At 38.7% G+C, this 288,358-nt stretch overlaps 1 protein-coding gene across 8 annotated transcripts; it reads left to right on the top strand.

Annotated features, from left to right (window-relative positions):
- Positions 1-103,465: 103,465 nt before the first annotated feature.
- On the top strand, positions 103,466-287,771 carry Cblb (Cbl proto-oncogene B). Of its 8 annotated transcripts, none has more exons than XM_027412522.2 (19): positions 103,466-103,614; positions 104,888-105,069; positions 118,926-119,176; positions 189,370-189,516; positions 206,371-206,527; positions 211,952-212,073; positions 215,626-215,763; positions 218,717-218,804; positions 219,757-219,888; positions 232,659-232,862; positions 243,559-243,744; positions 245,239-245,601; positions 253,078-253,172; positions 262,110-262,256; positions 265,314-265,411; positions 265,528-265,659; positions 268,119-268,259; positions 272,208-272,333; positions 284,216-287,771. In XM_027412522.2, exons 2-19 carry the CDS (start codon positions 104,902-104,904, stop codon positions 284,473-284,475), a joined length of 2,955 nt encoding a protein of 984 aa, XP_027268323.1. In that variant the 5' UTR covers positions 103,466-103,614; positions 104,888-104,901; the 3' UTR covers positions 284,476-287,771. The 8 variants fall into 8 exon arrangements, with proteins under 8 accessions (XP_027268323.1, XP_027268327.1, XP_027268326.1 ...); XM_027412523.2 differs by lacking the exon at positions 103,466-103,614 and adding an exon at positions 104,026-104,192; XM_027412524.2 differs by lacking the exon at positions 103,466-103,614 and adding an exon at positions 104,718-104,737.
- The last annotated feature ends 587 nt before the right edge of the window (positions 287,772-288,358 follow it).

Genomic DNA, 288,358 nt, shown 5'->3' with positions numbered 1-288,358 from the left:
TGATTCACTACCAGTGGCCCTATAGATTGTCCAGACCTCTAAACTGACATCCTCCTTCAGGGATCTAAAACAGTCCTATTCTGGTTTCCCAGCTGTCAGTCTGGGGTCCATGAAAAACCCCTTGTTCAGGTCAGCTGTTTCAGTGGGTTTCTCCAGCCTGGTCTTGACCCCTTTGCTCATCACCCTCCCTCTCTGCAACTGGATTCCAGAGTTCAGCTCAGTGTTTAGCTGTGGGTGTCTGCTTCTACTTCCATCAGCTACTGGATGAAGGCTTTAGGATGGCATATAAGGTAATCATCAATCTCATTGTCAGAGAAGGGCATTTAAGGTAGCCTCTTAATTATTGCATATATTGTTATTTGGGGTCAATCTTGTAGATCTCTGGGCATTACCCTAGTGACAGAATTCTCTTTAAACCTATAATGACTTCATCTATTATTGTATCTCTTTTCTTGCTCTCCTCTTTTCTTCCCCAGACTAAATCTTCCTGCACCCTCATATACTCCTCTCCCCTACTCTTCCCCCTTCACTTTCTTTAGCTCCCTTTCCCCTCCCCCCATGTTCCCAATTAGCTTAGGAGATCTTTCCCTTTTCCCCTTCTCCAGGGTACCATGTAAGTCTCCCTTAGTGTCCTCCTTGTTTCCTAGCTTCTCTGGCAGTGTGGATTGTAGTCTTCTACTACTTTGCACTAGATCTAAAATCCATATATGAGTGGGTACATACCATGTTTGTCTTTTGTGACTGGGTTATGTCACTCAGGATGGTTTCTTCTAGTCCAATCCATTTGTCTGCAAATTTCAAGATTCCATTGTTTTTTTTTTTTTTCTGCTGAATAGTACTCCATTGTGTAAATGTACATTTTCTCCATCCATTCTTCAGTTCAGGGGCATCTAGGTTACTTCCATTCCCATTTTCCTGAGGAACCTTCATTATGATTTCCAAAGTGGCTGAACAAGTTGTCACTCCAAACAGCAGTGGAGGAGTGTTCCCCTTTCTCCACATCCTCTCCAGCATAAACTGTCATTGGTGTTATTGATTTTAGCCATTCTGACAGGAGTAAGATGTTATCTCAGAGTTGCTTTGATTTGCATTTCCCTGATGGCTAAGGATGTTGAGCACTTTCTTATGTGTCTTTCAGGCATTTTAGATTCCTCTGTTGAGAATTGTCTATTTAGTTCTGTACCCCACTTTTTAATCTAATTAGTTGTTGTTTTGGAGACTAGTTTCTTGAGTTCTTTGTATATTTTGGAAATCAGCCCTCTGTCAGATGTGGGTTTGGTGAATATCTTTTCCCATTCTGTGGGCTGCTGTTTTGTCCTGTTGACTGTATCCTTTGCCTTGCAAAAGCTTGTCAGTTTCAGGAGGTCCCATTTATTAAATGTAGATCTGAGTTTCTGTGCTACTGGTGTTATGTTCAGGAAGGAGTTATGCCAGCACCATTAGTTGAAGGTGGTTCCTTTTTCCACTGTATAATTTCAGCTTCTTTGTCAAAACTCAGGTGTTAGTAGGTGTGTGGGTTAATATCCGGGTTTTCAGTTCAATTCCATTGGTCTAGCTGTCTGTTTTTGTGCCAATACCAAGCTCTACAATAAAGTTTGAAGTCAGGGATGGTGAATCCTCCTGAAGTATCTTTATTGTACAGGGTTTTTTTCTTTTTGCTATCCTGTGTCTTTTGTTTTTCCATAAAGTTGAGAATTGTTCTTTCAACGTCTGTGAAGTATTGTGTTGGGATTTTGATGGGGATTGTGTTGAATCTGTAGATTATTTTTGGTGAGATTGCCATTTTTACTATGTTGATCCTACCTATCCAGGAACATGGGAGATGCTTCTGTTTTCTGGTATCTTCTTTAATTTCTTTCTTTAAAGACTCAAAGTTCTTGCTATACAGGTCTTTCAGTTGTTTGGTTAGTGTTACCCCACAGTATTTTATCACAAAGTTTTCTCTAGGATACTTTTGGATGGTTTTGGGAAATGACTGGTTAAATCTATAGTATAAAATTATAAAATTATTAAATATTTTATATTAATAAGTTAATTACAAGGTCTATAAAATCACATAATTTCTTAGAAAACTATAACCACTTTTATTAATCATATCTGATTTATAACCAAGTGTGATCTTACACAAATATTGGAAGATAATGTGCTGACACATATCATAACCCATAGGACAGTAAGGTACCCAAGAACCAGTATGTGGGAACATACAGCATGGAAAGGCCTAGATGAGAGAGATAAGAAGGAGGGAGGGTCAGAGATGAAGAGAGAGAAGCCTGCATGGCCAAAGGATGATTATTTACCTTTTACTGAGTTGATTTTCCCTGTTGTTGCTGCTGCCGATTCCTTCAATGAAAAATCAGAACCAGTGTTTTTAGTCTTCCGTTACTGACTAAGGATTGGAGGCTCTCCTGCAAACCTCCAGACTGGGACTTTGAGGCATCCAGTTTTATGGACTAAGCAACTACTGTGTTCCCAGTTTATCATGGGTGAGATACTATTACACTATTATTATAGTGTGTGTGTGTGTGTGTGTGTGTGTGTGTGTGTGTGTGTGTGTGTGTGTGTTTATGGTCACCCTCTTAGTTCTGTGACTCTACAGATTCCTGACTAATTCAGTTGGCAATATAGTACCATGGACAGAAGACATTTGGTTCCAGGTTCCAATCTGTCACTGAGTATCACAGATAGATAAAAGCTCCCAGTTATCTTGACTGGGACAAACAGAGAATAGATTTAAGTTTCTATGTGAACAATCACTAAAGACAAGATAACATATTAAATAAATGGTTTTCATTCGGGTATCAGACAAGGAAGTCAGAGAACAAACAAGGTTTGCTAGTCTATGTACTAAAGACAAAGAAGATAAAATTGAATCAGAAAGTTCCAGAAAACACACAGTGATGTATAGTGACAGAATGCAGGTCAAAGCTTGCCTTGGATATGTGTCCTAGGTGAAGAGGCGCTGCAGGAACTTAGGGCTACAAAAGACTATGGATAACTTCTGAGAGATGTGTGTGTAAGACCAGCAATAGCATTGCACTGCTGTTTTCACAGATTCGTATACTTGTCAAAACACAGCAAATGCACACGTTGACTGTGTGAGGATTTTGTGTGTCATTATGTTGTATTAATGTATATGGAAAAGTTTTCAATAACAAAAGAGGTTATAAACCTGAATATCACTTATCTTTAAGTGGTAGTAAGAACTCTTAACAACCTTAGAAAATTATTAATTGGTTTCAATAGCATATTTATGTTTAAAACACTTCAAACATTACTAATATTTCAGGATAGTTTCACAAGTCTCCAGGCTTCTTTGTAGAATTCCAGATGGTTTGTATCTCCTTTTCTCCCTCCCCCACTACTGTCTGTGGAGAGCACCCTGCACATGACCACGAATTTCTATCATGTCCCATAAGAGCAGTCATCATGAAAGCACCTCTATGAGTTTGTTGGCAAGAAATTAATCTTTGGCATTGCCAGGCTGTCTAATGCTTGGCTGCAGCACATTAAGCTCCATGTGTTCTCTCTGCTGCACGCCTGTCTGTGCAAGCCAAACTGTTATGAAGCCAATACTTCTGTCTGGCCCCATGACGGGAACAGGATGGGATGGAGGAAAGTTGCAACTGGAATAATTCTGACATATATTCTGGTGTTCTATAGCTCAAAGTGTCAGTGTTCATTATAGACAAGTGTTTCTCACTGTGTTTATATATTTTCTGTGTATTTTGATGATAATACAAGAGTCAACTTTCTGACAGTGTGACAGAGAGATGGGGGCTCTTTTATGGCCTCTCCCAAATCTATAGGTTGAAATATTAACCCTGGTATCTTAAAATATAATTCTACTTTTAAAAGAGCAATTTAAAATGTATTACTTCAATTTGGAGTGTGATGTGTGTGTGTATGTGCGTGTGTGTGTTTCATAAGCACATGTGTGTACGCAGTTGCATTTGTCTGTGGACACATGGAAGCTAGAAAGGGACATCAGGTATTGTGTTTTTCACTGAAGCTGGACTAGGATGGTGGTCAGCAACCTCCAGTGACCCTCCTATCTATTTCTTCACTGCCCTAAGGTGACAGGGCATATGATCATGCTCAGGTTTTCTCGAAGGTGCTGGGGACAGTTTTTGAACTCAGCTGCTTTTGCTCACTCAGCAAGCATTCTTTTTTTTTTTTTTTCTTTTGGATTTTCCAGACAGGGTTTCTCTGTGTAGCTTTGGAGCTTATCCTGGCACTCACTCTGGAGACCAGGCTGGCCTCGAACTCACAGAGATCCACCTGCCTCTGCCTCCCGAGTGCTGAGATTAAAGGTATGCGCCACCAACGCCCGGCTCAGCAAGCATTCTTACTGAGTTAATTTCCCAGCCCCTGAAAATAGAATTTTTAAAGTAATTACATTAAAATGAGGTTATTAGTGTGGATGTAATCTTTTTTCGTTTTTTATTTTTTATATATTTGAATTACAAACAAGATTGAATTACATGACGATCCCAGTTCCCTTCTCCCTCCCTCCCTCCCTCCCTCCTCTACCACCCCCCAACTAAAATTCTACCTATCATATGTCCTTTCTTCTAATCTACACCTGACTCAAAATTTCTGCTGTGGATGTAATCTTTATGTGTCCTTATGAGAAGAAGAAATTAGGACTCTGACATGTATGGGGGTGTGGGGGGGTGGGGAATGCCATAAAGCAACATGCAAAGATGACTGTCCACAAGTGAAGAAGAGAAGCCACAGAAAAAATAACCCCTAAGGAGACCTTTTCCATGTTTTTCTAGCTTCCACAACTCCTAGAAAATACACTTCTGTTGCTTAGGACACCTAGCCTGTGGTCCATTGTTAGAGTAAGTAATACAGATTATTTCCCTAAGCTGACATTACTCTCTCCTATTAGAACCCACCATCTTAAGCCCCAGAAAATAATTATTTTGCTTTAAAGTGTTCACAATCTCTCCATGCCTCTCACTTACTCATTTTTATATAGGCATAAATAACAGTTCTTAAGTTTTCTCAGCCTTTGTGCCCTTGTTTATGGTACTTTTTGCTTCACTAATGCTTTTCTGGATTGCCTGTACTGTGTTCTTAGAAGTGTTCTTCATTCTATTATTCATTCTTTGGCCTGTACTGTGTGCTCAAGAGTATCACAATGTCTCTAGAATCTTCTTCCTCATTTCCTGTAAGATAACATTCTGGTTTCGACAGTGAAATACTTTCCTCCCACTCATTAAACTAATGAGTGGTAAATTTATGCAATGATAATATATGAATCTTCTTTGAACAGTGTCAGCCCAGTTGAGAAATGAAATACATGCCCTGCCAGTTACTTCAAAAATTGGAAAACCTACCTGCTGCTTACTTAGTTTATAATTCAGTTAAATTTAGGTATCAATTTTAACTACTTTTATATTGGCATCCCAAGTGTGTAATGGAAATGATAATTAGAAAATACCAATATAATTCTTCATTGATGAATTTAAGTTTAATTGTTGAAACCTAGAGCAACTTAGGAATAAAGAAAGGTAAATGTCTCAAAAAGGAGGCAAAATAGCTAATTTAGCGGTTTAAAACCATCCTTCACCTTTGTAGTCATTTCCTGTGTCTGCAAATATATGGCAAAGCCTTACAGGTGTATCTGAGGTATTTCATGTTTTTAAATTTACTTTGTTTTCTTTTGCAGTGCTAGAGACTGATAATACTGAGCTACATCTCCACTCCTGTCAGCAGAATGCCATTAGTATACTAAGATCTTAGACTTTTCTCTCAGTTACAGACCAGGGTATCTCTTCTTCCTGCTTCAGAATTTCCCAATATGCTTTCTAAAAGTGTAGACGTCTGGAAACATTCTAAGTTTATGAACATAAACTTGAAGAAGATCTAGACCATTTTTTGCCATGACAACATCTTAATAATATCCCCTGTGCAGGGCCTTTCTAACCCTGGGGAGGAGTTAGGGGGTGGGTTTGTGGGGTTTGTGGGGAATATGGGAGGATGGGAGGGTGAGGGAATGGGGGGATGAATATGTAAATATGAGTAGTAATTAAAGAATTTTTTTAAAAAGGCAGCTAAGTAGACGGAAAATATAAAAGTGTTAACATAAAAGAGTTAGGAACCTTGCTTGACACTGTATCAATCATATTTTCAAAGATAGGAAGCAATGCAAAGACATTGTCAATTGTCCCAAGTGCTCAAGAGATCAACTATGTACAATATGCTTTTTTATTACTGTTTTATATTTAATTTTATTTTAGGCTATCATTCAGAGAATGATATTTTCTTAGTAAGCCATACATTAGCTTAATTACATAAAAAGCCTAGGCTAAATAATTACATAAAAAAACCTTGACCAAATAAAATGATCTGGCATTCCCAAAAGCAACATGGGTGAGGGTGAATCTAAATTGTCAACTTGTTTAGACTGAGAAATGCTTATAAGCATAGCAAATTGCATCTCCAGGTATATCTGGGGGGATCATTTTAGAGACAATAAGATAATAGGTCTCTGGCTTAATTAGGATATTAATTTCTGATGGATTTATAATATTATGGCATCATTAGGAAGTGGTAGAAAGTAGAAGTTGTAAACTTTGGAGAATGTAGTTACCTGATTCAATAAAGCCATATCCTTGAGGCTGTATCTTTCCCTGGCTCATCCCTCTGTTTCCCATCCTTGGTCTTCTGAATTGCGAGCAATGTCCAACAGCCTGTACTATATGCTCCTGCCACCATATTGCCCCTCTCAAGCCAGCCCTGTCATGTGCGCCAGCAGTTCATAGATAAAGTGGATGTTGGGGTGAGCCAACTCATAGCCCTGGTTGTGGGCTTGGGTAATAGCTAGGTTGGTCAGCCCACCAGTTTTCCCTCATTGTCACCACCAGGGTGAGTTCTCCAGCACTGCCCCAACTAGCCACCCAAAAGGTCCAGCTCTACTGTTTTACCCAGGTGAGATTCAAAGCCAGCTCTCTCCAACACTGCAGTTGAACCCCAGGAAAAGCTTTCTTGACTGCAGTAGGTAGCAAGGGATGAGGGGCAGGATCTCTCCCTCACCCATGCCACTGTGTTACAAACATATAGTGGTGTTAGCTCTCCCACTCTCACACCTTCAGGGTGGGCTCACCCACACCTCTGTCAATGGGGTCAGTTTACTATGTTGCCCAAGCAAGGCAGGGCCTGCTTTCCCGAGTGCTCTAGTTGGTGAGGGGCAGAGCCTGTACTCCTGAGTGTTGCAGCTAGTGAGTAGTGCAGCCAATTCTGTGCAGCCCTATCCTCACTCTCATTGGTGCTAAAAGGAGCCATGGATCTCTACACAAACCCAGGCTGCTGCAGGGCCACGGACCATTGGCAACAGCCCAGGCCTGGATGACACCATACCTGTGGGTGGCAGTACAGGTCACTCAGATCAGTATATCCCCAGCAGTGACACAGCCCTCAGACACTAATATGGCTGTAGGTGGCAGCCCAGACCCTAAATGTCCTCAGGGCCTTTGGTGGTGACATGGGCCATGGATAACAACATAGACCCCCAACTGTGGATGAACCATGGACCCAGACATGTTTTTTGTTTATTTATTTTGGTTTTTTTTCTTTCGATTTTTATTTTATTTTGGGTAGGGGAGAGGTTGCAAGAGCAGAGGGCAGATATGAAGGGACAGGGAGATGAATGGAATCTGAATGTATGATGTGAAATACACAAAGGAAAACATTTTTAAAATAAATAAGATGCAAGGAGAACAAGAAAGACATCTGATACCTACTTCTGGCCTAGATACACACACACACACACACACACACACACACACACACACACACAGTAGCATACATGTACACTCTCACATAAACACATACAAAAATGGGAAAAAAGAGTTACACATCAACTGATAAATAATCATACATTGAGAAAAAATGTATTAATTCAACCAACATCCATGACTTGTTAACTTGTGTCTACTCTGTGAAAGTCACTGTTTGTATTATCATTTAGCAACTCTTATGATATTTTAAATGCCATGTGATTTAGAAGACAGTATCTTGGCACATTGTTTTTCCTTGGAGATCCAAGATTCAATCTACCACGTGTTTCCTGCTCCAGGTTCCCATCCTGGTAAACCGTTATGACCATGCTTCATTTGCTGGAGTCACTGGTTGGAACTGACTAATGCCAATCAACTGCCTGGATGATAAATGCTTGCCTTTCTGAAATCCCTTTGGCTTCATTCTACCTTCTCAATATAAACTCAGCCTAGGTATCAGACCGCTTGATCCAGTCTGTCAGATTCAGCAACCTGCTCTCTGTATGAATTTCTTGTCTGTGTTAATTAAGATTCTCCAGAAAAATTACTGAATGGACAGATACGTAGATTTAATGATGATAGCTAGATAGATGCATAGATACACACACACATACATACATACATACATACATACATACATACATACATACATACATACATACACACACACATACATACACACATACATATACATTCACTGTAAGGAATTTGATCTTATGATTACAGAGGTTAGCATATCCAAAATCTACAGTGTGAGTCAGACTCAGGATTGCTAATGAGGCAGTTCCAGGCAATCTGGTAGGGAAATCCCTCTTCCTGGAATTGAGTTGTCTTTTTATACACGTCAGGCCTTCATATGATTGGAAGTGATCCCATACACCATGGGAGGAAATCTATATACTCACTAAGATTCACCAATTTGAACACTAATGTCTTTGAAACATGTCCTTCATGTTGACACATGAATTTAATTATCACACACAGTTCCCCACCATCCACATGCTATGTTCTGCCCATTCAACTGGATTTCATACTATAAGCATGATGGACCCCTGTTTACTCTTATGTTCTGCCATGTACTGGAAAGAGATTGAATAATAACTCACTCATAACCACGCAGATACCCATTGTGCCTTTGGGAATCTGGCAATGCCAAATTACATGGTACTGAAAAGGAGCAAATACTTCTATTTGAATGAAAGACTAAAATGGCATAAGTAGCTCACAAAAGATGAAGCTCCATGTTTTGCTTCTTCATATTTATAAAAGAGTTTTTTACATGTTGGCTCATTTTTTAATTCTTCAAGTCTGTGACTCTGACATAGCAAAATAATCAACACTCAATTTATCTGGAAACACAGAGAGTATAAGAATTGATTGTGGCTATGGGATATATAGTAGATAACATAATGGCTGGTTAAGCCATTTTAAGTGGTTTATAAGCAGTGAGATTCTTTTCAAGATTTGGCTATGTGGATATATTTTTTAGTTGTTACAAAAGAGGAGACCATTTCAAAGAGGACAAAATAGCATCTCCTCACACAGAGAGAGAGAAAAATAAGTTTACCCTTGACCCCAAGTATCAAAGTGTAATGCTAGGAAGACTTGCAGGGTCTGGAAGCATTTGGGTGTAATTTTTCAGTAACAGTGTAAAACATGCAGACAGAAGTAGGAGGAAATAACAAAATACAAAGATCATTCGTGATGCCTCATCATACTAGCCATGATGAACTGAATAGGGATGTTCAGAAATGTCAGTTTTCAAAGTCCTTACAAAATCATGTCATAAAAAAACATGGAAAATTGGTAACATCCACAGTCACTAGACCAACCTGACATCCAAAGGTTGGTGTTCTTGGTTTATTTTTGTCAGTGTCAATGCTGTTGTTTCACTTTGTTATTTTTCTTAATACAGTTGATTTGGAATGAAGTCTGAAAATTGGATTTCTAAGTGTTGCCCACCTGTGAAAGATTTTTAAGCACTTGCCATTTCAGGAAGTCCAGCGGCTTGGAGGGGCCTTAGGAATTCAGTGTGTGACAAGGACGAGGCAAGTAAATCAGAATAATTCCTTGGAAAGATTACTCACAACGAAACATACAGGACACACTGGAGAGGGACCAAATCATCCCAGAGAAACAAGGCAATTGAAGGTCTTGCTGGGAGTCAGTGAAGCATCAATGAGTTAGGGACCTGGGACACCTGGGGCATAGAAGCTCTACAAAGATTTCTCCCTTGACCCCAGCTGTCTGTAATTATAGCTTGTCTGGCATGTAGGATTAACCAGTTATGCATGATCTGTGGTGCCTCAAAATGAACCTTCATGGATAAACATTGAGCTATCAGCCTTCAGACAGTCTGAGGAAGCTACATTTAATAAGTGGAATTGAGGCCACAAATGCTGGGTGACAGAGTTAAAGGAAGCTTCCTCAGATCACCAGATCACTTCAAATTCTCTTTCTTTCTGGGTCAAAAGAAAAAGGAGCAGAAGATATTTCATCTGTTTCTGCCTTGTCCTATTTTCCAAATTATGCATAACAAGCCTGGATAAACCCATACATCAAAGCATTTGTGCAGTAAGGCAATTTTGCAATAATATAAAATTTGGGGTCCTGTCAAACAGATGATCTGTTTTAGAATCACACATGATATCTGGGAGTTCTAATATTCAGATGGCTCTGTGTAATGTGTGAACTGATTATATTGTTCCCAAACTCAATTTTCCAAATCATATTACTTTCTTAGTTCTCCTTGCCCTGTGAGGAATGGGGCAAAATGACCAGTTCAAGCACCTGATTACACAATTCTAGGCTTAGGTACAACAAACAGAAGTCTTGTAGAGCAGCAAGTAGAAGACTTGTAAGTAATTTCCCTGCCTCAAATTTCTAAACACACAGAAATAAAAAAAGGAGGAAAGGAAATAGAGAAACATGTATTTGCTCTCTGGTTAACTTTAGCCTCTTAAATACTGGAGTCAGTAGACTCCTTTAAGCAGAGAGCTGACCCAGTCTTTCCATCTTTGCCTTCAGAGATGCTATGACCTGTAACCTCTCCATCACTATGAGCTTTGCCTTCCTCCCACCAGCTGCTCAGCATCACTACAAGCTGCTACAGTACATGCACTTTCCTATATGACAGCTATTGCAGACCCAGTAACAGAATACTAATTTACTGTTCTATAAAACACATGTACTATTTTAAACTCCTGATTTTGGACTTCAGTTATGGGTAGAGGTGAAGGAACAAAGAGTTGAAGGACAAAATGGGAGATAAAGGGAATAGAAGAAAGGAAGAAATATCATTCCAAGTAATACAATTAATACTAACACATAGCAAGATAGCAAGTTGTCTAAAATGCCAGAATATCTTTTGAATTTCATTCTGGGTGGATTAGCCAGGGATATGAGCCCCAAGCAGAGGTTTTAATTTAGTGTGTGTGAAGTAGGTCTCTACGACTGACAGGTTGAACACTCTTCCCAAGTGTTTTCTGGGAGCCTCCAGGAATATACCTGGAGAATTGTTGTAAGTTTGTGTTCCTGAAGAACACTGTCAGAGGAAAAGTCTGTGCTTGTCACTGAGCTCTGCCAGCAGAGAGGAGGCAGGCAGGATGACAGACAGCAGCTGTTGGGTTAGAATGTCTGGGGAAACAAGCCCAGGTGCTGGAAGATTTATCAAGCGTCTCATAAGGCTCCAAGCTCCAAGGCACCCATCTGCTTTGGGGTTTCCTCACCCACGCAGGCCCTCCCTCATCTCCAGCTGTTAGACTGCCTTTTTACAGAACTCAGTAGATACATGGAATGTGTTCCCCCAAAATCCATGTTCTGAAGCTCTGACAACCAATATGATTATAGTATTAGGCGGTGACTCCCTTCAAAAGATAATACAAGATAAAGGAGGTCATAAGGGAAATTCATATTCTCAGTACCAAAACTTGTACTCTTATAAACAGAGGGAGAAACACCAGAGCTATAACCCTTTACCCTATTTCCTGTTCTCTGCCCCTTCTCCTCTCCTACTGAGACATCAAGAAGGTAACAGTGTGGCCCAAGAGAAATATTCAACCCTAATCCACCCTGCAACATGTTGAACTTGGACTTTCAGCCTCCAAAACTGAGAAAATAAATTTCTGTTGTTCAAACTACCAAGTCTGAGATAGTCTACTCTTGCACCCTAGGCACACTGATAAAGCATTGCTGTTCAGGTAGTCCTCAGGTAAGAGATCCTTCTTGTAGGCACCAGATCTATAATTCACATTTACCGTTCAACTTTCAAGGGAGAATGGGTCCCAAGAAAGCTGTGCAACATGATTTAAGCACAAAACTTGGTTGGGGAGAGGAAAGATGATGTACTGTCAAAGCAAGACTTGTCACAGACAACTTACAAATGGGAATGGTGTTTCTCATTTCTAATCTTTGCTTTTATTCCTTGTTTCCACGATGTGTTTTTTAATTCTGTATTCCTAATAGCTGGATTTGGCTCACTATTCCTGCACTGGGTTTTCTTGTTCTTGGTTCCATTTTTGTCTTTAACTTTTTTTTATTCCCATGGAGATGACTTTTCAAAGAATTTGGAGATAGTTCTGATTGAAAGATTCCATCACATCTTTGTAAGTAAGCACCCTCATTTTTTCAAAAAGAGAACACACAGGAAATGTTGCATGTTCGTTCAGTTTACCCAACACCCAACCAATCATTTTACATGCCCCTTATGTGCTAGATACAGATTGAGATATGGAAAAAATACAACAGTAAAACAAACAAAATGAAGAAATAAGAGAAAATGAGGAAATAGTATCAGTCACATGGTGATAGAAGTTGCACTGAAAAAGCACAGAAAGAAGGAAGGGAGAGGTCCTGGTGAAATGGAGATTACAAACCTCTCTCCTAGGGCACAGAATAGCTTGAAGAACATGAAGAACAGGTTACAAACATGTGAGTCTCTACGAAAAATCACCTAGTACAGGGGTAACAGCTCATGCAAACTTCTTCAGCAAGACAATGATATTTGTTTAATAATAAGAAGTCTGCATAATTGTAATGGAAAAAGAGAAAAGATAGATATAAGGTCAGTAATAAAAAAAGAATTCGTCATGCAAGCTCTTTCAAACTATTGACATGATATCTATAATCTGAGTCAGAGGAAACCCAATGGAGAGAGGACAACAAAATACCCATACAATATGCATTGAAATGATCACTTTGTATGTAAAGTATAGTCCACTGAAGTAAAAAAAAAATCACCTCCTGTCTATTGGGTAGATCACTAGAAGGTATTTTCATTATTGGCAATGAAGTAGACTAGATGATGAGACGGTGTGGGTATAAGATACATTCAAAGGGAAGATGTCTGATATCACAGCACTCTAGAGGCAGAGGTCAACCTGGGCTACAGAGCTTCATATCAGCCTAGAATTTTATGAGATCTCATCTGAAAAAAAAAAAGGCAAATGTAAGAGAGAAGTCAGTTTTGCTAAGGACTGAATATACTTTCAGAAAGAAAATTAAAGGAAAATGTTATACATTTCATGAATGGAGTAGCCCTATCTAGAATTAAGTACTTTAGTAAAAAAAATAGATGTATCTGTCTTGCCTCTCTATAAGAATTTAGAAACTGAAACATTAATGCATAAATTGCTGAATTTTCCTACTAATGAAAATTTGTCATTTGCACAAGTCTTTAAAGTTACAGAAACATGACTAAACATTGTCTGATAAATTTAATGTTTAAGAGATCAAAGTGTGTGTGAATACATACATATATACATACATAGGTGTGTGTGTGTGTGTGTGTGTGTGTGTGTGTGTGTGTGTGTGTACATGCATGTGCGCACATATCCAGACCTTTCTTTCCATAAGATTAAGAAGAGGCAACCAAAAGAACTGATTGTCTCTACTTACTAACCTTGAGATAAATAACACAAAAATGATGATGTGTTAAAATGTTTAGGTGAAAGCAGATTATAAATACAATAGGAAAATTTGTTGGGTGAATGAAATGAAGATATTTAAAAAGTAGTATAATGAGAAATCCACATGAGTCTGTTTAAGGCCTATCAAGGATTTATGAAGATATGAAAGGGAGAAATACACTCATGAATATAGGATATGGTAAATCCAGTTGAGGAGTCTTTGGAAAGCTGTGGACCCATAACACGCTGCTTCACACTGCCTGTCCATTCTTCACCACCCAAGAAAGAGCAACTACTTTCCTTCTTCCTTATAAGAGGTTACATAGGCAGACAAGAAGCACTGCCTCTATTGAGCCAGATAGCCCAAGGTCATGGGCAGACTGAATACCAACTACAAAGTAGAAACACATATAGTCTATTAGTCTGTTTGAAAATGTGATTCTTTCTTTTAGATAATACTGCCTCCAGCAAGCCTCTGGATTTTAGAGCTGAAATCAAAAGCATGATTCACTCTCACTCTGAAGGTGAACACAGCACTAAACTAAAAATTTCATCTTTGCTTTTATAAGTAACATATATTCACATACACCAACAGTACGCATGGTCACACACTCCAGGCTAGAGATAGTTTTACTTAAACTGAAGAAAAGATTCATGGCTATGAACTAGAAAAGGTGAGTTTTACATCTGATACTCATATAATGGGCTTATCCTAGATTTATATGAAAGCATTATTTTAAATACCATAGAGTAGGTATTTAAAAGGTAGAACACCTAGGCACGGTGGATCTTTATTTTTCCTTTTTCAAATGTCTATGTATATGGATTTTTAAAATATTTCCCATGTGTCAGTGCTGTTGTTGATTTGTGAATTCCTTAAGAGGTTAGACTACTGATTTTGTAACTAATTCGGACAAAGCCAACTATAAATACACCTTACTTGAAACAATCCCACTCTGTAATGAGAAAGCCACTGGACATCTAGAAAAGGTACTCTTTAATATCATCTGCCTTGAAGAAATAAAATTATATTGAACATGGGAAGGTTTGAATACAGCAAAGCCATAGATATGTGAAGAAAATCTTGAAACAATTCTTTGAAAATAAAATAAAGCATGGTTAAGTTTTTCATAGGCCTGTTGGCACAGACCTGCAACCCCAAACTGCTTAGGAGACAGTAAGATTACAAGTTCAAGGTCAGCCTCGGCAAACTAGCAAGATCCTGTCTTGAGTTTTTTTTTTTTTTTTTCATTTTAAATTCAAAAAGGTCTGAGATAGCAGAATATTTACCTAGCATGTGTGGAGCCCCGCATTAAATCACCTGACTGAAAATTTAATTAAATTTTCACATAAAGCTATTTGCTATAGAGCAGAAGAGATTATTAACTGGGTGATACACATATTAATTATATTTCTGAAAAGATCATGAAGCATTGGAAACTACCCAAAATGTTGAGAACACCCAAGTGGCAGCAGGTTCCAAAAGAGAAAGCAGGCTGTCAAATTTCAAAGGAAACAAAAATAAGAAATCTTACACTACAATTTTTAATAAGCTTTTAGAAAGTATATCTTATGACAGCAATATTTTTACATCTGAAGTCAGAATACATACAGTCTTTGAGTCTATTGTTTACAAATTCATGAAAGCAATAGAAAAATCTAAATGATTTTCTGCATTTGGGGGTAGCAGGTACTAATTTAAGTATTTTATAAAATTTCACATACAAAAATGACAGCAACATAGCCATAAGAGAAATTTCAACAAATGTAAATGGACTCCAGATATGTAAATACTCTCTATGATTACAGTGGAAATAAGTTAGAAAGTAGCAAAAAAAAATGTCTTAATTTACCTAAAAACTACAACAATCTAGGCACAATGTCAAAACTTCAAAATACATAGATTGGGACAGTAGAGTCAAAGTCTAAGAAAGATATCCAAATATGCACTGACAACTTGTGTGTGTGTGGGGGGGGTGCCCCAAAGGCAAGTTTATGTGAAACTAAACTAATTTTCATCCAATGATTCTAGAACAATCTGATATTCACATACCAAAAGGTCATCATCAATTTAATTCTCATTTCTAAAAACTAATATTCAAAAATAAACATTAGTGTATCAAGGATCTAAATGGGAGGTGTAAAATTACAAAAAAGGTCTAGACCCAAAGGAAAAATCTTCCTGATTTTAGGCAGTTTTATTGGACGCATTACCAGAAGTTCCTCTCATAAAATGCAAAATTAAGCTTGGCTTTATCAACATGTGGATGACTTAGTTTTTATTTTTGAAATCTGATGGAGAAAGTAAAAACCTCAAACCGAGGACTGGTAGACTATATTGGTAAACCACATATCTCACAAGACACTGGTATCCAGAACTCAGCAATAAAAGCTTAGCTCCCTTAAAAGGAATAGACAAACAGTCCCTTCAGCAAAGCACAGAAGGAATGAGAGATAAGCACAGGAACAGTTGCTCAACATCATTAGTCATTAGGGAAATAAAAATCAAAACCAAAAGGAGACAGACAGCACATTAGGACGTCGCACACAGTGGAAAGGAAATGGGCAAAGTAGGAGTCTGTATGCTGTCAGTGGGGGTTGAAAGTAGGGCAAAGGCTTGTAATTTAGTTTTAAACTTAAAAAATTGAATGTCAGCTTCGCTCCCACTCAGGGTTCTGTTGCCATGAGGAGACACCATGACTAAGGCAGCTCTTATTTTCAAACAGCATTTAACTGGGGGCTTGCTTACAGTTTTAGAGATTTAGTCTATTATCATCATGACAGGGAGTATGGTCACACATGGCACTGGAACAGTAATTGAGAGATCCACAGTCTCAGAGACAGACAGACAGACACTTAGCCTGGCATGGGATTTGTGAAACCTCAAAGCTCACCCCCAGGGACACACCACCTCCAACAAGGTCACACCTCCTAATCTGTCTAACCCTATCAAAGAGTTTCACTCCCTGACTATTCAGATATGAGCCTATGGGAGCCATTCTTATTCAAACCACCACAGTTTCAGTTGTAGCATCAAGTGAGTTTAGACATCACTAGTCTCACCTTTAAAAAGAATTCTTTTTTTAATTTTCTTGCACTGATCCACATGTTACATGTCATCCTGTCATCTTGGAATCTAAATGCCAGGCAATTCCTGAAGTCACCATGGGGAGCTGCCTACTTAGTGTGAAAATGAGTGAGGCCTGAAAATGGCAGAAACGGTGGTAAAGAATTGCTGGGTGCTAACTATGGGTAGCATGAAGGCGAGAAAGCTCTGATAAAATCTTATGGGACCCCTACACCCTCAGGGGCCTTTTCTCCAACCATCTCAGATGAGTTTCCACTGGAAAGACATGAAAAGATTCCCTCCTGGAGATCGGGGGCGATTGGAGTCATGCAGCAGAAACGTCTCCAGGGCCCTTTGGAAAAGGCCTCCACTCCAAGGAGAGTCATGAGGTGTCACAGGAGTCATTTCTGACAATTTAGTCTCCTGATGGGAGGGAATTTTTCTACCTCAGCCCCCTACTGGCGTTATAGTCTCAGCTGACAGGAGAAGAAAAAAGTGGAGAGGAGATTGGATTTCAGAAAAATATGCTGGATGGAATTTTCCTATCCACTGTGTAAATTATACTCTGATTGGTTTAATAGAGAAGCTGACTAACCAATAGCCAGGCAGGATAAGGTTAGTTGAAAAAGCCAAACTGAGAATGAAGGGGAGAAGGGAAGAATCAATGGAGATGCCAGCCAGCCACCAACAAGCAGTGTGCGTAGAAAATGAAGTGAACAGCCTTGAGCCAGCCAAGTGGCAAAACATACATAGAAATATGGGTTTATTTAAATGTAAGAGTTAGCTAGTAATAAGCCTGGGCTATTGTTCAGGAAGTAATAATTAATATAGGCCTCTGAGTAATTATTTGGAAGTGGCTACAGAACAAGGCAGGACAGAGAAACCTGTATTTACAAAAATAGATTTAGGATGTTGCTGTGCTGTAACAGGTATAACATGTTTATAAAGACCGCAGTTCTAAGACTCATTGAAAGATTGAAACAGCATCAGAAAATTAGACAAAGTTCCTCCTCCCCCATAGCCATAAGACTTTTTATGGCAGGGTCTTACGGCTGCAACCTGATAATAGAAATGTTCTCTTAAGAAAGTTTCATCAATGACGTTATATAAATATTTGCTAATTAATTGTGATAAATTTAACAAATGTAAAATTCTAAATGTGTAATAATGGAATTATGTATTAATAGAAGAGTATAATCTGTATGTGGTAGATATATAGAAATATATAATTTAGCCTTTATACTTCTAGATATTTGCCCAAAGTCATGAAAACACATGGTCTATAAAACAACAATCAGAAATGCCCCCAAACTGGAAATAAGTGTCCATTAGCAAGTAGTAAGTGAATGAGTAATCACTGAGACATTTATATATAGAGAGAAATCGATACACTTTGATAGTTAATACTGACTGTCAACTTGGCAGGATCTAGAATTGTTTATGAGAGAAGTTTCTGGGCCTGACTGTGGGGGATCATCTCTATGAGGTTAAGATGGGAAAATCTACCCAGTGTGGGTGGCTCCATTCCATAGGCTGGGGTCCAGAGTTGAATAAATAGAAGCAAGTGTGCCAAGCCCATTCAGCTCAATCTCTATGCCCAGTGTGGATATAACATGACCAGTTGCTTCAAGCTCACAATGCCTTTGCTTCCTCACCCTATAGACTGTAGCCTGGATCCTTATGTTACTTTTGTTGGGGTGTTTGATTACAACAACAGGACACACACACACACACACACACGTGTGTGTGTGTGTGTGTGTGTGTGTGTGTGTGTGTGTGTGTGTGTATAGTTTTACCATAAAGCAAAAGTATAGTCAATGGCCAGATGGCAGTGTATTTGAATTTTAAAGCAGTTTCCTGACTGAATGTAGCCCTACAGAAAGGGGATATGCCACCTGATTTCATTTACATTTAATGTTGGGAAATGGGAAATATTCCATAAATATTGGAAGCAATCTGAGGTTGCCCGAGGATGGGAATATATTGCTGTGGGAGTGAGGGACTATAAAAGACCTTGAGGAAGCTCCGAGGGTGATGGATATGGTCATTGTCACAGTTGTTCTGGATTCACTCACATACATATGTCAAATTATATGATTCAAATAGATTCAGCTTGTTTTTATTTATTGAGTTTCCACAAAGCTATTAAAATTATTAGAGTATGTGTTAGATGATGATTCACTTATGATGAATTTAGTGTTCAAGTTTAAATTGATAATAATGAATAATTCTATATCATAATAAACAAGTGTTTTTAATAGGCTGGGTTCACTCAGATCTCTATGGAAATTTTGAGCCTTTGAAAGAATACTTCTTGATTTTCATAATACTTGTTAATTTATTTATTTGCTATATTTCATATAAATTACATTGTGATTATGTCTGAAGTGGACTTGATGTTTAAAAAAAAGTAAAAAATTCTAACTATGTCTTACAAAAGTATGATTATATTTCTAAAATTAAGACTGTCATTATAATACCTTAACTAGAAGTCAGCAATTATCTTCAGTTATCTCCACAAGCATGTTCCAGAAATTCATAAATCAAGAGTGTCTGTTTGTAAAATATCTGAAAAGAGAGGTTCGGATGCAGTTATATATGTGAGCATATGAATATATAGTGTGTATTGTGTAATGAAAAGTTGGGGCTTATTAAGAAATGGTTTACATGTAGATTTAAGAGGAAGAGCTATTTTAAGGATAACTGAGAACACCTAAGGATGTGTGCAAAACTCTCAAGAGAACAAGTCATCCTGCCTCAATTATATTTTTATTTTAATAGAACTACTCAAGATTTAATGTCAAGCCTTAGTACAAAAGCAAGGAGAAGCCTAAGAACGCTTTGGTAAAAAGACAAATCAAATATGAAAACTATTTTACTTTTTCCTTAATGCAACAATGACTCAGTCCTGGGTGGAAAAAAAATGAAAAGAACTTGCTGATGAGAAATACTTTGTACTTAATTAGTTAGTTCATTGTTCTTACTTTTAAAATCCATCTCCTTAGATAAAAGAGAAGTGTTTTCTCATCCTGCCAAGGAGTATTCCTATGGAGGATTCTTGTGCCAAAATAAAGTGGACTTACCAAATATTTTATAGGAAGAAACAAAAAAAAAAATTACCACAAACTTTGTAGTCCCAAGAAGCTGAATGATGAAACAAAGGAGGAGGAATAAACAAACAGAAACTTGAAATCTAATTTTGGAATCCCAAATCCATTGCATCTGGCAAGAATGTGAAAGGATAAAGAAGTTCTTGTCAGGCAGGCAACAATGAAATAATTTTCTGTACAGCAGGAATCGGGTTGCTACAGGCAGAATTCATTGCTAGAAAAATAGAGTTTAAATTCAGTTAAAATCCACACCTGATAAGTTCTTGAAGTGCCTTGCAGGCCATTTTGCTTTTGACATTGAGTATACATTGAGTGTTAAAAGTAACTCCAGAACTAACTCAGAACAAATGGGATGAATCTTCCTTATCTCAGAGGAGATGGAAGCTTTGGGTAAATGCAGAGGCCTTAGTATGGAAATGAGGGCATTCCTGGGTCAGAGTTAACACCAGTAGGAAGTTGTGTTTCCGGAGGTTAGAGGCTAAGACCTTGACTATCAGCTTCAAATATCCCCTTCTTTCCTAAAGAGGAAGGATGTGCAGAGATAAACTGCCATGTCTGTAAACATGCATGAAGCAGAGAGAAGGAAAGCTGTATAGATGAGGCATGGCCTCTAAGAGCTAAGAAATGCAATGCCAAGAATGAACTTGGTCTAATGAGCTGTACTGAGGATGATGGTAGGTTCTGTAAAATACTTGTTTGATGCAAAAATGATGTAAGAAAATTCAGTTCTGCACCTTTTAGCAATAATCTGGCAAGAACAATTCAGTAGCCTGTGCCTCTCACTTTATCTTCTCTGTGAAAACTTCAATTAACTGGGTGGATCTACAACTCACAGCAAGTGCTTAAGGCAGGTTAGTTTCATTTTAACCCCAATCCAAAGCCATAAGGTGAATCTTGTTAAGTATACCTTTTCTCATAAATAAGGAAATTCAAATGTAAAGAGTAGCTGTGGGTTTTGTTTTCACTTTTTGCTCTTTGGGGGCCCACCACCCAGCTCCCAAATAAATACATGGAGCCTTATTCTTACTTATGAATGCCAAGCATTAGCTTGACTTGTTTCTAGCCTACTTTTCTTAAATTATACCATCCACCCTTTGCTGCTGGGCTTTTATCTTTCTCTATTGTATATACCTTTCTTTACTTCTTACTCTATAGTTGGGTGACAGGCCCCTGACATCCTGTCTCCATCTCCCACTCCTCCTCTTTTCTCTTCTCTTCATCTTTATTCTCTCTGCATGCCAGTCCCACCTATTTCTATCTCCTGACTAGTTATTGGCCATTGATCTCTTTAATAGACCAATCAGGAGTTTTAGGCAGACAAAGTAACACAGCTTCACAGAGTTAAACAAATACAACATAAAGGAATGCAACACATCTTTTCAACATTAAATATTCCACAGCATAAAAGAATGTAACACATCTTTAACTAATATCCCATAACAGTAAAGAGTCAAAATAAGGAGTCCACTATCCCACAGCATGTATTAAAGCAATGATCTGAACTTGGATAACCTAATTACAAAGCTCAAACCTTTAGTCACTGTACTGCAGTACTACTGTTCCCCATTTAAATGGGGCATTCTTCCCAATGGACATGATATAATAAGGAAGAGTATGAGATTCTCAAGTACAAAGCAGGAGGCATCAAGACACTGTGATGGTTAATTACAGTTGGCAACTTGACTGCCTTGAGAACCTAAAAGACCAGTGAAGCACAGTTCTCTCTCTCTGAGGGTGTTTCTGAGATGATTAGCTGGAGAGGTCAGTAAACCATGAGGAAAAGTCTAACCCCACATGTGGGGGGAGAAGCTTCCCTTTACTTGAACTGGGAATTCAGATGGGACAAAAAGTAAAAGGACAAACAGACTCAGTGTATGCAAGCTCAATTCTCCTTGAGTAGGAGCATTTTTGCTGTTGTAACCACCATGGGCATTAGATGCCTGCTTCTATAGCCTGTGAATGTTGACTAACTCCAGAGGTTCTCAAAGGAGTTTGTAGGGCTTCCAACTCAGTTGGGCCTTCATAATTTGAACCTCCTTGATCCTAGGCACCTAGCTGGTTGAACTGAACAGCTATACTTTTCCCGTAACTCCATCTTCTATACAGTCATCATAGACTTATCCAGCTTCTGATCATGTCAGCCTTCCTAAAAAAAAAAAAAAATCCCTTCTTTTATTATATTTGTTCTAACATTACTGGATGATACACATTACAAACAAGTTTCAGCCACCTGAACAAAAGTAATTATCTGACACAAAACTTCAACTTTGCATGTCTGAGGTCAGTATACCTCTTGCAGTGATCTGTAGGATTTTGGAAGAGCGATCTGTTATCTGTATATGAATAGATGGATTCTCAAGCTTCCAGAATAACCATCTGTCTTGTTGGTCAGTAAAGATCATCTATGACACAACACAATATCCATGAGTAGTTGTCATATGGAAACGTATCCTATGACTCAGGAGGAAGGAATGGATATATGATTAATGTTTACAAGTGAACAGTAAATATACAGCAATAATTCTCTTTCATTGTGTAATGAATGAAGTGATCATTCTGTACATACTCTTGAGAGAGAGAAATTAATTCCAATACAACACACCATCTAAATTTTTTTCCATTCAAGCCCTAGCTCATGGTTCTTCAGATTTTGTTTTACATAAAAAAACAAAAACACTGCTAAAGAATGTTGTGGGCTGAAAATTTAGTTATCTCAATAGTTTATAATTTCAAGGATATGGGTACTTGGGCCACTTATGTTACACAGAGATAACCTTTACTGGTTAAATTCCCCTCTGAACATTAACATCCTGAAGAACACGGTCCCTGGATGTGCCCAAGGATGCTACGTGTCCAAGTTAGTCCCACAGGAACATAGTAACTTACTAAAAGTCTCAAAAAGAATAGAATTTCCATTTAAAATAATCACAACAAAATAACAACAGTCTAACATTTAGCAGTTTGCAAAACACTTTTCAGAATTTTTAGGCAGAATCAATCTTGTTTTAAGATAAGATTGCTGACTGCCTTAAAATATCCAAACCAAGTCTACTTAATTTCAAAACATGTAAAAGTAATAGTGACTCATCTTCCTTCTCCCCTTCCTTGCCTTCTTCCTTTCTCTCCACCCTTTCCTCCTTCACTTCCTCCCTTTTGCTTAGTTTACAAATATCAAACCAAGATATTTTACTAGTATTAATTCTTCTTAAACTCCTTAGAAGATTTTTGAGGAACAAAATTCTGTCTGTCATTACGGTGTTGTATTACATACATGATTATCTGTGCAAGAAGCATTCTGATACAACAGTAAAGACCCCTCTAACAGTATTTGATTGACATATTTGTTTCAATTATACTTGTTTCCAGGAAAATAATGGATTGGATATTACCTGCAGTTTGACACCAGCTTTGTTTCTGCTCTTCTGCAAATCTGTCATGATGTTCTATGTTGAAATAACTTGTTAAAGTTAAAAATAACTTTTTATATTAAATTAAAGGCCTTGCCAGTGAATCTCCGTATTTTGGGCTCATTATTAATATATTTGCTGTTACATAATTAATCTGCCTAATTTCCTTCCTTTATTAAAATATTACATAGCTAAGTCAATCTTAATTGCTTTACTAAAATAAAGTTGAAGAGAAAAAATTAAAGTATTCCATGTGCACACATCTACAGATTTTTATTAAAGAATAAAAGAAAACCACAAAACCTTCAGAATGACAAGACTGGTGTAAAAACTTCTGCGTTGGATTGCATGGGAGAGTTTTCACTTTGGACTTCTTACCTCCAAGGTTTTATTTTAATCACATATCTTACATGATAATTAATAACTTTTATTTTTAAACATGGAAGCAAATAATAGAAAGTATAAGAAGTAATGAAAAGAAAAGAATAACGTTCATAAGGAAAGGACCAAGGAAGAGGAAATTTGTTGATATGCAGTTTCTGCAATGCCCCCTCTAAAGTCATCCTGGAACATTAAAACCAACCTCAGAAGAACCGAACTCACTGGAGATCATCTAGCCCTTTTCAATTCTGGAGAGTGCAGGAGAAAAATTTGGGATTCATGGAGAGGAAAACTCTCTAGGGTTTGATTTATGTGTTTATGTGCACGTGTATCTTTGTATGAGAGTATGCACATGTGTGACCAAATATGTATGTCTGTGTGTCTGTGAGTGGACAGAGGCCAGAAGAGGGTGTTGGTTTCCTCGGAGCTGCAGATAACAGATTTTTCAGCATGTCTGGGTGCTGGGATCTGGAATCTGGTCTTCATGATTGAGCAAGGGTTTGTAGTCTCTCCTGCCCAAGACATGTGAAGATTCTCAATTGTTTTGAATGCCTGAAACATATGGTGTATTTGCATACACACATTCCCGTGTGTGTGTGTGTGTGTGTGTGTGTGTGTGTGTGTGTGTGTGTGTGTGTGTGTGTGTGTGTGTTTACGTATGTATGAGAGATAATGAAGATGAAGAAAAGAAAGAATTCACTAGATGTAGCAGCAGAGATGTTTTGAAGAGAGTGAAATCCTCGCTCTAAAAATTATAATCTGTGTGAGAGACTCTGGCACCCAGTAGAAAGTGCTTCATACTGGGGGAAAAGAAAAACATAAATCTGGCTTATGTGTAGGCTGCCCAGCAGGAAGTGACTCCATTCAGAAACAGGACTCTGAAACATGGCTCAAGTGATTATGAGACGCTAAAGTGCTTTGTCAGCACCCACCCCTTACAAAATCAGGGTGCTTTACCAGGAATCCACAGAATGGACAGTTGTTTCTAAACTACAGATTACAGTAAAATTACTTATGAAAGACGTTTATGTAAAAATCTCTTTCTTGGTGAAATCAGGATGTAATTTTTAATGAAAAGTTCAAACTATTTCACCAGAAGAAAATAGAAACTATTTGAGATTAACTATACACATTTACTTCTATGACAGATTTAGTATTTTCTGTTTCTTGGTTGTGATATTGTAATTCTAGATTCCAAGTTATTCCCCAAATAGTTTTACTATCAGGAAATTCTTTTGGCAGCTTTGTCATTCCTAGTATTTGTACTGTATCAGTATACGCATTTTGTTTACTGTGGGTATTTATAATTCTTAATAGAGTAGATAAGTATACCATCTTCTTTCTATAGGTGAAATGACAGAGCATTATAAAAGTTGCATTTCCTTAATATAGAGTCTCCAAATTCTGTAAAGAACTTTGCCAACTATTCTGTAAACCATATATTCTATAACAATTAATTAAAATGGTGAAATGATTTGAAGAACCTATTCTATTCTTGTTGGGGCAACATGACATGTTTAAGATTCATCATTGGAGTGAATTCAATGAATTTTATAGAAACATAATTGTTTTCATTTCTTGAATGTCAGGCGGCCCAAACCTTTAAAAAATGATGAGGCATTTTTGAGCCTTGAGACAGTTCAATGTAGCAACTCTGTGTGTGTGTGTGTGTGTGTGTGTGTGTGTGTGTGTGTGTGTGTGTGTGTGTATGTGTGTGTGTGTGTGTATGTGTGTGTGTGTGTGTATGTGTGTGTGTGTGTGTGTACATATTCATGTGTGATCTGATAAAGGCAATAATGAATCTAGACTTTGGTGGGTCTTCATCAGGGACTGTGGTCACTTCCTAAACACATTTTGAGGATATTGCATAATATTTGAGTCCTTCAATTAGAAGTTTGTCAGCAGAACAGTCATCTGTCATGTGCATCCTGAAGCAGTGCTATTCTGCTGTCTGTCATTATTTTAGCCTGTATTGACCCTTTATTCTAATTTGATATTGAGGGACTGCAGGAAACATTATCCTAAATCATGGTACCTTAACATACTGAATGTTTTAGTGTGAAAAAAAACTGTAGAAGTAGAGGCCTGGCAAATGGCTCTGTGGACAAAGTGCTAGCTGCTTAAGCATGAAGAAGTGTATTCATATTCCCAGTGTCACTGGAAAAGGAGTGTATTGTGGCCCATATTAATAATCTCTGAGAGAAAGAAACAGATGGACATTGAGAGCTTGTTGGCTACCAAGCATAGCCAAAATGGAAAGTTCTAGATTCAATGAGAGATTCTGTCTCTATGAATAAGGTAGAAAGTGATAGAGGAAGACATCCAACACCCCAACCTCTGGCTTCTACATGCACAACCATGATAAGTGTACCCCATATACACATAGATATATGTAGATGGATAGGGTAGATAGATGATTGATAGATAAATAATTGATGGATGATAGACAGATGGCAGATAGGTAGATGATAGATAGATTGATTGACAGATGACGGATAGATAGATAGATAGATAGATAGATAGATAGATTGATAGATTTATTTTTTTTTTTTTTTTTGGTTTTTCGAGACCAGGTTTCTCTGTGGCTTTGGAGGCTGTCCTGGAACTAGCTCTTGTAGACCAGGCTGGTCTCGAACTCACAGAAATCCACCTGCCTCTGTCTCCTGAGTGCTGGGATTAAAGGTGTGTGCAACCACGGCCCAGCGATTGGTAGATTGATATATGACAGAGAGATAGATGATAGATAGACAGTACCTGGTAGATAGATGATAGAAATAGGTATAAACATCACACACATACACACACACACACACACACACACACACACACACACAAATACACAATCTACCTGCAGATTTGTGAATTAGAAATGAAGATTTCTCTTGTACATTTCTTCCCTGAAGTAAACCATAAGAAAAATTTCCCCTAGCCTTAACTCTCTTGTCTCTCCTAAAAAATTCTGTGTGACAAGTGTCCCACCTGGTATGCAGAAGAGAGACTAACTAAAGCAGCCAAAATGAATTGAAACAAACAAGCCTTGCTAGTCTCTCTCAGTTTATTACCATTAGATCTTGCCCTTTTTTTCCTCTTGTCATTCTTCTATAGTCTTATCTTCATGTCTATATTGAAGGTCATGTGTCACATGAAGCTTACAATCCATAAATTTCTATATTTTACTCTTGTAACTTGTCTTTTTCTTCAGTAGTCTTACCTGTAAAACTTTTGATGTTTGAGAAGCTGCACAATAGTATACTTAGTCAGTACTTAAGGGTCCAGACCAATCCTGGTTACTGGTCGTTACCACCCTCAAACAATAGATCCTCCAGGCTTTAGAAGGAAAAAAAAAACTATACTAATGGTAGATAATATGGATTTTTTTCTTTCTCTTAAGCCTGTATTTACCACAGTTTTTTGTTTGTTTGCAATTCTACTAGACCATCTCGTTGAGTTCTTTGTGTACTGTCCTCAAATCTGACCCTTTAGAAATGCCCCACACACAATTGGTTGATCCTCTTTCATTTTCCACAGACATACAGGAAATTAGAAAAACAAAATAAAATCAGTGGTGGCCAGAGTAGAGGAAAATAGAGTAATGTGTTTGAGTACCATATCATTAGACGAAAGTGCAGTGTTAATAATTTCTTGCAGGTGGAAGAATTGAAGGGATGGGCCATATTTGCATTTCCATCAGGTAGTTACCTTCTAGGGCTAAATCCAAAATTGTAAACTCTTACTTCAAATTGCTAAGGAATGGTCAGAATAGCTAAGGGATTTCAATATGATTTTTCTCATTTCCCTTCTTAGTTCCATGAGGAATGGAAAAATACAACTTTAACTGTCTTCAGAATTTTCATCACCTTTTAATTTGAGGGTTCTTTTTTGTGGCCACGAGGCATTTTTTATAATAAACCTGAAATGATAAGAGAGAGAGCAGCTGATGGTGAAACAGGATTTTTCTCGTGGAATCTACGTTTGTTTCTAATTGAGCCCCAGACTCATCCCATTACAGTGTGTTAGGCCAGTTACTATGTCTCTGTCTAGCAGTTCAATGGAGCGGCATAGTAATGCCTTTCAAATGTCTGCTGACTGTGCTGGGGAACTCCTGTGCACAGCTCCAGGTCTCACAGTACACTTGATCTGTATTCCACCTGCACTACCTCAGCCTCCCTGCTTCTCTGGCTGCCTCTGTGTCAGATATGGCCCAGTCGGCAGTTAGTTATTCACATTGCTTTGAAGACTTCTGGGAAAATATATGGAAGAGTAGCACTTACATTTGTGTCATCAGTAGCAAACATATAATGATTATGTTAATGTGAATACATCCTTTCTCAAATATCTAAATAGCCTTTGACAGTTAGTTTAGACAGTATAAAGGACAGCTATTCTCCTCTAGATGGACCCATCCCTCTCCAGCTTCTCTGCAAGCAGTGTAGTCCTAATTAGAAATAAATAGCTCCCGTAATGTTTACAAATTAAGAACTTTCGGGATATACCAATATGAAGCCAAAGTACTTAACAGAAAGGCCTGGACAGTGAATGGTGGAGGCACCTGCCTTCCCAAAGGAAGCTTCACAAGACCTGAGCTTTGTTTTTTTAATCTATTAATTACAGAAGGTACCAGGGCTAAGCTTCCACTGACTTGTTAATTAGTTGTGGCTTAAGTATCAAATGTCAATGATTTTCTCTGTTCCTCTACAATGACAATTTAGCATTACTGGTGATCTATGATATAATTTCCCTTGAAAAGACTGATAAGTACCATTAAAGATAAAATCATCCAGATTCCACATTTTTCATAACTTTAGTGAGAGGCATGCCGGTAAGTGGAGGGACCCGAGGAAGTGAAGAATTCTAACAGATGGCATCTCTGTTCCCGCATGCCAGCACACTCCAGCCCGCAGTCTGTTCCAGGTTTTGCCAAGGCCAGAGACAGTGAAAGTGATACTAGGTGCTTGATCCAGCAGAAAAGGCTCGCAGTCCCCCAGGGTCCTTAAAAACAGGTTTCCTGGCTCCAGCACAAGGAGCCCTATGTGAAGCAGCCTTGTGCGGAAGTTCTGTGCATGCTGACCTTCTGGAAGCTCGAATGTGAAAACATATGATCCTTTTCAAGGAATAAAAAGACTCATTCTCTCCGTGACCGCAATGCTTGAAATAGATAAACAAATTTATGTGGACAAAGTAGTTTGAGTCACGTGGCTTGTTTACTTGCTTAATGTTGCTTATTTTGATTCCTATCTAATCAAGAAGCCCTTCCATTTGTGTACTCTTTCTTTAATTAGCATATGTAGTAGAGTATATTAGAGTGACACAGTAAATAACGGAGCGATGTATACCCTCAACAAGCAGCTCAGAAAAGCTATGAAAAAAATACCAGAAAAACAAAAAACAAACAAAAAAAAACAAAACCAATAAACCAAAGCAAATTTCTTTTGGCTCTTTGATGGCAATTTGCCAAGATGGCAAATTAATAATTAGACCACAAGATTAGCCCCACCTTCTGAACAAGGTCATTTTGATTAGTGTTCCAATTAGTGCCCTGTGAGGAAAGCGCCATTAAAAGTCATTGGTCAAACGCATGTCAAACAAGGGTCAAATGCTAGAGAATTTTAATACTTAAACTTTGAGCGGCCCGGTATCTGTAACAGTGAAGAAACAAAATGTTCAACACTAAGAGGCTGGAACAATGAAGTGTTCTGTTATGTGTGGGGGGCATTCAACAGCCAAAGGGAGTCATTTTCGAGGAACATTAAATAGACTGAAAGTGTTGGGTCACTCCTGTGCTGCTGTGGCAGGATATCTGATCCTGAGTAACGAGTGAGAAATAGAAGCTCACTTTCTCACAGCTCCCAGGGATGAGAATTCCAAGGTCGAATATCTGCTTCTGGGGAGAGAGTTTTTGCTACATTCTGGATGGAAGGAGCCCTGTACTCTCACATGGCAAAGGCTTGAAGAGAGGGAGAAAGGGGCAGGAATTCTCTCACGACTTCAATTCCAGCATTAGAGATGTGTGCTCTGGGGTAAGGGAGAGCAAAAATTCAAATCATAGCAATGAGAAATGTTACATCGTATCATATTGTTAGACCCCTGGAAAACTCAGGTATCCGGGTTCACAGGCCACGACCACAGTCACCCCAATCACCAGGCAGATTCGAAAGCTTGATGCAAACTGCATGAGGCTTTATTGTAATTTAATGAGCTAACCCCATGTTAGCTAGGTCTTTCACCCACCAGCCATGGCGGATGGCTAGCAAAGACAGCTCAAACAAGCTTCGTACCGATCTTGTAGGGCAGCGTAAGGGGAGTGTCTAGGGATACTCACAGGCTCACGATTGGTGTGCCTCTAGCCTTGATTGGCCAACTGGTTGTTATGGCCCATAGGCCCTCCCAGGGTGGTTGCTATGCTTTGCTCATTGCTGTGTGCTTGTCCATAAAGCACACCCAGGGTCGTAAAGCATAGCGCCACCAGCTAACTTCTGATTGGTTCCTTGTCACGAGGCAGGCATCTGACCTCTAAGTGGCCAAGGCAAGGTTATGGAAAGCACGTGTTCGGCTGTTATGGCTACCGAAAGGGGAGCTGGTCCCTTCAATATATGGTAGCATATCCCAGTATATTGAGAAAAGTAACGTTTTAATAGTTGTCTGCCCCAAAACAGGGAGTCAGTTAAGTTCAATTTTATAATCAACCTGTGATGAGTATGAGAGGAACATAGAAAAAGAAGCAGGAGAACATGGTCAGTTGGGGGGTGGGAGCAGATTCAAGAGATCCTGAAAAGAGGAAGTGATGCTTGGTTTTTATAAAGGGGAAAAAGAGAGCAAGTCACATTCCAGTCCAAAGCATAAATCCTTTTGTCTTCCCAGCTCTCCTCCCTACCCCCAACCCCTGTTACCTTCAGTATGACTTCATTCCACAGCCACTCCTCATGGTTGATGTGGTTTGTTAGGTTGTCTGACTTCCACAGATCTTCTCTAGACATCTGTTAGTATACCCAAAGAATCTGTTCAGTCCGCCATGAATAAGATATCACCTGAAGCATTAGGACTTACATCATTAATTCACAGGCTTCACGAATATTTCTGAACTTGAGATGAGTATGCGACATCCTTGTCTTTCTTTTACAACAAAGAAAAGCTAGGACTAAAATTGTTTAGTTTTTCTTTTTTCTCTCTTAGAATATGGAAAAGCCTATGACACCCTGTAGTTCTGCTGAAATCATATTTCAACTTGGAAGGTTTCTTTGCATTGAATTACAGGTGGCTTTGGTAATAGACTTACTTCCAGACTAGAAGTTGTAAACCTTCATTGAAGGCTGTTATTTTCTGGCAAAAAACTGAAGTCTATCAACAGCGGTTACAGCGTCATGCCAGCAATCTGGCAGGTACGGCAAGATCTGTGCTTTGAGAGACAGCAGCTGTGTCCAGAGGCACACTGCTGCTTTTAAAGTCAAAAGATGTACTATGGCAATAAGAAGTGTTTGTTACCATGCTGTCATGTGTTTTCGATCTTAGCCACACTCCTCAAGTGCTATTCAGGAACTTATAGAATGTGAGTAGAAAAGAAGGGAGTCCTGTGGAATCTTGCAGATTATTTTCTTCATTTTGTGGCACGGGAGGACAGACCAAGTGTATGCCTGACTTCATGACATGACCTCTCATATGGCAGAAACATCTCATTCAAAATGCACACAATGTCGAGGCAGCTGCTGTGAGCAGGCCTGCGAATGCCAGAACTAGATGCTGAAATGATAAGGATACTCACAAACGTGAAGGCTTGCCTTTCTTGACTTGCAACTTGCAAGTCGCAGCTGGAAAGTCGGACATGATCTTCAGGTGAAGGCAGTGGGTGAAAAGTGAACAAGCAGAATGATGACGCCAGCAACTTGACACAGCTGGAGACTGCTTAAGAATTAAAATCCTTAGTGTTCTGTAGGATCTCTTTAGTCCTTCTTCAATGTTTAATACTGAATTACAAATAACATCCACGTCAATCTCTCTTTTAATAGTGTTTTGAAAAGCTGAAGTCTATAGAAGTGGATTGTCAGGGCCAAGCAATCAGGGTTCTAGTTGTCAATAAAAGACAACTAGAAGTCATATGGCTGGTGTCCCTTACCTAAGGCTAGTCCATGTCTTCCACTTAAATTACAGATAATCCCATGATAACAAAATCCTGTATATATTATATATTAATTGACTTCTCATACCTTTAAAAGGCTATACATGGTGGTCCTTAATTCATTTTTAAACAAATATTTATCTAGTTCATATTATTTCATGTTTTATTTATAAATGTTTGTATTTTCATCTCAAAAAGTCAAATGACATTGACTTTTGGAATGATATGATCTAATATTTATTGACTCTCAATATGTATCAGTTAAAACTATATATATTATGTATATAATATAAATTAATTCATGTTACATTGAAAATTTGAAGATGCTTTATTGAATAAGTTGCACAGAGAATAACTAGTCCAAAGGAGCTTCCACAGATAGTACATGGCAGAAGCATAACTAGAGAATATTAAATAAAGCCACACACCTACACATATCCACATGCTGTGAAGAGGGAGCCAACTGTTCAGAATTTGGCAGAGAGCTTATCTGATTCCAGATCTCACCCTTCCCCCACATGAAAAGTGGCTGTGCTCCATAAAGGAAGCAGCCTCTTTGATTCTCCTCAGAGCCTGTTCATTGTGGTAGGTTAAGTTGGTTAGATTTGATGGGTACTAGGAAGACTAACTCAGCCCAAATCAATCAATCCCTGTCAATCCTCATCAGCTGTATTCCATAGAATTATTCTTGAGAACTGCGAGCTCTTCCTAAGTTCCTTTATCAAACATCAGTATTTCCAGCACAATGATTCATATCAACATAAATAAAACCTTCTTTATTAATAAGTTAATCCAAGCCCTTCCCCATAGTGACAAATAAAGAGCACAGTCCCAAGAGCAGATAAAACATGAAAGGTAGACGTTCGTTGCTGCTGAGAAAGCCAGACAAAAAACTGAGAGGCACCAAGCAGTGAGCTGCATGTGCTTACAGCTTTAAGACACACAGATTGACTTTACTCTTTTATTTATCTTGCAGAACTGAGGGCCCTTCAACATGCTTCCCCAGCACACAATCAATATGCTGCATCCCCCGCTCTCTCAATTTACAGTGTATTGGCTGTTTAGTATTTAGACACATCAAATCTGACCTCAAAAATCATTAAATTTTGATGTGGAATCCCAGCACTGAGGAGGCAGACGCAGGCGGATATCTGTGAGTTTGAAGCCACCCTGGTCTACAAGAGCTAGTTCCAGGACAGGCTCCAAAGCTACACAGAGAAACCCTGTCTTGAAAAACCAAAAAGAAAAAAAAAAAAAAAAGAAAGAAAAAAAGTCAATCCCATAGAAGTCATTTAAGAAAATAAACAGAATCTTACACTGTCTTAACCTTGCTTTTCTCCTTTCTTTTCCTTCCTTCTTTCTTTCATTCCTTCTTCCCCGCCTTTCTTAATTTCTTCTTTTTAGTTCCCATATGTCAGATATGTTCTTTCCTTGTGACACTTGTTATTTCAAGGTCAGATGAATCTCAGCAAGCAGACTGTGGATACCTGACATTTACAATGACCTCAGAAGAGATGAATGAATATTAATTGATTTTAAGTACTCCACAACACAGGAGACTATCCTGGCTAGGTTACATGACACTTCATGGCTGACTGTTTGACAGTTCTTTCATTTCAAAAAAAAAAATGCCAGACAAAAATTAGAAGGTTCATAAATCAAATTAAAATCTAAAGGAAAATCAAAACCCGGAAGTTTCTTTAAAGAAAATGATGGGATTGACATGTAAAACAATCTTGATTCTAATTCAAATAAAAAAATAGAATCATAAACCACAACAATAAAAAAGAAAAAGAAAATGATGGACCATCCAACGTGTAAACATATTGCAGGGTCTTGTGTTTGACTTTAAAGGTCTCTGTACCCAATGACTGAACATGGATAATTTTACTTGGATAAAAATTGTGAAAATTCTTCAAGAAGAGTGACAAATGTGTAAAAATTTTGCTTAAAGATTAATGAGCCTATGTATTCAAAGGTGGTTAGGGTACTAATGAATTTAAATATTGTTTAAATTTCTAGGACATTTGATTTACCCTTTTTGTGGGGTAGTAGGCAGGAGCATATGTCAAGATGCATGCAGAAGTGAGACAGCTTCCAAAGATCGTTTCTCTCCTTCCATCATGCAGACTCTGGGGAATTATGCTCCAGTCATCAGGCTTGCTGAAGCACTTTTACCCTGTAAGCCATCTCTCTGGCCCTATAGTCAAATTTTTATTCTCTTCAGCAGTGAGCACTATTAATAGCAGAATCCAAATTCCTGTTGATATTTGTTTATCTATGTATTCTTTGAACATGTATAAAATATGAGCCCTATTTTATGCTAAAGACTGTTAAAGTCATTAGAGCTATAAGAGCATCAGAAGATGGGACTGACTAGATAGAAAGCTGGATACAGAAAACCAAGTTTTGTCCTTGGAGAAGGAATCAATAGGCAAACTAAAAAAGAAGTAATTACATGGCAGAGATACAAGGTTGGATGCCAAAAAACAAACCAGTCCAATGGTGAGTGTAGAGTTCCCTCTACCAAAACAATGTTTAGAAGGTATGTTTGCCAGTGGAAAAGATCCTGTTTGTAGAAAGGACTGCTATTTGAGGGTGTAAAGTAGTAAGAAAGACAGGGTTACAAGGCAAATAAAGGAAAATGAGACTATAAAGAAAGCCATATCTCATAAATAAGGAGACATGTACACGTTTGAGTAATAGTAAGATTAAAGAAATTAGAAAAGAATGGGAGAATCATTTGTGTGTGTGTGTCTGTGTGTGTGTGTGTGTGTGTGTGTGTGTGTGTGTGTGTGTGTTTGAACAAACATTTGTTAATAGTAAGGAAAAGGATTGGCAGTTGGAGATTAACGGGAGGCTTAGTGGTGTGGAAAATGACAGGTTGAAAGGAAGGAAATGTAAAAGTTTAACAGGCTGCAATGGACCATAGGCCACATTCATGTTTCATAGTTTCAGAGAACTACAAATCTAAATGCTAACAGGAGAGAAGTAAGGAATTACAAGGGACTAAGTGTAAACCAGAATGTGTTTTTTCCTCATAAAAACAGCAGTGGATAAAATCTCCATGATTGTTTGTTATTCAGGAATGTAGACTCAAACAGAAGCCAATAGTCTAGATTTGAATCCAAAATGTTCCAATCTTTAAATGCTGGAAATAGATTCAGTGTTATAATAATAGCTCATGGTGCCTAGCAACATGTGCTTATAAAACAGAGCAGAAAAAGATAAATGAAATGAGATTTATCATCTAATATTGCTTATATAAACAAACTCATTTACATAAAAAAGCAAAATTTTCTAGAAAGTTCCACTTACATTGAGTGACATAAGTCAAACCCATTGAGTTAATTTGAGGAGACAACATTGACTATGAAAAATGAGAGGGAAATATTCAAATAAAAGATGATGATTTTTACATGGACATAAGATAATACATGATATGGAATGAAAAATTATACAATTTTTGTTCATAATATCCAAAAAGCAAACAAGTGAATGATTATAACATACAGCAGAAGTTAAAAAATAAAAACATGTTAATAGTTGATTTGACCTGGTAGTGCTCAAATTTAGCTTTTAAATTCTTATTTGCAGGCCTCAAAGCAGTCCAAAAATCATAGGCTTGTGAGTGAAGATGACTAGTGGTGGGGAGGGCTCTGAGTACTACGTGGCCACCACTGGTGCTGCTGAGTCATGTGGACCATCAAGAGAAGAGGGAAAGAAGAAGAATAAAAGAATTTACAGCAATTTCAGATCTGTCTGTGCCAAGTTACCTAATCATACTTTGCACTATTCTGTTTTCAAGAAAAGCACAGAAGCTCTTGGGTTGGGTTTATATTTTTCAAATTACTGCAGTAAATACTTTTGCACATGCCTATAGTCAAAGGTGATGGTATGTAAATCAATGCTATTCCTAACTACTTACATCTCATTCCAGATGAACAATTATCAGTTAACATGAAACATGGACTCCAACCTACATTCTCATCTTTTCTGTTTGGGTAACAGGCAATGCTGCATCATTGAGTGTCAGGGAGAAAGGGAACGTAAGAAATGATACTGGCAAAGGTGAATAGAAACAAAGAAGACTGTGTGCACTCATGGAAATGTCACAATGACCTCCCATGAATCATAAGCTGAATATGACTGAACAAAATTAAATAATCCTTGTGAGAAGAAATGGCCCATCCTTCTGTCCACTTCTATAGAGAAAAGACCCGCTGATGACTATCACTGCCTTTGCATTGTTGGGAATGTTTGACTAATTCTAGAATACTGCTGTTACTCACCTAACATTAAAATGACTATAAAACCAGTATTCAACAATTAATATTAGCAATAATAAACCTAATGTTTTGTTCTTTGTCTGTCTTTACCCTTAATTCATCTGTTTTTGAGCGATAAAACATTCAAGACAACTGGTCAAATCTAAAATAAATGAAAATGTTTATATAAAAAAAAGCTTTGTTGAGGCCCAAGGTCTTATTGAATATTGTGCCTTTTCAATTCTTACCTTTCAAATTTTACATCAATAGAAGATGGATGCTGCAGAATTTGTGTTTTATTTTAGTATAATATGACTTCTGAAGTTTGGAATTGTCACCCACATATTAAGGCTTGGCTGTCTACAAATGATTCTACTAGAAGGTGGCAGAATCATCAGTGTGAGGGACATAGTAGAGAAAAGTTAGACAACTAGGGCAGCTACTGAGGATGAGGATGGGACTCTGTCTCCTTTCCTTTCCATTTTTACTTCCCTTTAGATGGTGAGAATCTTGATACATTAAATGCTCCCTGCCATGATGTAATACCTACCCACCTGCCAATGATACCTCCCTTTCTTAGAACTTAATTCCCTCAGGCACAGTGTCAGTGAGAACAATGATGGACATAATGGCTTATGATATATAAATCTAGAAGGTTTCAAGTTATTTATATAAGATAATTGGGAAAAAATAAGCTGAGCACTATTTTACTCCATGAAATTTTTAGGTTGGAAAATCTCTGCTGTATAGTTTTGAATTGTTCATTCACAAATACCACTTACAGAAAATTGTCTGGCTATAGTTTAATTAATTATTTCCTACATTTACTATTGTTTATTGGCCCCAATTTAATTACTTAATTTAATTTTATTTATTTTTAAAACTAGAGAGCAAAGGTACTGATATCAAAATAAACATCATTATTTTATCAACGACTTAACTTTAGTTCAAGGAAACTTTTGAACTAAGGCCATGGAGGTTTAGTGAAAGTCAAAACAGGAACCCAGGATGGCTAATCATGTTCACTTATTACTTTTCTTCCAAGAATCACCCAACAGTAATTATTAGAATTTCTTAATTAGTTTTATTCCCAAGCAAATTTGTCTAATCATCTATTTAATAAAGGTCTACTTGTAATACCATTTTACCTTATATCTTCTTATTGGAATTAAGAGACAAATGAAATATACTTTTGGCATCAAAGAGTTTATAACAAACTGAAACTGTATCTGAAACTGTAAATATCTGGAAAATAACAATATAGTAGCAGCAAAGTTTTAAAAAGTTGATCCAAAAAATTAAAGGACCTACTCAGTTTACACAAATTTTGGAATATTGGGAAACACAAAGCATCTGAAACTGAATTGAAATAAGAATTTTTCAGCTGTGGAAGGGGTACCCTTCTGATGATTGCAGATACCATTAACTGAGTTAATATTCTTGTAACAAAGTGCCCTGGATAAGACAGGTAAGGTAGTACAGGCTGGCCTCAAACTCGTGATCCTCCTGCCTCCTCCTCCTTCAGCAAACCCTACTAGTATGCATCACCTATGTATTCATATATGGATTTTGGACATAGAGCAAAGGACTACCAGCCTACAATCCACACCTCCAGAGAAGCTAAGAAACAAGAAAGACCTTAAGAGACACATACATGGTCCCCCTGAGAAGAGGAAAGGGACAAGAGCTCCTGAACAAATTGGGAGCCTGGGGGAGGAGGGAGAGAGTAGGGAAGTTGGAGGAAGGGGGGGAGAAAAAGGGGATAGAAGAGAACATGAAGAATGACTCGGGAATGAATAGAGGAGAGCAAGGAAAGAGATACATTAACAAAGGGAGCCACTGTAGATTTAAACATAAATCTGGCACTAGGGAAATGTCCAGAAATCCACAAGAATGACTCCAACGAAGAATCTAAGCAATAGTGGAGAGGCTACCTTAAATGCCGTTCCCCTATAATGAGATTGATGGCTACCTTAAATGCCGTTCCCCTATAATGAGATTGATGACTACCTTAAATGCCATCCTAGAGCCTTCATCCAGTAGCCGATGGAAGCAGAAGCTACATCCGCAGCTAAACACTGAGCTGAATTTCTGGAATCCAGTTGTAGAGAGGGAGGAGTGATGAGCAAAGGGGTCAAGACCATGCAGGGGAAACCCACAGAAACACCTGACTTGAGCAAGTGGGAGCTCATGGATCCCAGCCAGACAGTTGGGGAACCAGCATAGGACCTAAACAGGCCCCCTAATGTGGGCAACAATTAGGAGGCCTGGGCAGTCTATGGGGCCTCTTGCAGTAGAACCAGTATTTATTCCTAGTGCATGAATGTATCTTTGGGAGCCCATTCCCCCATGGAGGGATGCTCTGTCAGCCTAAATACACAGGGGATGGCCTAGGCCCTACCCTAAATTATGTGACAGACTTCAATGATCCTCCATGGCAGGCCTCACTCTCCCTGGGGAGTGGAAGGGGGGTTGGTGGGGAGCATGGGAGCATGGGAAGGAGAGGGAACTGGGGTTGATATGTAAAATAAGACTGTTTCTAATTTTGTTTTAAAGAAAAATAGGACAGGTAAGGTATACAGGCAAGACATACATCTCAGAGTCTTTGTGTGTTCAGTTTATGAGGACCCATGCTCTTAATGAAAATACTTTCTCTGACTCTTATAGTCTTTCCATCCCCTCTTCATCAATATTCATCCCCCTTAGGTATAAGGGGTACATTGTAAATGTTGTAGATTACAAGAGCTAGGGAACCAGGATATCAGCTACAAGCTAATTTCTTCTAGACCTGAGAGGAATGCTGCACCCAGGAGCCTTAGAAATGTGGTTGTATGAACAAGAGCTACATGATGACTATGTCAGCTGACAGGTTATTTTAGTTGATGGAAACTCATGCTCTAAATAAAGAGCAACAGGCAATCAACAGCTGCTAAGAAAGGGAGAATAAGTTTTCTTCAGCAATGTTACACATGGCAGGTTATTCAATCCCAAGTGATCAGCGTTAAACACATGTATGTATGAGAGGCACTAAATGGACCCAGAATGTTGTACATTTACACATATGTTTATATCTGTAACAATAATAAAGAAAGAAGAGGCCATGAATTCAAGAGGGAGTATGATGAAAATGTAGGAGGAGGGGAAGGAGAAGGAATAGGAATGACAAAAATGCACTACTCATGAATGTAATCATCGAAAATTAAAATTTCAATTATAAAAAACAAAACAAACACTTGCCTATAAAAAAGCTCTCTTCTTCCCTCCCTCCTTCTCCCTCTATCCCTCCCTCCATTTCCCCACCTACTCTCCTCCTTCCTCTTCCTCTCCCTACCTTACTTCTAGAAGAGTCTCTTAAATCCAGCAGTTTCTTGTCCATCATTTAGTAAAGACAAGGAACCGAAGCATCATATAAGCACGTCACATCATTAAACTACTACAAAGAGATATATTCAGATCATAGATCATGTGAGAGAATTTGTAAATGAGCTTTATAGATACAACACATGGCATTCATAAAGGCCTTTCTATAGAACTTTACCCTCTCAAAAGATTGTGGTTTTAAATAAATTATACACATGGTTCTGTTTGTTATGTAGTACATGGAGCAAATGCATCCTACAAATGCATTTGTTCTTGGGGTCATGAGAAACTCAAATGTTTCAAAAATTTTAATCAAATCTGTAATCGGGAGCAATTTCTCTTTTATTTTTGCTTTGGTGTCTTTTATAAGGCATTAGCCTTTTAAGTCAAGAATGCATTTAATACCCAAAGCTGGCATTGCTTAAAAAAACAAATTTTTCTAAGATATATTTTACATTATTTTCCTTATTACTTTTTTAGTGATTTGAATATAGCATGTATTGAATGGCTAATGAAAATAATAAAGTTTTGACTATAAATATATTACACTAACTTCATAGAAATACTAATTTTAAATTTTTCAAAGAATTTTGAATTGAATTTTTTAGTATTTACTCTAGGGACCACAGAAGTTTCAACCCATTCCTAATTTGTTTTTTTGTTTGTTTGTTTGTTTGTTTGTTTGTTTTTTAAAGACAGGGTTTCTCTGTAGCTTTGGGGGCTGTCCTGGAACTAGCTCTTGTAGACCAGGCTGGTCTCGAACTCACAGAGCTCTGCCTGCCTCTGCCTCCCAAGTGCTGGGATTAAAGGCATGTGCCACCACCGCCCAGCCCTAATTTGTTTTAAAACCTAGATGACAGGTAATATTTAGGAGTGTTAAGGGGTCATGACAAGTCATTTAGTTTCACTATACCACTTATACCTTATATAGCTTTTCATTAATATTATCTACTTGTTTCACTCCTCAATTCTGAAAAAAAAATATGTCCTCTATCTGAAGATTATTGTGAATGAGGAAATTTATCTTTCATAAAAGTATCTTAAAATATTTCCATGCAATAAATCTCAGCTCTAATTATTACTATTAATCTAAAAATTAAGACAAGATGCTTTTCTTATTCCATTGTATAACTTTAGGTTCTTTGTCAAAAATCAGGTTTTCACAGGTGTGTGGGTTAATATCAGGGTTTTCAACTCTATTCCATTGGTCTACCTGTCTATTTTTGTGCCAATACTAAGCTGTTTTCAGAACTATAGATCTATAATACAGCTTGAAGTCAGGGATGGTGATGCCTCCGGAAGTTTCTTTATTGTACAGGGTTGTTTTGGCTATCCTGGGTCTTTTGCTTTTCCTTGTAAAGTTGAGAAATGTTCTTACAAGGTCTGTGAAGAACTGTGCTGGTATTTTGATGGGGATTGCACTGAATCTGTAGATTGATTTTGGCAAGATTGCTATTTTTACTGTTGATCCTACATATCCAAGAGCATTGGAGATCCTTCCATTTTCTGGTATCTTCTTTAATTTCTTTCTTTAAAGACTCAAAATTCTTATGATACAGGTCTTTAACTTTTTTTGGTTAGTGTTACCCCAAGGTATGCTCTTGGATAGGAAGGATCAACATAGTAAAAGCAGCAATCTTGCCAAAAGTAATCTACAGATTCAATGTAATACCCATCAAAATCCCATCACAATTCTTCACAGAACTTGAAAGAACAATTCTCAACTTTTTATGGAGAAACAAAAGACCCAGGATAGCCAAAACAACCCTGTACAATAAAGGAACTTCTGGAGGCATCACCATCCCTGACTTCAAGCTCTATTACAGAGCTATAGTCCTGAAAACAGCTTGGTATTGGCACAAAAATAGACAGGTAGACCAATGGAATAGAGTTGAAAACCCTGATATTAACCCACACACCTATGAACACCTGATTTTTGATAAAAATCCAAATTTATATGATGGAACAAAGAGAACATCTTCAACAAATGGTACTGGCATAACTGGTTGCAGACATCTAGAAGACTACAGATAGACCCAAGCCTTTCTCCCTGCACAAAACTTAAGTCAAAATGGATCAAAGACCTCAACACAAGTCCACCTACACTGAACCTATTAGAAGACAAAGTGGGAAATACCCATGAATTAATTGGTACAGGAGACTGCTTTGATGGGGAATGTACTGTGTATGTTCATCTTATTGACTTAAATAAAATACTGTTTGGCCAATGAAATGGCAAGTTAGGCAGGGCTAGGAGTCAAAGAGGATTCTGGGAAATGTAGTAGAGAAGTGATGATCCAGACAGGAAATGACATAACAAGGAGACTCATATTTAAGCGAAGGAGAAACAGGAAGGGTCCCTTTTTCCCCTTCCTCCTCCAGCAGCAGGATGTGATCCACCGGCAAGGAGGGACGCCAATAAGGCATCCGATAAGATAAGTCTTATAACATATATAGATTTATGATAGTTAAGACTGAGCTAGCAGATGAGGAATCCTAGTCATTGGCCTAGCAGCTTTGAACCTAATACAAGTTTCTGTGTATTCATTTGGGGCCTAACTCAGGTGGGCAGCTGTCGTAAAGCTCACAAGTGGCGGTGGGGCTCAGGCTGCTTTTGGTTGAAAGATTTATCGTAACACTGCTTCCTGAATATTATACCAGTAGCACAGACACTGAGGTCAACAATTGATAAAGGGGACCTCCTGAAACTGAGAAGCTTCTCTAAGGCAAAGGACACAGTCAGCAAGACAAAACGGCAGCCCACAGACTGGGAAAAGATATTCACCAACCCCACATCTGACAGAGGGCTGATCTCCAAAATATACAAAGAACTCAAGAAGCTAGTCTCCAAAACATCAAACAAACCAATTAAAAAGTGGGGTATAGAACTAGATAGAGAATTCTCAATGGAGGAATCTAAAATGGCTGGAAGACACATAAGAAAGTGTTCAACATCCTTAGCCATCAGGGAAATGCAAATCAAAACAACTCTGAGATACCGTCTTATTCCTGTCAGAATGGCCAAAATCAAAAACACCAATGACAGTTCATGCTGGAGAGGATGTGGAGACAGGGGAACACTTTTCCACTGGTGGTGGGAGTGCCAACTTATACAGTCACTTTGGAAATCAGTATGGCGACTATTCAAGAAAAATGGGAGTTAGTCTACCACAAGATTCCACTCTTAGGCATATAACCAAAAGAAGCACATTCATACAACAAGGACATCTGTTCAACGATGTTCATAGCAGCACTATTTGTAATAGCCAGAAACTGGAAGCAGCTTAAATGCCCCTCAACTGAAGAATGGATAGAGAAAATGTGGTACATTTACACAATGGAGTACTACTCAGCAGAAAGAAAAAAAAAAAAACAATGGAGTCTTAAAATTTGCAGGAAAATGCATGGAAATAGAAGAAACCATTCTGAGCAAGGTAATCCAATCACAAAAAGACAAACATGATATGTACTCACTCATATGTGGATTTTAGACATAGAGTAAAGGATTACCAGCCTACAATCCACACTGCCAAAGAAGCTAATAAACAAGGAGGACCCTAAGAGAGACATACATGGTCCCCTGAAGAAGGGGAAAGGGTCAAGATCTCCTGAGCAAATTGGGAGCACCGGAAGAGAGGGGAGGGAGCTAGGAAAATGAGAAGGGGAGAAGAGGAGGGATGTAGAGGACATGAGGGAGCAGAAAGTTTGAGTCAGGGGAAGAATAGAAGATAACAAGAATGGAGATACCATAATAGAGGAAGACATTTTTGGTTTACAGAGAAATCAGGCACTAGGGAAATGTCTGGAGATCTACAAAGATGACACCAGCTAACAATCTAAGCAACAGAGGAGAGGCTACCTTAAATGCCCTCCCCTGATAATGAGATTGATGACTAACTTATATGCCATCCTATAGCCTTCATCCAACAGCTGGTGGAAGTAGAAGCAGATACCCACAACTAATCACCGAACTGAACTAGAACCCACATGCAGGGAATGACTAGTGAAGAGCAAAGGGGTCCAGATCAGGCTGGTGAAACCCACAGAAACAGCTGACCTGAACATCAGGGAACTCTTACTCCCCAGACTAATAGCTGGAGTACCAGCATGGGACTGATGCAGACTTTAGGAACATGGGTTTCTGTGAGAATGCGTTGGAAATCTATGGGACCTCCTGTAGAAGTTCAGTATTTATCCCTAGCATAGGTGTGGACTTTGGGAGCCCATTCCATATAGAGGAATAATCCCTGAGCCAAAATACACAGGGGTGGGCCTAGGCCCTATCCCAAAGGATACAATAGACTCTGATGACACTCTATGGAAGGCCTCACCATCCAGGGGGAGCAGAAAGGATATGTGATAGATAGGGTTTTAGTTGGGGGGTGGTGGTAGGGGAGGACATGAGGGAGAAGGGAACTGGGATTGTCATGTAAAACTATCCTTTTTCTAATTCAAATAAAAGAAAAAGAAAAAGACAGGAATTGACAGTTCACAGGAAAACAGGCCTGATGATGCCTGATGACCATATGGGTGTACACTTAGCCTTCAAAGAAGTTGTAGAAACAATTCAGCAACAAAGATAATGCTTAATGACAAAAGGGATCACAATAAACTAGAAAAATACATATGTTGCTGCAGAAATCCTAGAGCAGAATGCTACAACATCTGCTAAAGTTAAAAACATAGATGTCAAAATATATTGCATGAAAATATAAGCCACCAACTCCTGGAATTTGCCAACTAGAAATATAATGACCAGCAATTAAGGAGACATATGGAGTTTATCATAGAAGAGTATTAGAACAGTTGTTCTCAACCTTCCTAATGCTTTGACCATTTAATACAGTTCCTCATGTTGTGGTGACCTCCAACAAGTATTATTTCATTGATACTTCATAATTGTAATTTTGCTGTTATCAAATATCTGATATGCAGGATATTTGATATATGAGCCCTGTGGTGTCTCAACCCACAGGTTGAGAATCAATATATTAGAGGACATAAAGGAAGAAATCACACACACATACACACACACACACACACACACACACACACACATACACACACACACACAGAGAGAGAGAGAGAGAGAGAAGAGAGAGAGAGAGAGAGAGAGAGAGAGAGAGAGAGAGAGAGAGAGAGAAGAACATGTGCATGCACACATACACATTCAGGACAAAGCATGGGTACCTACATATTGACAAATTGATTCTGTGAAGGTGAAAACTGTCCTTTGCATTTGGCATTTTTCATAGTCCTATGGGTGCAGATTTTAAGCTAGCAATATGATTTCACTAAATGCACAGTTGAGGGAAATGCTCAGAAGGGCTCTCCTAAGGCAAACAGGAAACCCCCAACACTCCCACAGGTGTGCTAAAGAAACATTATCCACAATGGGGAAAACCATACGGCTCTCTAGGGTGGGATGTAAAGCTCCTCCTGTGTTTGTGATGAGTTTTATAAAACATGCTCATGAATGAGATAAGGAGGAGACAGAGCAGTACAGATAGTGTAAGCCTGATTTTTGTAAAATAAAGGCAAAGGCTAAACCCTGGTTTATAGGGACTTGTATGTGACTATCATGTAAGTGTGGAGGTGTGGAGAGACAGGAACAGACCAGCATATGAATAGACATGGTCTGAGGTGAAGTTAAAGGGCAGTGAAGCTGGCAGGGAAGGTGAAAAATAGATCAGAAGAAAAATGGCCCCAAACGTCCTGGTAAGCTTAGTTGTGAACACTATGAAAATCAGCAGTGACGTTTCTGAAAACAAAAGACATTGTACTATAGAGTGAGAACAACCAGCCAGATGTATCTCAGAGCTGCATAAGCACCTTAATAAGTCATATTTCAGATTGAGTTGGATAGAACTTGAAATGAACAATTTCAGTTTTCTTACAAAAGAAACAACAGGTCACTCAGTTGGCATTTTTGTGAATGTGTACACAGGACAGGTGGCTGGCCAGAGCGTCTCTTCAGCTCTAGGCTTTGCTCATACATATGTACATTTTGCTTATTGTTTTATGAGGAAGTACACAGAACAAACTCCAGTAGAAGCTGTCTGGGCACCTCACTGCTCTAACGAGTAATACTATGATATCCTACTTGCTGATGTTTTCACAGGGCTTTATGGCTAATTGGACCTTTGGACTCCTCAAAGCTGGAGGCATCTGTGATGGCCTGCCTTTAGTGTTCTGACAGGAACTAAGAGCACCAACTGTGCCTATTCATTGTGTTCCCCTTTAAAAGGGCCCTTTCTACCTCCAATCCCTCTCTTTCTTTCTCTCCCTCTCTTTATCTGCCTCTGCCCCCAGCCTCTCTGCCTCTCCTCTCTCACTGCTCCTGTCCCCAGAAGCCCATCTCCCCCCCCTTTCCCTTTTTTAGGATAATTTTCCTTTAATAAAAAAATCCTCTGTTTCCAAATTTTAAAACGGAAAGAAAAGAAAACCCTCTGCTCGAACTCTGTTGCATGGCATCTTTCTCTCTCAAGCCGCTTTAAAAAAAAAAAAAATTACAAGAGCTTCTGGGGAACTTCCTTTAACTCTGTGATGCTTTGCATAATTCATGACTTCATCCCTCCCCGCATCACTGAATTTCATTCTTTCATGTTTTCCATAATAAACAAACAGCCTACATCATATTTTGTACAACTACATGCAAACATTTCCTGTCAAAAGCGTTCTTTCTCTTCCATGTGCCAAGGACTCCCATTTGTCTATTTGATACATTATGGTGTGTCTTCCTGTCTATATTTCATATTCCTCTTAACTGTTGATTGTTCCAGGAAGGACAATTACCAAAGGAATCTGATAGCCTGGGGTGTCTGTAGATGAGAATGTATCTTGTGTGACTAGTGTTATGCAACTAAGCGCAGCACTCCGTGTCTGTGTGCATGAACAAGCACCTGTGTTTCTGAGAGCTTAGTGTGGAAAGAGGTAGCAGCTTGTCAAAAGTGTCTCTGAAGAGTTGATATTAGGGCTGAGCAACCCACACATGAGCTTTCCTGTGAAATCTTCCAGTTCTACTATGAAGCCCTCTCCCTACGGGGGGGGGGGGGGGGTGTTAAGGGATAGCAAAAGCAGTATCAAACAATATGGAGCAAGAAATATTTTATTCCATGAAATGAGGTAAGAATGGTGCTTATGAACAGGATTAGAGAGATAGGTGGGAGAAAAATCTTCCAGACTAAGAAATTGGAATTCGTATTCTGCTTACTACTTAGCACCTTTTCCCATAGAAATGGGTGGACTGATGTCTCGGTAAAATCTATGACCTTTTCTGTTACTGTAATACTAATTCCACTGTGAAATGTTTAGGTTGCAGTTTATACTCAACACTCATTTTCAAATACTGCCTTTCCCAATTTTCTTTCTGGGACTTGCATTAGACACACACTGGAGTATTTTATTCTGTCCATGGTGCTCATTTCCTTCCCTCTGTCCTTCAAGACAGGGTTTCTCCATGTAGTCCTATGTCATAGAACTCATTCTGTAGACCAGGCTGGCCTCGAACTCAGAGGTCCATCTTTTCCTTTTCTTAAATCTATACAGTTTGGGCTGAATTAGCAACAAATTTATATATCATCTCCAGAATTCTCTCTTTGGCTGCTGTAATCTACACTTTAACAGGATTTCTAAGACTGTGGGTTGAACATCCTTTATTTCCAAATGTTTAGGACCAGAATATTTCATACTTGGGATATTTCTGGATTCTGGAATACTTTAGTGTTCAATATAAGGTGTCTTGGAGATGGAACCCATGTGTAAACAAAATTGTTCATGCACACAACTCCACATATCTTCATATCCTGAAAGTCATTTAATGCCATCTTCTTAGTCTGCCTGTATATTGGCCAACCTGCCAGATGAGATCAGTGATGGAAGTTTTTGGGGAGTTTAACACATCTGAGTTGTTTTTGAATTCTAGCTTTTCAATTATTAATATTTAACTGGTAAAACTAAAAATGATAGCTACAACAGTTTTTTGGGGGGTCCCATGCAAAACTTTTTCCTGTGTATTCTAATTCTTATAGGAGGAGCTTAGTCCTTCCTCTGTCTCTTGGAAGAATTTATTCATGCTTAGTTAAATTCCTTTTGAAATTTCCCTGGTTTCCTTTGAGGATTTGCTGAGTTTCTTCATATACTTTCTGATTATCATTTATCCTTTTATCCCCAGAGACATTTACATTGTATCAGACACTTGTACATGGATCCTGACATTTTGCCAAGACCTTGCAGGAAGCACCAATGCCAAATAAGCATTCAGATTTGGTTTGTCCTTTCACAAATATGCAGTACAGATTCTAACTACAATTTATTTTGAAAGATTCCTTCCTTGATTGTATAGTAGAGTGCTGTGGCTGGAGATAAACCTTCTGCCCTCATTTATAAGTATGGCAGTCCATTCCTGATTCTGTCTCTTTTTGGATGGAGAGTCATTCCACTTCCCAGCCACAATCCAGTCCAGGAAGTAAAACTGAGATCTTTAGTGTCAAAGGAGCCACTTTGATGGGATCTTAATTAGAATACACCCTCTTTGTTTTACCCCTTTCTCAAATCCCAAATGATTCCAGTATGTTTCAGGAAGTAAGGGGCAGGGTCCCTAGCTTCAGTATTATCAAGAATAAAGAAAGATCCCTGATCGGAGAAATGATACAAGTTGACAAAGCAGGCACTTACATAGAGACAAACTAGGATACCTGGCTCTGTAACCAGAATTAAGGCTTTATGTGACAGGTTGTTGAGCTTCCAAAGTTAAATTACCCACTGAGCATGTCCTAGAGCCTGGGGCAAGCTTTCCAGCAAGTATAGATTGAATGAATGCCCCTGATTTTCCAGGAAGATTGGCAAAAAGGAAATGAGTGAAGCAGGTTATTTGTTAGCATGCTGACTGTCCTAGCATGTTTTTGGTTTTGCTTTTATTTGAGCCAAAGAGTAAAATGAGGTAATATAAATGCTTATGTAATAATTTCATATTCTATAACAGTATTCCATTTGGGTATCTACATACAAGAAACAAGGAAATGGCTTGTCGCAAGATTGCCCAACACTGAACGGATTATACTTGACATTCACAATAGTTTCATCATGGTAAGTATTGATAATTATATTTAGTCTTCAGTGCTAGCTTTCATATTGACTTCTCATGTTTTCCTAAGGTAATTGGTGAAGGCATGGGATGTGAGTACCTGGTTTCCTATTGCTTGGGTCACAAGGAAAAAAAAAGAAGGGGAGGGGCTGTATGCAAGAAAACATTTCAAGTTGAATACAAGAAACTGAGAGGATTTTTATCTAGGCATTCCAATTCAAAGTAGTTACCTAAATCCTTAGAATGCTTTTGAGATTTGGAAGATAATGAAAGGAAGCTATGTGAGTTAGGACTTTTTGGAATGTGGGTACAAACCAGCTTGTGAAGGAGCAGCTGCCAGGGGTTGAGAGGAGACCTAGCTTTGACACCCTCCAGAATTCTCTTTCTTATTGCCTGTGTTGGTTGACATTAGTCCTGGGCTGCTGTTCAAAAGAGATGCTTTCCAACAAGTTGCAGTTGGTAAGATCCTGGAGAGGAATACATACTGCTTCTTCCATACCAGCTACTGTGGCAGTGTAAGACTAACCAGCTAGTACAAGACCATATATTTCCAACTTGACCTTGTTGTTTTTAAATGTCACATTCAAAGATATGCTTCATTATGACGTTTTCGTATATATCCATATATGTGTGTAAACGTATATGTACATATACATGTGCATGTGTGTGTGTGTGTGTGTGTGTGTGTGTGTGAATTTGTTCTTATTCACCCTCCTTCACAGACAGACAGAGACAGAATTTAATCCAGATTTTCAGTTAATATAATGATCTCAGTTGGCCTATTTTCTTGCAAATGTCCAAAAAACAAAAACAAAAACAATTTCATGATGAGTATTACCATATTCTTAAAATACACATCCTTAGATGACTGTCTAGCCTGCTTCTATTTCTGAACTATTGTGAGAAATGCTTCAATAAGCATGGGTGTGCATGAAGCCATCTCTTCCAGCCCTGTGTTCTGAAGTACAGGATTTATTCTTGTCAGCTATCCTGAAGAAAAGATGCAGTTCTCCCAAAGAAGGCAATACTACACAGACAATACTAATGAAACACTACATAACAGTAAAGATCCTGTTTTTCACTGGGCGTTGGTGGCGCATGCTTTTAATCCCAGCACTCGGGAAGCAGAGGCAGGCAGATCGCTGTGAGTTCGAGGCCAGCCTGGTCTCCAGAGTGAGTGCCAGGATAGGCTCCAAAGCTATAGAGAAACCCTGTCTCGAAAAACCAAAAAACAATAAATAAATAAATAAATAAATAAATAAATAAATAAATAAATAAAAGACCCTGTTCTTCTACATTAAGTACTTTTTAACTACATTAGACTCCATCCAACTCCTTTATGCATTTGGTTTCATTTAGTCATTGTTATTGCCCATAACATAAGTGTTATTGTCACTGTATTTTTTTTCATTGAAATTAAAGTTCAGAGGGGCAGAGACTCATCCATCTATAACAAATGAAAATCAAGGGCATACGCCAGAGTTGAAGCCATGTATTATTCCAAACCCCTGCCCTCTGAGCTGTATTGCTGGACTGTGAATCAGTGAAGCCATGGAGAATGGGGAGAGTTTTGTTTGTTGCCACTAACAGCAAGGGAGTACTCATGCCAGAAGTTCCCTTTTTTGTACTTCCAAGAATTCATGGTTTTCCAAAGGGACCTTTCTACTGGAACCTACCATGCTACTTCTGCTGTTTAAGCAAGAGAACTACAGAGACAAGGAAGATGTAATTCACTGTGACATTCTTCCTGTTTCATAAATCAAGACCTTCTCTCTAGTGTCTCTAGGAATTAAAAACCAGAGAAATCTACCCTCAAAATATAGAAATTTTAAAAAAGCACACATTTCCTGGTTTCCCCTATTCAAGTGGCACACCTCCTGGAATCAAAAGGGAGGGTAGAGTTGTCTACTTTTGTACTCTTTCATAAGGTAGCCTGGTGGATAGGAGCACTTCCTGGGCAGCTGAGAAATGCTCTGGTGTCTGAACTACCTTATTTCACTATTTTATTTATTTGAGTGAACAGAGATATCTCTAGAATAAGAGAGTATGAGGTATGGAGGCTAAAAGTTTCCAAGTCCAACTTCAAGGGTTTCATAATAATGCCCAAGCTTATTCTATTTGAATTATAACTGTTCAAAGAATATGATTTGTCCCTAACAATTCCTTCAGTCACATATTGTGTGTGTACTATGCTAGGCAATGGATACTGAGTCCAGGGAATTGAAGTTCCAATCCAGAGAGGGTGCATAGTCACAGATAAAGTCTCTATGTGAGTGACCTTACTTATTATTTGTTTTCTCCATGACTCATCACTGCCTAAGGTGCAAAGAGGTATACAAGGTAGAGTTACCTAGGATATAAATAATTCTACATAAAAGGAGTTCATCAGTTGAGGACTCAAACCACAAAAGATTAATTAATAACATGACATGGTAAGTTACAAGCAGCCTGCCATGCCAGTGTGTTATTTCAAAGCAATAGAGATTACTTCATCCTTTTTTCTTACAAGTATATTAAGTGTCTGAAAGCAAAACATGATGATGTTTCATAGCTGTGGATTATGGATTCAAATGTCAAGAATTCAGTGATTATAGGCATGGATGGTCGCATATACCTTTAATCCCAGCACATGAGCGATAGAGACAGGATGAGTATTGTGAGTTTAGTCAGTCTGCTATACACAATGAGTTTCAGGAGACCCAGGGCTACAGAGCAAAAAAACTGCCTCAAATAAATAAATAATATAGCTCTGTTCCTACCAGTGTCAGTAAGGACTCCAGTCACTTCATTGGAAATACAGAACACAGCATAGTCAGGATGTTCACTATGGAACCATATATTTTTATCACCAGGTTTTTAAACAAAACCTTTGAATGAAGCATAATACTGTTACACTGAGTTAATTTTCTTAATACCAGCTATGTAATATAGTGAATGTAAAGCTTGTTATGATCTCAATAATCCCTTTTATTTCTCAATATCAGTTCTAATTGTCATACTACACACAACTCCAAGAACCAACTGTTGGAGACCATCTTCCTAATTCCCTTCAAGCTGAATTAAGTACACAGTCAGATCTTACAACCAATAACAAGTGTTATTTCCAAAGGACCAACCTTCAAACTCCTTGAAGGTCCCTTGATTTGCTAGCTTTGTGTACTTCAATAGACCCAAAGGCAAAAATTCTGATTAGTGTCTATTTCACAGACACTTGCAGAGATAAATTGACACGAGTTTAATTTCTGTTATCTGTGACACTGGTCATCTTCTTTTCTCTGTATAGGTGGTCAAAGCAATAATAGTTAACATTTATTGAATACTCATTGCATGCTATCAATATTATCTCCTTCAGTCCTCATAACTGTGAGTTCAATGCTATTATCATTGTTCCTTGTTATAGATAAGGAAGAACAGCTGTAGAGCAGCTAAATTGCTTGCTTAGGGGGGCACACATCTCATAAGCTGAAAAATGAAAATTTAAATCCTATCAACCTAATTTAATTCAGGCTTTTTACCATTACATGATTCCAATCATGAAAGAAAAGGGCAGAATATGAACTACAACAGTCTGTTCTTCTGCACAAAGGAAATAGTACTTTCATTTTTTTAGAATATACAACAATACTTCACTGACACTTTATCCCCTAATAGTTATTTTACCTTCCATTACCTTGTACCCCTCTATTTTAACCCTCTCTACATTGTTACCCCTGAGCCCACAGATATGCTTGCTTTCCCAATAAAACACATTCTCATTATTGTATTAGCTTCTTATAAGTGGGGCCAGTTTCTACAAGTGTGTGTGGAGGGTTGGGGGCAGCTCTCCTATGAAGGACAGGACCAGCTCACTCTAGCTGGAGTCATAGGTGCTATCCCAAGGGCCACCAAAGGAGGGGTTGGCTCTCCTGTGAGGGAGGCCAGCTCTTCCCCAGATCAGTGATGGACAGGACCAGCTCAGCACAGCCCTCAGATTTCAACACAAGGTTCAACATATGGTTCACATGGAACCCTGTGGTAACATGGGCAATGAACATCAACACAGAACCCAGCTGCACCTAGAAATGGCCATTAGTAGCAACCTGGCCAATGTGTCACCATGGCCCCAGATGGCAGCTCAGGCCTCTCAGATGGGCATGGGCGCAGCAGCAGCTTGGTGCTGGGGTTCCAACATGGTCACAGGAGGCAACCCAGAACTTGGGCATCTGCACAGCCTTCTATGGTAATGGGAGCCATGGATATTAGCTCAGACCCTGGCTGAGGAAGGGCCAAGAACCCACATATGCTCCTTGGCAGCAGCTTGGCCCTGACAACACCATGACCCTGGGTGGCAGTGCAGACATGATCCCAGCAAATGGCATGTCCCTTGGATCCTTACATAGCCTCAGGTGGTGGCCCAGAATCTGAGCATCCCTGTGGCCTTTGGTGGTAACACAGACCATGGACATCAACACAGACTCAGGCTGCAGCAGTACCACTGACACAGACTTTCCATCAGCATGGACCCATATGTCACTATGGCCCTGGGTAGCAGTGCAGGTTTCTCAGTGTGGGCCCAGAAGCAGCAAGACCCTTGGACACCACTGGGGCCATAGGTGGCAACCTTGATCCTTGGCATCTGCTCAGCCTTTGATGGTAAAAGACCCCACGGATATCAACACAGACCCTGGCTGTGGTAGAGCCACACACCCAGACATGGCCTTAGGCTGCAGAATAAGAAGTCACCATGACCCTGGGTGGCCATGCAGGACACTCATATCTATATGACCCCAGGGGAGGCATGACCCTCAGATACCAATATGGCCTCAGGTTTGGCCCAGACCCTGGGCATCCACACAGCCTTTGGTGGTAACAGAAGCCACAGATATCAACACAGATAACCTTGGTTCTGGCAGGGCCATGGGCCCAGACATGGCCCTTGGCAGCAGCCCAGGCCCAGATGTCACCTTGTCCCCAGGTAGCAAGCAGGCCACCCACATTAATGCATTCCTCACTTCCTTGTCGCTTCAGATTTGCCTTCTTCCAGAAGACATGCACCATTCTGCCTCTCTCTCTATCCCATACCCTACCATATATTTGCTCACCCTAATGACACCCAAATGCCCATGGTTTCTTCTACCCACCAGGGCATGTGGCCTCAGGTGGACATATGGTTGTCCTTCAGCCTCCAGTCCTAATGACACTGGCAGGCCTGTGGTTTCTTCTCCTTGCCCAGGGCAAGCAGGTAGGTTACATTTCTAACTCATCTGTCACCCCAATCATTACTTACACATTGTGATAGCACTTTTTTTTAATTCATCATAACTATGGGAGAAAAACACTCATAAAGATACCAATGACCTGGCACAGTGGTGGTGCACACCTTTAATCCACTTGGGAGGCAGAGGCAGGCAGATCTCTGTGAGTTCAAGGCCAGCCTGGTCTACAAGTGCTAGCTAGTTCCAGGACAACCTCCAAAGCCACAGTGAAACCCTGTCTTGAAAAAACAAACAAAACAAAACAAACAAACAAACAAACAAAAAACAATGACTTCTTTATTACCTTTACCACCAGAAGTAAAGGCAGTATTATTTAATATTATTGACTTTTCTCCTGTAACCAAATTTTGGATTTTTTTCTGTTCATCTGAAATTAAGTAGAGTCACATAAAACTTGGTACTTAATAGGTTTTATTAATAATTACCTGACAGCTCGGATTTTCACTCAGCTTCTAGCCAGTCCCAGAGTGTCTCCTTATTGAACCTTTCTCCTTTGAGCTCTTAAACTCTTTACAAAGGATGAGCTGTGGAGCCATTGGTATCATTCCATATGATTTAACTGGAAGAGCTTGACCCACTCTTTTGCTTAACGGACATCTACATGAAAGTGATTTCTGAATTGTGATTTCTTGTTAGAAAAAGCCTTCAAGTTGTGATTTTGTTTATGTCGGGGACCATCAGACTAAAGCTTCTTTTTAAGAGCCAAAAGCAGTCTCTAAAATTAAAATGCTTCAGTTTCAGTCCATCTTATTCTTCTCTAACTACTGTTCTGGAATCTTTTCTGAAGTTACAGGCTCTCCTATGTAGTACTCGTGTGTGTGTGTGTGTGTGTGTGTGTGTGTGTGTGTGTGTGTGTGTGTGTGTGTGTGTGTGTGTTGTTTTTAACTATCTCATATAACTAATGTCAGTAAAAGGTGTGATTAAATGTATCAAACCTTGAGTCATTTATCCTAACATTGTCAGACTGCAACCAATTTCTATGTCATTTATAGTAAAACTTTTTGTAACTGAACAAAACTACAGTTAGGATGTAAATGTGAGATAAGGGACTTTCTAAGATTATGGATTGTTCTTGTCATTTGAAATATCCTGGCTCCTTATTTCAAGAGTGGGGATCACCTAGAGATCCGGCCATTAACGTACCTTGAATTTTCAGTGACATTAAGAACTACTCTCAGAAGGAACTAGAGTGGTGGCTTTTATGTTTTAATGTTTCCAGAGGCTTTGGTGCTATCTGATATGGACTTAGCAAATCTTGAGCTTCCTGCAGCTTGCCTCTGCTTCACACTGTTCACATTCACGCCAGGTGGCCATTACCATCATTCCAGCATTCCTCTGTGAGTCACTGGTTTCCTATCTGTATTTACCCTTCTAAACAACTCACTGTCCTCGGGATACATTTCTTCTTTGTTTGTTTTTCCTTTTCTGCTCCTTGGAGACTTTATTCTGCTCCTGGTTATTGAGAATCAGTATTTCATTATGAGTGAGGAGGGCAGGCAGTTACTGGAAGTTCCTGAAAGTGCAGTGAACTTAGAATTCAGCCATGTTTCTGGGTGTGGGTGGGGGGAGATAAAACAGTCTAGATAGCTCACTTAAGAAATAAATTGAGCCAGGTGTTGGTGGCGCATGCCTTTAATCCCAGCACTCACTCAGGAGGCAGAGGCAGGCGGATCTCTGTGAGTTCCAGGCCAGCCTGGTCTCCAGAGCGAGTGCCAGGATGGGCTCCAAGGCTACACAGAGAAACCCTGTCTCGAAAAACCAAATAATAATAATAATAATAATAATAATAATAATAATAATAATAATAATAATAATAAAAGTAAAAAAATAAAATAAAAAAGAAAGAAAAAGGAAATAAGTTGAACGTCTTTATTCTAAAACTTATCTTGAATATTTGTTTTTTCAAGTTTGTGATTTCTCCTATGTTTTAGTCAGTATTTTAAACCATATCTTTGGTTAGTGCTAATGTTTAAAAGACCTCCAAAGTGATGTCTTTTTTTTTATTTAAATAAAAGCACAAGTGGAGGGACCACACATTTGCAATGATTATTTAAATCAGAGCAAATCACAATGAAGTGATTTCACAGTTTTAATAGGACAAATTTTAGGTCTTCAATCTCTATACCAAATTATTGAATTAAAAGTTCTCTGGAAACAGATGGGATTGAAAGCCTTCTAAAAAGTTTCCTGAAAACAAACTGTTTCTCAGCATATATTCCTGACCTTATAAGGCTTCCCCGGAACTGAGAGGTCTTCCTGCCCTGTCGTCCTCTCCAAGGACTAAAGGGAGGTCTTTGCCAAGTGACGCTGTAGTTCTCATGGTTGGACCTGCTGTCTGGAAAAAGAGTCATGTTCTCTTTAGTAATCCTCCTATTTCTTCCTCTTCCTGTAAATGAAGTGCTGCAGGAGTGGGAACATTCATTCACACACACACACACAGGCCAAAAAAAAAAAAAAGGAACAAAAATATGTATCCCATGGGAAGGATCCATTTTTAGAACTTTCTAAAAATATGTATTTGGACAGGTCAGGTGATTTTTTGCCACATGACTGCATTGTCCATTAAGTTTCTACACTGACTGAGAACATGGGTTCATTTCTGAAGCCCGAGTCATTCTGAATTACTGGCAAAATGAACTTGCCAAAGAGATAAATTATTGCAGGGCTAATTTATTTATATTAAGTTTAAACCAGCTCCCCGAAGCAGAACTTATGGATGGCTCTGAAAGTTTTAAAAAGCAATAGTCCTACTTAAGATTTCTTCCTGATGGCATTACTCTCATCTTATAGCTTTACAAGTCATCATCTTTGTAATTTAGTATATAATTTTATGACTTATTAAATAGGTCATAAAGTAAGTAGGCAGGGAAAGACTGAGACACAGCAGGGAGAAAGCCAGGTCGTGGAGCTCATCAGGCACACTTGACTGAAAAACTCTCATTCTTGGGCTGGTTGGTGACTGGGGGCAAGGAGAGGTTTGTATCACAGTTGATAGAGACTTTTTAGAATAGTCATAAGGAAGAGCATAATGCTACACAAACTATGAAGAAAAGATTGTCTTCCATATCCGAACTTTCTATCCCATACACTGTGATGCTAACACTGGACATTAGTTTCTTGCAAACTCAAATTCAAAGACAAAATCAAGAACCAGTGCAATTTGAAGTATTTCACAGGTCTCCATTCTAATCCCATGTTTTAGTATCATCTGCCCCTCAATTGTAAAGGAAGTTTTCATGTTTGTAGATTTTTTTAAAACATACAGATTTAAGTCAATATGCAATTGACAATTCCACTTTTTTGTTTTGGCCTGAATGATCACTAGACTTTCCAGCCTCACTTCTATGCTTTAATCCGTATGACAAACAAGCAGCATCATGCTGTATGCCCTTCAGAGAGAAGTTGTATCTAGAATAAAGGGAAGAAATAAAATTAGCTAAGGTTTCGCCTTCCCTGAGATGATGATCACGTTCTACAAGGGTGGTTGCTTTCTCCTCCTGAATAGACTTGGTCCATCTTACTCCTTTACCATCTCATTCATCCATCATCCCCAACACCATCTCTCTGTGTATACAGTTCTACGTATTTTTTTCCTTTATTGAAGTGATAAAAGAGAGAAAATCTAAAGCTTATGACAAGTAGAGAATTCCTAGTATCTAAAGAAAAAGCACAAAAATAGAGAGGTCCCCATGGGAATGCACTCCTCAGCACACCCCCACATACTCACTCATCTTACCCGAATCCCTACTCCTTTCCCCTATCCCCATCTCTAAGAGAAAATTAATGGAAGTCATTTAGTGCTTTCTTTTGTATAGCTCCTCTTGGCTATTCCTCACTCCTTTTTTTTTTTTTTTTTTTTTCCAGGAATCCTCAGCCCAGCCTATTCCCTAGATAGTCTTCTTCCACAGTGCATTTCCCCGATATGAGTCACACATTTACGTTCTTCAGAAGGAAGACTTTAATTGTATAATGAAGAAATCTTAACAAAGTAAATTCTGGCATGCCCCTCCCTAGGATGGAAAAAAACAAAACAAAACAAAACAAGAATTTACCCATCTCCTCTGTAAATTTATTATCTTTGCCCAAAATCAGTGAAGTGAGGCAAATGTCCTGTTGGGAAGGAGAATTATGACCCTGTCTTTTTCACACTCCTGGTCACTTGTAAATGTCTTCCTTCCTTGGGGGAGGGGAGAAATTGCTTCCTAAAGCAGGTTACAGGCAGAAAAGCTCAGTAAAATCCAGCTTTTGTAATAAAACTCAGGAGCCAACTGACTCATCATGTTGATATAACCAAGTTTTGGTTATAATGTCAACCACAAGAGAATAGCTTCTGGAATGTCAAAGGATTTCAGTGGCCTAGAGATAAGGGAAGAGAGATTCCTCTAAATGTCTGATATCTGGCTAACATTTTTAATGAAGTTCTTAGCGGCAGTATCTAATTATCAATTTTTAGAAAATATCTCCTACAAATTTATGAAAGTAACCATGCTTGCAGACTACTTCCTATTTTGCAGGTCTGGCATATGGGGAGGGAGAATACTTTTTTATGTTTGCCATAGATAAGTATGTTCATTCACAAGGCTTATCCAGTGTTGAATGGTTTTGAGTACATCACTCTCATTCAACAAAGATAAATTCTTTACCAAGTGAGCAACTCACGGAACAATAATATGTGACTGAAAGTGTGCAGCTGATTTATACCTGATAAAGCTACATTCAAAAACATATTGCCCCTGAGACTGTGTTCTTCACATGGTTAGGCACTAGGACTTGTATTAGGAGAGAGAGATGCGTCTGCACAGCAGACACAGTCCATTAACTGCCTTGCCTCCAGCTGCATACAGCAGGCACACAAGAAAAAGTCCACATCTGTCCAACAACCTTGAACATATTGATGTTTGCCACTGGAAAAAAAAGAGCTAGACCAATGCAAGTCCACTTCTCACTATGATATTCATACAAATTGTTCCCCCTTCCAAGAAAAAGAACAGGGAGAAGTCAAAGATAAGTGTATGATTCTGTTTTAACCTTCCTGACAGGAATGAAGATGGGGGACTTGGACTATTAGACTATTAAAACAATGGGCTCTAAGAAATCGAAATGTTGCAGAATTGTTGCGTTAGACCCCCGGAAAACTCAGGTATCCGGGGTCCCAGGCCACGACTTCGGTCACCCCAATCTCCAGGCGGATTCAAGAGCTTGCTGCAAACTGCACGAGGCTTTATTGTAATTTAACGAGCTAACCCCATGTTAGCTCGGGTCTTTCACCCACCCGCCATGGCGGATGGCTCACAAAAGACAGCTCCCAGGGCCTCCCAAGAGATCTTATAGGACAGCGTAAGGGGAGTGTCTAGGGGTACGCACAGGCTCCCGATTGGTGTGCCTCCAGGCTAGGAGGGCTTGACCTGTGTTGATTGGCCAACTGGTTGTTATGGCCCATAGGCCCTCCCAGGGTGGTTGCTATGCTTTGTGCGTCATTGCTGTGTGCTTGTCCGTAAAGCACACCCAGAGTCGTAAAGCACAGCGCCACCAGCTAACTTCTGATTGGTTCCTTGTCATGAGGCAGGCATTTGACTTTCTAGTGTCTAGGACAAGGTCATAGAAGCACGTGTTCAGCCCTTATGGCTGCCAAAAGGGAAGCTGGTCCCTTCAGTTGGACCATGGCACCTCCTATAAGCCAGATTTAGCCCATGAAATGTCCTCATTAATATTGTGCTGGGTGAAGGAAAAGTATAGGATCTTGTTGCTAGCCATAGAGAGAGGTTGTCTGTTAAAAAGATATTTTAGCAAGTTTGGACAACTTGTCAACCACCTTGGAGGAGGGACATCATGACCCTGACATCTTAGATATGCAAGCCTCATGCCTTCTGGTTAATCCCAAACTGCAAGTGAGGACACCAAAAATAGGTTGGACTGTCTCTGAACATCTTTTATCCCCTTCCTGAAGTAGTCACACTGAATGACTTTTCCCCTGATTTAGCCTATAGAAGGCACGGGCTAATCTGACTTATAGGAGGTGCCATGGCCCAACAACTCTGCAACACCTTTGTAAAATTCCCAAGAGAGTTGGGAGTTGAAGCTGTTTGACTAACAAAGTAGATGACAGGAAGACGCATAGAAGGATGCTTAAATAGTACTTGATATGATAACTGTTGATCAACCTAAACTATGTGATGTTACATGGTTTTGAAAGCCGGTGATTATAAGGCATGTGTCTCCTCACTGGTGTTGGTAGATTCATCATTTTACCTATTCATCACACCTAAAGGTTTTGGTGAGAATTTCTAAGGATACAATGATGCCCTTCAAGAAAGCAGGACCCATGAGACAAGAGCATAAACATCTTCTGCACTCTGTGTAAAGGGGAACAGCAAGGGGAATTTAGGAGGGTCCTGGAAGAGGCTCTGATACTTAAAATAACAATGCAAAAGATTTGTAAACTGGTAGCAAAGGAGAGAAAAAAAAGCACATTTTAGGCAGAAAGGAAGAAAAGGCACATGACTAAAGATCTGGGAAAGCTATATGACCTCAGGGAGCTACCGGAAGTGAGTGTGAATTGCCTGGAATTTGAAGCACATGGGAAATGCAGACTGCTTCACCTGCTTCCACTACCCTTGTGCTACCTTCCTGAACAGTGCAATGGCAGTGCTACACACCTTTACATAAATTAGTAATGGGATTCTCTTTCCCCTTCATGATGAACATGTTAATAAGATGACAATTTTGATAATTAAAAAAAAAAAAAACTTTCTAGTACAGAGGTAGCTTTAAACTTATAACCCTGCTTCCTCTGAATCCCTCTCTGAAGTTACAGGCATGAATAGCCACACCCATCCTTGTGTTACTCTATGTCTTCCCTTTAATTTCAGGGGTGGGGTGTTGGGGGTGGGGGATGGGAAGTAGGGCAAGGGAAGGAACATGAATTAAATCTTAGGGCATGGTAAATTCTTAGTCGTTTTTTCTTTATGTCTAATATTGGGGGTGGAAAAGATTGTCTCATATTTATATTTCTTATGCTTGCAGAGTGAATCTACTTTTCCATATGTAGATCTTAAAATATTGCTGTGTTTGTTCTCTGAAAATATGACCAACTATAGATGAACATACAAAACCTGGTAATTTATAGTATATAAAAGAAACAGAATGAAGTTTGGTCATAGAAAAACTAGACAAGTAATTGTCTTGAAGCCTTGATCTCTTCAGAAAGAGACCATAATGATGGTTTTTCTTTAAAATTCTGGAAGGGGCCAGGCAGTGGTGGCACACACCTTTAATCCCAGTATTTGGGAGGCAGAGGCAGTCACATCTCTGTGAGTTCAAGGCCAGCCTGGTCTACAAAGTGAGTTCCAGGACAGCCAGGACTATTACACAGAGAAACCCTGTCTTGAAAAACAATAAAAAATTTTTAAAAAAATTCTAGAAGGGGTAGGAAGAGGAAAAAGAAAAAGGCATTTGTAATAATAATATGTGTGGAACTAGATAAATTACTGGAAATTAGAAGAAAAGGTTAATGAAAGAAAAGACAGTCACACATGAGACATTGTTGGGGTTAGCTTTTGGGTGTTTAGACATGGACTCAGTGTGAGTAAGGAATGGAGTTTTTACAGGTAGTCAGGCATGAGAGATGTTTGGGGATTAGCTTATGGGTGTTTAGACATGGATGCAGTGTGAGTAAGGAATGGAATCTTTTACAGAGACTGGAAATACTTTAGGAAACATAGTTGTGGGCAGTGAGTAAAAGAACACATGGCATTTCTTCTTAGACACTTTAAGTATGAGCATATCCAATCTCAATTCTTTCGAAATACTTTTGAAGTTAATTTTAAAAGTTCCTAGAGTCACTGGAAAGATAGTTCAATTAGTAAGAGCACTTGCAGAGCACTCAGACCAGATACCGCCATTAGGTAACAAGCCAGGCATCCCACAAATTCTCATCTGTCCAGTTTCCGGGGATCCAGGGTCCTCTTCCGACCTCCATATGTGCCTGCAGATGCACATACACACTCCCCACCCCCACACATATGCACATATACTTACACATAAAGAAACATTTTTAATAATTGAAACAGCTTGTACCAAACTCTCAAAGAACTAATTGCAAGAAAATTTGGCTAAAAAATGCAAAAATTTAAAAAAAAAAAATCTCCCTAAGAGTGGATCTGATTTTACAAAAATTGAGAAAACCACCTTAGACATGGAGCTGCTCTGTGTCACATACAGGTGGGCAAGTAGTGTCTCATGTTGTGTTTACTTTCAGAGTGTGGTTGTGGGTCAGATACTTAGGTGATTTTCTGTATTCTTACTATATATGTTGCTTTTTGCTCACAAGGAAATGTGACAAAAGCCCAATGAGAGCGGAGAATGTTCAGGGGATCAAAACATTTGTTTCTTTTTAACTTTTATGGATCCTTTGTGGATTTGATATCATGTATTCCAAATACTTATCTTCTGTCTCCTTGCATCTATGTACCCTTGTAAGGTGCCACCTCCAATCAAAAGCAAATTTAAAAGAAAAACCAAAACAAGGAAACAAAACTAAAGAAAACAAAAATAACAACAAAAAGAAGATTCTTGTCATGGAACCTGTAGTGTGGCTTGTTGAGCCACACAGTTTACCCTTTGGTTCATTCACCTTCCTTGCAAGTGTTCATTGTAACAACTCACTGGTCTGACTCAAGGCTTCTGGTTTCTGCTACACCCCAGATTATGGTCTCTCACTGGGGATCCCCTTAGACATCCTGTTGTTGTCCTGTGTCATGGAGATGGTGCTGTTTTGGATCTGTAGGTTTCTTCCCTTCACATGTTCCAACAATTCATTGATTTGGTGGATGTTGGGGTGGGTCAACTCATAGCCCTGGCTGTGGGCCTGAGTGGTAACTGGGTTGGTCAGCTTGCTGGGATTCCCTCATTGTCACTATCTGGATGAGCTCTCTAGCCCTGCCTTGGCTAGTTCACTCAATGAAGCCTACAGCAAGGAGCAGGGCCAATTCTCCTGCTCTTAGTCCCTCAGATCCAGGAACCCCTCACATCACCAGGGCAAGGTCTACTGTTTTGCCCAGGCTATGGGCAGGGTCCTCTCTCCTGGTTGCTGTAGGGGTGGGTCCAAACAGGGGTGGGTAATGGCCAAGCACATTTCTCCTGTCATCACATGCTCAGAGCTGGCACACTTGTTTGTGCCCCTGACAACAGGGTCAGCTTCAGTGTGCTTCCCAGGGAGCACTCTCCTGTGTGCTGCAGCTGGTGTGGGGCAGGGCCAGTAACATTTTAAAGGGCTAGACTCTGAAAACAGAAAATATTTCTGAGCAGGAAGAGACCATTGTAGCCAAATCTTCACTTCAATTTTACTTACTTGCTGGATGCCAGGAATTTTTTTTCCTGTCAATTTTCAAGTAAAGTTTCAAATGAAACATTTTTCTTTCTGCTTTTAACATACCTTCTAAAATGAGATGAAAGTTCCTTAGTTGAAATTCATTTCGTTTTGTAGACTCAGAAGTAAGAAAACTAAATAATGGAAGAGAAATATATCCTTAAGGATATAAATCCAGTAAATGGATACTCTTTTATACGTTTATGAAGAGTCGACTTCTGCAATGTATCATCAAGAATATTCTGGGAATTATTTAGAATATTATTTTGCAATGATCTATACGACTATAGATAGGCTTTAAAATACTATGATTTTCTTCCAGGGATTAAAAGCAAGTCACTGAATGTGTTCTTTGTCTCCTGAAATTTATGTTAAGGTCATCAACTGTTTAAGGGATACTATAAACATTGCATTTCTCAAACTAATAAAAATTATACTTCATTGGTTATTTTTGCCAGATTGGACAATGGAAGATTATTTCCTGGGGTTTCTGCTGGGAAGCTGTTTGAACAGCACAGGAGAGAAATGAATTGAAGTTATCTGATTTCCTAATAATCAAAAAGTAGAAAATAAATAGAGGCTGATTATAAAATATGGTATCATAGCAAAATTGAAAAATTTGAATAATGTATTTTAAAATTTTTAGAAACATTTTCCTTAAAAGAATATGTAGACATTCATATATGACCTCCCAAGACAGCAGTGTGATCATGTAAATTCTATAAATTCATTGTATATTAGCATACAGGCAATGAGCAAACCAATCTAATCTATTTTTAATACCTCACCAGTCACTTGCTACCAAAGTAAACTTTCATTAAAATATATACTATTCCACTGGATTTATGCCATAATGTTTATTTAAGACTTAAAGATATAGCATTACACACCTGAAGTGTCAAGCTGAAGCAAACTGAATATGAACAGCCTTTCTCCTTTACCTATATAGTGTTGCAGTACCATCATCCAGAAACAGGCTTGCTCTCCCTCCCCTACCACACAAAAAGAAACTGTAATCATTTGCTACTATATTTTGAAAAGTCACACACAGACACACACACACAAGCATACATATATACATACATATGCATACATGTGTACATGAGAATCTGAATAAAATTGATGTTTGTATAGTACATATGTGGTTATCTGGACTCTCTGTAGAAGTCCACATGTTATAATATTAGACACTGGCCTATGATGTTATCTCTAGGTGGCATCACCTCCAGGAGGCAGAGCCTCGAGGAAGAAAGTTAGCCCCTTAATAACATGCTATTGCTGGATGTACTGAAACCTTTCCTGCTGCCTCTTGTCCACTGCTTCTCTTCTTACTGCCCCAAGTCAAAACCTACCTTCAGAAAAATACTTCTGCTATGATGGACTATGCTACCAGAAGCCCAGAAAAATAGGGTCAAGCATCCGGGGTCTGAAATGGCTGAAACTGTGACTCAAACTAAACGTTTTCTCCTTAGTTGATGTTATTCTCTCACTAGTAGTAAAATCTAACACATCTCTCTGCCTATGTATTTAACTTCTTGATAATTTGTATATCTTGAATATTATTTCATTTTAGTTTGCACTATTTGATAGTATAATCATTGTGCTCCATGGTTTGAATATGCCATAGGTTTAAAAGCAACTTTTCCTAATGTGACAACATTTTGGTTCAAATTTACACTGGCATTTGAAGGCTCCACTTGCTCTCAGGTCAGTTTTTGTTTCATCATACCTCTTTTAAGAATGTTATTTGACACCCCCCATGGAAGGCCTCACCCTCCCTGGGGAACAGAAAGGCAATGGGAAAGGGGGTTGGTGGGGGCCAGGGGAGGAGGGGAGTGAGAGGAAAGTGTGACTGACATATAAAACAAGCTTGATTCTAATTTAAATTTTAAAAATGAAAAAAATGTTATTTGATACAGATTAACATCAACCCACAAGTAGCATGGGATTTCAATACCCCACTCTCTCCAATAGACAGGCCATCTCAATAACAACAACAGCCAAAAACCCAGTGAGACATTAGAATTAAATGATATCATACATGAAATGGAATTAACAGATACCAGCACAATATTCCACCTAAACACCAAAGAATGCATATTCTCAGCAGCACACAGAAGCGACTCTAAAATAGACCACATTCTGGGACACATGTATCCTATTTGAACAGCATGAAATACAACTTAAAATTGGCAGCAAACAAGTCTCTAGTAAATACACAAACTCATGAGGATAAAACAACTCATTACTCCATGATGCATGGGTCAAAGAAGGTATCAAGAAAGAAACCAAATATTCTGGAACTAAACAGCAATTAAAGCACCATTTAAAAAACAACTCCTCTGGGACACATTGAATAAATTTATACTTCACAACAGAATTATATAAGTTTCTACTTTAAAAATCAGAAAGAGCATGAATAAGTAGCAATGTTACAACACACACACCCAAAAACTGAAAAACAAACAATTCTGATCCCCATCTAAAGCAAGAAATAATAAGAACCAGAGCAGAATTTAATTAAATAGAATCAAAGAAAACAATACAAATATGAAATAAATCTAAGCACTGGCTCTTTAAAATGTTAAACAAGATAACATATCCTTGGTCCCACTAAATGAAAGAAAGAAAAGTCCCAAAGCAACAAACTTAGAAATATGTAGGGAAACTACAATAGACACCATAGAATTAAATCAAGAAGGGATCAAAAACCAAAACAGACCCATAACAAATGAGGAGATTGAAGTAGTAATAAAAAGCCTCCCAACTGAAAAACGTATCCAGAGTAGAAGGATTCACAACAGAATTCTACCAGACTTTGAAAGATCTTTAGCCCTAGGAGGTAAACTTTAAAAAAAATGAAAAATGTTTATCATTCTTAGCAATTAAGAAAATGTGAATCAAAACAACACTGATATTTCATCTTACTCCAATTAGAATGTCAAAGATCAACAAATTCTGGAGAGGGAGTGAAAAAAAGGAAAGCCCCAGTCACTGTTGGTGAGATTGCAAACTGATCTAGTCATTTTGGAAATCAGTGTGGAGAATCCTAAAACAAACAAACAAACAAATAAATAAATAATGACCCAACTATATCACTCTCTGACACACACCCAAAGGACCATTCCCAATAGACAGAAGATGGAAGCAACCTAAATGCTCTTCAAGTGGCAAATGGATAATGAAAGTGTGATATATGCATATACACCATGGAACACTTTTAACTCTAGGGAAAAGTGAAATCATGAACTTTGCAGGTAAACAGATGGAACTAAAAAAGGTCATGGTGAGTGAGGTAACCCAGACCTAGAAAGACAAAAAACATTTGTTCTCTCTCATCAGAGGTGCCTACTTCCAAATCTTCAAATATGAATCTAAAACCTGAAATAACTGAAGAAACCTGTAAGGTTAAATAGATCCATTGTGAAGGGAATAATTTAAAGGGTAATAGTGGGATAAAGTTATTTAAAGAGGGAAATGAAAAAAATATGGTTGACTCTAATTATGGAGACGGAGGGAAATAGATACAGGAGGAGGAAAGAAAGTAAAATAACATTAAGGATGTCTGACAAAGTCGTATGGGATCATACTATTAACTATATACCTAAAATGTCTCTAATTCATATAAATTTGTGCATAAATATTCATATACATCTTGAAAGAAAATTTCCAATCTGGGCTGATAATGCTGTCCCACAAGATCCACTTATCATCTGCAAAATCCCCAACATCAGGAATGAGGAGCCCTTGATTGAGTTGGTGGTTAGGACTGTCAAAAAGACTCCTAAGACATACATGTTATTGCAATTGCCTTGGGTTACATCCTGGAGGTGAAAGGTAAATACCTATTGCTGAAGGCACCATGCACTTCAGACTCAGGGCCTAGAGAATCTCAGCTGAGTCTAACCCAAAATCTTCTTCCCTGAGCACTAGATTTCATGGTATCAGAAGTTTCTGTGCAAGCTTCCAAAGGACAGAAGCAACCGATAGTTACCTATGAACCACAGCAGTGACCAGCATGTCATGATAACCCTAAGGGTGTAATAGTACCACACATACCTTCTCAGTAACCAAAGCTATCTAATTGCACTTAATACGTACTCAAAAAAAGGGAAATCATTCTTGGTACTGTAAAACCAGCCAAGTACCTGGGGCTAGTGAAGCCACAGATTTTAAGGGAAAACCCACAACTGCCTCTTTACTAAATCAGCATTATACCTAAATGCATACAGATATTTAACCTTGTAGCCATAGATAAGTATAGTTTTCAACCTTTATAAGGACAATCCTCTTTGCAACAGACAGAGACCATTACAGAAACCCACAACCAATCAAAATTTAGACATGTAGAGCCCAGTCCCAAAGGATACATCTATAAAACAACTCCAGCATCTAAGGCTCAGGGACCATTATGGAAGAGGGGAAGAAAAGATTTCAAGAGCCAGAGGATCCGAGAGTTTGATGTGAGATTGTGTTTCCTAGAAATGACTGGAGCCGAATCCATTAAATCTCACCAGTGTGGCTTCTTAAATGTGACCTGAGCAAGGAGGGCACCAATAGACATGCTAATGTAAATGAGAGAAAGCTCACAGAAAGAACAACAGACAATCAGGGGATGCAGAGAGTGGGAGAATAGTCTTCTCCAAGGAAGAGCATCAACCTAGAAAACATACATGAGTAACATACAGATTGAGCAGGTTGTATTTATATATTCAGGAGTATGTGTGTGTACAAAGAAAAAGAAGTCATGAATTTGAAGGAGAGCAAGGGTATAGAGAGTTATTTTTATTGACTGAGAGGTTAAGAGCACTTGCTGCTCTTGCAGAAGACCTGGATTCTGTTCCCAGCCCCAACTAGCAGCTTTCTACCGTCTGTAACTCTGGTTCCAGGGGAACAGCTCTTCTGGCCTCAGTGGACACCAGACATGCATTGACACACATAAATCCATACAAATATATTAAAAATAAATAAATCTTCTAAAAAAGGAATGTCACATGTAAAAGAGGACAATTTCTCCCTTTGATACCAGATTCTATGCTAAGAATTCAGAACCCAAACCTAAAACCTAAAACTTATATTTGAAGTTGAAAAAGCTAAAGCGATTATAGATGGATAGTCCATACTTTTTATGTTTAATCTGTACCTTAAAGAAGTTTTATGTTGAAAATGCTTTATGTTTGCTCATTCAGTAATTTGTCTTTACAAACTTAATAATAAGAAATTGCTTCAAGAAATTTAAGACTCAGAGAAATCTGGATCAGAGGAAGTTTCTCCCTCTGATGGCTCATACGAGTCATAATTCCTGCTCATAGGCTTCTGTTTATTGCCCAAATGTCTGGAACTCTTGAGTCAGGGACTGGATTCCTAAGAACTGTCTGTGTGAATTTCTCATTCCCCTGCAAGATACTTAGTGGGAAAGCATCAGCAGAGCTTACCACAATGGAACTTGTGGAGAATTGGTACCGTTTACCAAGTTTCTGCTCTTGTATGTTCTGAGTCCACAAAGTCACCACCTACCATAATGCTCACAAGCCAATGTCAACAGAGCTTGGACTCTTGCCTTTCCTCAGCCACTTCTCAGGCAGGGCACAAGCTCATACTGATTTGAGATGCACCCTGGCAGCTTGCCCTACGGCATGTCTCACTACTCTAATTCAATATTACAGGAAGTCTGTGGTCCTTTAATTTTCTTAGATAACACGTTCTACCTAAAACCCCCTCTTTGTTCAGAGTAGTCATTATTTCAAAGTATTTTACATAAAATGCTACTGAAATCTGAGTGAATTGGTTTTGAAGGAGTACAGGTAAGTAAAACAAGTGTAGTGTATTTGAAAACATACTTTCATGAGGGATAAGAGAATGTTCCCAACCCAAGGATGGACACTGTGTCTAGGGCCTGAGGTATGTCCTACACTCCTTGCTATAGCCTTTCTCACATTCCATGTTAATTCAGACTCTTAGAGTTTACCTTGGTTACTTCCTGTTAGGTATTGTTTCATGTTATATGCACGGAACTCTGATACCTTTTTGTCTCACAATGGTATCTTCTATATTCAATACTAATGTGTGTGATCCTTAACCATGACTGAAGCCTGCCTCCAGGACTTCCTGTCCAGGGTGCTTCCCCACACAGGAAGGTCTGACATGTGTGATTCATCCTGAATTCCCTGCTCCATTAGCCAGCCTGACTAAGTCTCCTGGCATCAGTGAGCCTCTTAAGTTCCCAGGAGGTGGTGTGATTATCAGGAAGCATGCATTGGGGTCACCTGAACATAGGGGCAGTCTTCTGCAGCAGCATCTCAAGATTAATATTTCTCAGCATCATCCCCACTTTAAAGATTAATCTTTCCCTACAGCTTATTTATTCTATTCTTAAAACTAAAATTGTCCAGGTTTTAAAAAGATTGATTTCTAAACCTACCTGAGTTCCCAAAATTATATTTGAGAATTTTCTTTACACCAAATAAATCTTCCTTTGCAGTCATATTTTGGGCCAACACAATCATGACAATGAGACGATTTGGATGGGAGTAAACTTCCTCCAAATTTCCATTGTGATTGACAGCTTGGTGTGCCCCCTCCCATACTGCTGCCTGAACTGTTGACTTCCTGGTAGGTAATATAAGCTTTTTCCTCACATAGCTTCTTCTATAATGTGATAAAATGGAGAAAGCTTACTTCTTCAGAAAAGATCCAGAAACTTAAACCTTTAAGAATGAGCTAAGTAAACTGTTTCATATGTAACTATATGTTAGCTGCCTCCGGTAATTCCTTATAGTAACACAAAGCTAATTATGTTCTAAAGCAATTCTTATTTTGAAGGGTGTGGAGTGGTATGATGAACATGAAAATGAAGGTCTTAATTTGTACACACATGTCCAAATTCTTCTACTAAATATTACCCCATATCTCAAGAATGGTTAGGAAAAGGAGAGCAGTGTCTTCACTTCCTTGTCCACCTTTGATTTAGAACACTAATCACTTAAAACATGATGTTGTTACTGACTATTAAAAAATATGTACTGGAACTAGGAAGACAGCTTAATTATTAAAGTGCTTGCCTGGCACATGTGAGACCTCAGTTCAAGGCCCAGCACCCACATAAAAAGCTGGACATGGTGCTATACTTTGTAGCCTCTCAGGCACTGGGCAGGCAGAGACAGAGAATCCCTGAAGCTAGCTAGAGAGTCAGCCTAGCCTAATTGGTGAACCCCATTCTTAGTTTTTAGACACTATCTCCAAAACAAAATAACAACAAAAAAGCAGAATTACAACAGGAACAAAAATCATGGGCAACTTCAGAACAACATCTGAAGTTGACCCCCAATTTCCATTTTCCATATGCATATATACAAGCACAATTACATACACACACACACACACACACACACACACACACACACACACACACACACACAAGAAAAAAATAAACTTGTCCAGTTCAGTGACTAGCATACTGTCTGGCACGTAAAATTTTTCTATGAATATTTGAAAGTAAATGTGTGAAATTGGAACTGCAGGAGGCAGAACAATGACGGAAACATGCATTTTAAAAGAGCAATATAAATGTGGTATAATCACAGTGGTAATTTATTCAAAAATACATTTATGTTAAATGTCAGTCTGACACATAACCATGAGTAACCCTTAAGTGAACTTGGCCATATATGGCAATATGGTGGATGGCAATGAGTAAGATGGATTCCAAGGCAGTGAACAGAGTAGTTTATTTATGTTTTTGTGGAGAGTTATGGGTAGGGGAGGGATTTTTAAAAGAAAATATAAAGAATACTTGCAGAAAAATAATATAAATGCACTTTATCACAGATTGTTTCATAAGCATTAACATAAAAGATGGCAAAAGGATAATTAAGGAATATATTATGTGCTCTGTGTGGTTTTTTGTCTGTTTCTACTTAAATTAATGGCTTTAATGAAAAATATATAATATACTCTTAACAAAAAAATGGTGTTATAAAAGTACACAAATATTCCAAACAACATCATGACTAAAAAAATATGTGACATTAACTAAAAGAGATCTCAAAATATCAACAATACATTTGGTGAAAGAATTATATGTGACACAGTTTTATGCTTTTTATTGTCTTCTAAAATTGCATTTAGTGATAATATACTGCACTAATAAGTTACAAAACTTTTTCTTACAGAGATTAATTTAATGAATATAGAGTGTAGTTCCTATGGCAACTCTATGGGTTGCAAATCTTTCTCTGAGTAGGCATAACCTTTACCACTGACTCTGAACATTGCAGAGCAATTAAACTCAGAAGACTAATTAATGCCAAACCAAGCATATTACCTTATCTTAGAGATTAATTATTAAGGCAAAATATCTTTATGTCTGAAGATGCTTGGAGGCAAAGATCTGCATTTTTCACTTCTATTTTAGCACTCTTCTTTAGGAGTTGAAAGCTTGAAGGAGAGTCCTTACCTGAAAATGCACAATCATGCTATGTACACTTTGATGAATAATACACGCATGACACTGTGAATGTCAGGTATTAAACCAAGTTCATTTGGAGAAAAAATTATCAGTGCAGTTTACTGGAGCAAATTCACTGTGCAAACTTTAGACCCCGGTTAAGGGTCAAAAGACCTGACTGTAGCTATATCTAACAATTAAAAATCTAAATATATAATAAAACACATTTCTCTACTTTGACTAAAAATTAGTGAAGGGAATGAAGTCGTGGTAATGCCACAACTTCTCCATTTTAAACTACATCCACTTTACCTTTTTTTTAAAAAAAAAATTACAGAATTGTAGATGGATAATAGACTGTTCACTCAAATGCGCTTAGCCTTCATTTTGATCTCCAGAACTGAAAAAGAAATAAAGAGCTTCAAAATGCAATTTTAAGTATTTGTATAAAAGGAACAACTATTAAGTTTGGTCAAGGTATCTTAGCTAAAATCATAGATAATATAATTTCAGTTAAATACCAAATGAGGGATGGCCCAACTTATGTTAACAGAGTATTGTTCATCAGCAAAATTACTAGACCATCAATTACAAGAACATCTCTCCTTTTAATTAGTTTTTAATCTTTAAATTTCTCTATGAACATTCATTTTTTACAAAAATCTTGAAATATAATACCTTCCATAATATATCTCCTGGCTCCAATAATTAAGTTTCCAATCCACAAAAATTAATTGAGTTTTGTAAGTGAAGTTCATATAAATTAAATTTTGAATAAATAGAAGAAATTAGGTGATATTAAATTTATTTTTTGAAATTCAATCATAAAATATGTTAATATCAGTATTTCATAGCCAGCTCACAGAAAATAAGAATGGCAATTCTAGTTTATGCAATGATTTAAATTTTTTTAAATTACAAAACATTTATATAACTGATTAACAAATAGACTCACGAAGTTAATATGTTAACATCAGAAAAGTTTGTTGTCTAATCATGAAGTAGTCTGGCTTATTACTTCTTTCACATGTAATCGCTCCCCTACAAGTTCTTGAAGATGGCTTAGTCAGTAAACATGTTTGCCACTCAAGCATGAAGACCCGAGTTGGGAGCCCAAGAACTTACATAAAATCCAGGCATGGCAGAAGGCAACAAGGTTTCAGTACTGGACAGAATCCCTGCAGTGACATAGGCTATCAGTCTCTTCAAACCAGGGAGCTCCAGCTTCAGTGACACATCCAGTCTTTGAACGAAGGAGAGACAAACGAGATGACTCAGCAAATAAGGGTACTTGCCACCCAGCCTAATAACTTGAATTCCATTCCGAGAAGAACACACACAGTGTTGATTTCCAGCCTTCAAAGGCATGTGCACATATGTGCGCGCACACACACAGATGTACATCCCAAACACACACTGACACATGTACACATACACACTCTGAATACACACTCACATATGCACACACACCCTCACTTTGTATACAACTCCCCCTCTAGGTGATGACTCAAGAACCCATGTTTCTTTTACTTTGTCTTTTCATCTCCTAAGGTCTTGGAGTTCCTCTGGGTGGATTTGGCAAATTAGGAGAAAAGAGCACAGGAAAGACCAACTTACTTTACTAATACTAATTGATTGGTCTAGGTTGTTAACTATTTTCCCAAAGGATGCCTGCACATTATGATCATGATTGTTTTCACATTCTATTGAAAGTTAACAAAACTCAAGAGCTTCATTCTTCCTCTATTTGAAGATTCCTTTTCTTTTTTTAAAATTAAAATATGATTTTTGGGTAATTCTAAACTTTTTAAACATGCTAAGTTATAATTTTTCCAACTTTTATTTTATTTGAATTAGAAATAGGACTGTTTTACAGGACAATTCCAGTTCCCTTCTCCCACCTGCCTTCCCCTACCAACCCTCTCCCTCAACTAAAACCCTACCTATCACATAACCTTTCTGCTCCCCCTGAATGGTGAGGCCTTCCATAGGGTGTCATCAGAGTCTATTGTATCCTTTGGGAAAGGGCCTAGGCCCATCCCCATGTGAATTGCCTCAGGGAGTATTCCTCTATATGGAATGGGCTCCCAAAGTCCACACCTATGATAGGGATAACTACTGAATTTCTACAGGAGGTCCCGTAGATTTCTGAGGTTTCACAGAAACCCATGTTCCTGGGGTCTGGATCAGTCCCATGCTGGCACTTCAGCTATCAGTCTGGGGAGTAAGCGTTCCCCGATGTTCAGGTCAGCTGTTTCTGTGGGTTTCACCAGCCTGGTCTGGACCCCTATGCTCTTCACTCGTCCTTCTCTGCATCTGGGTTCCAGTTCAGTTCAGTGATTAGTTGTGGGTGTCTGCTTCTACTTCCACCAGCTGCTGGATGAAGGCTATAGGGTGGCATATAAGTCAGTCATCAATCTCATAATCAGGGGAGGGCATTTAGGATAGACTCTCCTCCATTGCTTAGATTGTTAGCTGGTGTCATCTTTGTAGATCTCCAGATAATTCCTTAGTGCCTGATTTCTCTGTAAACCAAAAATGTCTCCCTCTATTATGATATCTCCATTCTTGTTATCATCTAAGTTATAATTTATAACAGACCAATTATAAGACACCTTTCAAACAGCAAATCTCTCTTCTATTTCTAAGCATTTCAATTTTCTCTCACTATACATTTTCATCATCCATTGTATAACTGATATTAATAATAGTCAAGGAACTAAACATTATTTGTAATTTAAAGGTTTGTAATTTAGTATAATATTAAATCAGTTATGTTTTCACTTAACAGAAAAGATGGTCCACAGTGCCTTCATTAGATGAATGGTTCATTCTTATCATAGAACAGGTTGCCTTGAACAGACTGTTGGAGTACAGACTGATGCAGCAGCTTCCTGGTGCTAGAAATTCCCCCAGGCTCATATTTTCCAGGTAATATCATAGTATTTTAGTATCATAGGTGCAGATTGATAGCATAATTCTAGCTATGACATCTGTGCTCCAGGCAGAATTTAGAGGAAGAAGCAAGTAGCAAAGGTGTTTTAGTATCTGCTTAAGTTCTCTGACTAAGAAGGAACACTCCCTACATATACATCCTATGCTTAACCACTGTCACTAAAAGCACCCCCTTCCCTAAGTCTACCTCATATATCCCACTACCTGATGATCCGAACCCATTATGGCCTCAAATAACACTTAGACTTGGATTGGGCATGTAACCCAGGTCAGGGAACTTTGGGCTCAATCTCAAGGCCTGAATAACTAGGTATGGCCATACAGGCTTGTGATCCTGGCACTGGAGAAGCAGAGACAGGAATATCAGAAACTTGAGGCCATTAGCTACGTAGAGACTCTCAAGTAAGCTTGGGCTATATGAAGCATTATTTCAAAACAAACACAAAATGAAAACCACAGAAGTCAATGATGTATCTTGTTTCCTAAGAACAGTACCGAATAGTTTGATGATTTCTTATTAAACTTTACTATTGTCTACATTTTTTCAGTTTATTTATTTTTATTACATTAAATTGATATATATATTCTGTTTAATTGTATATGTATATATTGTGCTTAAGTATACACATATATATGTACTCACTCATATATGAATTTTCGACATAGAGCAAAGGATTACCAGTCTATAATCCTCTTCACCAAAGAAACTGGGAAACATGAAGGACTCTAAGGGATAAATGGTCCTCAGGAATGGAAGTGGCATGAACTCCTGAACTAATTGGGAGCATGAGGGTAGCGGGGAGGGAGCTGCTACAATAAGAGCAAGAGAAGAGGAGTAGAGGAGAGGAAATGGAGGGGCAGAAATATTGAGTTGGGGGAAGAATAGAGGAGAAAGAGCAGGATGAGAGATACCATATCAGAGGGAGCCACTATAGGTCCGAGAAGAGATCTGGAACCAGGGAGATCTCCAGAGACCTACAAGGATGACACGATCTGACAATCCAGGCAATGGTGGAGAGAATAACCTAAAAGCCCTTCCCCTAAAATGACATTGATGACTTCTCTTTATGCCATCCTAGAGACCTCATCCAGTGGCTGATGGAAGCAGAGACACACATCCACAGATATACACTGAGCTGAAATCGGGAATTTAGTTGAAGAGAGGGAGGAATGAAGAGCGAAGGGGTCGGTACCAGGCTGGAGAAACCCACAGGAACAGTTGGCCTGAACAAGGGAGAGCACATTGACCCCAGATGCTGTCGGAGAGGCCAGTACAAGACTGATCCAGACCCCTGAACATGGATGTCAATAAGGAGGCCTCTGCACTCCAAGGAGCCTCTGGTAGTGGATTAGTATTTTTCCCTGGTGTAAGAAGGGACTTTGAGAGCCCATCCCACGTGAAGGGTTACACTCTGGCTCTGGACACATGGGGAAGGGCCCAGGACCAGCACAGGAAGATTTGGTGGACTTTGCAGAGCCCCCATTGAGGGCCCTACCCTGCCTGGGGAGTGGTGGGTGGATGGGGTGGGGGTAGGCTGGGGGTGGGAGAGGAAGGGATGGGGGTGAGGGGAGGGAGAGGGAGAAGGGACTTACATGTGAAACAAACTTGTTCCCTAACTAGAACTAAAAAAAAAAAAAGTATACACATATATGTGGACATACATACGCTTGTGTATGTGTGTGAATACATGCACTTATGTGTGTGTGTGTGTCCACAGCACATATATATGTACTATGACAAGCACTCTCCTATTGAGACACATCCCCAGACCTTAAAATTTACTTTTAAAGTTAACACATAGCATATATCCAATGTTTCCTATGTAAGAATAGTCTATTCTCAATATCTTGCAGATTTTTGTCAGTTATACTGCAGTTATCCATCAGTCGAATATTTCGCTTGCAGAAATAATGCTGGTTTTTAAAAGTTTCTTGAAAGTCAGTGAGATTTAGCATGACGAAAACTTACCCTGATGTTTAAATAGGTTTCTGTCAGTGTTTACTGGATTTTATTGAGATTAGTAGTAGTTTTAAATCTCATCAGAATGTTTTGTTTTGCCATATATCTTAGGCCTGGTGCTTTGAAGAACTTGCAACATTCAAATTGCTAAAATTCATTGTCTGCCCAGATGCTCACAACATGGTGAACAAGAAATAAAAGATAAACATTATTACTGTTAGCATCCAGGTGTACCTTGGCCTCATCCCTTGGGACACATGACATGCAGTACTCTGGCTCTGTATGCAGGCACAAAAGGCTCCTTTAAGAGACAAGCTCTGCCTACTCCCACTCTTTCTCTATCTGTTCCTCTGAAGAGGCAGGCAGGTCTTTGCCTCTCTTTCTCTTTTTCTCCTTCTCTTTCTCTCTTTCTCTCTCCCCTCTCTGCCTTCCCTTCCCTTAATCTCTTCCCTTCCCCCCATAGAACTTCCCACGTGAGTTTTGTGTGCATGGCATGCTTGTCCCTTACCTGACATGGTTTGGACTCACCAGGCAAGGTCCAATCTTGCACTGTATTATACCAATTAGTCTATTCCACATTTTATAAAGATTTTTTACCTTTAGTAGGGTTGTGTGTGTCTATGGGCCTGTGCATGTGTGTACAGATACCAATGGAGGTCTGAAAAGATTATCAGACATCCTGGAGCTGAAGTTAGAGGTAATTGTAAGCTTGTACACAAATCCTGGGAACTGAACCCATATCCACTGGAAGAGCAACAAGCATTCTTTAATGCTGAACCATTGCCCCAAACTCCATTTTTAAGGTGTGTCTATTTTTATTTGATTTACATGGTTTATTCCAAGACAACAAGCAAGTCAGTTCTGCATTTCACAGAGCCATCATGAATATGCTTTAAAAGAAAATAAATATTATAGATTCTAACATTGAAAATCTTGAGGACAATGCTGTTTGAAGATGTTGCTTGCTTGAATGCTAAAAACTGTGAAGATGATGTGGTTTCCAGGTAACCCATCAGATCAGAGTTCAATCAAAAGCAGGCCTTATTATTGTAGTCGGTAGTCACAGCAAATACCTGTGGCCCAAAACCACATCTATAAGAACATAGACATCTGAATAACAGAAACTGTTCATCTGGGATGAGTGTATTGTAGCAGAGATGCATAGTGTTTCATCACCAGGTCTCTGAGGGAGCTTTAGATTCTGGAGGAAGAATAAGGCAGGAAGAGAAGAACAGAGCCTAAAGATGACCTGGCTCAATCCCAGAAGCAAAAGATGGAAAGAGGTGGATTTGTTTGACCATTCTCAGAAACTCAGACACCATCCTACCAAGTTCCAAGAAGAGTTTCAGACTTAAAGGAAGTCTGGAATTAGCCTTGGGTCCTATAGTATGGGTTTGGGAGTATAGGAGGGTCATGAAGGATTATTTCATGGTCTTCACCTTATTAGGCTGTGGAGGCTGACCCTAAGTCAGTGGTTCACAAAAGGTCTTGGCTGCAGATTTTAGCCTGTGGCAGCACTTCATATTGTAAGACTTTGGACTGTTTTTCCTGTGCTACTGAGAGGTCTATGTCTTACACTTTTGTCCAGGCCAGGAAGTGTGATGCTAATCTCATCCTCTTCTGACCTCACCCCTTCATCTTTAACTCCTGGTCCTCAGATGAAGATCTCCTGATCCATGCCTGTCCCATGGCCAGAAAATCACTCAGTGTATCCACACACCATAGGAAAACCGAAATCTGACTTCACAATTTCTTGATGGAGAAACCTAAAGGGAGAGAAGGTCAAAGACTAAAAGTGTTTTGTTACGTGATTTAAAATGCTTACATAAAGCAACTAGGAAAAAACATCTTAAAGCAATAATGTCTAAAGTTCTTCATCAGAAATGACAGGGTTTTACTACTTGGAAATGCTGCTTTATATTGAATTAAAGGATTAACTAATGAAGAATAATTTAATTTGCTTAGAATTGAATTTACTTAACAGTCAAGTTCACTATAAATTTTTTCATAAAGTGCTCTTTACATGTTTCCTGAGAGGTCAGAGGGACAGAACTCATTAAGACTACACTGCAGTATGGCAGCCTGCAGATACACATAGCACTTCAGTTTCAATCCTACTTAATGGAAATTAAGGAAAATGTAAGAAGTGTTTCTGAGTACCCTTAGCCATCTCTCTGTTCAGCAGCCTCATATGGCTATTAGGTGTTCAACTGGAAAGCCAGAAGGAAAGAACATTCCATTCTTGCTGCAAGGCAGCTGGGCTAGGATGCTGAGAAGAACATGAACTTTAACTTTGCACAAACCTTGAGATACAACTTAAGCTATGATATTTCTTGCAAGTTAATTGACTTATCTGAGACACACATTTAGTTTTTAATATAGATGTCACTTTTTTTTTAACCACATGTCAGTAATTCTAGGAGTAAATGTTGTGATAGTCTCAGGTCAGGAAAGCCAATTTAGGGAGGTCATGTTATGGGAGAGGTGTAAGCCTGGGCTCTGCCATCAGAAAGTCTGGGCTAGAATCCAAGTTCTGCTAATTACCGACTTCATGAATTGGGCAGACTGCTAAACTTTGATAAGCATCAGTTCCACCGATCTTAAATTACTGTGCCTATCTCATAGGGGTGTTGTAAGAATTAAAGAAGTGTGTGAGAATATACAAATACCTCCAATAGTTCATGACACCCATGAGTACTAAATAAATGCTAAGGAGTGTCCAAATGGTGTCAACTGCCATATCAAAGGCAAATTTGTGTGTTAAACATAGCTTCTAAAAGTTCCATAAAACAAAACTCAGAAATCATAAAATATCACTAAATAAAGAGGCAGCTGTAATAGAAATAATCATCACTACTGTTATGACCAAGGGATGAAATGCGTCAGTAATGCAATTTAGTTGTTAGTAAGATGTGGTGATATTTATGATTTATTAAAGCTTGCCTGAGGATTCAGAAAGCAAAGGCAGGCTCAAGCTATAGACATGAGGCAGTGGTGATACATACCTCTAATCCCCCAGGACTCAGGATTAAGAGGTAGACAGATCTCTCTGAGTTCAAGACCATCCAGAGCTACATGACATTGAATCAGTCGAAGAGTAACAGAGTTTACTCCTTTAATTCCAGCATTATAAAGGTATAAAAGATAGGCGCAGGGTCTTCAGTAGTCAGCCTCAGAATTAGTCTCTAGCCACACTGAGGAGAGCATAGCAGTCTGAGTGAATCTGAGGATCAGTGAAGTCAGAGTAGTTTGATGATTGCCTCTTTGGTCTGAGCTGAGGTAGAGGAAAAAGCTAGTGTCTGGTTGCTTTGCTTTTCTGATCTTCAGCTTGAAGTTTGAACCCCAAACCAGTCTCTGAGTCATGTATTTATTGTGTTACACTAAAAGATTTCAAATTTACTGACCATCAATGTTTTGAATAATGCTTTTTATCTTATTATACCTTGGTGCACCTACCTATATGAAAAAGTATTAATTATTGGATCTCAAACTAATATTAAAGTGTGCTCAGTGGAGTATTCTTTCCCCATTGTTGTTTCATCTCCCCACTTTGAAAAACTTGTTTTTAATTGAAATAGAGTTGCATAAACTTCTCTCCTCCTTTTCCTCCCTTCAGCACCCCCCCCAACTAGCCTCCTTCAAATCCCTCCCATGTTTCCCTGGGCACACTCTCAAACGGATAGACTCTTTTATATCATTATTATTACACTACACACACTCATGCACATATGCACCCATATGTATCACAAATATAAAAATAAAACCTTCTGAGTCTTCTTTAAATGACTATAATTTCCCTTGTATTATTTTAAGGAATTTTAATATTGATAATATTAATTTTAATATAAATTATGATATAATACTCATTTTAAGACAAGAATTAAGTTTTGCAAGGATGCAAAGATGGAATTACTTTGCTGTCAAGAACTTCCCCATGTGTGAACATTGAACATTCTCTACAAAAAGGACTCTAGTGCTTTCCACTCAGCCTTGAAAAATTAAAAAGTAAAGATCTCCATACATTGGCTTTGGGGTTTTGATTCCATGATTTTAATATGGATCATTTCTTTACTGATGATATTTAAACTTTGTGCACTGTACTTTCACATTGTCACTTCAACCTATATGTCTTTTATTGCCATGTGTATGTTACTAACTATTCTAAAATGTGTGTGTGTGTGTGTGTGTGTGTGTGTGTGTGTGTGTGTGTGTTCTATACATGTAGATGGCATAAAGCAATGAAGTATATAAAGTACTTTTAAGATTTTAAAATCTTAATACCTTAACAGTTTTATAGTTCATGCATAATGAATAGTTAAAAACAGAAAATCAAAGATGTTTTAAAATATAGAAGAATCTTACCAAAAATATCTAAAAACACTTTGGAGCATTATGTATAACCATTCATGGGCAGAAAATGACAGTCACATCAGGTGGAAACATATATATAACGGTTAGTGGGCAGTGAGCTATGGCAAGATCAGGTGAAAACATTGCCAAATGTGGATTTATAACAGTTAAGTGGGAAGCAAGTTATAGTCAGGTCAGACAAGAGGAAAAAGTCTTGGGAGCTGTTGCACAGTAAGCTGGTGGTGGAGAACAGTCACATTCTGTCCATTGGAAAACAGCTAGAATAAAAGATTTTGAAAGTTTCTCCATGAACAAATGGTCAATGTTTGAAGAACTAGACATTCTTAAGCTGTTTTGAATACTACACAACGTGTACATTTTTCAAAATATTTCTTGTTCCTTATTAAGATACACAACATTATAGGATTATATTATTAAAATTGAATATTTATTGCATTTTCATTTCGTGTTTATTTTATTTTGGAGCAGATAAAACAATCTTTGACCCTAGTATTTAAAACTCACTGCTTTAAGGTTGACTACCATGACAACAGATACAGGAGCAAGGTGGTTCCAGGTGAATGGCCAGAATGCCTCTGTTTAGCATCCTCAAGGAAAAGAGCCATCAAGAGAAGAAACACAATTTCCCAATGTGGTTTTGTCATACATACAGCATTTATTATTAATTTATATAACTTCCATCTTTATTCTATTTTGAATAATTTGTAATTTCATGTCATCTCCTCAAACAGAAATGTATGTTTAAAAAAATACTCAGACTCATTATTCAAAAATCAAACACAGGAGGCAGACTTTTTAAAAGATTAATTTCAAGCTGAATTTTTAAAAATGTAAATTAAACTTGGAAAAAAGGCATAAAGTAAAACAGAAAATGCTGACTTTTGAAAGACCAAGGCTTTGTAGGGAGATTAAATGGAGAAACGAGGAAAATCATTAAGTGTATTTGATTAATACAAAAGTTATCAGATTTACAATTCTTTTGAAGTTTGCCATTTCATAATAGAATTTTTAATAAATAGAATTCTTAAAAAATGATTGTGTTACATACAAGTTTAGTGCAAAGTTCTTGCTATGTTATTTGCTAATAATATACTCCTTACTGTTCATTTTGTATTTATTTTATACTATGGAAATGATGTTGGACAAAACACAAATTTGAGTGATTTTCTTTTTCAAGTTCAAAATGATCATAAACCATTAAAGGTGACTTGCCACATCAGACCAGAACAACTAAGGAACATACAGTGCAGTATTGGTTCAGGGAGTTTGACAAAGCAGATCAGAGCCTTGACAATGGGGGACCTGAGGCAGGCTATCAGATGCTGACAATGGTCAGCTGAAAGCTATCCTCAAAGATGACCCTCCACACCTACATGAGAAGCTGCCGGAAAACTCCAAATGGATCACTCAATTCTTATTTGGCATTTTAATCAAAATGAGAAAGTAAAACAAGCAAACAATAATAACTTTAAGTTGTTCATGCTTCATGAGCTGACAAAAACAAGCAATCAAAAAAAAACACATCATTTTGAACTGTCACCCTCATATTTTATGCAATAAAAATGAACAATTTCTTTTGCATTACAAATTTTTAAATTAAAATACAATTACATTATTCCCCCTTCAAACCTTCCCATGCCCTGTACCCACCCACTCCTTCTCTAATTCATAGCTTCTTTTCCTTTAATTATCATACACAGACACAGACGCGGACACAGACAGACAGACAGACAGACAGACAGACAGACAGACTGACTGACTGACAGACAGGCACACATGCACACATGCACGCGCGCGCACACACACACACACACACACACACACATACACACACACACACACACACACACACACACACACACACACACACACACAAATGGCTGAGTACATTTAGTGTTGCATTTATTTTCAGGGCTGACCACTTGGTATTGGATGCTCATTCCTAATTAAGATGAATGCTTTCTCTCTCAGCAAGGCTAATTACCTGTACCTCTTTATCTAGGGACAGACATCACAGGCCCTGTGAGATTTCTCCCTTCCAAGTTATCATGTCTATTGGCATTGGCATTGTTCAGTATCTGGATTAGGCTGTCGTATTGTTCAAATAAAAATGAATGATTAGATTGTGACACATGACTAAAATTGGATTGTATATGAAAACCTGCAAGAGGATCAGATAAAAGAAGTTCCAAAGTACTTCCCAGAGCCAAACTTATACCAAAGAATGATTGGATAAATGTATATGCATACTTCTGAGAAATACTTGTTATTTTTTTTCTTGATTTGAAAATGTGTTTATTGATAAAATAAGTTTATTTATTGACAAAATGGCAGGTTCTAAGGAGAGTGATCCACTAAAGGGATTCAACATGAATCCTGAATTATAGTAAGGGGGAATGCGACAGAAGAAAGAGTAAAAGTTCTGAAACAGGTTTGTGCCTCTAAAACAACCGCTGTTACCACCACAACACCTTGTGAAGAGAAGAAAGGTCAGCTGTGGGATAGATGGAATAAGAGCCACGTGTCTGCAGAAAAATATGTGAATCCACGTAGAGTGGCTAGAAAAAGTCAAGGCATCATGTAAGTTGTTGTCATTTACATCAAAGTGCCTTCAGCCTAAGATAGCGTGATGCTGAGAAAAGTAAGCATGGAAGTATTATAATCTAGGGTTGTTAGGAAACGGGAAAGAAACAAACCAGTTTAAAATATTTGGAAAGTAAAAGACAAGAGCATCAATGGCCCTGAGAATATTTGTGGAAAATGCACTCCAGAGACAGAATCTATGGTGTGAGGCAAACAAGTATGTCGGTAGTAAGGAAGGGAGGTAGGACCCAAGGAATTGTGAACATTTGGAGCTTAGGGTGACTTTTATGATGTAATCAGCACTGCACATTAGAGACAAGGAAGGTCCAGGATATCCTAAGCTTTTATATAGTCTAATACAATGAATGGGAAGAATATATCAGTAAGGAAAGGAGTCCACATGAAAGGAAGAAGCTCTGAATTGATTTTCACACATGCAACTTAAGGCCTAATCTATATCTATTAGAACCAAAAAAAAATGTTTGAAGTTGGTGAAAGGTAAAGACTTGAAAGCCATCTGCAGGAAAATGGTAGTTGAAGTCATCTGAGCTAATGAAATCTGAATAAAGAACACCAAATGAGATGACGGAAACCAAAGGCAGAACTTAAGCATAGCATACGAATGAGAAAACAGGAGGTAGGGACGGTGGCAGAAGGAATAGTCACAGACAGAAATAGAAAGTGGAACATCATGGGGTTACAGGAAGACTTCATCACTCATTTGGCTTATGTGTAGCTTCTGTTATTCATGCAATAATAAATACAGCAGCAAGATGTGCAAACATAGGGAAAAGGAGAGATGGCTCTGTAGTTAAAAGCCACATTCTGCTTTTACGGACGACTGAGGACTAGTTACCAGTAGTCACATAAGGCTATAACTGTAGTTTCAGGGATCTGATGTCTTCTTGTGGTCTCCAAGGACACTTGGCTGTACATGGTGCCACACATACACTCAGGCACATACACATACATATCAAATGAATTAAAAATTCTTTAAGATATGTGCAACATAGTCTTTGACTTCAGGACCCCCAACACACATACAGACACACATGTATACATAAATACCAATAGATACATCCATAAAAACATGTGAACACACAGAGACACATGAACACACACAGACACACAAAGAGAGAGGGAGAAAGAAAGATATTCACACATCTCCTCTCCTGTCATATTAGGAAAGTATAAAGTACATTATCATAAAAGTTACTCTATATAGTCCTCAGTACCATATCTGTATTTAAGCAAATTATTTTATTTGATTGAGTTCTAAAACAAATCAGAATTGAAGCCATCTACCTTGAATTAAATGTCGAGAAACTATAGCTATTATTGGACTGAGCTTGAGTTGTAGAGATATTGTGGCCCAGGGCCAGTTTAACTCAGCAATGGATAATATCTGCAGTAAAACAACAAAGTCACTGGCTTACATGGAATCTAGATATTTGTTGTATTGTTCTTGCCCTTGGAATGCTCCTTCCTTCCTTTCCTGTTTTGTTGCTGACATAGGATGTCAGCTCAAATTTACTGTCATTGTCATTTGGCCATTGGACATCATGAAATATGGTAGGCATTTAACCTTGTGTGTGAGCCCAGGAGCAGGCAGTCTGAGGTTTGACTCCTCTGAGGAGGTTATCAGATTAGCTGAACATTCTTGAAATACAAACGTGGCAGTGAGGGTTTGTCTTCCATCCTCTCAATGCAATGACTGCTATAGAAATGCTTTAGTTCAAAGCTATGGCCTTGAACAAATGCAAATTTCCTTTCTCATACATTTTCAAAAGGTGTCCACAAATTTAAGTAGCATCATGTAATTCCATGAGAATTGGCCTGAAACAATAACAGCAAAACAACGATTTGAACAGAGAAAAAGCCTAAGGTATGATTTTTAACTCAGTATTTTTATATTTGTACAATATTTTACTCACTTTCTGGAATTATTCCTTTTGGTAAGGATATGCCTTGTGCATTGGAGAATTTTTTATCAGTGTTAATAGTGTCTAGCCTGTTAATTCCAGTAGTACCCTATGCCACCTTCCCATCCCAAAGATAATAATCAAAATTCATCTCAGAGAGCAACTGACCAAAGATGCCCCTAATACAGAACAAATATGAATAGAATGTATAAAATGGATAGTGTGGCACCATTTAAACTTCCTTTTGCATCTTCTGTCATTTTGTAGTATGATTTTATGGAAAGAAAAAAATGATACCCTTTCAATAGTCAATTAATCTGCTTATAGTAATACCTTTCTAATCTTTATTATTAAGGAGAAAAAACTGAGTAATCACTCAGAGATGATGTTCTGATTCTTTCTTCTCTAGTATTCTTCCTTGCATACCATTTTTTCATTCATTTGTTCATTCAGGAAATGAGCATTTCCTTCTGCTCCCCAGGCACTATGTGTTTGGATCAAACAATAAATGAGATTTGCAATATTGCTGCTGGCCCAGTGTGGTTTGAATTCTAATGAAGAAAAGCATGCTACAAAAGCAGTGTTTTGCTCAACAGAGGCTCAAAAGATTCGATATGATTGAGTTGGGACTGGCAAATTATACTGGCTTGTTAGTTCAAATAAAGTTTAATGAAACATAGTTATAATTATTTATATGTTGTCCATGACTGTTTTTCTGATCAAGCATTGGTTATCCAGCTGTGACAGAAGAATTTACAGCAAGTGAAGCTGAAAACATCTGCTATCAGGTCCCTTACAGAGAAAGTTTACAAACCAATCTAACGGGATGAGAGTGTGTGACCATTTTGACTGAACATGTTGAGAAACACATTCTGCATGTGTGTAACATGACATGTAACATGAAAACTGAATCGAAGGAATCAGGCATTGAAAAGATGAAGGTAAGGGAAGCTACCCAAGTAAAGAAGGTGGAAGGAAATTCCTCATAAAGGGATGAAAGAGTGTGGGTGAGAGGTTGAAAGGGTCAGAGACGAGCTGTGAAACACTATAGAGGTCAGATCATGTTGGGGTTGTAGACAGTAAGAATGTATGGACTCTCACTGTGAGATAATAAGTGAAGTGAATTGCATATTTGTTTATGATATAGGCTAATTTGCGTTGCATCAGGAATATTTTGGCTGTTATGCTACCTATATGTTGTTGGGGAAAAAAGAAGTTAAATTAGGAAACCAATTGATAAGAATCAAGTCTTAGGAGTTGGACCATTGTTTCTCAACATGTGGGCATGACCCCTTTGGGGTCAACTAAGACCATCGGGGAACACAGATATTTATATGATTCATAACATTAGCAAAATTACAGTTAAGTATAAACAATTTTTCCTTTTTTCTTATATTTTAAATTAGAAACAAGCTTTATTTACATGTGAATCCCAGTTCCCTCTCCCTCCCCACCTCCCCTGCCCCCGACCAACCCCCATCCCATCCCCCTTCTGCTCCTTAGGGAGGGTGAGGCTTTCCATGGGGGAATCTTCAAAGTCTGTCATATCATTTGGAGCAGGGCCTAGACTCTCCCCCATGTATCTAGGCTGAGAGAGTATTCCTCTATGTGGAGTGGGCTCCCAAAGTCCATTCATGTAGTAGGGATAAATACTAATCCACTATCAGTGGCCCCATAGATTAACCAGACCTCCAAACTGGCATCCTCGTTCAGGGGGTCTGGAACAGTTCTGTTCTGGTTTCCTAAATATCACTGTGGGGCCCATGAGCAACCCCTTGTACAGATAAGCTGTTTCTGTGGGTTTCTCCAACCGGGTCTCGACCCCTTTGTTCATCACTTCTCCCTCTCTGCAACTGGGTTCCAGGATTCAGAGTTCAGCTCAGTGTTTAGCTGTGGGTGTCTGCTTCTGCTTCCATTAGCGACTGGATGAAGGCTCTAGGATAGCATGTGAGGTAATCATCAATCTCATTATCAGAGAAGGGCATTTAAGGTAGCCTCTTGACTATTGCTTAAATTGTTATTTGGGGTCAACCTTGTAGATCTTTGGACACTTCCCTAGTGCCAAATTTCTCTTTAAACCTATAAGGCTCCCTCTATTATGGTATCTCTTTTCTTGCTCTCCTCTATTCTTCCCCTGACTGGATCTTCCTGCTCTCTCTTGTCCTCTTCTCCCCTACTCTTCTCCCCTTCTCTTTCTTGTAACTCCCTCTCCATTCCCACTATGCTTTCAATTAGCTTAGGAGATCCTGTCCCTTTCCCCTTCTCTGGGGAACAAATAATTTTACGGTTGGGAGTTACCACAACATGAGGAACTGTATTAAAGGGTCATAGCATTAAGAAGGTTGAAAATCACTGGTCTGGACTGCTATTAGGAGAAATGAAGATAAATAATTTGAGATGAGTTTCACAAACAGGTTTTAATTTTTAAGGCAGATTGATGGATAAGGAAAGGAACATGTAAAGTAGTAATACATGTTCATAGTTTGAAATTGAAAATAAATCTTTTGGAATATCTCTACTTCCTAAAATGCTTTATCAATTTCCCTTCTTTCTTATTTCTTAGGTCCTACTTGCTAAGTAGATTATTATCTATCTAAGTGCTTGTTATATGTTTACTGTGTCCCTTGATTGCAACCAATAAAAAAGTTACTGTTATTATTGTAAAATAATTCTCCCAGAAAATTCTGATACTGTTTGCATTGCTGTTGTTTTTGTGAATAACAACAATAAATATGAATCCTTTGTCTTGTGACAGACTTTCAAGTGTTCATTTCATTAGAATCAGAATGAACAACACAATGTATGTATCCAACTATTTCATTTCTAATTAATTTACTATTTTATTAACAGAGGAAAAACAACCCAGTTTTCTGAGAAAACCTTAAAAACAAAGGTAGCAACATTTTGATACCCTGTGCTATCTTCTTTTGAGTGTTCATATCCAAATTTTATTATTGCTCCTGTCATGATAATCTGTGTCCAATGTCTTTATCTTGAGAACTTTCATGAAGTTGAGTCATGGATATGTTAATTCTATCCAGTGCACAAACCATTTTCTCTGCTGCTGTCATTGAAAGGTATTATTTCACCTCCTAATTGTATTCTTTCTAGCTCAATCAGACCCAGCTTTTTTTTCTTAATACACATTAGGTTATTATTATATTTGAATTGAATTAAAGCTGTTTTTTCTCACTGTAAGCATTCTTTCCTCAATTTTTCACAATTTGGATCAAAACTAGCATTTGCTGAAAGTTTATTTTCATACATTGTTCTTTAATGATTATGCTTTCTATTTTTAACATGGACTTTATGATAAAATCTGAGGACACTTGGAGTGAATTGCACCCATTATTGTATGTCAAACTTTAAGTAAACATTTTAGTTTCCACAGTGATAAGCTTTCTTATCAAGTTAATCATTACCAATAGGAAGTTACAGAGCCAAAATACAATATGTATGGAAAAGCTATATGGAAACCTATGATCTTCTAACTGAAGAAAAAAGTTTTGAATTAGAAACTAAGGATAGATAGAAAGGCAGACAGACAGACAGATAGACAGACAAAGACAGATATAGATGATACATTAATGGTACATAGATATAGAAAGTTTAGACTGAAGAACCCTGCATGGGTGGACAATGCTGCTCTCAGAATACACGGGTTATTAAATGAAAATATCAATGCCAGGCATGGGATGCTATGAGTTAGTAGCCAAGGAGTATCCAGAGTCATTCAAAACAACATAGGCTATTGACATTGTTATCTGATTCCTACCATAACTAGATGGTATGACCCCACTGAAGGCTACTAAATTTGGATACAAGACTGACTTTCTGGAAAGATTGGTCACTGATGCAATGGTGACACAGTAGTTATAGGGGTAACCAAATGTTTTCTGATTATGCATGAGGGATTTTGTACCTGATACATAAACCTGGTCCAAAGTCAATGGCTAAAGAGATCATAAGTCATAAGGGGAAATCTACTATTATGGCCAAATTATATTATAAATATCTATGTTTATTCCCATGAATATATGTTGCTATGCTAACTTACGGACAGGCCACGGCTGTTGTGTGCATCAGCTCACTGCAACTGGAGTTACCTGCACAAGCCTATACAAGCTCAAGCCAGTCAAAATTGTAATATAGATGGGGTAACGACCCCCAAGGTTCCACTCCTATTGGAGGAGTTATTGACAATTGATTGGCAATTTGCGATTAGCAACTTGTCACTGTCCTTTGGAAATGTGGCTTCTGGTATGTTGCTCATGCCCCAATGTATGGCCATATACCCATGTGCTTACGGGAAGTGGTAATTGGTCTCAAAGTATTATCAACTACAAAAACTAAAAGGAGGACACGGATTTGAGAGTGAGATGTGATGGGGACACTTGGGGAGCTTGAGTAAAGTAGAGGTGGATGGATATCATCAATTCACATTGCATATAATACTTTCAAAGAATAAAAGTTGTAACTTAAAAACAGCAACAATCAGAAGCTACAAAGTGCATTTAAAACACAAGCCTACACAAGTCTAAGAATCTTCTCAAATGTTCATTCAGCCTGTCTCCTTAATCATGTGTCCCTGCTAAATTTCTGTAAAAACTCTTCTCTTATTATTTTTGTTGAAGGCTAATCTTTGATAAGGAAACTTTTGAGGCATTCTTCATCAGCTTGTCAGTCCCAGGAATTAGTCACATGCCACCTGACTGTCAGTAGATGTGAAGTCTGTTCTTTGACCCTAGTTAGGCTTCTTAAGAGAAGACTTGTCAAACTTTGAGTTTGGGTGGAGTAGTATGATAGACAATCCTCTTTATCACGAGATTGGTGTGTGTGTGTGTGTATGTGTGTGTGTGTGTGTGTGTGTGTGTGTGTGTGTGTGTGTTCATGTTTTAATTGATCATTTTGAAAATTTATAATACCCAAAGCAGTTAACAATGTTATTTAAAAAGATATTAAGTAGCTTTATACACAAAATATATTTAATTTAAATGAGTAAGTGATCTGATAGCCTACAACAGTGGTATCAGAGATGTACTTAATAAACTTGGTGTCTGAAGTGGCTTTGTTCAAATAATCTTCTGCTGTTGCTAGGTAGCCAGTGCAGGAAACCCCATGGCTGTGTCCAGAAGCTGGCATTTCACACCTTTCCTCTCCATCTGCTGATTCTTGTATCAATAACTATAGTAGGCTCTAAAGATGGATGCCTCTCTAATGGAATCTATTCTGGTGCTAGGAAGAAACATGGCAGTCTGATCTGCTCCAAAGATTAGAAAAATATATCCTATTTTCTCTTCCCTTAAAAGTTAATACAGCTAGACCGGCCAATCATCTGGCCAGGAGTCTACCACAGCCCATTGCTCAGGTACTCAGAGGTGTATTGAGGAGAGGGTAGAAATAATTCTCCTCTTACTGTGGTGATGCTCTCATCTTTTCCAGAAGTCCTTCTGTCTTAGTTACTGTCCATTGCTGTGAAAGAGACACCATGATCAAGGAAAGTCTTATAAAAGAAAGCATTTAACTGGTGCTTGCTTATAGCTTCATAGGTTTTATTCATTATCATAATAGTGGGTAGCATGGTGACATTCAGGCAGGCATGATGCTGGAGAAGTAGCTGAGAGCCACATCCTGATCCACAGGTAGCAGACAGAGACTGGAATTGGTGTGAACTTTAGAAACCTCAATACCCAATCCAGTGACACATTTCCTCCAACAATTTCACACCTCTTAATTCCTGTAATCCTTTCAAAAAGTTCCATTCCCTGGTGATTAAGCATTCAAATATATGAGCCCATGGGGGCCATTCTGACTCATACCTCCATACCTTCCCGTAGTAAATGTGCATTGCATTGTATATATGTGCGAGATTGAAAAAAAAAAAAACATACTCAATTTAAATCAAATTATAGTTAGGATTCTCCTTACAAAACACAACTGTTCATTCTATTCATTTCTTCTCATTCATATGAAGCTGAACTGCTCAAATACAAACGAGTAAGTAGCCTCCAAGAAGCCTCACTATTTCTCATCTCAGTTAAAAAATATATTCTACCATGCTAAAATACATCCCTTCTCTCTTTCACTATATAAAATTGCTTACAAATTTTCCATTGATTTTGAATGATAAAAACTCCCAATTATATAATCAAAACTGGTTATAACTTATTTTTATGATCTATTGAATTTTGATGTTTTCAGTGTGATCTTTCTAGCATAGAGCTGACATCCTTTGAGATGCGTTGCCTGAGGTGTTGCTCTGTCTCACATATACATTCCCTCTCTTAAACTTCAACCCCATTGGGGTATTAATATTTCTTAAATACCACTCATGCTATTCAGCTCTTTTTTCTCCACAGGCATTCTCTCACTTCTTTTGTCTAAGTGAAGTGGCCCTATCTTTTTTTTTTTTCATAATAGACATCATGACAATATACTTACAAAATACAAATGTTGAATAACATAGAAACATTTAATTTGTAGAATGGAATTTCACATAGGTAAACTAATCTTGCTCATTTTCTAATCAATAGTGGTTTCATGGTGTACGTCTAACTGTAATTCCACAATGACATTTCCTTCCTACAAAAGAATGAGTCCTTAAATGAATGAGTGGTAACTTTCTTTCAATGTGCGTAGGTGGGAGAATAGACTTCCCTTAGTAGGTTTTAAAGCCGAAGAGGTAGATGACAAGCTCTCCACAAAGGGTTTCAGGGAAGAACCTTGCTTAGAAGCTGGGTGTGCCATGCTGCATTATTTGTTATTATTAGCTGACCCAAGAAATAGCTAATTTCATGCAAGAATTACCTCACACCTGACCCAAAGCAAAGACTCTCTAGCTGTTCTTGGTGTATGTTGATGAAGCAGGAGAATGGCCCCATGGTTTAAAACTCAAATATGGAACACTACGTGAAGAGAAGAGAAAAGAAAGAAAGGACTTTCAGCATATGAGATGGTTATTCTCCCACCCCCATTTTTGGCAGTGTGTGTGTGTGTGTGTGTGTGTGTGTGTGTGTGTGTGTGTGTGTGTGTGTGTGTAAAGGTTGCAGTCTTATTTGTAACTTGAAAAGGAGGACATCAAGACATTTTGTAACTTAGAAAAATAGATTTTTCCAAGAATTTGAGAAAATGGCTATCTTCTCCAAGAATTTTTAACCTCCTTTCTAAAGTTCCTTTATTAAACTAACTTTAGCAGGTGATAGATTTCCCCTCCCCTCCTCTCTCCACCCTACTCTCCCCTTCTCTTTCCCCACCTCCCCTTCTTCCCCTCTCTTTCCCTCTTCCTCTCTCTATCTTTGCTGTTGATATTTAGCTCAAAAAACTCCCCTCATTTATCCCTTTATATACATTAAACATTCAGTGTTCACAGTTTTGACTGTTTTCTCAGCAATCTCTGTGATTTACGAGAGTAAGATGGAAAATTGAAAAGCGGTCTTTAAGAAAGCAGGAGAGATGGGGAGTAGGAATACATTGTATTCCTCACCTTCTGGAAGGCTGGCATCCAAAAATTCTGCCTTTTATTCCTGAATTCATTCTTCGTATTCAAATGAAATAAAGGCAGAAAGTCTTTGATCTACATTTTATAAAGATTATGCATATGAATTCTGATACCAACCTACTTTCTTTCTTGCCTACTGGTCATAAAATTTCATTCTAAAAGTATACTTATGACTTCATTAAAGTCAAAGATTACATATCAACACAATGACCTTTTGATCATCCTTTATACTGTTGGAAGTAGTTGCTTTATTTTAACACTGTCTATGAACAAGTGAGAAGAACCTTTCTTTTCAATGTTCTCTTTTTTCCCCGCTGATGAGTCCTAAACTCTGCAGGCAATTGTCTAAAAATGCTCTTGCACCCAAAATCCTTTCATTCTTTTGAGTCCACAATTCCTCCGCAGTACCACAATGAAACTGCTTTGGGGCTGTAATCTTCTTCCCATTATCCTTGCTAGAGAAAGCTGTACATCCTTTTAGGTGGCATCTAACTCAGCTGTACCCCTAATGTCACTGGGCTTCGGAACAGAAAATATCTGTTCCTTGCCAGTCTTTTTCCTTTTATATCTGCTCAAAACATTCACCATTCTCCCTAAGACCCATCCAACTAGAGAAGACAATTACACTACTACTTTAGTTGGATACCATGAGCACCATTACCACAGCTTCTTACTAAAATACCTTGTAATCTTTTTTCTGTGTCATCTTTAAAACAAAGTTTTAATTAAAAAAATAATTTCTTCTGCTCCCCTTTCCCTTTCCTCCCCCCAATCCTTCCCATGCATCCTCTCCAACCTCTCCCATGCCCTCCTTTACTTCCTCTCAAATTGAGGGCTTCTTTTATTATTATTGTAGCACATGGGCACATACATTCATGCACAAATACATGGCTACAACCTTCGGCATCTTTTTTGTGTTTACATGCATATGATTCCAGGGGTTAACACTTTGTATTGGTTATGTGGTTAGGGGCTCATCTCTGGGAGAGGTTAATTCTCCCTCTACCAGCGTCATTAGTTATCTGTAGTTCTTGCTCTAGGAGTTGGCCCTTGTGACATTTTTTTTAATTATTATTTTTTACTTTTTATATATTTTAATTACAAACAAGATTGAATTATATGATGATCCCAGTTTCCTTCTCCCTCCCTTCCTCCTCTACCACCCCCCAACTAAAATCCTACCTGTCATATGTCCTTTCTTCTAATCTACACCTGACTCAACATTTCTTCTTCCTCGTGACCTCTGCATCCTTCCTTTTGTTCCCTTCTCACTCTCATAGCTTCCTTCCCCCTCTTCCCATGTTCTCAATTTGTTCAGGGGATGATGACCCTTTCCCCTTCTACAGGGGGCAAACTTTGTCTCTTTTAGGGTCTTCCTTGTTTACTAGTGTGGATTGTAGGATGGCAATCCCTGACTCTATGTCTAAAATCCACATATAAGTGAGTACATTTCATGTTTGTCATTTTGTGACTGGGTTACCTCGCTCAGAATGGTTTCTTCAAGTTCCATCCATTTTCCTGCAAATTTCAAGATTCCATTGTTTTGTTCCACTGAGTAGTACTCCATTGTGTAAATGTACCACATTTTCTCTATCCATTCTTCGGTTGAGGGGCATCTAGACTGCTTCCAGTTTCTGGATATTACAAATAATGCTGCTATGAACATGGCTGAACAGATGTCCTTGTTGTATGAATGTGCTTTTTTTGGGTATATGCCTAGGAGTGGAATTGCTGGACATTGTGGTAGACTGATTTCCATTTTCTTGAGGAGTCGCCATACTGATTTCCAAAGTGGCTGTACAAGTTGGCACTCCCACCAGCAGTGGAGGAGTGTTCCTCTTTCTCCACATCCTCTCCAGCGTTTTTGAAAAACACCAGACATTTCTTAACACATACACTCATGCCTAACTTTTGTCAAAATTTTGGTGTAACCATGATCTGTGTCTACGTGCAGAAACTGTCTACATTCTTTTCTTCATATTTATTTAGTCTTTTAAAAAATATGGTCTACTTACCTTTTAGGTCCCATTCTTTCTAACCTACTCTTGGGTTAACAGTGTTCCCCCTCTAAGGAAACAAATGGTTTCTCAGCTGTTCATTCTTCAGGGTCTTTGTAGTCTGTCTTCTAACAAGTTTCTCCATTGCTGGATTTGGAGCTGTTGCTTTCTTCATGATAGCACCAGTCTTCCCTAACACAACATGAACCACACTTAGTTTCTTTCTCTTATGGTTCTCTTTTCTGTCCTCTACAATTCTCTGAATGTTGATCCTTGGAGAGCTCTTAACACTCTTCTAATCCTATATAGCTTCCCTTTGATACAGCTTTTGTTCTATGTAGCACTTTCAACTACTACTCACCTGTCAATACTGTCAAATTAATAATCTCAGAAGAATGACTGAAACACACACACACACACACACACACACACACACACACACACACACACACACACACACACACTTTCTTATTCCATAGATGCATTAAAGGTCTCACATTCAAAAGCAAATTCATTTCCCCTTTTCCTGGAGATGGACTGTCCCTTGGTCACTTCTATGCTAGTTTTTGAATCCATCTTTTACTGTGAGTAGAGCTAGAAAATTGGCCGGCGTCCTTGCCTTCTCCACCTTCTGTACATACATATTCCCTTAATTAGCAGAGGCTACTCAAAGGACTAATCAGTGCTTCTCAGCCTTAGCTGCTAACTAGGATCACCAGGGGAGATTTTAAAATATCCTAGATCAATTAAAGCAAACTTGGGAACATGGACACAGAGCTTGGGGAGTTGTTATTTACATGGGCAGAGAGAATAGGAAACCACGTCTCTGATATTTCTGAAACACACTGCTCCACCTCAGGTCCTTGTCGTCACTGTTGCATATCTCCTGAGGGACAATTGTACTTGCCCTCTTGTTTGTGAACTCCATCCTCAACCTGGTCATCTCAAACATATATTTTACATATCATCTCACCTGCCTCTTCTGTTCTTAAATACTCTCTCTGGCTCAAAACTCTGCAGTGGTTTTTCTATCAAAAAAGAGAGCAAATCCAAATTTTTTAATTAGGCATATAAGCTTATTTCATTTGCTCTCTACTTGACACTTTTGATGTTGACCACCACTTTTTCTTTCTTATGAAATTAAACTGCTCATTCAGTCTGTACATACATGGTTTCTTTTTTGTCCTTACTCATGAGAGTACCTCTCTAACTAGAATAACACTAATATGATAGCCACTGCCAGTCCTATTCTCTGTCTCTTAAAATTTTTAAACATGGTTTTACTCTGTAGCTCAGGCTTCGCTGGTACTCTTATATAGCTTTAAGGTCACACAGTTCTCCTATTTTAGTTCTCCAAAGTATTTGGAGTATAAGGCTTGTTCCACCACACCTTGCCAATTCTGCTTATCTTATATGTCTTGGTTTACTAATTATGTTTTTCATATCCTTGCTGGCTGCTTTTCCTAAGCTTATCATAGTGACCTTTTCCTAAAAAATCACTGCCTTCAACACTTCAGTTAAAACCATCTTTTTTTATGTGTTTGCTTTCTCTTTGTGAATTCATGGTGCTTAATCATCATTATATTCCTAGTGTCTAGCTTAGTTCTTGGCATGTATTACACGTTCCAGAGAGGATTATTGTATTTTTGTGGGCTACAATGATGGCTGAGAGTTTCAAGTGATAGTGGCAGTATTGCTTCCCTCCTTGCTTTAGACTACAGCCAAGCATATACACTTGGCAGAAGGAGTCCTCAGCTTGGTTCTGTGGGTTGGTGTTCTGATGCCTGCACAAGCAATCCAGCAAGAAAGGGATGGAAGCACAGAGCCCACTTTTCAACATCATCAAGCTACACTGAAAACTTCCTGCTAAGTCAATCCAGTTTATATTAAAGGAATTGAGGGAGAAAGAGGGATTTCTAGTGGTTTCATAAAAATAAGTCTGGGTTCTCCATCATCAAATTCCTTTCTTTATTAATGGTTTTCTTGGGGTGACCGGAACAACTATGTGTTTACCATTGTAAATCCACAAGCAGGGAAGACACAGGGGGTGAAGACTTCCACTAGCTAGATGAGGCTACTGCTGGCTTTTAGTGGAAGCACAAGGCTGACATAAACACAGACCATGACTGCAGTTGTGGCAAATCTCTCTCTGTGGAGACCAGTCTATCTTTACCTCACACTATTATTCTTGGGCTTTCCTCAGGAGACAAGTCTAGTGTACTTACAGACTAAATTTGTCACTCACTGAATTCCAAGGGCTCATGTACTGAAAGCTGGCATCTAGACATGTACTTGCCTTTAGGTCTGTCCCTGGGAAAGGGCGCACCCTTGGTGCCAGGGGAAGGAGATGCTTTATCCTGAACCGCATTCTCTCCCATTCTCAGTTGGGGTTCCTTGCCCTCACACTTTACCTGTAATACACACTCACATGTGCATGCATAAGCTTCCTTCCTCACTGGCTTCCATCCCTTCAGCGGCTGCTGCTTCTGTTTTCAAGCTTGTGGGAGTCCTTCCTAGGGGACAGGGGGAAGCCCCGGCTGCAGACAGGCAGCCTTGTAGGCTACTTGAAGACAGGAAGCCTTAGAAGGGGACTGGCAGTGGGAGGATGTCCACAGTGATTTGTGATATTAAAATTTCACACTCCAAGAAGATTAACAAATTGAGAAATGAAAAAAGCTTGAAATCACAATGGATAAAGATACATGCCTAGCAAATTTTTGCCTCTCAAAATAATAATAAAAAGATTTTTTAATGGAAAAGCCCTTTAAAAAAATACCTAGAGAATGATAACTGAGGAACCCACTGGTTGAGACTTTCCTTAGCTTTGGAATATAATCGATTCCTCCTGGCAGCTCTAGAGCTGTTGGTGAGGGGATTTTCTTATTTTTATTTCCATAACCATTTAGGATTTTCTGTGCTTAAATTGGTCTTTGAGTAGAAAATAACTATCTAGCTGGCTCATGCTAATATGAGTTTAACACTGACTATTCTTGCAGAATCACATTGTTTCATACTATGAATTAATCTCATGCTAATTTGAAGTTGTCACTTATATTCTTGATGGTCCTATCCTCATGGGTGAATTTGCAAAATTGCAGATCTTCCCAGCTGAGTGAACCGATCCTCTACAAGATCCCCTTCTGAATTAATATATTTAACCAAATGTGAAAATTCAATATTGCATTGAGTTCTTATAAATCAAAATGCATAAAAGATTGAAAAGTCTTAAAGCAAATTTTTCAGATTTTTAACTTCTCCATCTAAACGGTTGAGACGTAGGATTAATTCTATGCACTTCTGAATGAAGGCATGTTAGAGAGACATGGGGACTGCACAGTAAAATATGGAGGGCACAATGAATTAGGAAAGAATACAGAATTGAAGTAAAGTAGAAAACTGAAACAAAATCTGAAATTTTAATTGGCCTTCTTGCTTAGCAGGGGAAAAAAGCACATTACCTTTCAATTTTTTTTGCAGCTAAGCTCTGGCTTTGAGATGTTTGTGAGAAATATTTGTGGGATTCTCTAATGATTATTTAAAAGAAATTGATTCTAATGGATGCTCAGTTTGTTCCTCTGACTCTCAGTTCCACCCCTAGCTTGAAAATATAATGGCTGCACTATCTCCATCCATTTTGTAATATGAAGCAATTCTAGGACAAGAAACCATAAACTAGAATTGTATGAGGGAAACCTGAATCTTTGAGAAAATGGTGGAGCAACAGTTTACTTACATTTTTTTTACTTTAGACTCTGTGCTTCAGATGTCGGAATATATTTTGTTTAAGTTGATGTTTGTTTTGTACTTGTTGCATAGTAAGTATTCTATCTAAGCCCAAATTAGGACTCTGAGTAGGGCTATATTTGATCACTCTATGAGTTAGCATCCTTAACTGTCAGTTGTTAATATGTGTTAAAAAAAAATGGATAGAAATGTACTCTTCTTAGAGGAAGGATGCAGAGGTCACGAGGGAGCAGAAAAGTTGAGTCAGGGGAAGAATAGAAGAAAGGATATGTGATAGGTAGGGTTTTAGTTGGGGGTGGTGGTGGTAGGGGAGGACAGGAGGGAGAAGGGAACTGGGATTGTCATGGAAAACAATCTTGTTTCTAATTCAAATAAAAAATATGAAAAGAAAAAAAAGAACTTTTCTTAGCAATCAATGGCTTGTTATGTCCAAGCATAACTAAGCCATATGGTTCTAGTCTCCAGTTGTGATTCTAGTTGTGTTTCCCCTCCCCCTTTGTTTTCTGGGAGATTAGTATTTTTATGCTATTTTTATGTTTTTCTGGTATTTTTATGGTATTCTGTAAATACATCCTGGACGGTTTGCTGGTTGATTAAGAACGCCTTGCTGGAATTGTGAATTAAGTGAATTCTTTATTGTGTAAAATAGAATTGCCATGTTTTCCCTACATGATACCCTTAAGCAGCCTTCTGAATCAGTCAACAGTTTTATAAGCTCATGTCTAATTTTTCAACTGAGGTCTAATGTCATAGGGATCATTTTTGACAAAGAAGAAAACAGAAAAATGTTGGACAAAGGCTGTAATAGTTTCCTTAGACAGTTGTCATCTTTCCCCCTTTAAACAACATTAACCATGTTTAATGACAGTCATATAATCTGCATTTTTCCCAGTTGACACCAAACCTTTTGGCATGTATTGAAAGTAAATGATTCATACTGAAATTGCAAGAATTTATTGCTGTGTCTGTAAACTTTCTGAAGTGCCCTGCCATTAGTCTGTTGCTTGAGGCCTCACATGTATTATTGGTCAGTGTGCTGGTTAGATTCTTTTCGTCATCTTGACACAAGCTCAAGTCATCTGGGAAGAGAGAACCTTAATTGAGGGATTGCTCCCATCAGATTGTCTGCAGGCAATTCTATGGGGGGCATTTCCTTGTTTAATAATTGATGGGGGAGAGCCCAGCCCACTCTGGGGAAGGGATGCCACCAGATGCTCCTGGGTGGTATAAGAAAGCAGACTGAGCAAGTCATGTGAACAAACCAGTAAGCTGCATTCCTCCATGGTCTCAGCCTTGGCTCCCTTCAATGATGGACTGTGGTTTAGACATGTTTAAACCGAACAAACCTTTTCATTCCCAAGTTGGTTTTGGTCACGGTCTTTATCCCAGCAATAGGAAACCAAGCAAAAACAGTCATTTTGGATCTATTTTTCACTAGCTGGTCACCCTGCTACTTGTAAGACCTTTTATGTAGGAAGCCCATTGTTTCTCCAGTCCCCACAGACACTACATTCATTTTAAACTTCATGAGCCTGGCGACTGCCTTTTGGTGAATATGAGCATACTGTTTCCTTATCAACTCTGTTAGTTTGGAATATTAGTGTGTAGACACAAAATATCACAGTCTATTAAGACAACATTTGTACCCTTATTTATTAATGCAGTCTTTGACTGGGGAACACTTTCATGCTCTGTTTCCACCCAGAAGTGTTAATTCTTCCATAGATATTGAATCCTGCTAATAGAATACAGGACGGATACCTTACCAGTTAACCAGAATTAACCAAACCCCAAGTCCAGACTTGACCTCAGCTAGGATCCATGTTATATCACCACTTAGTTAGACTTTGGGTGTTTTTGGTAAATAGAGTTTACACATGTCAATGTATGTGTGTGGGTATATATAGTACACAAGACGTGTGTATATATTCGAGGTTTCTATTTCAGTTTAGAAGCTTGATGACTATGGTGGCTAATCTTGGTTGTCAACCAACTTGATAGTATCTGAGATCAACTAAAATGCAAGGTGCTGGGCACTCCTATGATGGATTGTTTTTACAAAGATTTATTTTATGTGTGTGAATGTTTAGCTGCATGAGTGTATGGGTACCAGCACACAGAAGTTAAAAGAAGGTATTGGATTTCCTGGAGCTGGAGTTATGGATAGTTGCAAGCTACCATATGAGTGCTTAAAAACAGAATTGAAATCCTCTGCAAGAACAAGTGCTCTTCACTACTGAGCCATCTCTCATGCCCACCCTGTGAGACATTTTCTTGATTAGATTATTCAAAGTTGGAAGAACCACCTTAAGTGTTCTGATGCAAGAAACTTTGCATTTTTCCTGTTTGCCTTCATTCTTGCTGGTAGCTTCATCTATTTTGTTGCTGCAGCATTCCTTTTCTGTTATTAGAACCAGAATCCTCCATTTTTAAGGTAGATTGAATACCAGCAGCTCTCCAGGAATCGTGTAGGCTTTTAGCACCAGATTCGGAATACCGAATCCATCTCTTTCATTCTCAGCCTTTGCAATGTGAGACAGAATTTGTTGGACTACCCAGACCATATCATGCGAGTCAGTCTAATAAATCACCCTTTAATACACATTCATATTATATTATATATTATATATAAATATATATTTTATTATATGTTATATTCTATTAATTCTGCCCCTTTAGAGAACCCTGACTGACGTAATGACTATTTCTTACTTTTGACAGCCTACTAGAAACAATGTGATAGACATGTTTGGTTGTTGCTCTGGGTAGAAGAGTTTGGCAGTCCCAGAGAGATGAATGTTTTATACCTGGGTTCTAACCAGAGTAGAGAAACAAAACATGATGAAGCTAGTCGTTTGTATCTACATGATGCACTTTGTTCCACAGACAGAGATATTTTCTTATTGTGATGCCCTTCAGTTACAAGCTGCAGTTTTTTGTTTGTTTGTTTGTTTGTTTTCCGAGACAGGGTTTCTCTGTGGCTTTGGAGGCTGTCCTGGAACAAGCTCTTGTAGACCAGGCTTGTCTCGAACTCACAGAGATCTGCCTGCCTCTGCCTCCTGAGTGCTGGGATTAAAGGCGTGTGCCACCACTGCCCGGCCACAAGCTGCAGTTTTAAAGGAATAAAATATGTATTTTCTTCTCTATTTGTCCAAACATGAAGTTAAGCAACACATTTAATTTAAAGTATAACTGGTTACGGATGGAAGCGCTTTCTACACATAGTTGCAGTTTCTTTTTTTTAAATTGACTTGAAAGGTGCCTTTTACATCCATAGAGGGTTTAGCCATAAAGGTCTTCTTTTATACAGTCTACACTATGGAACTGTAGCTACTATTGCAAGCAGTAAGGCAGATATGAGTTGGTGAAGGAGATGTAGAGGCCCGTAGTCTCTACATATGTAAAACAGGGAACTATTTCTTAATTATTATTATGGAAGTAACAACAGAAAATATTACTTCCTGAATCATACCTTATTGCTTGACAGCTTAAAGGGCTGCATTTTGCTTGTTTCCACTAAATGAAAATAGATGCTATCTGAATTTAGGATTGTGGAGCACTGGCGAGCTTTCACATCAATCATCACTGCACTAAAATACTAGGGAGTGGTCAGAGCCACAGAGTCCCATTTATCAGGAAAATTGGTTATAGAAAAGTGTGTGTGTGTGTGTGTGTGTGTCTGTGTGTGTGTGTGTGTGTGTGTGTGTGTGATGCATGTGTGTATCATGTCCAGGAGCCAAAAGTGTGAGTTGTAGCCTGTCCTACCAAGTTCAGGGGGAAAGACAGTTCCCAAGTATGCAAACCCGTAACAAATACTAGCAGCATGGGATTGAGCTAGGTAGAAAGAAATACAAGCACTTGTTTAGTGTATGATTATGTTGACAGCAGAGCCCTGACATCTCATTTTTAGCATTACAAGGTGTGTTTCCTTGTATAGGGGTCATCAAGGACGGAGTCCCAGAAAGAGATAAACACTGGGAGGGAATGGCAGATACAAAGTTGTCATTAAAATGGGGACACATCTACAGGGAGGAAAAGTGACTCATACAAAATCTAACTGCTGAGTTCTTTACAGAGATTTATGGAGAAACTTGTACAGAACAAAAAGGTGCAAGATACATTAGTAATCCCCATTGTATGGAACTTTTACTGCTCTGGCACGAGGCGCAGAGACTACTTAGCAAGAGTTGTCAACTATTTGCTTTCTCATCAGCCAGATGTTTGATCTGGAATCCCTCTGGAACTAACAGTAAAAAGGAAACATTTCAGAAATTTAGGAAGTTTTAGTTGGCAATCGAGTTTTACTCTTCGCCTACACTGTGTGAGGTTACCCTTCGTCTTAGAAGTTAGGGGACTGTTGCTCTTTATTTGACAGCCAACAAGAAACACGGTCGCGGACCTATTTGGCTGCTGTCCTGGGTAACCGAGTTTGGCAGCCCTAGGGAGATGAATTTCTTAAGCCTGGGACCCGCCCAGAGCTGAGAAGCACCACTCTGGCAGCGGGTACTCTGTTGCTATGAAACAAAGACTAGGAAGGTGAGTGAGGCAGGAAGTCCCGCCTTTTAGCCCCAGTTGGCTTAGACTCCCGCTCGGGGCGCTCACGCCCACCTGCGCACCCCTCATTGGTTAGCTCCCGGGAGCCTTGCCGCTTCTTTCCAGTCCCTTTCCCTGTTCCACTTTTGGTTCGAGGCTACCGTAGGCCCATTTCCCTACGAGTTCTTCTCCAAGTGGAAGGCGGACGAGAGGGCCTTCCTCTGGGGCCATTGTGTACCGAGGAGGACGTGGACCTGGGGGTAGCGCGGGAGGAGAGTCTCGTCCCGCCCATTGGCTCCGCCCGCTGTCTGGCAGAGAGAGGTCTCTCAGGATTGGTCCGGCCTCCGGAGGCCCCGCCCTAGCCCCGCCCCGCGCCCTGGTCTCCGGGGATGGCTCAGGGGTGGGGTGGCCAGTGAGTGGTCTCCTCCTCCGGCGGGCGCTGCGGCGGCCTCCCGAGAGTGGCGCGGGACGGCCGGGCGGGCGTGGAGCTGTCTGCACGGTAATTGCCGCGTCCCCGTGTCTCGGTGTCCCGAGATCTCGGTGGCTTCTTCCCCGGAGCGCTCTCTTAGGGCGATTCCACAGAGTCCCCGCCCGAGCCACCCCAGCCAGGGCAGCGCGCGCGCGTGTGTGTAGTGGGACCCGCGATCACGCGTGGCTCCGGAGGGTCGCGGTGACCCGAGGAGAGGAGGGAACCGGGCTCCCCGAGGTTGGGCGCTGCTTGCTGGCCCGGGGGCTCTGAAGCTGGGCGCGGGCCATCAGGGAGAGGGGACAGCCCTGGCTTCCAGCTGCTGTCGCCACTGCGGGCCTGAGCCAAGCGGGGATTTAAAGAGCAGTCCCTGCCTGGCCCGAGGCCCGGGAGGGAGCGGACTCAGACTGGTGGCAGCCGGTGGGAGGTGCGTGCGACTGGAGCGGGATCCGGCAGGCTGTGGGACTCCAGGGCCAGGTCTGGAGCTAGGGGTACTTTATCCTGGCTGCATTCCTGGTCCCTTTCCCAGATCCTCGAGTGGCGGACGAGAGGCCCGAGCCGGGAAGGGGCACAAGCGTCCCGAAACAAAGCTTTGGATCTCCCTATCCCGGGTAGGCAGACTAGGGGCCACCCGAGGAGAAGTGAACTCCGCTGTGCGTGCCCGCCCTTGCCGGGTTCTCACCGCTTTTTAAGAAAGGGTTGTTTGTTGGTTCGTTTATTTGGCTCTAGGGAAAAACTACTCACAGCATTGCTTTAAAGAACTATTTGTGTGTCCGCGGCTGCTCGTTTTGCCTGGGGAAATCCAGTCCTCCGCCTTTGTTGACAACAGACGTGCCCCTTATGCGTGTGCAGAGCACTTTGCATTTATGTAATAACTTGGGGAAATCTAACAGCGTGAAGGAGGCTTCTGAGTGAAGTTCCCAACATGAATTTTAGGGGTTGCAGCTCTGGTGTTTTGAATCTGGGTTACAGCAGAAGAGGGAGGAACATTGAGTTCTTATCTGTTAAAAGTTGTTTTGTTGTTGTTGGTGATGAGCTGTAGCTGTGTGGAACACCAGGAGGGAGATGCATCCTTAACTTCTACTACGATTGTGAAAACAAACCTAGCGTTACAGTTCTTAACTTGGAGAACGCAGTTGCACCGGGTTACTAAAAAGTTGAGTATGGGCCCGTACGTTTTGTCACACGTTGGCAGAGAATATTATTAGTGGGTAGAAGCGAACCTTTTCGGTTCAGTTTCCTGTTGGGAAAATACTTTTATATCCAGTTAACTTTACTTCTTTCTAAAAATTTACCTTACAAAAAGGACTAGGATTCCAGATGGCAAATTCTATGAATGGCAGAAACCCTGGTGGTCGAGGAGGAAACCCCCGCAAAGGTCGAATTTTGGGGATTATTGATGCTATTCAGGATGCAGTTGGACCCCCCAAGCAAGCTGCAGCTGATCGCAGGACTGTGGAGAAGACTTGGAAACTCATGGACAAAGTGGTGAGTTCAGTTCGTCCACAGGTCCCTGTTTACTCTGAAAGCAGTTATCGCCACGTTCCATTTATACATATGGTTAAGAGTTGTCATTATGGCAGAGCTTGTTGGATTTGTGTTGGCCATTTTTCTTCAACTCTGTGTTTGGAAAAGTTGGATTCAAAGCAAAGATTTTTGTTTTTCTTTTAACCTTTTGTCTTGCTTCTCAAGGTCCAGAGTTCCTGGATATTACTCAGATATCCAGAGTTTTCACCATTGGCTGCTGTAGTATGGGTTAGAAGTTTGTTCAGTCATATGTGGTGTTACTTTGCTTGTAGATAGCAGAAGGCTAAAAGCAGTAAGTGAACAAAAGTCTCCGCAGGAGCCATTAGGACAGCCAGCCACATGTGTAATGTTGAAATATTCACTGGGGAAAGAACCAGTGCTTTACTGAGGAAGAAGTGTTTAGGAGTTTCCATTTTTCTGTGTCAACTCATCATCATTAAGAAAGTTTTTTTTTTTTTTCTTTACTGTTCATGGCATCATCACTCTGGTTTCTTTCATCTACTATTCCATTTTGAAACAGGGAACCTTTTGGGGGTGTGCATTGTTTATTGTGAAAGGAAAATGTGTTGGAGGTTGTGTGGGGCTGAGAGTGTCAGAGACTTCTGTGGTTTCTGCTTGTTGCTTTTAGATGAACTCTAGTTTCACAAGACGAAACCAAACTGGATGTCGGTTCTCAGAAAAATCCAGTTGAAATGGCAGTATGAGCACCTCACAGGGCCCTACTGTAAAGCTAGTTGTCTTTACAAGGAGGCTTGTAAGGCTTACTTCTTTGCACAAATTCATGCTTTATGATTTTGAAGCAGTTCGACTATGCTGCATTTTAGACATTAAAAATATGGTCCTTGTTAAGTAAGGATGAGTCAAAGCTTGTTTGAAATCATAGGGTGGCATTTCCCTTTGCTTTGGTTTGCTACTAAAGACAAAGTTGGCTACAAAAAAGCTGTGGAGTAGTAGTGACAGTCCTGGGAGGTGACACTGTAAATGTTATCTTCATGAATCTTTATGTAGGCTGTGAATAAGATAACTAAAGCATGGGCCTGTCATTGGATGGCCACTAGTGTCAAATGCAGCACCAGAATATTTTAACCAGGTGAATAATAGCCTTAGTTTAGGACTTCAGAGTGACCTATTTAAGCCTCTGCCAATTTCTTCAAATTGTTATACTAAAGTGCTCCAGACAGAATGATGTCATGATGTCAGAACATTGCAACTTGCTGCTTGGGGTCAAGTTTTGGGTTTAGCCTTGGACACTTACGAATGAAAAATATGCAGCTGGGCAAACTGCATGTATTTGGCAAGCACAGTATGAGCCACCTTCGCTTTTCTATAGAGTATGCATTCGAAGGTCATCCTTATTGCTTGAGTCATTAGTCAGTAGTAGGAGAAGAAATTCCAGGTTTTGCTCCAGTTCTGTCTGTTATGTAAGTCGGCAACACATGGGCCAGATTTCACCGAAGAGATGGTCCTTGTCCACATCAATCCTCAAAATGGTCTGTATTTATGTATTTGTAATTGAGGGCTAGAGCATAAAATCAAAAAGATTTATATAAGGAAATGGTGAGCCATAGTTATTATCAAGTCAGTGAGATGGTAAAAAAAAAGTGGTATTCATAATTTTGTTCTATGACTAGTTGTTTATCTATGCATTAACTGCTTCTAATAATTTCACCATGAGTTACAGTCAATGGATGGTTATTTGACAGCTAAACACCTGCCAGTGTTTATTTTATTAACCCTTTTGTGGGTTTGAACTTAGCTTCTACAGTTGAGGAGTTTGACATACAGGGAACTCTCTTACCCTAAGTCTCTACTTAGTGGGATGTTGGGTGTCCATGTTGGCAAAAGTGTGGCAATCTGCATTTCACTATTCATCATCATTATTTGTCAAAGGTGACAATGTGAATGCATTTGTGGGCTTTGTGAAGAAAACTCAGGTCATTTTTTGTAAGAGTTTGCTGTGTTAATTTCTGCTCTTATCACACAGTAAGAGAAAGACACTGAAAATTACTAATCCTAGTTGACAACATGTTATTGAAGGTTGTAGTGTAGAAGTCTTCTCCAGCATGGGTTTGTCTTCTCAGATTTTGACAATGATGAAGGAAGTGGCTCATAATATCAACATTATCTGACTATTCTTAAGGGACTTTATTACTAGTACAAAAATGTTACCATTTAGAAAAGTAGCTACAGTAGTGTGAGTTTACTTTGTGACTAGCAGAACAGATGCCTTCAGGTCTATTAGCTGGTTAAGAGTCAGGTGTAAGTGTAACGTTACTGTTTTCTTTACGAAGGCTGTTCCCTTGGGGAGGTCGTCAAAGTGTTATTTGCAGGTAACTACTAAATAACATAACTCATTTTAGAGAGGACAGTGAATCATTCTTGGACTGGACAGGACATCCCTCCTAAGCTTTATAATTCTTTGCTGTCTAGAACTTAAGATACTCAACTGAGAGTTCAATTGCAACTAATTGTTCTCTTTTCCCAGGGCAGGCATTCTTTCCAAGGTCACCAAGCAATAGGAGAAAGCAATTGCTCCTTGTGTTCTTTGTAAGATGTGTAATGTTTTGTAATCAGTAACACTGAGTTCACGTAGTGCATGCACTGAGAAAATGACTTAATGATGGATTCCAAGGCATCCCATTTCTACAGTTTTCTGGTCGTAGCTCTTCCTTTGAGTCTAAAAGGCTGACCCTATACCAGCTGGTTAGTGGGTGTGTCTCATTGATAAGACTGACAGAACTATTCTTGAATACACACATAAGTTTAAATATACACAAAATCAAATGTGGAATTTGTTCCAAAATTGTTACAGGCATGGTTTCCTAAACACTTGTTGAGGTTCTATTGTGTGTCCGTAAGTGGTTATTACTGGGGGAGACTAGGTAAGGCATAACTCTGTGCTTGGTCTGTAAATCAGGAGGGCAGTATTAGAACTGGACATATGAGTTGCTAATTGCCATGGGGTATGAAAAGGGCTGGAGTATAGACTCAAAGCAGAGTAGAGGCAGAATAGAGGATACCTACCTCATTCTGGACATTCGTTTTCTGTCTGCAATTTGCCTTTTAGGAACAGCATTATTGTACTCCTGTTGGAAATGCTGAAGTGGTGAGGGTAAGGAAATGGTTGCTAATCTGTGTGGTTGGAGTCATAATTTATTAATGTGAGGTTCCTGAGTGTGGTTTGCACGGGAGTCTGAGCCAGGTGATGGAAAACAGAAGAAACATTTTCCTTCTAATAGAGGCTAAATGCCCTGAGTGTACATGGATGCTCTGGAAATTAGAAAATAATTAATTGATGCTAAAGAGCAAAGCAAGCTGAGTACCTGCCTATGCTTTTGTCTTGCAGTCCTGGCCATTTATTTGAATTTGCATTGGTATATAAGTGTTAAAAGCACTTAGAAAGTAATGATGCCAAGTAACATTTTTCTGCCTTCTAACCATAGAACATCACTTAGACTTGAAATAACTCTTTCTTGATGTGTGTAATTTCACCAGAATGAAATTTGAAGTTTGTCAATCATTGATACATAGGTTATTTTTAAAATAACAGTACTACAATATTACTTTTAAAAAGTTGAATTCCTCATACATCTGGAAAAGGTTCTATAAGCTTTAAAATATAGTTCCCCTTCCCTGAGTGGTACTGGGTGTTTAATCCACACTGAGTAGGTGTGCTACTCACCCCATTGGCTACATCTTCAGGGTATTTTTGACTATTTAAAAAAAAATCTGCTTTGTTTTTGGACAACATCACATTAAGTTGCTCAAATTTTGAACTCACTCTTGTAGCCCAGACAGGCTTTGAACTTATGGTCTTCTAGCCTCAGCCTCCAGAGTATCTGGGGTCACAGTCCTGTATTTCAGACCAGAAGGTTTTAGATTGCAAATTCTGTCTGTTGGTTTTCCAAGACCTCAATAAAGAGAATAATATTGATTCGAAAAATGCCTGTATTTCATTTTCTTTCTTGAAGTCATTCATTAGCAGAACCCTGGGCCCTATTAAATCTTGATTGGGTATAATAACACAGTAGCTGTTGGGACAGTTTTGCTTACCCCTGAATTAGATTTTGAATTTGTGCTGACATAATTGGCATGATTCTAAAGTTTACTACTAGTGACACCCAGGAAAACTTTATTTGCCAAAGTGAAAGTTTTAAAGGGAATCTGCTGAGTTAATTTGGCATATCCTTGTGATAGAAAACAGACATATAATGGAAGCTTTGATTGGTTAATTCTTTTTTCAACTCTTAAAAATATTTTAATATTTAGATTTTCCTTCTTTTCAAAAGTTGTTTTATGTGCTGCCAGTTTCCTTGCTGATTTTTTTTTTTATTTCAAATCCTAGCTATGGTCAGATACCATTTGTAAATAATTGCATCACACAATATATTAAATAAGTACAATAATATTGTGTAAATACTGTATCTAGTATGTGGTGGAGGTGATTGCTTCTTGCTGGGGGCAGGAAGTTAATGAAAGGTACTGTCCAAGTCTTCTAGAAGATGGTTTGAACTTGGGGGGATGGAAGGTATTTTTGTGGGAAGGAATAAAGGGAGATTGTTGTGTAAGAGAGAGTAGAGCAGAAAAGGATGGTAGAAGCCTCAATGTCATCAAAGAGTTTGGATTCAGTTTATTTTGATTGTCATATAATTGCTGAAAACACCTGATCAGGGAGAGATAAAAATCAAGGCTAGTCTTCCATATACTACTCTACTGACTCTGAAGGTTGCACTAATGCTAAAGGAAAATGAGGACAGGGAGAATGAAAACAATGTGGTAAGAAATAATAAAGAACTGGTCTAGAGAATTGCCAGTGGGTTTAGCAAGTGTGTTGCAAAAGTGGAAGGTATTTGGAAGAAAAGCTGTAGATCTCTGAGAACCTTGAGGGTTGGAGAATGAAAGAGAAGGTGAAGTGAAAGTGACTCTTGAGGTTTTCAGCCTAGTTGACTCTGAAGGCAGTGGAGCCCCAAATGAGATGGGGCACAGGAAGGGAAAGGCCAAGCTTAAGGGTTGCTATGTCTGTTTGTTTTGTGTTGAGTATGCTCTATGAGAGAGACATTGATTTTGAAGTCAGAAAATTGGGTATGTAGTTCAGAGAGAATTTGAAACTAGGATGTGTATTTGGTAGATGTGTTCAGAGGCATAGCTTCTTAAGCTACGGCACTGCAGGGGAGTTCTGATGCAGAGCATTAGAGTCAGAGACAAAGGCAGAAAATCAGTTATTGGGAGTATGAGGGGTGTTTATTTAGAGGGAAGAGAACCTTGACATAGGATAGGAATGGAAAGGTAGAAAAAGAACAGTTGTGTATTGGTTCTGGACACAAACGAGTTAAGAAGATTCCTTCAAGTTCTTATGAAGCCAAATTTAAGTAGAGAAACTAAACTGGGTAAAACTTAGGAAGTCATTGGGTTTCCCAGTCAGTGCTGATTGTTGACTTTGACACATTAATTTCACTTGTGATGGGGCCAGATTAGAATGTGTATGGAGATTATTTAGTGGGTCTACAACTGTAGCAACAGGAAAACAAAAAAAGAAAGGTGTGGTAACTTGAGGATTTAGTAAGGGTTGAAATTAATTGTGCGTGTGCGTGCGTGCGTGCGTGTGTGCGTGCGTGCGTGCGTGCGTGCGTGTGTGTGTGTGTGTGTGTGTCTGTCCATGCATGAGCAAGACAGAAAAAGAACAAGCTATAAGGTGCACAAGAAGAAGGAATAACTGAAGGCATTCTAGATTATGATGTGGAAGGGAAAGCTATGTAGATGGAACTAGAAAGACTAATCTTGACAGGTAGTTATCATTTCCATGGAGGCAAGAGGGAAGTGAGGCACATATAGGGATATTTTGAGTGAATGTGTACATTTCCTGTTAGGTTGGCAAGTAATTTAAGATATATGCAAAGTTTAAGCCATATCTTCAAGTTGTGTGTTACAGACCAATCTTCTAGCAATGAAGCAGGTAAATAACATAAATATAAACGGAAGCCTGTTTCCTTCCTTCACATCAAAGAGCATCTTAAATATATCCTGTGATGATAATAGTGCTGCCCTGGCACTTTTATCTGTTCTGCCTCAGCATATTTAAGGCTTATTTTTGAGTATGGTTGTAGGGTGGCTTTTTAAAAATTATTATTATTAATGAAAGAAACCTTAGGTAGTAGTGGACCAACATGCATAGCTTAGTATCTTAGGGTTTCTATTGCTGTGAAGAGACACCATGACCATGGCAGCTCTTATAAAGGAAAGCATTTAATTGGGGCTGTCTTAGAGTTTCAGAGGTTCAATCCATTCTCTTCATGGCAGCATGTGGACAGACATGGTGTTGGAGAAGGGGCTGAGAGTTCTGCAGGCAGCAGAAGAAACTGTCCCATATTGGGCATAGATTGGGCATATGGGACCTCAAAGCTTGACCCCACAGTGACACACTTCCACTAACAAGGCCACACCTACTCCAACAAGCCCACACCTACTAGTAGAGCCACTCCCTTTGGGCCAAGCTTTCAAACATATGAATCTATGGAGATCATACCTATGCAAACCTCCACACTTAGCATGTTAGGATTTAAGCAGTTGTTAAGCTCAACCCAAGTACTCACATACTCACAGTTAAAGTAGTTCTTAGTATTTTATCTGTTCAAAGATAGGTGGGTTTATTCCTGATCCTTTTCTTGGATTTCTTAGGTTTGAATAAATTAGAAGATTCTATGCAAGGTGACAAAATTAGTGGCCCATCTTTAGTCTTATTCTAGTACAGAACTACCCAGACTCTAAGGGTTTCATGTAGCATGAAAGGTTTTTACCAGCTGAAAGAACTCTTAAAAAAAAGAGAGGAAAAGATTATATCATGGTTTTGATCAGAGTAGCCAGAGCTGCTGGCTTATCGTACTTTTATAAACATCTCCATGGACTTTGCCTTGTTGTGGTAGAATATAAAGTACAGAGAGGAGAAGAAGAACTAGAAAGGAATGAGAGAGTGATTCATACTGGGCATTGTGCTGAGCATTTCATTTTTTTTTTTTTAATTCAAAAATTAGGAAAACCAGTGAGACTTCCAGAAGGAAACAGAGCCAGGGCCCAGGTTTGATTGCTCCTAATGTGTGTCCCTTATATTAGGACAGTGAAGCACACCACCACAGAGTGACCTTTCTCTTACAGGAGGTAAATCAAAAAGGTGTTTACTACTTAGATTTGGTATTGCCAAACTCTTCTCCAAATATTCAGTTTTGGGGGCACTTATTCAATAATTATATGGATATTTGGTATGTATTTTTTTTCTGAGAAGTCTTAACTCTTCTTTCTTGCTTTCTTCTTTCTATTGTGTTGGTGAGACTTTATAGGCATAGCTTTCCATGTTACTAGGAAACCCAATCTCGTAGCAAAGTCCCTGATCCTCTGGCTCTTACAGTCTTCCTGCCGTCCTGCTATATTGCCTAAGTCTTAGGTGTGGGAATGTTTTGTGACTGTATCCACTAGAACTTGTCCATTAGACAAGCCCTCAGACCTGAAAACATACATATGTGTAGCATCCTATTGATGCTACAGATTATATTTAGGAATATATATGTATAAACAAATACATGTTTATATACAGTAACAACTGATGAAGAAAGAGGTGAATTTGAAGGAGAGTGAAGATATGGAAGGGTTTGGAGAGAGGAAAGGGAAGGGAGAAATGTAATTAAAATACAATGAGAGAGAGGAGGAGGAGGAAGAGGAGAGAGAGAGAGAGAGAGAGAGAGAGAGAGAGAGAGAGAGAGTGCCACCCTGGGTCCAGTCTCCAGCACCACACATGTAAGCACAGCATACATACTTTGTTTGGCGATGAAGTGACTTGGTTCAGTATCATTGAATGTTCCTTGAGTTGAAATATGCTTTGGATTGAAAGTTTAACAGTGTAGACACAGTTGCTTACCACTTCCATTTGGTTTTGTAAAACTTCTTTCATAGTTTAGAGCTGGTTTCAACCTAATTTTCAAGGTATGCTAGCTAATCTAAAACCTCTTTATTACTTTTTGGCTGTAAATTTTCATTAAGACACAGTCAAAAACCTATAAATGTAAGAACATTGCAAGAATAAGTAATAGTTTGCAGGTTTTTAATAGCAATAATAAATTCTGGTTTTATATTTGTGCCTTTACTTTGATATAGTTGAAAATGTCTAATAGTATGACAAAATATGTCTGTGTTTATTAAAATGTATAAAGTATGTATATGCTAAACAATATTTTTATGTATTTTAATCAACATACATAAATACAGATTCCCCCTCAACATCTTTAAGTAGAATTAAATTAAGTGTCAGTTTTGTGCTGCTGTAGAGTATCTGACCCTTTCACCTTGCTGCTGAGAACAGTAGCCCTAAGCAGGTTGCATTTCCATGTTTTAAGACTGCCATGTCACAATGAGAAAGCTGCTCTTAGTGATTTTCAAGGTTTTTAAAGACTTCTTTTTAAAAGTCCCAAAACCCTTGGGTCAATGGCTATAATGTCATTTTCAGCCTAATTCTAAACCTGATTTTTCTTTCTTTCTTTTTTTTTTTCTTTCTTTTCTGGCTCAAAAGAAGAGTGATCCTGTTAACCAGTTCTTTTAGTTATCAGTCAGTGCCCTAAAATGTCCTTCATTGCATAGCATAATGTGGTGTATTTCTTTGTGAAAGCTCGTTTGTATAGTCCCCAGCTCTCATTGTAGGTGCAGCCTAGGTATTTCTGTGCCCCCCCCTTAATAAACTGTTTTTAGAAAAGCTATTTTTCTTTCCCTGGCTTTGTAGTTCCCTGCTCATAGCAAGCACTTAATAAATATTTATCGACTGGAATTGAATTTGACCTGCTTAGGAGTCATAGTCTTGAGGTAGGATTATTCATTTTGGGCAGGAGCGGTCATAAATCACTGAGTTTAGTAGTAGTCCAGCTGATGAACTGCACAATTGAAGGCTCAGCTCCACCCCTGTGTAATCTTTGAAGACAGTGTGGCCTGCGGAGTCCTGAGACCCCACAGATCTCAGCCTCTTTCAGGTCTTCTGTACTGTGTACTCTACAGCCTTCTTGTGTTCCCACCCTTTAGCACAACTGCATGAACCCCCTCCAGGTGGCTGTTAAGTCTTTGCATAATGACTTACCTGGAATATTCCTTTCTGCAAACTTAATGTGTGCTTTTCTTGATGCTCTTGGGAATGTGTCTTCGCTGCTTTGTTTCTCCTCTAGAGCTTTGCTCATACTACATCACAGTTCTGAATTCTGTAATTCTTTCTTACACCACCAGCCCTTCCCTCTGGAAAACTCCACAAGGACATATCTGTGACTTAATCCTTTGTCTTCCTTCTGCCCCAAACAGTGCCTGGCATGAATACTTACTTTCTTTGAATTACCAAATGGACCTTGAAGTTCATGTAAACTTACAAATGGAATAAAATAAAAGTAGAAATGAGTGTAGAGGGGGATCATTAATTATGTGCCTAATTCTAATTCAGTTGTGATAGAGTTGGGAAGATGCAGGGCCTGAGGTCCAGAAGATGCAGGGGCCTGAGATTCAGAAGATGCAGTCTCTTGTATTGAATTGATGGTTTTTTAATTGTCCCTTCATCTTTGTAGTTCTTTGCTTTTTAAATCTGGTAATGAATGGATTGGATGAGATCTTTTCTTAGATCCCTTCCAGCAAGAATCACATTGCTCCTAAGTTAATTATATAGAACAAGGTCTCGTTTGCCAGACTCCTTAAGGCAGGAAGTATGTTCTACTCATCCTTAATTTCCTGGCACATAACTTAGTACCTGATATATAGAAGTTATTTAGTGGGTTTTGTCCTTTAATCAAGCAGTGCGTTTTCCACATGAAATTACAGTTAGAAAAAAGGCAAGTGAGAAAAATGTCATGTAGAGAATAGTGAATTAGATATTCACAAAATGGAAAAATATCTATTAAAAAACAATTAATTGGGATGTCTAAAAAGATAAGTGGTATTTTTCTTCCAGTAGTTAACAGTTTAACCAATAGAACAAATGAATTTATAGCTTCCCTGTCCTCTCTTTACAAGTTAATAATTTATCAGTCTGTGACGTTTTACAAGGACATGTTGCTAATATTCAGCCTTGTCTACTATAAGAGCTTGAAATTCATGTGTGTACTCATGGTAGCTTTCGAGAATTGAAAAGCAGGAGCTGGTAAGATGTGGCTCAGTGGGTAAAGATGCTGGCAGCTAAGTAGGTGACCTGAATTCTATCCCTGAACCCACATGGTGGAAGGAGAGAACTGGTTCTGTCAAGTTGTTCTCTGACTTCCACACACAAGCCATTGCACATTTACACACACACACACACACACACACACACACACACACACACACACACATATACACTCACAGTGTGTGTGTGTGTGTGTGTATATGTATGTATGTATGTATGTATGTATGTATGTATGTATGTATGTATGTATATTAAGTAAATTAACAAATAATTGAAAAGCTGTGTCCTGGGTGTGTAAATCATTGCCATATGGCCCATGGACATGGTAGAGGGAGCTTCCTCTCTCTTATCTGTGTAAGCTCTGTGAGCCCTTTCACTCTACAAAGACTTGATATTATTTAATAAGGGACATTTTATCTGACCCTTGCCAAGAGATCTCTTGAGGATTAAGGTAGCATTCTCATATTTAAATTAAACCCTTACTCCTGGGTTGTTAATTGTATACCTGTAGAACTCAGTTATGAAAATTAAGCAAATTATACAGTCAAACCATTTACACAAAGTGTGTGTGTGTGTACACACTTATTCTTTTTGATCAATTAATCCTATGTATTTATTACTTGTATCGTATTTGCTAAAATCTTCTGTTTTAGGAACTGTACACAGTAGGAGGAAACGGAAATGTAGCACTGTGTGAATTGGTTTTGCTAAAGGTTGATGCCTGACAATTGAAGACAGAGTTTTCTTCTTACAATATATATATATATATATATATATATATATATATATGGTTGAGCTGGGCGTGGTGGGGCACACCTTTAATCCCAGCACTAGGGAGGTAGAGGCAGTTGGATCTCTGTGAGTTCAAGGCTAGCCTGGTCTACAAATCGAGGTCAAGGACAGCCAGGGCTATTACATAGAGAAACCCTGTCTCAGAAACAAACCAACCAACTAACCAAAAAAAAAAAAAAAAAAAAAAAAAAAACCTATATCTATGTATCATGGTATCTTCACAAGTGGTTTATTTCATTGTTTGCTGACAGATTTTTACTTTTGTTTATGCTTCCTGAAATTATTACAGTTCACCTGTTTTCTGTTTGTCAGAGCATTTTTGTATGTGTTCGCAAGCAGGTATATGTTTTGTGAGACCTGAAATCATTATCATTTGGAGGGAACCTACTACATTGCTGTATAAGCTTAAGTAGGAAGGAGAATTTTCCTTAGAGTAAAAGAAAGAAAAGCAAATTAAAACATGAAAAGCTCCCAAGACTGCACATGATGATGAAGATATTGACACTACTGTTTCACAGGCCACCTCTTGCTCTCAGCCTCTCCTATTACCCTCATGTCCTTCCTAGCCTGGCTTCCATGAGGCCATTCAGATAGTATATTAAAGTGCACCTCCTTACCCCCATGGCGGGATAGTCAGTTCTATTATACTTGTGTGTTCCTGAAGCCATATTTAAAACATAAAATACACAAACATATTCTGTTCGTGGAAAATTATGTATCTTTAAGGTTTATGGCACAATGTTTTGATATACCCATGAAGAGAAAGAGGCACTGTAGTTGAATGAGTGCACACGTCCACTTTGTTGTGCGCTAAGCGTGTCTGCAATCCTTTATTGTAGCCATTTCAGTGTACAAAGGTGATAGTGCAACTGTGGTCCCCGCACTTTATGTTAGATCTCTACACTCGTTCATCTTCATTTCTCTTTGTACCCCTTGACCTACTTTCCCCTCTTTGTCTTCTCCGTATCCTTCATAGCTGTTACTCAACTTGTTTCTACTGATTTCACTTCTTCAGTTTTAGATTCTGTATATAAATGAGATCACACAGTGTTTTTCTCTGTCTGGTTTATTTCAGACTGCCAACCATAATTTTACTATTTCTGGAAGTGACTGTATGCTTTGCATATAAACCCTCTAAACCCATACTAAATGTCTCTCCAACTCAGCTTCCTACCAGCCAGGTTCCAGAAATGTCCTTTGGCCATGCCAAATGTGAGGTTCAGTATGATGAGGAGGAAGCTGACAGTATTGCTTTTTTTTTTTTTAAAATTTGAATTAGAAACAAGATTGTTTTACATGTCAATCTCAGTTCCCACTCCCCACCCTCCTCCCCTACCACTTCCCCCCCCAACTAAAACCCTACTATCGCATATCCTTTCTGCTCCCCAGAGAGGGTGAGGCCTTCCATAGGGGTCATCAGAGTCTATCATATCCTTTGGGATAGGGCCTCGGCCCACCCCAGTGTGTCTTGGCTCAGGGAGTATCCCTTTATGTGGAATGGGCTCCCAAAGTCCACACCTATGCTAGGGATAAGTACTGAACTACTACTGGAGGCCCCATGGATTTCTGATGTCTCCTCACTGATGCCCACATTCCTGGGGTCTGGATCAGTCCCATGTTGATATCCCAGCTATCAGTCTGGGGACCAAGAGCTCCTTTTAAAATACCTCGTTCCAAACTCTTTTATCAAAAACAAAACATTCACAAAACCTATAAGAAGAACAGGCATCTGAGGGACTCAGGGAGGCCCTTGTGATACATTGACATAACAAATCCTCCTGAGGTGGACATTCGGGATGTCATGAGTACTGCTCTCATACCTTAGGAAAGCATTATGCAATTACAAGAGATCTTTCTAAAATAAATGAATTAATGGGTTCACGATAGCCTAGTCATAGGGACAGAATGAAGTGGTCTTTTTTTTTTTTTTAATGGCTAAGTCACATTAATACATGAAAGCAAATGCAGTGTAGATTTGAATGAGCACTTCTTTTTTTCTGGTAGAAAGTATTTTCAGTTCTGCAGGCAGGGCTTTCTCTTGAATGCTCCAGTGACCGGCTGGCACCTGGTGCAATGACTGAACGGTATACGTCACATGTTTATAGGCCTGGTAGACACTGAGGGGGAAAGGCTTGTTTAGACCTGACACCTGTTTAACTGCTTAATAGCTCGGTTGTTAAAGTTACATATTTGTTAAAAATTCTCCTCTGGGTTCAGAAACAATGGATCAAAATATTAATTAAAATCTGTGAAAATAGCTTTAGCTAGGAATTTAATTGAGAAAAATAACATATTAAAATTAGCTATTCATTGGTTCCCTTCTTTTTTTATTTTTTATTTATTTATTTATTTTTTTTGTTTTTTGAGACAGAGTTTCTCTGTGTAGTTTTTGGAGCCTATCCTGGCACTCACTCTGGAGACCAGGCTGGCCTCAAACTCACAGAGATCCGCCTGCCTCTGCCTCCTGAGTGCTGGGATTAAAGGCATGCACCACCAACGCCCAGCTGCCTTCTTTCAGTAAAAGGGAGAATATTGACATTATAAGGTGATAAGTGAGCAGGATACTGGAGTTCTATTAAACTCTATCCATGGTGACATTGTGGAAAAGATAATCAAGATGTCCAGAGTTGAAATGAGGATGTGATAAAGGAAAGCTGTGTGGCATAAGAGAATAGGATTTGGTTGTTGTTAGAGAAGAGTATTTGTTGGTGCTTTGTAAACTGATTCAGTAATTCAGAGCACAGATTACATGGTGGAAAAGAAAGGGGACGTCATTCTATTCATTTACCATTTTTTCTATGAGAGAAAATATTACAGTTCCCATAAAATGTTTTATTTCTTTATTTGTTTTTAGGTAAGACTGTGCCAAAACCCCAAACTTCAGTTGAAAAATAGCCCACCGTATATACTTGACATTTTACCCGATACCTATCAGCACTTGCGACTTATATTGAGTAAATATGATGACAACCAGAAGCTTGTTCAACTGAGCGAGAACGAGTATTTTAAAATCTACATCGATAGTCTAATGAAGAAGTCAAAGCGAGCCATCCGGCTCTTTAAAGAAGGCAAGGAGAGAATGTACGAAGAACAGTCGCAGGACAGGTGAGCACACTTCAGATGTCTGCTGTTCATTATCTCATGTTCTTTATGTTGCTTTTTACCTCAGAGAGAACAGAAATGCCATGCTTATGTTTGGGGGACATTTCCTGGTGTATTTACTTTTCATATTATATAAGTTTAGGTGGAAAGCTGAACCTGAGCCCATGTGCTTGCTTTTCTATAGACTTCTGTTGATAGAATAGTTTGAGTTTCACAGGAAGACTGCTCGCTCACACTGGTTCATCCTCCTTCCTCCCAGGCAAGTAGTTTTCTCTAGTTGATAGCTTTTGTATGGATTTTCCTCAAGACATATGAACAAGCCCCTCTTCTACCCAGATAGGCCACTGACAGAACAAGGCAACAATTCTACTTAAGTCCAGCTTGGTAAACCAGTGTGATTCCTGGGGTTATGTGTTGAGGCTGGGTGACAGCAACCAGAAGAGCATCTCTTCCAAGTCCCACCCTAGTGTGGATGATGGCTCTGAAGCTGTTTTACTACCATACAGTTAATCTTCCTCTTCCTATTACCCCCGTCCTGATCGCCACCCCCCCCCCCATGCCAAGGACTATGGGTCTAGGAGGCAGGAGAGGGTGGCAGGTGGACTCTCCGGTGAGCAGCCAAGAGCCTGATGATTCATCTACTTCATTGTATGAGAAAATGTCAAAAAAAAGCTTCATTTCTGTGAATGTAGCTGTCACTGTATGCTTTTGTCTATTTTGTTGCCAGCACTGTGGCATCAAGGTCTTCTGTAGATCATCAGAGCAGTATCTACTCTGTGCTGGATATGGTAGAGCTCAGCCTTGAGAATGGAGCTTCACCACAATACTGTCTTTGCATTAGTGTGTACATAGCATTGTCAACAAATCAGTATTGATCACTTTGTATTTGGGTTTACTGTTTTTTTATTGTTCTATAGTTTATAAATATATACTTGTCATGTATCTACCCATACTACAAAAAAAAGAGCAAAACAAAACAAAAAACCTCCCTATGTTGGGCTGGAAGAATGGCTCAGTTGTTAAAGGTTAAAGATTACAACCAAAATGACAAAATGCTCTATGTTCAAGCTAGTCACTGTGCAATATGTAACTTTTCAGACTGGCCTCCTGCCATCTTTTTATAGCTCCATAGCGCCCCTTTTCATTTCATGGACTATGCCATTGTATGTTTATATCACACTTTGATTTTATACCCACATTCATGTTGTAGGGTACCTTGATTGTCTAAACTTGTGGCAACTCTGTTGAAACTGCTTCAGGACATTCAGTTCATCTGGGGAAATAGGAGCATGTTTGTAAGATTAGATGACTTGCCTTTGTTTAACTTTGTAAATTCTAAAGTTTTATAGTGACTGGATTGTTTTTCATTCCCACCAATAATCAGTGAGATTTCCTTGATGTGTATCTACATGAGCATCAGGTGTTGGAGATACTGTACTTTAGGTCCATTTCCAATCTGTTGGTGCAGTGGCTTTGAGTAGATGTTGCTTCAGTCTCCATACATTGATCATTAATGAGAAACTGGCTGGGGAAAGGCTGATGTGACATTGGTTCAGTCCTCACTTTTTGACTATGTGTGTTCTGCCTGTGCTCTCTGTGTGCCTCTGTCTCTGCCCCGTCTCCACCCCTACCCCACCAGCACCTCTCTCTCTACCTCTCTCAAAGACAAGATCTCATTTACCCCAGGATGGCCTCAAACTTTCTTGTTTGATTTTAGTTTTACATTTTTATTTTGTTTGCATTGGTGTTTTGCCTGCTTGTCTGTGTGAAGGTGTCGAATACCCTGGAACCTAGTGTTACAGATAGTTGTGAGCTGCCATGTGGGTGCTGGGAATTAAACTTGGGTCTTCAGGAGAAGCAGCCAGTGCTCTTTACTTCAGAGCTATCTCTCCTGCCCCAGCCTCAAACTTTCTATACAGTCATGTCTTGCCTTGAACTCTTGATTCCCCTGCCTCCACCTTCTGATGCTACCAGGATATATCACTCTGAATTTCCTAGTCCTTGTGAGGTCTACTGGGTGAGTTTAGACACACAAAGTGTAGTGTGGAAGAGAGAGCCTATTACAGAGAAAAGTAGGACACTATCAAGGGATGAGTTGGGGCAGTAGCCAAAGTGATCATTATTGCCAGCCTACATTCTTAGGTAGACTTTATATAAGTTCTCAAGGTTTCTATAACTGATGGTTTTTCTGAGGGGAGTTTGACAGATGATTGACAGGCCCAGTTAAGGGGTGAGGGTGGGGGGAGAATACCATGTCCTTTTTTTACCAGAAATTTTCCTAACTAGACAGTAGTTGTTATGAGCTCCCAAGGTTTTGATAACTGCTTAGAATGTTTTGTCTCCACTTGTGTCCAGACATGGGAATCAGATCACATTTTCCTGACCAATTAAGTCCTCCAATTGCAGTTCCTGGTATTCAAGCTGCTGATTCTGAGACAGGAGTCTCTTCTCAGTAACCTTCCAACCTGCTGATATCTAAGTATTTACTTAAAACAGGACCTATGGCCAGGATTCTTTTTTGGGTGGGTGGGTGGGTGGGGTACCCAGATAAGGTTTCTCTATATAACAATTCTGACAGTTCTAGAAGTCCCTCTGTAGACCAGGCTAGCCTCAAACTCACAGAGATCTGCCTGCCTCTGCCTTCCAAGTGCTGGGATTAAATGTGCACCACCACTGCCCAGTGTAGCCAGGATGCTTTATGAGTGCATTGATGTTTGCTGTCTGGCCCTTTAGGTTTCTCATTTCAAGATACCTTAAGCTAGCTAAGGAACTGATAGTCTGTCCCTTTTCTGAGCTACCTTCAATGTACCCAAAATATTCACTGATAGTAAAAGTATTTTCAGCTGGAAAACTAGTATGAATTAAGATACAAAATGTCTTAGCATTGGTTGAATTCATTTACCTCTCTGAATCTCAGTTCCTTGAATTAGGAAAACCTCTGAGAAACATGTAATGTTTCTTTTATATCGGAAAATATAACCTCCTTTGGTTTGAGATGGTTTAGGGTTATATAATGGAAAATGTAGTTGTCTTGGTGTGGAGGCTCTGGAATTGTTTGTGAAAGCTAGCCAAACAAATACACAGAGCATGTAAAACAACCAAAATCAAGCATAGCAAAGCCCTCTGCCAAAGGTAAAGTGACGTCAATGTTTATTCCAAGCATTTTCTAACTTTTTCACGAACCTAGTTTACCCATAGAATATAGTTATGTAACTCTGTGGGTTCTTCACTTAATGTTCTTGGAAGATAGTTTATATGTCTTGAGGGCAGTGATTTTCCTGGTTGCCTTTTAGTTTTAAAGCTCAAAACTCTCCAGGTTTTCCTCAATGAGACTTTGAATTGCTCCAGAGTTCCAGCAATAAGGTAGAGAGCACCCATCAGGATTGTTATTCTTACAGGCTTTAAAAGATGGCCTAAGATCTTGAAATCCAGATGTTGATATTAGAAACCTTAATTTTCACATGGTATTTGTGTCTAAAAAAGCAACAAAACTAAAAAAATCACCATACAAACAAAAAGACTAAATTACCTTTTACAAATGTCATTGTAATTCGTATTCAGATTTAACCTCAAAGTTCTAGTTAAGTCACCTTTTAATATCAGGATGCCAACAAACTGTGTGACTCTCAGGTAGCACTTTGAGTAGAAGTAGTGTTTTAGCTGGATATAAGACTGATGTGGGAAACTTGTATCCCACTTTTATGTCCTCTAAAGAGACTTGAAATATTTTCTAATTCAACAGACATTTTATAATTGACTACATTAACTGTTTTGTAATTGCACCTTGTATTGTCAAAAAATTGCAGAACACATATAACAGTTCTTTGATTATGTGTAGTGTCCTATAGATAATGATAGGTCATATAAGACTGGTCATGATTAGGCAACTGTGTAAACTGCATTTGTACCTATGGTTTAAGTATCCAAGTAAATTTAGTATTGTGTCTTAAAAGTCAACTGTATGAGGAAATATAGAAGTTTGAATGCATATTCCCTTGTTGGATTTTACTGTCATCTGTGACCTCTTTCTAATGGTCTATAGCCAACTTTTTTAAAAGTATGAATTCTGTGCTGAATAATTGTCAAATGATGATTTATAATGTACCTTTAGCATTCGTGTTTCTCTCGCAGTCACATAATTGTGCACATTCACTGCTGAGCATCCATGGAGTCTACATGCAAATTTATTTGAAGTGTAATATTGAACATTTTTAGTAGCCTCAGAGACCAGCTCCTAAGGCTACCAGGATTGGAAGAAAAACTCCACAGCAAAGAGAAACTGGATATAGGGTTTTCTAATCTGAGGGGTTTAGAATAAATTTATACAAATGTGCTGTTGGAGTCATGTTCTTTATTCTGAGTTTCTAATTCCTTCTAAGTTCTAATTGTTCCTAGTTCTCTTTTGTTTTAATTATCTGTTCCAACTCTCCCTTATTTCTCTGTTCACTTAGCTTAAATACATTTTTTTTTTTTTTACAAGATGCTTGAGGCAATAATAAAAAGAGTTACAAGAGTTACATCTCATTGGTCATAGCACATTCCTTGAGTAAGTGATAAGGACCCAAACCATTTACCATGGCCACTCATGGTTTCAAGGTTCTAGGTGTAAGATTGTGACCAGAGGCCAAGGTCACAGTGCCCTCCCGGGTGAGACAAGCTACAGAGAGATCTGTACAGAGTCAGGTCTTATCAGCCAGACTTTGCAAGCAAAGAATTGGTCTGATTTTTTAGGTTGCTTGGTGTTAATAACCTTGGTAGACATCTGCAACTCTGACCTGTGTCTATCTGTAAAGTTTTTAACTTATGATCCATATACAGAGACATTCAGTCTAGTTTGAACTTGCCCTGAGGTAAAAATGAGCTAATTGTGTGTAACTTGTCTTAGACTGGAGAGACTTGTGTTAGTCTGAGTAAAGGGAGCAAAGCAGGCTTTTAAGTATTTTACAGTCCTCATGGGACAATAGATGTAGTTATGAAGCAAATTTTAGTATATTTTCTACATATCAAAATTATACAGCTTAATGAGAAGCCATCTTCCTAATCACCCAGAGATATATGTGCCCATAAAATTGAGATGCAATCATGAGATTACGTATACATGTCACATGAGATTACACACTACAATGCAGGTATTGGGGAGACACCATAGCTGATTTTGCACATGTGAAATTACAGAGAGGAGCAACAGTTTCTTGAGTCGGTGGTCCCACAGACCTTTCCTGGATGGGATTCTTCTCCACCAGAGAACCATTCCTCTGGTGGGTTGAGATCTGAGTATTAGTTGTCGCCTGCTGCAACTCCCACAGCCTCCACATGAATCTCTGTGGCATTTTGCTGTGTAGAACCTTACAGAAACTTCTGAGAGTGTTCTTATGGAAGTTTGGCCACTGACTATGCTGTTCAGTAGAATGACCAATGATCGTGTCTGACATACTGGTTATTGGGAACCATATAAGTCTTCTGAACTGTCTTTTCTTTGGTTCTGCAATGGCTCACTGAGAACAGAAATATTATTTAGTTGATAATGAAGAACAACAGTAGCAATAGTCAACAACTTACCCAGCACTGCTTTCTTGGATAAAGTTGTGTTAGATGAGTGTGTGTGTCAAAATGTTTAATGTCCATGTATCCGATGTGCTAGTAATGTACTTCTTTCTTGCTTTATTTTAAAATGAAATGTAAATACAAACAGAAAATTTTGGGTATCAGTTCTGAAATTGGAGCTGTCCCAGTTGACTGCTAAAGAGCAAGTGGCTTGAATTGTTAAAGCAATTTCATGCTAATGCGATATGCATTCTGTGTAAAATATGTAGAGCAGATAAATGTAAAATAAGCAAGCAGCTTTCATTGTGTTTCTTGCTTACTACTATAGTTAGAGCTAGGTAAATGTATTTGGTACCAAAATAGACATTTAAGGCACAGTGAAAACCTGCTGCCTTAAGGATTGGCAGAGTAATGGTTTCTGACAGTGGAGAGACATGTGCCGGCTTGGAGGACAGTGGGAGGCATGGAGCTTGCCCAATGCAGTCATACTGCTTTGTGTCGCTTTTCTCATGTGTTATTTACTTATGTATCAGAGAAAAAAATGAGCCTCACCTTGGGTTAAGTTGATGTATCTTCAGCTGGGTGTTGAACTCATTCTGAGCGGGTGTTCTGGGAAGAGTTATGTGATATGTGACATGCAGATTGCATGTGAGTGTGCCTGGTGGACAACAGGGACACATAGAGACGTCTGCTTGGGAGGATGGGAAAAGGAGACACTCTCTCAGATTGGTGGGTTTTTTTGGAGGCAAATGTTGTGTAGACCTGCTGGTAATTCCTGCATTTCTTCTGTGATTTTTGCTGGAAGTTTCTCTAGTTGACTGTTTTCAGAGTAAATTTTATCTTTCGCCAGTAAACATTAATCAGCTTATGTCCGAGCCTGGTATTGGACAGCCACATAGGATGGCCTAAGAACATGTTTGTAGGACCTGCTTCAGTGAGTCCTTCCCTCACATATGTTCTGCTTCTGAGACAAAATCCAAAGTTTAACCGAGGTGAAGAACATAGCTAGCTCTGCATTTCAAAGTCTTTCTGTGGAGAAGAGAAAAGCTGTAAAATGCACACAGAGACAATGTAGATGGTGTCTTTTTAATATCATTTCAAAGCCCCTCATTGATTCTTTGTACACCAGTGTTGTAGATGACAAATCCACTCTCGGCGAAAATGGAGCAAGTGCTTGTATAGGAAAGAGCAGTATTATTACGTTGTGTACAATTAGTGCACGTGCTAGTTAAAGTTTAATGGGAGTATTTCAGCACCGAGAATTCAATCCTTTCAGAGGCCAGCCTCAATTGGAAACTGCAGAAACATCAGGTAGATTTTTGTTGTCCACTGAGGAGGCTCAGCAAAGGAAAGGGCTGCTATCTGCTATGTTAATGAACTACCCTTCCCCTCCTGGGCCGGTTCCACTGTGCCTGCTCTATACCCAGGTGGTGATAGCTGAGATAGCTAGCTATTCAGAAAATTTTGAAGCTGCTATTTTGAAGGGACATAGTTAAGTTAAAAGTTGAATTGAGGAAAAACAAACAAACAAAAAAAAACAGCCCCTCCAACCCCCCAATAATAAATAAAGAGTATCCAACAAAGTACAATATCACAAACAAATCTACTTGCTTTACTCATACTACTGGTGTCATCATTGTTTTAAACAGAGTCATGTGATGTGTATTATGTTTAAATGTTGGTCAGGCATGGTGACCCATACCAGTAATTCTAGTACTGCATTGGCTGAGGCAGGAGGATCAATTGTACTGGCATCAATGTCTTCCATTCTGTTAAATATCTATTATTTTACTGCATGAAAGGAAACGGTTATATTTATTTAAATAAACTCTCTTTTCTACCTCCTAATAGTAAAAATTACAGCCTTTCTGAGTTTATGAGGAAAAGAGATCTAAATTGAAAGCAAAAAAATACGGTTTCTAAGTGAAACAAAATAGCCTACAAATTTATTTTTGAACACCAATATTTTAATACATTTATTATTTAAATTTTGCATATATTTTGTCTGCATCCTAGGCATTTTGTCTTTTAAAATGCAAAACTGGATAATTAAAACATTAATATTCTATGCTGAATATGGTTGCCTGCTTGGAAATGGAGTTTTAGTCTTTAAGAAACTTAAGCATATTTCTAGCGTTGATTAACTGTAAATGAGTGAAGTAAAGTTTTATTTGTTCCCAATAAGAATATTTCATGCGTTTGAGAAGTTTTGAATAGACATCTTTAGAGAGGGCTTAGGCCTAAAATTGAAGGGAATTATTTCTTTAACACATTATTAACATAGGGGTCACCAGAAAGTTATTTGGACAAATGCTTTTGAGTTAAACAATGAGAGACTGTTAGGGTGGACAGGAGAGCCTGCAGACCCTCTGCTGATACAGACCTTATGGCCCAATGCATTTGGCCAACTGCACCTGTGTTTGTTTACCAGATGCAAAGTACTTTTCTAGTTGATAGTTGATGTGTGTTCAAATGAAAAAGGAAACTGTCCATTGTGCAGCAAGTTATTTCAGTTGTGTCCCCTTTTCAAAAGATAAGGAACAGAAAATTATTCAGGTGTTATTTAGAAAGAATTCTCCTTAAAAACTTTTAATAAAATATTTGCATGTAATCCATGTATCTGTTGCTTATTCGGTTTATTTGATTTCACCACCAACCTAATATCATTCAGCCTTTAACTCATGGTTCCTTACAGTTATTTTGCAGCTTACTTTCATGTCTTTCAAGTCAGATTATATTTTATACACATATTATCTGGATTTTTTAAATTGGGGCATTGACCCTGCAGATTCCAGTTTATTAAATGTGTATAAATTTTGTAGATAACCATTATGCAATAAGACAACAAACAAACACACAAGCCTCCAGTGAACTTGGCTTTATTGTTGAATACCTTTTATGTTTTTCAGTTTTAAGGCAGCTTATTAAAATTGATGTTTTCCTGTTGGTAAATATCTGGTGACGTTCAGATTTGATAATTAAAATCTAGAAGCACTTAGGAAAGAAAGCTTGTTTTTGGTTTCATAATAACAACACTCCCACAAAGAAGGTTGATGAATGATGTCTTTCAAGTGGCAGATTTGTTATTTAGTTAGAGGAAGCTCCTTTGGCAGTTTCTTACAAAGCTAATTTAAGTCTGTTTATAAAGCACAGAAGTCCACAGTGATAATACTATAGCCCCAGAGTGCGTGGCTATCTACCCTAGAGAACTCTAGCTTTTCAGTGATTTAACAATGAAGTAGTTTCCAGGAATCCAAAGGGATTAGCATTCTGCACTAATTGGGGAGGGTGTAGCTCGAATAGAGCTCAGGCCTATCTGTTGTGCAGTAAAAGTCCTTCAGTTTTCTGAACCAATTTTCAATATTTTTCAGTCCCCCTACTATCATTGTTTGGGACTAAATTCTTGTTCATGTATACATACATATATTACTAGTTTATGCCTTTGCTCATTTTAGCAAGGTACACACAGGAGGTCATTACCAAAAGGACTCTTCATTAAAGACTAAAATAATAAGAGCAGCAGCTCATTCTGTTGGGCAGAACAGTGGAGGACCAGATTAAACTGAATGATGCTCAGATATCTTACTGAACTGTGTTGTCCACAACACCTGATCCCGGTTCTTCTACAGCACTTATACAAGCAGCCACACATGTGCAGTGCCATTCATTTCTTCTAACTGCCAAAACAAAGTGCAACTACCTGGATTGCTCAAGCAAGAGAATTTGCTTCTCTTCCAGTTCTGGAGGCTGAAACTGAAAGCAGAGCATCTTCAGGGCCTTATCTGGACATGGCCTCTTGTACATTCTGTTAGCTCTGGTCTTCCTGGGCACATAGAAGCAGTACTCCCATCCCAGCCTCCATCATCTATCATTCCATGGTGTCTCCTCCCTCTTTCTTCCTCTCTCGATCCCCTCACCCCCCTCCACCATCCCTTAACTTATTCTCTATCCAAACCCTTTTCTCCGAAGGTCACCAGTCAATGTGTGTTTGAGAGCCGCCCTAATAACCCATCTTAAGTTTGTTACATCTGCAGACACACTATTTCCAAGTACAGTCATAGAGCCTAGAATGCCACTCATCTCCTTAGAAGATACAGTTCAACTCTTTAATAGTCACCAGATTAAGAAAGTGTAAATTTGTACTACACAGGGGAAGAAACTTAAAACTCATTAGAGTGTCATCAAAGCACTTTGCTTCATAGGATGTGCCAAACATAATGACTTGAAATTCTTTTTAGAAAGGCTTGTAGGGCCAGGTGAATTTTGTAGTTTTGAAAATCAGGCTTATGTTAGAATGAATGTTGGATTGATTGATTGATTACCATGCATATGTTGAAAAATGTGATGAAATCAATGCTGATCAATAATAAAGTTTCATATATTGACACATACATTGTTGTAGTATTTAAATGCCATCTCTACTTTTAAAAAGTTTTAGAAATACCAGCATGTATAATTAAAAGTTGTACTATTAACAGCTGTGATTATTCTTGATTAAGAATCCCTGTTTTTTCGTCTCCTGATAAATGCTAGAGAGCTAATTAAGATAAGCAACTATGACTTATACCATTAAATCTGTGTGCAAAGTTATTTGCTTTGCAAATAAAAGGAAATAGGAAGCATTTTTCAGGTAGACGGCAGACACATCCATTCCCTGTCTTTAATATTAAGACACAAAGCATTATACTGTATGGTTTTAAGTCGAGTTACAGGGAATCGGCTTAGAGCTGTTAAATGAGAGTAAATGACATTCTAAAAGTGGCTTGAGTCAGGGCTGCAGAAACACAGTAACAGAAACACAGTTGAGCCACATAGTAAATATGTTAGACCTTGTTTTGGGGGAACCAGTCAGCTTTGCCTTTGGTCTAGGAAGGAAATGTGTGTAAATTAATTGGCCTGACTATGGTCTGCTAAAACCTTATTTTCAAAGAAAACGTGCAGGGCTGAGTTTTGCCTGTGGGTTGTAGTTGGCCAGCTGCTGGTATAAAGTACTAAGCTAGGTTTTGAACATGAAGCTATTAAAAGCTGTTTTATCAACAGAGACTGAGTGTGTGTGTGTGTCACCCCATTTAGGAAAATGAATGGCGACTAGTAGTACCCAAATGACAATTGTTTATGTAATTAGAAGTCTGTGCTGTCTGGCTCTGTCATTCCCTTCCTTGAAGGTTGAGTTCTGCCTTTCTCTTCTTTTCTGTTCCTCTCCTGGCTGAAGAATTCTTGATCTGACTGCATTCCCCCCTCCAGGCTACAGATTAGAGGAAGGAGGACGACACCACAGGAACAGCACAAATATGAAAAGCATGTTCTACTGCAAAATGTAAATTTCAACCTCCACAGTAGAGGAAGACATTGAGCAGAGATTGAGAAGGTGTGGTGGTTTCTGACAGTGTCTGTCACAACAGATAAACAGATATGTACAACACTAGAGGTTTATTTCCAGGTGAAGCTTTAAGGCTTCAGTCTGTAAAAATATATTGCCAAGGACTCCAGAGTTTCCGTTTATTTGTTACGTTTTCATGTACAAGCAGAAGGTAGGGAAATCTTTGGTCAGGAAATTAGGACTGACTATTAGTTGCCGAACTAAGAGTGTGTCAGTCGTTCTGAGTCTCTGCCCCAGCTCCTACAGGACAGTGTCAGGTCCCGGTGACAGCACTCTGAGCTGGCCCATGGAGGTTCTTCAACCCAAAGGACAGAGTCTTTGATACTGATCATCTTTGCCCTGGCAAGATCCATTATTGTACCTGCAGTGACCTTTCCCTCTCCTCCAAGAGGAGAGGTTGTGATCACATCCTAGGCTTTTTGCTGTACATGTGTCCCTGGAAGGACACACTCATGCCTTAGGCAGTAAGCAACGTTATAGGGGATTCTCAGGGAACCTCTCAGATTGCATTTTTAGTGGTTTCTCAGGAACCATAATTGTGTGAAGTTTTCTGTTTTGACTGCTATGTAAAATAAATATTTTATTAGTATTTAAAATGAAAACTAATATTTATATTGTGGCACTATTTGTAATTAATAGATCAAAATTTGGGGGTTTGCCTCTCAAGCATATAATGACCTCTGTCTGAGTGACATCACACATCTCATCTCCACCAAATGAGCACATGAGCAATAGAAACTTGTTGTCAGTGGTGAGGTCAATGCCAAGGCCTCATATATCTCAGGCTGGTGCATTACCACTGTACTACACTCTTGTCAGTTACAGCTTTTTATGGAAACGTTCTCAGTTTTTATTGGCTCTCTAGGTAAAAAATGAGGACAGATTAAAGAAACGAATGTACGAGGAGTGGTTCATCTCAGGTTCATTATCTGGTCTTTAGAAGAGAAGGTAGTGTTATTTTCTTTTAAGCTTGGCATAATATGGGCCTAATAATTGATTTGCTAGGTAAGGAAGATCAATATTGGGTTGGGTGTATTAGGTGTGTTAATAATGATATTTATCTTAGTTATCTGTGCCTGTACAAAAAAGGTCTGTATCAAGCTGCCTCGATAGACCCCTTTTCTGTCTGGAGGGTCAATGTTGGTTGAAGGTCTCACGACTCTACAGGAGCTGTGCATGAATCTTCACATGCGATGGCTCCTTACCACTTACTTTGCCTGAGTCTGTAGCTGATGGCGTGAGAAGTTCTAGTGGCAGATGCCTTTTTCAGCCTGTGTTTCGGGAGGGATTATTGGAACAGTTTGCACATTTCGGGGACATGAAAATTGCTCTCTCCTCATCTTCATTAAACTACTATTAACAATGTCTGTCAGCTGCTTAGTCAGTGCAATGTGTTCTTTTCAACAAGTCTGTTTCTAGCCGTTAGTCACACCCCAAAATAGTGTTTATTGAAAACTGTTTTGTAAATATGTTTGAGTGATATGTTGCTTGGCACCTCTTAACCTTTTTATTTTATTTTTTACTTAATCTATGTAAGCAAGGTTTTATTTCAATTAAAGGAAATAGTGAGATTTGTCTGAAGCACTTAGTCCCTTGGGTTTTCTTTACATTCCTTTGGTCACTTTAATTCTCTTCCGATTTAAACTGTGTGTGGCATGCCCATCCTGTACTTCATCACCTGGAATCTGAACATGTATTCTTACAAAAGTTGTGTCTGCCGTTTCTGACATCTGGCCCACCCTCAGAGTTCTCTGTTAGTCAAGTTAACTCATCCACATTACAAAATTTCCAGGGACCTTTGACTTGAAGTGGCTCCAATAAGAATAGGATTCTGCATGTGTCCAGAGCTCTTTGCAGTTTACTAAGCCCCCGTTTTTTTGTCGCTGGAGGAACAGGAGCCCTTCCCAGACATGTCAATTAACACTTGCCAAGAAGCCAGCTTTTCTGCAAGTTCATTGAGAAAGTCTTGTTGCAGAAGATGGCTTCAGAACCCCCGCTCCTTTCCCCCTCCACATTATCCGTATAATTCTCTTTTGTGTGCTTGCCTTCCTTTTACTCTGTCCTGTTTCTTTCTTCTCCTCTCTGATGTTACCATTCCCAGCTCCTGGGACAGCTGCCCTCACCCCACCTCATGCTCAGCTCTATTGGTTATGTGGTTTCTAATCACTCTGAGCAGAATTCCTTTTGTTCCTCTGACCATATAGCCCTTATCAAGGACTATGGTGTGGCAATCAGCCCTGTATCATCAAATGTAGCTGGTGGCATTTTAAATGTTAATGTTATTAATTTTTTGGGGACAAAGAGAATATTGGCTTATTAAAGGAAACTGAGAAGGAACTCCTGAGAGTGGAAGTTCTAAGGGAGGAAACACCCTTCATAAAATTTTGAAGGCAAAAATCACTTCTTCGTATTTTCACATAGTATTCAAAACAGTGTTCAAAGAGTAGTATTCAATGCAGATGCCTGTAATAGTTGCTATTTCTCCAAGTTTCCACACTATTATTTGGAAATCCTGATTTATTTCTAATTAGGAACTTCTATTGCCTGGAAATCGGGAAAGGGTAAAATTTCACTTTGGAAACTAGTGAAAAGTCTGCAGTTGCAGCTAAAATGTCACCTTCTTGAGAACTTGCAGCATGGGCCAGTTAATTTAAAGGAAAGCATGTACACATGTAGATTCATACCATTGCTGCTTATTGCACAGTAGTTATATTTTAGTACAGCTTCTTAACTGTGTGTTTATCTTTAGAAAGGTAAGATTTGGGGAGAAGTTGGTGATACTCCTGTAGCTCGGAAGTGCTTTCTGGATGAAGTTTCCTTGTGGCTCCCCATCGTACTGCTAACATCCCTTGGCATCTTTGCCTTGACCTGCTCCTGCATTCTGCATCGTGAGCATATTCACAACTCTCCTGTTTACTTATTAGTCATCTGTCTGAACACCAATGAGTTGTTTTCACTTCCTTTAATCTTATACTAACATTTGGTTACAGACTTTGTTTCTGTTTTGTGCTATATTCGTGACTCCAAATAGACCGGTTTTCAGCAACTGGGGAATCCTCCCAAAACGTGAGCTTTCACCATGAATAGTATGGTTTTGTTTGGTCTGTATTATTAACTAAACTACATGACCATACTCAAAACTTGCTGTGGCAGGAGGTGGTTGACTTGTACTTACTTAGCTCCCATCTCCCTCTCTGTCATTTTCAAAGGCATGTTTGGAGGCTTGGCTCTGGTATTCTTGCTAAATACACTGACTCCCTCCCTTTCTTTTTCAGAAGCAGAGCTGCACTGAGGCACATGTGAGATGTTCTAAACGTGTAAAAGGCTCTTTAAAGAAAAAAAAAAAAGCTGCTGTTTTCTTACATCAGTGGGGCAGACTTGTAACACTTGAAAGGCAAACAGAGGCCTCTGTGTTCTCTGTGTGTTATTGTTGCACCCCCTCACATAGCTGTTCGCATTTGTCAGCAGTTTGTTTTGACTCATAATACCAAGGAGGGGGTGGCTTCATGTGTTTTTGTCAGTTACGAAGTGTAGGATGTCAGTTATCTCAGCTTTACCATTATTCTTGGCCACGAGCCCTCCATGTAAAGAAATAGTCAACATTTGTCCCTGTTTCTCAGGCCAGTGTTGGGTTTTGAAACTTGCCCTTAAAAGAAATGCCAGAATGTTTTTCTCATCTTGCAACCCTGGAGGTCAGAGCCTCTCTTGTTTCACTGTTGTCTCTGTGATGGCTTTGTGGTATTTCCCCAGACTGGTTTGAGCACGGACATGAACTGCCCTTTCTCAGTTCCTGTTGCAGGCTTTTGTACACTTCGAGTTCCCTTGTGTATTCCAACGAGGTTGGGAACACTGCCGAATCAATGTCTCATTTCGAAGGTGGTAGTTGCAGACACAGATGGCTGCCCTACATTACTTTGTGAAAGGACATCTGTGGTTGCTGTACTTGACAGAGAGGCAGGGTCCCTGGGCTTAACTGAGAAGCAATTCTTCAAGAGAAAGTGTCCCAGGCAGTCTGTTCTATCTTCCTTAGAACGGTGGGTCTCAATCTGTGGGTCATGACCGCTGAAGACCAGGAAAACACATTTACATTAGGAATCATAATAGTAGAAAAATTAGTTATGAAGTAGCAACAGAGATAATATTTTAGTTGAGGAACTGTCGTAAAGACTTGTAGCCTTAGGAAGGTTGGGAACTACTTCCTTAGAGAAATGCTAGCCAAGACCACCAAGCAGGGGAAGTAGTAGGAGCTTTCTTGGTGTAAGGCATGGGATGTTGATCTCTGGCGCTAAGGTTCCCATTGGGTTTAAGTTGGTGTAGATGTCCGCTGTCACAGGTGACTGTCCACTATGTAATGTTTCTTTATCTGCCCCTCTGGTGTGTGTGTGTGTGTGTGTGTGTGTGTGTGTGTGTGTGTGTGTGTGTGTTCATCCTAGCAGAAGTGTGTATGCATTTATTGCAGACTGTCACTTATGGGGTCTTAAAATAGCCAGAAGGCTGAAATAACAAGAATTTTTATTTAGTGTTTCAGTAGTTGGATTCAAGAGACAGATGGCAAGTTAACAGGGTGAGTTTTAGTTTGCTGCGCTGCTCTCACATTTTGACTTTTAACTAGATGCTATTTCAGGAAGTTCCCAATTCACTGCAGGTCACTGAAGCATGGGCAGAAGTGGGGGATGCACCCCTTTTAAGTGGGGGATGCACCCCATTTTCATATTTCACCCAGCTACTTTTCTAGATGATCTGGAACTCATGAGTTATTTTTTTTAAGAGTGTGAGCATTTTTCTGAGTCCTGATGTGTCTCAGTAAAATGTTTCTATTTAATTTTGTAAAATTCTGCTCGGAGTGTTCAGCTGCAGGCTAGAATCCACTCTGGTTGGCTTCAGTGTGAAAAGATTTCTCCTGGTGCCCAGGTATTTCTTCCTATTCAGCTAACCCTCATTTTTTTATGGTGAATATTTATACTTTCCTACAGCTTCTCTGGACACTTCTCCGCAATGCACTAAAGTTATGAAAGTGATGTTGCATTCAAGCTGATGCCAAAAGGATTTCTGTTAGATTTTTCACAAGAATAAGGTAGTGATCAGAAGTATTGATGGTTTAGGAAAGCAAAATGAACTAAAGCTTTTTTTTTTTTTTAATTCTTTGTAAAATTGTGCATACCCTACACCAGTGGAAATCATTATGAAGACTTTGGAAATGCAGTTGCTTCTTAGCATTAAAAACTATCAGCCTTGAAATGTGTGGGCCTCATAGAGCTTGAGTTTAACAAGAGGTCTGTGAACCCGGCACTGGCCGTCGGTTGTAGCATGTTTGTTACTTAGATTGAACACCTCGGGAACTCTGGTATAACACATGCTACGTGGCCAACAGGAGCTTCTGAGGAAAGGTCCTATAGATATCCATTCTCTTTTCTGCTTCAAGAGGTTAGCATTTCTAAAGAATACTGTGTTGTGCAATGGTAGTAGTACAATTAAACTTGAAAATCGACTTTCTTTAATTGGAATAATCTCAGAACAACATCACAATAAAAAAGGACTTCTATACATGTGCATGCTTAAACACGAATAGGTTTTTTGTTTTTAATTTGAATTGTACTCATTTATTTCATTTTTTTGTGAAAATTTTCCATAATACAATATGTAATCAACATTCATAGTTATTTTCTGGATAGTTCCAAGCATGCATTGCTTTACAAAGGGCATAAATTCTGAGGATGCTGCCGTTTGGTAGTTTGGGTATTTTAGGAGCATCAGAGTGTAACTACACAAACCCAGGTGTAGAAGTCTGTCACTTTTGTAGCCAGATGTAGTGGAGACATAATAAACAAAAGATGATGTTTTGCTGGTTTACGGTAGCATATTGTTTTTCAGTAAACTTTTATACACACATATACATACATATATTCATACTATATATATCTATATATATCTATATAGATATATATACAGAGAGAGAGAGAGAGAGAGAGAGAGAGAGAGAGAGAGAGAGAAGAGAGAGGTGCTTTTTTTTTTAGTAAGTAGAGAGGACTACATTATCAAATAGGGATGAAAATACAGTAATTGCATAAGCCAGAAACAGTCATTTATCATCAATGCACTATATGTAATTGTTTGCACTGAACTTTTATATGACTGGTAATACAGGTCATTTCCTTCCTTCCTTCCTTCCTTCCATCCTTCCTTCCTTCCTTCCTTCCTTCCTTCCTTCCTTCCTTCCTTCCTTTCTTCCTTCCTTTCATCCTTCTTCCTTCCTCCCTCCCTCCCTCTCTCCCAGTGTTATCACAATGACTGCATGAATAACTCATCACTATGACATCACTACATAATAATAGAAGTTCTTTTTAGCTCCTTCATTATCTTGCTGGAAATGCATCGTTTATGTGGCCTGGGACTGACCTTGCTTTCCTTATGTAGTGCATGCTCGCCTGTTAGTATTTTCCATTGCAGGTAACTAAAGCTCCATGCAGTATGCATTTTCAGAGTTTCAGGATGTGGTCATCTTCATGTGGTACACATCTATATAGCATCAGCCTCCCAAAAACTGAAATAGGAGAGTTGCAAGTTCAAGACCAGCCTGGGTTACCCATGTCACCCCATAAAGTAAGAAAGAAACAAAACATACATCAAAAGTCTAGTATTACATCTCCAAATGAATTCTCCATTGGAGATAAGTGTGGAATTCTGACCTTCCTACTTAAGGTTGATCTTCCATGAATAATCTGTGCTGTAACCAAAATTTAACCTGTCTCTTAATTCATGAACTCATTTTTATATATGATGAACTTTTAAAAATTTTATTTTCAACTTCCTGCTGTGTTTTAATTTTAAGTTGATAGCTTTATGCATCGTATATATCTTGCTCACTGGTATTATGTTTCTGCCTTATGGAATGTCAGTATCAAGCTATCCAGTGAATCAGCATTTTTGCTACTTCAGATCTATTGTAGTGAGAACAGGTACAAGTGTGTACCGTGCCCTCCTAAAGCATGCAGGTCACTTTTTTTAACCTTGTTTTTTCATGCTTCTTATGTTTTTTTTTTTTATTTAAATTAGAAACAAGCTTGTTTTACATGTCAGTCCCAGTTCCCTCTCCCTCCTCTCCTCTCCTGCCCCGCCCCCACCAACTCCCATCCCATCCCCTTTCTGCTCCCCAGAGAGGGTAAGGCCTTCCATGGGGGAAATCTTCATTTGGAGCAGGGCCTAGACCCTCCCCTGTGTGTCTAGGCTGGGGGAGTATCCCCCTATGTGCAATGGGCTCCCAAAGTCCATTCATGTACGAGGGATAAATACTGATTCACTACTAGAGGCCCCATAGATTGCCCAGGCCTCCTAACTGACACCAGGTTCAGGGACTCTGGATCAGTCCTATGCTGGTTTCCCAGCTATCAGTCCATGAGCTCCCCCTTGTTCAGGTCAGCTGTTTCTGTGGGTTTTTCCAGCCCGGTCTTGACTCCTTTACTCATCACTCCTCCCTCTCTGCAACGGGGTTCCAGGAGTTCAGTTCAGTGCTTAGCTGTGGGTGTCTACGTTTGCATGCAGGTCATTCTAATTGCAGTCACTGTACTGTAGAACAAATCTCTGGAAAATGTATATCTGACCGAGATCTTGTGACCCTTAACAGATTCCAAACTGCCACCATCTACCTGCTGTTCATTCTCTTGAGTTTTCACTGATACAGCTTTTAAGAGTACCAACTTAGTATTCTGTTTGGCAACTAAAAAACAACAACAACAACAACAACAAACAAAAAAACCCCAGTTATTAGAGAAGGCCTATATCTGTGCATATTATTTAAATTGTGGATATTTCAGCTATAAGATCTGATTATTTAAATGTCATAGAAGAAACTTTATCGACCATATTCTCTTTTAAATATATACTGCTCCAAGAGTTCAATAAAAGTGACCAAGTTATTATTATTGATAAATTCCTTCAGAGGGAAGCATAACTAAATTTTTGAAATTTCTCCAAATAATAGCATGATTTAGATTGCAATGTTAATTTCTAGAAATAAGAATCTTCTTTTCAAATCAAAATTAAATTCAGTTTTACTTATACTACTGCTGAGTCCTGGAAATTAGTCATTGTATAATCTTATTCAGAAAGTAAAAATGATTGCAAATAGAAAAAAAAAACATTCTATGAGAATTACTTTGAAAAGCCGTGTGTGTGTGTGTGTGTGTGTGTGTGTGTGTGTGTGTGTGTGTGTGTATGTATGTTTTTAGGAGACAGGTTTCTATGTTGTAGCCCTGGACACCCAGATGGCCTTGAACTCTGACACCAGCCTGCCTCTACCTCCCTAGCTCTGGGATTACATATACATACCACAGCCTTTTACAGCCAATCCCAGCTGTAAAAATATTATTATAATTATTATTTTTGTTTTATGCCAGTTTTGAAATCAATTATTGGCTCCAATTAGTTATGCAAATTAGTAAGCCTGTATTTTTCAGAAAAAGGTAAGTGGTCTACTTTTATTGTTCTGTTTAAGGTGCGATTCTGCAATGTTTTTTAGAATGTTCTCATCATAGCAAATGAGTTGCAGTTATTTGCCACGTACAGAGCTGTATTCATTTCCAGTCTTCAAATACATTTTAATTACTGCAATCAAAATCATGTGACTGGAAGGCTAGAAAGTGTGGTGACTCCAAACTTGAAAAAATAAATGAGAGGAGAAGTATTCATTATCTCTGTGAATGGTTGATCTTTTGTATTTCTCCCTATTTTTCATCCAATCCACATCTGACAATACTTCAACAAATTGTTCAACTCAGCTACTCATCACCTGTCAGTTTCTTTAGATCTGGCTCTAAGCCCTCCACAGGTGTAGGTCATCTTCCTGAACTCTAGGCCCTCCACAGTTGTAATTAACCTTCTCGAATTCTAGGCTCCCCACGGTTGAATTTTCACTTTTCAGGTTTTCTATAAGGACCTAAGTATTGAACATTCCTCATGTAGTTAAATGTCATTGCCCCAAATCGCCTTTCCTCAGTGGATCAGGCTGCATTTCCCACCCGTGATTTATTTTCTTACCGTTGTTTTACTTCAAGAGAATGTTACTAATTGTATTTCTTCTGCTTTCTGAAAATGTATTTTTATCTTAAGCACATTGATGTCTTGCCTCCATATATGTCTAGTTATGGGCTGTTGTGAGCTTCTATGTGGGTGCTGGGGATTGAACCCCGGTCCTCTGAAAGAGCAGCCAGTGCTCTTAACCATGACCCATTTCTCCAGTCCAGTATTTCTTCTTTTCACCACTTTTACCCCAGATTCTACTCCAGTTCCTGCACATAGTAGGATATCAGGTATATGCATTGAAGGAATGAGAGATAGGTCTATTCCTATTCATTAGGAATACTATAAAACTTGTCAGGCATTATTGAAATTATATGTGGATGGTACACACATACATAATATAGCATATTGAACCTTAGTCCTGTATGTTAGTCCAATTTCTGTTTGCTGTAATACAGTGCTTAAGCATAGATGACTTATAAAGGAAAGAGGTGTAATTGGCTCTTTTCATTCTAGATGTTGAAAGTTTAAATTTGATGGCTGCATCTGCTTGGCTAAGTCAAAGGCCTCCTTGTATTCCATGACTAGCAGAAAGTGAAAGCACAGGTGGAAAGGAGTGCACAGGAGTGATCACATAATGAGTAAGGAAGCTAGAGAAAAACCGAGGAACTGCAACTTAATACATGACAAATAAATTTTATAGCAACTGACCCAATGCACAAACTCGCCATCTTAATCCATTCATGAAACAGAGCCCTGGTAATCCACAGACACTTCCCACTAGGCTTCCTCCTTCAGCATTGTTGCTTTGAAGAATGAAGTCTCAATATGAGTTGTGGTAGAGACAAGCTATACTCAAACCATAACAGGAGTTATTGCTGGTTTGTTTTTGTTTTGTTCAACCTTGTTTTCCTTCCGTAGGTCGAAAGACAGACGTAATAGTCTATATGCCCGAAGACAGTCATTAAATTGACTTGTTACTCTGGTATTGTGCAGAGGTATTTCTTTCAATCAGCTAGGGATTGAATTTCCATGTGACATTTCCTGAAAGGGTGAAAAAGACCATGTAGCTTCATGGATAACTCTGCAACTCATCCATAATTAGAACCAGTAAGTAGGATTTATGTTTGTGTAGAACTGAGACATCAGAATTAATATATTCAAAAGCAACTGAGAAGTATGTCATTAGAACCCAGTGTATCCACATGTTGTTTATTTACAGTAAATTAAATGTCAAAAGCCCTATAGCAAAGGTATATGGGGAAGTCTTGTGGACATGACTTTTAAGTTACTGAACTCCCTACAAATGCTGGGAATCATATATAGAAATCTTTGGTCTACACCCCTTCATGAAATTGGTGACATGTTAATTCCCATAAGATCTGATATAATTGCAATCAGTGCTTTGATAGCAGTTTCATGCCAATTTATTATTGTAACAATTTTATAATAGTTTGTTATTTGCAACTCTGTCAATTTCAAACTATATTGAGTGACACTTTGGTTTTACACTAATTTGTTTACTCAATTGTTAGGTAGTTCCACACCACAGTATACTACCAAGTTGCTCTCTTTGTTTGCTTTCCTTAACTTTAAGAAAATATAGCACCTAATACCTTTGGTTACTCTTCAACTTGAACTTGATCCTGATTTTTCCTCCCTGGACTGGGCCTAGATAGTTTTCACTTTTCTGAGTTTTTAACCTGCTTCTTTCTAGAAATCAACCCTCTATACTATTTACATTTTTAGGAGAGGCCCAAAACCAAGGTCACAAATCACCTCCTTAGATGTGTCTGTGACTATTCAGGCTATCAGTTAGTGTTTGGGGGGATTTTAGGATCATTTCTTTCTATTTCCGTTTGTATTATCCATTTGTCAAGGGGTAACTGATGCGCTAACTACCCTTCTATTTTCATTCCTTACAGTGTTACAGATCCAGTTCATGTCCTCAGTAGCACTCCTCTAGTCCTGACAGCTGATTTGGGAAGCCTCTTGTGAACAGTCAAATGCTAGAACTGATGCTTTATATTCTGTTTGCTAGAGCATGCGAGTTGACAGTTTGGAAGTTGAGTTCTGTCTTAGACCTTTGATGGCCTACTTTGTTGAGTGATGTTCCAGTCATCAGGATTCACAGATTATTATGTCATGGGACCCACCTAGGAGTCAGGGAAGACTTCTCATGAGGAAATACATTTGGTCTAATGTTCATATTACTGTTGAGGCAGGTTTGGAGTCAGGTAGGGAAGGTTACCATGGAGATATGCAAGGAAGTAGAGGAGCACGCCTGACTTGGACTCATGTGAGAGCATGTTTTGTGAAGATTCTGTATGTATGTTGGTTGTTTCAGCAGTGTGGGGAATGGGAGATTTGGGGTGTGTTCAGATTTTTCTTTTCCCTTCGTCAGCCTTGAGCATGGTTATGTAAGTGACAGAGGTTTGCATTCTGTTTCTGGGATTGCATTTTATCAGTTCTAGTCATCTTGAAGTTGGGTTCTACTGGCTTTCAGTTTTATGTTTCACATGTTTAGCCTTGTAGTTTATGAATGGACTTGGGCTAAAAGTTTGACTTTCAGATTCTGTGAAGTTTCTTTGTTGTGCCACATACTAGCTTTTTATTACTGCAGTGGATTATCTGTGGTAAAAAACTTCATTAAGAGAAAAGGTTGACTTTGCTCTCACTTTAGGAGGTCATGGGCATCAGCCTTGAAATTCCCACATTTTTGGTGAGAAGTTTGTGAATGGCAATAGTGGAGATCAACATCTCTGCATTCCAGTCTTGAGCAGGAACAGAAAGAATGGCCATCACTAGGCTTGTTCCCCTTGGGACAGCCCTTTAATGACAACTTCATGGCCCCTTATAAACTACCTCATGCTCCAGGGGCCTATACTTCATCTGCCGCATACCACCTCCCAAGCATTTAAATTTTTGTCAACACCATCCACTACTTAGCTTTGATGAGATAGAGCTTTAGTGGACTCTCAGTCCACACCGAAACCACAGCACGCCTCATCTGTGTTGGTTGTCATAGATACTTGGTTTCACATTAAGCCACAGGTGACTTGAGCTCTCAGCACCACAGGGTTTTATGTCTTATTTGGATGTCCTGCTGGCCCTTTGTCTCTGAAATTATATGAGCAGATACTGGACCTTTTAAACTTCAAAACATAGTATTAGATCCTGTTTCCCTTATTTGTTCATTGGAGACACTTCAGAAATAGGTGGGATGTTTTCAACCAGTTTTCACCTCTCTTTTGTGATGCTTTGTGAGATGGAAATTATATCAGTGTTACCAGCACTTCCTGTGACAAAAAGAAAACCTTCAGGTCCTTGTGGTGCTGAGCTGATGGAAAGTATTACCTCCAGTGGAGAGAAGTTTCCGGCAGGAAGTATTGCTTCCTCTAGGAGACTGAGCCCAAGGATCACAGTGTGTGTCCTATCAACAGCAGACAACCTTATTAGGTGATTTAGATAACTGAATAGGGGGTTTGTCCATCACTGTTCATGGGGATTGTAAGATCATGATGGTTCCATAGCTTCTGCTGTGAGTTGTTTGGGCATTGGAGCAGTGATGCTTTGCTGGTAAAGGCAATAGATAGTCTATCGGTCATTATGCATTATTCTCTTCTCTTTGTTTTCTTTGTCTTTAACATCCAAGGAATCAGATTTCCTTGGATTAAACATCTCAGAGAAAAGAAAAGCAAGTAAACATTCTCAGTTATTGGTGTTCTTGAGTTTATAGGTATCCCGAGTAATTCCTTGTACAATGAGATATTCCTTTAAATTAGAAGCTGGTGTTTGAAATCATCAAAGCTGCTGTTTTGAAGTAGATTTTTAGCAATAATAGATTATTTGAATTCCTTATTACTTTTTTTGTTTTTTTGGGGGTGGTTTGAGACAGGGCTTCTCTGTGGCTTTGGAGGCTGTCCTGTAACTAGTTCTTGTAGACTAGGTTGGTCTCGAACTCACAGAGATACACCTGTCTCTGCCTCCGGAGTGCTGGGATGAAAGGCGTATGCCACCACTGCCTGGCTTCCTTATTACTTTTAATAGCTAGAATTACTCTTAGATTTGGGATAATCAGGAAATTTGAAGATGTTTTGAAAATTTGAATACTGTCTTCAGGCTATTATAATCTCTGATACTCTGGACTAGATGATGTGTCATTTTAAATTAGAGACTTTTAATTAACTGTGAAAGGGTTTCCCTTTCGAAATCAATGCTATACCAATAGTTAAAGACTGGTTAAATATCCTGCAAGTAGGAATTGTTAATGTTATAGAAGCAAAGATAGGCAGGGTAGAACATTGGTCCTTCCAGGTATTTTTCTGAAGAATGAAGATAGTGTTCACAGTAAAGTTGGCCTGTGTTTCTTAAGACAAAACTATGGAAAAGACCATTTCACTTAAACTTTCAATAATAATGTTTTTATTTTGTTGTACGTGGATAAAGCAAGATTAGAAAAGCAACCTATACTCCCTAAAACGATCTTATTTTACATATCAATCCCAGTTCCTCTCCCTCCCATGCTCCCATGCCCCTCACTGACCCCCCAACCCCCATTTAACCTCCCATCCATTCCCCAGGGAGGGTGAGGCCTTCCATGGGGATCTTAGAAGTCTGTCATATCATTTGGAGCAGGGCCTAGACCCTCCTCCGTGTGTCTAGGCTGAGAGAGTATCCCTCTGTGTGGAGAGGGCTCCTGAAGTCCATTCCTGCACTAGGGATATAAAATGGTTCCACAGCCAGAGGCCCCATAGACTGCTGAGGCCTCCTAACTGACACCCATGTCAGGGGGCCTGGCTCAGTCCTATTCTGGTTCCCCAGCTGTCAGACTGGGGCCCAGGACCTCCCACTTGCTCAGGTCATATGTTTCTGTGGGTTTCCCCAGCATGGTCTTGACCTCTTTGCTTATCACTCCTCCCTCTCTACAACTGGATACCAGGAGTTCAGCTCAGTGCTTAGCTGTGGGTCTCTGCTTCTGCTTCCATCAGATGAAGGCTCTAGGATGGCATTTAAGTTAGTCATCAGTCTCATTTTGGGGGAGGACATTTAAGGTAGCCTCTCTACTATTGTTTAACTAAATCCATATTTTGAGAGCTGTATAAAACCAGCATTTTTAAATGTTAGTCTTTTATTGCAATAGAGAATATCTCAGTGTCTCTTGTGTAGTTTGGGCATGGGAAATGGAAGATAAAATTGACTCTTACTAAAAGTTTTTTTTTTCTTTTATATTCAGGAAGACAGTGAGTTAAGAATTGTAGCAAATTGCATACATTAAAGTTTCAGGTACAGAAATATGACAAAGAAGTCCCCAGGAAGCTTCTGTCACTGTGCCTGAAATGTTTTCTCACCCTCTTGAACACCTCATCTCTGCTGGTGTGGGTGACACCTGCCTTGTTCCTAGAAAATGTTGTGTGAAACATCCTTTGACCTTTCTGGACTCCTGGCTAAAGAATTTTTTACCTGCTGATTCCTTTTTTAAAAAGTAGGTTGTGTTCAGAACAGAAAGTTAATTTACACAAAAATTTCAGTTGGTTATCTCCAATAAAGATGTGGACTGTACCCCAGGGTCAAAGGTGACATTTAAACTTGTTGGTATCTATTTTTTATTTTCTGTTCTATGCTAAAAAATATGGGACTATTGTATTAATTTTGTTGTTTATTTCTAAAAATTCTACCTTTAACATATCTTGGTTTTTAAATACTTTTAGTAGGTAAAAGTGCGGGAACTTCCTTCTTGGCTACATTCATCCAGTAAATCCAACATTACTTTATACTGGTGGAAATTGCATTGTAGTTCCTATTGACATCTGTATTAAAGGTTGGTAATCGTCTTCAAGGTTTATTTTCTGCCATATTCTCTTCCCTTGTTCTTATATATCCTAAATAAAGGGAATATTTCACAGGCTCAGATGAACCTAGTGTGGCCTTATGAGCTTTGAGCAATTAAATGGGAATAGAGCTGTGAGCTTCTGGCTCATGCTTCCACCCTCTTTTGGTGTGTGTGTGTGTGTGTGTGTGTGTGTGTGTGTGTGTGTGTGTGTGGTGCATGTATATGTGTGGGGATATGTACCCATGTACATGTGTATGGGGTATATATACCTATATACCTGTGTGTTTGAGTGTGTTGTGTGTATAAGTGTTTGTTGTATGCTCATGTATGTGTATGAGGAAATGCACCCATGTGTGTGTGTGTGTAGCACAGAGGCCAATTTTGGCTCTCCTCCTCCTCCTTCTCTTCCTCCTTCTTTTTCTCTTTTTTTCCTGGGAAAGCTGTCTGCTTTGTGTTTTGAGACCAGAATTGTCCATGGAATGTGGAGCTTGAAGATCAGGGTAGACTAGCTGGCCAGTGAGCCTGAGATATATCCTCCTGTCTTTCTTTGTCTCCCCAGATTACAAGCACACACCTTCACTTCCTGCTTTTTACATGGCTTCTGTGGTCTTCACACTTATGTGGCAAGCACTTTATCAACTCAGCTGTCTCCTTTGCCCTTTAAACTTATCCCCTTAAAGGGCAATGAGGGGCACTGGCATCCTCTTTCCCGTTTCATGGTCTGTGCTAGCTAGACTGGGAAGATGACTAGGAATCCTCTCTGGGTTCCTTAAGGATGGCAGATGGAGTCTGGGCACTTAATTATCTTGTAGACTACAAAGTGCTAGACTCAGCACGAAGGAAATAAACATCAGTGTCAGATATCCTGTATTTTGTCACACGCTGCAAAATCTATGTGCTAAAATCCATCTTCATATTGATGATATGCTGTTTCTATTACATTCTTCGAGGATTAAATTTCAAATTTGTATATGAAGTCATTGTCACATGGAATATTAAGCTTTAGTAACTGTTCCTGGCTTCACCAGAAGCAAGTACCAAGTTCATGCTATATGACTTTCCAATATGGTATGTTATGGGTTTTATTAGATACTTTTACCTGACGTTAAACCATTTAGAAACTGTTTGCAGTTTCTAATGGATTTAATGTTCCAAGGAGGTTAAGGAAGGTGTTGTCTACCAACAGTCTAGAACTCCTGTCTTTTTAGTCTCTGCACTTCCTTGCTCTGCCTTCCTTTCTCTTCCTGTAGAAGCCTTTCCCTTCCCCATGTGCATTTGGCTGGTAAGGACTGGAGTGCTATAAGTGGCTGTTTCACCCAAGCTCATAGGCCTTAATAGAGGCCAGGTGCCTGGCAATCCTCCTGAACACACACATGCTGATCAAATTCAGTTAGCTGCTCGGGGAGCTTGTGGGCTTACATTATAATGGATGGAAAAATGCCCTGTGCTTTGCAACCTTTTAAACTAAGTAATAACATTTACGAGAAATTGTGAATGTTATGGGAACCAATTTCCGTGTGGGAGATGAGTACTAAGAAAAAAAGTTTCATAATGATGAATGAGAGATTTTTCAGAAGCATGGTTTGGTTTGTCATTTTCAGTTCAAAAGGCAACTTACATCATCACTCTGGGGAAGGGATTTAGCTTCGCTGAATGTCAGGGTTTTGTCCCAAATTACTTAGTTGTGTTTCATGATATCAAGAGACTGTGATCTTGGTGGAACCATTGTAAAGCACACTTAAAGTTCTACATGGGAAAAAGTTGAAAGAAGGCCCGCATTATCTTAAAGGAGCAGTACATTCTACTGGTGTCCTTTCCAAGCTATGCCAAGTTCTACCACATCCTGGATGCATAGATTTTAGTCCCTACAAATGTCAGACTTCTCACACCTTAACTTGGATGTGAACACGTATAGTCTTGCTTGCAGTGGTTCAGGCTCATTTTATAGTTAATTTCATAGAGGGAAGAAACGGTGGAAGGAGTGTTTGCTTTCAGGTGCATATGGGAAACCCTGAATACCATAACTCCTATCCTCTGTCCTGGGTCAGTGTTGGGTGCACTGTGTTTGCTGTCTGCTCTTGCTTTCTTGTTCATTTTCGTCTGTAATGTCAAGCTTTCATGACGTTAGCAGGTGTGTTCTTGAGGATCTGTTCTTACAGTTATTTTTCTTCTCATTGTTCCCATCATTCTAGGCCATTCTGCAAATCACCTGGATGGGTAGCACTGTCAGAAGCTCTTACCATGGCTCTTCCCAGCCCTTGGTGCATCATGTCACCTAGAATCTCTAATTCCAAAATGGCTTTCATTAGGCACATTCTCAGTCTTGCACCTTGTTTGCTTGCTTGCTTGCTTATTTATGTATGTATGTATGTATGTATGTATGTATGTATGTATGTATGTATGCCACGAAGCCCTTTTAGACTTCTTTGGTATTTTTTGCCCTATGTCACTCACTGTCCAGTCAGCAGTTCTCCCTGGTTTCACTTAATCTTTACCCAATTTGAATGGCATTGATCATGTGCTAAATAAGTCTAGTCTGTTGGCTCTTGAGTCTCAGGGTGTCCTTAGTTCAAAGCTGGGCATTATAGTAATCACCATGATGGACATGGGCGGATTCAGAAAGACACTGGTGGATGGTTTGAGAGAGTCCTAAAATAAGCGAAAGTTGCTTTTACTGTTAAGGTGACAATTATTTGAATGACTAGAAATAGACGGGTGGCTAAAGATGGTGAGGAACTAATGACCTGATATTACAGAAGATATGTGGAGCCAGCCGAGATGACTCAGCAATGAAGTGGCATCTTTGAGTATGCCCATAAATGGTGCTTTCCATAGTTTATAGGATGATGGTAGAGATCCACGAGTAAAGTAGGAACTTTGTTATATTTTATACTGAAATGTTGTGCTGGTTTTAGGTGACTGCGTCTTGCTTAGTATTTTATCTCCTTTACATGGATACCCTGTTTTATGGTGCATTGTTGCATGGTTTTGTTACTTATTTACCAGTGGCTCAATAGAAACCATTTTATGTATGTGGTAAATGTTAGTGTGTTCCCTTCTATGGTTGAGGGGATGACTGAAATCTTAACCTTGAATGATTTTTAACTTTCCAGAGTGTTTCCATTTCTTGCTTATTTTTTTCTGAATAAGGCTCTTAAGAATTTAAATTTTATTAAGCTGATTTAACTTTCAGGAATTTTTATAACCCTCTCAAAAACACTATTCAGGTTTGACTGAAATCCGAGTTGAAAGACTGGGGCCTGCTTGTTCATGCAATGCATGGCTTCTAAATCTGTAAAGTGAAATGTGTGACATCACCTATAATGGTGACATCATTCCTTTTATATTAATGCTTCTGTATCTTAACATCAGGAAGTGTAAATCAAGGGCAGATCAAAATGCTCACTAATGGCAAGTCACCAAGCACTTTGTGCCTTTCAAGCAATGTCACAAGAAGTTGTTTGACCCTAAAAGCTGAGGCAAGATTTTATGTGGACACAAGCTTTCAAGTTGTTAATTTGCCTCAATCCCAGATTTTTAATCATGAATTAAACTTTGTTTTTCGTTTTGGACATGGGCATGTATACACGTTTCTGGATGCAAGTCTATGAGTATATGCAGGACAGAGGACAGCTTGTGGGTATTCGTTCTCTTTCCACCATGCAAATTATGGGCACTGAATTCAGGTCTAGGATTGTTAGCCCTCACTCTTAGGTTTATTTCAGTGTGTTTGCTCATATTTGAGTTTCCTCAGTGATACTGAAGGAGGAGAGAGCCGGTCACAGTGAAATCAGCATGTACAAAACTGCTTTCTCTGATTGCATTTTGAGGTGAGCTCTCGGAAGCAGAGTGGATGGCGCTGTGCATGCTTCTTCTCTGCCTCCCCCGTTTGTAAGGAGTGGGGACTTCTGGTCTGACTGTGAGGTGGGAGGTGGGGCTCCCCAGTCAGTGGCTGGAGTGAGGAGGAAAGCTGCAGGATAGCCCCTGCCCTCACTGCCATTCAGGTCATCGAGTTATGAGCTGTCAACTTCCTCCACATTCCACCCAGACTCGCACAGTGGCCTCACAATCCTATTTTAAGATCCCTTTACCACAGAACACCTGTGAATTGGCATAGACTGCATGACGGGCTCCAGGGAAAGTAACAAAAAGAAAGAGACTGAGAGGCAAGGGCAGAATTCAAAAAGACTTAAACTGCCAACGCCACTGTTTTCTTGAGCCAAAGATATGTTTGTGGTATTTAATCCTCTTAGGCGACACAAATGTGTGACATTTGATCAGGTTCTAGGTACATATTTGTGAACTTGCTTGGATGCCTGAGTACCATTTTTCATACATAAGCAAAAGAGGTTCTTGGCATTTGATTTTTGAGTCCCTGGTGAGTCTCCAAAGCTATCAAAGCCTCCGAGGTCTCTTCTACATAAAATTGCCTTTCAGAGAATGAAGATTGGGCACTCGGCCCCTCTTGCTCTTCCCATATTGATCCTCAGAGAGTGTGAAGGGCTGCAGACGAAGCGCCAAGGCTGTAAACAGTTTGTAAATTTGGAGCTGAAGGACTCTGAGGCATAGAGAACAGACCAGTGGGCTTCAGGCTGTCATCGTGTTAATCTCCAGCTTCTCAGGAGGACGGATAGGGAAAAGAGTTTTGATAGAGAAAGGAGAGGTTTGATAGAGTTGTAACAAGGAATACAAAATGGCATTGGCGATGGCACAGGGGCATGCCAACGTCTGGAGGATCCAGGTTAGCTCTTCAGAATCAAAAGGAGGCAGTGTTGAGGTAGGGTGGCATGCAGGAAGACAGTAATTTAGATTTTAGTTACTAGAAGCTCAAAGCGCCTGGTGCTTTTTGTACTCTGGCTAGAAGAGAATGTTAGGGTATAGAGTTCAGGGGACCCTGGCAAATTGAAGCTCAGCACAAGAGATCGATTGCGGCTTGACTTAGAGGGTATTTGTAGCTCTGTCAGTAAAGCACCACCTGGGCATTCTCAGGTGTGTGGCCTGTCTATGCTGGCAGAAGGGAGAGCTTCCACTACTGTCCAGCAGGCTTGCAATCATCTGATTGATCTAAAGTAAGTGTAGCTGACTGCGTAATGTGAAATTTCCCACAGTTCATCAAACTGATTCTTTTTAACTTAAATTTCCCTCATGTTATAAAAATAATTTGTATTGGGGAAATGTGTGCTCAACTTCGATGGCTGTGGATGGGGACTGACAGCCAGAACGAAGCAGATCCCTGCGATTGCTTTTGGAGCTTGCCTGCTGTCCCCTTAAGCTGAATGACTGGGTGGCCTGAGAGGAAGAGATGGCATCCGGCCAGGTCGCTGTCTATTTAGTGACCTTCCCTTTCTGTGTGTGTGTGTGTGTGTGTGTGTGTGTGTGTGTTATTTTTTGTCAGTGGCACCAGTCATAGCCAGAAACAGCTGTTTCTGGAAGGTTCAGAGGGCCATCTATTTTTAGTAGAAGCCCGGAGAATGTCAGAGGTGATGTTTGAGTTTTCCGTCCTTTTGCGAGGGTCTAAGATTAAGCCATAGAGACCTCCTGCCCTCTGTCATGTCGCTTATCAAATTCAAGCACAGCCTTTTAATTTCAACACACTTAAGCTCTGAGGCTGAATAGGCCCTTGAACGGGTTCTATAAACAAGGACTTTTCTGAGCTATAAACAGGAATAGAGCCAGCCAGCAGTGGGTCTGAGGAGAGGGGCAAGACTCAAGAGGCTTCTCTGCTCCCTGCTGGGGGAGCAGTTCTTTCTGCTTTGATTTTAAAAGCCCCGAAGTTACAGAGAGCACCAAATGCTGACGCATGTGAAGGCAGCTGTTCAGTTCTCTAGACATTGCTACTGGGTAAGCTTTAACTATGTTATATGTTGATTAAACAAATGTTACATCTTAACGAAACTGCAAGATAGAAAAGCAAAACAAAATAGAATGTTTGGGAACTAAGGATAACAGAGTTGACTGAAAAGAATTTTTCATTGGAGGCCATGTTTCCCCATCATATCTAAAGGATCCTAGTGTTACCCCTGGACTCTTGTAAATATAATTGTTTGTTTACTTTGACCTGGATTAGCTTCCCAAAAAATGTAACGGATTGTAAACATCATTTTGGTTTTCTTTTTTTTCTCCCAAGGGAGGAGAACCCATTTACACCCTCCCTACCCCCAAATTAGCACTGGTTGGGTGCAGAATTTTGAGCAGCCTAGGCAAGATGCAATGGTGCCTGTTAGCATGCTCATCCTAGCCATGGAGCTGTTAGAACAGGTGAGGACGTTCGTGCACAGCCAGCCATCTTTCCTTGAGTGCCTTTCCTTTGCCCTCCTGCATAGAGACACTCAAAGGTGTCCCACTCAGAACTGTCATTTTGTGCTCAATAGATTAAACACCCTGACTGCTCGTGTATACAGATTCAAAGGAATAAAACATAATTAAAGATAACAGTATAGTCTGGAGTTTATATGTGTGAATAATGGTAATTGATTAAGCAAATTATAGTTTCATATAAGGAAGCATTTCCTTTTGTTAGTATAATGAGTTTTATGTGTTGCTGTGGAACTGCTCTGAAGCTGGTAAGCAAAACAAAGTGAAATGCAGAAGAGCGTATTTGCTAGAGTAACACTGAGATGTTCGTATGCGTGTCTGCTTAATCAGGTTCTCAACAAATAAGTCGGAGGAAACAGTTATGATCATGTGACTGAGCTACTCTTGTTCTGAAGTTGGGAGAGTCTGGTCCACTAGCCCCCTCTTTGGCAGTATTCTCCAAGCCTATAGAGAAATGTTGAAATGATAGAAAAGTGTTAAAGAAAGAAAGAAAGAGAAAGAAAGAAAGAAAGAAAGAAAGAAAGAAAGAAAGAAAATCTTCATTTTGCTTCTGCTTCAGTGTTTGGAAATCTTGGAAGCAGCCATGTCACTGGTTGGATGACTTGACTGCAGTTCTCTCTCCCATGTTCTTGGAGTGTAGCACAGATGCTGGCTCCTGATGGCACTTCTGAGATGTGCTGCCCTTCCCTGCAAAGGTTCCCACAGATCTGTGCTTTGAATGTGAAATTTTAACACTGGTTGTGTGTATGTGTGATGGGAAATTATGAGTTCAGATCTCGAAGTAAAAACCAGTATTGAGAGTAGGGACAGAAAGAGAGAGACGGGTTCCCGGGAGCTTGATTGCAACTTAAACTAGCTGAAATGATGAGCTTAGGTTTAGTAAGAGCCCCTTCCTTAAATACAGTGGGGAATGATGAGAGTCACTTGACATCCTCTTCTGCATATGTGTACACAAGAGTGCATACCCACATTTGCACATATACTGCACACATATATCACATACAACAGACATCACATACAACATATGTATTCTACCCAGCATACTTAGCACACAGCACATATCACATGCACACATCACACATATAACATACACATCACACACATCACACACATCATATACACACGTGTCATATTTATATCACTAATGGCAGAAATATACTTTACATACCGATCACACACAAAACACATGTCACACATGCCACAAACATTACATACACATCACACACACACATATAACACATCACAATATCACATGATCTACATAGCACATACACATGTGTCATGTATCACACACAGAGTTTAACTTAATTTTATGGAATTAAAATACCACATTTCCTAGGAAAGGTCAAAATGGAACTTCAAGTATCAAAAATACATTATTATACAATAGTAAAGAGAGCATTGCTGTGGCTTTGCAGCTGTCAAGGACTGTCCAGTGAGTAGCAGTGAAAGAAAAGGTGGCCTCTACTTTGAAGATTTTTTTTTCTAGTTTTTGTAAGCTATTGAGTGCAAAATTTGGATTGCAGTGTGTTTCTGTAAAAGAGAGTTGCAAGTTTCCAGGAGCATTGAGTCAAACACACCGAAAAGAAACAAAACAATAAAAAACATGGTTGGTAAAACTGAGTGGTCTCTGCATGCCCCCCTTCCTACTTTCACCCTACATTGGGTACTAATGAATCTGTTAATTGATTTTTGGAGGCACTTCCTGCCCTCACTTAGGAATCACAGCTTGGCTGTATTTTGTTACTACAGGAAGCTAAACCTAGCCAGGTTACACCTAACATTTTACTCCAATAGAAGCACAGTGGTAAGTGTAAGGGCAGATCAAATGGAAGGGTTTCTGCTTTGTAGATTAAACAATTGTGAAATCAACTCAGAGATAACGGGGTTGAAGCAGCGTTTTCCTTGTCTGTAGTTTTGCTTATTGACCTAGTCATTTTCTCATAGATATCAACTACAATAAAAGCAATTGAAGAGCACAAGAGAAATAACCTTAGCTGTCTAAAGAAAAACCTCTTATTTTCTATGCATCCTGTATAGCCTCCTAAAGATTTTGAAATTGTAGGATAAGTTTAAGTAGCTGTATACTTTTAAAAACTGTTTAAATAAAAGTAACCTTTATAATCAAATTTTCTAAGCCTTGTATGCTTTTCGTATTTTATTTGTTGAAGAATTCATTCATTTTCTCTTATGCTCAGAATTACTTAAACAAATTTACATTCAGTTCGGAGGCATTATACAGTTGTAGTTGTACATAGAATCAATCATGTGATCTAAATCAACCATAATTTTAAAAAGGGATAGTTATTCTTATTATATGTGCACGTGTGAGTACCTGTATATATGGCTGTGTACCCTGTGTAAGTATGTGGTACCGGTGTAGCTAGAAGATGGTATCAGATTCCCTGGAACTGGAGTCGTTGGGAGTTTTAGTCCACTATGTGAGGGCTCAGAAATGAATCTGGGTCTGCTGTAGGAACAGCTAGAGCTCTTAATGCAGAGCCTGTTCTCAAGCCCAAAGCCATAACTTTTTGTTGGTAGATATTTATGTTGGTGTTTATTTGTTGTCTAATATCAGAGATGTCTTTGGAGTTTCAGCATCCTTGATATAAGAAGCTGCATTAACACTGAGATTCTTTATTAAAATGCTGTTGGACTTTGGGATATTCGGGAAATAATTGCAATCAATGTGTCTAATTGGTATAGAACTGCAGTTCTCAACCTGTGGATCTTAATCTCTTCAGGGGTAGAATGACCCTTTTGTAGGGGTCACAAATCAGATATCCTGCATATCAGATATTCATATTATGATTCATAACAATAGCAAAATTGCAGTTATGAAGTAGCAATTAAATAATTTTATGGTGTGGGGTCACCACAACATGAAGAACTGTTAAAGGGCCATAACATTAGGAAAGTTGAGAGCCACTGCTTTGGAAGGAAAAAAGGAACAAAAAACCTGATAGTTTGTTTAAAATGACTTTAGGACAAGTAATTTACTAACTTTTTTTCAAATTAATGAGGTCAGTTAACTTATTTTTACCAATTTTATGGTGTTACAGAGTGGAAACCCATATTAAGTCAGATGTTACAATTCAATCTTTGTAAACTTAACTGAATCTAAGTTATCATTATTACTCCATTCCACAATAAAGCCACTGATAGACTATGTTCCCATGGGGTTTGCTTACCACCCTGTGAATAGAATAGGTGCTTTTAGTTCTCTATCGCACATCCTGCTACTGCAATTTAAAAAAAAAAAATGATACAGGGTATTTTATAGCCTGAACTGACCTCAAGCATTCTGTGTAGCCAAGGCTGACCTTCACTTCCTGACCCAGCTATCTCCATCTCCAAATGTTGGGCTTTTAGGGGTGTGTCATCACATCCAGTGTGTCTGGTGGTAGGGATTTGAACTCAGAGCATTGTAGATGGTGGGCAAGTATTCTTCCAACTGAGTTACAGTCTCAGCCAAATAAATATCTTGTAAGCTGTTCAATAAAGATGTATGCTCTTGGTGTATAAGGGCTTGTTTCCATATTTGAAGCTTAGGTATTTCTGAAAGAGTTATCAAGTCAGGAAAATAATATAGGCACAAATGGGCAGTACAATCTTGAAAAGAAGTGTGGTAGGATGCTCCCCCAGGGAGGTAAATAAAAAAGCTTCCTAAACCATGCATGGGGAGTGTGTTTGTGATCCCTGAGCTCAGGAGGAATTCTGCTTTTGAGTTCAGGGCTATCTTTCTATATTCAGTGAGTTCCAGGCTACATGAGACCCTTGTCTGAGAAGAAGAAACAGATAAGCAAAATTCTAGAATAAGGCAAGATTCCGTATGGTAGATTGGCATGATCAGAGAGAGAGTTTTGTGAATTGGTGGTAGTTAGGATATTCATAGGTTGAGAGTGGAAAATTGAGGAACTGTTTTGCAAGGCATAGACCATAAAGATCCAAGCTGGTAGTAGTGGTTCAGAGTAGAAATGATTTTGAACCAGGTCTAGGTGGCATATGAGTCTTAGACATGGGGTTGCCTACTTTGATTGGGACATGAAGAATAACTGCATAGCAGTGCGTGATATCAGGAGGTGTGTTTATGAACATTTGGCAACACTTCCCATATTAAATCAGCATTTTATCAAATTGGTAATTGGCGTACTCTGAAGACCCTGTTGATTCCTTAGGTAACAACAGGGATGAAAGAGCCCCAGTGGAAACATGTCACTTCTGAACAGTCCCCTGAGCTTCAGAGTTGCCTTCCTTTATGTTTCCATCAAAGCCTTTGATCACTCGAAAGCATCTCTTACGAACTTTCTCTATTTTCCTCTAGTACATTCTGTGGTAGAAGATACTCACCTCATCAAAATATTTAAGCTGAAACATCAAAGTGTTTGCTGCCATAATAAATAAGCTAAACCTATTAAGTAGTTAAATGTGACATTTGCATAGAACAAAATGGAAGCAACTGTCTTGGGAATGATGATCTACCAATCTAGCTAGATTTGCAGATTCCCCTATCTGGATTCTAGTCTGTAAGTTTTTGCTTTTCATTGTGTTGTGTTTTTCTTATTATCTTTGATGTTCATAGAAACATAAGGTACATAAAAGCTTTGGGTGGGATAAGTTTAATTTTGCCCCAAACTTATTTAAATTTGGGGTTACTTTGATTTCTCAAATCATAATGTGCAAGTATTTGGCCTTAAAGTCCAACTGATGGTTTGTTCTCTTCATTAAAATGAATAACAGTAACAGCAGTTAACCTAAGAGCCACACAATCAATCAAAATGTTTAGTTGAATTTCACTTGAAGACAGACTTCAGATGTAGTTCCAGGACCCACCCGTCACCTTTCCCATCTTACCAACTGATTCCACAGGATTGTCTAAAAAGACTTGCAGGGAGGGTATCTGGCTGGTCAGTTTTCTCCACTGAACGCCTGCCTGGTGGGGATGAGGAAAGAGTAGATCTCAGAAATGGGACTAGTTAGTGTGATGCAGTAATGGATTTAGGAGTGTTGAGCAATGCCTAACTGCTGTTCCGTCCTGAGTGCCTCCTGGTTATCCTACCCATGATGTGTCAACATTGTTCCACATGTTCTGCAGCTTACTTGCACCTGAAAGGTAAGTCTCTCTTCACAAAATTACACATTTTCTAATATTTTTCTCTTAAATGAAACTTACAGTTTTGCTTTTGGCCCCGTAGGGCATAACTTTATAAACCTTGAAATATTAATTTATCTCCAGGTTCACTGAGGAATAATTGACAGTTGAAACTAATTTGAGATTTTCATTTGAATTCATTTTATAGTGGAGATGAATGTGAATATTTGTGAGGAAAGGAAATGACGACTTTTAATGATTTTTCTCAAAATACCTGTGTTTAAAAATTCTGTTGTAAATATAGTGACTCAGGGGCATCTCACTTTGTGCCCAGTAGTAGCTTAGGTTATTCAGTAACATTGGTCTGTAAAGCGAGTTTTCTTTTATCCCCATATCTGGAATTATGACTCTTTAAAGTACTTTTCTCTATGAAACAAGGCAAGATCAAGATAACCTTCCTGAGACGGCATTGGAGCTTGTGTTTGATCTGCTTAATTTGACTTCCTTGTGTTTTGTTTGCATTTGTCACTATGAGGTGAGATAGCCTCTTGACTTTTTCTTTATGAGTTTGTCCTGATTCTTCTTTCTGGGGAAGATGACTGGCCATTGTTTCCTTCTTCTATTCATGCAGTTGCCAGATTTCACCTATCTGAGAATTTTGTTTCAAAAGGTTAGCCTTAACAGTCATTGGAATATTGTTTTTGATTTAACATATGTGGTTTTATTCTTCGTGTCGTCCTTTAAAATGCTTTTTTACCATCTTAGTTTTCTTAATAGCTCTGAGACAAAAAGGATGATTTTTGTATCTTGTAGAAATAGAAATTGTCACACTGGTCTTTAAGGGATTTTTGAAATTGAATTAGGGTTCTGACATTAAGGTCTGATTCTTTTTAACACTGTCATCAAGGAATGGCTTAGCCGTTATCTTACATAGGATTCATGTGGGCTGGGAAGAACAAAGGAGAGGCCTCTGCGCTTGTAAGCCTAGGCTGTTGGTTCCTCCCAAGTCTGGTCCTTTGGAGCATCTCATGCCAGTTTCTGTGATTCTTTATCTATTCCATGCTGACTGTCCTTGTCTGCCCCTAAGATGCTCTCCTGTCCTCCAGTGCAAGGGTTTTTGCTCTTCTTCATTTCCTCCTATATTGAAAACTGATAACCATGTCTCTGAGCCAGCGCTGTTTATACTGGCTCAGAAAATTGAGTTTTATCAACTTGGATCTGTGTCAGAAATTGCAAGAAAAGGCCTACTTTTGGTGTTGCTCAGCGGGACTCCTCTGCTATTCAAGGAAAAGCCTAATTAAGGTTTCCTGAAACTGCCTTTTAATCACTTGGATTACAGTAAAAAAGGACCGTTTTGAATCACATACGTATCTGCTAATGCTTTTCTTCTGGTGTTGGATTACTTTGATAACAAAGAGTGGTACTAAAAGTGGAGAGTTAATGGATTTTAAACATGTGCCTTCTAAGCCAGATAAGTTGTGGAATATGCATACTTAGTGAGTTGAGTAGAGTTTTAAACATAGACTGTGAAGAACTTATCCTCTACAACTGATGAATAGTCAAACACACCCAATATTTTCTGGGAATTGGAGGCTCATGCAACTAACAGAATGTGCAAATAAAATCTTTTTTTTTCTCTTGTGAGATTGTGTTTTCAAACAAGAAACCCCCAGATTCCTCCTACATTCCTTATAATAAAATATAATTATTATATAATAATAAAAGGCTTTATGCATTTTACCCCTGTCTTGCTTGCAGACTAGTACATATTCTCTTGTAGTCACCTTTCTGTTCACTGTGTATGTTCCTCTGATATCTGAAGTGACTGTCGCATTTAGAAGTATGTGTTCTGGGCCTTGGTGAGTCTTCCTCTGCGACTCAAGAGATCTTAGCTCATGAAGGTAGTCCAGCTGGTGAGTTACAGAAGGTCCCTTCAGACATAATTCTTAGACGCTGCAATAGAAATTAACCGACTTAAAAAGTCTATTCCATGCAGGAATAGTTCCAGGTATTTTAACTATATGTTTTCATTTGTTTTCACAGGGAGAAAATAAGGTCTTAGGCCAGGAAAGCTCATTTTAGTAATAGAGCATGCAGTAGTGATGTTTGAAATTCAGTCACTTTGAGTTGGCTCTACTTCAGGCCAATTGATTAGCAGCTGTCCTGAGTACAGAGCAGAACCGTTTAACCTACTTGGCAGCCTCCTTGCACGAGCAGAGAGCTTCTTTGGGGAGTTTGCCTTTTGAACTCAATGGGACATTTTCAAGTAGTTCTTAAGTCAGTGCGAAGTTTTAATGCTGCTTCTTCTAGAATGTCTACAGTGTTTTCATGTTGAGAGTTGGGCCTGGCTGCCTTACCACATTGTTTACTCTTATTACCAAGTGCAGGCTGGTTTCTGAGAGCCTCGTCTTCATTTGCCTTAGAATCTCTCTTCAGACATTAAAAATAAGTGTGTGCTTACGTCATCTTACTGTTGTGGTGCTTGCCATTGATGTGTGTTTTTAGAACTTTGCCCGGCTGAGCCCTTATCTCTTTGATAAAGAAGTTAACCAAGCAGGATCTGCAAAGGAAAACAGTGTCTGGTAGTTTGCTGGGCCAGCCTGCAATGTGTCCACATTCCTATCCTCTTGTCTTTAAGTTTATGGCTGTAACAACTGTAAACAGGAGCGAGCAGAGAGCAGACCTTTTGCTACACACAGGGGTTAAAGAGGAATCTCACATGGCAATGAGGATTCATTGACTTACACACACAGGGTCTTCCTATTTAGCTCAGCCTAGCTTCAAACGGATGCTTATCCTCCTGCCTCATCCACCTGAGTGGCGGGTGCTAAAATTACTGGCTGCATTAGGCATTAGGCTTACCTGATATTCTAACCAAATGGATGGATACGTGCTTAAAAGATTAAGGAGAGTCTAAAATGCTTTTGGAAGACTCATGAGTTGCTGTCGGCAGCGTCATCTTACTATGTGGCAAATAAGTTCTTACACTGACCTTGGTACCTCATCAGCCTCCAGAGAAATCAGGTGACTGTCGACACAGTTTTTAATAGTCATATTCCATAGGTGTCGCTAAGTGGGCTACATTAATGTTCTCCAAATATAAAATTCTACTGGGTCGACTGCTTCTGATTTTATTAAAATAAAGGGGAGTATAATGAAATGAGAGGTCTTTGAGACATTTTGGGGCTGTGTGTGTGTGTGTGTGTGTGTGTGTGTGTGTGTGTGTGTGTGTGTGTGTTTCCGTCTCCCCATTTGTTTGTTTACCCAGATGCCCATCTGTGTGTGTCACTGATGCCTAGCATTGTATGTGGTATGTGACTGAACTTAGTCCTGGATTGCTCAGTGACCGAATCTGTCTTAGGGCTGATTCTTTTTGATTTTCACTTCAACAACTGACAGATAATGGTGCATGAAGGTTTTGTAGCAAAGGGAATAGAAAATATGAACTCTGTCTTCAAGACAGGAGCTGTAAGTTTTATCTTCATGGGTCTCAGGTGAACGGATACTTGGAAAGCATGTCTTTCAAATGAAGACTGAAAAATGAATATTTGTGTAGATTCTTATAGGAGCATGCAGTTAATTGCTAAACGGATTAGTTATGATATAAAATTTGGAGGAAGACATTAAAATAAGTATTCTGGCTTGATTATATTTCATGAAACCCTTAAGTATATTCAGTAAACCTACCTCTTATCTGAAAAATATGTAGCTCCAAATGTTGTTGTTGTTGTTGTTCCATTTTATTTTCGTTTATGTGTGTAAGAGTGTGTCTATCTGTGAGTATGTGCATCTGTGAATACAGGTGTCTGTGGAGTCCAAAGAGGATGTCTGGTACCTTGGGGTTGGAGTTACAGGCTGCCATGTTACAAGCGATGGCCTGACATGGGTGTTGGTAACCAAATGAATAGGTAGCCAGTAAGAGCAATATGTGTTCTTATCTGCTCAGCCTTGTCTCCAGACCCTTTGGTTGGTCTTGAACTCCTGTCATCCCTGTTTCAGTCCCCCAAGGGTTGGAGTTGGCCGCAGGGGACTGCATGTATGCTGGAAAATTATCTATACTTTTTAAAAACCTTCGAAGGTCCTGTTCAAGGAGGCTGCTAATCTCTAAGCTTAAGCAGCTCAGTTGGTCAAATAGCCACAGGACCAGCAGTGGCCTTCAGGGAAATCTCTAAACAGCTTCCTTCTGGGTGGCTTGTGTTCTAAGTATACAGAGAGGGCACACATCTATTACCTACTTAGTGCTTAGTACAGTGAGTACTGGCTGAGGTGTGCGGAGATCCCGTGTCTAGTCCTGCTCTTGGGTGGCAGCGAAGGGCTGTTTTGCCTCTGTGGTGGCTCTGAGAGCCATGCCACAACTTCCCTGCAGTGGCTTCCAGATAGCCACTGGATGTCAGAGCCCGCTTCAGGATAGGGGTGCTAGACTGTGTTTGTACAACCCACGGGAAAAGGTCCTATTTTTTAAATTTTTCGACTTTCTTGAAACATGTCTGTAAAGTTAAAGTGAGAATAAAGTACCTCTCTAAATTTCTTTCTTTTTTTTTTTTAATCCAGAGCAAATATCAGTTACTATGTTACTTAATGAACAGACCTGTATACCTTTTCCAGGTTTGTCTAGACCATGAGAATAGGCATACATAAAAGAACAATGAAAAAATACCGAAAATGGAGTCCTCTGTGATGAAGTAACGGTTCCCCCTTAATTACATGTGCTTTTGAATATACAGCTATGCAATGAATTACTGACAATGCTTCTTCAGCACTAACAAGGAATATCTTTTATAGCTTATCCTCATTTGAATTTCTTCATTCCACAAAAAACAAACAGACAAATAACAACAACAATAAAACAAACAAAACACCCTGTTTTCAAAACATTCCATGTTACTGGTCAGCATTTTGCCTGAGGCTCAAGTTATCTTATAGCCCTTTCTTGGAATTTCCTTCTGCTAATTTTTAATTCAAAATTAAAGAAATTGTTTTAGTGCAGTTTGTGGCAGCTTTAATATATTTGAGTTGTTTTGCAGCCACCTGTCTAGAGCAGCTTAGATAGGGCCAAGCCCCATCCTAGCTCTGTGACCTTTAAAAAGAATATCGGCTTCCTGGTACGAGATAAGAATCTCAAAGTTACCACCTCTGTCTCTTTTGAGATCTCTTAAAGACTCTGTTCATTAAACCTACAGAGTCATAAATTATACTTTTTTTCATAGTGGTGATGGGTGAATATTTGAGAATATAAGTAATTTACTACCAAGGGTTTGACTTTGTTGTTCTGACTTTGGTTTGTACACTGACTGTGGTGGTTTTCTCTTTGGTTTTGTTTTTGTGCTAGGTCATCTCTCTACCACTAAACTATAGCTGCCAGCCCTAGATTCGCTTGTTAGGATCTCTCCAGAGACTGTGTGGGGACCTTCATGGGCATAAAAGTCGATTCTTTTTCTTTCCTTAATTTACTTTATTGGTGTTTTGTTTGCATGTATGACAGTGAGAATGTCCCATCCTCTGAAACTGGAGTTCCAGACAGTTGGGAGCTATCAATGGGTATTGCGAATTGAACCTGGGTCTTCTGGAAGAGCAGCAATTGCTCTTAACCACTGAGCCATCTCTCCAGCCCTAGAAGTCCCTTCTTTAATTCAACATATGCTGCATGTAATGTCACATTAAATTGAAAAGTTGAAAAATTGATTCAACCTTCTTAGGTTTCAAACCCAGAACAAGTTTCATTTGGTTTGTTCTATATTTACCAACCATTTATCTTCTCAAGTGTTTGCTGTCTGGGAATGTTGTGGTTTGCATGACTTATTGCCTGTCTTAAAGAATCACTTTTTGTTCCCCTTCCCTTATTATTTCTTATTATTTCACTTTCTCCCCTTTAAGAATCATTTGCAGTGCAGTCCTTTGAATATAATTTAAGAAGTTGTAATGGTACAATACTGGTAAAAGCTGGGTCTTCCAGGGAGAGGCTGCTTAGTTACAACTTCTGAGACTAGGGCTTCCTAAGACATGCGGTTTTGATTGTACCATGAGCTTGGGTTTGACATTATGAAGCAACAGTGCCTGGCAGCATAGGGCTGCTAATATGTCTTCTTCGGAACACTGTGAATACCTTAGTGATGTTGTCAGTAAGGTCCGATGTCTGGAAGAGAGGTGTCAGGGAAAGTATGACTGTGGCTTTCAGTTTGGTGAGAATAAATGTTGTACTCAGAAACTTGAAGTTGTAAAACTCAGAGCGTCATCGACATTTGCTTCAGGTGATGAATGATGTTCTCTGACCTGTGCTTTAGAAGATGTCCTGGAAGAATTTAGAGCTTGTATTAGATGCAGTAAGTTGCAGGCAGAGAGATGAATATAGATGGCCATTGCTGTGGTCTAGATAGGCAGCCATGGGCTCTGAATCACCAGTTAGAAGATGCCACAGAGGAGCATACAGTGAAGATGAGGTGCAAGTTCAGTCAGGGTGAGGAGTAGGTGCAGTAAAGGGTGAGGGGCAGGGCAGTGAGGATGAGGAGCAGGGCAGTGAGGATGAGGAACATGTCTTTTTTAGCTGGTTGACAAGAGAGTAATTAGAGATGGGATGCCCACTCACTGAAGTGAACGATATAACGACACTATCTGATGGATTCAAGGACCTGTCAATAGGTGATTAATGATGAAAGAGAAAAGAGAGACAAAGCAGGAGAGATAGCAAAAGTGGAAGCTCAAAAGAAGCCCTTATGTAATCACATAGCATTTTAGGTCATTTTTTTTTGTCAGAGATTTTATTAAATGCTTTGTTTTGTATAAAATGTCTAAATACTATGTTATATTAACAAAATAGTTAATTCTGTATCACATTGGGTTATTTGGTGTGTGTGTGTGTGTGTGTGTGTGTGTGTGTGTGTGTGTGTGTGTGTGTGTGTGTTAGGGCACACTGCCACAGCACGTAAATGAAGGTCCCAAGACAGCTTGTGGGAGTTGGTTCTCTCCTTCCACTGTGACTGTACTGTTGCTTGAACTTAGGTTTTCATATTTGTTGGCAGGTTCCTTTACCCACTGAGCCATCTTGCCAACTCAGAATAATGAATTCTTAATGAAGTATTTTAGGTTTTTTATTCATACTGTGTTAGAAGTCTGGTATGTGTGTTTGTACTAACCACATTTGAAGAGCTTAGTCTCCCACGTGTCTCATGGGAATTGTTTCCACAGTTTATATATAAGAAGCCGTTTTAAAAAGTCAGCTACTATATATATGTAAAATGTTGCAGCTGGGTAGTTTAACTCAGTCAGTGCCAACTGAGTACTGCCAGTTTCATGGGATTAAGTTGTAGCTTCCAGAAAACATACAGGCTCTTAGGCGAAAGAAGAAACCTACTGGTAACGTTATCCTAAAATGTACTCCTAAACAGCATATCTTACTATTTCTATTAACTTTTTCTTGTTTTAAATATCAGGAAGATGGAATACATTTTAAGATGAAATACAAGATTCAAAAAATTGCATTTGAAAGTTTTGTAGGTCCTTCAATGTGTGCAACGTCACAAATACAAGTTTCTTCCATTGTCTTAAAAGTGTATGTATTCAATATTGTTCACTCTGTCGTATTAGTCAACCTGCAGGTTTTCTTGAGTTTTCACTAATGTTATATCCTACCCCAATGACCCAAATTAGAATGATAGAACAGATAAAGAAAACCATCACTTCAAAGAACTGTAGGAAGCAGGGACATCAAGGAACTGCAGCCCTTTTGTGCCCCACCTTCACTGCAGAGCAAAGATGGACCTGCTTCGAGGTGGATTTCTTACTAAGCACCAAGGGTCTGCCTACTTCAGGAAAGCAATCCTGGGTGCCTTTATGATGTCCTTGACACTAAGAGAGTAACTATATTTGATAGAGGATAAAAGCCATGGGGGAGAATGGAGACATACAAATTGTTGTAGGGAGACAGATTCAGTAGGGGCTTGAGAAAGAAAACCCAGGCCTCATAAATCCACAGCCTCTCTCCTCAGACAGCAAGCCTAAAGAAATAAATAGAGGTTCCATAATTATTCCGAAGATTGTGTGTTTTAAATCTCTTGGGTAATTATCACAGCTAAAAATTACACATTACAATAATCACAACTAGCAAATTACCTGGAATTGCTTGCTCAGTGAATATCTTTCAGCAACTGAATTTGTACATAAAATGACTATTCATGAGAGCTATTTATAATGGAGTGCTTGTTAGTGCTGGCTGGTGTAAAGACTTTACTGATTTCTCTAATTGAATTTCCATCAACACTGCAGGTTTCAATGCTACCTGCCTCAGTCAGGGAGTTGTCCCATCCTCAAATAAAGCAGTACAAATGTAATAGTGAAGTGAAATGTTATACCAAAACATGTATGTTTGTGTGTCTGTGTAGAAACAAGGTTAGCTTCATTCTCGGTGTTCTTGCAAACTTAATTTTCCACATTACTGCATGACATGTGTCTAGGCTGCAAGGAAAATGTCTGAGCTGCTTCCATGTGGTTACATCCTGGAGTACCACTTGAGGCTGTACATCTTCTCATTCCTTCCCAAACATAGCAGCATATGAATAACTTGTTGCTAGATGCTTTTAGGTTGGATTTTAGTTTGGTCTTGGCTACAAGTCCCTTGGACTCACTATGGGACGGTCATTGAATTTAGCATCCATGTCTGGGCCTTTAATTTGGCATTTGACACTCATGCAGCTTTAATTTACATTTCAGTGGGTCGCCCAGGAGAAGAGACAGGTGCTTAACTCCTTTTGATTCAAATACTTTCAGAGTCTAGTAGAGACTATTGAGTTATTCTGCCATCAAGGGTGGCATGGGTAATTTAGCCTAAGATCAAGGAAGGATTTTTGAAACCAAAAAGCTAAGTGTGTGCTGCTTTGGCTGGATATGACCAGAGGTGGGAAGAGACCCCTTTCCTGAAGCAGCATCACTGTTGAGAGTGCAGAGCCTGGGTGTGAACCCTGGAGTCAGGAAGCAGGCTGGAGGCAGGGTCTGAAGTTGTAGAGCAGAGGAGACTGATGTGGCAGGGTCATTGTGGGCTGAAGTGGGTATACAGGTATTTCAGACTCGTGTCACATTAGTGACATGATTATGTGACTCTAAGGATTTCTTAAGGAGCTGTCTCTGACTCTTGCTGGCTTTTGGGATCCGATTCCTCATTCAATTCAAGGGGAGGTGCCTGTTATGATAAACCTTTCAGCCAAAAGCTGCCTGAGCCCCACCGCCACGTGTTCGCTTTATGCCAGCTGCCTGCCTGAGTTAGACCCAAATGAATACACAGAAACTTGTATTAGGTTCAAAGCTGCTTGGCCAATGACTAGGACTTCTCATCTGGTAGCTCAGTCTTAATTATCATAAATCTATATATAAGACTTATCGGATGCCTTATTGGCGTCCCTCCTTGCGGGTGGCTCACATCCTGCCACTGGAGGAGTCGATTGGGAAAAAGGGACGCTTCCTGTTTCTCCTTCGCTTAAATGAGTCTCCTTGCTATGTCACTTCCTGCCTGGATCACACTTCTCTACTACATTTCCCAGAATCCTCTTTGACTCCTAGTCCCGTCTAACTTGCTGTCTCATTGGCCAAACAGTATTTTATTCAACAATCAGTAAGATAAACATACACAGAAGTACTTCCCCCATCAGGTGCCTAGTCTTACTGCAACTTGACATACCATGCCTGGTTGATATCCATGGGAGAGCTGCTCTTCTCTCAGTAGAAACTGAGGAGTTGATGGAGGTGGGGGAGCAGAGGAGAAGTTGTGGGGAGGGGCTAGATGGAGAGGACGGAAGAGAAACTGGTTGTCATTTAAAAAAAAATAGTAATAAAAATTACTTAAATAAAAAAAGCAAAAATATTAAAGTAGTTCATCTATTTATGATGATTTGTCTTCCTTCCTTCCTCCCTCCCTCCCCCTCCCTCCCTCCCTCCCTTCCTCCCTCCCTCCCTCCCTCCCTTCCTTCCTTCCTTCCTTCCTTCCTTCCTGAAATCCATACATTTTCACACATATACACAAAGCATCTTCCTCCTGTTCTCCAAAACCCCTTGGAACTTTGAGAACCTTTCCTAGGTTCAGGTTCGAGGTGACTGTTATTGGAGGTGGAGTCCTGGTCATGGCGTTATTTCTGAGGCATGTGGTTGAGTAGACCCATAACTTTTAAGCCAAGAAGTTTTAATTGGTGTTATTCTAGTGTGATTCTGACAAAACTGCCGACAGATTAGCTGTGGAGTGTTAAAGGTGGGCAGTGGGAAGGGCAAGTGTGTGGTGACGATCCACTCCCCACCCCCCAAGCTGGTCCCTGTACCACACAGAGGCCAACCATCTTTAAAGATTGCAGTGATGTGGCTAAGCACTTCAGAGTTCTTCATAAAATGAAAGTGGCAATCCTTCAGACCTCTCTTAATGCTCAGTGCAAACTTCAAGGGCTCAGTGATTAATTTGACTAGCCATTTGTTAGAAGCTTGCTCATTTTAATCTTTGAATCCCTTACACTTTAAGTAGCTGGACACATATACTCTAATCTTTAACACTGAAATATTGGAAAATATAGTATGCTTTTCTCATTAAATTTTCTCTTTCACCACTTTGCTAAGTGTATTTAACGTTGATTAACTGTCATCTTAGTGTCCCATACCTGTGTTTTGCCAGCTATTAAAGTTATAGACCATTTATGTGTTTATGATAGTTGCTGCTTTTTTTACACTGTTTTCTCAAGTGTTCTAAAGGTTATTTTTATTAATAAGCCCATAGTTATGCTTTAAAGAAAGGCCTAATCCTCTCTAAAGTCTGGTTTTTAACAAGCCCAAGTCCTGATTGTATGTGTTTTCAAAAGTCTTGTCTGTGTATGGGCATATTTATCAGTTAAATATTTAAGAAATGTATTTGAAAGCCTTGTCCAGGATTTTTTGTTATTTTCAAATTAATTTAAATGAATGTATTTTGCCTGCATGTGTGCATCACCTGTGTGCCTGAGGCTGGTGTAGGCCAAAGGAGGGTGTCAGGTTCCCTGGAACTGAAGTGACAAATGGCTGTGAATACCCACACTTGGGTGCTGGGAACCAAACCCATGTCATCTACAAGAGCAACAAGTGCTCTTAACCATTGAGCCAATTTTCCCACCTGGGATTTTATTTTTAATTTACTGATATATGCTTCCTTCTCTCTTAATCCTTAAAAATTATTATATAAACTTAATGGATCTAAAATAACTTATCTGGACAAAAATGTCTTTGGATATTTTTTCTTTAATTAATTCTTTTAAGTTGTTACATTTATTTGCTCAGTTTGATTTGTGTAATAATTTGCTAATGTGTACATTATATTTCCTTTTAGCTTTTTTTTCTTTTTTGCTTCTATGCTTAAGAAAATACATGATTGTGTTTTCTTAGTAAGGATTGTCAGTGCCTGGGCTCAGCATTAGCAGTAAGTTTGACTATTGCTTGGCTAGCAAATTGGAGTTGGTTGTTTTCTGTGTTATATCTTTCTAGATTTTTTTTTTAATGTAACTCTAGGGTTGTTTTGTTTGTTTTGTTTTGATGTAAAAAATTCTAAAATAATTTTTTTTTCCAAACTGCTTAATCTTGACCGTGCTGATTCCCAGTTATGCTACAAAGACATCAAGGGGTTGAGAGGTGTTTAAGGTCACACCAGAACTTTGGTGCCTTCTGAGGTTCTAGCAAACAGGGGCTAGACTAGGTCTTCTTACCAGTAAGCATTTCTCAACCCCCGCCCCCGCCCGTGATATCTTTGTACTGTCCACCTTGAGGCCCCCTGGGTCACTCCATGCCTGGAGACCTCTTGAGTGGTTTCCAACCTTGGCTCCTTGTTGGTATTCCCTGGAAAGTTTAAACAACCTTGATACATGAGCCCTTTCCACAGAGGCTTTTACTTATGTAGTGCAGGTTTTGCTAGTGTCTGAAGTTTTGTAAAATGTACTGATGATTCTATCATGCCTGCAGGATTTAAGGTTATTGCTACCACTTTTTTCCGTACAAGATAAGGAATCTGAGCCCCAATCAAAGAGATTAAGTGATTTGCTTCTGACCCACCCAACACAGATGGTAATCTTTAGACTGCTTCTTAAGTGATTTATATGAGGACACATAAATTTTTTGAAAATAAAAAAATGTTCTTTGTTTGTTCTGGAGAACTCATGAAATTGTGGTGCTTCTTGACTTAGTCCAGCAAAATGGCAAGTATTATTTTTTTTATCTGTTTTATCATAGGAAATGAAACATGAAAGATCATAGCAAAAAAAAAATAGTCTTAACCTTAGATATGAAATGCAGGAAAGTAGGAGGGAGATTTAGAAACTGTCATGTGTTTTATGACTTGCCCATATTGTCTGGAAGAAAATGAAGCAAGGAATAAAACAACTGACATTGTGTTCGGCCAGGTTGACATGTTAGTAATTCCATACCAGAACTGTAATGTTCATGTTATAACATGAGTCATTCTTTAGGACGAAGCCCCATATTCCTGTGGTCAGGGTTACTGTTCCAGTTTACAGGACAGACTGTGCTCATATTGGTAGCATAATTGCAAGGTAGAAATTAGGCTGACATTTTAGTAATGGAGTTTTCAGAGCTATAAAAGGGAAAATAATTGAGAAAGTATTGTAGACTAACTACATAGCCTCATATATTTCGAAAAAGGTATGTTTTTGAGTATTAAGTGAGAATAGCTTTTTATCTTTTCTGTTAGTACCTCATTACTTACCAAACACACAGATACTCAACAACCCTCATTATAGTTCCATCCAGCATCCCTCACACTGCCTGAAGCTTCCCTTACACATTAGGCTTTTGTCTTTCACACACTTCAGCTTACCATCCCTAACTTAAAGGCTGTGACGAGAAAGTATTTAACCAATGCAGTACCTGTACTGTGGACTTAGGGCAATGGTCTGCAGAGCGTGAACGTATAGACCAACAGAGATGAAGACAGCTCTGAGGAACTTGCTGGGCAAGCATATTCTCAGTCCCACCCAAAAGTTACTGAGTCAGAAATGCTGGAGTGAGGAGATTTTCTAAAGGCCTCCAGGACTTCTGATGCTCTCTTGCATGAGAGGAGGGATCATCTTTGTTTGTTTGTTTCCCCGAAAGCCTAAAATAGTGAATGAGATGGTAAAGATATAACATAATCATATATGCTAGATACTACACTAGGAGCTTTTACAGCCATTTCTTTCCATTGGGCCAGTTTGCTCTAGTTGTGCATTGAATCTAGTTGTTTTTTAAAGTTTGTTTTCCCGACTCTAGATTGACTAAGTGGTTTATGTGGTCGATGGTGCTTAGCTTTGGGGGGATGGCATTGAGTGCCCTCACGCTGGGTTTGGAATCTCAGAAGGATGCCAGGAGCCTCTCTCCATGTGTCTTTTCCCCTAGATAAGTATGGTTTAGCATGTTCACATGATTGCAAAGGTTGTCTTGGCAGCAAAGGAGACCTATCAACACACAGCACTTTTGTAATGTCTACTTCTGCTGAAATTGCTCTTTGGGCTCTTTGGCCTAAGCAAGTTGTCTGCTTGGGCCTTGATTCAAGGTTAGAGCAGCAGTCTTTATCTCTTTATGGGAAAAGCAAAGAAGTTAGGGTATATAGGTGAGGGAGGAGCTTGTCATTACTTGGTGATTTATTCCATACATATTTGTAGGTGGATTACAACTTGGTATCCTTCACTGAATAGTAATGACCTTAAAGTACACGGTGGGTGGCCTTTGAGAATCATAGGGCATTTGAGGCCTCTGTGGTGAGATGTCTGATGCACCCCCAACCAAACATTCGTAACATGGCAAGTAATGAGGGGATGTAACATCTAGCTACAGCTTCTCATTGGAAATCATATGTTTGCATAAACTCTTGTCATTGAGAATGAGTAGTAAAAAGGGAAAAGTTGGTCGTTTCTCTGTTTTGAAAAGAGGAAGTCTCCTTCTCCCACCCTTAACCTCAATCTTAACATCTGGGTTCTGACTTCAGATGGGGGAGGAAAAGCAGACATAAATCTCCATTTGTCCCACTCTTATCCCAGGCAGTTTGATCTCAGTTTTTATTGTGGTTTGTGGGTCAGGTATTTTTGTTAATAGTTGGATAACTGGAGATCAGGAAATTGTAGTAATTCCTTATGGCTTTCTGACTAGTTACAATGCCCTGTGCCAACATTTCAAGTCTCTAGATAGGGTTAGATTTAGTCATTCTTTCAGAAACCCCAAAGGCAATAATGTAGCCTATTTAATTCTGTTTAAGTAATAAATCCATAAGGGCAGAATTCAGAGTGATACCTTATGCATATGTGATTTTAAAGAATTAAAGAATTCTATATTTTGAAAAACATTAAGTAGGGGTTTATATCTCTAATCAATGTAAGGAAACTTTGAAGTAGTTTTTTTTTTTTTTTTTTTTTTTTTTTTTTTTTTTTTTTTTTTTTTTTTTAAGAAAAACAGGTGCTTTGTTATTTGCTGAGGCTGTGCTAAGCTAGCTGCCCTCTTCTGAAAGATAAATCCATGCCCAACTGAAAATCAGGATGAGTAGGACCAGTTCTGTATGTGGTACCCAAGAGAGATGAGGGAGGGATTAACTGCAGGTGCTGTCATCCCAAAGCATATGCACAGGGAAACACCCCTCTCATTAGCCTCTCATGAAAGGGGAAAGCACCCATGCATCCATGAGCAGAAACTGGGGATGTCTGTGCAAGAGAAATTTGTCCTGATAAAATCGGGTATTGCTAATGTCTGAATCACATTAAAAGTTGAATTAAATTACAAGATTAAATTAGGTGTACAGGTGCCTACATGTTTTACATATGCATATCATGCATTTGCATTATTTTTATGGGAATTCTAAATTTTTATTGAAATCAGACTTTATAAATCGGGTAGTTGAATTTGTTAAAGGAAGGGAGATGAATTAAGAAAATAGCTCACAGTGTTAAGGTAGTCATCACAAAAATGAAAGAAAGCCAGCAACACAGTGAATCAGCTTTCTTTGTAACAAGAGCCTAAGTTCATGGGCTTTATTAGGGTGTGAGCTTCCTTTCTGTTGAGCTCTAGGTGGGAAGAATGATGGAACAGTGGCCACTAGGATAGAGCATCTCAGGACACACAGGGTATGATCCTAGGAGTTAAGGATGGAGCCTGAAGGCTCCTCTTCATTCCTTACCTAGTGAAAGGGGAAAATAGATCTATCTCCTCTCTCTGCCCGGCTCCTTCTGAGATTATTTTGCTGGGCTTTGATTGTGAGATGCATTCTTTATAGCTACATATTATTGGCTTCAGTTTGTTGGCTTTTGTTACTATGTAATACTCTCCTTTGTGACTATTTCATAGTTTATCTGTGTTGTTGATGGACATTTGCCTTAAGTAGTGTCATAAATGTTCCTATACATTTTTGGGTGAATATATATATATATATATGTATATGTATATGTATATGTATATGTATATGTATATGTATATGTATATATATATATTTTTTCTGGTAGATGTGTATCTCTGAGTAAGATTGTTAGGCTGTGGGAGATGTATGCAATCTTGTTTAATAGAACATACACATGTATTTTAATTATATTTTCATATATTCACTTGTTTCCTGCTCTTAACATTTTGAGCATCTAAAAATGAGTTGTGGCTTTTTAATTGGCTAGCCCACAGGAAGATATTGCCCATTGCCAAGAAACAATGGTAGAATTTGTGTGACTTTACTGCAACGGGCAGGTCATCTAGTCGTTTTTTTAGTCTTCAGCTGTTCAGGGGCATTGGCCAGGCACAGCATATCTGAGTTTATAGCTGTTCATCTGTAAATAAGGAAGTAGAAACAAATTATTTCTGAGGTGCTGTCTGTCTACAACTTTGCAATTAAAAATGTTCCAACAGAAGATTACAAAAGAATGTGTTTGTATATATCTGCTGCCTCTGAAGGAACACAACTTCCCAGCAAGGTTGATATGTGGGTATACAGCATGCATAGCTATGTTGACATCTGTTTGAGGTTTTCAGTTAGCAAGCCTGACTTCTGGTAACAAGTTAATTAACCCAGCACTTTGTAAAAAATGGTGACTGTTCTACTTAACATTGCTGGACATTTAACAGCTACTATTCCAAATTAACTGAAAGCAATAAAGTCTGTATATTCAAATTGACAAGAATGGAATCTAGCCAAACGTGTGTGTTTTGTGTTAGATGTCTAATTAATTTGATGAGAACTTTGTCACCAGTTTCATTCTCAGTTTTTTTTTTCTTTTTTTTTTTTTTTTTTTTTTGTGTGTGTGTGTGTGTGGTGTGTGTGTGTGTGTTTTCTGCCCGCTCTCATCGTGACCTTTTCTTAGTTCTAACAGGTTAGTTTCTAAGTTGAAAAGTCATGAGCTGCTTTTTCATAGGGAAATAGTAACTGGTTGTTTTCAGGGTGCAGTTTGGCATTTTTCCTCTCATCTCTTCCCAAAGCTTGTGGCATATACCTGACTGGGTGCTATGGCTGTGATACCAGGCATTAGGAAGTACTGCACAGCAGAACTCTGCTTGATCTCACAGTCCCCCAGGGTTCCTCTGCCCAGGATTGGAGGGTAGACTACGCATTAGTGAGTGTTCTATGAGGTTAAACCTAGCTCTGCCAGACATTTATCCTTTTCCCTGAGATCTTTACCCTTCTTCGTGCACCTGGAGAGCATTACATAGCAACAGACAGATTATAGGTTTCATGTTAATGCATTGAGTAGTGAAACAAGTAGGACTCCTGTGTCACTTTCCCTTGTTTGTGTTGTTGAGCATTTGAGAGTCTTCCTAACAAAAGCACATGGAGCAAGTGCCTTATAGAACAGTCTTCATCAATTGCTTTGTATTGGAAGCCGTGTGTCTCTGCGAAGTAGATAGGCAGTCTTGCTTAATTTTACCCTTGATTTATTACTCCAAGATAGCTCTGCCAAGAGTGTCTTCCTGCCTTTCACTTCCTCTCTCTTAGCCGCTAGAGTGGACTGGCACCTCCCTTAGGATTGCATAGCAGCTGGTTTCAAAATCCTGGACTCTCTTGCCTCCTTTGACCTAATGGTATAGTGAGCCCCTCAACCCACTATAGGCTGCACTTCCTAAGTCTTTCTCTCTGGTTTGTTGATCTCAGGGCTAAGTAAGCTAGCAGAGCTTGATTGCCACTTTCCAAGAACATTTATTTGAAAGGGTAAATAGGGACCCCTCCCTGATTTCTCTTTAATTACTAAGTTAGGAGCTACACAGCAGTGTGAACAGTCAAGTCTGGGGAAGAAAGTAGTTGTGCATTTAAAGGTGATGATTTTCATGTATTGCTGACACATGTAACCTGTTCTCCTTCCTTCATGATGTTAAGGTGGGATACTTGCGCTTAGGCATCTGAAAGGTTAATCGAGAATGAGGAAGACTATTGAGAATTTGCTCCCTTCTCAGAATAGCTGTAGGTTAGCCACAAAAACCCAGAGCTGGGATGTTTGTGCTCTGCCAGTAGGAAGGAAGCAAGGGATCCCCAGTCCTTTCTCTGTCACCTCAAAATGTGTTATTCTATCAGAAGGCTTTGATTTATCAGCCAGCAGAGGCTTACAGGATTAAACTGGGGTGTGGTGATTTGGGGTTCATCCATCTGATGCTGGTATTTACAAAAGAAAAAAGTACAGGCTGTCCCAGGACAAGGCCTTCAAGTACTATGGTGGGTGAGTCTCTCGGGTGATTGAGCAAGAGGAATGACAAATGAGCCTTGCCCTTGAAGTCCAAGTTGAAAGGAAGCAACACACTGTAGAACAGCAGTGTTTCCTCCCACTGGTGATCTGAGCAGGCTCCTGGCACATTGGCAGTGTCACCAAGAGACTGATAGCTACAGAGTGTGGGACAATCAAATAAAGTTGCTCACAGATCTTTAAATAGGGTCTTAGACCCAAGGCTACTTTATATGCTGTCTTACAAGAAGAATGATAGAAAACGAAAGATGTAAAATTTTTGAACTTGTTTGGCTTCCTGTTTAACCAGTGATTTTTCGGGTGTCAGACTTTCACACAAACCATCTCATCTTATTAAATGCATGTGCTGCTCTAACAGTTTTGAGGTGGAGCCTTCCATTCTGAACGTTGAAAGCTCTGAGCAGCTGTTGATACTATTGGCCTGAGAACCAAGTGCTGAGTATCGTTGTCCGACAATTTAAGGAATATCCATACTGTCAGTGTTTAGTTTCCCTTCTTTCTACTTATGTTAAATGTTGTCTAATTGAAGAAATAGTTTGTACTCCATGGTAAAAATTGATTGTACTATTGGAGGAACAGTGATGAAGATAGACATCGATAAGGACACTGCAAGTTCATTCTAGTTAGAAACAAGTGCTGGGTTACACACTGGTGTTTAGTACTGTACTTCCATGCAAGAAACTGAACAGTTGTCTAGAAAACAGCGTTGTGTGCTGTTTTGACACAGGAATTATATCTAGGATCCACAAAACTTTTAATGGAAAACTGCAATCAGTCCATTTGTAAGAACAAACTACAGTGCATCCCACAGAATCAGGTCTGGAGTTTTCTTGCGAGCTTGGAAGACATTCCCTGACCAGGGGTTATCCAAGGAAATGTTAGATGATGGCATGGCGTGTGTGATTGGCTGTTCATGTGTGTTTGGGTTTGGTTGTGTTCAGCTGTGAATTCTATTTTCAGTCGTGAGGAAAAGGATTTCTTTACCACACAAGATTTTTGTCTGGTGACTCATATCTGGAAGTGAGAGAATTGCTGTGGTATCTGAAATGGAGACACATCTTTTCAGAAGTGTGTGCTGCCTTGAAGAGTCTTCCAAGGCAGAGCACCTGCTCTGAAGGCCTAACCTATTGGTGTGTGCCTCCCCATGTGTTCTTGTTTCCATTTGCTTGCTTTCTTAGTTTGTTAAGTATGAGTGTGTTTTAGTAGGCACATACAGGTTTCTTGTTTGTTTTTGTTTTTTTTTCCCCTACAAATCCATTTATAATCTAAAAATGGAGAAAGCTCCCTCTACAAAGTTTGTAGGTGTGAATAAAGACCCAAGGGTTCCTACTCACTAAGTTATACATGGTATACACTGTGAAACATTGAATGGGGAGTGATTTTGTTCAAGTCCCTTCTCAACCATGTGTGCCTTGCTGCTGGAATCATGCTAATATTTGTGGATAATGTTACCACTGCCTCTCAGCTTACAAGATGGACAGGTCTGAGTGGGGAGGGGGGTTTCATTTCTGTGGTGTGGTTTTACTGCCCAATCAGCCTTATCCCTGCATGCCTGTCACTTTTGCTTACAGCCTGTTCTATTGTCACCCTCGTCTACACCTGCATGCTTTCTTCTGCAAAATTGGTAGCTTTGCTTTGTCATGTTCTTCCTGTTTCCTGCCCATCTTAGCTCTGTCCAAGAGGGCTTCAGGGTGGAGTGAGTGGTCTCTCCTTGACCTCCCACAGAGAAGTCTCCAAAGAGCAGCTCTCTGAATCAAAGGTGTGTGTTTTCCTCTCTTGGTAGTCACTCAACTGTAGACCAGGCAGCAGGGAATCCACTAGCTTCAACCCTCCATGGCCTCAGTATAGAATTGTGGCAGGTTGCAGCAAGTTCTCAGTGAATAGCAATTGAGGGAATAAATGCATCTAAAATCAGTAGCATTCCATGTACATTGATCACAATTTCTATGCATATTACACCATCCTGAAAGAACAGAGAACTGGCATTTTTTGTAAGGTAAGTTTTTAGACAAGGGAGCAGAAGCCTGTGTTGGGAATAAGAGATGGAGGAGATGAAAAGATTATGTTACCCCTGATCTTTGTGAATTATTTGTAGCTCACTCCTAGCTTTTAATATTGAATTCCACAAGAGTACAACATACCTACCCAAGAAATATATTTTTTTATAGATTGGTATGCAGTTTTCTTATCTTTCTAAGGTTTCACTGAAATATTACAATTAGTTTGTTTTTCAAATGCAGTGATTTTCTTGCAACTGTTAAATTTTAAGTGACTGTTATCTCCAGGAGAGAAATAGTGATTCATTTGTTGCTTAGGGCATGAATTAAATTCAGCAAGTCTTGAGTCATAACAAGGCATCTATTGAGTAATTGTCTCGCTAAAGCCATCTCCATGGGTAGACAGAAGCAGCAGTATGATGAGCAGCATTGTTTAATGTTTTTTGAAATTGTTGCTGTATAATTTCGGCACAGAAGTGGACATCCAGAAGGTGTATTCTTTGCAAAGTGTGCCATTAGTGTTGGTAAACCAAGGATTATTGCATAGTGCTTCACTTTTAGACCCAAACCCTGTTAGACTTGGTGAATACCCTTATACAAGCCAAGCCAACATCTAGGCTGGTTTCTTGTCTAGACATACGTCAAATATGGTTACGTTAATTTATCTTCAGAAGACACAGACTTAAATGGTAGCCCAATTAAAGGACTGCTGTAAAGTATGTAAACATTTCATGTCTCTGCTTACCCTTTAGTGAATGTGAGAAGTTCTCTGCCTTTGCTTGAGTACTTGAGACTCTGACAAATAAGTCCATTGTTTTATCAGTAGAAGTCAGTGTACTGGCTTAGCAATATTCCCATGGGTGCTTAAGTAAATACGTTCTGGAAATGAATGCACCCATCCCTTCTGGTTCAAATCTGGATAGACTGCTTTCCAGTCATACTACTCCAGATTTCTTTTACAAAGCTCTTCAGGCTGATTGTTTTTAGTATCAGAAAGTAAAGAAATGTAACATAATTTCTAATGAAATATTTCTTTTCAATGAGAACAAAGGTTTAAAATAATGTACTTGATACCCTTGCCTATGGGATGTTAGTTCTTTTTTTTGTTGAGAGGAGAGGGCCTGTCTTTTCAACTGCTCCTTTTGACTGTGATGGCACAGTATTCCCTCTTTGTTCTTGGAGTTACTCCCTGTGTTGTCAGTTACTCATAGCCAACTGCAGTCTGAAAATATTAAATGCAACATTCCCAAAAGAAACAAGCACATTTTCAGTTGACTTTCTGTATAGCATGGCAAACCTCTTGCATTGTCCTGTTCCATCCAGCTCAGGATATACATCATATTCACATGCAAGGTATAAATGCTGCCTGCCCTGAAGTTATTTATGAGTTTCTTCAATTGTCAGATCACCCATTATGCATTATAGTCCTTGCCACTGTTATTTTACTTTAACTGTGGCCTTAAAATGCAAGAGTAGCAATAATTATCAATTTGGATATAGAAAGTGGCACTGTAAAGGGCTTCCCTTAAATGGAAAGGTAAAAGTTATTGACATAAGAAAAAACAGTATGCTGGTCATCGGTGGCACATGCCTTTAATCCCAGTACTCAGAAGGCGGATCTCTGTGAGGTGGAAGCCAGCTTGGTCTACAGATCGAGTTCTGGGACAGGCTTCAAAGCAATACCGAGAAACCCTGTCTCAAAAAACAAAATTAAAACCAAAACAAAATCAGAAAAACCCCAACAGTATATATAAGGGTCCATACTATTTGTAGCTTTAGGTTTCCATTTAGAATCCTGGGGCTGTACCCTCTGCAAATTAGGAAGGACTTCTGTAGCCCTTGGAAATTGGTAGCACTGGTAAGCATAGGTGGACCATAAGTACTCTAAATTCACATTCCCTCAGTGCTGTAAAATCTGAAGAATTGTGAGTGCTCTCATCATGGCATCCATGGAAAATTCCCCACTATGTAAATTATTTTAAATGACCTGTATGTTATATGCAGTGTGGACCTGGGCCTTATTCCCAAGGTGCCTCACTGTATACATGATAAGTTTTCATACATCCCCCTCCCCAATTACAGATCTGAAACACTTCTGGTCGTAAGCATCATAAGCAAGAGATGCTATAGTACGAATAAACATCAAGTTCTTGCTGCATATCAGTTTCCTAAACCAGTCATGCCACACTGTTTACAAACCATTCCAAACTCGGTAGTGTGAGTTTAATCTCAGGTATATGCAGATTACTGTGTGGATTGGATGAGTCCTCTTCACATCTTGCTGGTGGGGGCACTAGTTCAGCTGGAAGATCCACTGGTGTGGCATATATAGCTTGCAATGCTGCCTTGCTGCTGGGGGCTGCTGGGGGCCATTGCAGGCATGTCTACTTACTTGCTTTGTCATCATCACAGCAAAGCCCCTACATTCAGGAACACTTGCAAAGAGAGAGACAGAACTTTGGGTCTTTTAAGATCTGCTCTCACTTTGTCATCTCTAACATTGTAGGACGCCATACAATGGTGACCAAATGGGCCATAATCTGTTCCAGACAGAAAGGGAGGACAACAGTTTGCATCTCATGATGAAACAAATGACAAAATAATCTTTGGCCATCTCTAACCTCCACAGATCTTCTGAGTTAAGTCCTGCTACAATGTGTTTGTAAAAAAAATGAGGAAACTAAGATTACCGAGGACACGATAGTGTCCTGGAATATATAGTTGCTAAGGGGTTCATGCTTAATGTGAGGTATGGCTCTGATGCTCTACATAGAGCTTTTAAGCACTGTGGTGTGTTGAGTCTCCTGCCAGAGGCAGATTACCTGGGTCTTTTTTTATGTGCCATAGCCAATACCTGAGGGTAGTTTGATTGACTTGAGGAGTTAGCCCATTAGCAATCAGACTGGAGATGTAATATATTTGGATCACATTGGTGAGCAGCTGTCATGTTTGTAGTGTGCTTAGTCAAAAGAGCATCCATATCTAGATATTTCTGAATTGTTGTAAAAAGTGAGTGGAAAAATTCTGATACTGCCTTGCCTTCATTACATATATTAGTGTATTTCCTTACCAAGAACAAATAGAGCCTTTGAAATGGTATGTTCCCTGGGGGGCATACTCTGTTCTGCTAAAGTCTCCAGTTTTCATATGGTTTCATTATTCTAGTATTTACTATTCACTAACATGAAACACAGAGATTTTTAAACTGGCCTTTTCCCCTGTTGTTTTGTGGTTTTCATTGTTTTGAGAGCAGACATTATTCATGGATTTTCTTTTGCTGAAAAAGGAAAAAGAGAAAAAGCAATGTCAGAGATGATATCGGTCGTAGGGAACAAAGCAAAAGTGAAGGCCTTGGGATGAGCTAATGACAGTTTTTGTGCTTACTGTAATTTCAGTTTTCTATATTCAATCTCTAGCATCCTGGTTTGAGAACTTTTATCTTTAGTTTCCATGTGTTTGGGAGAGTCTGTAAGTTGAAAATATGGTACAGCATCACACATTCACTTTAGCAACAGTTTGCAAAGTGCACTCATGAGTTTGCTTGTGGCACAGGGGTTTTACCGTTGTCCAGTTGCCTCCTGTTTACCACAATAAAATGTTAACCATCCCAATGCATGTTGTGGAACCTTTGAATGTGTCTTTCAACCACCTCATATCACAGATGTTTTGGATGAGAGATGTTTCCCAGACGACCATATCTAGAATACACAGCTACCAGCACTGTGCTGTGTATGCTGTAAACTCTCTGTGTACCCCATTATAGACTGGTATTACTCTAACTGGCCATGTTGCTTGATTCCACATACTCAAGGATTGGTCATACCATTCAGCATAGGAGAAGTTACATCTGTGTGCCCTCCATGTTTAGAAAAGTGTGTCTGTTGTCCAGAGGAAGTTTGCACCTAAGAACTGGTGGGTTATGGGAGCTGTTTTCCTGATACATCTTGAGCCTTTTATTTTTCCCTGGGAAGAATAACTGGCCAGAGTATCCTCACAGCATTTCTCTGTGGTAGCACCTTTTGAAGTGATATTATATTCCTCATCTTGTAAATGGAGGAAAACTGTGGTCAGTGGTTTCATCAGATTTCATGTAGCTGTATCTTTTGGGTTGATGTATGTCACAGTGCATTGTGATGGACTGATTTGCCAAACTTTGTAAAAGTCACAGGCTTTCTCTAAAGTTGCTAAGAGTCTTTTGAATTGAACTCTTTAAAGCCTGTCATAGAAGTAGGAGATAAAGTTATCAAAGAGATTTAAGGATCCATTCTTTCTTGAGCAGGTTTTAGCTGTGGGGTTAAGTGTTTATCCATATTTTGTGCCTTTTATTTTAGAAGTGTGAATGTAAGAGCCCTTTTTTTGGAGGTAAGGACTCAGAATAAACATAAGTAGAGGGGAGAGGTGAGTGCAGCCCTTTGTAGAAATATGTCAACCAGTGTTGCCTGGGTTATGGTGAGTGTGGCAGAAGTCTTTTGATAAGAAAACCAACCAAGTGCTTCCAGTGCAGCCCTTCAGATGATGGGGAATGCACTGCTCTGGGAATCTATTCATTCGTCTGCAAGCATTTCACCCAAAAAAAAAAAAAAAAAAAAGGAAAAGATTTTTAATGATGATTTTGTTCCTTGTTGAAAAAAGAAAATTTAAAAACTATAAAGAAGACAAATCATCTCTAGTGAGTCTGCTCAGAGATCTAGTATTGTCATATGTCCTAAGTGTTGACTGTTTATAAATTATCTATAATGTGTGTGATGTTGTAGATGGAACTTGAGATATACTGATGTGTTTGTTTTGGGCATACTGATGTTTATTTGGCTTTCACCGTCTCACACTTTCCTTTCATCCCATTGCCCCTCAGTGTTAGGATGTGACATGCATATCAGATTGTGCCTACCATGTATAGGCCTGGGAATGGTATGGTGAATTAGTCCCATTTTGGTTGTCATTATAGGGAAGCTATGGTTTAGTACTTGGGGGATGACATGAAGCTCACAATATCTCTGTTTATCCGTGTTGCAGTGTCAGCAATGGAGATGAGCTGGGTCTTTCCACTTCTGTGTGTCATTTGTTGTTCCTGTACCGTGTCCCAGGGAAAGGATGTGGAAATGAGACAACAGGATCTCTAAGGAATTTTTCCAGATTCCCAAGTGGGAAGAACGCTCTGAGGAACAGTTAGTATAGTGGGGATCTTTGTATGCTTCCTCAGGAAGCAGGGCAGATGTGTTCCAGTCGTTCCAGTCCCTGAAAACTGCATGTCAGAGTGGCAGCGCTGATTTCTGTTGACTTGCTGACATTCTGTCTTGGTATTCATGAAGAAAGAAAACATAATGAGAAAGCATGAAAAGATCTTGGAGTTCACAGAGAAATTTAATTTTGATTTTTATTTTCTGATTTAGATTCTAGATTTAAGCCCTATATTATTCTAATATTAAAGAAGTTTTTGGTAATTTTAAAAATCATTTTACCAAGATTTGGAGGCATATTGCCTTAGTATGCAGTGTTACTAAAATGTACTGCTGTGTGTCTGTCTTTCTCTGTGTGTATGGGGGTGCATTTGAGTGTGTGTGTGAGAGGGTAGAAAATCTTTTCTTATAATTTCAAAATATTTTATAACTTTTCATAGTTAAATATTTGTGGGATATATAATATGTTTAAGAAGCTGTTACAAGTATAAAATTTCTTCACGATGTGATGGATGTCAACTGCAATATGTGGTCACATAAAGTGACCTTCATTACCCTTCAGGGGAAACCATTCAGGGCAGGTAAAATGATGGAGCATTTAACAGCCAATTAATCATAATGAGAAAGGTTGTGGAGAAGATGACTTGAGCATATTTTGATACAAAACTGGTACAGATAAGCCAACAGAATGAGTCATATGAAGAGTGTGTCAGAGGGAATGCAGAAGGCCTTGGGGGTGGCTTGGGGCGAACACAAGAAAGTGTCAGGAGAAAGATAGAAAGGTAGCTGTCCCTAGGATCAACACATGTTTTTAAAATACTTAAGAATTGTAGAGTATATTGAATTGAGTAAAACAAAATGAAACCCATCTGTGACAGTGCCAAATGACTTTAAAAAATGAATAAATAAAATTGGTAGGCTCAAGAATGTTTCAAGGAAAAAGAAACTTAGATTGTTTTCTCTTCTTCTGGTGTGTCTCTGATAGGGCTTATGAAGACCCCCAACTATGTCTTACCTTTTATGCGCTTAAAATGAAAGTAGAAATAAGCAATAAAACAAATGAGTAATATTCAGATAGCTACTATACTGGAGGTTTTTTTTTTTTTGCTATTTGTCATGGTAGGTTATTGTGGGTTATAAATAACAAAGATCTCTTCTTAAAATCTTTATTTCATTTTTTATTTTGTGTGTGTGCTAATGTGCACACATCTGCCATGTATATAGGGGTTAATGGATAATTTATGGACTTGATCTCTTCTTCTGCCGTGTGGGAGTAGGGCATTAAGATCAGGGTCTCAGGCATGGCAGCAAGCTACTTTACCTGCCCAGCCATCTCGATACTCTGATCTCACTATTTTTTAACTGTTTTCACTGCTACTCTGCTGAAGTCAAATTTGTTTTGGTTTTTGATGAAACTCATTACCACCTTACCTCTGGTCATGAATGTGTACTTCAGTTCTTAATATTCCTTTTTCTGGAAAAAAAGAACCAAGTAAGTAATCCATGTTCTGATCATTTCTGTCTGGATCTCATCATACTTAAAATTTTTCACTCAGTTTATGGACCTTTCATTGTACATTATCATTTATCTTTAGGGGATGAAAGAAGTGTGTTCCCATTATTTTCTTGTAATAATTAATAGTTTGGTCTACATTTAAAAGATTTATTATGAAAGGATTCTAGCACAGATGAAGTTACATCAAAAGAGGCCCAATACTAAAGAAAAAAAGGGTTATTTATGTTATTGAGGGAATTTTGTTTTTGTTTTTTAAGCTTTTAAACCAGATAAAAGTAGAAGTGATCTTGTAATACTTTAGTAGATTTTCAAGGGAAAATTTCCCAATAAAACCATTTGGGGAAATCGGCAAAGATGAATTGTTAAGTCTGCTTTGGCATTGATGCAAAGTTAAAATGGCTAGCATGAAAGAAACATTTAGCAGCTTTATTGAATTTGTAAGGTAAGATTTAGTACGGTGCTTTTTTGTGGGCAGTCCTGGCATTATCCTGGAACTTTTCAAAGCTTTCAGTAATAACCCTGTTGAACCTCAGAGTCCTCACACCCAACCTAATTCACCTTCCTCCTGGACCTACTCATCACAGGCAGTGTTCTCTTTAGAACTGTCACCTTGGGAATCTTAAATTCCTCTCTCAGATGATTGCTCTCACGGGGCCTCTGGGTCCAGCTCCCTTTATTTCTACTACTGAATGTTTTTAATCTTTGGAGGTCCCCAATCCTTTTTAAGTGTAGCTATCTGTCCTCAGTGTCCTCAGTACTTCGACCAAGCCTAGCACGTGTTACACATTCACGAAGATCTGTAGGGCAAATGATTGAGTAATGTATGTGTCAGTTGCTTGCCAATTGTTCCTGAGTATGGCTTGGATTCTATGATATTCCTAAGGTGTGCACAATACTCCATGGCTATCAGTTACATAGATGATACTCATATTAAAAAGGGAAGAAAAGCCACATCAACCTTTTTAGACTTACACGTATTAGACCCTTTGCCTCATGCACCACTTAAAAAAAAAAAAAAAAAAAAAGCAAAAGCAAAGACAAACCCTCAATGGGTCAGTCTATTATGTAATATTTCAGAATGAGGAAATTGATCCCAAGGGCTTAGTATCTTAGGACTTAGCATCAGGGTAAGGATATGAACCCAGTAATAACAGACTGCAGAGCCAAACTCTCAAATGTAGAGTATTTGAATGATTAAACAATATGTATTTGAATATCTTTTTCAAACTCTTAAGTATATTAGTTTTGAACATAGCATAATTTCATTTTTGAGTGTTTTTGAGCAGGATGATCATAAAGTGTCCATTACTAGCTACTTGTTATGGACCCATCTGCTCTCCTCATGAGAAGAATCCCAGCTTTGATAGCCTTTGCCTTAATGGAAACTTGCATATCACACATGGAAGAGAATGCTATATAGAGGTTAAAGGATGCCCAGTGCACAACTCTGGTTTGGGCTAGGAATTGGATCTTGGCTTTTGTTTTTAGCAATCTTCTGGTTTAAATTAGTTATTATTTTCTTTTTAAAGTTTCTAATCAGTTTTCATATTTAATTTGTTAATATTTTAATTAGCATACAAACACAAACGTATTGTGGCAATTTCCTATTTATTGTTACATTTTGTTTACATCTCCACTCTCTTCTGTACCCTCATTCCCTTCTTGCTGGTCCTCCTCTGCTCCCCAAGTTAACCATCAGTCCTCAGTTTCCAGGAAGCTAATTGATGTAGGTCGGCAGGTAGTCCTAATGCCTTTGTTCCAGTCTAAGTTGTCTCTGGGCACACTGCTCACTTGTCTTATGCCTTGAAGTAAACAGAGTCTTCAGTGGTAAATAGTTGTTGGACTATTCTCCTTTTTTTACTTCTGGTGCTGTGACTTGAACCAAGCCACCATGCTTCACTTCTAGCTTGGTATTGGGTTTTAAAAACTCTGTCAATCCCCTTGATGGCTATTAGTCTTGATGGCTATTAGTATTTGGACAGAGGGAGTGAGTAATACTGTTTTATTTTCAGACTGTCAGGTCTCTTCTTGATAATAGACTGTTCTCAGGAGGGAGAAATGAAAGGCAAGGCTGACATCAGCCCATTTCCATGCTCCCTTGGGAATGAGAATGCCCAAGGTCCACTGAGGTTGGAGCCCCTCTAAGCCTGTCTTGGATTTCTACTGCATCAAGAATGCAGTAGAAATTGCTACTCAACTGTCCTTGAGCTTCCTTTGGAGTGCCTGTGTTTACATGCTCTGTGTGATGCTTGGGTTTATGTTAGCTTTGTTTCCCCTTGGAAAGAGTTAGGAGCATGTGCTCTAGCTTTAAAATGTGAGAACTGAATTACTAATAGTTTTGGTAAATTACGGTCCTCCATTTCTTCTACCCAGAGCAGCACATTCTCCTGAAGTTTGGACTTCACTAATTAAATATCTTTTAAAGTTTTTGACTAATTTAGACTTTTTATTTCCTCCTTGATTTACGACAGCTATTTCTCCAATGGAGCAATCCAGCAACATGTAATCTCACCAGATTGTGTGCTTTGTGCATCTCTCATGTTCAGTGGATGCCACCAATGAAAATTTGATGTTATTGATTCATTTTCAACATTAGACCATCAAGTTTTAATGGCCATGATTAGAGTGTATCACCACTCCACTCTGACGTGTTTTATTGTAATATTCTCTTTGTGCCGAGTTCACTAATAGTAGCCCTATATATCTCAGAATCAAACTGCATTTGTTCTTTGCCTTTTATGATATTGGCTAGAGCCATCTAAACTACTTGGACTTACTCATAAGCAGTGAGGTGACGTCAATTAAGTCATTTATTCATTCTAATTCAGCCGTATGTTTTTGTTGCACAGTCTACAAATGTGCTTAAGTTTCAGAGACTTGATTCACACCATTGAAAATGTTTACAGTGTTGGAGACTGAATCTAGAACAGAAGGGTGTCCTGAAGCTTGGCTGATGATGGCCTTGATGCATTGGGCACAGTGTTCAAAAAACAGCAAAACCACCTTTAGTTTTCTGCTCTTGTTTGCTTGTTTATTTTTTCACCTCCTTCCCTCCTTTTTAGTCTCCTGCAATGTTGACATCTTCAGTAGTTCTATTCTGTACTAATGTCTACTTTCTGATTGGTTGGTATTTCCGAATACCTTCAGTCTGAAACAATGTTTTATAAACAAAGTTCCCCACAAAAATAAATGAAAAATGGCTCAAGCTGTGATGGTTAATAGAAGATAAATAGTATTGAGAACTTTTTCTTGTAAATGAAGAATTCATAATGCAAAATTCCTTGTAAATAAACTTAGAATTATATTTGTAACGTCGTTACATTGTGGTCTTTTTTAACAGATTTTTTTATTTTTTTTAGTTGTGGTGGGGCAGGAGAGTTTGTAATTAGCAATCACGGAAACCCGCTATTAATTAGTCATTATTTCCGATCAGATGGTGGCAGATCAGGTGGCTTTAGGAAAAGCTGTCTCACTGTGGAATGACTATGAGAGGAACAAATATCTCAGCCTCAGAGAACATGGTCAGTGAGGCTTTCTTTCTTCCCCAGTATTAGATGCTTAGAAATAAATGTAATTTTTGTACTTTCTTTGAAGGTAGGATGTTGTTAAAAGCTAGGTGTCTATAATAGAGAATATGGTGGGTAATTACATAAAGTATATACTACATAGAAAAATATAGGAATGCCATAGTCTGACTACTATGACAATAAATTTAAATAGTAATAAAAGATTTAATTAACCTCATTGAATTATAAGCTTCACAAATCAATGTTTTTGGCAATGAGGTCCCAAAATGGTTATTTACGTATTTGTGGGGTATGTGTAAATATAATAAAATTCCAGATTCTGGACTATATGAAAATTAAGAGAACGTGATACTAATGTCTCCAAATATTTTTTTTATTTAGAAGCAATCTTATTTTACATATCAATCCCCTGTTCCCTCTCCCTCCCATCCCCTCATGCCTCCAAATACTTTTAACAACACAAGTTGGAGTTTCTTTAAAAAAAATACAGGTCAAGTATGTATTTTTCTTTATCTCAGGTCATGTAAAACAAGTCTGACAAAATTTTAGTGACCCATATGCAGGTTTAAAAACAATGGACCTATGCACATTAAGAAATAAGGAGTGGTTATTCATGTATGTAGTCGTGACTATTAGAGCCTGTAGTTTTTAAATTATACAAGTGTTCATGTTTCTGCTTTACATGTTGAGTGTCTGAGTAGCCAATGAACAAGTTAACTCACTCTGTTCTCTTCCATCTTCTGTGGCTCAAATATCTAAGGTTAGTAATTGCTGACTTTATGCCTCAGACTTACACCTTGCAAGGAAAAATTAGAAACATTTGGACAGGATTAAAGAACAAAGACACAAGGGGATGGAGGCAAGCATTTTAGAAAATAAGGAACAGTTGCTTTATCTTAATTTTAATCATATTCATGTCTCTTTTTCCTTCTTATGTGTCAGCTGGAGGATTGGTGGAAAACTAACCCACTTATTTAATAAGAGGACTTAATTCATTGCAGGTTTTCTAAGGTGGCTCTTTTCTTTAAGCATGGATCTTGAAGGTTTTTACAGTTGAGGTTGAGCACACTTGGTTGCTTTTATAGAGCAGAACATTTTGCTTTTCATCTCCTAAAATGCATGTCTTAACACCAGCTGTCATTTTAATCTGAATGGATGGGGAGGCACAGGACAGCCAGGTCAATCCTAAAGATTCAGCTGAGTAGCAGATTTGAACTCAGATGAGGTTGTGTTGAGCACCAGTGTGGATGTATTTCAGAAAATGAAGAGTTGTGGACAGTGATAGTGAATCTGCAGACTGCTAACTTTTGACTCTTTAGAAATGAATCTTCATAGGTAATGTGTGTTACCAGACTACTTGGCACTTTGCTTGACATAAACATATATGACAACACAGTTTATGCCTATTGTTTCCTCTTTATTTTTACTGTCTCTTCAAGAGTGTCTGCATTTCTTTTCTCTGTTCATCTTATGTATCTTTAAAAGTGTTTTAGGGAGCAAAACTCCCATGGGATCATGTAACACTATCTCTTCCAAACATTTTTTTTGTTGTTGTTGCTATTGTTCTTTGTTTTGTGTGTTCTTATTTTTCTGTTGACATTAAGTACAGATTCAAGAGGGAAAAAATGGGCAGAGTAGCATGATTTTTTAGTGACAAAGACATTGCTGAACTACAAGGTTTTATATATTCCAAGTTGAATCACTCTATATTTCATGTGCGTTTTCTTGTTTTCTTGAGGCAGTTGCCCCACCCCAGCCCCCAACACACATATGCACACAAAATGGTTTAAAGCCTCAAAATAGAAGTAAGTTGTATGTGGTGTGTGTGTGTGTGTGTGTGTGTGTGTGTGTGTGTGTGTGTGTGTGTGTATTTATTGGTTGAGTTCTGGCTGGTGATTGTGAGTCAAAGAATGTAAAGACTAAAAGTCTTTAGTTTTTCAACATAGGGGTTCTCTGTGGCTTTGGAGGCTGTTCTGGAACTAGCTCTTGTAGAACAGGCTGGTCTCGAACTCACAGAGATCTACCTTCCTCTGCCTCCCGAGTGCTGGAACTAAAGGCTTAAGCTTACTTTAAAATAATTTTGTTTAACATTTTGTGTTTCATTCAGTTGCTTCTTCATTATCTAGCACTGGCAGTTGAGGGCCTTTCAACACTGTTTATGTCATAAAGTTAAGAAATAGGAGCTATTGCAGGTGGTAGTGCAGGTAGGTATTTTGGCCTTTGAGACATGTTTTAAATTACATAGGAATCCCCCAAAGCTAGGGAATTAGAATGGAGAATCCCTGAATTTACTTTCTTTCTTAGCCATCTTTTCTCATCCTGTTGTCACATCATGCTTTTGAGACATTTCATTTTTTCTGTTTTGGCTCCCCTTCCCATATAGTAGTCTTCATAATGAGGGAAATATGTTAGAATGACCCAGGAAAGTCTGCAAATGTTTGTTCCTAAATCCCTTCACAAAGACATCTCATTTGTAGGTAGATGAGGCCAGTGAACTCAGAGAAACTTTGGCTCCTTCATTTGGCTCTCTTGATGTCAAGTACAAATGAATGTCCTCTCATCCCATTTCCTGTCGCATCTTTCCTTCTGCCGTGCTCCAGAGAGCCAAAGTGATAACCATCCTCTGAAAGCTTTGCTTCTGATGCTTTCAGCACCCTCTCCTCCCCCATCCTCTTCTCTTCTCCTCAGGACATCCATGTGCCATGCAATTACATATCTTCCTGGGCTCTCCTCTTGGGGCATGTTTTCCCTTTCCTTTTCTGGGTACAAATAGCACCCTGTCATTTGTGTTTAGCACTTGTATTTAGAGTATGCTATCCATGGGTTTATCTTTCTCATTAAACTGTGAGTTTAATGAATGAAATTACATAATTTTCCGTGCTCATATTTCTGTTAAGTAAATACATGGGTATAGGATAAAATAAAAACGTGTTAGGAATGTAATTGTGCGGCGAACATTATTTTAGATGGATTCTCAACTTGAGATCAACCTATTTTTAGGTTCATGACTGACTCCTAAGACTCAGAATAATAAATACAGAATTTACTTGGCTTAATATAAATTTCCATTAAAGGCTGCATGCACCCATTTACCGCTCTTCATTTTTTTTCCCCTTGTACAGACGGAATCTTACAAAATTGTCCCTTATCTTCAGTCACATGCTGGCAGAAATTAAGGCAATCTTTCCCAATGGCCAGTTCCAGGGTGACAACTTCCGCATCACAAAGGCAGATGCTGCTGAATTCTGGAGGAAGTTTTTTGGAGACAAGTAAGTGAGAGTATGGATCTGTCTTTCTCAAGTGACCTAGTTCTCTATGTTGTCATGTTTTCTTCTTGAGTACACTGAGAAAGTATTCGGTATCTTTCACAAGGTTTGGTTATTTTCTTCTTCCTTCAATGCTGAGGATTTGAGCCAGGACCTGTGCATGCTCCGTAAGTGTTTTACCACTGAGCTATGACCCCCAAACTTTGATAAGTGGTTAGAATGCTAATTTGCCTGTTGTAGTAGACAAATGTGTTAATATTGCAACATATAATTTTTGTTGTTAGAGTAAATGTCAGATTAGACAGAATTATGTAGAATTATGTATTCTGAAAGAACTTAATTCAGTTCATTAGCTCTGAAAAGCAGAGACATAAAATAATTCATGTGTATAATTTATTATTTAATACCCACCTAGGATATATATATATATATATATATATATATATATATATCTCCATCTATGATATATCTAGAGATATATCTCATATATATGTGGTGTAGGGGAATATTTACTTTAAAAAGCATAAACTGGACTATGGAGATAGCTCAGGGGAAAGTGCTTGCTGTGTAGGCAGGGAAACCACAGCTTGAATTGCCAGTATCCACACAACTTTATGGGCGGGGCAGCCCACCTGTAACACCAACATGCTGAACGAGGAGATGGGCTTCCTGAAGCAAGCTGACAAACTACAGTAACTGAGTTGGTGAGCCCAGGGTAATGTGAAATGTGAGAGACCCCGCCTCACATATAAGGTGGAGTGTGGTTGAAAAAGACATTCTGTGTTTGACTTCTGTTGTGAAATATTAGTTTAAGTTGTGTTACATTTGTTTATGCTGTGGAACATTTGTTTAATGATGTAAAGATGTGTTGCATTGTTTTATGTTGCATTTGCTGAACTTTGTAAAACTGTGTTACCTTGCCTGCCTAAAACTAGACCTGATTGGTCTAATAAAAAGCTGAATGGCCAATAGAAAGGCAGGAGAGAGAAAAAAGCAGGGCTGGTGGGCACAGAGAGTAAATAGGAGGAGAAATCTAGGAAAAAGTGGGAAGGAATGAGAAAAGGTGAAGGAGAGGAGGACACCAGTTTCCAGCCACACAGCCAGCCACGGAGAAAGAAGGACACATAACATAAAGAAAGGTAGAAAGCCCAGAGGCAAATTGTAGTTAAAGAGAAACCAGATAATTTAAGTTAGAAAAGCTGGCTAGAAACAAGCCAAGCTAAGGCTGGGAATTCATAAGTAAGAATAAGTTGCTGTGTATTTATTTGGGAGCTAGGTGGAGGGCCCCCAAACAGTTAAAAAAGATAAACAAAACTACAGACTTCTTTTTAGTGGAGGTGTATGTTAAGATTAGAAAAGATTTTTTAAAATGAGGCACAAGAAACTCCTGTTTCACCCAGCTACCTTTTCTGTGTATTATTCACAAAAGCCCATTATATTTGAACAAAGGCCATGTTGCTAGTGTCATCACAGAGCTGCCAAGTGAAGATAGTGAAGTTATTTCTCATAAACGCTTCTTACTCAGATAGAAATTGCCATGAGCAGTGCTATGTTTGGGATGGAATGTATAAGTTCATCATAATTCATGTAAAACTAGGAAAACTTTGTGGAGCATCCCTGAGAAGGGAACAGCAGGAGGAGGAGACAAATGGCTTCTCCAGTAACTTCATAAGGCTCTCTTTGCAAAGGGCGTCTTCACATGCTCTTGATGTAAGGGGCATCCTGCCCACGAGAGGATCATCGATGGCCTCTACATTGATTAGGCTTTAAACTGGGTAGATGTGTCTGTCTGTTGCATAAATAGTGAAGGTAGATGTACTAAGTATGGGCTACGCTTTGAGATGCTCAGTACTCTCAGCCTGGTAATTGTAGTATTGGTTTAATCTTTGTCTTTTTTTTATATCATGGTTGGTTAATGTAGCTACTACTACATCTAGAATATACTTAGATAAAGCAGTGATTTTACAGACATGCAACAATTTTGTTCCAAAGATACATTTTGGTTTGCTATTTGAGAAGGGTCTTACTATGTAGCTTAGGCTAACCTGAAAGTTAAGGTCCTCTCATGTGCCAGCATCATAGGTGTGTGCCACCATTCCTGGTTTGGCTTCAATCAATATTAAATTCTACTTTTCTATATTAAAGTGGACGCTTTGAAATGAAAGGAGAAAATTCCATTTTATTCCAATAATATAAACATTTTGTGTTGTAGAAACCCAGCTTCTCAAAAAAGAAAGAAAAAAAAAAAGAAGCCCAGCTTTTCATAACATCATTGTATCCAGTGAGGGATTAATACTTTCCTCGTCATCTACTAACATGAACTATAGAAGCAGAGAGTATACTCGGGAATATGGATGAGGGGTGCAAAGCAGACATGCAAATTCTAGAAGAATTCCAGCATCTGTAGCTCCTCTAGCGTACACATGGTGATTTTCAAAATAGTGTTTTTCTCACAGCTTCTGAAAATGCGTGGAACAAGTTGTTCATGGAAATTCATTTCAAAAAACTGAAAATTCTGCTTTGTTGTGTAATGCTTTGTTAGGAGGTTCCTGAGAAATAACAACTTGGCTCATATTTTTTAAAAGTCATGTTTATTTTGCTGACACCACACAGGACAGTGAATTATAAATTTTAGACACCTTGGTTTTCCTCTGCTTAGCCACAGACACCAAGGGGCTGCTATTGTGTAGAAAGAACTGTTCTGTCAGGAAATCACTTAAGCTACGGGTCCAGTGCTGTCCCTGTCTTCAGTTCTCTACCTCCTGCCAAGTCTACTGACTTGAAAAGGACTTTAACACTTTTCAGATGAGCATACAATTCCAAGGTGCTTTTGGAACTGACAAGAATAAAACTGGAGTTATAAAATGAGCAACACCTTTGTGAGATTATTCGAGAAACCATCTTTGCATTCTCTGTTGATTGCTGTTCTGCACTTTCCTGTGTCTTTTGAATTCATGAGCAGTGCATGAATAGTGTAACTTCCCATGGACTGAATTCTTTCTCTTCATCAGATAGCCCATATTTACTTGATTCTCATCTTCAAGAATTCCTGTCACTTATCCTTTAGAGTGATGATAAGTAGGAAGGATTTCATTGAATCTAACCAGTGACTTTACACTTCAGAATGGCATTGTTTAAAAAAAAAAAAAAAAAAAAACCTATAGGAGGATGTTTCTGAAAACAGTATAATTTTATTTTTTATTTATTTTTATTTTTTTGCTTAACAAGTGTTACTGTGGTTTACCTCCCTGAAGGGATAAAGTCATCTTTAACAAAACATTAGGAATGAATTAAAATAGAAAACAAGCCATTCTTCATAAGACTTAATGATATTCTAAAATATAATTTCAGGTCAGACCTTTTGAAAACAGGGAATAGAAAAGCAGCTTTCAAATCTGTCTTCCTACTCTCTGTCTGAGGCTCCGCATAGCAGCCATTAGGCCCTGTCTGCCAGAAAGCCTCAGTTAGACAAGATGGCCACTACAAAAGGAATAGAAAATCATGCATGTGTCAATTTTTTATGCAAATCCATTTAGTGTTTCAAAAGTTTAGTGTTGCCTTTACTTCCTTATTTTGTTCACCAGCAGTTAGTAGAAGCATGGAGGAAAGTAACATTATTGAATAAATTTGTCACTATAAGTTTTACAAAAGCAGACGATATCAGACCAAATCTTCATATTCTGGAATAATCTTTGTAATTTGGGGGAGGGGGCTCATACTGTTAATGCAGAAACATTTTCTGTCTGGCACATTTCCTAACTCACCCAGGTGTATAATTGCCTAGGAAAGAAGGCAGGGGAGAGGATAGGGGAGGGGATGGAGGGATGGATGGAAGAGGACAATATGAGAGCGTCAGGGAGAAGAGGAGGGGGCTAAAGTGTTCACACTATTTTTCTAAGCAGGACCAGTTGCTAATCAGTTTTCATCAATGCGTCCTGAGCAAATTATTATTCAGCAAGGACTGATGGACTACTGTCTTTGACTTCTCTAATGTGCCCATGACCAGTTGTCATGGTGAAGCTTTGACCCCTCTCCCCGGCTTGCTGTAACAGCCTTTTTATCGAAACCTCTGTCTTCAGGAACAGCTTCTGAGACCAGTGAGATGTGTGGCAGGAAGCAGAAAAGCAATCATTCCAAACATCAGCCAGTACTGCCTTCAGGAATATTGGCTCTGAGATCAAGTCTAACACGCCAAGCTTTAGGACTTAGGAAAGGTTAATTGATCTCTCTTTCTTTTCTTTCTTCTCGAGCTCCTTCTGCTTCACCCGCCCTCAGCCCTCACACCCAGGTCATCTGCAAAGGAACAAGTAGCGAACAGTTTACCAGTATTTCCCCTTGCACATTTCTGTTTTCACACTTCACTCTGTTAATTTTCCTACAGCTGCTTGGGTGACTAGTCACCCATGGTATGCCCACCCACTTTGGATGCTTTCCTGACAGGCTTTTTTATCTATACTGGTTTTCCACATTCTTATTAGCCAGGTACCCAGGTTCCCATCCATTCTTCTGGTTTCCCAGTTGAGGCATCTCTAAGAGACTAGACAATCCATTTGAAGACTCTCATTTAACTTTGTTTTTGAGAGCCTGGTATATGTTTTAGAGTGTGTAGGCACTGCAGGCTGTGTGCATTTACTATTTTTACTATTTTATTAAAATCATTTGGATAATTATCATACTTTCATTCAGTTTCGGGGTTTCATGAGGTCGGGTTCATGTATTTGTCTCTGTAGATCCCTCAGCAGAGTATGTCATTGATGTCTTCATGAATATTGTATATTCATCTCACAGGCTGGAAGCAGTACAGGAGTTGTGTGGCCCCGTAGCCCATGTGAGAGAAGGACAAAGCAGCTTGTTTCCTTGAAGAGGAGGAATATAGGTTAGATGAGAGGCTCTGCGGTGCCTCTGCGTTCTGACTGCAGCATTTCCTCCCTTTGTCACTGAGCACACTGCTTGAACTTTCCATGTGTCCCTTTCCTTTTGTCTAGGGTGCATGCGAGATAGTGATAGTCTCTGTTGTCTGGTGCTGAGGAACATTAACCAGTCAGAAGCTGCCTATAAGGAGGATAATACTGTCTGGCGCAAAATGAGCCAACTGTATTGTGAAGTAGTTAAACAGTTTTGTTCTTTGATCTTACTTCAAATACCATATATAGCTATATATTTGCTGATTCTAGAATTAATATAGTTAATCTTTGACTCTGATGGAACTTCCACATCTGGCAATCTAAAGCTCACCAAAAAGAGTTAAAAGTGAAAATTGCCTTGTTCTGAGATTATGTGTATCCCCTTGTAAAAGTGAGTTAAAGAGAAATAATCTTGCTTACTCTGGGGAAAATGACCTTTTTGTAGCTGGTTTATTGCCTCTGCCTTTGATTTCTCCGGGAAGTGGTATGGACTTTCTTTGGTTTGCTGTATTTACTTTTCATTTTCAACAAGAAACAAGAAAAACTTATTTATTTTCCTCTCCATTGAGTAGGATATATGTTCTTCTATACTATTAACTAGATCTGTTTCCCATTATAGGAAAGACAATTTAGTTCTCTTCATTTAATAGAGAGAACATAGTTGAAACTGAGAACTTTTATTTTATTTTATTTTATTTTTTCCATTCATTTATTTATCTCATAAATAAAGTCATGCACAATTATGATACACAATACAGTATGTTCACAATGGCATGGCTAACTTAAACCAATTAACATGTTACATCACACTTATTCATCATTTTTGTTTTGAGAACACTTAAAGTATACTATCTTACAACTTTTAAAATATAGCATATTGTTATCAACCATATTTATCATGTGAAACTATACAACAGATTCACTAGGAAAAGATAACTAAAAAGTAAAATGTAAACTCAAAAATAATTTCAGTTGAACCAGGCAGGTCCCATTATTGTCTACTTAAACAAATTAAAGTATTTATGCCAATAAAATAATAGTTAAATGCAAATTGAAGTTTTTTTCCTACTGTTGTACTCATTGTCTAAAATGCAAAATTACAAAATTGTAACTTACTAATTATAAGCATTGTGTGTTCAATTTGAGATATACGAAATAAAAATGATAAATGCTTAGAGTTAATATTTTGCCATTGCAACCAGTATTGAGTTAATTTACCAGTGGCCACTGACTGAAGGGTGAGAGGAACATTGGCTCCCAAGGAGAGTTCATGTTGTAGGGAATGTACATTTACTATCAATATATCCACCTGGCCTCTCACTGGGGATACAGGAGTGTGGCTGACTTACTGTGTTATCTGGTTAGTTCAAAAGAAAGAAACATGGGAAATTCAGTGTTTTATAAATACATTGTCTTCCCCTCTTTTTTCTTTATTCTTCCCTGTACTTTGAAAGAAGTGTCATTAAGAACAATCTTAATAAAAGCCAGAACATATTTAAAGAGTAGGTCTAGATTAGCTCACCTTACAAAAATCAACCAAAAGAGAATAATGATTATATCATGTTACAGTGATTAGTGCCATTGTTGGGCAGAGGATGTTGTGGCATTATTGACAGATGATCAGCTGAATTACATTATACTCAGAATGGTCTTGGTGACTATAGAATTCAAACAAGGATGGTGGGGTATGCGCCCTCAGGGGCTCCCCTGGCTCAGGACTGAGTATACTCACCGCTGGTGGCTCTCTCTCCACTATTTTGAGACCTCTGCCTGATGCTTTCTTTGCACTTTTATTGCTTACATAAAGCCAACTTTCAAAGCTCAGTTGTCTGGGTCCCTAAGAAAAACTGAAAGCCATTGGTAAGTTTTAAGTGGAAGGGGATTCAATTTATGTGCTAGGTGGATGACAATATTGCACGGTGTGGTTAGGGAATGTCTACAAATCTTAATTGAATTCTTCATTAGCAGCTTACTACTAAATACTTTTCTAGCATAGGATATTACTCAATCTATTGCCTATATTCATGTATATATGGATTATATATATGCTTCACTATACTAATGTATGTATTCACCATATGCAAAACACATATAGAATGATGTGCTATAATATAAAATATTTTAAATTATATACAACACAAGTTTAATGTTGAGATATTCTACACATCCTGGAAAAGGGTCATCTGTGTATATCCTCTGTTGTATATGACCACCACCTACACCTAAGGTTCATTGCAACATCTTCATAAATGCCTATTTATGTACTTGGTTCGGCCTCACCCCTTTACCTCTTCTGCTCCCTTTCCTATTCTCCCAAGTCTCCCTTCTACTTTCTTATCATGCACCTACAAACACACACACACACACACACACACACACACACACACACACACACACACACACGCACTCTCACACCCGAGAAAGTGAAAGATAAGGAGAGATGGAGACAGGATGATATAAGATGCTATTGTAGATGATGTCCGGTGGTGGGTGCATGATGTTGACCATGGAAGAAAAGCTACATAAATAGGACCTGTCCCTTTTTCATGAAGACAAAGGTGACAGGAAAGGGTTACACCTGAAGCACCCATCTGCAGTTTTTCTAGCTTTTGATTCCTCTTTTAATCTTGAGAATCTATTGCTCATACTCATGTCCTTTTTTCTTTCCTCCCTTTCACGTCCCTTTCTTATCTTCTCTTCTTAGCTCCCTCCACACTTCCTCCCCTCCCTTTCCCTTCCTATCTCCCTTCCCTCCTATCTCCTTCCCTCCCCCATCCTCCTCCTCTTTCTGTGTGTGCACTGCTTAGTGACAAAACACATTAACATTTGTTGACATCATTAATGTTTTCTGAATGAGTGCTTGATATTAAACTAATCACTTAAACTCCTAAAATTGTGTTTCCAAACTGTTTTTAAAGTAGTTTAGAAAAATCCCCATGTTACCTCTATATAAAACAAAAACCCAGAAGAGAAAGAAATGATGTAATTATATTTTACTTTCAAAAAATGTTAAATAACCCAAAACATTCTTTTCCACCAAACTTCAAAATCCATCGTTTTTTCTCCTTAATTCTTGGCAGCTAATTAGGTTTGAGGTTGATTCATTAAGAAAAAAAGATTTAAGATGCGCTCATTTCATTCTCAAAAATTCTTGTACATTTTTACTTTTTGAATCCTTACTCTTTTTTTTTTTTTTTTTTTCCCAAGACACGGTTTCTCTGTAGGTTTAGAGACTGTCCTGGAACTCTCTTTGAAGACTGGACTGGCCTCAAACTCACAGAAATCTGCCTGCCTCTGCACCACCAATGCCTGTCGCTGGTGAATTCTTAACCTTAACAAAACTTGAAATTCAGTACTTTAAAAAGTGTTTCTAATGCCAGGTGGTGTTGGTGCACACCTTTAATCCCAGCACTTGGGAGGCAGAGGCAGGCAGATATCTGTGAGTTTGAGGTCGGCCTGGTGTACAAGAGCTAGTTCTAGGACAGCCTCCAAAGCCACAGAGAAACCCTGTCTCAAAAAACAAAAACAAAACAAAAAAAATGTTTCTATAATAGTTTATAGCTCATTATAATATTAAATATGCTTCAAAATATTTGAAATAAACTGCTATAGACTAAAGAAGAGACCTCATTATATTAAAATATTACAAGAAAAGCGGTTTTCTTTGGAATCAGAGATCCTGTTTGCTAAACCCTGGGAGTCTTTCTAGCATTCCTCTTTTGTCTTGGATGTTTTGACCCTGGTAGGAGAATGGGAGAGAGGAAGGAAGAGAATCAGGGGGATTGATGGTTTCATCTTGTAAGTCACAAGCACTATTCCCCCAAATGACTGGACAGGCGTGTTTATTACCCATTATAAAACATCTGGGCTTCTTCAGTTCCAGTCTCTACATCACTAAGAGTCCTACCATGTGTGTGGGTGCCACTGGGCATCCTCATAGAGAGAATTAAGGCTCAGGGAACACATGTAAAAGACAGTTGATGCTTCCATCGCTGTCTGGCTGTGAGTAAAACACATATTTTGTGCTGACCCAGAAGCCTGGAGTCTTCTGTCAGCATCCATGAAACTGGAAATTAATTCCCGAGGAGCTTGGAAGCTTAGCATCCCGCCTCTGTGGCACCTTAGAATCACTTTTGGCTGGTAGGAAAGCTATTCCACTTAATAGCAAAGTAATTGATTTTTTTTTTACAGTCAGCATATGGAAATATATTACTGACTACTAAATGTTCACCACTGTCTGCTAAATATTCATATTATGTTTTAAATGTCGATTATTACTGTGAAGGATAGTAACTTTTTTTCCTCTTTAGTTCTAGTTTTGCCCTTCTGTTTATTACTCTTAATTGATAAAGCAGTGTTTATACAAAATATGATCCTTGATCTGTGCTTCAGGCCTGTAATCCCAGCTCCTCAAGAGCATAAGGAAGGAGAATCACAAATTGAAGGTGTGCCTGGGCTGTGGAGACAGGTACTGTCCATCCTAGGGAATTTAATGAGACCTAGTCTGAATATAGAAGGACCTTATGGTATACATAATTATGCTTAGTATGTGCAGTTTCTTCTGTCAGGGTCTTAAAATATTGCTAGATGCCCATTTGTTTTGCTTTCATGCTTAGACTTCTAATAGGCTTCACTCATTGCTGAGTTAATTGGCCAGTACTGAGAGATTTAAGAGGAATTCTGTTTTATTATTGACGTGTGTGTGTGTGTGTGTGTGTGTGTGTGTGTGTGTGTGTGTGTGTGTGTGTGTGTGTATAACACCAAGCAAGCACATTGTTGAAATGAAGATCATTTAAAAACATTGCTCAAATTTCTGTGACATAATTTCCTACTTTTAATGTTTATGTTTTTAAAATTTGATTTAATCTGACTATAGCCCATCAAAGGCCGTTTGCTTTGAACATGAACAGTTGCATCCATGCACTTTCCAAATGTTAATGAACTTTCTGAGGAAATATAATGAAGACCAGTTGTGCTTTAGGAAGATGTGAATAAACACTCAATGTTCTAAGACCAGAGTCTGCTGTCCTGTGGTCCATACTAGGAAATGGAAAAATTATACCAGGAATTTTAATGCATTTTAAAAGTGTTGTATTTGCAGCCTCTCTGCCTAGTCTTTTCTACCAATAACCACATTTCCAAACTCAAAAATTAAATATGAGTGTCACAGTGGAGATTTAGGAACTCTTTAGTGAGTTCCTAAAAACGGTTGAAAAAGTGGACTTGGAAACATGATGACCATTTTATTAGAGTTTGAAAGAAAAACAATAGAGCAGGCAAGCTAAAAATCTCAGCAGCTGCCAGGAGGAGGGAACTGAAGAAGAGGAAGACAAAATCATACCTTTTAATTTAGGGTCCAAGGAAGCAGGCAGGTTCAGCCATGGAGGTCAGCAAGAGCTGCATTGCAAACTGGAGCAGGACATGTTTTTCTCAGAGAGTCAAAATGTCCAGAAGGCCATTGAAAGAGACTTATTACTAATGAAGAAAAAAGTCCTCCCTACAATAAAGAACAGGAGTGAGTTAGGCTGTGAGAGCAAAAGCTACGAGAATGCTGTTATTGTGAAAGTATTTCCTTATTTCTTCAAATGCAGATCTCAGCCTGGAGAAGAGATAATTGTCCACTTAACTGAGAGTATCACAGGCTTCTTTGTCTAGGAAGAATGTATATCACAAATGGCGTCTGTGACTTTTTCGGTGGAAGTTGAGAAGTGGTTAGATCTAACTATGAACATCTCTAGTAACCATGGTTATGTCCTGTGAGGTATGGGTAGTCCTGAGGCATCTATTTGACCAGAGTCATTCTGATGTGCTCTTTCTGGAAAAAAATTGGTTTTCCCTTATTGATGGATCTGCAGAGCAATGAGAGCCTGATAAAGATCTATTTTCATATCCTTCAAGAAATGCAGTCATTACAAAAAAGATCAGCTTTAAGTAATAACTATTTACAAAAGTGTCAGCAGACTTAGGAATCAAGAGTTCTAATGTTCTGTATCCATAATGAAAAAAAAAAGTAGTATCAAACATACCAGACATCTTCTGAACATCCTGTTACAGTCTGCACAAAGCTAGCCTTTGATTTAGAAGTGCTGACACTGAATGTCTGTTTGGTAAGGTGGATGTGCTGAAGAATTCAACCAAAACTTTAAAATGAGAAGTGGGTTAATACAGAGAGGACAGATTATCTGGTCAAAGCCAAAATGACACTACATATGAATGAACCAGAATAAATGTTTATAAACTACTAACACCACGGCAAAATTAACAAACAAAAGTCTTCATTTCCTTGATTTTTATTATTAAATACTGTATTGTCCACTCCAGTGTTCTCTTTTGTTATTTGATGGTGATTTTAATGTAACATTTTAAGAATTCAACTTACAATTCAAGTTTAATGTTCATGCATACAAGCATGCATAATGTTAGATAATGAAATTTTCATGATATGAACACACTGATAGAATTACATTCTGAAGGAGGCGTGAGCAGATCAGCTGCCCCTCTGTTGCTCAGAGGCCACACTTGCAGCAAGTCCCATGTAGTGGCTGCCACCCACCCACCCAAGTCTCACTTTGTAGCATGATGGAGTCATTGAAAGTTCGACGGCACGTATTGTATTCTTTTTTCGTGATATTGGCTCCTCTTTGTTATGCTCAGGAAAGGCCCCCATTCTTGTTTGCAGCAGTGTTTAGTTCATTTCTCTTGCTCCATTATGTAAGTATTCATTCTTGTGCGTGGCATTTGAATGACTGTCAATAATGAACTGTTTTTTGTTTGCTTGTTTTTATCATACACCTCTTGGAAGTATTTGTGCATTTCTGATGGTTGTGTTTGTGTTCAGACCTGCATGTTTAGTGGGCCTTCCTTCATGTTTTTTGGGAGAGTAGAATTTTATCATACTTAGATTTTCTTTTCTCTGATGACCAGTGATGATGTTTGTTCAACATCCTAATTCATTGCTCCCTTTTAATTGTGTTTATAGTGTCTTCTCATGAACACCCCCACACACACCATTTCATCATTTAATTTATGCTTTGAATGTTTTGGGTCCTGTTTAAATTTTATGCCTGCTCCAAATGTGTGCAGATATCGCTCTTTGTCTCTTCTAAGAAAACTTTTTTCATAGTTAGCTTTAAAATACTTCAAGTTGATTTTCTAAAGGAGTACTGGTGCCTAATGGTCAAGATTCACTTCCTTCCCCACTTGTATCCACCAAGATCTATGAAAAAACATCTTTTTAAAATCACATTTTGCAAATCTTGACTTTACATAGCAAACTGCTATGCATTTTTGCTTGTTTGTTTCTAAAATAGCAGTTTTTCCATCTGTTTGTCTATCCCGTCTCATCGCCACTGTGTTAATGTGAAGGATACAAGCTTGTTTGTGTTCTTTTGAAGATTGTTTTATTTAATCTTGGTTATTGGCATTTTGCCGTGAGGTTTAGAATCTGTTTGTTTCTACTACAGCAGTGCCTCCTGGGGGTTTTGACTGAGGTTATATTAAATCTATAGATCAATTTAAGGAGAAGTGACAACCTTATAATACTGAGTCTGGCAGCCTACTGGAAGGTTATATCTCCTCAGGACTTTGCTATTTCTGACTCTGTATTTGGGTTGACCGTGTTCTTTTGTTAGCTTCCTACTCTCTCGTGTTTCATGTTTTCAGATACCATTGTGTCATGTGGAATTTTGGAGTTTGAAGTTCTAGTCCAAATTTGTAATGATCTTTCTACAAATGATGAAAATGTTTAACATTGGACCCTTAATAGCAGTAGTTAAATACAAACCAGTTTATATAATAATGTGCCATGAACACATTTACATGGTAAATATCAATCTGTGTCATTGCAGTTGCGTAATACAGTCTTACATTCTGGCATTAAACATGAACTTATTTGCTTTTGGTTTGGGGGTATTACACACTGCAGCACTGTCTTAAAGAGACAGATAGGTGAGCCCTTACACTACACACCAACTGCGACAGTCTCATGGAAGCAGACTCTCACGGTGTACAGGCTTTGAGCCCTGTTACCAGTTTGCCCTCTAGAAATGCTGTGTAAATTCTTCTCTTACCACATGTGTATGCTATTTCCTGTTTCCAGACACCATCACCGTTGCTCATAGTCACACCTTTGTTAAGTGAAATTTCCCCTCAAGTGTTGCACATAAAACACGTAGCTTTGTATGAGCTAGACGTTTCATGAAACTGTTGAGCCTTTCTTTTTTTTTTTTCCTGTATTGATTTCCTAATGTCCATCCTTCATATCTGAACATTTCAAGGCTTTCGCATTACACTGACACATGCTTCCTCTTTCACACAGGTGAAAACCTGTGACTGAGGCGTCCCCTGATCCTTGACCCACTCACCCCCTTTCCGTTTGGCATCTAATTGACCTTATTTCCTCATTCTTTCTCAAATAATAATTACTTTTTAATGTGCAGATTTAAGGTATGATATCTAATAATGATATCAGGGCCTTATTTAGCATGTTATTTTCTCTTAGGGCATTACATGAAATGACTTTCCCATTTTGTAAGACAAGAGATTTCTGTATTGCAGGTAAGCAATAGTAAGCTGTGAAGGAATCCCAGCTCTCACCCTTACTGCGATTCTAAAGATTCTGAGACCACACTATGGTAGCAGTTGTCTGGATACCCACTTGTCTTTCTACTTGTATACTGAACATCACTTGTGTTTGGTCTGATAAAAGATACTGCAGACAAAGGCACTTAATGCCAAACCTGATCACTGAGTTTAATCCCCATGACCAATATTGTTGAAGGAGAGAACAAATTCTGACAGTTTGTCCTCATAACCCCTACCATAATTCCACATACACAGTCACACACACTCATATTCTCTCTCTCTCTCTCTCTCTCTCTCTCTCTCTCTCTCTCTCTCTCTCTCTCTCTCATGCATAAGCACAGAGATAAATAATATAACAAAATGAAAAAAATTCCCAGCTCATTTTTATGATAATCTGACAGCAGCTAATGAGTTTTATAATGAATGACAAGTGACAAATAGAGCAGATTAAATTTTCTACTATGATGAGATACTGAAGCTCAAGTAGGCCCCATTATGCCACTCTCTTCCCTCTTATTGCCTTCAGTCATTGCCAATACACCCAAGTGTGCACATATCAGTCATATCAGTGAAACGTCTTGCAATCAATATATTCTCCCTCTGGCTTCATCTTGTGGCCATTGATGCTCATCTTTGTGAAGAAAGCCAGGGTGCAAACACAGTATTTCTTGCTTTTAAAGACATCTTTAAAATGTCTGCACTGCCCTATTATGAGAAGATCCGTAGTCTGTAAGGTTAAGATATCTTTATTTAGATAAACACCAGCCAAACGCAAGCCAGAGCAAGGCTGGCAGGCCAGAGAGAAGGGGCTCCCATGTGCCTTGCAACCCCTTAAAAACCTATCGTGCTACATCCTGACCTCACCTTTACCACGCCCTGACAGGCATGGTCAGTCACACACTGCTCCTCCTCCCACCCCTACACTTAGTCTCTGCTGAGCACACAGAAGTGGGGGAATCCTACAGCAATGATTTTGAGTGATAAACTAGCCAAATAATGCTCTGGTTTCCCAGCCTTCCTTACCAGCCTTAATTGAGGTTCTAATGAATATGTACTTGGGGCTTTAGGGTTTATCATAAACGAACTGTGATCTAATCTCATGACACAACCATTATGAAAATGTGTCCTTTTAATGTTGAAAATTATTGCTCTGCAATTGAAAGTTACATCAAAATCTTAGAAGTAGCTATATTTTGTCTCTATTTTCCTCTGGAAAATGATGAGATACTCAAAATAGGTTATAATCTGCATGTGTTATGAATATTGAATAGTGATAATCTTAGGCTAACTTATTAGGACATTTATCAGACATATACATAACACTGTACTTTTCCATTCATCCAGTTTATGTTTTTTTAAGTAAAGTAACTGCTTTTTTCAGAAAAAAAGTTTTATCTGTATCACTCTGAAATCAGTAGTCTTTGATCAACATTATTCCTTTTATTATATATGAGTTTTGTTCTTTGCATCTGGTAAGTATTGGAAACTTTAATTTGGAAAATGAATAGGTGCCTCTTAGGCACCACTTTCATGGTCACTGTACTGTAGCTGGACTACTAACTGCATCGGTACACTTCTCTATAGATCAATAGCTTCCTAATATTACTAGAATTTTTCTTTGTTCTTTTAAGACAGCAACAGTTTGTTAACCTTAATCAGAGTCTGACGTGTGTTTCTCTTAAATGGCGTCTGATGTGGTGTCTCCCTTCAGTACTCTGTGGTTTCCTGTTTTTTTCAGAAATAGAGAAAAGTCCTTTGAGGTATTAAGCGTCTTTGTTTTATTCTTTAATGGTGCACCAGGCCGAAGCTTCGATGCAAGTTCAGTGTCTTGTAGGTCTGTCTTGCCATTTTTTATGCTACTTCCCACATACTTTCCTGTAATCCTCCCATTCTTGTTGAGTGCTCAGTCAGCAGGGTTTTCTCTTTTCTCATTTCCTATGAGCATTATACATCCTACCTCCAAAGTATATGGTCCTCAAGACCAGAAGTGATGCTAGGTCTGTCCACAGTTAAATGCCTCCAATGGCATTGCCATTTAGATAGCTATGCCCCTCAATGACTCCAAGATACAAGCACAATCAACACCATTTAGGAACTTATCAAAACTGTTCATTTGGTGCCCCATCTAGAGCCACAGAATATCTTAGGTTCCAGATTCTCAGTGACAATAAGCCCTTTAAATGGCTTAATCTGTGTTACCATTTGACTGCTGTATATACAGATAATAATTCAGAATATTCAAGTTGTAACTGTATTCAATCTTCATTGAGAAAATTGGTATTGAGCGAGGCCAGGGAAATTTTAGCTCATTTCTGCTTATTTTCTCTGGAGGCAATGGTAAAGAAAAACCCAAGATTTAAATATGTGCTATCTTTCTGGAGCATGCATATAGCTCTTGTATCCTGTTTTGAGACTGAAATATAAATGTTTAAAATATGAATAGTTTCTTCCTTCCATCTATTCATGAATAGGGATTTGGCATTGTGAAAGGAGGAAAGGTTGCTAAGGAACAGATAATGGATGTTAGAGATTTTCATGGTGGAAAGGAGGGTGGGTGAGTGGTGGAAATTGCTGTTTGAGGAATGAGAGACATGTCTTTTCTGAATTCCTTCCATGGTCCTCCAAAGTTCTGAAGCACATCGCTGCATTGAAGAAACTGTTTCTGTATGATAAATAATGAAATATAATAACTGGTAGATATTGAATAAACAAATTCTTATAAGGTAGTTGCATTTATAAATGAAGCTTTCAAGTTGTATTCATATGGAAGGTCAGAGAGCATGTGTTTTTACCTCAGCAAAATGCATCTGTCTGAGACGTGGTAGGTGATTGATTCATAGTTAAACTGCCTTGAGTATACAAATGAAGGGTCACGACACCTAACCCGTTAACCTTAATGCCCTCTACTTGATATCCTTTGAGATATATCTTGATATCCATGAACTGAATGAAAACTAAGATTCTTGTTAGATGCTTAGCAAACTCAAAATAATCAAGTGAACACCTTACATGGAGCCTGAATTATGCACAATATTTTCAACTATTCTAATACAAATATAAAACTCTGAGTGTGTGTGTGTGTGTGTGTGTGTGTGTGTGTGTGTGTGTGTGTGTGTATGTGTATTTCAAGAATGGGTTTCCCTGTAATACTCCTGGCTGTTCTGGAACTCACTTTGTAGACCAGGCTGGCCTTGAACTCACAGAGATCTGTCTGCCTCTGCCTCTGAAGTGCTGGGATTAAAGGTGGGAGCCACCATGGCCTGGCTCAAATATAATACTATTAATATTATGGTTTACTTCTTTTTTTTTCAGTAGAACATATATTTTCATTGACACTTGATTCATTGACTCATCTTTTTCTTTTGCCCAGAACCATTGTACCATGGAAAATCTTCAGACAGTGCCTGCATGAGGTCCATCAGATTAGCTCTGGCCTGGAAGCAATGGCTTTAAAATCAACCATTGATTTAACTTGCAATGATTACATCTCAGTTTTTGAATTTGATATTTTTACCAGGCTATTTCAGGTAAGATTTACACTCACTTAATCTGTCTATCCCTTTCTTTCCTCCAGAGCTCTGTGTATGGTTCTTTTTGTCACTTGCACACAGTATACAAAAGCAGAAAGACAAGAACAATCTTGTTAGCTGCTGGCCATTCCTCCAAGTAGAGAGTGAGTTCTATGTACAAGCTTGGTATATCAGGTCATGTGATCTTGGTAGGTGGCTTTGCCAGTATTAGTGATTCAGGGAAAGGAATTGTTTTAAGACCCCCTCCCCCTTTTTTTTTTAACTTTTTCACTTTGTTCATCTTTAAGTCCAATGGCTGATAGATTGAAACCATTATATGTGGTTATTGGCCAGAGTTGAATCCCACCTATTTGGTAAGGTCATTTTTTGGATCAGGAGATAAAGAGTAAAGCTAGAAATAGTTCACCGATCTATCTATAGTCTAATGTGGTTTCATACCACTTTACAAATTGCTTCTCTCTTTCAACAAGTTGTAACAAATATTTTTCCATCCTAACAGATATTCTTCATTAATAGTTTTTCAGTGCCTATATAATATTCTGTCAACTTTGTATCAATATTAATTTAAAAACTCTAATCAAAATTTTGTTTTTCTTTCTGCTTTGTCCAATGATAACTTTGTTATTATTTTTGCTTTTTAACATTCATAATTATTTTTACATAGGTATTCAAAAGCACTGGTATAATACTGAAACAATCATTTTTTTGCTTCTATTAATATTTAAATGGAATTTCTCTAAATGAAAAATATTAAAATTTGTGCTTTGAGTTTGGCTTTGCCACTGAAGTGTATATTATTTTTGGGTTTCAATTCAAGCACTTACAACATGAAATCTTCCTTTCAATATGTTTACAATTCTAGTTATAATTACAGTAAAGGTGATAAGACTGACTAGACATCAAGCTTATTTGTGTTCTGAAAGTATCATTTTTATCTGGAATAGGATATATTCTAAAAGTGATATTGTTAAATAAAATGGTAGAGTATGATACCAGCTTCATTTTTCCCATGCTGTATGATTTGCGACTTTAGTGCTAGCTGCAAAGTCTAGACGACTGATTTATTTAGCCAGAAATCACTGCATGGGATGAGCTTAACATAACTCATTATCAGGAGACCAGCAGATTCCAGCCAACAACACAGTTAGGGTAGATTTTACTTTATGACAATTTAAAAATCATAGCTCTACACTGTATGTGGGATAAGAAATACTGGAGAAAGTATGGGTTTACTTATTTTAAATTTCTAGTGGCTTAATGGTTATTTTTCTTGATGAATATATGTTGTAATATTACTTTAAATTATTTTTATAGCATAATTAGAGCCTTTCCTTTTAAAAGATTGTAACAAGGCTTTTAGAGGAGCATTGGGCTACCCAGTATTAGTCATTTACTGTGTAACCTGCTCCTGTGTTAAAGATTTCTCCTTGTTTTGCAGAACAAAGGCTTCATTTTCAATGGAAATCAAAGATTCTAAATGATCAGTTTTGGTTCTTCACCTTGTGATATAGAAATCCTACATATTTTTCAATATTAAACATAGTTTCTTCTTAAAGTCTTTTTGTTTATTGTAGTTATTTGTGGGGTGTTTGTGTGTGTGTGTGAGGGAGAGAATAAAGAGACAGACACAAAGAGAGAACTGTGGGTGACTTTTTAGAGTGGATATTAAGAGTTTTAATACTTCAATTATATATTAAAGCTATGTAGGCAGCTTCATTTTGGTTATATGCTTACCCCCTCTACCCACACTGTTGTACATACATTGTCTGATATGTAGTTATACTTACAGGTAGCCAAGCAGCCTTAATATTCATAGGTTTGCTTATGTTGTGTGTATTCATGGGGGTGTAAGAAACAAGGGGAAAGCATAGGTAACGTGACAGCTGTAGGCAGGGTTTTGTCCTGTCAGCCAGCTCCCAAATAACCACACAGAGACTTACTTTTAATTATAAATATGTGTCCAATAGCCTTGTTACCTGCTAGCTCTTACAGCTGAAGTTAGCCCATGTTTCTTACCTATGTTCTACTATGTGGTGGTATGTTTTTCAGCAAGGCACATCCATCTACCGCTTCCTCTGCATCTGGCATCTGTTGATTCTGCTCTCCTTCTTCCCAGCATTCTCTCAGATTGGCTCTCCTGCCTAAATCTTTCTGCCTAACTATTGGCCCATTAGCTCTTTATTAAACCAACGAGAGCAAAACATCTTCACAGTGCACAAAAGCATTATTCGACAGACAGCCGTGATAACCTTTCACCTGGGCAGGTTAACTATTTCAAAACTGTTAATTGTGGCAGTGACCCAACTAATCTGATTAATCCTCCGATTTTTTTTTGTTTTTTGGTTTTTGAGACAGGGTTTCACTCACTCTGGAGACCAGGCTGGCCTCGAACTCACAGAGATCCACCTGCCTCTGCCTCCCGAGTGCTGGGATTAAAGGCGTGCGCCACCAACGCCTGGCCTTAATCCTCCGATTTTTGAGATTCTTCATTACATCTGATTTCTGTACTCCCTATTTAATACTTTATTCATACTCTTCACACATTTGGCTTCAAATCTGAGGAAACTGGCTTTATGGTATTTTAATTTTTACTGACCTTTAGTTTTATGTGCAATTAAAAGTTAAGTGATAATTTTCTTAAATTCACTATTATCATAATTTCGCATTTCCATAGCCTTTATAAAAATGTAAGAGTTGTGGTACTCTGAGTGCATAAGCATCTGTTTTATTGTAACTTGATAATGGTAGTTTGTTAGTAAATAATTCTTACAGTTCTTTATTATTGGGGGCTTAGTGCATATCTGAAAGTGGATGAGGTACTCTTGGAGTTTGCTGTCTTAAGTAGAGACAGGAGCATGGCTGTTTAGGAAGCAGTGAAGAGAAACCAAGAGATGAAAGGCGAAAGGTACAGGAATGTTAGGATTACTAGACTTGTCCTTCCTCCCAGCCCTCATCTTAAGTCCACATGGAACTCCAACAAATGCTGGTGAACCTAGGAAGGAAGTGGCTGTGCTGTGGTCATCTACTTCCTCTTCTTTCTCCTACCGTTGTCCTTCTGTTTTTCCTCTTCGTGTCAATGAGAGAGGTTGGGATAGGAAGGTGCCAGAGTCATGCAATGAATACTCGGATCTTTCCTCCCTATTTCTTTTCCAAAGATGCTAGTTAGTTTCACTTCCTATTTCCTTTATTGCTGGAAAAGCATGAGTCACAGAACACTACATTAGTGTGTCTGTGGGGGAAGGGAGGCAGATTATGGAAGGAATGTTTGGGAGAACATTCTAGCCAGGGTGGACCGTCAAGCAGTAATAGAATAGAGAAGCATCTAAGAGGAAGGAAGCCATCAATGATAGCAAGGTTTCCAGAGAGTATCTAAGTAGAATAGCTGAGGCCCCTCCTCCAACATAAGTTGGTGCATCTCTTGAATTCACCTCAGTATATTCTGTTGCCACCTAATAGCCTCTCAGTGATTTTGTGCAGAAAAACGATGTCCTTCCATCCTAGACAAATGAGTTATAAACATAATTAAAGAATTATTTTCTCCACAGTATTTTTTCTTTCTTTAAGCCAGGGGGTGCGGATCTGACTGTGCTGGATGGGTAGTGTTCACAACAGCACAGACTCATCCTGTCAAATAGTTCTGCAACAAGAAGCTGCCCTTCTGGCTTAATATCTCTGGGGATGGCTTTAACCTTCAGTTTCATCTTGGTTTTTAGCTGTATTTTGATCTGTTAATTGCTTCCCTTTAAATTTTGGATTCTAACATGTTTTAAGAGTGTGCGCGGATGTTAATGGAAGCAGCTTCAGTATTTGATATTCCCTTTTGCCTTGTCCTTCTTGGATGGTGGAGCAAAACAATAAAACGAAAACCAAAATGTCTAGCATGGCAGCAATTTCTCCATTGCCTTTATGACATATGCTGATATTTTTTCCAAGAATTGTTTTATGCAATTTCAATCAAGCCTTAAGAAGAAAATTAAAAACATGCCGTAGTTTTCAAGTGCAGAGCTGCTGTCTGTGCTGCTCATGTTCTCAGGCCTCCTTTCTTACCCAATTAGATGTGTCAGCGTGATGAGGAAATTCCCTAAAGACTTTTCTTGTTAAGTCAAAAAGGCTAAAAAGCTCTTTAGTCCCAAATCATTCTTTCTTGTTATCCCCATTGTTAGGGACACACAGTCCTTACAGAATTCTGCCATGTGCATTTGAAACTTGCTTCACAATGAAGAACAAGAACAAGTTTCAAAACAAATGAAACCTGGAACTCTCCTACAGTAATCAAGTCTGGGATGCCAGTTTCAGCAGCTTGATGTTGGTGACTTGAAACACAGACTTTTTTATTTTTTCCTCCACATAGATGAAGTGAGTGAAGAATCTGGCAGAACAGATGGAGTGTGCTGCCAATTCTTTGGAATAAATGTAGCTTCAGTCTTGAAAGTACTGCAGGAGTGATTCATCCACACCCTGCAGCAACGTTGCCTGTTACTGCCTTTTTCCTTGTGCCATCATACCTGGAGAGACCCCTAATTAGATTAAGAGAGATTGATATGAAACACATGTTTTTGTGAAAAGTTTTCTTCTCACTGAACTTGTTTTCAAACCCTAAACCTTTCCCAGGTCCTTAGCAGAGCTAAGATAAAGCTAGGGTGGGGATTGAGGCTGTTTACGTCCCCTCTGAGGCAACCCTGTCTATAAGGAATTATCTCTAAACTGATTACAATGTATTGAGTGACTAGGATCCAGGCCTGATCTGCACAGGAATGTACCTTGGCTTTACAAGGCTTTGTGGTTATTGCGTAACCTTTTCCAGAACACTTAACTTTGGTAACATGGTTTCCTGTTAAATGAGGTATCTGTGCAAGAAGCTGCAATGGACAAAACAGATGAGAAAGATGACTATGGGGAAGAGATAACAGCTAGAAGTAGGAGGGTCTACAAGGGCCTCATTGAGGAAAGGGTGGGTATTCATGTGAGTACTTCAGATTCAGCAAAATTGAAAGGCTCTAAGATTGTCCAGGGTTTTATGCTTAAGATTAGTTGACAAGATAGTGGGGCTACAGAAAAGTCACAGTGACAGCAATGAGTATAGAAAGACAACTGGGGACCAAACCCTAAAACCAGTTGGTCAAATATTCTATTTTATAGTGCTCATAAATTCTCTACTGGGGGATATGCTCTGTAAGGAACACTTGGCTTTCCTTTGGCCCTCTGTTCTATTCCTAAGAAACATGCTTTTTGTCTCAACACATTTCCGTAAAACAAAACAAGCTATTGCCTTTGTGCTGTTATTTAACAAAGATTGACCTAATGCTCATAAGCCATATTAACTTAAAAATATGGAGGAGTTTTTCTTGCTCTAAGCATGTGAAACAATGTCACTGGTGTGTATTTTTTGGGTAATCTCTTTCCATTTATTTATGTGTTTAGCCCTGGGGTTCTATTTTACGGAATTGGAATTTCTTAGCTGTGACACATCCCGGGTATATGGCATTTCTCACATATGATGAAGTTAAAGCCCGACTACAGAAATATAGCACCAAGCCCGGAAGGTAAGACCCTAGCAATAATAGTAGATGTTATGCTTAAAGAGAAAGAAAGCTCCCTGTGGTTCACTCTTATGAAAATTGGCTACAGCCTTAAAGGGCAAGGTAGCATGGATAAGCTGGGAGACTGAAAGGGTGCGTTTTGATTGAGACTTTAAAATTGCTGTATTTTCTTTTAACATTGTTATTAAGTAGAAGATGATGTTAATAAATTTAAAGATTAATGTTTGGTTCTCAAATTGGTGTGGGATGTTTTCATGTTAGTGTTTTTGTGTACACAGTTTAAACTTACGTATGTTGAACATTCAAATATTGTGTGGAAGGTAAAATTAAGTTAGTTTTCTGTGCAGTTTTGAGTAGTTTCGGGTAATTTCTATGACTAAGTGTAGAATAATGTATAAGTAGATATGAGCATGCATATCTTAGGATATATCCATAAGTATATAACAGTGTATAAGGTCATTCAATGACGTGCCCTTGTCAATTTAGCATGACCCACTTCCTTTTTTTCCTTCTTTTTTAATTATAAACAATCATTTTACATATTAATCCCCATTCCCTCTCCCTCCTATCCTCTCATGACCCCTACCAACTCCCCCAACCAACTCCCCACCCATTCCCCAAGGGTAGTGAGGCCTTCCATGGTGGATCCTCAAAGTCTGTCCCATCATTTGGGGGAGGGCCTCAGCCCTCCTCAGTGTATCCAATGACCCACTTCTTTAGAGCCTCAAAATTTATGTTTTGCGTTTCAGATGACTAATCCCAGTGACTGTCAGAGGTCTTGGTGTCTAGTCAGTTTTCTGGCATTGGTCAAGAACACACCCCTCACTCTGGCAAATAAAACACTAGAAATCTGTCTTTCCTCAGCTCACTGTATGTTCCCATGTATGGCATCCGGGCATGTGTTAGGCACACAGTAGGCCTTTGCGCAATGACATCTAAGCCGCAGCAGGCAAATTTCTGGGTAGAATGTCAGTGGCACTAGAGCCTGCCCTGGAAGTCTTTACATTTTAGTAAGTTTGTCACTAAATTTATGGGAGAAGTTTGTTTGTTTTTATTTAAGTCTCCCTCTTCTCCTAAGATAGGATTAAAATGACAAGTAACAATTGTGCTTGCTTGGCCTTTAGTACAGTCTTCTTGAGTTAGAGTCTAAAGTTTTAGTTCTTTCTCTGATGATCAAAATGCTTCATGTTTTTAAACATTTAAGATGGTGTATTCAAAGGAGCCAGTGGTACAAAAAGACAAGTAGGTCCTATTGAAGCCCTCCCTGTAGTTCCAAGGACATTTGAGTGCCTTTGGAAGTGTTTTACCTGTATCACAACCAATCAAACATTAGCTGCCTGCCACGTAACACTGTTTACCCAGCATGTATCAGGTCCTGTGTTTGGTTCCCAGCATCCCTCCAAAGAATTGAGAATCTAAGGAATTAATCTCTTGAGTGACTTTTAGTTATTCTCAAGAATAACTTTTGATCATAAGCCACCCTGTGAAAATGAAACAGATATATCTGATTATGTTAATCATGCTGTTTTGGAGCATAAGAGATTAAAGCTGAAAGTGTGAATTTTCTTCTTCCTATGGAAGGCAGAACTAGCTACCCACAGAAGGGTCAGTTAAATGATTTAAAGCTGTTAAGCAAATGAAATGGAAGAAAAACTTACCTGTGAGGAATAAATCATTCCTAATAGCCATATGTGGATCTCACCAATAATTAGTAACAATACACATTGTATGGAGGGTTTGAATCTCCTCTGTAATAACTGATTTTAGAAACACCACCCTATGATAGTCCAGAGAAAAAGAAAAGATGTTCACTAAAACCTGACAATTTTACAAATATGCAAGGTGTATAAATAGGTAATTACTTTTACAATATTTACTATTCAATTTTGCAATTGTGAGCTTCAATTTAATGTCAAATTGTATGTTTTCTCAAATACATAGTGCCCACAATCTCTGAGATGTCTACATTTTATTCTACACATTTTATTTATTTCTACATTTATTGTATATATTTCTGAATAAGATGTTTTGGAAAGATTTATTTCCCGAATGTATGTACATGCACCATCTGCATGCAAGTACCCCTGGAGGCCAGAGAGGGCAGCACATATCCTGGGCCTGGAGTCACAGTTGGTGTGAAACCACTTGGTGTGTGTGCTGAGAACCAAACCAAGTCCTTTGCAAGAAAAGCAAATGCACTTAACTGCTGAGTTACTTCTCCTGCCCATCCATTATATAATATATATATATATATATATATATATATATATATATTTCTTATATATATATATAAAATATATATTTATATATATATATATATGTATATATATATTTCTTAAACAAGTGTCCTTCAAAATAATAATTAAGTACAGTATATTATTTGAAAAGTTTTCCTAATATAACCATTAGTCTGAAATCAGCAGAAATGTTTTTCTGATACTGATGAATAATATCAATAACTTAAAGGTCAATATTATATAACTAGGATCTCCTAGGGGAATCTGTTTAGACTAATTTGAAAATACCTCTTTTGGCAGCTCTTTCAGCAATTCCTCCTTTCCTTAAAGCCTGGATTCTTGATAAATAAGATGTCATCGTGGTACTAAGCATTTGAGGTTACTAAATCTAGTGGCATATCGTCCTGTTTGCTAAACTATAGCTTATGAAGTTTTTTAGTGCCATCTATTTATCAATAATTAAAAATATGAAATACTTTTCTTTTTCCCCTTATGTATTCATGTAACAACTTAAATATCCAGTAGCTTAAGATAACTTACTTTTGGTCTGATTGATCAATTGACTATACAATCCAGTGACTAATATCATGACTGCAAGGTGGAGTGGCATAATGTACTGAAATGAATAAATAAATGATGATGAATTTAAGGCCACGTCAGTATTTCCTTTTTATTGGAAATTAATTTAAGAGATTTATCACTCATTTGAATGACCAGTGTTTAAATTACATCTGCAACATATGAAAACACTATTTGACTGGCAGATTGGGTAGCAGCTATGAATTTATCAGTTTTGTAATTGATATAGTTCAGCTCTTTTGAGATTTGTTTAAAGATGAATCATGAAATGCTTGCAAGAAAACAGTAAATAAGTCTGTGACCAAATTTTAATGCCTAACTGGTAAAGAAATATATTGAATTCCTGGTTCAGATTCTGTGGTGGATAAATTAATTATTGAGCTATTTGCTTCATTTTGTCTTTCTCCAACGATGATTTATGTCGAAGCTGCATCATAGCAGCCATGTTCCCACACATCCCTAAGGGTGGTGGTAATAAATCTCTTGGTAGTTTCCAGCCTCATTTATTTTCAATAGAGCTCTGGAGATACTTAAATGAACAAGAATTATTATCAGTGTTTCTTTTGCAGATTGATAATGGTGAGGCACAGAGTAGTTAAATCGAGGAAAAGGATAGAAATTTCTATCCGGGATTCAAAACGATTCTGCATGACACAAAAGAGTAGCAAATTGTTTAGTGGTTGCATGTCTTTTGAGTGTGAGTGAAGATCTTTTTTTTTTTTTTTTTCATGTTTTGTAGCTACATTTTCCGGTTAAGCTGCACCCGGCTGGGACAGTGGGCCATTGGCTATGTGACTGGGGATGGCAATATCCTACAGACCATACCTCATAACAAGCCTCTATTCCAAGCCCTGATTGATGGTAGCAGAGAAGGCTTGTAAGTATGAGACAATTTGTTCGACTTGCAAATTCAAAACCCAGATTCTGCATGGGCATGGAACAGATAGTTCCATGAGGCTAATGATCTCCTAGTTTGCGGTGTACCTCAAGCCGAAGGAATATAATAGACATCCCTTCGTTCTTGTTACTCATGCTGAAACCATCATTTTATGGCACCCTTATTATACAGAGCAGACATATTTTGGCATCAAAAAAATGCTGAAACGGAGTATCTTTAAAATATGTGTGCATTACTACTTCATTCATTGCTTTTATTTCATATAAAACAAAATTGAGTGTTGCCTGTTGTTCTGAGTACTAGGGTTTTTTCTCCTTTTTAATCTTCTACCTGTTCACTTTCCTTTTTTATTTGTCTGTCTTTTTCTTAACCTTAATAATGAATCCAGATTTCAGAGTTACATGTTAATAGCTAAACTCAATTCATGCCAAACTGTTGCTTATTAAAATTTTAATGTCACTAAGATTTCCTCCTAGAAGGTTCTCAGCCCCAGAGTTTGGACCTGTCAGGCCCTCATGGTCGGTACACCCGACCGGTTCTTAGGAGTTTTAGTCATCTCCTATTGTCAAACCCCCTCCTTGTTTTCTAAGCATCACTCCACCACTCTGCCCTGTTCTTTCCATCTTCCACTCGTTCAGAACACACAGATTCATGGGACCCAGCTTGCAGGAAGGGATATGAAAGGCTGTGTTGGAGGCCTGGCAGAAGACAGTCCACCAGAATTAGTAGAAAGCAAATGATTTAGATGCTTCCTTTTCTACAGTAATTAGTAAACAGCAAAAATGAACAAGGGAGAGAAAGGAAGGAGGACAGTCTTTAAAAATAGAAGGAAGATGGGGACATTGTCTGTGGGAAGGAAATCAATGCTTTTGTTACTCTTTGATTGTTTTCTGCTTGGCTGTTTGAGACTGGTCCTCCATGTGTTTTGCATCCTGTTCTTTAAACTCACTCTGCAGCCCAAGCTGACCTTTAACTCTCCATCTTCCTGCCTCAACCTCTGGGCTTCCGCAGTTACAGTTGCTGTCAGTTTAAAGGGTATATTGGAAATGGATGGACGGTTGCGGTGCCACATACACATTTCTCTTTTTGTCTTCGGATCATCATAAATTTGATGTTCTTCTTTCATGCTTTACTTCTAGTACCTTAAAGGTTTCTATGAGAAACTTTGATTCACCATGATATAGGTTTTTCTTTTTAATCGTATAAAGAAGGTATTCATTGTCAAAACTATGCATAGACCAGTGTGAGTGGTTTTTGCTTTTGTTTATTTGTTCTTGATTTCTATTTTGTTCTTTATTTATATTTTATGCCTTCTATTTTTTCAAAAGCCAAACTCCACCCCCACCCCCACCCCCGCCCTGAGTAAATAACAACTAGGAAATTTTCCTGAAAGATAACAAACCCACTGACCTCCTAATCAAATTAACTTTTAATATGTATACATATACACATACAAGTTCATACTTGCTCAGAGGTATTGCCAAATCAATTGGCTGGTTGAATCTAACTCCCACAGTAGATTAGGATAAAGTAAACATAATATTAATTTGGGAGGATTTTCTTAAAACAAAGAATGGCATCTGGTCTAATTATCATCAGGGCTGGATATTTTCTCTTACTGTTAAATGAATACTGTGTGACATAGATGACAGGTGTGTTGGTAATGGGCCAGGGTGCCATTTTTCTTCATTGACATGGTCAGTAGCTTATGGGGCATTCTGGGAATGCTGAGAACCAAATCATGGAGATGCCCTTCATGGGTTAAGTAGACCTTTGTAAGCTTTCTCTGCATCTTCATTTTCATTAATGTTCCAAGTTGGACATCTTCCTCAAATTAGTATGTAGTTTGATGGTTTCAATACTACATGACAATATTTGTAATAGCCATTTTGTGACATGAGAAGAAAGGTACCCACTTTTGCTTATTATTCCTCATTTACTATTTATAAGATTTAGTTGCCCCATGGTCACACTGTTTGTATATTGGTTACTCTGATGTTTCTAGATACTTCATTTGAAGATGAATGATTTTATTATGTTATCAAAAATATTTTACAGACTTTTTCATTAAAGTAGTCACCACTATTCATTTTTTAAATTTTTATTAAGCTCTATAATACAGAAAAAAGTTCAACAGGACTAAACATAGATTTTAATCACATTTATTGAACTAATTTTACCAACAATAACGTTATAGACATATTTGACTATAAAAATGACATTAATGACAATAAATTGATTTTCTGTACATTTTTGAATAACAATTAAGCAGTTTTGAACATTGTAGGAAGATCCCTTATTATAACTTTTGCTCAAAGTTCTATTCTGAGAAGAAAATCTGTTTCTCCAAGCCTGGTGTGTGACTTTATTGAAGTCAGTAAAATATGGGATTAACATATTTTCTGGTTTTATAACATGCATTTGCATATTTTACAGTGTTCACATCTAGGCATTGTGCACATGTGCGCATGTTAGCAGAAGTGGAAAGATTCGGAGAGAAAGACTTGGAAACTATGGAAAAGGCCCCCACAGAAGAGCTTGATAATTTAGGACTTAGGTTATGGCTTAATTCTGTTTTTTCTCTGCATGTGATTTTCAACATGATGTTAATTTGGTACAGTTATGATGTTTCCAATAAAGTATATAATAATCTGCTAGTAGAAATATATTCAAGTCATTTTAGAATGGGATATGACTCACTACTGAGTTAACTTTTTAACTTTATGAGGAATAAACACTAGAATACATTAATTGAAAATGATTATAAAATGCATTAGTTTATATTATGCATTTCTTATGATTAAAACAGTGCAAAAATATTTTCTTGATTTACCAAAAAAGACAAAAATATGAGTCTACACATAGAAGAATCTGATGAGACTTATTTGCAGTAAAACTCATTTTAAATAATATAATTTTTGTGTAATTTCAGTTATCTTTATCCTGATGGGCGAAGTTATAACCCTGATTTAACTGGATTATGTGAACCTACACCTCATGATCATATAAAAGTTACACAGGTAAGAATATTCTTGAAATATAATTAGCACGTATCTATTCTACCTGTGAAATACCCTGAACTTCTACCTACATGCTAATGAGAAAGCACACTCAAATGTTTAACATAATAACACCAGGACTTCTGAGAATTCAGAGAAATTTTATGACCAGTGTTAGATAAAAATTTTTGTTGTTAGTGGTAATTCTTGCAGTCTTATTGGTATCTATCTAAGATAGATAATCAGATGTAGCTGGATAGATGTAAGGAGAAAACCTGAGTTAAACAGGATAAGAAGTGATCAGTTTTGTGTTAAGGGTTTTAAAGTCAAGATCACTGAAAATAATAATTACAGCTTTATAAATCCAGTTTGACAGCCCCATGGACTCTGAGTGAGAACTTGGAAAAGTCTGTAATTTTCAATAAAGTCAAAAATCTAAATGAAAACATCTTTTGATAAGCACCATGTGTTAGCATTTCCCTGTGCACAGTAGGAACTGCACACCAGGGTGTTCACTGTACCATTTCCCATAAAGCAACAAATCACAAAATACTAAAATGTTCAGCAGTGAATTAAATCACCCGTAGCTACTCACAGGGCTTGTGTGAAGTGAACATCAGCTGGGCAGGAGCACTGTGTGTTCACTGGGAACTTCTGCTTCTTGTCCCCTACAAATCTCTGTTGATTCAGCTCTTAAGTGCTTCACCTTTAAAATTTACGTTGTATACGTCCGCTTTTAAAAACCAACTGCTATATAAGAATAGACGAGTATGCATTCCCAACGTTGCCAAATAAGAAACATGTTTAACCGAAGAATTATTGAATTGAAGAGAACATGTCCTAAAATGGTAGCATAATTCTGACAAGTTCAACTTTGGGAAACTTACTGTAAGTCATTGTACTTGAGGAAACTTAATATCAATACTTAGTGCTAGAAAACTGTTAACTTTGGCCCCTTTTCCTTGTATTCCAGGAACAGTATGAACTATATTGTGAAATGGGCTCTACTTTTCAGCTTTGTAAGATCTGTGCAGAGAATGACAAAGATGTCAAGATTGAGCCTTGTGGACATCTGATGTGCACCTCGTGCCTTACTGCATGGCAGGTACAGCCAAGTTTTCTGTAACCCCAGGGCCACTTCTCTACTTCCCCACCCACACTTCCCCCCTGGGGTTCTATATCTTAGTGATTCAGGAAGTAATACTCAGAACTGGTTTATCTCAAAATAGTAATGTATATGTAGATAGATAGATAGATAGATAGATAGATAGATAGATAGATAGATAGACTCTATGTTTTGAGTATAGTAATTGGTATTTTTGCTATGTTTTGTATTTTGATTTTTCTTCACATGTGTAGCTAAGTTCCTGTTGGTTGTAAGTGGCCCTGATTCTGTCATACCATTAATTTCACGATGACACAAATATTATTTTACCAAATAAGTCATTTAGTCTACCTTCAGATTGTGCTCATGGGAACATTTTGAAGCACAGTGAACTACAGTAGATGAATCTTATACTGCTGCTGTCAATCAAACTTCCTTTCTCTTATGATAAGGTTCATGTCTCACGTGTATCCATGATAGTTGCTTTGTGAGACTCAAACTCGGAAATCAGAGAAATATATCTCTGAAGCAGTTTCTACCCAAACAGGCAATTTTCAATTTTGAGAAGTTTATAAAGACTAATTTGCTTCCTGTTCATGGTTAGGCAGCCACTAAATACAAAATGATTTAATGTTTTAGAATAAAGCCACAAAAAAAGCTGTTTTTCCCTGATGACTCTTTTGTAGATCTTTAATTGTTGCCAAAGTTGGGGATTTTTAATGGGTTTTTTAACAGACTTCCAGTTTTAACTGTTTGGGAGACTATTTTGATCAAGCCATCTTGCAGTTTGCTATTTAATATAGCCCAGTTAAAACTAGCAACATGTTAGTGTAATTTGGAAAGCAAAACATTTAATTTTTAAACCTTGGCTCTCTCACTCTTTGGCCTCCTCTTTCCAACCTTGAATGGGTCAGGGGGTTCATGAAAAGAGACAAGCTTCCTCAGAGAGTGATGACACCGGTTGAACTCATGGATTGGTGATAAAATATATTAACTTTCACAATTGCATAATCTTTAAAAGGGACTTGCCCTCCCTGAAGAGACTTGAAAATAGGGAAGAAGACCGAGGATGCAATACAGTTGATTTGAGGTTTTCATAGCCCTCTGAGCTCACAGGCATCATTGTCACCTCAGGAAATGGTTCAGCATCTCTGCCTGTCTCCTTCAACACATTTTTGGTTTCTAAGTTTCCTAAGTTTTCTTGATATCCTTGCCCTTATTTCTTGCAACCTATTCATTTTGATGATGAATCTGTACAGCACAGGCAGTTGTGGGGGGAAGGAAGTTGCTTGATGTGACATCAGCAAGAATCATTCCCAGCAGATGGGTACTCGATGACTGTTTATGTTAGCAGCAATCATTTTGTAGACTTAGCAAGGCCGTCTTCAAAATGACTTGTGATCAATTTTGATATGCCAATGGAAGTCAGGTTCCTCCAGCTGCAGTTTGTCCTCTTTCAGATGACCTGATACTAAATGCTGTTGACCTTTCACCCCCACCCCCACACTGACTACCTGTGAAGGGGTATTTAGAACGGCTTCACCCAACACCCATTCAGGATCGCAGACATAGTACTGAACTGAGACAAAGCCAAGTTGTGTCCCTTCCCAAACTGTAATGGCTCAGCATTCGGTCTAGTAAAAACCTGTTGGAAAGTAAAAGCTTTATTTTTTTTTCAAATAGAATACATAATTTTAGGCTCCTGCACACTGGGTCCTCTGTTGGGGGGCTGTGTGTTCCAGCCGGTTCTCTCTGGGCCCCAGTTCTGAAATGTGCGGGACCACCATGTTATGCATTATGGGAATTCACTTGTTTGACCTAGTCCTGTGCTTACTATGGGGAGGCAGGTGGGTAGATGGGTGAAAACTATTGTTGAATGCACTTTACCAATGCCAGTTAGAGTGTAGCCCAAGGTGGGTTTTTAAAAGTATGCCTGAATGTAAAACAAGAAACAGTGTGTTTATTCTATATACTTCTTATAGGACAACTGATGAGTTTTTAAAGGGTTTTTTTTTTTTTTCCAGCTTTCTGACAAGCTTTGTCTCAGTCTGTTGTGTACAAGGGCATGGGATTACTTCCACCTTCTTATTTCTGTATTGTTAATGCTCTGCCCTTTGCATCACCACAACTCTTCCATATATTACCAAACCTTCTCCAGAGGGTTTTGTACTTCCTCTTTCTAGCTGATAATCAGTTCCCAGACATCTTGAATATGTTTTCATATCAATATTAGTGACCATATATGTAGATATGTCCAGTAATACTTATAAATCATTAGCCTTTGCTGTTTCTCCTTTTTATGCTTAAATGCGTCTCAATTTTACTTTTAGAAATTGAGGAAGTACATACATGATCAAACACAGCAAACAGGGGTGGGGGAAATTAGTGGAAGTTATGTGAGAAAGTACTAATAAATTAGTGACTTATTAAGAAAAGTTTTAAAAAGTAACTATCTCAAGGTGTTCATGAAATTGAAATATGAGTCCCACCAAATTACACCATCAGTGGGTACTATGGCCCTAAACTGATTGTTGGATTTTGTATATAGACTGAGGAAAATTGAGCAAAATTTTTATTTCAATATTAATTTTAACATCTCCTCACAAAATCTGTTTTAGTAAATATTCTGGTTCAATTTGTATGACTCTCTGTGAGCTTTTCCCCGGTTCTATTGTAAACATTTGCATGTCCACCTGTTCACTGTCTAGAACAAGCATCAGTGATGGAGGATCGTGAATGTGGGTGGTGATTCAATACGTGGTTTTCAGCTAGACACTGTGAAGGAAAGCATGAGGGCATGAGACTGTTCTAATGGACAGTGCTGCAGGTCATCTGTGGACAGCCTCCTGGAGTGCTTGTTCTAGGCAGGTCTTCCTGAGAAGACACTGATCTTCAGAGAACTTTGCATGCTTTCCCCCTGAGAAGGAGATTTAAAACTTGTAGCTAGGGATCCATGTGTTCTGTGCAGTAGCCCTTGAACCAAATACCAAATACCAAACCATTCTGCTTCTGGGGTAGGAACATTTCTACATTTGTATACAGGCATGACATAGTGTGGTCCTGCTGTGCAAAGCTTTCCAGTTAGTGCGTTAACAGCAATATTTTGTGATCCTCTAAACACGCTATTAAAAATACTCCCTTATTAAGAACAAGCCTTATAAATGTAATTCAACTAAAAGATAGTTGAGGGGCTAAAGGAATGGCTCTGTAGTTAATAGCACTGGCTGCTCTCCCAGAGATCCTGAGTTCAATTCCCATCACCCACATGGTAGCTCACAACTACTATAACTGTAGTCCCATGGGATCTGTTGCCCTCTTCTGGTGTGCAGCTGTAAATGCAGACAAAACACCCACATACATTAAATACATAAATAAATAAACCTTTAAAAAAAACATAGCTGAAGAACATTCTCTGTTCTAGCAGCCTCTTCCCAGTAACCTCAGTTTGAGGCTTACTGGACTGACCTGTATGCGCATGAGCAGAACACAGTTATAGAGCATTTCTTTTGTTCTGTAATATATGGTCAAACCTGGGATCTAAAGGTACACATTTAGTAGGAAACTTCTGAGTGTTGGAGCTCTGGGCTGAAGGATGGGTTCTAGCAGAGGTCTCTCTCTACTTTGCTTGTGTAACAAAATGATATAGTATAGAATCATTTGTTTTTCTTTAAAGCTGTTGGTTTTATTTCGTGGAATTGTTCACTGTTCCTCTCAGTGAAAAAGTAAAGTGTTTAAGGTAGATCATGCACAATGAAAATCTACTTCAGTGGTTACCCAACAGCAATACCCTTTGATAGAAACAAACCTGTCCACTTTAATGTTCATTCCCAGGGACCTCGGGTATCTGCTTCTTTTCTTTTACTTTCTTTTTTCTTTTTTTCTAGAACTGTCTCTTGAGTGCCTGGTGTCTCTACACCAAACTCCAAGCTAAAAAAAAAAAAAAAAAAAAAAGTTTGACCATAGTTTCTTCTTTGCAATTACTCCTGAAAGTTTCATAGATGGGATTGCTGCTGATAATTACCTCAACATAGTGTCTGCTTTTCCTGCAGCTTTAATTAGAGGCATGAGGGCATCTCCTCTTACTCTACAGTTCTGTGGTTGGCTGTGCTGATATGAAAATGATCTTAGGGCAATGCCTAACTGCCAAGAAGTTAGGATGAATCAATCAGAGTCCAATGGGCAACGTTGAACCTGGACAGTAAGTCATAATGTGTTCAAGAAAGTGCATTTTTAGCAAGGCATTCTTCACCAGAATTGTCTTTCATTTGATGCCCTATTTTGATGTAATTGAAATTCATTAGAGACTTAAATTTGATGTAATTAACAGCAAACCTAAGAAAGGCACAGTAGTGGTAGCTGTTTCGGCTGTTGGTGGTTGTTCTTTAATTGCTGTCATAATGGCCCATTAGTCATGCCCCCAAAAGAGGTGTCTGATTTTTTTCTTTTCATTTCTGAAACATGTGTTATGTAATAAATTGAATAACCATGGAAAAGTTTGCACAGAATACCAAATAAGTTAAATAATCAGCTTCCCGGTGCCTTTGAAGCAACATTACCCTGGGTGCGGCTTCTCTTTCCACCCTTGGTCAGTAAAGCCTGCAGACTCCCCTCTCACTTTCACGTGTTAGTAAGATGCAAAGAATACATTCATCCTCACAGTCCCGCGGCACATCTTCCTTTGTGCATAGTCTGTAGACCGCCCGTAGTGCAGCCAGTCACCACATAGAGTGTAAAGTAAGGAATTGTATGCTTTTCCAGTCTATTAAATGGCTTCTGGGCTTTCAAATGGCACAGACAGCAACCTGAGTTTAACTCTCCCAAATAAAAATGACCATCTCTGTCAATTCTAGGCAGCTGCATTTTGGATTGCTGCCAAGAACTTTAATTAAAGGAAAAATGAACTTCTCCTGTGATTTTTCTTTTTCTTTATTTTCGTTCAGCCAGTTTTGAAAGGAAGACTTCGCAGTGTCCAAAATGGTAATTTAGAAAAGGGCTAGTACATGCAAATCTGGGAGTGTGGCTTTAATATCGGGTGATTAAAGAGAGCATTCGAGGGGGCTGAGAATTGAGCTCACTGCTTATATCTTGGTATGCATTGGATATTATTCTGACTTCTTTTAAAAACACTATTCAAATTTCTACCCTTACTGAAAGGTTTTTTTTGACAAAAACTAAAATAATATTTGCCTTTTAAGAATGATGAAAATGGCTACTTGAAACTTTGACTTCTGTTGCATCTCTTTGAGTTAGCGTGGTAGGATAAAGTGGGGCTTCTCTTTCACTGGAGGAAGACTGAAGGAGCTGCAAGTTGCGGTGAGCCTGAGCTAGAGTAATGGGGCAGGCATGGCTGGGCTCGTACAAGGCTGAGAGAGAGGGGACAGGAGAGGGGCTGAGAGTATAAAGAAGAGGAGCCTGACCTCTCCTTTCACGTTGCTGAGGTCTGGTCCCTCTTCCTCGTACCTGTTGAGTACTCCACTCTGGAGGCCTGAGAGCTTCCAGGCCAGTCTCCTAGCTCCACCTCCTATTTTGTTAAGGAGGTGCTGGGGTAATAGATAAGTGCTACTTATCTGCATCACACTGTGTGTCTTCCAGGCCTGCAGACTTAAAGGAACGTGCCTTTACCTGCTGAACCTTCTCACCACTCTAGAGAAAATAAAATTTTGTAGAACAAATGCTGGAGTCTGAGTCTACTGACTAAATAAATGGACTTTCACTACCTCACTATGTATCTGAATCATAACAGAAATGGACACTTGAGAAACAGTGGTGGTTATCTCTAACACTCCAGTGTGAACCATTCTTTTTTAAGATTTATTTTTATTTTGGGTGTAGGAGTGCTTTGTCTGCATGTATGTTTATATACACAGCTCTGCCGGGTGCCCGTGGAGGCCAGAAGAGGACATTGGATTGGTGAGAATTAGAGTTACAGGCCAGTGTGAACCACCACATGAGTCTTAGGAACTGAACCCTGGTTCTCTGCAAGAGCAACACATGCTCAACACCTTAGTGCTATCTCATGAGCCTTTCTGCTATTGGTTGTTTGAAAGTTGGTAGTGAAAGACCCCCAAAGAGGTACTTTCGTAGAAGGAGACCCGCACCCAGGAATCAGCGAGACCACAGACTTGGATGCAAAACCGCAAGAGGTTTTATTAGAGACGCGGGTACCCGGGGCGACTTAGCTTCTGTGTGGCTAAGCGCCCCGAGCCAAGGGAAAGGGGTCCTTATATAGGGAAAAAGGCGCAAGCTAGAAGCAGGGATTCTATTGGATAATTCTAATGAGGCATTGTACAGAGCTATTCCCATTGGTCAATGTAAATGAGGCGCTATGCAGGGTTATTCAAATGAGGCAAAGTACAGAGTTATTCAAATGAGGTGAAATACAGAGTCATTCAAATGAGGTAAAGTACAGAGTCATTTCTATTGGATGGTTCAAATGAGGCACAGAGCCATTCCAGATCAGCATATTCTCAAGGTCTGGTGTCTGGTACAACAGACTCAATCCCCCCCTCCGCGTCCTGATGGACGACCTTGGGGGCGGAGACCTTGGGACGGAGTGTTTCTCATCGGGCGGGGCTCAGGGGCAGGGCCCCAGGCCGGCTCACTTGGTGTTCGCTCTCGTGCCGGCCCACCTGGTGCTCGTTGCTCGGCCCCAGCCCCGGGGCGCGGCGCCAAGCGGGCGGGCCTGGGTTCGCCCCGCCTGGGTGAACCTGCTTAGGAGGGAGCCAGCCGCCAGGCGTGTGGGTGTGCGCGCGTACGGGAATGTCACCAAGAGAGAGAACGAGCCAAGGGGCGGGGTCTTTCAGTAGCATTAAGAAAAAGTCTGCTGACCACAAACTTAGGCAATGTGAATGATACTCTAGATCAGTGGTTCTCAACCTTCCTAATGCTGTGACCCTTAATACAGTTCCTCATGCTTTGGTGACCCCCAACCATAAAATTATTTTCATAGCTACTTCATAACTGTAATTTTGCTGTTGTTCTTAATAATAATTTAAATATGTGATATGCAGGCTATCAGCTATGTGGTCCCCGAAGGGGTCATGACCCACAGGTTGAGAACCACTGCTCTAGATGGAAGCAGCAGATTTTAGGATGAAAAGCTCTTGCTGTCGTACCACAAATTGCATAGATGAACAGTCCATCATCCTGCAAAGAAACTGAATGTTTGAACAAATATCCATTACTATCATAGCTTCTTTTATTTTGAAACTTGTATTTTGAGCATTACAGTTTAACTTTACTTAGCCTATGACCTGAAATTGATAAATTATCATATTACAGTAATGTCTTAGGGTGAAATGATTAGGCTCCTGGAACAGATCTCCTTGCCCTGATTTCCTGCACAGTATTGCTTAACTAAGTGCAGCCTTCGTTGGACTGTGAAAAACCTTAATTCTCTTACTGAGGAAATTAGAATGGAAACTGTGACTATATAGAAGAACAAATGAGATAATATCATATAAATGGGTTCATAACAGTCCTTCAGAAAGTATCATTTAGCAGACATCCCTTATTTCTAGTTGTGGTTAAGCAGTGTTACACCAATGATTCTGCATTGGTGTTAAATCATATTCATCTCTGGAAAAGATGGGAATTCCTCCAGAACTAAATTCTGTTTCCAATAACTGTTTTGTTCCCTCAGCCTCCTCACAGTTGCTTAGTTTTAAAGCTATTTCATTTGCAAGTGAAATTTGTACAGTATTTTGTTAAGCTTCAAATTAGTTAATGTCATGTAATAGTCATTCTGACCAAATGATGCCCTTTAAATGGTGTGTTACATCATTTTACCTTGCAAATAAGAGACAGTTAGCTGTCCAGTGTATGACAGTGATAGAAGCCCAGTCATGATGCTCTAATTCAGAATGACTTGGATCATTTTGTGGGTTACTCTACAATTCTCTACATCTTCCACATCAAAGCTGTAAAATTCTAAGTCACCAGAGTCTCCCCTCAGATCCACTGTAAAATACCAAAAAGAGGTTTCTTTCACATTGGAGCACTAAATCTTCATTTGCTCCTTCACTTGCTTTCAACAGGAAGTTATCATTAAAATCTTTAAAATATGAAAATGTTTAATAAAGACGTGACCTACTCTTAATCAATTGATTGTGATATAATTATTTCACATAACTGTCAATAAAAATATCCATGATAAATTCAAAATGCATAAAATATAGAAAGATGATATAAATTACAAGTAACTAATAAGGCTAAAACACTGATTCACTGAAACACGTGGAGATAGATATGAAATGTGTTCCAAAATGGGATACCTATGAGTATACTTGTGTCTTGGGGCCTTCCATACATATTATATAGAGGAGAAGATAGAAGGTGGTTGACTGGGGCCTGGTAGGTGTCTCAGTGGGAAAATGTTTGCTGTGCAAGCATATGGACCTGTGTTTGGCCTCCTAGCATTCCAATAGGCTGGTACATGTCTGTAGGGGAAGGTTCAGATACAGGAGGATCCCCAGGTCTTGCAGTCTAGGAACTTTGCTTAAATGGTGAGCTCCAGGATTACTGAGGGGCTCTCTGTCAAAATCTAAGGTAGAAGGCAAATAAAGGAAGACAGCCAACATAGACTTCTGGCTCGCATATACCCAGTGCTGAGAACACACACATTATACACCACTTATACCATATTCTAGAGAAAGTGATTGACTGTAAGTCTAAGGATTCCTCTAATAATTCTGAAAGCAAATAAATTATAAGTATAATGCTTATCTTAAGATGTCTAAGAGAAAATGATTGGGACATAGTGTGTTTCTGAGCAATATATAAGTAGTACACACAGTGATCCATGTGAAACTTGGTACTTGTATTGTTCACTTGGGCTCTTATGTAGAGTGTTTATAGCAAAGCACACTGGTTTTCTACATTAATTTTTCTGTATTGTCTATCATTGGAAATATATTGTGATATTACTTAAAGTTATGTTTATGTATAATATTAACTCATATTAGAGGATGGTACATAAATCTGAGTTACGATGTCATTGGTATATTATATAGGTAATATTCAGGTAGCTGTGGTATTCACTGGTAAATTCTCTGACCTTTAATTTTGAACTATTTCTCCATTGGGGAAGTGAAAGCTACTGAGTAAATTAGAATAAAAGGAATCTTAATACTTCCTCTTAACATTCACAAGTTGTAAACATATTAAAGACTAAGAGCAAAATTATTTATTGTTTTTTCTTCTCCAATAACATATGTTTTTTGATCTTGACTTCAGTACATGTTGACAGGAACATTATTTTAATTATTGATGCACAATCCTGATGAGTTATATGTCTATTCTAGACATTCTTCATCTGTATTCAATCAACCATATGACAGAAACTAGGGCAGAGTAACCAAAGTGGCATTTGGAAATTTATGGTTATGTCTCATTTGCATATGACAGTAGTTAAAGAAAAAGAGTGATGGGTGGGTGAAGTTATACAAGATTAAGTACTTCAGTCAGTGTGAACTGTTTGCCAATCAAAATGGATAGTCAATGTAGTTGTTTACATTTAACATCCACAAAATGTGCATATGTTCAGGCCTAAGAAAAGGGGCTACTTTTTGGTAGTTCTTCTCCATTGACATTATGGGTTAATTTGTCCTGCCAACAATAGGTCAAACTGATCAGAAGATGTCTTTTAAGATAACTGTTCTCATGTTTGCTAATCTTATACACATTAGTAGTTTCATAAAATTAATCTTCCATGTAAGAAGGTTAGATAAAGAATTTAAGGCCTTGTTTAGAAGAACTATGTCCAGTCTTTCTTTTGTGTTCTCAGGACGTTGTTACCTCTTGCTTCCTCCTCCTTCTAAAGTAAAGTCAGTCAATCTTAGGAGGATTAAATTCAAACCACCTTTACCAGAGCTGTATGGAGATCGACCTGGGAGTGAGCACAGTACGAGTATTAGAGCATCCAGGCACTGTGCTAACACATGATATGGCCCTGTGATTCAGTTTGAATGAATTGCTTTAGTTACAGCAGTTGTACTTAGATCTTTAAATGATTTGTTGCATTGAGCTATCCACACTAAGATATAAGTGGACGGATTTATCTGTTGTGTAGAATGGGCTTCAAAGTAATTGGCAAGTAGAAGATGTGAAGGCACAGAGGAAAGAGATTAGGCATGAATTAATTGTTGGTCAAGTTGGACAGTGTGTATGTGTATTCATACTATATTTTAATTTACAATAATGTTCTGCTTTCCATTCATTTGCCTTGCATTCTTGTTACAGAGAACATGAGATCCTTTTCAGCTTACACATGAAGAGCTAGCTTTTGTAAATGACTCAATTTAATGTAGGTCTATACTGAAATACCAATAGAGACACACAGTACAGATTTTAACCTTTACAGTAAGATTTCACCCAGATGATAACACATATTGACTGTTCCCTTAACTTTAAAGTTCTTTTCATCAAATCGTACTAGGGAGGTTTAGATTTCTTTAAAGTTTCTCAGTGTTAAAAATATCAAAGTAAGGAGATTACCCAAAATGAAAGAATTCAATCTTGCTTTATCATGTGTAAAATTATGGGTCACAAAACATTTAAGTTCTGTAGCAGGAATAATAAAATCCCAGAGACAGATATTGGGGTTAAAGCTGAAGATCAGAGAAGCAAAACAGCCAGCCACTAGAGAATTCTCACTTCTATCAATGCTCAGACCAAAGGGGCAATCCTCAAACTGCTCCTGACTTCACTGCTCCTCAGATTAACTCAGACATCCCTGCTCTCCTCAACGTGGCTGGAGACTAATTGCCCTGAGACATTGGTCTCCTGTCTTTTACATACCTCTCTAGGGCTGGGATTAAAGGTGTGAGCTGTAATTTACTGATTCACTCTTGTGTAAGCCTGGGTGGCCTTGAACTCAGAGATATCCATCTGCCTCTTTCTTGTGAGTCCTAAGATTTAAAGGTGTGTGCTGCCACCACCACCCAGCTTCTATAGCTAACTAGAGTGTCTGGCTTTGCATTCTGATCTCCTTTGGCTTTATTAGATCATAAACAATATTTTACTGCAATGTTCATCAATTCTAAACATGGCTGGTATGTGTGTTCTCTCTCTGCCTCTCTCTTTCCCTCCTTCCCTCCCTCCCTCCCTCTTTCCCTCCTTCCCTTCTTCCCTGCCTTCCTCCCTCCCTCCCTCTCTATTAGATGTGTGTATGATTTTACTAATTTATATATCTAATGATTTACTATCCCATGTATTAAAATTATGCAAAAGCATATAAATAAGGGGATATTATAGTTTCTTTTCATTAAGCAATCCAATGAAATTCTTCTTTTTGAGAATATACATTACAAAGAAGGTATTTAGTTTGTTGATCAATGAGAAGTTAAAAGAAACTAATAATATCTGTGTCAAAGTAGACATCTGATATCTATCCAAGTAAAGAAGAGGAAGAGAATTTTTTTTTGCAAAATTTCTGAAGCCGCATTGTTGAAGGCATGTGATTCAACCTCCCATAGGCCAAGCAGATACAATGCAATAGACCTGAGTTAAGCACAGGATGGTTTCGGTATATTTGTCTGCAAAACATGATGCCCTTTTGTCCTGTTTGTCCCTTAAGTTTTTTTTTTTTGAAATTTTAAAATGTAATACTAAATTAAGTGTATAATAGTATAATACAAAAATGCTGAGGTGGTGAATGTCTTTTACCTCCTATATCTAGAAGGCAGCTTGAGAGAGCATCTCATTCATTCTGTCTGCTCCCAACTGTGAATGTTTTATGCTTAGAGCTTAGTGACATGAATGTCCCAGGCTGCACTAAACCTCTACTGATCACCAGTAAATACATTTCTAGCCCAAAAGTACTTGAACAAGTCTTTTATCACCTCTGATTTGAGAGCTGGACTGGGGGGTACTTCATATCTTGTTGTAATGTATTCCATATGAACAGATTAAGACAGCTTCCCACTGATGAATCAAAACTCTCTGAGATAAATCAACTTAAGGCTCATGGTTTCCAAAGTTTCAGGCAATGGTTGTTTGGCTTTGTTGCATTGGACCGGTGATAAAATCTGTGATGGAGCAAAGCTGGTCACCTCATCAAATCTAGACAACAGAGAGAAAGACTGGAAGGGACAGAGTCCTAAGGCCCCTTCACGGGCACCACTGAGTATGCTTTACCACCTCCGCTAGGCCGCACATCTCATAGGTGGTACTGTAGACTAGCAACTGAGCCTCCAATGTGGGAGCCTTTTAGGGGATGTGTAAGATATAGTCCAGACCATAAAGCTTTTAGAATAGATGGTTACTTCTCAGTAGCATTTTATTTTCCCTGCTCATTCCTTATTAATCAAGATTGAACAAACCCTAGCCAATTTAAGCAGAAATATTTACCCACAGATAATATGCACAAGAACTTTTCCAAAGTACACTTCAAATGGGTTGCTTTGATTGCTATTTATTATTGCTTTAATCATTTTTAATTTTTCCAAGATGTTCTTTTTGTAGAATATTTAATTAGCATTGTTGTTTTGAAGAGGGATATAATTCATTTTTCAGGATCTGAGGACTGTAAAGCCTTGTACATTAGAATTACAAATGCATACTTGTGAAAATTAGGTTAAGCTCCTTTGGAAGAAATTTGACTCTTTGGTAAATTTAATGCCAAGCCTCTTCATATATTTTGTTGTCTTAGAATCTATCTTACTCAGCTGCTTCTTCAAGATATCTTGTCCCCTTCCATGACCCACAAACTTGTGAAACATTTCTTGAGACTCCCCTGGATAGTTTTGAACCAATTTGTTTCCTTTGTTTAGGAGTCTGATGGCCAAGGCTGCCCCTTCTGTCGCTGTGAGATAAAAGGAACTGAGCCCATCATCGTGGATCCCTTTGATCCCAGAGACGAAGGGTCCAGGTGCTGCAGCATCATCGACCCTTTCAGTATCCCCATGCTTGACTTGGATGATGATGACGATCGAGAGGAGTCCTTGATGATGAACAGGCTGGCAAGTGTTCGAAAGGTAAACCAGAATACAGGAATGTATTAGTCTCAGGTGGTGTGTATGTTCGTGTATTTGGCTACGAAAGTAATCTGTGTGTTTGGCTAAGAAAGCATTCTTGATTCAGAACTAAGGAAAAAATGCAAGCAGTATTCCCATTTAAGAAAAAAAAAAAAAAGAAGAAGTGTAGTACTCATTCTTCATCAAGGAAATTTCTCTTTGCAACAGTTAGAGACCACTACAACCAAGCTAATGCAGAGTTGTGCAACCCAGCCCCAGTGGATACAGCCACAAAACACTCCTGCATCTAAGACTTAAGGAACAATGTGGGAAGGGGGGGGTGCAAAAAGATTGTAAGAGCCAGAGGACTGTGGATTTTTTTGTGTCTCTTAGTAATCTCGGAAGTTACACCAGGAAGTCTCTCCAACAAGACTGCCTAAATATGAGCTGAACAAGGAAAACAATAAACATGCCCAAACTGGACAGGGGAAAGACCATGAGGCCTCAACCCTACACAAAGAACTATAGGCAACTAAGGAGTGCTCAGAGTGGAAGAAATAGTCTTTCCTAGGAAGAGCACACCCATTGGTTATCTGATACCAAGTGGTCAGCCCTGAAAGCATGCATACAAGTAACATTATGCAAACCAAGTACTTTTTATTTAGAAATATATGTATATACATACACATATCTTCATCTTAACAACAATTAGTTTTTAAAAAAAAAAAAAAAAGGCCATGATTGTGAAAGACAGCAGAAAGGGGTATTACAGAAATACTTGTAGGGAGAAAGGGGGTTGATTATATTATACCCAAAATAAATAATTTTAAAAACTACAAGAAATCTTGACCAACTAATAAAACAGAAGATTAAGTGGAATTATCTATCAAGGTAGCCATCTGGTTTTAAAACTCATGAGAGGCAGATGAGATCATTTATATAGAATTAAACATTCAAGAATGAGATTAACAAATGTGAAGAAAATTTGAAGAACGAAGTTGTTTTATTTGAAAATGGTCAGATGCACTTGATTAACATGTTTGTGGAGTCTAGAAGTGTTCAGTAGATCTATTTTCTTAACAGAAATGACATACTGGTGTTCGAATTATAAGAAGTCACATAAAATTTATCTTTGAATGTACTGTAGCTAGAGGTTTGCTTGTTAATTCAGAAAACTGACCTTAGGAACTGAGAGGGGATGCTGCTGCCCATTGGTGTTTACTTCACAGAAGAGTCAGCATGCCGGTTGAATAATTTAGAAATCAGAAATGGTCGATAGATCCCTAGATATCAGAGCGCTCTGTGCATAGAAATGTGCATGGAATTCACATTACTTTGAGAGGGTCTATGCTGTGGAAGCAAGTCACAAGTGGGACTCATTGCTGTGGGAGCATCTGGAGCTGAGGGAACTGTCTGCCTCCTGGCTCGAGCAGACATGATTAATCAGCCACAGTACTCATCCTCTGGAGTCCAGCCCTAAGGAGAACCATTTGCCACTGAGGTGGAGTGGCGATCTTGATAGCCACTTCACATTGTTTACACTGCACACCCATTGCTACAGGAAAAACATAATTGGTGCAGGGACCAGAGGAGGCCATTTTGAGGGCTATTTCAAGGCTGCATCAAATTTTGCTGAAAGAAAACTCTGCATTATCTCTGTCCCAGAGTTGCATGCTGACTTCAGACATCCCCCTATCATTTTTTACATGAAAGATTTTTGCATGTGAAGGCATGTTGATATCACCAGTTTTACTACTCTCAGATTCAGTTTGGGCAGGAATGATGATGTTGGCTCTTCACACTGTTAGATTTATGTAAGTTTCATAAGCTAACTCAGAGTACTGTATCTTTCAGAGATAGCAGCTGTTGAGATTTTTTTTTTTTTAATTACATGATGTCTTTGACCCAAGAGAAAGTTATTCCTTAGTAACTCTGAATGATGAATAAGGAAGCAAGAAGTCTTAAAGACAATTAGGACTTGAGTCCTCAGCCAAGTAAAAGTCTGCCTTTAAGAAAAAGGGGTGCCAAACCAGCTCTGTTACAGAATAGAACTGGAACTCCCTTAAGCAAATTACTTCCATGCCTCCCAATGTTGGCTTTCTCTTGGAAAGCAGGACAGCAACAGCAGTTCTTCCATTACCTGTTGAAATGATTGAATGAGATCTTGGATTTCAAACAGTAGCACAGTGTCAAGTCCCAGAAACCACAAATGCTTGTTGTTTTATTGCCCATATTCATTGTAATTAAGAATGCTGTGTGCTGAATGCCCCGTGACACACTTCACACTTTGCATTAGTAGAAAAAACTGTATCCTGTGCATGTAAAAAAGAGACACACTAGCACGCCCAAGAAGATGCTTGCCCTCATCCAGAAGACATCTGAATCCCAGCTGCTGTTCTGCCAGTCTGACAATATCTCAGTCCTCTGTGAGACTCACTCAAAACAAGAAGATGCAAAGTGACAGAATAAAGTAATATATGCTTGTAACATCGTCTTCATTGATTGATGGTACTTTGTCCCTTGATGTAACAATTTTGCATATCAAGTGAAATATACTGTCATATTGATTTCTTTCTCTTGATCTGCAAGACCTAAAATGTTTCTTTCCTGGCCCTTTAAGAAAGCAAGTTGCCCCAGGTGTAGGATGCAGGGTGCATTGTATTTAAAGAATGTTTATTGAATGCCTGGCTAACCTGGAATGGCAGGAAAGTATTTGAGAAACATGCAACAGCTTGAGAAGTTCAGATGACCTCTGTAGTAAGGCTTTCTAGCCTGAAAAAAACATGGCTTTTCAGCTTTGCCGGCTAACGGGGGCCAGGGATTGGGGCTGTGACTCCAAGAATAATTCTCTTGTGACCTCTGTGTATCTTGCCACTTAGAGAAGGAAAAAACATTTGCCCTATATCAGTTTGCGAACAGCTGCAGGCCCAGTCTGCTTCACCTGAATTAAAGTGCAGCCGGGGCCTCTTCTCACAGTGACTAGTAACACAAGGTGAGAAACGGAGTATACAAGATGAGGAACAGACCTGCTTTCCACTCTCTCTCTCTCTGCCTTTCCTGATTTTCCCTCTGCCACGTTGGGAGGTGTCTGTGAAGAAAATGAGAATTTTCAGAGTAACCCTCTCTCAGTTGTTAACCCCACCAAGAGAAGAATGCTCTCCAGCGTTCTTGCTTTGTGTCTCATGATAAGTCTCTGTGGCCCACACTGTTCCACTCCCCTATGGCAGTCAGATATTTTAGAAATGCAATTAAAGTACAATTATTTGGTTTTTTGATGTCATGATTTAATTAAATATCTCTATGTCTACTAATCTGCCTCTAAGTTAAGCAGGTCATGCCTTTTGTATTATTTCACCAACTTGTGCCACTTAACTTTCAACGCATCCTAAATTTTGGTATGGATACAAGCACAAATTATGAATAATTTGGAAATATTTCTATAAAATCATGTTCTTATTGCTCTGTTTATACATTTTGATGCAAGCATTGTACTAAGTTATTACAGAGTACTGTGAATTCCTATGACCAGGTCACACTTACTGTTCCTGTCACCCAGACATAACTCAGTAGTTCTTGTAAAATAAACCAATTTTTCATGTGCACCTGCTCTCTGAGGGCAGTTACCTGATGAGATGTCTCTCTTTTATCTCCATTTTAATTTAAAGAATAAATATATGGCATGAAAGGCTGAACTTCAATAAGGTTTGATGCTGCGGTGAGTTAGGGAACAGGTTATAAACAGGACTGATAACTTTGACACAAAGCCTTTTTTCATGCACATTCTTCCCTGTTTTATAACCATCATTGTCTCCTTGTCTACTCATTTATTTTTAAAGTGTCTCATTTTCCCAACTCAGGACTGTCAGTCATTGCCCAGCAGAATGATTGATTTTTTATCTTCCATTTCAGTTGCTTATCATTTTCTCTTTTCATGAACTGGTTGATGACCATATTGTGCAGTTGTTTTTGTCTGTCTTAAGCTTGTTGCCTTCATTGAATTAGTAACCCTTCCATCATTTCATGGAGAACTGAGCCAATTTTTTCAGTTACCACGGGGATTTCCAACACCTGATATTTATAAGTCATGACATACTGCACATACAGATTGCTCCATAAGAATATTTAGAAATGATGTTTCCAGTGAGCAGAGAGAACCCACAATTCTATGAAACAGTGAGTTATTTGCTTTACTGGATGGAAGGTATTTTATGATTTAACTGGAAATTGTTTTAGATTTTGCTCAAATCTGTGCCATTTCCTGAATGTCTGAGCTTTCAGATTTCCTAGATAGTTGGGTCTGTGTGATGTAAGCCCAGAAGTTAACCCAGATTCGATGGAAGAGAATTTCTCAGCCATCTACAGGGAAGAGGAGATGTCTGCTGCTACTCAAACACCTTCTTAACATTCGAAAAGTTATCAGCAAATTCTTCAGAGTTTATTGACAATTATCGTGAATGGAATACAGTACTCACCAAATATGTAAAGTGACTTAGAAGAGAATTAAGGAATTAAATATAAAATAAAGTAGTTGATGGGCTCAGCTTCTGAATGAATCTGAATTAATTCTTGTGGCATTAAGCATTATATTTTCTAAAAAACAAAAACACAAGTTTTTATTATAATAATATTTGGTGCAATACTTGCCCTGCATGCATTAGGTCCTAGGTTTAATCCTAATGTCATAAAAATGAAATAAAATATTAGTAAGTGGGTGACTGTATCAGGAGAAAAATAGCTACAAGCAAAGGGTAAAGAAATGTCTTCAATCTTTTAAAACATTTTCCTACTGTTTTCTTTATCAATTAACAACCAGTGTTACTTACTTACTGACTCACCTCATGGTGATAAAATGTGGAAAAGGTTATATAATTTCTCTGATTTATGTAATTTCCCTGATACTCAGGAAAGGCTTTGTCTGTCCCATCTTCTGGGTTTTCACAGTAAATTTGGAAGTTCATAGCCCTTAAGTGTTTTAGTTAGACTAGAGTCCATGCTGGAGTCATAATGACAAAACTGGCTACAGAATTGAAAAGAAAAGTGCAAAACAGACCTCAAGAAGGCAAAATAGAACTTTATCTGAGGCAATTTTACTTCCTGAGTGATTCAGAAATATAGAGAGATATTTTTTGATTTCTGTAGTGACCGAAGGGTTGCTGGCACTGAGTGGACTAGCCAATAGTCTAGCACCCATGAGATGGTCCTACCTCTCCTGTAGAGTTATGGGTGATAATAGGCCATCTTAAGATACCAGTTCTATGTTGGACAGTTCATTGCCTGTTTTTTTTTTTTTTTTTTTAAGGTCTCCATGCAGAACAGTATACTTTTCATGTTCATAAACAAAGGAAACAGCACCTCATCCATTGTGTGGCATATGCCATTATAGGTGACCTGGCAATCATTGTTGCATATTGTTCAAAAAAATTTAAATATACAACATAGTAGGGAAAGCAAACATTTGAACTCTTATGATCAGCTTTGAGTCTATCTGGACTAGAAGAGTATCAGCTTCCTGGGGACTAGCTAGGACTGTCCCTTCTTATTTTCATGGACCCCTAATATTTATGACCACATATTAGACCCTTGAGCAAGATTTTGGGCTGACACCGTTCTTATCTCTGCTTCTATCAATCACACTGAGCCACAATGCTCATGTCTCCTAGTGTTACCCTTAGTGTCTATGGGCCTTACATTTTCTAATTCTCTCTGTTACACTTTTTTGTGAAGGATAAGGTTAAGTCCAGAAACACCAGGAGAATTTTGCCAATGCATGGAAAATGCTAAGCATCAGTTGTTATATTATTTTAATATAGTATAATTTAAAACTCCCTAGAATATTGCTGGCCTTCCAAAAACTAAATATCAATGTCTGGAGATTTCTGCATAAGTTTTATTAGATATTACTATTTATGTATCATATTATCTAAGGTGAATCTATATTGATTAGGAAGAAAGTTGTTGTATTCAATATCTTATTACCCACATGATAATACTACACTATTCCTTCTGTACATCACGATATTAAAATAATTTCCTACTAAAACCTGTTCCATGTTTTAAATTCAGAGAAAATGTAAAGCTGCCAAGATGTCAGCCTCAATACTATTTTAAGGATTAATTAATTTAGGTAACCATATGGTGTACTTATTTTCTGTATTGGAAGTGAATTAAAAAGATTAAAATTCTTTCGATTGGGAGAACAACATCCATCAAATATTAATTGTTTGTTCTTTGTAATACTCTACCTGGTTCTAGGAGAAATAAGAGTTTCATGTGAAAGCATTTTCCCACTGACTGAAATTCATTTCCCAGAGTGTTCTTGCTTCTCAGCCATTTCTGTGGAACTATTTCTGAATTATATCTCACCCTTCCTTGCCTTCTCAAAATTGCTTATGCAGCTGAGTGAACCAAAGGGCATAGGAAGCCACTACATTCAGTACAACTTATTTCTAGATACTTATATTTTGCAACAAGATTTAAGGATGCATTGCAGCAAGAGAGAAGAACCACAAATTTAAATTAAAATCCAATATATACGTGCATCAGGTTGTGAAATTCACAGAGATGATTAAGGTAAAATGTAAAACTTCAAAGAAATTTGAAGATTATAGTGGCTATTCGCAGGCCAGGGGTTCACAGTCCTCCCGCTAGAGGCACCACAAGGAAACAGTGTCACATTGCATGCTTAGCAGAGTTTATTACTTTAATAGAGACGTGACCTTGGGGTTAGAGCCATGTATGACACTCTGTGTATTACTGTAAAGTAGACCCTGCTGGCACTTTTGTTGGCTACTTTCCTGCCAGACTGTAAAGTCACCCATCCCCATAACTGTTTCTCCATTCACAAGTTTATAACATGCTTCCTCATCTTTGATACTTTTCACTTGTAGTATCTGAATTTCCAGAAGTTAGCAGTGGAGCACAGATACTAACTATAATGGTTTGAATAAAAATGGCCCCCATAGGCTCATATGTTTAAATGCTTGGTCATCAGTTGGTGGAACTGTTTGGGAAGGATTGGTAGGTGTGGCCTTATTCGTCAGTGTGTGTTACTTGGGGTGGGATTTGAGGTTTCAAAAGCACATACCATCCTCTCTCTCTCTCTCTCTCTCTCTCTCTCTCTCTCTCTCTCTCTCTCTCTCTCTCTCTCTGTCCTCCACCATCTATCCCCCACCTCTTTCTTATTCTCAACTCCTGCTCCAGTGCCTTCCCTGCCCGCTTGTTGCCATGTTCCAGGTCATGATGGCCATGGCTTCTACTACCCTCTGAAGCCATTAGTTCCAAATTAAATACCTTCTTTTTATAAGCCTATGGAGTTTTAACACAGAAGTAGAAAAGTGATTAAGACACCAGCTCACCTTTATTCCACAGTAGATAAACTATCCATCTCTTAGTGAGGCAGCACTTCTCCCTGGGAAAAAGTCCAAGAAATATTTGTCTTGCCTTGCCCGACGTGTCTTTCTCATTTTGAGTTTCTTCCAAATTCTTACCAGTTGAGGCTTCTGGAAGCTTGGCTGTGGAGAAAGAGGAGTAGCTCATTGGTTTTACACCATTTCTTCATATAACCTTTTGCTTATTATTTTAAAGGGGCCAGTGCTAGAGATAGTCCAAAATAGAGAACATGAGCTATCTGTGCTTAAACTATAAACCACGTGTGAATGTTTGAGTGTGGATGGAAACATTTGCTGTTGTGTATAACTTCAGAATAATATTCTACACAGACTTTTAAATATCTTAATTTCACTATGCCTACAAATTAATACAATAAATAAAGACAAGATAATAGTTTGAAGTAAAGAAAATGTACTTAGAATATTTTATTCTATTCTATGTGTTAAAAAATTTACCACTATTCATTAATTCTCATGCATTTATAGAAAAGTACTGACTCTTGGGTTCTTCTCATCATCGATATTATAATACAAGTATCACCCTTGTTAAATACGAAATTCGTTAAGTGAAGATCCTGCTAGAAGTGTCATAAGATGGCTTTGATTACCTGTGTATTGTTAGGACTCTCATTAGTTATTGGAAGTCTTTCTCCTGCCCCATTTTTATAATAACCTGCCTGGACTTGAAGTTCCTTACCAGATGTTTAGCATTTCCATAATAATAGATCTTATTAAAGGTTCTTCTAAAGTCATTCTGTAAAGATGTGGATCAAATGAAAAGTGACTTGAATAGGATGAGGCCCCCATGATTATCAGCAATTGCTGAGCAAGAGACAGTAGATTTTGAATGCTTTGCTTCTCTCACTTGCTCTGTGACAATTTCCTCTTACCGGCACAAATGTGGAACCTACAGTTTGTATGGTGGTCACTAGCATAGTCTCTAAAGTTATAAAACACATTGAGAACTTTGTCAGAGAAATTAAGAATAGCTGAAATAAATGACTAGGGGAAAATTGGTATGAAACGATCCAGTGTGGTTCTGACAATTCTAGAGTCCCTAAGTCCCTGCCTGTAGATGTGCTCATCAACTGCCTGTCTTACTGAACTTAGGAGAAACTCATTAGACTCATGCTGATGAGGTAATCCCACAAACAGAAATCAAGGCCTGTGGATTCTGGAAGGAGCCGAAATAAAAAGGCTTGAGTTACCTCACAGTTCTGAGGGCTAGGGTAATACTAAAAGTGGCACAAACCTAAAATCAAGACAAACAAATGACATGTTTCTCAGTTCCCTGAACGTGAAAGAACGGTTCAGTCTCTCTAGTGCTGATGGTTTTGAATATTACATAATAAATTCTGTATATTAGTGCTACACACTAATTGAGAAATTAGTGAATTTCTCAATAAGCTGTTACTTTTCCTGTGAAGAAAAGCCATATGAGTTCAGTACAAGACTCCATGGCAGGTAAATGATTATTAAATGCCAGTATATTTGTCAACTTTAGGATAGTGTTCTGGGAGGGCATTTAACAGTGGCTAAAAACTCCTGGTATAATGCTAACTAACCAGTGTAAAATGGGTTCAGAACTGAATTTTTAGTAAATAACAAGCTCCTATAGCCATTTCTAAGTATAAATTCAAAGCTTACTGAGTGAAAATCTATTATTTACATAGGAGTGCTAATATATGAAATAAATAGAATATTTGAAAAGTCGTGTGGGGATTGGCACCGCATCCATAAAAGCATTATTAATTACAAAACTCTTGTCACTGTGCATGCTGTAACCATGAGCTCCCAAGCTCCTTTGCATATTATAGTTAGGGATTTCTACCATTTAGAATCTGCTTTAGAAACAAAATAGTTATTAAAAAATCAGTTCCAAATGTGCTTATGTATTGATCAGTGTTAATAAGAGCAATAATCCACCAATTGTTTCTGTTTGACATTTGCATGCAATATCTTAGTCTCATTAGTTTTAATATTTAAGGCTATTTGAGCACTTTAACAAAGCTATATTGAGTTTTTTGTTGGTTTTATTTTGGCAGGGTTGTAACTTTGTAGCTAAGCAGTAGGACGAAGATACTTAGGCTTATCTGATAGACCATTCCGATTTCCTGTCCTTCCCGTTTATTTTTAGTTAACTTATTATACTGTCCTAAGTATTCCAAGTTTGGTATGCACATGAATTTCTAGCCATCTAGCCCAAGTGTGTCACCAGTCTCTGACGTCTCCTTGACTGACAGCTTGTAGCTCTCTGTTTCATGAAGTCATTGTGAGACCGTTTCAGACAGTAACTACCCTATGTCCTGTTCTGTGGGATGTTTGTACTATTAGGTGCATTTGCATACCCATTGCCAAACAGTCATCTGTCTCCTTCCTACCCTCTAATATCCACTCTTCTACTCTCCTGGGAGGAAGCTTTTGTCCCTTTCATATAGAGAATGCACAGCATCTGTCTTAGCTGATAGGCCAGTCCAAGCATTTCACCACAGATTTCAGTACATCATTCCTTACCCTTGAATAATATTCCACACATCGAGTCCATATCTTGGCTGCTGTGAATAGTGCTGTTGTACATGGAGGACTACAGGTGACTCTTATGTATAATGGTATCATATCTTTGGTTGCTTACCTAGTAGCCCCTCAATTGATTTTTTTAAACGGCTTTTCAAAGAGGAAATGTACTTCTATGGTCCCTAAGTGTAGCCTGTTCAGGGACTTCCAAAGGTGAAGATTTTGAGGCAGCATAGAATCTTCCTTGTTGTGGCTCAAGTACAGACCTTCTGAGGTTTGCAAGGGAAAGTATTTAGCTTGAGGATTTCTTTTCCGTATTGAGGCTTAAGAAAAACAACATCAAAAATACTTGGTTTAAATGTGTGTGTTTTAAATGTCTAATGTCTAGTTAATGAAGGCTGACCAGATTTCATAGTTTACCAGGAGCAGCATGTGTAGTGAGAGCGTGGTGTATGGAATAAAGAACTTCTATTTGCAGATTTTTTTTTAAAGTTCATAATCTTAGGTAGTCTAGAGTGATATGTACCTCTGCACTGTGTGTCTCTGATCTCATAGGATAAAGAGCCATTCGGGGTAGAAGGCCTCCGATGAGTTGCACTGCATTCTAATGTGTTTTTGTCTGAGTCCCTTCCTACAGGGTGGGAGGACAGATGCTCAGGACACAGTGGGCTGGAAGATCTGGTATTCACCTTTTACTTGGGGAGTGTGCAGCCTTGCCCCCCCCCTTCCTCTGCACCTCAGCAAGGATAGAGCATTGTACTCTTCACCCATCAGGGCCCAGCAGTGACCCTGCAGCCTCTCTGCTTTCCTCCTAGTGCACTGACAGGCAGAACTCACCAGTCACATCGCCAGGATCCTCACCCCTTGCCCAGAGAAGAAAGCCTCAGCCAGACCCTCTCCAGATCCCCCACCTCAGCCTGCCACCAGTGCCTCCTCGCCTGGATCTCATCCAGAAAGGCATCGTCCGCTCTCCCTGTGGCAGCCCCACAGGCTCCCCAAAGGTGAGCCCCCACCATCAGAAACACAGAAGGCAGCTCTTGCATTCTTATGTGTACCATCACCTGTGTCTTAGGCTGTAATTGTTTGCAAATAACTGGGTAAGTTTCTCGTTTTCTTTATGGCGAGCCTGCTGTCATATCTCTTGCTTTGTTACTATGAAAGTACTATAAAAGCTACATAATTGCTCAAACATGTCTGGAGACCCCTGATTTGCTAAAATGAACGGCAACGTAAGTACAATATTCTATATAGTGGATTTAAAAGGTCATCATATGCATTACAATAATTTGCATGCTGCTATCAAATGGTATTTTACACTTATTTTCATAATGCCAAGGCAAGAAAAATGTGAGGGGAGTATATTTGCATAAGGGCTCGAGGTGTGATACATTATCACCCATGCTTCAGGTGACTTAGAAGACAGAATCATATGTACTGCCTTTAAACTCGGGAATTAATTACAATAAATTACAATATTTGCAAAGTAATTATTTTACTGTTTAATATTAAAGGTGTAATTTTAACTTAGGCCTAGAGTTCATTTTAGTTTTATGAGGATTCTTTTAAAATTTAATAGTAAAAGAGCATATTTTACTTTATTAAAGGTAAATTTATGAAAACTTAAATACCATTTGCTAATATGCTTACAGTCTGCAATTGCTAAGGAGTACAATACAATTAGTGCTGCTTATTTGTCTTTAATCCCGTGTGACTCCATACAGGATAGAACTTCGAATTATGTAGACATACAACAAATTTGTCTTCCTGGGCTAAATAACTAAATAAACATGCAAATAAACACTAAAAGCCCTAAGAGGTATGCAAATCCCCCTTCATATTGTTCTCTAACAATTACACTGACAGATACTTGGTTTTTGTTTTGGTTTTTCATTTGAAGAATCCAGAAAGTCAAGTGATTCTTGTCAGCACTTGCTATGCCATGTAGATCTTCACTGATCTAGTTATACTGTTGAAGAATAGCAAAACAAAAGGCCTAAGCAAATGGCCCATGTAGCTTTCATTGAACTGCAAGGAGGAAAACAAAAAGTATTTTTAAAACCTTATTAAATATTTCAAATCATTTCACTTTTAAAAGACTTTTAAAAACAGTATTAGTGGGTTTTTCAGTGTGTCTGACGAGTCACAGAAATTAACAAATAAAGTAATCATTTCCTTGATACTATAATGATAGCCAAAGTATATCACTTTCATCCTCTGCTTCTTTCTGTATGATTTCTAGAACTTTTGCATGTATATTATAGTCATTTATACAAAATTCTTAATGTGGTATTTTGATGTAACTTTTTCATTAATTTTTTAATTTTCATTAGTAATAAAAGAAACTTATGAAAAGTCACTTGAAAGCTTATTAGAAATCTAATAATACCACATTATGACTAGAGTGCAAATTCAATAATATGAGCCTGAAAGTCTTTTCAGTACATGGTACAATTCATTTTTTGGTTTTGTGTTTTGTCTCTTGTGCATCTCTTTAGTCTTCTCCATGCATGGTGAGAAAACAAGATAAACCACTCCCAGCACCACCTCCTCCCTTAAGAGACCCTCCTCCTCCACCAGAGAGGCCTCCCCCAATCCCACCAGACAACAGACTGAGCCGACACTTCCACCATGGGGAAAGTGTGCCTTCCAGGGACCAGCCAATGCCTCTTGAAGCCTGGTGCCCTCGGGACGTCTTTGGGACTAATCAGGTGATGGGATGTCGCATCCTAGGGGATGGCTCTCCAAAGCCTGGAGTCACAGCAAATGCCAACTCAAATGGAAGACACAGTAGAATGGGCTCCGATCAGGTCCTTATGCGGAAACACAGACGCCATGATTTGCCTTCAGAAGGAGCTAAGGTCAGTCACTGTTCAGTGCACAAGTCAGGAAGCAGCTTTGAGTGTGCCCATGGGAGGCTTGGTGTCCAGTGTGAAACACAGGCAGTGTTTAGTTTGGCTGTTTTTGCTTGTCTACCACAGTACTTCCTCTATGCTCTTTAATACCTACAGGTTTTGAGCAATGAGAAGACTTTTAAAAAGTTGAACTTGAAAGAAATGAGGACAAGGCTGTCCATCTGTAATAACTTAGGATGCAGATGTGAAGAGCTGGACAGAGATTGGTCCCCTTCCTTATTGTCCTGCGGAGGGCTTCTCCCACTACTATCTCAGTGTTGTTAAAATCATACTGTTAATGCTAAGTCTCCTTGTTCTATCCAAATTGGAAAGGTTGTGTAGCTGTACATGCCATAAGCCAGTCTTCAAATAAGGTGTTCTTTAGGACACTATACTTGAGCCAGCCCAGAGAATTGAACCTCTTCCCCTACTTTAAAAAAAAAAAAAAAAAAAAAAAAAAGGCCACCTCCCTGTTGCTTACCAAACAAACCATTCCTTATACATCTTGAAGAGACTCCTACACTTCTAAATGTTCACCTAAGCACTACGCTCTGTTACCTGCATACAGGAAAAAGCTTAAGTGTGCAGTCCTCCAAAGGGGTGGTGGCAGCAGCCATCACACCTAGCAGCCTGGGAGGTGTCCCAGGAGTCCATCTGGCCATCTGGAAATCATTCCTGGTGCTTTATTCCATGGTGATTTTAGCTGTGAAATCAGATCTCAGTCCTCTCCCTCTACTGAAAAGGATCTTGCCACTTTAGCTAATAATAATCAGTTAACCCCAGCTTAATGTTTTTTGTTTTGTTTTGTTTTTTAAGGGAGTATAATCGGTTCCTTCAGAACTATAGCTTGAATTTAATGTGTTCATCTGACATTCAGAAGCAGGGAGAAGCAGCATATTGACATGCATTTGTGTCAATATGGGAATGGGATGTTTAAGGTCATCTTCAGTTACATAGGGAACTCGAGGCCAGCAGGGCTAACATGAGACCTGTCTCACAGGGGAAAAAAGGAAAGAAGAAACTAAGCAGTGGCATGTACTCAGTTCCTAGTAAATGTGTATGTGCTCGTGTGAGCGTGTGTGTGTGTGTGTGTGTGTGTGTGTGTGTGTGTGTGTGTACGTACACGAATGTGTGTGGGTGCATATATGCATGTGTGCAAGCACAGCAATGTTGGAAATTTGGTGTAGTGACATCATTAATACAGTGATGCATCAGAAATATTCGGAGGTAGGAAGAGCCAGCTCTCAGGTGCAGCATGTTTGAGACTGGAGCATTGGTTACAAACGGTGTTTGACAGTGCCCTGCCTTGGCACTCTTCTCAGCTCGTGGAATTAGGAAGTTTCCTAAGGATTTCTTCAAGGTTAATTGAATATAGTGTAAGGAGAAAGCACATAGAAAAAGCAGGTGAAGATGTCTTCTAGCAGTCGAGAGTCTGTCCTCAAAGGATGTTTCCACAGCCGTGTGTCCTGTCTGAAGAGAATTTCTGGGATTTGGTTTTGTTTGCGTTTCTTCTTCAGCCTCTGTTCATTCGTGCATGATCACACTTGTCATGAGAAAAGCCTTGGAGCAAGCTCTCAAGTGAACAGACTGCTTATCCCCAGCTGTAGCATGAATTCTAATTGGTCTTAATAATAAAAACCTGGAGTCAGGTATTAGGAGGTACTGAACTATCAGAGAAGCAAAGCAGCCAGCCACTAGCTCTTACCTCTGCCTCAGACCAAATGGCAATCCTGTCTCCACGAATCCTCAGACTGCATCCTCAGACTAACTGCCTAGACTGCATCCACCTCTATGAATCCTCTGACTGCCTCTCTCTCTCTTGTCTCCTCCTGCCTTGTATTTCTTTCTCTGCCTAGGCATATCACTCCTGTCTCCACTTCCCTAGTGCTGAGATTAAAGGTGTGTGACCCCAAATGCTGGGATCACCTTTGTGTGAGCTCTGTTGCTCTTTTAGACTAGATCAATCTCATGTAGGTCATGGTAGCCTTGAACTAACAGATCTGTCTGCTTCTGTCTCCTGAGTGTTGGAATTAAAGGTGTGTACCACCACTGCCTGACAGACTAGAGTGGCTAGCTTTGCATTCTGATCTTCAGGCAAGCTTTATTTATTAAATCATAAACAAATATCACCACACTCAGAGGTAGGCCACAAGGTATTTCTCTATGACTTCAGAATAGTAGAATAACTATCAGAGCCAGTTCTTTGATGGTCCCTTGTTTCAGAATTCTTTCAGATATTATTTTACAGTAAGTCAGTGTAAATACAAAGCTAGCCTTCTATACCATGCCTGCTAATTTTTTAAGATGGAGTGATTATTTTATATAGGTGTGAGATTATGGTTTGTGATATTAACACTAGGTCTGAAATATTAATCGAGGGTACAGTTCTGGTTAGTGACGACAGAAGTCACCTCTCACTGAAACCTGGGTTTTCATGCTGTTTCTAACTAACTTCTTAGAGACTTCCTGGGCTTGCACATTCATGGTCTCTCCCCTGTGGCCCACTTTCTCCTTCTCCTCCTCCTTCCAGTTATCATTTGAGCAAATACTTTCTAGCTTGAAATAACAGAATAAAATTTCTCCTAATTTCTTATTTTTGTCTCTGTACTCCCAAGGAGGAGGGAAAAAAACAAAAGGTTTTTTTAAGGGCTAAACTACACTGTGTATATTAGTAATTCCATGCTTATGTCCTTAGAGATTATTTCATGTTGAACCACCTCTTTGTAATAAATATTTTAAAATATGATATAAACTTGAAATTGTTACTTTTGTGCATGTCCCCGTCTGTTGCTCGCTCTTGGTTCCTGTTGGTTGACTGAGGACCCAGCTGGTTCTTGGTGATAAACGCTGTCTTTAACTTGTCATGTGCCTTGCAATGACATTGTTCTACAGATGACCCTATGTATAATAATCTTTTGAAGGTATCACTAGATAAGGGTGTCGCATGATCCCCTGCTTGTGATTATGGGTTTTGCACTTTTGAGTGAGGAAACACATGTTCATACATATGATCTTAAACTTATCTGTAAGCTCCAAGAGCTGGCTTTGAAAAGGAAAGCCTTGATGTGCATAGGTTTCATTTGCAGTGTGTTACTGAAGAACGTATGAGAGGTCCCTCTTTAGACAGTGGGGCAGTTATATTAATAAGATAGGGAGTATGTTTGGCTAAAAAATAAAAATCTGGGCACCCATGTGGGTGCACATAGCATGCTTCCAGGTAAATATGTATGCCTGTCAAATGAAAGCAAACACACACACATTTTTTTAAAACAAAAATCCTTTTCCTCACTGTACAAAATTTTTCATAAAGTATTTTTTGTACATTTCAAGGGTCATGTGTTTAGATGAATGATCTTAGACAATATATGAATCACAGGAAAATATTTCAAACATATAAGTTAATATCATATGATGTCCAGAGGCACACAGAAAACTAAATCTAGGATAGCCTGGCTTATAGTAAATTACACAGCCCAGATTGGTTGACTTCCACAAGTCTGAACCTTCAGGAATCTGCTTGTTCCATTATCCTCCCTCCACTCTGTAAGTAATTGGATATCCATGGCACTGTGGGGATGGAGAGCGTTGTGAATAAAGCACAGTCTAAATGCAGCACAGACAGCCTAGGATGAACTTAATAAGAAAGGTGCATGAGAAGTCCCAGAAGATATTGACTTTCCTGAGAAAGAAAATGAAATCCTGAATGGGAAGGCAGAAAAGGAATCAAGTTTCCTGAAAGAGGGTCCCAGACTGGAGGGTGATAGAAATGACAGGGCAGTAGCTTTTTTTTTTTTTTTTTTTTTTTTTTTTTTTTTCCTGTAAGAATGACAGGAAGGAGTTCAGGGTGTAGGAAGTATGGACAGTGATATGAAGGCAGTTTTGAATAGAGTGTAGTGTGTATGAAGACTAGAGACATGTGCGGCAAAACTGGGTGATACAGGTTGAAACCAGTTTGGTTATGGAGATTTTTTTCAGTTCTTTATGCAGGAAAGAGCTTTTAAAGTAGTGATGGCTCCAGATAGGTGATCAGTGATAAGGAGATTAAAAATGTTAAGTCCTTAACATCTCTGGTGGAATTCTAATGGGTAGGCGACAGTTACTTAGGAGCCTGAACCCAGAGCCCAGCCAGATCCTTACATGAGTCAGTGGAATTTCACTGAGGACTTCTTCAGTGATGCAGTCTGTCTAAACACCCTACAGCCCATTGTCTCCAGCAGTCACAAACAGATACTCCAGATTTCTAAGGAACATGTACTATTTATTTTCAGCTAGCCTATCATGGTATACGGTACTCCCTCAGGTAGTGGCGTCAAGTTTCTGGTCTGATGAAATGGGTAAGACTGAACATGGAATTCAGAATCCAATGTTAGATTTCATCCTCCAACCACTACCTTTCAGGAACAACAATCACTTTAGGTTCACAGAAATGAGTACCAGCACATGTAAGCACTTGGCTATTTGCATGCTTGTATAATTTCAGTCTCCTAATTAGGAAGAGCTATCAAGAATTCTATGTATGGTATTAAAAATATACTTAAGTCTCAGGACATAGTTTAGAACCAATTACAGGAAGATCAACTTCTAAGCAAATGGTGTGTGTTTGCTGAGGTCACCTGCCCTGCCATCACTCAACATTCATGGAAGCCCTATTACACATGAAGTATGTAAGGGAATTTATTATAAAATAAGGGAAAAATAAAAGATTGCATTCTGAAACAAACAGGCACAATGTGTCATTCATTCTCCACAGAATGTAACTATATATAAGTTGTTCATAAAGGACTCTAATTTTTCAGAGACCGGAGAAATCTTTAAGCTACTGTCTAACAATAACAGTTTCTAAAGTCATTAAATAAAATGCTATTCACACTTTGAAACATCAGTTTGTTTCACAAAGTTAGGAAGAAGTTACTTAATCCCCTCAAGTAATTGTCCTACCAGAGAATTAGTGTCCTTGGTAATAGTTTTTGTGTTTTTCCAATGATCAGCTCTATTGTCTATTGTCTGCTTGATTTCTTATTTCATGTGTGTGTGTATTTGTGCATGTGTGATATATATATTATATTCTTCTTTTTATGCATATATATGTTTGTACACACACATTCATGTGGAGGTTTGCAGCTGACTTCCGGTATCTTCATCACTCTCTAACATTTTTATTTATGTACTTATATTATGTGTATGAACGTTTTGCTTAAATGTATTTTTGTGCACTGTGTACTTTCCCATTGCCTGCAGAGGCCAAAAGAAGACATTGAATCCCCTAGAACTGAAGTTACAGACAATTGTGAGCCATCATGTGGGTGCTGGGTATCGAACTTGTGTTCTCTAGAAAAGCCAAAAGTGCTCTTAACCACTGAACTGTCTCCAGCACTTCTATCATTTTTTTAAAGGGCCTTTCCCTGAACCCAGAGCTCACTGATTGACTTGACTAGGACTGTGGAGTGAACTCATGATCCATCAACACAATCCTGGGATTACAGATGGACACAGCTATGCCCAGTTATCATGTGGGTGCTGGGGATACGAACTCAGGTCCTCTTGGTTGTGCAGGAAGCACGTTAGCCCTTGAGTCATCTTTTGTGTCAGGAGACTTCCCTTTTGAAGTTCAGTATCACACAGTCTTATCAATGCATAGCTCTCCATTATCAAATTTGAAGCATGCTTTTATATCAGTATCAGTAGATGTTTGGGTAGTGGCATTCCTGTTCAAGTGTGTTCATAATGTTTTCATTACAGTGCTATGAATATAACATTATAGTTGGCTTATTGTCAAACTAAAGTCAGTACTACGAACTATTATTTCCACATCTTCCTTTTGTTACCAAACTTTTATCAAGTATCAACATGATAGATATTATTACCAAAAGAACAGCTTTGTCCACATTTAAAAACAAAAAAAAAAAAACAAAAACAAAAAACACACCTTTAACTTTACTCAAGTTTCAATGTAATTTGACAAAATCATTAGATTTTACTGCAAAAATCGTAGCACCATATCTGTTCAAGTGGTGCAAAGAATTTAGGAGAAGGATACTTTCAAATGTTCAATGTTATAATTGACATTTTTGGTTGGATACATGTATTCGTCCGATAAAAGGTATTTTTATGTTAAAGGACTTTATAATGATTCATATCTCTTGGGAAATTTCTCCTCTCTAGCAAAGTTCAAAAATTTTTCTCATGTTCCGTTACATGGTCCTCAGTCAAAAGCTCTAGATAAAATCATTTCATTTAAAGATATGTTTTATCAGGATGTAACTGCAGTGTGTTGAATCTAATGAGGGGAGACGAGGGAAAGAAAATTTGAGCTAACATAGCTCTAGTTTTTAGAGTGAAACTTTAGTGCTACAAAATTGGATTTTTTACAATAGATGAGAACATCCCTATATCTCAGAGGTGATCCTTCAATCTTGTGGTGGGTAGGATACCCACGGCCTTTGTAGGTTTGCATTCTAAATCTTCACCACTGTTTTCATATATATGGTGGAGAGAGAAATTAAACAGTAGATCTGGATTCATTCAGCCAAGATGAATGAAGTTACATCCCATCCATCTTGCCCCCCATCAGTGTCCCCTTTAGAGATGAATTAATAAGAGTCTATGGAAGAAGTTTATGATGAAAATATCTAGTGATTACTTACAAACCTGAAAAGGTCTGTTTTTGAGTATGCCTTTGTAAAGCTGTCCTTCCCTTTTTCCCATTGTTTAAGTTACTCCAATTCCAGATTATAAGAGAGGCAAAGAGCAGTTGTTTAGGCCCTTCCTCCAGTGTTACTACTGTCCTTGTAAACCGGAAGCAATTAAGCACTAGTGTACAAACATTAGTTCTATGTAACATCTTATGAATAAGGGGATAGTTGTTTGTGGTTTTTATAAACAAACCAAGAGTATATTTGGAATTTACACACACGGAGAGCCAGAACAATCATCCCCATATCTAAAATAGCTCTGAAGCTTGGTCTGGACATAACGCAGGCCTGTCTGAGTCTACTCACACAGTGTGGTATCAGGAAATTGAAAATGGACCTTGTAGCCCTAAAGGGATGTCATTTGGAACACCTGTTTGGAGGGAAGTAGATTGGGAATTGTGCCTACATTGCTTCTTTCTCTAGCCAACCACTATTCTAGCAATAAAATCTGATCATTCTTGGGAAATGGTGCTACCTGTTTATATATTCAGTTGCCTTGCTCTGATGTATATAAATTAGAGCATTGCCTCTTAGTTATGCTTAAGAATGACATTGTAACATCTTGATATATAATCCATGAGTTGTGGTAAGTCATCACTGATCCTGCTGACTCCTGAATAAACTGTATGATATTGCACTAGTCTAAAGAAACTAAAATTATATGAGCTCTGTGAAATTCTAAACGCAGTTGTGGTTTTCGACTTTGCCAGGTATTCAAGTCTAGGAACTAACCTATTTGATTTACTTCCAGGTCTTTTCCAATGGACACCTTGCCAGTGAAGAATATGATGTTCCTCCTCGGCTTTCCCCTCCTCCTCCAGTCACCACCCTTCTCCCTAGCATAAAGTGAGTTCCATTGAATTTGCAGATTGTGTGTCCATGCATAATGATATGTTAAAGAGTGACTTTGATGTTCTTAGTGCAGAAACTGCAGGGTGAATAGAAAGGAGTTAGTAAAGACAAAAGCAATTGAGTTGTGTTTACAACTTCAAGTATCAGCTGTTGAGACCTCCTAGTTCTGATACTAGCTCCCCTTTGGGAGCTAACCTCCTGAGAAGACGAATAGAACAAGGCAGCAAGAAAGCTTAGTGCTCTCCATCCAAGGAGGGGCCAGAACCGCACAGCAAGTCTCTCCTTCAGTCTTCTTCTTGGCTTTGACCCACTGCATTAAAGTGGGTCAAGCTCCTTGCTTTTCAAATGTCTTCAGCAACCAAGGTCTGTTGATTGTCCTCATGGAGTTTCTCCTATCCAGTTAAGCTTCCCATTGTCCCCAGACTCACAGCTAGACTTCTGAAATACCCATCAGAATGTCATCATGTCTACTCAAAGTTGGTATCAGTGTATGTAGAGTTGGGAATTGGAGGCATGGCATGCTGGACCATGAAGTGATGTCTAGCTGAGTCCCCCCCCCCCCTTCGTCTTATACATTCTCTTCACTGAAGCTGATTTACTTTCCCTCTGGATTTCCTCAACCCTCTTCCCACTCCCAAGCCACCTTTGCTTTCTCCTTTGTAACTCTGTCTTCTTCTGCTAGTGGTAAGACCCTTCAGAATTTTAACCAGCTAAAGGGTTTCTAATTTATTCCTAATGTTTGCCCTATAATTGTATGTACATCTGTCCAGCTTGTGTTTTTGATGCAGTTACCCCCACCCACTATCCCCATAACCCACTTCTTCCCCAAGATCCATGTCTCAGCCTCAGCTTTTATAAAAACACATTTGATTTCTGCTCAGTGATTAATAGTGATTAGCAATGACAGTCCTGGTAGTGTATACCTATAATCCCAGTACTTGGGAGGCTGATGCAGGAGGATTTCCATAACTTTTAGGTCACCTTGAATTATTTGGATCCCAGGGTGGCCTGAGCTATGGAGAGAGTCTCTGTATCAGGAAATAATAGGAAAGACTGTTACACATTCTTGTTACACATTACTGTTCTCTGTATAAGTAATTTTATCCTCTACTGTATTGTTTTCCTGATTTTAAAAGGGTAAAGGTTTATGCCATTTAATACTCTCATAGAACATCTTTTTAAAAAATTCAGTTTTTATTGCTTGATCTTTATCTGCTTATATCTTCAAGGCTTTTATTTTCTTTTCTGTGTTTGTTCATATGGTTTATTTTGGACTATGGGTCAACTTGTGTATCTTATACATGCTAGAGAACTATATTGACAACTGGCTAAGGTCTTCTTTTGTTAACAAAAGCTTCAGAGCATCGTCATTCCTTCCTCTTGCGGTCTTTGAACTCCCACTAGATTTACAATAAGAAGCTGAAACTCAGCTTCCAGAAATCTATATACTCTAGAAAATAATATTTTATCATGTGTGATGTTCAAAGGAGAACACTGCACCAGACAGTGTAACGCTTATTGATTAGTTTTAGTTTAAGTAAAGCTGTTAGAAACTTTGTCAGTGAAACATGTTTCATAGATGGAACAGAATAGAAGTCTCTGAAGACGGGCACAGTCAGATACCATAGTGCCTTGTGGGGTGGAGAGGGACAGAGTAGAATTGGATGCCATTCAGGGGAGAGCAGAGAAGCTGAGCTACTGAATATTCCCTGAAGGTGTTGCCAGGTCTGTAGGAGACACAGCAGCCAGAAGCAGTTACAAGCACCCTGTGTCATAGAGTCTACTCAGTGAGAAAACCTTGATAGTCTAGTTCCATGTGGACTCTAATGTACACGCAGTAAGACATCTGAGGTAGCTCTGTAACCTCTAAATTTAGGGTTTTCAGAAACAGATGAGATGAGATAGTCCTTGTTACCGATGATCATCACCACCACCCCTCCCTGGTGTGGCTGACTTAATTACAGCTGATTATGACTGGTGAAGGGTTTTGGTTTTCTGTTTCCCTTCCTTCCATAAATTAACATGAACAACAAAGTTGGAGCCAAGTTCATTCACTGGTGAGAGTCTAGTACTTCATTTTGTGAGAGCTCCGATATCAGGTTATGTTTCCTCTCCATTTTCTAAATTTTCCTCAGTATTTCTAGTTTTAATTAGAAAAATGTTTTAACAAACAGGTTAGCCCCAAATTAGTTTTGATATTGCATGTTACAGCTTATCCAAAGTTATGTGTTGGGTTTTATTAATGTATTTATTTGTCTTTCTTTTCCCCCTAACTATAACTAGAAGAAATTATGTAAAGTATATAAAAGAAAACAAAAGCATAATCTTAACAGCACATAGTCATACCCAAAATGCCAACATCCAAATTTAATGTGTGCATTTTTGATATTGAGACCTATTTTATCATCATTTAGGGAATTTGTGAAGATGATGTCATGCTCTCCCTTGTCACTTGACATCATCATATCCATTTTTTCTCAGAGTTATAAATACTGTTTTTCCTGTGGAAACATGAAATTCTGAAGTCACCCATAGAATAAAATCACATTGGGTTCCAAACTTTACTCCAGTATTCATTAGTTGTCCTATTTTGAAGAAGGTACCCTCTCTGGATGTCTAGCTTCTACCTGGCTAATAAATGACAGAATAAGTTTAACTTAAATGTTTTTTAAAATCCTTTGAGCTTCAACTGTCTATGCAGAAATTGCCATGAGTTACTCACTATGTGGTGTTAATTATACTGGAAATTTTGGTAACCTGAAAGTTCTCAGGTATAGCTGGCTGACTATATTCTGTTGCAGTATGAGCTGAGCTGTTGCCCTTACTAACATCACTATTGTAATGGTTATAATACTTTCCTATAATCATTATATTATTTATACTCTTATTATATCTGATATAATGGTGATGATGAATTTGTACATTGGATAATATCCACATCATTTATTATGAGTACTGCTCTACTTTGACCCATTGGAGAGTATGGTCTGGATAATAGAGAAAAGGTCTTAGAAAAATGCCTATGCTTGCTGACACAGGGCTATTGGAAATTTAGAATGCCCATTGCCATATTAGATTTCCGTTCAGTGTTTGAACATCAGGCCAAAGTAAAATTGTATATCACTGCCTAAAATAAACTTACAATTTTCACAAATGGTGAAAACCTCATGTTAAGTTCAGAGTACTAAAGCTAGAAGTAGCATTTGGTTTCAGCCATATTGTTCAAATAGCTTTCAAGATTATTAGACATTTGATACTGGTACTTGATGCCCATTTTCTTGAGGGTAGAAGATATTCTGGCTTATCTTCATCCTGGTGATCATGTGACTCTTATTATACAATTCATAATTTAATTCTGAAAATATGGTAAAGTAAAAGTGAACAGAAAGAGTAATTGTTTGTAGAGATACTTTATTTCCTGAAATGTTTTCTTTTTCTAAATAGTTTCTACTTAACATTATTGACACTTAACTATAAATACAAAGCTTTAAGTGAAAACTTGAAATACAGGTATTTATTATAATAACTTTTTATAGAGAGGACAAAAATTCCACATGGATTATTTTACCTTATTTAATACATAATATGTATTTTATATATAAATGTATATTGCATGTTTGCTTACTAATTACCATTTTTAAGTATAATCAAATAGAAAACTAAACAGTTCAAACATCTATTGTCCTTGGCATACTATACTTACTGTCAAATGAATAGAGACAATGTTACAAACAATAATAGAGTGGATATTTCCAACAAAAACAATGTTGTAGAGTGCTGAAGGATGTCGCTACTCTCAGACAATGCTTTCCTTCTGCTTTGCTATTTACAAATTGTCATTGTACTGTTGATATATTAATTACAAGCTTTCAAATACCTTGGAACCAATACTACTTGGTTCATACTTTTCTTAAAGGGTTCTCTGTTGTAGGAGACAGTGGTGTTATTATTGTTACACATTTTTTAAGCAAATAAGGTACTAATTTAGGGGGTTCATTGAAAATAGAATCCAATTTTTGCCCAGCTAACTTATTTTCTTTCTGTTTCTGGGATCCCTGGAGACTAGGGAGAACAAGATAAAGCCCCCATCCCCTTCGGAATAGGTGCTGTAATTAAAGAGAGTACACAGTAACGGGTAGCTAGCTGGTGCTGTTGGGTGTTGTCAGGTAGAGGTAGGTTAAGTGCTGGAAGGCAAATCAAAGGTGGGACCAGATAATTAATGACACACAGGCTTTCACTGGAGATGAGGTCCTGAGGAAAGGCCTCTCTCAAAGGGTGTGTTTAAGCAGAACCACGGGAGAAGGGAGGGAGAGAGCCCAATCTGTCTGTGTGAAAAGTGTGATCCCTGAGCACAGGTGTGTAGCGACTTCAGCTCTGTCTCCGGGTTAAAAGCAAATTTGTGAAATCGCTCACCGTCAAAGCTTACTCTAAAGCTCGCCCCTTCTTGATAGCAGGAAAGAACCCTCAAAATCACTGTAAAACTCATGCCAGTATTTTTGGCAAATAACTTATGTCCTGCAGACACAAAATAATCATGTCAAATATCAGTATTTCTTTTGCTGATTCTTGGGCTTTGGTTTCTCTGAGTTACAAATGTTTCTTGTGCTGGGAAGAACAGGGTAGCTCGAGAAACACAAAATGAAACATATGACAGCTTGAGCTTCCATTTTAATAAAAAAAACATTTGTACCTTTACTTTCTGCCATTGGTGAGTGAAAAGAGATTCTTCTATATAGAAAACAAGTAAAATGACATATAATTTAAAATGCTTTTCTGTCTATGAAAGGTTCTGAAAATTGTTGCTCTCTCTCACTCTTTTTTTTTTTAACCAGCTTGGCCATCGTCTTTCTTTAATACCACCTCATTATTTTTATCTAAAAGCTTGTAAGTGCCCAATTATGTGCAGAGTAGGGTGATCCTTGATGAACTTAAGGGCTTCCTGAAACATGCTGCAATTCAGACAGAAATAGTAAAATAACAGTATAGTAAACACATCGATGAAAGCACATATTCTAAGTATACATAATAGGAAAGGTCAAGGAAAATTATTGAAAATTATTGAATTTGTTGTCAAGTCGCAGGGACTTTTATAGGCACCAGAAATGTGAAGGGGTCCGCTTTTTGTTTTCAGAGAAAGTTAATGTGTCAAGGGTTGCTTCAATTAGGAATGAAAACCACTTGAGGGAGATAGCTGAGGTCTATCCTAGGGGTGAATGGCAATGGTATGTGCAGACAGTCAGCCCTGTGGTTCTGTACCTCTCTCTGGGAATGTGCCATTCTTGGAGGAATACATGTGTGACCCCTCAGCACTGAAAAGTTTAAGTGCTCACCAAGTATCTCCAAAGCTATCTGTGATGGCCTGGAAGTTGGCCTCTTCCTTAACATCAAGCATACACTTGTACGTTCAAGACAGCAAATAAGTGTGTGTTTAAGAAGTCTCGTATGACTTTCAAGTTAAAAGGATAATAGTTTTGCAGCCTGGAAAAATGTATCCCCATGTGCAATGACTTAGGAATAGCAGCAGAGTGTAAGAGACGTAGCAGAGCAGAAATGCGGAGTAATACAACCGTGTTGAAGTAATGGGTGTAAATGGCTGGGTGATGACTGGACGTCTTTCACTTGGAGCCAGCCAAATAGCTTGCCTGCATTATTCCTTTGGGAGCCTAGAAATGTGACTTACGGTATATCAGTGATCCCTAAGTCCACCTGCTAGATAACATGTATACAGACAGTGATCCTAAGTTCATTTATACCACCTCACCTCTTGTTGACCTACACACAAAGGTTTGCATGAGTTTTTAGAGGGGAAAACTTGCACATGTAACTACACAGCAGCAACTTATGAATTTGGATTTGTCTTGGTTATCTCCTGCACAATTTCTTTTTCACTTGAACCTCTGTCTTCTCTATCTTTTTGTGACAGAGGTGGCTTTCATTCTTCTCATTCAAAAAATGTAATACTGAATGAAATGTGCCGAACGGATTTTAGAAATTGGTTTGTGTGTAACTTAAGTAGAATATCATAATTTTTAGGAAAATGAATGGAGAAAAGGTGTATAATATTGACCAAGGTCACATTATCTCAGAAAAACTGAAAAATCACATGTTCTCCCTTGTAGTGTATCCTAGCATATGTGTGTGTGTGTGTGTGTGTGTGTGTGTGTGTGTGTGTGTGTATGTGTGTGTGAATGTGCCGGTGAGTGTGAGTGTCACATGTATGTACACTATAAAGTGAAGGAAGAATACAAGAAATGGTCAATATTAAGTGAAGAGAAAGGATTCCATAGAGTTAATAGACATTTGAGTGAATATAAATTCTCATTGTTTTTTCTAGGGATATAATAGTAATTGCTTTTTCTAGTTTTAACTCTGTCATGTATCTTCCATTTTGTGGGGGTAGAGAAGTGCATAAATATATTTGATAGTGGGGGTATATAGCTATGTGAAATCCTTCAGCCTCTGCCTGGCTTCTCTATCTGTACAAAAGTTCTTTAAAATGTGTAGACTTTAGATCACCTTAATTTTACAGTGATGTCTTTTTTTTTTACAAGTTTTATCTAAAGTTTTAATGAGTTTTTAAAGCATTAAAACCTTTCTTAAAGGACTTTATTAAAATAATGAAAAATGGGAAATACCTGCATGTATTTTTTATATTTCAATATAAAGATCACATAGCTTTCTTCATTTCTAGTTATAACACACCAAAATCCATTTAACCAGATAAAATCCCCAACTAGTAATTTCTGACACTAAGCCCATATAGATAGAATTTGATAGAATTATTGACTTTCTTATTTACATCGGTTGTTTTCTCACTAACCAAAGAATGATGACTTTGCATTTAGTCAGACAAGATCTGTCAATAAAAGTAAAAATCTAGAATTATCCACAGCCAGTAAGATTTTTTTTTTTTAATTGTCCATTCTTGCACTGGCAAATGGTCAATGGTAGAGACACTTGCTACAATGCCAGACAACCTGAGTTCAATACCTTGGACCTACATAGTGAAAGGAGAGAATAAGAACTGATGCCCACAAGTTGTCCTGTGATCTCCACACATACCTGACCACACACATATACATAAATAAATAATAAATGTAATATAGAATTAAATCATCCTTCATAATTAAGGGCTTCTTTGGAAGTAACCTGTGACAGATTTGAAGATTCCTGCCATTGGTGTGGTTTTTGAATCTTAGGTCAAAAGCATCTCTTTTCTCTCTCCATTAAGTTGTAGAAAAATAGAGTGCCCTGAGACTGAAAGCACACCAGGACATAGAATGGATGCATACAGGTGGCATTTGCTCTTCTTAGAGAGGCACACTGGTCCTTGCAGGAGTTGGTGAAATTGATGTCTGTTTACAAGAATTGAGAATTTGCAAGAAAATACAGTTGTTTCTATCTCTATTAAAACTCTATCAGGTCATCATTTTGAAACGTATGTACTTGCCTACCTTTATAGTTGGAAGGGTGTTTTCCAAGGTTCAACCTTATTGGCTGCAGTACCTCAGTTTGTGAATGAATGCCATGGCCTGTGTTCTGGGCTTAGGTCACCATTAATTGTCACTGGACCCCATAGTACCTCTAACAAGCATGGCTTTAAAAATCAGTACTGAAAACTTCTTCAAAGAAGGGTATAAACCTTTGAAAACTCCTGAAGGAGACTTTTCTTTTATCCATGAACTCTCTAGAAATTTATCTATAGAGTTGAAACTTAAAAACCTTGGGCTTTCCAAAATATCTTTCCAAGTGGACACATACATACATGTGCACACACACACACACACACACACACCACCACCACCACCACCACCACCACCACCACCACCACCACCACCGACAGTGTTTTCCTTTGTAATAACTGTTCATCCTAACTGACCTGAAAGTGAAATAATTCTAGAAAATTCTCCAAAATCCAAATCTTTTTGAGCATTGGGTTGGGGATGTACAACTGGTAAAGTATGTAAATGTTCCAAAATTTGAAGAAAAAACAATCTAAAAATTGTTTCAATTCCAAGGAGTTCAGATAGGGACACTCAACTTGTGGCAAGAAGAAATGAAAATGAAAAACGTATTTTGTGGCAGAAAGAAATGAAAATGAAAAATGCATGGGCGTGATTGCTTCATATACCAAAGGGCTCTTGCTCCCTCTACAGAAGGTGCTGAAACATTACACTTTTTAAAAATGAAGCTTTTCCTATGACATTCATGAAGATTAAAATGGATTTGGATCCATGTTTTTCTAGTATCTTACAAACTTGGATTCGAGCATTTTTCCTTTGTAATCTTTCTTGGGCAGTAGCAGACTTAAATTAAATTCCACACAGGAAGTAGAAAGTATTTTTCACTTTTATATATTTATCCAAATGATGAAGGAAGCAGCTCAATTTATCATGGTATTAGATAATTGTTTTATTCATTGTGACTCCTTTTACCAATTAGATATTGCAAATCTATTGCAAATAGTGCTTTTCAAAGTAAAAGGTTTAATGAATTCTCTGATTACCTGCTTCTAATTCTGGTCATGTTCAGCTCTTAGTTGTTGCCGTGGGAAAAACTCTAGCACTAGGATCATCAGTTCAGAACAAAGTGGTTTCTTTCCTGTATACCTTTTTTTAAACACTTGGTAATAGCTCAGTCTAAAAGTATGCACCTTTAAAGAGCTTCATATTCATAAGGTCCTTTCTTTATGTCATAGTTTACTTTTTTTCCTTACTGTACCCTTTGGAAACCACAGGTATGCATATTTTGTGTTAACTACATTTTAAGGCCTTTCCATTTACATTGGATGTAAGAACGTTTATAGTTGAAAAATGCAAGTGACAAAGTAGCTTCTTCGTTTGTGTATGTCACATCAGTCCTTCCTGCTCAAACTATTTATGATGTTTGAACCAGATTGGATTGTTTTTTTTTTTTTTTTCCTCTTGGTAGGTGTACTGGTCCATTAGCAAATTGTCTCTCAGAGAAAACAAGAGACACGGTAGAGGAAGATGATGATGAGTACAAGATTCCTTCATCCCACCCTGTTTCCTTGAATTCACAACCATCTCATTGTCATAATGTCAAACCTCCTGTCCGGTAAGAAGAGGAGCATCCTTGTACCATCCTCTGTCTGCATAAACATCACCAGATAGTCAAGCTTGGGGGTTATTTATATACAGTTCAACCTTAGGTGTTTGGGTAACTGTGTGTAACTCCTGTTCCTAGCCCATCATTCCTATAAATTTCCTTCTTTGCTTTTAGGTAAAACATTTTGTTCTCCCCCATCCATACCCATCACCGCCTCTCCCCCCACCACAAAAAGCCAAATTACAATCTAATAAAATGTAGCTATACATTACATGTGATGATTTATTAATACATGCATTTCCCCTAAGATATTTTAATGAATTTCATCGGCTCCAAGCATATATTTCATGAAGAAAAATAAGTGCTTAGAAACTAATATTAAGGTGCTAGATCAAAAATCCTTAGGATTTTTCTTCATAATGTAAAGATCACTGTAATTTACATCCATTCCCCTTCTTGATACCTAATGTGCTTCTGCTGAAATCATAAGACACTGAGGGAGGTGAGCCTTAACGTTCCTTAGCTTCCTTTCTGACCAAGTACTGTTTTACCTTCTCTTAAATTGGATAAGAATATAAAAAACACAGTTTTTCTCTTCTTTTTCTTTTTGTTATCCTCACTGTAATGGGCACATTCTTGGTCTTTGAAATGTCAGCCACATTGAGTTTTATAAGAGTTATCAATAATGGCTTACATATATTGAAATATCAGCTTTTCTTTAAGTAAAATCATAACTTTGCATGAATATAATTTTATGTAAATATTAAACTGTAATAGCACTTATATAATATTTTTTATCTTACTGACATGTCAAGTATATAGCAATCTATTCTTAGCTTTAAAACTTATTTTCTGATCTTGGGTTTTCCTGGCTGTGTATTCCTGGAGATGTGCTTGGCTCAACTCTGCTCGGCCCCTGCTGGTGGCTGCCCTGACACCTGGAGCCTCCTTATGACTGAGTGATGGGATACAATGAACCCATCAGCCTTCTGACCCATCTTTGCCTAGTGTCCCGTCTCATTTTGAGGCCAGGTCTGTCAGCTGATAGCATTTTATGAGTAGCATTTCCTTCTTTGGAGATGAAAACACTTCTCCAAGTGGGTCCCAAGTAGAAAAAGAAATACTTGGAAAAGAAGTGGATCCAGATTTTCTTTTTTTTTTTTTTCTTTTCTTTTCTTTCTTTCTTTTTTTTTTTTTTTTTTTTTTTTTTGAGACAGGGTTTTTCTGTGTGGCTATTCTGGAACTCGAATCATAGGCCAGGCTGGCCTTGAACTCTGAGATCCCCTGCATCTGCTTACTGATTCTGGAACTAAAAGCATGCACCACCACCACCCGGCTAAGTTTTTTTAAAAAAACAGAGCTGTGTCTCATAAAGGATGCTGATGGCGGAGATACTACCTAGACTTAGTGATGCACTGAAGTCTGTGCTTTCACTGAGTGTGGCAAGAGCCAGCTATTTATTGTTAATCATGCTATTATTGAGTGTTATTTAAGAAGAAAATAACTGGGTGAGCGTTTGTTACATTGGGAGAATGTGACCCCCACTGAGCTAGTAGGGGTAAAGTCTTGCCTTCTCCTCAAACATAAATTGCTAACAAATTCCAATTCTTTGGCTCTTACTAATGTTTAGTAATTTTTAAAAGCTGAAATTGAACAGGAATTTTTTGGTCTCTTTGGGAATCCCATTCTTTTCATGGCTAGAAGACTGAGGGATACAATTTGAATTCATCAAATTTTAATTGTCATGTCATAGTGGATGAGATTTCAGTGACTGGCCTCTTAGATACTGAAAGTAAATTTGAGTTATGACCATCATAACCATCTCCCCACAGTTATAGAGAAGTAATAAATGTTGCTAATCCCCAAGCTTGATTGTAATGAATTCTTTATCTAATTTGTTCTCGAAAACCAATGGATGGAGTGACATCTCATGTCATTTGCAGAGTACTTCCTTTCCGTAGCACTTTCTTTTCCTGTGTGCCACTCACCCCCCCCCAAACATCAATGAAAATAAATTGTCAATATGTGGGAAGTGAAACAGTAAATGAATAATTCAATTCAGTTTCAGCAAAATCCATCATCATTATGAAGATTCAATACTTAACTATTCTTAAATGAACCATATCTTGCCCGTTAAAAAGAAGTGGCCACCAGAGAGAATAGAAATGAATTTTAGATGAATCACCCTTGCTGTATCTATTGAAATACCTATTGTCTCCTCCATTATGTATATGCTTTTACTTTGCTCTAAGAAATCAGAATAATTCAAAAGAAAAGTGGAAAACTTCGCTTTCTATGGCTCTTTGTTAGCCAGCTGTTACTAAGCCAGATGCTAAAGAGCAAGTGTGTTCTGTGTCTCGTGGCCCTCCTATATCTTCCCATGCCCTTTCATCCAGTATTGATGAGAACACCAAAATTATATCTTTTTAGTGAATTAATATTTACCTGGATTAAAACAATTGCTGTGCACTCAAATCACTTCCCTACGGTGTCAGAAAGCCAGTGTTTGCTCTGCCCAATAGTGATACAGGTTTAGACACTAGATCTTTGAGTGTTCTGTGCCAAACTTAAATGACACTGTTAAATGCTTCATAGTAGTTTCTCTCTTTTAACACCCTAATCTTATTTTCTTTCTAAGAATGCTTAAATTGCATAGACAGACACATTCGATGTAATCAGCAAATATTAAGGCTGGTAGAACTTACTAGTTTTGTGTGGCATATATTTCTCTGTCACTTCAGAACTTTGGTCAGGTGCTAGTGAAATCTTGCAAAGAGATACATTAGCTGCACAGGTGTGTTTAGGTTTTCACTAGCTCTTGATAGTTTTAGTAGCTCTGGTTTCAGTTGGAGAGAGAGATGCTTTTTTGCCTTCAGACTTTTATATCTGATTTTAAAGTGCATGTCAGGGTAGGTGCATAATGTTACTAGTACTTTCTTCCAGAAAAGACAATTGTTTTTGTTTGTAGTCTTACTACCTCAGTAGGTATGAAAATCCCCTCTGTGATCCTCACCTCATGCCCACCATGACTTTTAAGTGATTCTTACCCTCTGATCTCCACATTAGGTCTTGTGATAATGGTCACTGTTTGTTGAATGGAACTCACGGTACGCCTTCAGAGATGAAGAAATCAAACATCCCAGAGTTAGGCATCTATTTGAAGGGTATGTATGGAATATATTTTCCTTTGCAATATGCATCTCAATGGTTGGAATTTAAAGGCAAAGTTCCCTTCTGTTTTCATACTGAAAATACATTAAGGTTTTGTGTTATCCTCTAGGAGATGTTTTTGGTTCAGCCTCTGATCCAGTGCCATTACCACCTGCCAGGCCTCCACCCCGGGACAACCCAAAGCATGGTTCTTCACTCAACAAGACGCCCTCTGATTATGATCTTCTCATCCCTCCATTAGGTTGAAACTTTAAAAACAGCTTAAACAACCACTGCCCTCCTCTCTGTATCTGCATTATTAGGATTAAGAGTTCAGTATAATGCAGACTCTGGGTTGAGAATTTGCCTAATCTTAGAATGGTCCTCCAGGTGATGGTGGCTCCTGCGTTCATGTGACAATTATTCTACTGTAAAAATGAGTGGTATAGGAAATAGATATGAAATTTTAGGTGGTTTCCTAGCATCTTTTGTATTTTTTAATGTGTCTGAATTCTCTATAATAATTTACTACTTTTATAATCAGAGAAAAATACTTAACCTAGTTTGTTTTAAGCTATATTTCAACTATATCATCCTTTCAAAACTGAAACAAAATGATGACCTAAAAGAACTGAGCATCAGTGAGGAGTTCATCAGGTTGTCCCTTCTAGACTAGATTCACTGTTAATACCCAAAAGTGTTGCTCACTCCCCTGGCCTGTGTCCCAGTAGCATTCAAGTAATGGTCTGGAGGGGTTAAGGCAGATCTCCTTTCTTAGTAAGCATGAGCTACACTAAATTGTTTTTTAAAAAGAGTTTATTTCATTCTAGAAAACACGAATCCATTCCAAAGCTTTTCTGAATTGTCTGTTAAACCACTAAGAACATTAAGTGAACTTTCATATTTCCTGATATGCACCACTAAGCAGTATTTTGAGCTGTCCAATTACAATGTCCTTTACGTCTGTTTAATTGGTCAGGGGTTTCGTTTTGCTTTGTTCTGTTTTTCCTCATCTGCCTGATGTCTAAGACCTTCCTAACTTCTTATCTATAGTCTTGTTTCCTTGTTTGCTTTTTCTCTGTATTGGGTCTTGACCCATTGCCCAAATCTCTATGGTCTAGGTTACATTATTTAGTAGACTTCTCTGTGGGAGAGACTGTCAGAGATCTGTGTGCTTGAATCTGGTCTAGTGAAGTTATTTTTTGTTGTTGTTCAATATAATAGCCATAGGTGGATGATGACCTTGCCACTTAGGTATTAGAATAGAAGTGACAGCTTGTGTCTTCTCTTGGGCCTTCCTCTAGCTTATCCTGTGCATCAGTACATACTGCTCCCTCACTGACCCACACTTCTTGGTTGTCCTGAATATCTGTTTCCAAGCCTCTAGTGTTCCACATGTTCCTGACTGTCTCCACTCATAGATGCCACTTGGGTTTCTCTTCTCTCTTCTCATGAACTCTCCTCTATAAGACAAGAACAGTCAGACACTTTGACCGCTCAGTCACACTTGTTTGTAAACAGGATTAAGCTTCCTATGATAGAATCTGAGCTCCTTACTGTTTGATATTCATGTCACTCCATTTCTAGTATAGCGCTGATGCCTAGTGGCAGGAGAGAGTTTGAGCTTGACTATGTGACATCAAGAGTCTGTAATGATAACAACTTTCTCGTATATCTTCCGGTATTTTAATTAGAAAAATATTTATGATGATTAGATCAAATATTCTGCAATTTTTGCAAAGCAAGCAGGATGAATGGCAAATTCAATTTAAGTATTTATGCTTAATGCATTCCATTTAAATACATGTGAGTTTTTATTATTAGAATATGAAGCTGTTTGCAGATAGCCTGTCTCACTGACAGCACATTTGATGTACATATTTGGAAACTATATTCAGCTTACTTAATTTTCTGAAAGGTTCAAGGTAAGAAAAACTCTAGGTAGTCTAGCAAAGTGTGGCAAGGTTAAATACGAAGACCTATGGCCACACTGCAAAATATTGTTTATGCCTTGTGTAAACCTTAGAAGTACATACATGTAGGTATCTAGCTATGGGGCCGATCAAAAAGGAATCTCCATTGACATGCTCTTCTCTGGAGATGACTGCTAAGTAAACAGTACATTCCCCTGCACTTGTGTGTGTCCTACGTATTTTGATGGTAAATCAAACGTTTGGAACAATTTAAATGAATTACAGTCCAGTGGAACAAATGTGAGGGGATGGCTGGAGGTGTTCTCTGGCATTAAATTCTATGTGCATGGTGTGATTTTTCTCATGAGAGACCATGAACTCTCTTTATTGCTCGGAGATTTCTGTTTTACTGATAATAATTTTCAGTACAGAGTTCTAGTATACTAATAGTACAAAGGTTACAAAGGGACCGTGAGCTGGTTTACAATCTGAAATGCTGCATTTTACGGAAAGGCTCAGGAAACAAAAAAACCTCATGGGTGTTTCAGTGTTTTCTCTCTCTCTGTGTGTGTGTGTGTGTGTGTGTGTGTGTGTGTGTGTGTGTGTGTGTGTGTGTGTGTGTATTTTCTTTACACACTCTCCCACAACATAAACAATCCCATTATGAAAGTCAGTGAAATGTTGAATAACATTGCAAGTGAACTTACTTAGAAATACTAGGAGAAAAATCAGTCCTGGCTTTTGCTTGACTGTGTGTGTTTTGATTAATGAAGTTCTACTTTTGATAATGACCTTTCTTTAAATGCAGGTGAAGATGCTTTCGATGCCCTCCCCCCATCTCTCCCTCCTCCCCCACCTCCTGCAAGACATAGTCTCACTGAACATTCGAAACCTCCAGGCTCAAGTAGCCGACCTTCCTCAGGGCAGGACCTGTTCCTTCTTCCTTCAGGTAGGAGTGGGTGAAAAGCCGAGGAAGAATTAACTCTTACAGTACATCTTCGATCATGCTGTCAAATTCATGTGTTTCCTGAGTCTGCCACACCAGCACAAAGAGTTCTGGGTAGTGAGAACAGTGCTTGGCCAGTTTGCTTGACACTGGATTGATTTAATGATGGAATCTCACAAAGACGGCAAGAACAATGAAGAATCATAGTGGTTGCCCATGGGCCCATTGGCTGACTCGACACCATGTAGGCAGCACCAATTGAATTTAGTGGGTTCTTTAATATTTTTTTAAAAGATGCAAAATTGGGCTGGAGATGCCTTTATGGGACAGAAAGCTGAAGGTTCGTGGGAGGGAGTTGGGGCTGGGTTGTATGTTGTACATTGTATACATGTAGGGAATTTTTGAAGAATAAGATAGAAGAGAAGGACAAAGGGAGCATGTTCTGCATATTATATGAAGCAAATAATAAATAATACCTTCAGGTGCCAGCGGGGTCTACTTTCTTGTAGTTTATGAATTCCAGGATGCTACTACCTAAGATGAAGTGTCCTAAGGTCATCCGCCCCAGGTAAAAATAAGACAAGCATATAAACCCAACTCTTCGATGCCAAGTTGTAGGCAGTTTCTGATTGGCTTCCTCTGCATTTCTATTATATGCATGATTTAAGTCCTGATTCAGGAAACCTCTGCGTACTGGCTTCCTGTAAAACAAATTCAGGATTTCCCAGAGCTAGCAGAAAATATTTTGTTACATTTTACAAAATGTTTAATCATTTTTCTAAAGAGTACAGTGCTAATGGTAGTTAACTAGTGGTAATCTTCACTCTGAAAATAAAACTTCATAAAAGACACACTTGCTAGACTGCAGTTGAGCTTCCTGCTTTTAGGATTGCGAACTAAAGGAAGGTCAGGTTGCCCAGCTCACTCTTTGTGGTCTCCCGATGTCTAATATTTCCTTCACTCGTGTACTTAAATTATTTCACAGTGCTGAGATTTGACTTCCTTGAGATGATATCCCAGTTTAAAGACAAGATAGATATCTTACAATAAAGATAATGCGTTTTCTCAAAATATATTAAATGCCTGCCTCTGTATGCCAGCCTTCTATGCCCTGCACAGCTGAGTCAGGTTCCGTGTGTCAACCTTACCACCCAGGGCCTTCTCTGTAGTTCACTTTTCAGATTGCAGGAGCTGCCTTTCTACAAAGAAACCTCTGGGCTCCAGGCGGATGGAGGAAGGGAAGCCATGCAGAGACCCGGCTCAGTTCCTCCTTTGTGTTTCCCATCTTGAGCTTTCACACAAGATTTCTTTTGGCAAAATTATAAATCCCACTACCGTGGGTGAGCCATTCATTATGAACAAGCCAATCAAACATTAACAAAACCGGAGTCCTCAACAAAAGCTCCATGATTTCCTATCCCCAAACCCAAGGCAACTGCTGGCACACATGCCTTTTTTTTTTTTTCTGTGTAACAAAACGAGAGAGAAAGGAAGCATTCCTTTGTGTGGGAAGGGTGAAATAGGCATTTCTGCAGCTTCGTGCCAGGGCCTGCGCTTAAGCAACAAAGCCAGGCCAGCACTTAAGTCTTGGTCACACCGTGCATGGATGTCTTTGTGAAGGGCACGGGATGCACCATGTGTTTGGCAGCCTTGTTACAGCTTTCTCTCGGTGTTCCTCTAACCCAGAATCTCTTTTGAAATCCATATCCAATCTTAAAGCCACAATTCAAGTTTAAAGACACAATTCAAAGTCTTTAAAGACTTTGTTAAAGAGAAGTAGCATTTTTAACTTGTTGACATAGATGTTCATCTGCATAAATAAAATACAAAGGAATACCAGGTGATTGGCAACAGCTGTGGAAAAGAACACACAGCGTATGATTTACTCAACCCTAGTGATGGTGCTAGCCAGGGAGATCTTGCCATCTGAGAGGTTGTCCTCAGAGAACTAAAGTAAGATGTCTGCAGTGCCCTTCCCGTGTGGAGGCCGCCATGTTCAGATGTGAGAAGTCCCAGGGCGAATAGCACTCACTACTACTGCAGCTCAGCAGCGTCTTCTGAGGATCTTATGCTGTGAGGAAGAAGTCAGGCAGGCCTTTCTATGCTTAAATTAGACTCAGCACCACATTGCTGCTTGAGCAAATTGATCGCATTGTGTATGTTACAGTCTCGAAAAAAATCACATGACTGTGTAATTACACATTGGTTGAGGCATTTTTAATTGGTATGTTTTAATTGTAAATATGGACATTAGGTCCACTTAGTTTCTAAAGAATGTAATTGCCAACGCTTTATTTATTTTCAGATTTTCCTTATCAGAGGACAACTAGCAATTATAACACTGTGTGTAGTAATTATTCTACATGGTGCCGTTTCCTTTGAAACAGTAGCTCCACTTCCATAACTTTCAGCAGGGATACCCTTCACCTTGTGCCTCACCCAGACCAATTTAGGATTTTCCGTGGCTGTAATAATTTAGTGTATCCCTTTTTAGGTAAAGTGGTTTAATGGAAAACATTTTAAAACTGCAATTGGTGTATTTTGTAGTCCATTTATAATGCTAAAATGTATACAGATTTTAACTTCATTAGCTTTCAGTGATTGTCTAGAAATACATACACATGTCTGGTACGACTGAATTGATGCTAAGACAATAAACAAGTGTAGACACTAGGAAGGTACCATAAAGCTGGTGGCAATTGCTCCAGGAAGAGTAAATGAAATAATAATTAGCTAATGACTTTAAATGATGCTTACCTTCTCTAGTTAGAAATTAGTATAAAAATAGGCAAGTTTGAAAGCATGTAAATGCTTCTTGAACAATCACATCCTATATATTACTGTTGTCAAATTCAAATGAATAACCAATGAACTAAACTGTAGCCCAACTATATATATTTACAGTCTGGCTTTCTTTATGTAAAGTCTGTGTCTGCATGGATTTATTTTTAGTGGTTATCTAACTGCCAAGCAGTTTGTCTGTTGCTGTATTTGAGTAAGGAGATATGATATAAATCATTTAAATGAGGAAAAGCCTGCCCTCCAAAGAACTTCAGAGATGGTACCATCAGAAGAAAATAATAAGAGGAAAACCTGAGAATGTCAATGGTGACCTATAAATGACTAGTGAGCCAAAGATGTCAGAGTTGGTGTTTTTAATTATTCTTCTGCTTAGAATAGAATGGGCACTTAGGCTTTCAGCCCATGTACAACTAATTTAAAGCACTTAGACCTGTGGTGACTTCTAGTGACTTCTGTCTATACAGACACGTTTCCCCCCTTTAATTCCACTTACTGAACTCTGTCATGAATACTGAAGTAATTTTTGAATCTACTACATTTTACATGGCCAGCTTTTTAAAAAGCATATTTTTACTGCTTATTCAAACATTATTTATTTTTTTTTTAGCAATTGAATTTAGTATTCAATGAGTCAGGCTGACAACTGGGTGTTAGCATATTTTGGAGCTTCCAATATAGTACAATGGATAAAAAAATACTTTTTTATTTACAGATATTTCTGTATACACTAATTCATTTAAAAATTCCAAACTTCAGGTCTATTTACAGATTTATGTTAACATATAACTTAAGGAGCCCAAGTGATCCAACAATACTCTTTTGACAAAGTAGAAACCATTTTTTTTCTTGTTTCTCAGCAGCTTTCATTCATTGAAGAGCATATGGGGGACAGAAATTAGAGGAGGCTAAATAAGTGATCTGAAAAGATAAATAAAAACCTGTAGTCTTCATTTCAGAAGTCAAGTGAGTAGCTTACCTGAACAAATGAATGAACTAGAAAACCTGCACAGTCAAGGTGATTATTACTGGTCAGATTAGTTGTCCAATTCATTGTGGGAATCTACAGTCATTCAAAAGTTCCCCTAATACTTTCTTCAGCTAATCAATAGGGATCATCATTTTAATTCAAAAATTATCTTTATTTTCAAGATCCTTTTTTTGACCCAGCAAGTGGCCAAGTTCCTTTGCCTCCTGCAAGGAGAGCACCAGGAGACAACATCAAACCCAACAGAGCCTCCCAGGACTATGACCAGCTCCCTTCATCTTCATCTTCAGGTGAGTTGGCTGGGAGCAGTAACAGTGATGTCCCATTTTACATAGCAATTTTTGCTCTGTAGCCTTGTCTTTAGTTTATTGCATTATACCTAAGCATCCACTTACTTTTAACATCCTTTGTATTTGGCTTATAAAGCATAGTACATATAAAAGCAACAGCCAGAAAACTGCCTCAGGAAAAGAAAACTGAGTCTTAATATTTTGTGTGAGCAGTCAGTAAGTCCCCAGTCTTTGTTTCTAGATATATTCATTCTTTTAACTGAAGTTTTATCTCATCAGATTTGAGGAATAGAGAAAATCTCTTTGTATGTCTGTCTATGCTGTGTTCTTTCATTCACATCAAGATAGAAGTCTCTCTAGAAATAGTAGTAGTACCAAGCCAATATTACTATTGGTTTTTTGGGAGTTTTTTGTGGGTTTGGTTTTTTGGTTGATTGGTTCCTTGGTTTGTTGGTTTGTTGGTTTGTGGTTGGTTTTGGTTTTTAGAGACAGGGTCTCATGGAGACATAAGTTTTTCCTAATAGCTTTCATTACCCCAGATATCATCATTCATCCATGTGTTTGACTCATTTGTCTGTCTCTTCTGCTTGTGTCTTAACACTTTCAAGTGAGGAGTGTCACCTCAGGTTGCTAGAGTGACTACCAAAGGCTAGGCTAGATGCTGACCAACAAATATGCATTTCTTACATTCTGAAAGCCGGGGAGGCCAAGAGAAAGTGCCAGACATTTGGTATCTGATGAGAACCTGCATCCTTCTCCACAGGTGACCATCTTCCTACTCAGGCATGGTGAAGTGCTGGGGCATTTTATATTAATAGTAATTCCTTGCCTGAGAGTTCCACCCTCACAACTTACTCCAGCACCACAAATGCCACCTCACTGAAAAACACAAGCAAGAACAAGGACTGGAGCCACACCACCATAGCCCCAGCCCTTAGAACCTGAAGCTGGAGCCTTGCAATGTGTTTTAAGTGTATAATGAGGTAGTAAAGCCAAGGCTTTACTGTATAGGGAAACCCTGTCTACAGACAATCCATGTAAGTGGTAAACAATGAGACCACAGTATTGCCATATCCAGAAGGATGCCCAACATATGTAAATATATAGATGGGGACAAGGAAGGGAGTATTAGTAACTGATATCTTCATTAAGCTGGATGCTTGGATTCATGAGCAACATGTTTAGTTCCTCTTTGTAAGCATCAGAAGTTTTCTATACTATGTAGATTTTGTTTGATTTCAGTTTTGATTCTTTTTAAAAAATGTTTTATTCATTTTACATACCAACTACTGTTCCTCCACTCCTCCTGACTCCCCCATCCCACCTCTCCTGCCACCCCACTCCACCCCCATCCACTCTTCCAAAGGGTAAGGCTTTATATGGGAAGTCAACAAAACCTGGCAAATTAGGATGAGAGAGGATCAGGCCCCTCCCCCCTGCATCAGTGCTGAGCAAGGCATCCCTCCATAGGGAATGGGCTCCAGAAAGCCAGCTCATGCACCAGAGATAGGTGCCCACTGCCAGGGCTCCCTCAATAGTTTTGATTCTTGAGCTCAAATCAATTCACTGAAGATTTGTTAAATAGTCGCACCCGGGAGTTTCTGAATCAAGGTTGTCGAGCTGCTTTGAAGGTACAGATGCTCCATGGTGCCATACAGGAGATCCAGAATTCACTCAAAAACCCCAAAGGCTAACACTAGTATATAATCTGGGAAAGCATAGAGAACCTTACCAAGCTTGTCAAGCTTGGTTCCTGTCAGTTCACATCTAGCCACTTGGAGCTTTCAGATCCCTCTCTGTTTAGACTGTAGTTCCAAGTAAAACATAGACTGATGACAGGGCGTGGAAACCAAGGAGTGAAAACATCTGCCAGTCCAATAAGGCATAAGAAAACAAAGCCATTAATGAAATAATGTTAAAGTAGACCTTTGGCAAAGGCACCAGGTCTGACTTGAAATAATAGACTCATCACCACCAACTCTGTTAAAATAAAGGTATTTAAGTAGTGAGTATTTAAGAGTTATCTCAAGATGCTGTTTTCAAACCATGGCTGCTTTGGTGTTGGCTCTATAACATGTGGGTGTTGTAGGCACAGGAGCATCACTCGTGCAGGTACTCAAGGGTTTTAGGTCAGGTTATCATTACAATAGGAATCTCAAGAGTGCTTGGAGTAGCAAACACAAAAACATCCACTTAACCTGACTGAACTAGTTTTTCCTCTAAGAAATGCAAGAGTACTGAGGGCCAAAGCTAGCTGTAGCATCAGATATTTCATCCTACTTCCTAAACTTTGCATACACTAGCAAAGCACAGAAACAGTGCCCTGTTTCTGACTTGTGTTTGTTGACAGGCAGTATGATAGTTTTCCACCTGCACATCTGGATTAGGTGTCCTCATTTAAAACCTGGCCTAGATGCTGTGTCCCTTCAGGATTCTGTTCCTCGATAACCTGTCCTTATCCAAACCTCTTTTAAATGGCCTAACAAGGATTTGGGTGTGGTTGCTAATTCTAAAACATTAAATGTCTATGACCTTTCTGAGCAATATAAATATTTGATAGTAGCTTATTCATCAATAAACTATGAAAAGAGCAGTTCTGAAGAATTAAAAAAATATAGTTTCATCAATTTAAAAATACCTTTCTCTCAGGTGATGGCACATGACTTTAACCCCAGGACTGGGGTGGGGGGTGGGGGGACAGAGGCAGGTGAAGTTCTGAGTTCGAAGCCACCCAGTGGTCTACAAAGTGAGTTCTAGAATAGCCAGGTCTACACAGGGAAACCCTGTCAAATAAATAAATATGAATAAAATAAACAATAAAAACATCTTGTTTCCAACCAGGCATTGGTGGCACTCGCCTTTAATCCCAGCACTCAGGAGGCAGAGGCAGGCGGATCTCTGTGAGTTCGAGGCCAGCCTGGTCTCCAGAGCAAGTGCCAGGATAGGCTCCAAAGCTATGCAGAGAAACCCTGTCTCGAAAAAAAAAAAAATCTTGTTTCCTTTTTAAAAACATTGTGTGCACAAGTGCATCTCCATAGCTAAAAGGTACTTCAAGTGTGTTTATTCATCTCAGAGGAAATATTTTATAAATTAAAAAATTAATGTTAGTATTGGTATTTCATCAAATGATTGAGATAAAAAGCAGTTGCAAAAAAATAAAGTAAAAAATTTCACTGGCATACTTTAAAATCACTTTGTTCTGTAATGAGGCAACTTTTTGCCAGTAATCGACTTCTTTACATGAGCACATGGCCCATGTCTCTGATCACTGCATGTAAGTTTTACAAAATATTGATGCTACTTCTCCCTTATAATATAGATTATGCTGGAGTTTGAATTCCTTTAACATCCCATAATGCTTGTTCTTTATTGCAGTGTTAGCCATGGTGGAGGTTATTCATATATTAGCTGTTTAAAAGTACTTCAAGGACTTGAAAACAATGCTAGAATGTCCATGACTCTTATGAAATTATTTAATTGCTGAATATACTGACCAAATAAGGAGGTATTATTATAAAGAGGAGGAACTTTAATGCTGTTTTCCTTTATTTATTATCAGCTTAATGGAAAATTGGTGGACTATTGAATAGAATGTTAAATTAGTAATCTTTTTGAAGCTTTCAGCTGGAAAGCATGGTTATAATCCACACAAGGGTTAAAAATTCATCATGAGTAATCACCAGTGACAGGGTAAATTGTGTTTAACACTTAGTTTTGTTAACACGATGGAAACTTCAGTATGGTTGAGCTTTACCAGTTCATCTGCTAATTGATGCCACTTGAAAACCTTCATGCACACGGCTTCAGTCTTAAAACCACAGGGCTAAAGTGTTTTTCCTTGAGTATCTAAAGCAGTCTCTGATGCTGCTTTCTGAACTCTACACACAGTGTATGTGAAGATGTTTCCTTTTGTTGTATTCCACTGAAAACCATATGTGAAATCATGTCTGTTGCTTAGACAGTGTCTAAGATGTTGTGGTAACTCAACATTCGGAATAAATGGGCTCCAAAAGTAATGGACTCAATTTATATTTGAGTAGCAAGATTATAATATATTTTGAGATTTCATTCATTCTTAATTTAGTTGAACTTACATTATTTCTTCTAATTATCAACTATTATGGAACATAAAAAAAATACTAGTCAAAGAGTTTTAATGCTTGTTCCAACAATTGTACTTATTATTACTGAAGGTCTATTTCCCGGATGATATGTATATGTTCTATAATATTTAATTTATGAAGCATTTACTGTAGAATACAAACTCTTATAATTATTTTAGAAAACTAGACATGAGGATCACAGAGATCATTTCACACACAAGTATAGTATACACAATTCTTTCTATGTCGGCATTAATATAAAATATGTTACTTTATATAATATATATGCTGTTATATACTTTAAAACATAGTTAAAATACATAAGTATAAATAAATGCATACAACTCTGCAATAAGCTTAATTTATAGAATAAAGAAAACCAGCAAGCTTGAATAATTTGCTTAGGATCCCACAGAGATAAGTATCAGCCTAAAGAATTTAATTCTGACAATTTTTGTAAGCTGTTCACACACTTATTCTTTTACTGCTAACCAAGTTTATGTTGTGATTGCCAACATAATCAGTAACCAAGCCAAAACCAAGTCAGTTCATAATCAACAGTCTCACCTTCATGTAACAAAGATTGCTAAAGCACATCTGAATTCCTTTATAATAAAACAGGAACAATCATGAAGAAATAGCAGTGACCACAAAGGAATGGAAGGTGCTGATAAGCAGTAAACATCCCATGACCTTGGCAGAGCCCTTCACTGGGTTCTTGTTGCTTTTTTGTATCAGACCATCCCTCTTGGCATCTCAGTCTTCATTCTTCAACAGCTCACACCTATGTAGCAGAAGGAATCTCATCTGCTTGTTGTGGTTTTGTGAATTGCAGGATTCTAGCTGTATACACTGAAGAGAACAATGCAATTACCAACAGTAACAAAGAAAATTACTTAGATCTGTACCCGGGTGTGTACCCATACATTTAGAGTTGATTTTTGTTAACTGGTAGGAGATTGGGGTCGGATTTCAGTCTTTTACATGTGGATATTTGACTTTCCTAGCACCATTTCTGAGGCATGCTTTTCCTGCTGTGTTGTTTTATTGTCTCTGTGAGAACCGGTGGGCAGCAGATGTACAGGACTGTTTCTGAATCTCAATTCTGTTAGCATTTGAGTCTGTTGGGTTGCTATAGGTCAGCAGTATGTCTGGCATTCTGGTGGGAGAAGCCTCCAGCTTTTTTCTTTCTGTTCAAGGTTGCTTTGACTCTTTGAGGTCCTTTTGCTTCCACATAAATATTAGGTTGTTTTTTCCATTCTGTGAAAAGGTTCATGGGCACTTAGATAGGAATTGCATTTGAGTCTATAGATTGATTTGAATCCGTAGAATGGTTTCTATAGTTGAGGCATTTTTAACAGTAGTCTCCAAATCCATGGACACAGAGGACTGTTCTTTATGTTTTTCTTGTCAGTTTCTTCAATTTTTGTTTTATAACTTTCACAGTAGAGCCATTTTACTTCCATAGTTAAGTTCATCCCTAGGTATTTTATATGTAACTTTTATGCTTTTTTTATTTCATTGAATTGCTTATATGTGGAAAGCTACTAATTCTCCTATGTAGGCTCTGCATTCTGATACTCCATTGAGTTGGCATTTTACTAATACTCTTTTGGTGGATTCCTTAGGGTTGGGTGTGTGTGTGTGTGTGTGTGTGTGTGTGTGTGTACAAAATCATGTGCACACAAAAATCATTTGCCAAAAGTGTTACCTTAACTTCCTCCCTTTATTCTTATGGCTTTCAGTTTGTTTCTCTCTTAGCTATTCTGTTTGAAATTTATGGTTCTGTAGTGAATAAGCTGGTGACAGTGGGCACCTTGGTCTTATTCCTGATCTCAGAGAAAACACTCTCAGCTTTTTTTTTTTTTAATTCAGATTAATGTCATCAATGGGTTATTGTCCTTAACTCATACTATGTTGATGAACAGTTCTTTGAACCTAAATTTTCAGGTGTTTTATCATAAAGAAGTGTTAAATAGAATCAAATGTTCTTTCTGCATCTGTTGAGATGATCATATGGTTTTCATCCTTTATTCTGTCAGTGTATAAATATATTTATTGATTTTCATATGTTGATCTATCTTTTGACTCTGGGAATGCAACCAACTTGAATAATGATGAAAACCTTCAATCTCTGGGATGAAACCAGTGTGATGATAATGAATAATCTTTGTTTATTAGTTTATTAGTTTATTAAACTTACTAGTGAGTTGATTTCATAAAACTTTGTTGAGAATATTTGTATCTGTGTTAATCAGAGATATACTGGTGGATAGTTGGGGGTGGGGAAGGGTTGTTGTAGTTTTTGGTTCCATTCTTTTCTAGCTTTGGAAACTAGATCGTGCTGGGTTCTTGGGAGGGTTCCCGTCCTGATAAATTGTGAAAATAAAGTGGAAAGAAAAGAGTTGGTTAAGCTTTGGCAGTAAGACTGTGTGACCTTGGGCTTTTTATTGGTTGGAGACTTCATTGCTGATTCAGTCTCATTATTGCCATTGTTCTGTTCAGTTTTGTTTGTCTTCAGTGTTCATTTTCGGCCGATTTTACATGTCCAAACATTTGCCTGTATCTGTGGGTTTTCCTGTTTGTGAGCATATGGTTGCTGTGAGAGATCACTAATAGTTGCATTTCTCTGGCTGAGGTGGTAATGCTTCTTTTTCCATCTCTGACCATATCTACTTGTTTTCTTAGTTATCCTGTCTAGAAATTTATTTTGTTTGGTATTTTAAAGAGCCAGCTTGTTGTTCTGTTAATCCTCTCTAGCACTTAACTTCTGCTGAAATCCTGTTGTTTCCTCCCTTTGACTAAGATGGGTTCCGGTTTCTTCTTGCTTTTCTAAGTTCTAGAGAGAGCAGGGATATTTATTTTAGAGTTTGGGGTTTGGGTGTTTGTTTTTGTGAAGGTTTCACAGCACGTTCTTCTGCCTCTTGGATTTCGCATGCTTTTTGTAGTGTGTTTCCCTTTTTATTATCTTTGAGAAATTCCAGAACACTCCCAACTTTCTTGATGACCCACTTGATTGTTGAAAAATATCTTCATTCTCTATGAATATTTACAGTTTTCAGAATCTGTTGGTTGGCTTGAATTTTATTCCATCTGGATCAGAAAGAATACAGGGTATTACTTCAGTTGTTTCAAATTGTTAATACTTGTTTTGTGACCTAATGTGGGCTATTGATTCTAGAGAAAGCGTCATGCACAGATAAAATGACTGTATTGCAGCTGGTAGATGGAATATTCTGTAGGTGTCTTCTAAGTTTATTTATCCTTATTATAGCTGAGCTCTGGTGTTTGCTAATGTCTTTACCTGGATGATCTGGACAGATGCAGGATGTTGAAATCTTGTCACCATCACTATATTGAATGATGGCTGTCCTTTCATGCCCAATGGTTTTGTTATATAAAATTGGGTCTTCTGATGTTGAGTTCATATAGATTCCTCATAATGCCTTGTCAAATGGTTTCCCTGTTCAATTGTAAGGTGACTTTCTCGGTCTCTTTGGGCGTATTTTTAAATATAAATGTAGCCAGCCCTGTCTGTCTTAGGCTTCTATTTACAACATCTTTTACTCTCAACAAGTTTGGGTATTTTCTGTTGAAGTGAGTTTGTGTTTGCATGGCTCCAGGGATTGACTTAACTGGTGAAGTATGGGAATGAATAAATGACAGACACACACAGACACACACACACACACACACACACACACACACACAGAGAGAGAGAGAGAGAGAGAGAGAGAGAGAGAGAGAGAGAGAGAGAGAGACATATACAGAAAATCTGAGATCAGGTAGCCGGGGCTCTCTGATGAAGCTGCAGCACTCTGACACTCCATGTGTTTCTTATATACAGTTGAACAGGGCGGTGGGGGAAGGGTTATCATATAAAGCTGAACACAGAAACAGGTGTAGCTCATCTCCATAGGAACAGTTTCTGTAGGGGAACAGTTTCAGACTAAACGCCTAGAGAGAGAAAGCTGCAGTTGATGTGTGCTGCACACGTGGTCAAAATTCACATTCAGACTCAAGGAATGCTTCCTCAGCCTTGTGAGCCTCCTGTGGGGCTGAGGGTTTGGAGTCCTTGACATGACCATGCCCATATCAAACAATACACATTCTCTGAGGACTTCACTAGCTCCCGACCTATTGTTGGACCTTGTTTAGGTGACCTATTGTTGGAAATTGTTTTACTATCCACTGTGTGTGTGTGTGTGTGTGTGTGTGTGTGTGTGTGTGTGTGTGTGTGTGTGTGTGTGTGTACATTCGTGCGTGTGTCCATGCATGCGTTCCTGCATGTGTGTGTTTGCAACGTTCTTGGGCCTGTGGCTTTGTTTGCCTTTTTTTGCCAGTTCACTGTGTTTGCAACATGCTTTGTGCTCTGTCTCCTCTTAAGTGTGGTTTACCTTACATCTGCTTTCATGATGGTGATTATATTTTTTTCACTCGTGATGCAGGGCTTCTTATACATCTTCTGGAAGCTTTCTCTAGTAATCACAGATTTTCTCAATGATTGCCATCTTTGTATGGTAATTATGCCAAATATTATTTTCCCTCAAGAATCTGAATATATCACTTCATGCTTTCCTAGCCTATAAAGTTTTTGCTCAGAAATCACTGTTACTCTAATGGAGTGCCCTTAAATATGACTTTAGCCTTTTTCAATGGTAGATTTTAAATTCTTTGTGGTATATACTCTTGACAGTTCGACTGTAATCAGCTGTGGTGATGATTTTTCTGATCATGTTTATTTGGTATTCTATATGCTTCCTCTTCCTCAATTTCTGTGTCTTCTAAGATGATGGAAGCTTTTGCTGTTATTCATTGGTTGCCATCACCTCTGACAACATTTTTCTTCTTGAATTTGAGTATCCCAAAAATGTAGATTTGGTTTTTTTGTTGGTTTGTTTTATTTTTCATTTGCTAGTGTGCCCAAGATCTAGAGTGCTTTATGATTCTTTGGTTGTTGGCCTGAACAGAGCATTTTGAAAAATGTCTTAAAGTTCACACTTCCTCCCTTGATACTGCTGCCATTTCCATTCTGAACTCTTCATGTCTAAGACCTGCTTGGCTATTTTTCTTTACCTCATTTTCAATTTCTTATTCAGATGCCCACATTGTCTTCCTCATGTCACTCACCTGTTTATTTCAAGTCTCTTGGAGCTCTGATGTGTTTTTCTACTCATTCTTTCCAGTTCTTTTGGTGGGGGCGCATTTTATGTGTGCTTCTTCCTTTGAAATTTGTTGCTAGAGTTAGATTCTTCTAGAGGAAACATGCTACCTTTTTGGTTTCTCAAAATTATTGTATTCCTATTTTGGAATTTGCACTTTTTGTTAACTAGTCATTACTACTTTGTTTGGTAGTCTTATTAAGAGTGGGGCCTTGTAGGTTTCCCCTATTCACAGTGGCCTATCACCTCTTGTCATTATGCAAGGCTTGTCTAGGTAACTGTAAATGTTTGAGATCTGATGGGTGCAGCTTTGTCTTTCATACATAAAAGACACTGTCTCACAGCGGGCATCCTGGTCTTCTGGCTCTTGCCATCTTTCCATGATTCTCTTCTGCAATGTTCCCTAAACCTTGGGCATTAGTTTATTATACAGTGTTGGTTTTGACTCTAGCTGGTCACCAAGTCTCCCTTCCACATCCCAGATTCTGAAGCAGCAGCATTAGTGAGATTGGATGTTGTATATTCCTTATTAAAATCAGGTAGACCAGCTGTCTCTGCATCACACAAAAAAAGAGACACTAGCCGTTCACCAGGCAAGGAGATATGAGCAGCAGAAACTGGGGGTCTCAATATATAGATACTCCTGAAATTGGAGTGGTATTACCTGTTGTGTATTGTGTTGGGAGGGTGGAAATGAGCAGAGGCCCTGTTGTTGTGAATTCTACTTCTAGCAAGGTCCTAAGACATTAGTGTCTTCAGCAGTTGTGAGGAGCTTGCAGCAACTGTTCTCCAACCAGTAAGTGGTGAGGGCCTAGGTACTGTTCAGGGATATATAGTTTAATTAATTATAAATGCAAAGCCAATATGGATTTTGGCAAGGCCCAGAAATTATATGTTCTTTACATGAGTCTCTAATTTCCTTTGCTCTCAAGAGTCTTGCTTGTTCATGGGTACCAATGTTATTGATTTCACTTTAAGCAACTATTATCAGGGATGGGTCAGTGGCTCAGTAGATATTTCTTTCCATATAGCTGTAAGGGCCTGAGTTTGGAATCCCAGAACTCTCTTGAATCCGGATGTTAGAATGCATCTGTAATTTCAGTTCCCTGCAGTGAAATGGGAACAAGAATGTGGAATTTGCAGAAGTTTGTAGGCCAGCCAGCCTGATGTATACAGAGGTTAAACAAGAGACCCTGCCTCAAACAAGGTGGCAGGCAAGGATTGACACCCAAGATTGCCCTATGACCGCCACATGTGGGTCATGGCACATGTGTACCCACTGTGACACACACAAACATGTACACACCTACTACACATGCAGCCTCCCACATTAAAAAAGTGCATGAAAGAAAGAAAAAAGTAATTATCATCAGGGGCCTAAACCATAAGCCTGTCTCCTCCTGATTTCTCAGTGTTTGTATCTTCTTGGGCAAAAGTTCATGCGTCGGAATCTAACATGTTTACTTGCGCAAAGCCACATTTAGTTTGCTGAATTTGTTGACTCTTAGAGTCAAACCATCTGCTCTCTTCAGCTTATTTTTCCTTAGTATCAGTGAAATTCAGCATTATTAATATGAAAACTCAGATAGGAGGAGAGCCAACACAGTATATTTATCAAAATAGTTCAGAATAACCAGAACATGAGTCAGACAGAGAACATTTGGGGGCTATTCTGCATTCTTTTATTGGGTCACAGGGAAAGCATCCCCTTTAGAAGGGGCCTCTCCACTCTCTTCCTCTTGGAGTAGGCTATGCCATAGTAGATGACTAAACAGATCTTGGCCTTTTACTTTTACTCTGGGCTTTGGGCTTTGACTATTTTGTTGTTGTTTGTTTGTTTTTATTTTTCCTTTTATGTATCTCTTGTGTGACCTGAAAAATAATGTAAATTTTTCAGTTAAACTACTACATTCTCCCAACACATTCTAATTTTTAAAATGAGGTAACATTTTCCACTTCACAATAAGCTAGCCAGAAAATAAAAGTATTGTTGAGAAAATGGAAAATAGTATTTGCAGTGGGTACTTCTTATATGCTGACTTGACCTGTTGAAAGGAATGGAGGAGGGGCTTGAGCTCTCTTGGGTGGTGAAGACAGGATCAGATGGTGTGAAGCAGTGTGTGATCAGATGGTGTGAAGCAGTGTGTGATCAGGTGGTGTGGAGCAGTGTGTGATCAGGTGGTGTGAAGCAGTGTGTGATCAGGTGGTGTGAAGCAGTGTGTGATCAGGTGGTGTGAAGCAGTGTGTGATCAGGTGGTGTGGAGCAGTGTGTGATCAGGTGGTGTGAAGCAGTGTGTGATCAGGTGGTGTGAAGCAGTGTGTGATCAGGTGGTGTGAAGCAGTGGTGTGTGATCAGGTGTTGTGAAGCAGTGTGTGATCAGGCCACAGCTTCCAAGGACCCTACAACTAGGTTTACCATATCCTGTATTGATGAGTGTATTTTTCCCTTTTTCATATCTTGGTAAATCTGTGTTACCCCTTAGACAGACAGATGCATGTGTATTTCTCACTACGAGTATTTAATCAAAAAAAAAAAGTGATATAACACTGTTGTGTCCTATAGTATTCATTTTCATCTCACTGTTTCATTGGTGTCTGTCTTGGAAAATCTCCACAGATGGTTCACAAGCACCAGCTAGACCCCCCAAGCCACGACCCCGCAGGACTGCACCGGAAATTCATCACAGGAAACCCCTTGGGCCCGAGGCAGCTTTGGAAAATGTTGATGCAAAAATTGCAAAACTCATGGGAGAGGGGTATGCCTTTGAAGAGGTGAAAAGAGCCTTAGAGATTGCCCAGAATAACGTGGAAGTGGCCAGGAGCATCCTTCGAGAATTTGCCTTCCCTCCCCCAGTCTCTCCACGTCTAAATCTATAGCAGCCGGAACTGCAGACACCAAAGGGTAAAACAGTTGGCAGGATATTCCAGGAGTATGGAACAGAAAGACTGAGAGGGAATGCAGGAGCCACAGCATCCTTTTGTGGAGCATCTCTAGAAGGGAGGCGGCCTGGAGTACAGCTTCTCTGGAGACCACGGCTCCCTTGGAATGCCCACACTGCAGCTTCTGTGTTTGTGCTAGCCATACTTTTAAATCAGGGTTGAACTGATAAAATAATTTAAAGACGTTTACTCCCCTTGAACTTTGAATCTGTGAAATGCTTTTCCTTGTTTACACGTTGGCAGAATTGCGGTTTGTCTCTGTTTTGGATTCCTGTACTGTGTTCCTGACAGGCCCTTCATAGAGTTGGTCATGTCTGCTGTAACCTTTTTCATGCCCTCCCTTGCTGTCCACAGCAGCAGCAAAAATCACTTCTTTGTGTTGCTCTCTATCCAGGCCCCACCTCAAGTCCCCAGGTCCAGTCCATTGCTCCCATTTACACGACACGCTCATCTGCAGGTTCTGATTTTCAGTGTCTCAAACTAATGCAGAAAGAAAAGGAAAAATGTGTGTGGTCTTGTCTTCACTACTGAGTCTTTTCTTTGGGAACCATCACTGTTGAGAGGTGGGGAAAAACCTGAATGTATAAAGCATTTATTTGTCAATAAACTGCCTTTTGTAAGCGGTTTTTATATAATATAAGAGCTTCCCTTGTTAGTGTAAGTTCTGTGACCTTTAGTTTTCCATATTCTCCCTCTTGTAGCCCCAGGAGTGCTATGATGCTGTAAAAGTGACTACTGCAGATGCAGGAGAAACAGACTGGCATGAGACAGTGCTGTACTACAGTACCATAATGAGATCCCCTGATATTTATGCCTGCATCACTTTCAGGAGAGCTGGAACGCATGGCCATCACCTCAAGATATGTTGATGAGCCTTTAGAGAAGGCCATGGACACATCTTTTCCAAGTGGAATAGAGTCCATTTTCTGTCTTGATGTCACACTGGCTCCTCACAGTGTGTGCAAGCCTCCTTCTGACTGTTATGTGCCTCTGCTACTGTGGCTATGGTACTTCCAAAAATCTTAGTACTATTTCTTCAGTCAAGATACCATTCTTATTAACTCGATGGGTTTTCTCATTGGTTATTCTATGTTGCCCCATCCAGTCAGATGGAAAACTTAAACATAATTTTGCTCTTTAACAAAATAAGTGGTTCTTCTAAAACCATGGTATTACTTTTAGTGTAAAAATATTTATTGACCATCTGTAATGTGCTTTGCACTCTTTCGTTTGTTTGTAAAGCACAAACTGGCTCCAACATATATATATATATATATATATATATATATGTTTGATGGTAAATGTCTCTAATCTGATGGATGAAGCACCAGAAATTCATGGTAGGGCTTCAGAACTCCAGAAATTTCAGGTTTTTTTTTTTTTTTTTGCATACCTAATAGTAGGGAAAAAAGAATCAAAACTATCTCCATGAAAAATGCTTGAACCACATACTTTGTCAAGATTGACTTAGTTGAAGGTTTACGGAGGTTTGTACCACTCCTTACTCCACACCCAGTGTGATACACAGAAATGCCTCAGATAATGACCATTGGGTGGTTCTGATGAAGTTGATGGTGTAAAACACTCAGCAACAAAGCCATGTTTGCCTAGGAATAGGATCCAGGACATTCCTTTGTAGTCTGGCTTTCATAGAATGAGACAAGACTTGAGGATCCATAGTCTTTGCCAGTTTAAGATTTGTTTCCATGGTCCTATGCTACTTCTGCCACCAGAGGGATATTTTTTAATTTCCTTAGATGCTATTCCTATAAGGAGGTATGATATATATATTTGGCTGTTTGTTGTTTTAGTATCTGCCCATAATTTTTTTACTTGTTTTATAGGTTCTGACATCATATTGGAACAATGCTATGTATTTTGGGTTTCATGTGACTTGCCAACAATTGGCACAGCCTAAAACTCAAAGTTGCCCCTTTGTTGGCCTAACATTTTAAGGACATCCTTGATAGATTAGGGAGTGATGTAAGACAGGAACCTGGGACCCATAGCATATTCTCATCCACTTCTTAGGTCATATGTGAGACTTTCAGAAAGAATTGAAAAGCTAAAGATTTCATGATCCCCTTTATTTGAACCCGAGGTTTAGGAAGAAAAAAATGTAAGTAAGTTTCTGAATTGTACCAAGATCTCTGTATCTTCCACTGTGGCAGCTGCCAGTCTTTTCATTAAAGTGAATTCAATGAGTCATACATAAGACAATGGAAACAAAATGAAACTCACAGAATTTGTTTGAAGATGTAATCCAAATTAATTTTATTATGAAATGGACTACTAGTTAATATTTGAAATGATCCAGACTTTGTTCCCTCTGACCCAGAAAGTTAGATCTTCCTCCCACAAGAATAGAATTACCTTAGGTCAGTATTTAGTAGGATCTATACAATTAAAACAAATCATGGCCAATTTTAGCCCCTACCTACCTACAAATTGTTCTGGGTGTTAAGGACATGGCATCCATCCCCAGTGATATTCCAGTAATTGTTTTTACACAATTCGGGGAGGTTATTTTGTTGTTGTGGGCTCTTTTGTTTGTTTTTCCTTTTCTTCTTTTCTCCTGATCTGTTGGTATCTGATATACCACAGCCAAATTTTCTAGAACCACATCCAGTCATTTTAATGTTTAACTTGAGCTTGCTTCCACAATTATAGTTGTTGACCCTTCCTACCTTCATCCTGCCCTCAGTGCAATAGAGCCCTAATTACAGCCTCCAAAGGTATGTTTGCTAACTCAGCATTTCTCACACCAAGGACACATGCAAAGATTTCTTCATAATGTGAAGTCCTTAATTGTTCAGTTCCAGAAGCATTTCCTACATTTTGAACATGACTTTGTCTCTTGGATTTTCAACTTGAAGCTTTAGTTTGCACTGAATTATCTCACCTGGTTTTAAAATGTTTCAGATGGACTGATTTGGAAGTAAAATACAGTATATTTTAAATATTAATGCAGCTACTGCCTGTAAGCCTGGAATGTCAGCATTTCAAGGAAGAGGTTCTGGAAAAAGACAGCAATAGAAAGAAAGGTTTTCTTCCCAATTCCCATTTGTATTGTTTGGAAATGCATTTTTTAAACTTGTTTAATGTGGCAAAATAGTTATGTGTTCAATTAATTTATATTGTATTCATTCTTATTTTCCATTCTGGATATGTAACCTCAAGTACTCTATCTCTTCTTTTAAGGTATTTTATAAAAATGAATGTTAACAAATGGAGTTTGCATGTTATTTTTCAAATGAACACAACTACTTTCTTGAGAAGGAATCTCTGATGTCATTTTTCTAAAGGATATGAAAACCACATTGCAGACCTATTTGGATGTAGTGGACAAACATGTCCATCCTAGGATATGGCTTAGTCGCCAGGTGCCAAACCCACATGACTTAATGGCAGTCTAACTAGAGTCATGTCAGAGAAATGAAAGTCAGAATTTAAGGTTACAGGTAATAAGCCCATTTATCAGTGAAAGGCTAAGTTGGGGAGAATAATATTAGCCAATGAGTGGGCAGTTACTGTTTAATATTAGCAGCATCTCTTCTTTTACATCTTTATATTTGTAGTCTCTTGATACAGGCTAGCACATACCATGGAGAAAACAGACTAAAAGTGGGAAGAGCACCAATTAAAATAGTAGATATTTGATGAGTGAAAGCAGGGGGCTAACAATTCATCAGTGACAGCTGCCATTTTGAGGTATCCTATTTAGGGAACTCATTCTATATCGAGAATCCTGGCAAACTGTCATAAAATTAATTGGGACATGCAAAACACCATGTACCATAATACTCATATTTCCTGAATT

The sequence above is a fragment of the Cricetulus griseus genome, chromosome 4 (genome assembly GCF_003668045.3).
Source record: "Cricetulus griseus strain 17A/GY chromosome 4, alternate assembly CriGri-PICRH-1.0, whole genome shotgun sequence".
Taxonomy (NCBI): Eukaryota; Metazoa; Chordata; class Mammalia; order Rodentia; family Cricetidae; genus Cricetulus; species Cricetulus griseus.
This window is presented reverse-complemented; position numbering and strand designations above follow the sequence as displayed.

Coding starts and splice junctions, on each gene's coding strand:
- Cblb (XM_027412522.2), top strand. CDS start 104,902: ATGGCAAATTCTATGAATGGCAGAAACCCTGGTGGTCGAGGAGGAAAC. Junction 219,889..232,658: donor CGTGCCTTACTGCATGGCAG/GTACAGCCAAGT, acceptor TCCTTTGTTTAG/GAGTCTGATGGCCAAGGCTG. Junction 265,412..265,527: donor GTTAGGCATCTATTTGAAGG/GTATGTATGGAA, acceptor GTTATCCTCTAG/GAGATGTTTTTGGTTCAGCC.